Below are 248,656 nucleotides of genomic sequence, written 5' to 3'. Positions count from 1 at the left end.
AGTGCTACATGCTGATGGACACTAAACACTGCAAAACCTTCTGCTGCTGTTCTAGGTTGAATCCACTATGTCTGTATTATGTCAACATGTACCATAAGCATAATCCAGTTTCTGAGTCTGTGTTAACCTCTGCATTCTCCACGATGCCCTGTGGTTCATCCAGACAGCCAGCCAGGCACACACTCCTTCAATCAGACAAACCTGATATCCTGCTTTGGTTTTGAATCTATTTGCATCATCAAATGAGAAATATTAATGGTCCAGCATAGACAGTGGATATTAATCTAGCTGGATGCAAAGGCATTTGCAATTTCTGGACCAGGTTTGCTGAAGTGGATCAGTCATTGTTAGAACGACTTCAGTTACTTATTCTGTGCAATGCATACTGTCACTGGGAAGGTTGTGTTTCCTTGGCAACTATCAAATACTTGTTAATGTCCCTGAAGGATTTCTAGTCAATAATGATTTCAGTCCTTTCAAGCTCATATTTTAAACTAACTTTTTGGTTAGCTTAATCCTACCTCCAGTTTGTGTATTTAATTTATTATTGTCAAGTGGCTGAACATTTTTGGGAAGCAAAGTTTTTTACCTTCGTTCTCTGTCGACATTCAGAGCAGCACCTCTGAAGAAATCAGAGATATCAGTGAGAAATAAAAATGTGCAAGGGACCTAATCCATCTTCCACAGAAATCTGGAATCAAACTGAATTAAGGGAAATACTGAAACTACATAACAAACACCAACTCCCATTTATGTGTGGTTTTCTCAGGTAACTACTACATGGAGAACAGGAACAGCAAATCCAGTTTTATTACAGAGATAAGGATAGCAATTGCAAATACTGAAGTAAGATGATAAAAAACAGCTTTAAATTGAGCTGGCCCCAAGATGATGTTGGCTTGGTTTGGAGGGTTTTGTTGTTGTTTTGGTTTGTTTTTTTGGTTGGTGGTTATTTTTGTTATCACTGTCCACAAAAAAAAAAAAAAAAAAAATGTATGTGACTAGTACAATCTGCCTTGTGGTTCTTAAAATGAAAGTATCCTAGAAGTGCACATATAATTACTGAATATTAAGAAATATTGGGGGGTACATACTAAATTTGGAACAATGATTCCCTTCAAGTCATTTATGATACCTAAAACCACTAGAAGGCAGTCCAGTTATTATCTTCGGAGCTGGTATTTTTCCTCACAAGTAAAGCTTCGCTGTAGAAGAATCTCAGCCAGAAAATAGTTTATGGAAAAAGGAAGTCAATTGGTTTTGTAAGCTATAAAGGTCAAAATACTTCTGAGAAATATTCCCTTTGGAAAGCTTGGAAGCAACCTTTTCCTCCAAAATTTTATGACAGCTGGCAAAGCAGGAAGACATATGCTTTTTTGTATTGCCTAAATAAAAATGACTGATCTGACTTATTAACACTGATTCTCTCAAGATGCAAAAAAGAGTTTCCAGCATTTTATGCCATTCTTAATATTCATTAGCAATATCTGCTTTTAGATGAGCAATATTTATCCTAAACATCTGTTTGCAGGATCAGTTAGAGGATTTAGAAGATGTGCTTCCAAATTTATTAGCTTTCATGGAAAGTATTTTTCAGTCTATTGAGAATGATTAACTGAAGCTTTTAAGGCTACAGAAATAAAAACAAGCACTAAGGTCTGATAAAAGTCATACTTGTAATTATCTGATTCATAAACCAGAGAAGTTCAGCTACTTATATTTTGAAAAAACATTTCAGAGTTTTCTTTTCCATAACACTTTTAAAACCAGGGAAGAGGCTATACTGTCTTCTGAAAATAGAATAGTAATTTCCTTGTAGTAGATAAAATAAATAAAAAATAAAAAACTGCAAGCTAAATAATAAAATAAAAACCTTCAAACTAAATAAATAACAGACATGTGAAAACAAGAGCCTAGTAAAAACTCGTACTAAAAATCCATACAGCTTCCAGAAGGCAAGACAGCATAATTCTCCCTACAAAGCCAGGCTGAGAGAGCAGGGGCTGCTCAGCCTGGAGAAGAGAAGGCTCCAGGGGGAGACTGGAGCCTGTTCCAGTGCCTTAGGGGGAATTAAAAAGAGGGAGAGGGACTTCCTACACAGGCACATAGTGACAGGACAAGGGGCAATGACTTTAAAGAGAAAAAAGGAAGATTTAGATCAGACGTTAGAAGGAAATACTTCTAAATCTAAACACTGGGGGTGGTGAGGTCCTGGCACAGATTGCCCACAGAAATTACGGATGCCCCATCCCTGGAAGTGCCCAAGGCCAGGTTGGACAGGGCTTGGAGCAACCTGGGATAGTGGAAGGTGTCCCTGCTCTTGGCAGGGGAGTTGTACAAGATAATCTTTAACATCCCTTCCAACACAAACCATTCAGTGATTTTATGATAAAAGGAGCAAACAAGAAAATCTACAATTAACTGGAAATCTTTTAAGAGTGAGTCTATTAGATCACACTCAGATTCTCTAAAATAATCTAGAATCTCCAGACCTTTCCACATACACACTCACCCCTTTGTTCTAGGCAGCAGCTGAAGAGTAGAAGCAGAATGCCAGCACCATCAGTGAAGCTGGTTTGTGGGGTAAGTTTTGACTCGTGGACACAAGAACAGCCAGGCATCGTGGGCATGCTGGTGACACTGAACAGTGTGCCCAAAGACATGTACATATGCAAGGGCACTGGCATGGAAGGTAGAAAGGTGCTCAGGAACTCATCTTTTTGTTCTGCAATCAGCTTTACTCCTTGCTAAGCACAGGCCACACTTGCAAGAGTCCCAAGAAAACCCACTGGACAGACACATTTTAACCAATACTTGCAGGCTCCCTGTCAACATTCACGGAAAGCACTAAAGTTTTGTGCACATGGAGGCAGTTACTTAAAATATACAGTAAACAGGAACTGGAATGTTATTAATGGCTTCAAAAATAGGAGCTGTTAGACAGTCATGCTATTTGTGTTCCTCATACACACTGCCCCACTTTCTCACTGTTCTATGTAGTGACTCTAGCACAATATTCTCACTTATGTACTTAAGTACATGATTTTTTCTCCTCCAGGGAGCTTTTTCTACTTCTTTAACACCATCCAACTGTCTAACACTGGGATACTCTCCTCATAAAGAAGCACAACAACAACAAAGACTTCCAAACTTAGACAGTAAACTAACACTGCCATGCAACACAAATTTTGTCCAGTTCATCTTAACCAAGGTGTAATCTCGCTTTCCTTCTCAGCAGGCTCAGTCCTGAGTACACACACATGCTGCAATGCAAACCAGAAGATTTCTGCTTTGTTGCACTACAAGAATCCTTTGAAATACTACAGGTAACCACGAGCAAGTCCAGCAGCTTTACCACATAAGTTCCATAATAGGAACTAAAACAAAAACTTCTCTCCACAATGGAATTCCTGGTTCACCACCAGCCACTGATTGCCCTTCTACTTCAGAGGAACACAAGCAATTATTTTCCTCTCCTCTTTATTAAAAGAGGTTTTCATAAGTATTACAGTGCTCCTAGGTAAAGTCAAATTACAGGGGTTGGTTTGGTTTGGTTTTACTTTATCTAATACATCTAAGCAATAATCTGAATAGTAGATCTTGCTATGTTTTTTCCAAATGCAAAAGATACAGCCCACTGTTTTTCCATCACACCAGACATTACATCCTTCTTTGCTGAAGCCTCCCAGAGTTCCATGAAAGCCACCATGACTTGCAGATTTTGTACAATTAGCTTGGAGACTTTCAGAGCAGGGATGGTCAGCCCAGTGATAGATACCACCAACCCCAGGGACTTCACCATCTGAGTTTTGGGATCTCCTCTGCCCTTGCTATTCTGTACCAACCACCCAACCAACCAATTCTGGGCTTTGCTTCTCAAATTATTCCAATAACCACATATGGGAGAATTTAGAGCCAAGCCAAGAGATAGAAAAGGGATAATGATAGAACAAAAGGATAAAAGGAAAGTACTGAGGAAAATCAAGACAAAATACAGTGATTTAACCCACATTATAATGTGATATCTGAAGTATAAAATTCTTAAGAAAAATTCCTCAGGACAGGAAGGCAGTTGAGGCTGCTGGTCTTTGAATTGTAATGTGCCAAGACAGCTCTTTAATCTTGCAGCCTATCTATAGTAACATTCTGCAGTTCTACAGAGCTAAGCTATTTTTTACTTTCCTCTCCCTGTTCTTCCCATGCTATCTAATGCTAATGTGTAAAGTGAGTAATAGACTTTCAGCAAAAATCAGGTTTTTCAGTTATTCTGATTCCCTGCCTGCCCTTTCTGAGGATCTCAATAAGGCTTGTCAGTGCAGGGTCAAACACTTCACACCATCCTACCCCCTATCCCTGGAGTCCTCCAAAAAGCAGAGGAAAGCATAAGAATTATTTCAGCTCTATCTTCACACAGGCCAACTGCAGCCAATGTTTTGTGCCTGAACAGATGCTTCCTGAGCCTCAACAAAAACTGTATTAGAAAATGCAGCATTATGGATATGGATGTATTCACCCATTAACCAAATTCTGCATTAAGTGCTATTTAATGCAGGTAACGAGGCAAGAGTTACAGTAAACCAGAAAATCCTCAATACATTAACAGCAAAAGGAAATTACTGTACTAATAATTTGCCCAAACAGAAGAAATAAAGTCTTCAAATTACCTGCTACTACTAAATTTGTACAGCAACTCATTCACTTACTAGACCTGAACTGGCCAATACAATTCCTATTTTCTGGCCCTTCCCTGTGAACAGAATGTGAGCACAGTTCCAGCTCAAGTCCCCATGGTCTTTAGTTCTTTTATATTGTTTCACTGTTCTTTGGTATTAAATTCAGAACATTTCTGTGAAAACCCAGGAGACCCCCAATCCTGCAGAATTTCAGGAGACTGCATTTACACTGCAGATGGACTTGTTGGTACAAAACAGAAGAGTTACAGTCCCCAAAGCTGTGAAACTGGCATCTTCCTTACAGGCACATCTCATGCTTATTTGGAGCTACAAAGTCTTTCTCCAAACCATGCAATTATAAGTAATAATCACAAAACTTTTGTCTTCTTATGTTCCCCTCTCCTAAGAAGGCCTTTATTTAAAATGAAAGCAAAACCAGGACTTGCTATTTAGTACCAACTGCACTTTAATAAACTTTAGTAACCAAATCTGTCAGAGAGAAGATATATTATTATATACAAAATTACACAGCTCATCACCCAGCTGTAGACTCAAAATGGAAGGGGGGTGTAGGAATTTCCATCACCTAAGTCACTTCAAAGCAGTCCACAGCATCATTTTCAAACAAACCATGTCATACCTCCAATATGTTATATTATGACTTATTCTTTGCCTCAGCAGCAACACAAACATCAGTTAAAATACATTCCCAGCAGCCAATGTTTTTTCAGGTTGGAAGGCATTTAGAATTCACATGCCTACATTACCCTTTCCTTCTATTCATTATTGTCCTATTTCCAAGTTCTTATTTCCACAAATACCTTCATGCACCTTGCTGACTTCCCCCCATTTCCATCCTCCTTACTGATGGCACATCTAGGAATTCATGCACAGAGCTTGTCATCCAGATGATGACAGAATCACTTCTTCAAAAATAAACATAAGAACCCTGCCTTCTAAGGTTATTACTTTTATTGGTTCTTATTTCAAAGAAAATAGGGAGAAGAGAGGAAGGAAAAGAAAATTCACTATATGCTGATGAGAAATATAGCAGTAAAATGCACTGAGTACAAACTAAATAGAAACAGGAGGACATTCAAAAAGAGGTACCTGTACAACAAGTATTTACTAAAACATTAACCTTTTTTGGAAGGGTCAGTAAGGGAAGGAAATATGTTTCTTATATTCCTATATGTTGCCTTAACGATCAAGCTTAGGAAAAGGAATCTTAATTGCAGAAAACTGCACAGAGTTTAAAATATAGCCACATAAAAGAATTTATAATCAGGTAATTCCTCCTTATAAACAGTTCTGATAAAGCAAGTTATCTTCAGTTCATCAGCTGATAATCCTTGTGTCTCCTGGGCTGGCTTTCTTAAAATGAAAATTGGATAGAATTCCCTGTTGAGAAACTAATCCATATCCAATGAGCACCATCCTTTTGTATGAATTTAAATCATCAAGCATACAAATTTTTGAATTTCATGTCCTAACTACAAAAATTACTTGTTTCCTCAGAGATCATACTTCTATATATTCAGTGTGATGCATTAAATGTTTCTCACATAATGCTTGTTTACACCCCAGAAACTGTTTAAATGATTATGCTTTTCCTTCTTTTCGATCTCTGCATCAGCAATGAATACTGAACTGTAAAATCACCTTTTGGGACCTTAATCTGTTGCCAAGGATACTGGGGATATAATTATGATTTTATTGTAGACTAACTGAAAGACTTCTCTTTGTTGAAAGTGCAATTCAGCCTCATCCAGTGTTAATTGCAGCTACACACCTCCTTTCATCCTGCTATTGAGGAGAGCTAGGAAAATTATACACCAACATTCCTGGGACTCAGATTCTGGTTCTATTCCATGGAACCTGCAGCACAAAGGCTCGGAGTGACTTGCTGAAGGTCAAAACTTCCACTGGAAATCAAGTGCCACCCTAATGGAAGGGGATAAAGCCCATGCAGACCTGGCCAAAGGCTGCTTCCACTGTAAATTCTGGCTTTAGGTGGGTCCAGGAATGCAGCTGTGAGATCTCCCCGTGTTCCTCAGTGCTATCCATGGTTGTATCTGACCAGTACCACTCCAATCCAGGTGTTGTCATTGCTCATGTGCAGCTGGTACCTTCCTTGCCAAAGCTGCCAGCTCTCAGGAGGAAACATCAGTGAATCAGCTAAAGTTACACTCCAAAAAGCACAGAACTTGTAAGAAAACTGAGCCAATTAATTGCTGCAACTGTAGTGCTAAAAAACTGATATAGAGACTCAGTAATGCAGGGACAGGGGTGTGGGGTGTTCCTCCTTGTTTCTTTGGGGGGTTTTGTCCTTTTTTTTTTAACTAATTTCCCAATATTTTTATAGAGTAATAAACTATTCCCCTTCATACAGCTCTGAAGCTTGGTACAAGTCCTGTGGACTCATTCTTCTCCCCACTCTTATCTTTAAAGCAAAAGAACTAAAATGAGAAGGGGGAGACATCATTTAAAAAGAGGAAAAAAAACACCCAGACATTTACCAAAAGTGCAATTCAACCCAAAATGCATCCATCAAAAAGATGAAAACCATCACGCAAGGGGAGGGAAAAATACTAAAGGGCTAAAACATCTTGAAGAATTTCAAGCATGTATTTGCAATTCAGACCCTAAATCTACTGCTGCAGGAATGTTCTGTCACAGTTCAGGAGCACACCTTGTGTAGCTGGCCTCGCAGGCAGTTCCAGCTCGCAGGGCTTCAGCAGCTCCTTGGCACCGGGACAGTTCCTCTGCCACACTTCAATCTGAGTGCATCCTGCTCTCCGCACTGTGACAGGTCCTCGCAGCCTGAACTGATTTGTATCAAGCAGGGCTAAAAGGTGTATTATGAAATAGCTCTAACCTCTCATCAACTGCCTCCAAAAACGCTCCTCAGTCTACTCAGCCATGTCTTCCATGTTGAACAAGAGTAATGGGAAACTCAAAAAAACTCAGTACTTTCAGATAACATCCTCATATAACATCAACCAAGCCTTTACAAACATTTATCTTTTTTAAAAAACATTTCACTGCTGAAACTGAGCCATTTTCTCTTTCATGCCTTGAAAAGTTTGAGGCGAGATCAATGCAGCACCCTCACCTAAGAACAAAAAATTACCAACTAGCCTACTAATTTTGGAAAAAAAAAAAAAAACAAAGCAACCCCTCAATGCATGCTCATTTTGATTTCTGTTTCAAATACTTAATTGCTTGCTCTTTCTACTGAGAATATTTAGTGGCAGCATCACTGGTAGACATGAAGTGGCTTAAAATGCTTGTGTATTTCCTTTTTTCCCAAGACAGACAGATGCCAGTGACTTTAATGGAAAGCTGTTTTGGAGTGCAGGTAAGTGATTTAATTTGCCCTGTGTAAGACACTGCAATAACAATCCCCTTTCCTCCCCCCGAAGCACAGGCTGCTTTTTTCCAAGAAAAGAAAAATTCGTTGCTTGTTTGACGAGACAATAAAATTTCCTCTCTGTGTGGCCGGTAGAGGGAAGCATCACATTCCCAAATCTGACACAGGACGATGCTCCCGGAATGCACCAGCACGAGCCTGAACGTTTCATGGTTAAGTTCCAATAAAGTACTTTCCCCAGAAAGCAGAACAGGACAGCAGAGACGCCAGAAATACCAAAGCAGGCTGCGGTTCTCTCGCCAGATGATGTTTGAAGTACAGCACGTGAGGAAGGATCCTCATTAGGCAACATCTGTGAGGGGCAGTTTAATTTTGGCACAAACATTCTATTCGGATTCAGTTTGGTTGGTGGTTTTTCGTGTTTTCCCTTTAGATAAAACTCAGTTCTTCCCTGATCACAGTGGCAGGTTGAAGCATTTGGTGAAGCAAATCCATATCTATTCCCTATTCCTGTTTTCATCTTAATTGTATTCCAAGTTGAAGGTATATAAATTCCTTTACAATTAATTCAAGCAGGGAATTCTGCTTAGAAACCGCATCAAGGTAAGAACTGCTAGAACGTGCCCTAGTGACACACTTGTTTTCTAAAACAACGCCTGACATTTAACACTGAAAGAAGCACCACTGCAATGGTTCTCTCAGATTTGTGGAAATCCTTTCTTTTCCTAGCATATTGATTTTTGGCACCTTCACAAAGCCAAACTGGGAGGTCCTCACACAGGGAAAAAAATAAAAATCAAAACAGATTTTTGTACTAAAGACCCTCTTGTAATCCATTACGACTTCAGATTTTTGGTTTGCATTCATTCCTCTAATTAACACGAGTACTCTCTGCAGCATCTTGTTTGGGAACACTGGAAAAAGCCACACCAATTTTAGCAATAATCTTTCTTCTCTTCAACCTACTCCCCTGTTTCAGTTCTTTTCCTTTCAAATAAAGCAGTGCCTGCTCAATCTACCACGTGGAATACAATAAACATTGCAATACCCTCCTTTCTCAGGGCTCAAAAATAGCAAGGGCAGATCAAGTTACCTGCAATTTTCTCTAACCTTATTTCTCCCCATCTTCACCTATCAGACAGGTGACTCCTTTATAACTTCTTTATTACTCTGCTAATAGACAGTCTCCAAACAGTCCCTTTGGGGTGACAACTTGCTGCAAACCTTCAGTAACAAACAAGACCTGAGTCACGTTTCAGTGACATTACAGGTTCAAATGTAATTCTGTCTTGGACTGTGAGGCATTCTCTGCTGAGCATGGCCACTGAAAGCTCAAATTGCTTCTGGTCTGGTATATGTGGAAGCTTAACTGGTTATTAATTGCACCCCATATTTAAGACTTCAACTCCTACAGTTACTGCTGCCAGTCCACAGTCACTTGTTAACTTAGAAAGAAAATCTGGGTTTAAGTTAATAAAGCCCTAGCCTTCAATATGAATAATTCATTACTAGTTTTTAAAATTGTATCTCTGAGGTACTTTCTTAAGTATTCTTCAGAAAACTTTCATTAACAGAACTCACAAATGGCAGTAAGGCAGAGAAAGCCCTGATTAAGGGGTGATTTAGTCCTTCCAGTGCTTTCTCTGGCACTGCTCAAACACTATGCTGGACTCTTCCCTCCATAGAAGTCAGGTTTACATCAAGTCAGTGACTTTCAATATTGTCAACAATTACAATATCCAGCTGTGCACAATCATAAATATATTTTTATACAGAATACACAGCAGTATCTTGCATAAATTATTTTTGCAGCTTTTTCCTCTAGTTACATTCTTATGGATGTTCTCATACAATGCCTGGTTTCCTGTTCCATCATCACTTCCTATCTAACAAAGCTCCAGAGGGCATAAATCACAATGCAATCCATGAATCAGTGTTAACACCAATGTCCTCTCTGTAGACTCAGGAAACAGTGGGGTGGTTTGGTGTTCCTTATATCCATAAGAGAACACCAAGATGTGCAGAAATACAGGCTGGATTTACACATGTAGGAATAAACACAAACACCAAATCATCTCATTTGTTGTGTAATTTTATATTCCTGGGAAGTCTAGACATTTCCATCATCTGGATTTTAAAACTGGAAATCTTAGAGTCAGACCTGAAATGGTGATAAAATACATCATTTTATGCAAACTTCCCAACTCATGCTGTTCTCTTTCTTTGTGCAGATCTGTGCTACAGAGGGCTCAGCTGCCTTGCAGGAACACTGATTTCTCTTACACAAGTAAGTCTGGTTTTAAGGTAAAGTCCATTGAAGTTTAACTTCCACCATGGTCATGACACATCCCAGTGACAGGAGCACAGTATTTTCATGTGTGGGATTCACAATCACCCCAATAACCAGCATTTGTGCTATTGCACACAGTCACCTCTGCTTTCTAGGACTCTTATGCACTCAGGTTTCAGAAGAGACTATCTAAGCACACACCAAGACCTTTATTTTATCCCTAAGCACTACATAACAAAAAATGAAGGGGAATTATGGAATAGCACAACTAGGGGAGGACTACCAATGAGACTCAACAGATCCACTTCTAGTTTTAAGTTAGGCCTCAACAGCCTTGCTTCTACTCCCTGCCTAAATTATAAATTCAAATACAACAACAGCATTACATCACAGCAGAATTTCTCAAGGACTTAAAATACAAAGAGGAACAGTATGAAAGGAAATTCAGCTGGTGACTAGAAAACTGTCTGCCTCTGGCACTTGGAAAAGCTCTGTCTCCACATGGTCTGTGCTTCCAGCTGATTTCAGCACTGCAGAAACATTCTTCTTACTCATGGGCCTATTTCCAAAACGTACAACTTAGAAATGCGCAGAAACTGGGCTTCCATTTTGTACTGGTAAAGGTCAAAACCTGAATTTCTTCAACAGCAATCAATGTTCTCTGTGTAGAGGATAATTGCATGTGGATAAATCATGAACATATCCCTGCTCTTTAGAACAAAGATGCTCTGGTTACCCACAGGTACCTCCCCATTCAGAAGTACATAGCCTCTCCAAAATTCTATGTCCTATCTACAGGTTAATGACAGATTTTAACTGCAATGACTTGGTACTCTCCAACTGTCAGAGATGATTTCTAGAAAGCTTTTATTGCAGTCTCAGCTCCATCTTCAGTTACCTCGTTGACTTTTCAAATACCTAAAGATGTAATATTGTCCTGTACCACTAATTTGTGTCTTGTTTCTACTATGGTTTCAGGAAAAAAAAAGCTTCATCACTTACTTACATTATGCCACCGTAACTGAAAGCATTTGGTGCTTTTCAGCATCATTATTAAAAGGCAAGTTCATTTAAAATTGCATTTCACAGAATTACCAGTGTACAGTGGTGGTGACCCATTTCCCTTTAATGGTTATCTCCAGAGCAACAAGCAACAACATTAAATACTACTAAAAACTCTGGCATGCAACAAAGCTGAGTGGAAATAATTAGCAAAGACTCAGCTATTAATTGATTTCCTTCTGGATAAAATTATAATAGTGCTGTAGCCACTAACTCTTGTCAAATCTCCAGGTAACAGCAGGTAACTTTAGAGACAGCAGAGCAAGCTGAGGTGGTGGAAAGCTTTGGTTTGGTTTTCAGCAGCCTGTTTAAAAAACAGCCTCATTCTGTGCTAAAATCAGCTTTTTGCACCGTTTGTGCCTTCTCTTTCTAAAGAATTACCTTTAATGCAGTGGCCACAACTGTGGCACTTTTTCCAGCCTGGAATGGGCAGGTTAGTGTTTCTTTCCTAGTACCAGGCAAAGCCAGCTCAAAAGCCAAGCTGGTTTCTCTATAAGATAATCACTATAATGTCTAGCAGTGGCTCTGAATCCTGGCCACCTTTCACTGGGAGCAGCCACAGCTTCTCTCATATCATCCCTGCCCATGGGAAATTTAACAAAAGCCTGGACATATCAACAGGCTGCTCAGTAGTCCACAGGTTTTAACTGCAGAATTATTTTTACTTGCTACTTGAAGTTAGATAGAAAGCTGCTTGGTAGGAGATTTGAGCATGTTTAATTGTGATTGCTTAATGGAATTGGTTGCTCTGTACCAGGGGATTACTCTGTTGTGCACTGAATTTGCAATTTACATTTCCATATGGCTGACAGATCTGGTTTGGAATTCTACAGCACCTGAGATTTTTTTTCCAGTGCAGACTATAAATGCATGATACATAAGCATAAATCATCAACTGTATCTCCTTCAAGGAACTGAGCCAGTGAGTACAATCATAAATGTTAAGAGATTTTTTTTTTCCCCAATTTTTCCCTTTTTCCATGTCTTTAAAGTAATTTTATTCTATAAACATAGATGCAAATACAAGCTAGCATTAGAAACTCAGCAGGGGAGGAAGGGAAATTGCTCCAAACAAAATGAGTGAGCCCACAAGTGCAACAAATCTTGAAGCAGACATCACATTACCCAGTTACTTCACTGGGAAAGGCTCTCTCAGAGTAGCCCATTGAGAGGACAACTGCACTCAGTGTGGCTCTAAACACTGCCTGCAAGCCAGGTATTAATCACTGCCCCAGAAATCACATGAGGAACCCAGCAACAACTTGGTGAGTTTGGTTATTCTCTACTTAAAACCATAAATGAAAGATATATACACAGCATCTGTCCTGTAAAATATTTTCTTTGCCACAGAATTGACTGTCTAGGTATACATCATTTTCCAGCAGCAAGATCTATCCTTGTTTCTTTCCATCTTATTCTAACAGGCCATGGAGTGGCAGCCTTATTTTTGAGTGCAGTATAAAAGACATCACAAACACACCTTGTTCTTCAGAACACATATTCTGATCTGTAAAACTTGCTTTGAGTAAGCATATCTTAGATTTTATCATGTCACTATTTAATAATTACAAAGAACTAGAGATAGTCCAGAGGTGACTTATATTCAGACCCAGAGCAGATAACAAATATCTTTATTATTTTCAGGTATAATGATCAATATTTTTATTGCTATGCAAATGAGTTATTGCAAAGAAAAAAGACATGATCAATATGGTTCAGGGATTCATTTAGTGCAGCAATTCTCATTTTCCTGTGCAGCTCCCCCATCACTTCTCAAAAAGCAGTGCACAGCACCGGGTGGGGCAGTACCTCAGGGTTACACTGATGTACCTGAGGGCAAGCACAGAGTTGATCACCTTTTCTTTTGGGTTTTATGGAATATGGCTTGGGACCCTGGCGTACAAGGTGCCAATATTTTGGGATTGTATCCCTAAGCTGTCCCTTCCAAATCATAAGCAAAGGAGGTGGGAGTTGTGCAGGGGCAAAGAAGGGGACATGCTCCAAAGCTAAGAAAATAAGTTCAGAAGCATTCTTATTGATGACTTGGTACATTCAGTAATGTTTGTGAGAGGTAACCAGAGAAAACAGTTCTTGGATCACAGAGAAAAATAATTGTATGTAGAAAATCTGCTTCAGAGAGCAGCAGGGAGAATGATGATGATCAGATCACCTTCATCACTCAGTGTGACACATTCCCAGTGCTTATTTACTGTTCCACAAGTCACTTGGCAGGGAAAACAAAGTTGTCTTTAATTATTTAGAGAACACCAATATAAGCAGATGACAGAGGACAGTTAAAGCCTTCCCCAGTTCATGTTACAAATGTTTTGCTCATTCTGACAAAAAGTTCTGTAACCTGGAGGCTTTCTTCACAAAGCTTCTGAACTACCCGTGTTACACATAACTTATCTTTTTTCCATTCCCATTTTAACCCAATTTCCCCCAGAGATCTCAAAAGACAGCTTTTGCAATCTCTTTGAAGATGGGTGGCAGTGTAGAGGAGAGATCCATTGTACATTCTGGATTGAAAGGAAAAAGCAACAGCAAAAATTTATATCCCTTATACACCAGAGAACTTGTGTGGGAAAGAGGCAAGCACCTCATCTGCTGGAATGATTTCAGAGTTTACACCTTAGATATGAGAACCTGAGCAAAACATTTAAGGATGTCAGGCTCCATGAACTCCTCTGTTCATCATATTAATTATCCTTTTACAGCCTTAGTTTTGTTTTTTATTTTTATGACCTTTCATAGCTCCCAAAGCATGAACTATTTGAATCTCCACTTACTTATATTTGAATATCTGCAATCCCAGCTTGGAGAAATCAAAGCAAGTTTTGCAATATTATCTAAGCATCGTAACAACCACCTGAATGTTACAAATCCAAACAAGAACTTAAAGTGTGTGCAGATTGGATTGATAAAACACAACTTGATTTTCACAAACATGTTTGACCAGATGCTTTCTGCCTACTCCTATTCCATCCAGGCTTAAATACCTTAAAAGAGGGTCGTTACTTTTGGAAAAGGCTAAAATCTGCTGGATATATGGAATGGAAGATACGTAACTCAAAATAGAAAACAAAACCCCTTATCTAGTGACCCAGATCTACTCTATTAACAGGTAGGATATCCCATTGCTATCATGAACATCTGAGTTATTTACTTGATGCATTTGTTGGTAATATAAATAATCTGGTGCAGTTAAGTAGTCAGTTTTACAGTATCTCATAATCTTGTTGTACTTACATGGAGTAAGTATCCATTACCACATGGAACACTCATTTAGCTGCTCAACTGACTGTTTAATGAGGTCTGGAAAGTAAAAGCCTTATCTGCAAAAAGCCAATGTAGAAAGGAGTGTATGCATGCTTCTTTCTCCAAAGCAAAGAAAAGTATTTTTTCAGACTTAATGTGAGAAGGAATTAGATTAAGGAGAGTGTTCAGAAAAATAGAAATGAAATAAAAGATTAAATACATACATGCAGTATTTTCTAATAATGAAAGCAGTGGTTTTTACCATTCATTGAATACTCCATTGTTAGAATTTTGTCTCTCTAAATACCATCAGACTTTCAAAATCTCTCCTTGGAGCTAGGCCTGCTGCCTCACCCCGCCCCCCCCCCAAATAAGTCTTTTCAGAATTCCATGCTGCAACAGGTCTAGTACAGCTCCTTTCAACAGGTTTTTTTGGAGTGCTTAATAATGAGTCAGTCTGGTCTGTGTTTCAGCTCCAGAAATACAGAGTGGGACATCATTAGCTGCATTCACTCAGGTTTTAATTAACATACTAGTTATCATTAAATGTTTAAAGGATCCTGTCAGTAAGTGCTGAGTACTTCCCTTTCACTCACCACTCGTTTGGAGCTCCATGCAGGACTCCCAAAGTGACAATGAATCGTGGCCCTGCCACTGCTGCCAACACAGCTTAAAGCCAGAGCCGTCACTTCAGAGATGCCCAAATGGGATCAAAGGGAACTCAGAAATTACCATCGAGATTACACAGACTGTTTCTCACCATGGACCTGCAGCATGACTCAAAGGCCCTCAGCCACAAGTATTTGCTACCACAGAAACCTAAGTTTAAGAAGTGTTCCATGAATTTTTATTTGTCTGTCAATTGGAAAATATTGTTTTAAGCAGACTTTGAGTCATTTCAATGACTTAATATTAATAATATAATAATAAATATAATAATAAAATAAACTTAATTTAAACTCAAGTTTAAATTAAGTTTATGCTTATTTTGCTGCTTAAGGGCCCACATTTTTAAAAGATATTTTGTCTACATTTACTTTTTGTTAAAACAAAAACATCTTCACTGACGATGCAGCAAACAGAGCACTTAATCTTTCCCCATGAGGCAGCATTACTCAAAGACCTGGTATGCAGCAACCCTTACATCTGTAAAGAGATCATTGGCACTACAGAAAGCTTCCTTTCAGTCCTGCATATGCACAAGGACAAACGGAATAATTGGTCAAACCCCATTATTTGTCATTCCAGCAGCCAGAACTGAGCTGCTTCTCCCCCTTTTGCTCAGCGCGCAGCCCTGGGCGCGTCCCAGAGCCGGCACAGCAGCGCTCCTTTACCGCGCCGCGATGCAGCAGCCCCCAAAGGAAGTGGGACAAAAAGCTGTTTCCTGCTCTCTGCCAACTGTGTGGCCACATTATTCATCCGTAACTAACAACAGCTTCGGTTTGTCTACACAGAAACCGCTTGGCTACACACACTGATATAGCCCTCAAAAAAACAAAACAAAACAAAAACCCAACAAACAAAACCCAAACCCCAAAGACAAACAAAAAGAAACCCAGGAAAACTTAAGTAAAATCCATATGCTTTCGCTTCCTGTAAATACTTGATCGCCGTTGTTCACATAGGTCTATCCTGTGATTACAGCATTTCTCAGTCAACCAACATACTGCATTTCTCTGTCCCTATGGTGATGTTATCAGCGTGACACCAGCCACATGAATTGGTGTGACAGGTGCATGAAGTCTCCAAATCACTGCTGCCATTTGATGAGAGAGTTGGCCTCGTGAAAGACAGAACACCGTGAATTTCCTGATTAGCTGTAAGTGGGGAAAGCTAGGAGCAACTACAAACTGGAAAAGCTCTGAGGTAGTAAGAGTGAACTGCAGCCAGATTGTAAAAAGAAGGGCTGGGTGGGAAGCCCACATGTTCCCAGGATCCCTGACTCCTCAAAGATGAGCTTTTCCCACTCTTCTGTTATCCCTTCCCTCATCTTCCATCACTGTTCCCAAAGCTCGGCAGCTGCTGGGAACCAAGGGAGAACAGGTCTAAAGGGCAAACCAGCACTGCCCCACCGTGACTCAACACACACTTAGTGCTGAAGTGCAACAAGCTTCTCCTTCACTCTGGAGAAATATAAACAGCCCTTGAAAGGAACAGATCCGTCATGTCAGACACGTGCAAATTCCGAGATAAAACCACCTCTGAAACAAGATACCAATAGGAGGGTAAAAGATCTCTTGTTATCACTTATGACTCAGGTTAATTTCAGCTTATTCAAGGCTGCCGGCCATGGAATGCACAGGAAAAATAAGCACCACAACACTCTCGAGAGCCGGCAGCGCTGCAGCAGGAAGCCAACATCCAGAACCACAAAGACTTTCATTACAAGTGTCTCTGCCCTGTGAACTCCTCCTAGTTCCATATCTGAGCACATTGCAGCAATGCACCGCTTACGAGCCTCCTAAATGAGCCAGTCTTTTATCAGTAGAATTACTAATCCTAACCCTTTTTTTTAATGCTTCAGGTTGTTCTGATTTGTACAAGGCATGTATTTGCCTGCTGAATAGAAAGTTTAGTCAAATTTAAGGTACAGACAAGCAGGAGTAACAACCTTGTACATCTGAATATCACTTGTGGCCATCGGAGCAAGATTAATTAATAAAAGAACTACTTGGAATCATACTTTAACTTCCAGAGAGGACAACATACAAACAGGATATAGTTGTTGATGAAGACATTTCTGTAGGAAAAAAACCCCAATGATGCTAGGTATGCTAACTTCCTGGTCCACTTTTTTCTTCAAAATGATTCTACAATCAAAAATATTTTATATTTTTAATAATTAATGTGTATGTTTTAGAAGCAGGCATTTCATTTCAAGCAATATAGTTTTTGCAAAATTTAAGCCATTTTTTTATGCAAAAACGAAGCTGCCATCATATGAATGTGTTATAGGCAACTGCTAATGCTCTTAATATATTTCATATTGGAGAATCAAACTCCTCTATTTCTTTGTTCAGTTGTTAGAACAGGATTCCCAGTTTTTGAAAAAGAAGCTCTAAAATTCTCATGCTTGTGTCACTAAAGCCAGATTAGCATAATCTTGGCTGCTGTGCATCACTTTAGCACCTCATTAGCTTCAGTTCTAAATAAGTATATTAGCCCAGGACCTAACGCTAAATAACAGTTTAAGTTATTTAATAGTTCCAATAGTTATTTCATTGTGTCTCCTATACTTAATTAGTAACTAAATATGCAGAAACCAACAGTAAAAGGCACTGACTTGTGCATTTGAACTGCAGATGTGAAGCTGAACAGAGCAAATCAGACCTATCAATGAACAAGATGCTAGACGAGCTGCTTTATTGCCCTCGGGTGGAAAGAGGAGCGCGGGCACAGCAGGGGCAGCGCCCAGTGCCCCTCCCTGTGCCCGTGTCTGCCCAGGGGTGCTGACCCTGCAGCATCAGCACAGAGCTCCCACCTGCCGGGAGCCGCCTGGGATGGGGATGCGAGCAGGGCTGAGGCTCTGGAGAAGATGCAGCAGCGGCAGGAAAAGGTTCCCGTGCTCAGGGGGAGCGCTCGGTGCCGGGCAGCCCCGGGCTGGGAGCGCTCGGCTGCAGGGGCAGCCCTGGAGCTCCGCTCGGAACCGGCTGTTTCACTCTCCCGCACACCCTCGGCACCAGAAACTCTGTCATCTGCTTTCTAAACACGCCAATCGCCTCTGATTGTCTCGTTGTTTCTGTGAAAGATTCTTAGAAGAATATACCTCATCTGCCAGGCCGGGCACACTGGAAAAGCCCGAGGTTCAAGCAGCTGATCAGAACAAGCAAAAATTGTTTCCTCAATTGTTTCCACCTCAGTCAAGTGCCCAGCTGCTTACACAGAGTACTGCTGATCCACTAAGCTGAGATAATAACAAGCTTATCATTATGCTAGCTTAATATAAAAAATATTTATACAGAAATAAGTGCAAGCATTGGACATACTTGAGCAATCACATTTAAGAAATTCTAACAAACTGCTGCCAAGCAGCTCCCTTTGTATTTTAGAGATCATACTAAAAAAAAGAAAATATACAAGGCAGGCGATATACAAAGAACTGGAAGTTTTTCTTCCAAGTTACTGTTGTTGGGAAGAAATTATGAATATTAATTAATATTATATACCCCATTATTTACTAATATGAGTTTGCAATACACTTTTCCCACCTAAAAAACTGTATCAGCATCCAAAGACTTTCAAAACTGCTGTAAAAATTACATACTTCTAGTTTTGGATACAACTGTGTTTGTCCAGTAAGTTGTCCCTAACTGCTGTTGTGCATGGAAATTATATTTATGAATTCTTGAAAGCCTAATTACTAATCAACAATGACTATAACACTGTAAATCTCCAAGTTTGCCGTGTGCTATGCTCCAGAACAAATACATGATGTAGTTGTGGGTTTTTTCAAGCCCCTTACAAACATGAACTCACTACAGTGAACACTGAAAATTGCTTCTTGGAAAAGGAAGGACAAGTAAGATCCAAGTTGTTATTTGTTCACATAAAGAACATGACAGAGAGCCCGTAAAGTTTTCACTGACATGCAGCAGAATTATCTGCTAGAGTTCTGTCTCATAAGCAGCTTGCTGCTATATTTAGCAGCAGAGGAATGCTTACTTGATTACCTCTCCTATAACAATAAATAAGATTTTACTGAAATCTGTGGAATGTACTGTTAAGGATTTCAGTGAGTGCGACATAATGAATGCAAAGCCAAAGACTCTCCCAATTAACCAAAGAACCCATTATAAAACTTAAAATAATGTCTCAGTTGTTAGAAACTGGGAGTCGTTCACAATTATGTCATCTCCCTTATCTAAACACTCAGAGTCAAAACATTTTTAACCCGAGTCTACACACCCATGAACAAGTGCCCGTGTAATTGCATTAAGGAATTCGGTGACCTCGCCTAGGTAAGGTCTCCGAACACTCCTCAAACCCAGGACCTGAGCGCCGTGGCCTTGTTTTACTGAAACTTTTATCAGAAAGCAAATCTAGATGAGCTTTTTTAAAAAAAAATTCTGCCCCAGAAGAGGCCCTCCAAAGACAGCATTGCCAAAGCCCCAAACTCCACCGCCAAGTTTGTTTGTTTAGGCGTGCCCTGATAGCAAGGAGAGCCACAGAGCTCAGCCTAAGCAGTCCAGAGTCTGAGCACCGCGCTGTCACACGCTGAGGAACGCCTTCTTGAGCTCAGAGGGAACTTTGGGCACTGCTCTGCATCAACGCTTACTCTGCCTCAGCCTGCTGGAGCACATTACAGCCAGGGCTTCCTTAACCAGCTGCTAATTAGAAATAAATGGAATTTGGTATCGCTAGGAAAAGATTCAAGGAACACTGTGGTTTACACAGAAAAGCCATGATGTTCTAGAAGCCACCTACAGAATAAGCTTTAAGTAGATTAACTGTAGATAATGGCTTGGGACAGGCATTTGGTTATTAAGGATAGAATTAAAGGGTTTGTTAAAGCACAGATTGACTTTGGAAAAATAATTTCAAGAGTCAATTTAACAGGTTAACCATGGCTGGGCAGATTACACTAAGATTAAATTAGTAGAGCACAAAGGATCAAAAGGGAAACTTGAGTCATATTAACACCATGGGACTTTATGAATTACTTAAAAGCTTCCAAAAATTAAGTGGTTTACCACTATACTAGACTCATTAAACAAGGGGAAAGAAAATAACTAACAAAACCACAAAATGCCATTTTGAACTCATAGGATGACCTAAAACTATCAGTTTATTTAAAATATTACATTAAGATGCAAAAAGGACCAGAAATAAAAACATTCCTCTTTATTTCAACTGATTGGTCTGAAAGTAATTAAATCCAGAAAAGCTCTTCTGCTGCCATGAAACTAAAAGTAGTGTATGTTGATCTCCATCTAAGGGAGTCAAAAGACATCCCTTTGTATAACTACCATACAAGCCAACAGTGCTGCTAAAACACAGCCTCCACCACTGCCTGGGGCACTTTGTAGGCACCTTCAGCTATGAATAAAGACTGCATGAAATGCCAGCAGCTCGAAAACATAAAGCAGTAACTCAGAAGCATAACTTGGGTGTACCAAGTTACTTCATTAAGAGCAGCACACTCACCAGGCCGATAAAATACCTGAAAAATAAATCCTTGCTGGCCACACAAGCAAACGCCCAGGAGATAAAAACGCGCTTTCCCTGGCTGGAGCATTAAGGTGGCTGTGTGGATATCCTTCACCTAGGATGTCACGTTAACATTTTCCCTCTTTAATCCTTAAGCCACCAAAAGGCAGCCTCAGGCTGTAACTTCGCCTTTTCCCCTCCCGTGGTTGTGGTTTACAGCCTCCTCACAGCTGTTCCTCAAAACGGAGCAACTTCCTCCAGCCAAGATGAGCCAGCTGGGCCAGCTCAGAGCGCGGCTGCTGGGAGGTGAAGGGGCTTTTCACTCCTCTCTCTGAGCAATCTCCGCATTTCTGAGAGCACATAACAGGCAAGCTCAAGAAACTGAGCTAAAATCAGCCATTTTTTTCAAACAAGGTAAATTTTAACCTAGATCACTTCTGCAATCCACTTAACACCAATCACATGAACGTTTGGTGTGCACACAGAAAGCACCAGGAGACGGGAAAGGGTAACAGGCAGCAACAAAAGAACAAAATTCCTTTTGCAGCAGCCCTCACGTTTTAAGGCGACACCAAAGTCTAAATAAAATTTCAAGCAACTTCCAGCTAACAATATTCCATTAGCAGAACTATAAGAAGTATACATAGAAAAGGCAAAGAGGAACTTTACAGCAAAGGCTTCAGAACCAAGTGAGCTGTTACCTGCACAGAGACACTCCCCGGGCGCTGAATGCTCCCACTGCCCCCAGGTTGCTAAAATTGTGTCCTTAATGAGGGGGTGGGAGGTTCAAACGTCCTTTGCAGAATTTAAAGAGACAAATCCCCCCAACAAGCAGTAACCACGATTTACATCACAGAACCCCAAATTCCTGCAGAGACAGGGATCATGGAGCTCTATGCCGGCTCTGCTCCTTCCTTAGACTGCAGGGAAACCACTCAGTGAAGTCTGGAACGACCTTCTGGTCCAGCTGGGAAACCCTGACCTTTCTCGTGCCATCAGACACCTTTAGCAGCTGACACAGCTACCTCATGGGGCTGCCTGCGTGTCCTCTTTTTGCTCCTGGTTCTCTTTCAGACCCTCTTGTGGACCGTCTCACCTCTGTCCAGCTGTCTGTGAAAATTACAGACCTCTCTCCTCCGGACTTTAACTCTCTCCTCCTGCTATCTTCTCCTTGGACAATTTCATCCACAGATCTCCATACCATTTCTACTCTGAAATTGTACGATTGTCAGAATACTCAGGGGTTTTTTAAAAAAAAACTGGATAGTAACCATTCCTGCAAGTTGAACCTATATTCTCCTACACAAGAAACTTGCAGTTTTTGTTCTATCCTTATCACTGGACATTGTGTCAGCTTCCTGTAATGCATTAAGCAACAGAACAAGCATTTGCCACGTGCTTGTGCTCATATTCCTCCAGAAAGGCCTGTGCAGGAGAGGGTTTTGCATTGGCATCCTTGGATTCATACTCCCCATCACTGAAGGCTCAATAAAGAATGTGATGACAAAGAGTTCTGACCCAGAAACAGGCAATATCCACTGATCTGGCTGACGAGCTTAACTTGCCCTCAGCCCATAGACTTTGCTCTCTTTACACAATTTCAATTGATCCTAAAACACATGGCTGAGAATTGTGGCAGCCTGGGTGCACAGTGTGGGTCCCTAAGGCCACGTGGCAGCAGGAAAGGATAAAAACCTTGCCACAGTTCACAGTATAAACTGTCACATCTCATGAAGCAGAGCACTTTTAGTGCAGAGTTAAAGCTGAGAGAATATCACTGTTAGTCTGGTAATCTCTCACTGCCACATTTGTCCCCTTTCCTTATGCCAGAGCTAGGGATTGATTCTACAGGTGTGGATTAGCTCAGCACACTAACCTGGCAGAAAACTATTCTTTTTTCCCCCCTGTTAATTTTGTATCACATAAAGTGCTAAGGCTGCTGAACAAATCCACTTTGCATATGGATAAAGTGAGTGAAATATAAACCACTGCCACTCTGAGAGTCACCTCTTCTTACACTAAATGAAGCCTAATGTGTGTTGTCATCATGGGAAAAACCACATTCTCTTGGGCCGAGCCTCAAACTCATCTTCAGCCACTTGTCTGGCTAAAAATAGACAAGTCTGCGTGTGCAGGAGAGGATCAGCATTAATCTTGCTTCTCACTGTCTTTACTTTAGCACATGCCATCTTCATTCATTTATAAAAAGGCCTGAGTGGACAAGCAAAGAATTCTGAGTATAGCTTGCAGAATTTGGTTTTCACAAGTAAGTTCAGTGTGAGCAAAATTTAAGGAACTAAGAGACACAAAAGGAAGAATAATTCAGAACAAACCAAAAATGTAGAACAAGAGAAGAACCATGTTTTCTGCAGTATTTCACACAGTCCCATCCTGCTAGAACTGTGCTGGATGACAAGGATGCATATTAGACTTCAGAGCTAGGTTTTTCCTTCAGAAAAGAGAAACATACCGTTGATTTCAGTGGAAGTTACTAAAGACCCTTTTAAGTTAAACACAAATATTGAGTGAACCAAAACCAACATGGGGAGTATACAAATACATTCCTGCTCAGCATAATTCTTCTCATTCCTCAAAGCTGCAACACCTGCTTTTCAAGATATTTAACTAGGTTACTCTTTGAAATAACATGATGGAATTATATAATAAAATTAGTTTATATACTAAATAACTGCATCATATAAGTGGTTTATCCCCCTTGAAAGAAGCTGTTCAAATAATTCCACTGTTGGTTCATGTAAAAGGACACACTTGTAAAATGTGTCCCATTACCCTCCCCAAAAATGACCTTTCATGGAGTTAGCATAGCTATGGAAAAACCTTTGACGCAGATGTGGTGATGGAAGTCCCTCCATACACCACCAGTAAATGATATGTGCTACACATAAGGGCAGAACAGGAAAATACAAAACAAAAATCCATCTCTTTCTAGCAAGTGAAACTATTACTTATATGCTGAACAAGTGATTACCATGGCTGAACATTCCACAAGTTTTTATATTATTCTTCCATTGAACAACCTGAACAAAGATTTCTTAACATGATCTTTAGCTTTAATCAGGCCTATTTTTGTCCATCTGCCTGGAAGCTCTTCATTAGCATTACTAATGCCTTCACCATGTGCATTATTTCCATCGAAATGAACTTTATTTCCACCCAGAAATCTGCCTGTTGAAGTGCGGGCTATGGTGAGATACATTTAAAGCTACTCCACTGATAATTATTCATTCCCTGCACTGTAGAATTCTTATTTGTTAGGGTTTTGTATAATGTACAGAAATGATAAACACTGTTTGCCCACGACAGAGCTTTCTTTGTAGACAAAATAAACAAAGTAGGAAAGTTCCCATGTAGAGCAGCCTGACCATTAAATACCCAGTTTGGTTCTGTCCTGCTCTGAGCAGCCCTGGGTAGCTACAGAAATGTGGTTTGTTAAGAGAATGGCTGTCGTATTTAGTTTTTGTGAAGAGCTGTGAAGATGTACAAAGGCAGGCTAAACAGAAAGGTCTCTGGTGCTGAATGTGGTCATGGGAAGCCTTGTAGTAAATAAAAGGAGTTTATAGTGGGCTGTTCAGTTATGTTTGAGAAGCGAATTGTGTTGTGAGATATGAACATCAAAAGATATTTTCTAAACAATTTGGGGAAAATCCCACAGGAAGATAAGCTGTGAACTCAGCCATGGGGCTGTGGGGAGATGTGCAGAAGAGAGAGAAAGAACCTCCAGGAGTCTTCACGGGGAAAAAATGTCCCAGTGTGAAGAAACAGCTTCTCTGCTTCCTTCTGCAGGCAGTGATAGAATTGCACAGTCAGAGAGAGACAAAACTGAGGTGCTGCGTGTCTAAAACCCAGAGATGACAGAAAAAGAGGAAAAAATTAGTAGCTTTTACCGAGGCCTCAAATACTCTATTTAAACCCACAATTACTACTGGGATTTGACTCTAAATCAAAAAGATGTACGACATTGTTAAAAATTGTAAGGTAGGGTAGCACATGTGAGTAATCATAATTGTATGTTTAAAAACTGAAATACAGTGTTTAGTGGCAATGTTAGCATTTTTTTCTCTCTGTACAGATCATCTCCAGTTCTTTCGGGCTTCGAAGAAAACTCAGTATAGTGAGACATAACTGCATTTTATTCACATCAAGCAGTTATGTCCTAGAACATAAAATGTTGGGAAAAAAATAGAAGTACTGATGCAAAAAGTTCTGATTATTCTATGGAATAAGATACTTTAAAAGTACAGAGAAAAAAAAGAGACTCAAATATTAACTGATTACCATTACATCATATGTAAGATGTTTGCTTAGTTTTTCTTGTGGGGAAAGCCCAAAATCATGCAAAATAATGTCTTCATTTTTTTACATTGTTCTCTGAAGTAATCCTGTGCAATTTTTTATACATGCCTTGTTTCTAGAAATCATGAATGGAGCAAGAATTATGGTTTCCTACTGCTCTGTTGAAACCTGAAAGCAGAAAATCTGCTGGAGAAGATAAATCTGGTTGTGATCTAGAATTATAGACTAAGTCGTCAAAATGGAGAAAAGAGTGACAACAGCATTCACCTAAATCAGTTAATTGCTTCAAGGAGGGAAAACGTTTGTAACAAAGAAGTAACACACTGGAAAATATAAACCTAAAACCTGTATGGATGTTTTGTTTCCTAAGTATTAGAGGAGCCTGGCCTGGAGTAAATTAAAATCACTAATGATTTTTTTCAGATTAAAACAATTATTCAGTTTAATTAAAAAGTGCCTTGACACGAGGAAACTTCATGTTTTTACAGTATCATCATTTAATAATGGTACAGCTCGTCCAGCTTTAGGTTTTAGATCAGAGCTAGATTTAGTAAGTCAGGTTGAACTGCAGGTTTGCTGTAGGCACAATTACCTCCCCAACATATTCAGCGTGAAAACTTTCCTAAACAATAGGTGGGAAACTGTCAATTTCCTCTTCCTACAACTGAGGACAAGCAAAACATGTAAGTTACCTTGGAACTGAAAAGTTTATAGCCCAATAAATGAGCTCTGGTGCAGCCATCTCACAGCTGGTTAAAAACAAACAGTAGCTGTAGCCGTGGAGAATTAACCTTGCTGAAGCGTAATCCTCAGCCATTTAAAGGAATGTTCAGAAGCTGTGGTTTTAATTAACATTTGTGATACTGTGCATGATTGTAATGTGAAATGTCACTGTTTAAAGGTTAATATAAGATGTTTTAATGTACCTTCAAGTCAGTAATAAATTTTATACAAGTGTGATAGTAACTTCTTGTGACTTTATTTACAGAAACCCTATAGAATGTTCAATTATTGCCTCTAGAAAGTCAGGAAATTATGGCTTAGATTAAACAAAGCTTCAGCAAACAAGTAGTTCTTGGAATTATCAGTGAGTGGGTTCTCTGTGGATTTAAGTTTACAAATAAATAACATTTATTAAGTAGTCAAAGAGTATCTCTTAGAAAGTGAGGTAACCTTGTCAATAGAGACTATCTATTCATATGCAATTAACGCTCTTCATTTAATTGCTTAGCAGTTAATACTTCTAATCCTGCTTTCCCACCTGTTAAGATAAGCTATTCCACCCCATGCTTTTCTTTTTGTCATTTACTACATTCTCATGCATTGTAAACAAGCTTAGACTGATTTGCTTCTGAAGATAAATTCAGGAATTTTTGAAAATTCCTAAATGTAAATAGATTCCAATTAAAACTGCAAAAAGGAGGAAGAGACAGGAGAGTAAACACTGAGTGCAGTGATGACACTGGCCAGGAAGAGAGAGACGCTTACAGCCCAAGAGGAGCAGTGAAGATTGTGGTATGTTTTCTGTGGTACAGTGGTTGTGCTAATGACATGGAATTTCTGGATGAAGAGCTGGGGAATGTACTACGAGGTGACTTAGCAACATACTTCCTGTTTGTGGCTAAGTTAAATACTGTGTGTTTTCTCTTCTGGTAGTATACAGAGCAATTACGTTTTTCTTTTTTTTCCCCTCCAGTGCAGTTAGGACAAAGACTTCAACAGTGTTAAATTTCTTCCTCAGCTCTAGAAATGTGGAGAACAGAATATTTCCCAGGGACTGAAAACTGAATGGCAGTTTTGGTGATCTGTGAACCAGAAGCCTATGCCTTGTCTCGCAAATGGAGATTTTTATGAATTCAGTGAAATAAATTTCACTGAATTTATGAATTCTCACAAATCCAGAATCATTTTCCTTTTTGGATATACTTGGAGTGAGTGCCTTCTGCAACCTTGCATGACTGAACTTTTGGTCTGTTTAGAGGCAGGATGTTAGAGCTGTAAGGTCTCATACTGCTGGGCTAGCCAGTCATCCTCAAAGGCCTCTTTTGTCCCAGTTCAGATAGAAAGTAATGCACATTTTGGGGATGCTCAAAATACCTCACACTTACCAGTCTCTGATCATTTTGCTGTAAGATAATTGTGTGACCTCTGTGAGCTGCTGTGGTTGTGTGACTGAATGGGACTGATTACACACAAAACCATGAGGAGAAATGCCAGCACCTACAGAGCAGTGGCTTTTTGGGGTTCCATGTTTGCAGTGTTGTGAAATGATATTTTTAATAAATAGTTCTGAAATCCATTTGCTTCAGAGATGAAGCCAAGTTAAGAACAGTTTGTACAACTACTTGTTCACCCTCAGGCCACGCTGTTGCTCTCGGAGTTGAGCCAAAATACTGCATTGCAGTGTCTGCCAAAATGAGGTTTGTCTGCTTGCCTTAAGTAGAGTTGTGGTTTTCTGGGGAGTTCTTTGTTTGTTTTGTTTTGGTGTTGAGGGGCTTTTCCATCTAAATTTTTCCTAACTGGGATAGCTACATTATTTCTCTTCACTCCTTTTGCTTGGAATTACCTGCAGAGTCTATATGGTCATAAAGGTCCTTAGTTCATGCATGGAATATTTGCTTCTCAGTCCTGGAAACTGGAGTGGGGTGTGGGAAGAACACTAAAATGCAGCAGTATGACTAAAAGCATTTTCAAAAAGCAAACAACAGGCTTTAACTTCTGCTGAGGAGGCTGTGAAGTAGATCTAATGACATTGATCTATAGGAAGCTTTTCAAAAGCAGGTCTCCAGCAAATCAGCAATGTTTTGTACAACACAAACAACAATTTTAAGCCACAGCTGAAAATTCTGTATGGAGACTTGCAAAGTATTTGTAAATTAGAGTTGAAAAAATGACCTAACTCTGCTAAGCAAGCAGCCATGTGTCCCAGGAGAGCAGGCAAACCCAGGAAGGGGAACCAAGAGCAGCTGTGCGGTGACTTTTCATCACATGATGCAGCTGCAGCCTGATGGTTGCACATCTTTCCTCCATCAGGACAAGGGTAGAGTTAGACAAGGGTGCAGTTATTACAGGGTACCAGCACTAAAATGGCAAATCTCTTGTGTTTCCAGTGTGATGTGCATTGTCCCCACACTGATTTCAGTGCTTCTTTCATGTGTTTTGCTTAAACCAGGAACGTGAACTGAGTTTTACTCTATCAAAACTAAATTAACTCAAGGTCTGACTCTACATTTGCTCAATTTTCTCCATTTCTCACACGTGCACTTGCTTTCACTTGTACCATAAATTATTTTTGGCGTGTCGTGCCAGCTGGTCTTGAATCTTAGAGGTCAGTTCCTTGTAAAGGCTTTACCAAAGAACACTTGGCTAATGCAGTACAAGCAGCATTGCGGCAAATTTAGAAAATTTGAGGACAAAAAGTTCTTGAGCACTTAAGAGTTATGCTGAACAAATAGTGCTACTGAATTTGGATTAAAAATTCTTAAATTTGTGCATAGAGATGTCCAGCTGTTGGAAATTATTCTCTGTTTTCTCTGAATGTGGACTGACTGAACTTTGTGTTGTTGATATGGGGGCTGCTTAATACAAAAAATAGAGACAGCAGAGAAAAAACCAAAATGGTCATTAGACCTAACTGAAGGGAAGAAAAAACCAGATTGGAGCATTTCTTTTAACTAACCATTGTTAAACTGTTGCTGTAGAATGATACCCTGTAAACTATAAATGGATATAGTTGGAAATAACATCCCATTGCCTGACATTGCAAACAAGTGATTAAATTCATGATTACTTGATTGATTTCGTAATTCCAGCTTATGTATGGTTAAGTTGGTATCATAAACTGTGCCCAAATAAATATTGTTAAAATCAACAGAATGAAAAAAAGGAAGATTTGTACTAGAAGAAAGAGATGCATCTCATTTTATAACCTCCTAACTTCTGCTGCCAAGATTCTACTTTGGTTTTAAGACCGCTGCCAGTTTTAGAGCTGTCATTTTATTCGAAAGCTGGTATTGTCAGATTTTACCAACAGGTTTTCATTGCTGGATTTAAAGGAGTAATGTTTCCCCCAGCAGTCAGGTAAGCCTCAGAGAGTTACAAGAAATGCAGAGAGACACCTGAATCTCAGGCTTTGTATCACTGTGTATGTATTAGACAGGGATCAGAAAACTCACTCTGTGTCTTGCTTTCCTTTCCAAAAGAACAACCCCCCTGTGGAAGCAGTGCTGAGCTGGGACCTTCTCCTAGAGGGCAACAAACTGATACATTTATATCTGAATGTGAACTCCAAAGGATTGTCCCAGCAGAACAACAGACCATGGCGGTGTTCACGACTGTTTTCTCAACATAGTTTAGCAACCACCGATTCAGCTATACCAACATAAAATGTGTATTTTTCTTTTAAAAATAACAATGATATTGATACGAAGGCATCTGTGACCATGACACCTTTAATAAGCAGACATGTGAGCCATGATTTTTCCACTGTCCATGCTGGTACAGACCATGCTGAGAGACCTTCAGCTCACACAGCGAGGCTCAGCCAAAGGGATTCTGGAATCCACAGAAATGGTTTAAACAATTTTTCATTGTTGTAAGCTGTGAGCACCTGTAGATGACTCAGATATTGGGGACTGGAGTTCTGGAAGTTGAGAGAGAGAAAAAATAACTCTTTTGTTTGCGGCAGTAGCTCAATTTTAGTTAAAACGCCATGATTATCCAAGCAAGGCCAGGTTGGACAACCTGAGCAACCTGGTGTGGGGGAAGGTGGCCCTGCCCATGGGAGGGCAGTTTGGCTCGATGATCTTTAAGATCTCTCCCAACGCAAACACTTCTGTGATTGTGCGATCCCTGGTGTCTATGATCACATTGTCCCTCGTGGGTGTCCAAAACAAAACACAGGGAAACACACCTCAGTCAGAGCTCCCAAACCCTGCATGTGGAGGGTCTGGGCACTCTGCTCACAGCCCAGCGGCTGCAGAGTGAGGCAGATCCGATGGCAGCCAGGCTCTGCTGGGAATCATGGGCTGCCACGGCCATGGCCAGCCCCGGTGTCTGCCTCTCCCCTGCCAGCGAGCGGAGCGGGGAGCGCCGGGGCAGCGGGCTGGAGAGCAGCCCCGCAGAGAGGAGCCGGGCACGGCCCGGCCGAGGGCCCGGGCACCCTGAACCCCCCGTGCTGCGCTGAGCCCCAGCCTGGGCAGCTGGAAAGGGATGGGCACTGTGCCCCTGTGCCCCGGTGAGACCCTCCTGCAGAGCTGCCCCAGCCCTGGGCCCAGCGCACGGAGAACCTGGAGCTGCCGGACAGAGTCCGGAGGACGCACCAGGATGAGCAGGGCACGGAGCAGCTCTGCTGGGAGGAAAGGCTGGGATTGTTCAGCCTGGAGAACAGAGAACCAGCTTTGGGGTGACCAGTGGCCTTGCAGAACCTGCTGGGAACCTTCAGGAAAGATGGGGCAAGACTATTTATGAGAGCACGTAGCGACAGGACAGGTGGGAACGGGTTCAAACTGAAAGGGCGAAGCTTTAGATTAGATACTAGGAAGGAATTGTTCACTGTGAGGTTGCTCAGAGCACCTGTGGCTGCCCCATCACTGCAAACACCCAAAGCCAGGTGCGACGGAGATTGCAGGCACCTGGGATAGCGAGCGGTGACCCCGCCCACGGCAGGGGGTTGGAAGGAAACGCTCTCCAAGGCCCCTCCCAGCCCACCCCACTGTGCGATAAACCCCCGGCCCGAGCCGGCCCAGCCCTTTCCCTACCCCCCGCCCTGCCGGGGAGCTCCGGCGCGGCCCGCGGGGCTCCGCCATTTCCTGCCCCTCCCTCGGTCGGTCCCCGCAGGGCGCAGGCGCGCGGCGCTGCTCAGGCGCGGTGGCGCCGGGCGGGCCGTGCGCGTGCGCGCAGCGGGGCCGGGGGAGGCAGCGGAGCCGCCCCGGGCGGAGCGGGCGCGGGGGGCCCGTGGGGCCGATGGGGCCGTGAGCGCTCGGCCCGGCAGCGGCGGCGGCGGCGCGGGGCCCGCGGCGCCATGGACGGACAGGCGGCTCCGGGCGCGGGCGGCGGCGGCGGCGAGGAGCCGCTGAGCTCCGGCAGGATGAACCCGAAGCGCGGCGGGCGCGCCGCGGAAGAGGAGAGCCGGAACAAGCCCAAGCTGGTGAGCGCGCTGGGAGCCGGGCAGGGAACGGCACGAGGAGGAGGAGGAGGAGGGGGCGCGGATGCGCCGCGCTGCTTCCAGCGGGGAGTGCGGGGCGCGCGGAGGGGCGTGAGAGCCTTTTCGGGCATTAAAGGCTCCGCGCTTAAACCCCCCCGGGGTTTTTGGGGCTCTCGGGGGGCTCCTCGGAGAGGCAGCTGGCGGCCCCCAGAAGGGCCGGGCGGCGGGGGGATTCCCGGGCGGTGCCGCCGGCGGTGGGCGCTGCCCGCGGGCGCCGCGCGTTCCCACGCTCGGGCGGGGACGGGGACGGCGCTGCTCCCGCAGCCCGGGGAGCGGCCGGCTCCGTCTGAACCATCCAGAACGCTGCTGGTCGTGATGCGAGCCACGTGCTGCCCAATGCAACTTCTTCTCAATGAATGGGAACATAAGTGTAAAAGCTGGGTGGTGTCTAGGCTGTTTTTGAAAGATTTGACACAGGTTTGAATATAAATCCTCTTTAGGAATGCAGTTTGTTTGTTAGAGCTGTGCTCTTTGATTTTTGTAGTGACAGACGTGATAAGCTGAAATACAGGTAGCGTTCAAAGCGACATCACTGGGTTGTATCCCACTTCATAAATGCTGTAGTAGTAAAACTAGCTAATATGACAGTGTTTACCTTCGATTGTTTACATCTGTTACTTACACGTGGCCTAATATTGAATCCACCCTTTTTAGCTCAGCTTTTATCTGTATTTCCAAGTGCGACAGTGTAGCAGGCATTTAAAACTTCCGGAGTCTTCTCCTTGCAGAATACTAGTTACAAACTCTATTGAATCTGTTGCAGGGGTTTTCCCAGATACTGGTAAAACTAAGTCAGTATTGAAGTTCTCCTGTCTTGTGTTCCTTGCAGCGACTAGAGAGCTTTTGAATGATCAGACTGACAACTGCAGGTTGGGGTTTTGTTGGTTTTTTTGGGTTTTTTTTCTTGATATATATTTTTTTTAATCACTGGTAACAAAGTTAGAACTTATATGGGGAAGTTGGTAAATATATAACAGTGAGGCACAGAAAAGTTACTGAAAGTTATATTTGTTTCAGAGGATGACAGTCAGAACCCTGTATGACTGGAAGTGCACTTGTATTAAAAGTGACAATGTGTATCTTGGCAAAAGATAAGCAAATAAGGTGTCTTGTTTTGTTTCATGGTGTTATTGGAAACAAACTCGTGTTTCCTTGCATAGGATGAACTTCATATAAACAACAAGTTTGGGTGTGTTTATACTGCCTTTACTATTTCCTGCTAAAGTAGTTAAGAAGGCTGCCTGAAGATTCCTGCAGAGAACTGATTCAAAAATCACTCAGGGAAGTGCTTTTATTGGAAGCTGTGAACATGAATTTGAATCTTGCTCTAGCAGGAGAGAAATCTCTGTTCTGATAGAAACACATAACTTGAAAATCAAAGTGAAATGAGCTCAAAATTGGATTGAACAGGATGGCTATTTCCATTGCATGGTCTATTCAGTCATTCTAGAATCACTAGAATAAATTTTTATTGTCACATTTAGGGAAGAAAAAGAAAATAATGTTAATATTTGACTTCATTTGCAGCAATATGCTTTTGTTTCTTGAGGGGGTGGATGATTACAGTCCAGCAGCACCATGGATCAGAGCAGGGATATGGTGCTCAAATCAGAGCCTTCTGAAAGATTGTTTTGCCCTGTGATAAGTGACTGGCCTTTGGTGATAAAATTGAGTGAGTGGGTTGAATGGGAAAGCAGATTTTTCTCACTGTGGACATGATGTACATGAATGGTGTATAAACCTGACATGAACAGAGATTTACTGCTGGGTGAGAAAAAGAGATGGGATTCAGGTGTGCTTTAAATTGAGTTGGTGTGAATAGGCAGCCAGATATATCAATTATTACCATGGGTGTGTCAGGGAAGAACAAGCCTGTAATCAGGGAAAGGCTTTATCCATTGTATAGGAGAGTAATCCTACTAAACTTTGCTGGCTTTAATTTTGAATGAGGAGTTGGTTCTGCTGAGGCTGGCAATGTCTTCAGGCACTGGGAGAGCAGTCTTACTTGCACCTCATCCCTGTTCTCTTCATTGTGCAAGTGAGATGGAGGTGTATTTGGGACTGGTGGCAAAGAAGCCACACCGTGCCAGTGCTGAGTTGTTGCTGAGTTCATAAGACAAAGTTCCTCACAGTTGGGTGTGGAGATTTTCTTAGTTCATCTTCACAACTTATAATTCATCAAGTTTCAGTGGAGTTACAGAGATGAATCAACCTGTGCTCTGTCATGTGTTGGGTATAATTCAAGGAGCTCCAAGTGTGCTGACAGGAGTGTGTCTCTTCCCCAGAACTTATTTCACACATCCAGGGGAGTGCTGAGCAAGGGCTTGGTGGGAGAGGGTGTGCAGCTACGCAGAGAGGAGAAAGTATTTTTGGTTCCTGGCACAGGAGCTGAAATTAGGCAAATCCTTGGGAAGAAGTCCAGAGGAATGATTTTTATATGATAAAAATGGCTCTGGGTGACAGAGGGCTAGGAACTGAAGTCATTATCCTGAGGGAAGGGAAACTAGAATAGAAAGGTGGAAGGTTTTTATTTCCCTGTTCTCTTCATCTGAAACTAAAAGGTGTGCAGTGGTGCTTGGCCTGCAGAAGTGCAGTGGTTTGTTTGGCTGGGATTTTTTAAGGGCTGGAGCCTGATCAATGTCACTTCTCCCTGATTGACAGGAAGTAGGACTGGGCTATGGAGAGAGAATCCATGCTGGGAAAGAAAGCAATGCTTTAAAGTATTTCTCTGTAAGACAATTGATGAATATGTGCGCACATGAGTAATTAAAGGTGAGCTGTATCAGAGCTACTAATTCAGTTATTTTCTGCTTTAGGTAGTTGGGAGAGGTGTTCAGGTTTCATGCAATTTGTTGAATGTGACAGAAGCGCACAATGAGAATTCAGTTCCGGTTTTTATACTAGTAATGTGTAAACTGGAGTATTTTACTAAAGTTTAATGTCTGTGTTATGAGCACTTGGACTCATAACTGCTGCTGAGGGAGCTCTGGGTTGGTGTTTTTGGGGGGTTTTTCCTCATTTTTTGCTGGCTCAAGGACTAGAGGTTGGAATAAGTGCCTGGTATTTTTGTCGTCATTTTTGTTTACAGTCAAATGGGCAGGAAAAAATCCAAATTGTTTTGGCAAACAGTCATCTGATCTCACGTCAGCCCTGAGAATAGGCTGGCATGAGGTGGCAGAGAGCAGTTCCATGGGTTTGGCAACATGCTTGTTTTGCTTGTTTTAAAGCATGCCTGTTCTGCTAGGGCAAACAGACTAAATTAAGGTTGTCAGGGAGATTGCTGGGATTCCTCTGTTGGCTAATGCTTAGCTTAGATGTTGTTTGCTCTCCTCGATGCTTCAGTGTCACTTGGGAAACAGATAATTCTGTCGGGTACCTAGGAAATGGGAAGTGCTTGAGAGTGTCAGGTCTGGTTTGACAGAGCTGGTGAAGCTCACCAAGGGCCTGGCAAATTGAGCATCTTTTTGGCTGAGAAGTTGAAGTCGGACTTTTTACAGAAGTTCATGGCTGAAGAAGGGGAGACAGAGGTCATAAAAAGGAGCAGGAGAGGTTGCTGGAGAGGAGACCATAAAGGGAAAATAATTTGAAGGATGATTAAGTGTTTGTTGGTCAGAGACACTGAAATCACTGTTCTTGGAGGTTTTCAAGTTCTGAAACCTGGACAGAGTCTTTGGCATGCTGATGTGAATTTGGTGGGTGACCCTACTTTTTAGGCAAGAGTTTAGACTGCACTGAGAAAAGAATGAGATCCTTTCAAACACCTGTGAGTCAGCACTTGGAAAGACGTGCTGTAGCAGGATTTGGGGTGCTCTGGGAATGTCGGAGCACTGTCTAACTAGAAATCAACGTGGCCAGTGTTTTTTGGTGGCGTTTTTAATTCTAGTTACTAATATCCCTTGTCAGTGTAGGATTAGCAGAAGCACATGGGGTGGCCAGTGCCATGCTAACACATGCTGCTTTGCCCCCAGGTTCCCTCCAGGTGTGCGTGGAAGCTGTTCAGTTGGGAATATTCCACTTGCTGCAAACCACATTTCTGAAAGGGGCTGCATTCTGAGTGTGATGTGGCCTTTAAAGGCAGATTAGGAGGAAGATGTTGTGTAGCTTGAAAAACAAATCATTAGGGAAAAGAGAGCTCTCTTAATTGGAGAGCAAGTGGATTTGGTGACTCACCCAACAAGGAGCATCTCATATTTTGTTTTAAAAGCAGAAGTTGTTTGTGCTTAACACTGAAGTCTTTTAAACCTCGTGAGCTTTGGGATGAATCAAAAGTTAGCAACTCAACATTCTGACTAATGTGCCATAACCTAGCCTCAAACAGTGGGATAAAAGCTTTTATGAAGTAGCTTTAAACCAGGAGTAAGCCGAGTGTGCTGGGGAAGAGGTTTCCCAGCTGTGTTGCACCACCTGTATTAGTGCAGGAGTTGAGTGATTTAAATTGTGGTTCTCAATCCCTGTCAGACTGTGTGCTGCAGGACCCACCAAAAAAAAAGCTGTGTGCTTTTTGCGTAACTCCTTTAGATATCTGTGTACTGCATACATGAGCTATGAGTCAGGTTGAGCAGAGATTTTTGGCAATCAAATCAAATGTATTACATTTGAGATCATGGTGTGTCTGAGTGAAATCTGTGCATGCCTGCCGACAGTTTTTGTTTCAAGTGTATGCTTGAGGAAAAAGTGCCCCAAAATGTTTGTGTTGTAAAAGAGTCTTGGTCTTATTAGATCAGAGTCATGATATTCCAGCAAGTGAAGTTATCACGGTGCAACCATTACTGAAGAATAAAATTAATGTTTTACTAAGCTTCTGTTGCTTAGAGTTATTCTGGTTGGGCGCTGCTGCTGACATGGAGGGTAGGGTGTGCTTGGTGCTGATGTTTAGGTAGATGCTTTAGCTTTTAATGTGAATTGCTATTGACACTGTGTGAGTGAGGTGATAGAGACAGTGATAAGCCTATCTGTCTGTGGTAATTAAACTTCCTGAGCTACTCCTTGTAAGACAAAACTGTAGAGCACTTCTGTACACTACAGGAAGCTTTGCAAACAAAGCAGATTCCACCCAGGCCAAGTGCAAGGCAGCTGTGAGAGCTGACGGTGTGCACAGCAAGTGGAAGTGGTGCTTCCTGAGACTTGAGGCAGCGTGGTGCTGAATATCCAAGTGTTCAAGCATGAACTTCGGTTCTGGTGTCACAAGTAGTCTGTAGAGCTTGCCAGTGACACTTGGGATTGCTGGTGACCTGGGAGAAGGAAAAGATAGGCCTAGAAACTTGGAGTGGGTTACAAGATGAGTTCATATTTTCTGCATCACTTGCAGTTCTCTAGAGGTAAACTATAAAGCAATAATGGCCAATAACATGCCTCTGATTCTTTTCATCCTTGTCCAGATTCAGAGTAAGACAGGCAATGGCAGTTGCTGCTGAAGCAACTGGCAGTTTCGGTTTGTTCTTCATCAGTTTGCTTGTTCAACCTTAAAACCACAAGAAGTTAGGAAATTACTAAAATGAATGGTTTTATGCAGTTGCTTACAAGTTGTATATCATCATTCTTTACATTCAGTATTTTTAAAAAAAAATAGTTTAGTGACTCTGTTTAGGAGGAAATAAGGGGTTTTTTTCTTAAACTTGGCTATGGTGGAAGAGAAGTTTTGAGAAGTTAACAGTTGAAAAATGTTCTTTAGTATTCGTGTAGCAATTGATAAAGTTCCAGGTAGACAAAGCTACCTTGGCTTGCACTTGCATATTGTTTTTGTATCAAACTGATTCTCAAATCTTGTGAATGAAGTGGCTTTCTGCTACAGCACGGTGGGGTGAGTGCCTCTAGGATTCCCACTTTGAAGTGTAACTTCATAACAAGTAGATAAGTGGGATGTTGTGTGACAAAAGTAGCACTAGCACAGTCTGCAAAGCAAATATAGCTGGTAACAAATAATTGTATGGGAGAAAGGTGGGACAGTTAAAGAATTGGCTTTTTTAGGGAGCCGTAGAGGCTTCAGCACTCTCCATACTCCCCTTGGTGCTCTGCTGAGTTTTGTGTCACAGTGAGACAAACAAGACCATGAAAATGAACCTGTCAGAACCACTCCTTTAGTATTTGCTCTTTTCTGATTATTTGCTGAAACTAATAAGACACATTATAACTCCTCCTTTTGTATGAATTTGTCTAAAGTTCATCCACCAGTTCCATGAAGTTGTCTGCTGTTCAGCCCTCTTCTCCCGACAGCTCTTTAGTTGGATGTGGTGTGATAGCAGCACAGATCTGAGAAGCATCTGCTCTGGCAATGAAAGGTTATTGTAATGTACATCATGAGCTAAATCATGGACTCGTCTGATTTATAAAAATGGAGAAATACCTTGGAAGTTCAATTCTAGAACAAGCCACACATAGGGAATTTTATGGTTTGATACAGCTCCTGAAGATTTTTGGTTCACCTGGGTGTGGTAATATTTGGCCTGAAGGTGTAGTGCATAGTCTGTCACCACACCTTCTGTGTTACATCAGACAGAAATGTTCTGAAGAGTTTCTAATGGATACAGGCTCCTCCTATATAAACAGGAAACTGTCTCTCAGGAGAGTGAGAGAAGGGGAATGTCAGGGTGGTGCTTGTGGCAGGCAGCTTTCTTGTAAGGTTCCCTTCCTTTGAGTGATCCTCAGAGAAATCAATGGAGACGAAGTGGTATTGGAGAAAGTAATGAGTATGGTGAATGTCTGATGTGTCTGCTGCCTGCAAGTGTTCTTTGCATAGTGTTACTAAAAAATATTTTTGATTTATAACAGTTTAAACTTGTTTCAGAGGTGAATAATGTAGGTGTAAAAGTGATTGATTAAAAAAAGTCATCGGAAAAAGTCCTGCCATGTATTCTGTAGTGATTTCTGTGTGTGTGTAAATATATATATATTAACACACTTAATGCTGTCCTACTTACAGTGAAAATATGAACTTTTCTTTTTATAACAAGACCCCATTAACATATTTAGTTTGTCCCTTTGAGTGAGAATAAATACAGGAGAACTTGCTTGAGGATTGTGGAGCTTTGAGCATGCTACCTTGTAGTTTAGAACAAGTTTCTAAATAAAAATTTTGAGATATTTGGGGAATAATGCTATAGAATCCCAACCCCTGGCTCTGCAGCCAGGAGAGCAGCAGCTGTAATTTTAGGTTCCAAAGGCCAAGAGAATTGCAGGACTGCTGGGTGCAGGTTGGTTTGAGGGGCACAGGCCTGGTGGTTCTTTGCTCAGGGATTAGCTGGTCAAACATTAATAACTTTGTCCTGGCTGGAGTCACATAAACAAAACTGCACCATGCTGCGTGTGTAGGCATGAAGATGAGAGGAAAGAACCTGAGACCTTAAATGTCCCTGTGGACACCTTTTTGTCGGAATTAGTTGGTTCCATGTTCACAAGTGGCTCTGTATAAATTCAGTTTGGGCTCTCAGGGGTGGTGGAACAAGACAAAATAAGTACTTTGGTCAGGAAGAAAGTTAGTTCTGCAGTTCATTACTCCTTCTTAATATAGTAAGAGCTAATGATGGTTGTTATAATGACCTTTAAAGATGCCTGTGGTTTAGTGTTTTTTAATGAGTGTAGCTTTGTCAGGAACAGATACAAAGCCAACATGAGATTCATTAGATTCTAGCTTCTAATAACAGAAGACAAGTAGTTAATTCTTATGCCGTATAAAGTTTTCTGCTGTCTGCAGTTTGGTTCTTCATGTTCTTTCTCTTGCTGTGAGTTATTATGTCTATTAAAGTAACTTTTGAAATACTTCAGTTTCATAATGGAGCTGTGCTGGATGTTTGCATTTGTAATTGTGAGTACATGAGCAGATGAGAACTTGACAGTTATTAATAGTTGGAGTAGTTGTATGTTCCAGGTGTACTAGAAGAGGTAAGAATTTCCATCAAGAAGAAGGAAAACAACAGCACATCAGGCTAAGAACATACACTGATGCCATATATGCTTTAATTTTTGTGCCAGCCACATTTAGTGGGCAAATGCAAGACAGAAGGTTTGAGTACAAAACCTGGAACTCCAAGGGTAAGCCCATGTTAGATGGCCAAGTTACAAAGCTGACCCATGAGCTCAGCTAACTGAGGTCCTTCAGGCAGGGTCTGCCCCTCTTTGTGAGCTACTCAGTAGCTTCAGGGTCTGATTTTGTACACACTGAAGGAAAATTCACAGCAGTGAATTTTGTTTTCATCCTCTGGTGTATTGGTGGAGATGTTCCCAAACTAGAAAGGTAGAGTACAGCAGAAGGCTTTGGTAAAATTTCTGCCTGTAAACCAGAAAGGCAATTTTCATTTTTAATATGCATTTACTTTTGAGCTTCAGACAAAGCTTGGGTGGATAGGACAGGCTTCCTAGATCCATTACAGTTAGTTTATAGTATGCTATGATTCAAACTAATTCCTGTAATGAATTCTAAGATAAGCAGTAATCCTGCCAGTTAACATTTGATATTTCAGAACTATTGTTTTGTGGAAACAAAAAATTCATGTTCTGGGGTAGCCAAAGCATATTTAACACTTAAATATTAAGATAAACCATCTTTTTTTGCTTATCTCCTTTAGCAGAAAGTAACATTCTCCATAATCTATTACAAGGTTCTCTAATTGTCCTGAATTCCAGTTTCTTCTTAATAGGGACTCTCACCTGTACTGAAGTCAAATGATACTATGGGCTTCCTCGTTGTTAAGTACAGTGTAATTCCTCTCTGTTCACATGGTGCTTCATTTCCTACTTCCCCAAAGGACAAACAATCTTCTAAGGATGCTGTTATAAACAGGAAAGAATAGGGAAAAGAACAGAAAGACCTCGTATGTGACACAGCAGCTCCACATTGTTTAATCCAATATTCTTTGGCTATTGAGTTACATTATGGTCCATGCCTGTGGAAATTATTCAATCTTGAATTTCTGCTCTTTGAGGAAAAGCCAGAGTTCCCTGCTATGACAGCAGCACTACTCATTTTTTCAAGTTTTAGTATCACATCATTTATTATGAAGGAAGAAAAAAGTGACTTTATCATCAACCTGTTGTAATGTAGGGATCAAATACTGCTCTGATTAAATACTTGCTCTTTACTAGTAGGTCTGTCTTGGAAGACAGACAACATTATTCTAAGAAGTTGTTGACATGATCCCTCTGACCATGTTCCAAGTCAGCTGAGTACAGACAAAATGAATGGTCTTCACAAGTAATTCCAGCTCCTTTGGCTCACTGCATCCCTGCTGCTGCCAGCTTGTTTGTGGGCTGTGTTTTGGTTGGTTGGATTTTCTTACTACTTGCAAAACAACCCAAACAAAGCAAATACACATGTTCTCACTCTCTCAAAGTCTATCAAAGGCAGTACACTCCATTTTCAAGGAACTGCCCAGTATTCAGTGAAGCTCCTGCAGCTTGCTGTGGGTGTTCTGCTTTATTTTTAAGTGTGCCAGTTCTCTCCCAACAGATGTATTCTGCCAGTTTTAATTCTCAAATGGTTTCAGAGGAAAATCCAAGTGGAGTCTGACACTTATTTCAGTGTTTACTGTACCCACAAGAGCAAGAGATGTTCTACACAACCACCAGCATGCAGTTAAGGATCTTAGCAAAGCTATCTCTGCATAGCACAGCAAGAGAAGTTTACAGAAAGTGAGCCTCTCCCTGTGCAGGGGTGTTAGGCTGTACTTGCCTACACTGTCACAGAGGAAGCAAGTAAGCAGGAATGAAAAAAAAGTGTGTAACTATTAGAGTGAAGAAATTTCTCAAAGCAGTTTCTGCTTCGTTTTCTAGGATAATTTCAAACCAACTCTGTCAAGTTGCTCCTCTTGAGGGAAAATACTTCGGTTACAACAAAAGATTAATTACAGGTTCAAAGTGCGTGATAGTAGTTAAAAAGGTAAAAACTATTATTGCAGTTCAGTAAGCAAAGGTGAATCTTGTCATGATGAAAAAGGTGTCTCTCTTGATGAAGTGAGGCATAAAAGGAGGCCTGTTCTCACTCTTCTTCATTGACCCAACTCAGAGCTTTAGAACAGCTCTCACTCAGTCCTGGCAGCTCCACAGTGTGAAAAGCTCAGCACTTGCACTCAGGAGACCCAGGAGCAGGGGCAGGAGATGAGCAGCAATTCAGTGCACATCAAGTATTGCTATCCAGCAAAACTGCTTTGTGCTGCCAGTGTGGTGAAAGCAAAGAGCTCAAACACACTGCTTGTCTCTAAGCATAACATTGAGATAAAGTCTGCACTTACCATGTCAGGAATTGTTTTGACATAGTTTTTCCAGTTTAACTGTTCCAGAATATTTCAAAAGCACTTCACAATAATATTATTCTGAAAAAAACAAAAGCCAAGTTCCCTAAAAACTCAAAGCCCAGAAGTCAAACAACCACATTTTTGAAAAGCAAGTGGCAGAGGTCCAGTGCTGAGCGTGGTTCTGCCAGGCACGCTTTGCAGGAAAGCAGCAGACAGGCAGTCCAGTCAGCACCCAGAGCATCCCCTGGCCACACTGGGAACTGCTCTGAGCTCCTCTTTAACCAAGTCGATCCAGTGACTGTTTGAGTGACAAGTTTAGCAAGCGACCTCAGGCTATTTTCCTAGGAAAAAGCACTTTCTAATTTTCTTCCAAACCCACTGATATCCTTGCTGTAGGTGCAGGAAACAGATTATGCTGACACTGCCAAGCAGTCCTGCCCAGTACCAGTATAGTAGCAAGTACTTGGACAGATGGTTTTGTCTCTGATAAAGTGTATCTGACACTTTTTTAAAGGCACCAAATATATGCATGGAAAGCTGCAAAGAATTTTTTGAATTTATTCCAATGCCCTCCTAATCTACTAGCATTTTACTAAAGGAAGCTTAGGAAGTACAGCTTTTGAATGAGCTTTCTTATCAAGCAAAGCATAAAACGTAATTGGCACTCAACTATCTCAATCCTATTTTTTTTAAAGTACAGTGTTTTTGAAGAAAGACCACTGAAGTCTCCATTACCAGGATTATTAGATTTGAAAGTGAAATAATTTAAGCCCAAAATAAATGCAGTGCTGGTGTGCAGATGGCCAAAAGTTAAAATGTATATGGCAACAGTGTATATGCTTAGCCTGGCGACCCAAGGACATGGAGAAGTGTAAGTTCTGTCCTTATTTCCCCATTCACACTGGCAGCTGGTGCAGTCCCATATGCTGTCTGCATACTGTCAAATATGATTTCCTCCTTCTCGTGTCTTTATGCAAATCCTTACCTGTCCTAGTGCAGCTGAGGCACTGCCTGTAACACGAGAGGCCTCCCTGGGGGTACATGCAGCTCCTATGCAGAACCTCTCCATTTCTGTTGCTACACTTTATATATATTTATTAGAATATTTAAAGGGCAAGTTTCTTAATTAGACCTTTTTGGGCTGACATGGAGTTTTCTACCTGCCTGTTTTTGTGAGTTGTGGGTGGTGGTTTTTGGTTGGTGGCGTCTTGTTAAACCTTCTGTTGGGTAATGGCTATGCAATGCTGCACACATTTTGAAATTAAGTACTAAAATCCACAGGTAGAATTTCTCAGTACAAATGGAAGCATCAGACTAAAAAGGCTTTAAATGCCTGTTGTAAGACCAGGGTTTGCCCTGTCTCTTAACCTTTGTGAAGATCCCGGTAAGTTAAATGTCTCTTGGAACATTAAACCTGCACGTTGAGGCCAGCAAGCTGCACTTCATCAAAGCAGCATTGGAATGCTTGTTGTGAAACTCATGAATGGAGTTATGACTCTTTCCAAAGTCTGTTTTGTAAAAGTTTTAACAGCAAACTGCTGCTTGATAGTTTGAACTGAGGAATGTAAAAGCTGTAGAGCATTCTGAGGAGAGACTGTGTGTCTGTAATGGAAAGCATGCTGCGCTGTCACAAGGTGCTTTTTCAAGATGCTCAAAGCAAAACCTGCCTTGCAGGGTCACCAGATAGCAGAACAGGACCCAGCTCCTGGCTGGAGCAGGGGCTGCATGGAGAACTCTGCAGCTGTGTAGTGGGGTTATAAACCCTGCTGGTGCTGGGCTGCAGGAGCGGCAGCTTATCCGATATGGGTGGTGTGGAGACTGATGGAAAATGTTTGGATTTCAGCTGTGCTCTGGAAAATACCAGAACTTCCTTAATTTGCCTCTGCACTGGCTAATGTGAGAACTGTCTCTTCTAATCGACTTCCTGCAGACGTTTCTGCAGTTGTCTAACCTGATCTGACTGTCCTGCTGCCACCCATGCCATGTCTCACAACCAGCAATTTTGTTGGCTTAAACTGACCTGGAACTGCAGCTTTTGGAAAAAGCTTTTAATTTTGTTCTGTTTTTTAAAGCTCACTTATCAGTGAGCACCAAGAAATCATTGTCTGAAACAAATTTTTCAAAGCGGTAATGGCAATTTGAGCTTCAAATTATAATAAAAGTTCAGTTGTCTTCCTCAACTCCTTTTGTGTCTTCAGTTACAAATCTGATGAAGTTGACTAAGTTTGTGTACAGTGGGTTTTTTTCTTTCAATTTCTGAATTAATTTGCTGTTTTGTAAAAGCTTCTTTGAAGTCGCATGGGAAAGTGTAGTTTTTTGAACAGTCCATTTGCTTTTGGAGTGTGATGGTGATGTGCCAGTCAGATAAAACTGAAAAAGCTGTTTCACTTCCTCTCAACCTCTATTTTCAGTGTGACCTGAGCAGGCCACTGCTTAGGGTCTCTCCATGCCCCTTGCACAGACACGCGGTGTGGAGATGGCCCTTGGCATCAGCCCGTGGCATTTGCGAGGATTCCCGATAGGATTGCCGTGCCTCTGGCGTGCGTTCCCTCCCCTTCTGGTTGGGAGCAGGGGATTATAAAGAGTTGGTGCCCTCTGCTGTTAATGATTTACAGCCAGGGTGACCCTCGGGCTTTATTTAGCATGAGGAATTGTCAAACTTATTTCTGGAGCGTTGCTCACTTGTGGATGGTCACTCTCCTGGGGGGGAAAGTGGAGCAATTGGGGAAAGCTGGCAGCTTCCCTGTGGGAGGTGGTGCCATCCTGCACTGGCACAGCCCTGGCTCGTGCTGCTGACAGTTCTCCATCTGCATTTTGGCAGCCTGCTGCAAGGTGTTCACGTGCTCCTTGCTCTCGTTTTGTACAACCCCAGGGAATGCTTCCCTTCATGCTCAGGCTTAGGTTAAGCCTTAGTTTAAAAATCTAAATAATGCATATTCAAGGAGTTTGTGAAGCAAACAGCTGCAAGGCAAATGAGATTTTTTCCATATGGTGTCATATAGACCGAATGTAAATGTACAACAATTGTAACAAAACTATTGGTATTGCTCAATTCAAGTGTTTTTGAGACAGCCAGATGGATTACAACAGTCATTTCAAGGTTTTTCTGAAAGCGTGGTGAATGCTCCTTGAAGTGTGAAAAATACTATCCTAAAGCAGACATTAGTAATAAAATGAGTAAAAATATAATTCACAAAATGTCAGGTATACTTCATCATGGGTAAAGATCTTGAAAGGCCTAAATGAGTGTGTAGCCCTGGTTTCTGCATATCAGCTTTTATGACTGAGGTATCTTTTCACAATTTCCTAGGTGCCTTTTTAGATTTGATTGCAAAACTGAATATGTTAACAGATGGTTAAATTGTCTAATGGGAACATTATTCATTCTCTGAACTGAAGAACAGAGGTTTTAGGAGTGAATTCTCTTTTGTGACTAAGACCTAGATTCAAGTTGCAGACGACTTTTTGTACTTCAAATATTAACCAGTTTTGGGTTTGTCCCTTTAAACTCCCTTAGTTCAGATGCTCATATGGGAAGTTATTCCCTTCCTGCTTGTATACAAATTAAAAAGCACTTGTCTTTGAGTGAAGCTTTACCATGGCTTTTGCAGGTGTTGAAATTGAGGTAAATGGTAGAAAACAGCAATATCAGCTCAATTTAAAAAAAACCCATGAAAGTTAAGAGGTCAAGTTTCTGATTGTTCCCCCTAGAAAATGGGCTTTGCTCAGAGCAGTGGGAGCTTCTCCCTGAGTGTGCAGCCTGTGTGCAGGAATGGGTGTCCCAGCACACCACGATGTGCCTGGGCAGTGGAGTGAAAATTGCTGTTAAGTTTAGAAGTTACCCAGCTGATCGTTGTTCATTCTGCATGTGGTGAACTGGGAGTTACTGCTAATTTGATTTTTGTGGCAAGAGTGAGATTCCTGAGTGTAACAATTAAGAGCATGGCAAAATAATACTTAACTATCATCAATCCATGTAAATGTACTTCAGTTTACAACTCACGGCCAGCTTAAGTGATTTGGAAGGTTTTATTAAAACACAAGTTAGAAAAAGGTATAAAAAAAAAGTAGACTTGCTGTGGGTTTTGTATTAAAAGTTGATGCAATCACCATGAGTAGTTTAATTCTGTGAATGTGACATTGTTGCTGCTGCAGCCTGCATTGTTTGCATGAGGAAGTAGTGATTTCTCTATCAAGAAATGTAGTGAATGACGAATATCTTTCTACTATTTTCATGTGCAAGATTTCAGTTACTCTGAATATTAACGTGGCTTGAGACCTTTTGAGATAAAAGGATGGTCTGGTGCAGTTGCAATAGTATATGCTATTATTTTTGTGGGCCTCACTGTCATGATCTGTCTGTACTTATGAAAGTAGCCAGATACATAGGGGAAACTAAAACTGGGAAGAGTGAATCGAAAATGGTATTAACTACTGATAGACTGGGAAGGTGGTGTTTGAAAGGGAGAAGTTCTATCACTTTAATCTTCTAAGTAAAGAACTAAGTCAATCAGTGGGAAATAGCTGTTTGGTATAGATGCTGAAGAAATTCTGTGGTTTGTGTTGATATTAAAAACTAAGAGATGATATACAACTGTCTTAAATTGTATATGTATTTATACATATAAATGCTAATTTGATATCCCTTATCTGGAAATGTTTAGTCATAGAGATTTTTGCCAAACCTTTTCCCTTGGGCTGCTCCTGAAAACAGGGAGTCAGTGTCTTTAACAAGCTTGGAAGATGTCGATTTTACTGCCTTGTGTTGCTCTGGCTGTCTCATAGATGGCTGAAAGAATAATGCTGGAGGACTACAAAATCTGCAATATCTTACACTTCCTTCTAGGGAGGTAAACTGCTTTTGGGTTATGTTCTGAAATCAGCCTGGAAGTGCGATTTCTTTCTTAGTACAAGAGATTGTCAAAACTGTGTGAGGATCTGCAGGTACAGAACTGCCTTGAGTTTGCCTCCAGCTACTTGCAGTGTGTCTCCTACCTGTTAAATGTGCTGCTTATCTTGAGTGGCTGCTGGCAGCAGTGTAGCTTGTACACCAGAAGGATCTCTGGGAAGAGTGCTTGCAGGGTCTGAAAAAATGCAGTGTGCTATCTTGTTTTAGTATTCTGTATTTTGCCCAGAGGAGTTTGAGTGACAAATGCAATATTAAGTGTAGAGATGGGGTAGATAATCTTGTCCCAGGTTCTGGGAGAGATTGACAGTACTTAAATGAGAAGGGGGGGAAAAAAAATCTAGTACAAGTAGCTCCTAAAATGAATGTGGAGTTTTAGAACTTCTTGATTGCCCGGATGTCTCTGGGTTGAAAACAAGGTTAGGCTTTAGTTCATTTTTCTCTGTAATCCCAATTAAAAGGTTTATTTACCAGCGCAGTAAGTGGACATCTTAGTTTTGATTTCAATATTATAAATTCCATACCAAGTCCAGGTAATGAAAATGCAGGAGAGGTGCAAGGAAGGGCATTGAGATGCAGTGGTTTGGAAGCTCAAAGGTTGGTGTCAACATCTGGATGTGCAGATGTCTGTACTGGGTTAGGCTCAGGTGGAGTTGGTTCAGAGCAGCCCATCTGGTGCTGTGTCCTAGATTTGTGACCAAAACAGCATTGACAGAAAAAAAAAAAAAACCCCAGTGCTTCAGGTTTTGCTGAGCAGCCCTTCCCAGTCTCCAGGATTACTGCTTCCCCTGAGCTCCCACCCAGCAGCAGCACGGCTGGTCTGGAGGTTGTGTGGGCATCCGACCAGGACAGCTCATCCACAGTGACCAGAGAGATTCCAAACCATAGCACATCATGCAGGGCAATAAAGGCAGGGCTGCAGGGTGGGGAGGAGGAGATTTTACAATTCAGCAGATGCTCAGAAGCTGGGTAGGCATTGGCCTGCTGGTGCCAGCTGATGGCTTTTGCATCATTTGTTTATTTTTTTTCTGCTTCAGTTATTACATTGTCTTTATATCTCAACCATCAAGTTTTTCTTGCTTTTGTACTTCTGGTTGGCCACATGATCCCACTGGGAGGGAATGAGCAAGTGGCTGTGTGAGGACTGACCTGGGAGCCAGGATCAGTCCTCTCCACTGTACCATGGACTTCTGAATGCTTCTCGAATTCTTTTCCCTGTGAGTTCTAGACCTTAACTCCTATTCACGACTGCTTTGTGTCAACTGAGCAAAGTTCATGAGTCAAATGCTTCCTTGATAATGGTTATTGCTATTGGTGTGCAATATGAGTGGCTTTTTTGGCCATGAATAAAAATGTAATGTTGGTGACCTTTGTCAGCAGGATTTTCCTGCTTAGGAAGAAGTGTTGGGGCAAAAGGGAGGAGAGGTAACAGTGAGTGGCTTGTGTGGATACAATATTGCTGCTAGCAAGAATTTTCTTGCTTCTTTCTAAGCCCCTGGGATACTTTCTTTCTCACAAAGAGATTAGCAGAAGTTCTATAAACCATGAACACCTGTGAGCTTGTAGAACTATGCTTATGGTACAGTAGGAAAGTATTTTGACAGTGGATGTTTAGGATTTTAGCCAATCCACCCAGCGGGTGGCTGATCCTTTGTCCAATTAGACTATGAAGAAAAAAGTCTATAAAAGAGTTTGTAAAATAATTAAATAAATCAACCTTGCTGCACAATTCCTGCCTGCTGGATCTTCTCTCCTCCTCCCTACGGCTGCAGGATACAGTAATAGGTTTGTGCATCTTCAGTTCACTGACTGCAACCAGTTCATCTCCAGCCTGACATTACTCAGTGTCCAGGACGGAGAAATTGGCCGAAGGCTGCAGAGGTTTGGGCACAGGAAGGTGCCTGGGCAGTGCTCAGCTCTGAGTCAGGACTGAGAGTGTCCCGTGGCTCTGCTGACGCACTCGGGAGTCCAGGAGTCCGTGTTTGTTTTGGAAACCCTTCTGAGAGACCTGGCTGCTCTTTTGTGCAATAGTGGGGGTGCTGCAGCAGCTCAGCCTTCGGGTTCCTGAGTTAAATACTCAAAAGATAAGGTGCAATGGGATGCAAGCTTGCTTTTTCACGGAAAAGGCAGGAGATTCCATGTTCATTTGTCTGCAGTTTTGTTAGAACACTTGGTGAAATTTCAAATGCTTTTTAAATACATGAAATAAACTTCTTTATTCTGAAGCAGTAGGTAACACTGTCTTTTTTCTTTGATTTGTGTGTGTTTTTTTTTTTTTTAATAGAATATTCAAATAAAAACTTTGGCAGATGATGTGGTAAGGTCTTTGTAGCATCTTAATTTGCAATGGTAACTCCACGCTGCATGCTACTTTACTCCAAATGTTGTGGACAAAATAACATTCCTATAAGGATATTAAGCATTAGATTTCAGAAAATTGAGTGACTATTCCTAAAGATCTTAATTTGTGATTTCAGTTGAAGATTAATAATGATTTCTATTTGGAGAAACTTCATTAAGCACATTTTAAGTACTTTAGAAATACTGTGGCTATGTTGAAACTGTTACTCAACAGTTGAAGTGTTATTTCTCTTGGCCTTCTCTTTACCAGTAAATGATCTGCAGTGGTTCTTCAAAGTTGGTTGCCACATGATTCAAGTGGAACCATTTTGGATAATGAGCGTGTACTGAAAGCCAAACAAGTTTGGATTCAGTAGCACTAACTTGATAAACCTGAATGCTTTGAAACTGGCTCCAAAGTATTTTTTCAGAAAAATTGATTTCATTAAAATTACAGCTTTGTATTATATATATATAAATTAAAGCCACACTGGCTCTTTAGTTAATGATTGTCTGCACATCTGAAATTAGGAAACTGTGCCTGGTCTCGCCAGTGCAATCTCATTGAACAAATTTGTTGTTGATAAGTTGTACTTGAAACAGATGGCACTATGGTGAAATTGGATCTGAAACGACTTTTTGTGACTGGTGAGTGGTCAACATGAAACTGCATTTGATACGTACTGGCTAAATTTGGATACTGCATTTCAGGCATTATGTTGTATCCTTGGCCTTTTCACCAGGCTGTGCCCTAATTTTTGTTTCCAAAAACGTAGTTTAAACTATTCTAGTAAGGTAGAAAATGGATTAAAGTAATATTCTTGCTTTGTCAAAGACATTAACAGTATCCTTGTAGGTATTGTGTTTCTGTCCACAAATATAAAATTTCTAAGGAAGGAGAGAGCCCCCCTACCACCCCTCCCTCAAAGAAAAAAAGCTGAAAAGAAATTCAGAGGGAATGCAGCTTATCTAGGGACACTTCCCTTCAAAAATTTCAGGTAATCTTGTAGGATATCAAAAATAACAACAAAAACAATGAACAACAAAAATTAATAAAAAGAAACAAAACAACAGAAAAATAATCTTTCTTCTCCATATTCCACAGCTCTTGCTTCAGTTTCTCCACTCTGGACCTGCTAATCTAAAAGGAATCAAAGTTTTTGCAAATAAAATACTCCATCAAACTTTTCACACCTCACCGAGGCTGTTTAATTGTAGCCAATATAAGTTTTGGTTTACATGTTTTGGTGGAGATGACGAAGTGCTATGACTGATCCTGGTAACCCTACATAAGCTGCTGTTAGATGAAAGCACATCTTTATAAGGCTGTTCAGTGCCTGAAACAAATACAGGAGTATTTGTGGATGCAAACAGTTCCTTGAGCAAAATTGCTACATGCATAATGTTCTCAAAATGAATATATATATTAAAAATTTTAAGAACAGTTATTAAATAAAAAAATCAGGCTGTCTTCAGAATAGTTATATTTTATAAAGATAAAAATAATATAAATAGAATTATATTTATAATAAATAACAAATATAATAAGTGATAACAAATATATATTGATAATAATATTTACAAATGGCCTTATAAGGAGGGTGTTGGTGTTGGTTGTTTCCAGTATTAACAAAGTAACTGAGCATGCCTAGAGCCCAGGGAGTGGGGGTTTGGTGTAAGCCCTGAGCAGTCAGCCCTAACCAGAGAAACGCCCTGGCAGTGTCTGATGCTTTCACCAAAGTCTGTCCATGTATTTAACCATGGGTGGCTGCTTCTGTGTGAGTAACCCAGCACCTGGCTTTCTAAAGTTTGGCACTAATTTCAGGAGTTCCTACTCAAAAACTCTTCAGGGAGTTATGAACTATGCTTGGAGCATTAATTCCTCTACAAACTTTATTTTACTTTAGCAGGACTTTTTTGTAAGCCTGATGAACTTGTGAGTACCTCCTTCCCGATGTTGACTTTTTCAGTTGTCCTCCAAAGACTTACAGCTCTTCAGGTGAAGGAACATTGGACATTACCTTTGTGGTACCATATTTATTCACTATCAGGATAATTGGAGAGTAATGTGAGAAGATGAGCTGAAGATTTTGAAATGCTAAGAGTTTAACCTAGCTGGTGCAATTTTAAATCAATGGAAAATATTAAAATCCCTTTTGCATGTGACCTGTCATGAGTTTATCTTATATGTTGTCTTTCTGTGCAAAGTAATCTCTGAATATTAGAGTATTTTTACTTACAGCTCAGTTTAACTCTGCTGCTTGAATTAACTAAAAACATGTGCATTGCTGCCATGTAATTGGCTGCTTTTCTCTATTTCTGCTTATTTTTGAATGAATGTCTTTGCAGCGTGACAGAATTACAAGCTTCAGAAAATCGGCAGTGAAGAAGGAGAAGCCTCTCATTCAGCATCCTATTGACTCTCAGCCTTCCATTAGCGAGATCCCACATGCCCAGGCACTTGTTGATGAGCGTTGCATGAACTTATCAGAAAAGGAAGTGATGGATCTCTTCGAAAAAATGATGGTAAGGTGTGGGTATGGCCTGAGAACTGCCCTGTTCCACTGTGTGGTTCTGCTCTGTTCAGTGAAGCTGTGAGTGTCTTTTGAAGGATTGGATAAGTGTTAATTAACACTTGCTTGATTTGCTTGTTAGATTAAGGGATTAGTTTTAAACCTTTCCAAGTAATGTTTATTGAAGCAGACAGTATATATTGGTCTGTCTCACAGACTAACAGCTCTTTGACAAAGCTGTTCACCAGTAGTTATTACAGTAACACTGACTGCTCTTAGGTGCTAGGCTGAAGTTACTTTGACTTTTAATGGCAAGCCTAGTCATGGCTAGTAATGACTGCATTGTGTTTAATCAGTTAAACAGGTGTCTTACTAGATTTAATCTAGCAGAGCATTTTGACTTTTAGGCTTGTTTTAAATATAGGAGTTGCAGGAGTTTCACATCTACCCCTTCCACAAGCTAATAATCCATGTAATAAGAGCCTTCTGGTTAAGTAGTGCAGGAATGGTGCCCACTGTGATACGATTTCCCTAAAAACACAGGAACATCACAAGAGTTGACACTTAAGTATCGACTTGTGGTGTAGAATTGTTGTGTTTGCCCTCTAGTTTTACTTCTTGAGCCAAGTTTCACAAATGCTAACTCCCCTTGATGCAATTAGAATCTTGGCTAAATCTCAAAACCAGTGAGCACTTGAGGTGACAGAATTAAATGAGAAAATCAGGTAGGGCAAAATGAAATGGGCGCAGATAAACAGGAGAAAACACCTTCTGTTTGCTTGATAATTGTTTAACAAAAGTAGCTTAAAAAGAACAAAGACTAATAAAAATCCTGAGATATATTCCTGATGTGGTGTGGTCTGTTTCTTTACAGGAAGACATGAACCTGAATGAGGAACGCAAAGCTCCTTTGCGAGACAAAGACTTGGGCACAAAGCGTGAGATGGTTGTCCAGTACATTTCTGCAACTGCCAAATCCGTAAGTGCTCCCCTCTCTGAGGCACACCTGAGGAGGAAGCTTAGCTTTGAGTGTGATGCTTTTCAAGCTTGAAACTTGACAGTTTTTTGTCTGGATTTATCTAAGAGTGGTAGGAAAAAATAAATGTGTATTTACTTACGCACTTTTAAATGCTTGCAGCTGCATCTGGACGGTTAGTTCATGTGTCCCCTGCTGGGCAATGTGAAAACTTGAGCCTTTCTTGTAAGCTATAAGAAATTGCAGATTTCATGATGTAGGGTCATGGATGGAACCTGAGCATATTTCTGTGGAATTCATCTTAGGAATTTTTGGTACCAAAAGGTTTTGACTTTGTGGTTTCAGTAGCAATGTATGTACTAGACTCCTTTAGTGAAAAGATGGTCTTTAAACCAGTTTCAGATTACATTTTGAATAGAAAAAATGTTTTGATCTTTCATCCATGTTGATTATTCTCTGTAGTTTAATTGATTGATTAGCCCTTCATGCAGAATTTTTGAAGTCTGTCTTCCTCAGGGTGCAAGAAGTGTAAGGAAATTACTGGATGCTCCAGCATTTTTTGGGGTGGAGAAATACAATTTCGAGTAATGAAAAGCTGCAGTTTACTTTCTGCAGTTGAACTGTTAGTACTAATTAGTTATAAAATACAACAGTGTGCTTTGTGTGTGTTAAAAGTTGACTATAGCAAATACAGAAATAAATAAAGATTGTTGGTGTCTGCCTAAGGAATCTGTAAGCATGGACTGCAAGCAGTACACTTGACTTGTCTCTTTTTAACCTTGAAAATCAGCTCTGCAGAGTTAAATTTCAAAAAATTAAGATGACAATGACATGCAATTATTATGCAAATGCCTTGCATGAAACATTATAAAGTTCAGTGGGGAAAAGCTTGTGTTATAATGGTGATGAAATGGTAATGAAAATGGTGATCTAGTTTCTGAGGAGTGATGTTCCTGCATGAGTTCATCTTAAACAAAATCCACAGCCCTTTAGTGTGTGCTGGAAGGAATCCAGTGCTTTAAGCATGGTCTAACTAAATGTACAAATTACTGGAGAATTATTCAAGCTTATGGAGTGAATGTTATGAACTATGAACTAGACTGTCTTTGGGAACGACTAATTATGCTCTGTAAGATTTTTATCTGCACTTGATGATCAGTATTAAATCTGGAATTTTTCTTAGTATGCAAAAATACTTCATGAAGGAGTAGAAAGTGAAAGTAGAAATAGTATTTGCAATTTTTTTCAAAGAGTAGTTGAACAGTGGTGATGTCTCTCATGTACACTGCTGTTGAAATGTGGCTGCCTCAAGCCCCAGAATTGTGTAGCTGAGTAAGGAAAGCATGGCTACCATTGCATGGCTTCCTGCTGAAATTTTAATGCATTGCATTCCTCCCCATGTGTGCTGCAGCATGGAAAACTTAACGGAACAGGGGATATATTTGTCCAAATGTACTAACAATTTAAAACCAAGTCATCCTAAAAGATCCTTGTACATGAATGTGCCCTTTGGGCTTAAGTCAGCACCAGTGTGGATGTTTTACACGTATGCAAAGAGTTTTTCCTGTTGGAAAAATGGCTCATATTGAAGTTTGTGTGCTTCAGTATGTCCTTCTTGCAGTTGAATCACAGCATTTGAATGGAATCTTTCAGAAATATACATTACCTTTCTGTAGCATGTTATCCTAATTTAACTTCTAAATAGCTAGCATCTTGATTGTTAAAAAATTCTAAAATACTGAGCTTAATTTTGAAATGTTGATTGGGATCTTACAATGGTGCAAAATCTCATTTTCACTTGTAATTTCATCTTCTGTTTAGTGCAACTACTGTTCTGCTCAGATGAATTCAAGCCCTAATCAATCTTTACTGCATCATGAATTGTCAAACTTTCTTTTCTTCAGGATTGTCTTCCATGAAAATGCTGGTTGCATTCAAAATGATCTGTCTTTAAATTTTCTACCTTTTTCTTTTGTCATAGATAATTACCTGTCTTCCTTTTTACACTGAAAACACTTGGACCTTCTGCTTAGAGCTCTTACAAAACACACTTAACAGTTGATGTGACTTTTCTTGCAGTTCATTTCATGTTTGTTTAATTAGGCTTTTGAGCTCTCTCCCTTCAATGTGAAGATATCACTCTCATTTGCTGATGTTGTCTTAACCGAATTATTTTAAATTTGGTGCTTCACTTCCCCTGCATGTGTGCCATCTGCAGCATGTTGACCATGCTTTTCTGAAACACTTGTCTTCAGAGTTCTGAGAAGGGAATTTGGGTTTTGCTGTGTGAAGAAAGTTTTCCTTGGGGGTGGAGGATGTGTAGAAGCTCATGAGCTGGATGCTTTCATGGGAAGTGATTTTCTGTGCTCCTCATTCCTTCTCTCCCTTGAAGAGAAAGATTGTTGACCATGGAAATTAAACCTGAGAACTGGTGAAGGATTGGAATTCAGTTTCAGAACTGAATGTGGTGACATTTTGTGCTGTACTGAATAGTTGAACCATTGGTGAGAGAAGAAAATAGTAAATTATGTGAAGAGATTGTCTAGTGATGGCAGTCCCTTCCTGTGCTTCTAGAGGGAGCTTCATCAGGAAGAGAAGTGTTGACTGTGAAAGTCTTGCAGGGACTTCTGTTTTTGAAAGCCTCCCTAAAGGAGCAACAGAAGAGATAAGAGTAGAAAATGGAGCAGGTGGAGGCTGAACAGATACACATTCAGATCTCAGAACCAAAGCAACTCTTGAGCAGATGAAAGTGGTTATTCAATAAACTGGCTGCTGCTGTCAGATTGCAGCAGGTGAGCTGAGGAGGAGAGGCCTGTGGTGTTTGAGCAGAGCTCCATTGTCCTGGTGTTCCCAGGAATGTGGGCATTTGTGCAAGGTGACAGAACAGGGCACAGATGTGCTGCCTTCCTGCAGTTTCCTCTGGGGAAAGCCAACTTTTTGTTCATGAATATAGAGATGCTGTTCCATGGTAAAGAGAAGATGGCATTCTGAAAATCACTGTTTAATTATCCATGTAATTAAAAGCATCCATACCGAGCAGTTGAATAAAAATGTCATGGGAGATTTTCTGAAATGCAAGCTGGAGTTATAACTGTAGGCTATGATTTTGATTACGCAAACTTAATTAAATTCAGTGGTGACATCATCTAAACAGATCAAAAGCTCCATAATAAAAGCAGTTGTTATACATGCAAGGAAGTCAGTATGCCATTAGCATGTTCTGTAGGGTTCTCACTGTCATATATAAAGTATCTGACCTGATAATTTCAGCAAAATGGCACATTTAGTCTTTCAAGATGTAGCTTTCAAGCCAGGTATTTAGTTATGTGCTGGTAAATGTGTCAAATACTGATGATTTAGCAGCAGAACATAAGAATTTGAAACTGTTGCTCCTACAGTAGAGCTGCTGTTTTCCTGTTGAGAAGCTCTAACCCCTAAACAGTTTGATAAAGTGATAAAAGAATGTAACTACTACTAATGGTTAAACACTGAAAAATGTGTGTGCAACTACATCCTACTAAGTACTGTGCTGTGTTTATTTATGTATTATTGTTATCTTTTTTACACAATAACCTCTCTTGGCTGACCACTGCATGCAGATAGTCGGAAGTAAAGTTCCGGTGAGTACGAACACGAGAGTTTTGTTTTCTCTTATGAACTTCCCTTTTTAGAGATTAGGCTGGAATAATTTGGACCTTTAATCTGGGTTTTAAAAGTTCAGTGGGCACAGCTGATTCCTTGTTTTAACAAAATAATTGTCAACCACCTCAGTCATGTTTATCTTACCAGTATAAGATCATTGCTTACACTTTTGAGGGATGTCTTCAAGCTTTCAGGAGTCTATTTCCAAATACTTCAGACTCACTGAGCTCATCTCTTCATTGTGAGCAACAAATATAATTTGTGCTTGTCTTGCTTTTTATTGAAGGCAGGCACTTGAAATTTTAAATTGGCAGTATTTGGCTTACTTCACTCTGTTCAGATAAGGAATTTTTTTATGTCCTAATTGTTATTATTCATAGCTTGTCTTGGAAATGCCAACTGCAGCAGATCAGCGTGAGAATAAGATTAATTTAGAGTATTCAGAAGGTCAGTAAGTTTAAGATGAGATTGCTGAGAGCATAACTTTTGTCTTACTAAGGACTCATCTACATTTTATGTTGTCGTGATTAAATTCAAATATTATAAACAAATACTTGGGATTTAATTTGTGGGAACGAGTTCAGGAAGTTAGTTTCCTGGAAAAAAGGATTTTTTGGGAAATAATTACATGCATGTTTACAGTGGTTGAAAGCAAAGATGTTCTTTTTAATTATGGATGGACTTTATTTTTGGTTATGGCCAAAGGAGGCTTTTCAGGTACAGCCAGGCTTTCCACTTAGTTCATCCTCTATAATTATATTCTGTAGTAAAAATAATAGAGAACAATCTATGGCTTAAAATTGTCTAATCATTGCCTCAGACATAGTTAGGTTTTTTCCTACACACTATATTCTTGTATATTTTTCTCTTGGCTCTGTCTTGTTCAGAGTGGCCTTTAAAGAGACTTTTCTTTTTGTGTTCACCAGTACTTCTTAGTTCTGTACACAGTACTAGTTCTTCCCCTGATTGAGAAAAGTGCCTAAATTGTGCTTATGTGTTTAAAGGTATTTGATTTTTGAGGGGAAAAATGACTAATTTTCCAGTTCAGTGTGTTACAACCAGTTTCAAATAATCCCTGCTGCCATGTAATTTCCTTATGGTGTGAATTAGCCTGAACAGCTGCTTTGTGAAGAGATTATTTTATAAAGGAAGCTGATATTCCCACAATGGGTAGGGGAGAAACTTTAAGATGTTTCCTCCCCATGCATTTGAGTTCAGGGTCTGATAGAGAGCAAGAACAGCTCTGCATTAAAAGCATGGTTTTGTGCAAATAACTTGCTAAATACTAAAATAAGAAATGCTGTGCCTGGAGTATGGCTTCTGCATATTATTGCTTAACGAGCGCTTGCACCTCAGTGTGCTTCTCCCAGGATCCATCCTTTAGGAACTGATTGTTTCTGCCAGCATGTGGAGCTATTTCCTTGGAGGTTTATGGATTCACTGTGGTTAGGGAGGAGAGGAATTTTGCCATGTTCCCAGTAGTACTGCTGGGTTGTAGAGATTGCAGAGAAGAGGTTTCCCTGTTCATGGGGACTTGGGAGCTTGAACTTGTTGGAATTTTACATGGGATCGTCAGCACTGGTGCAATTGCTCTGTGGTCCAGGCTCTCACTTGAGTTGGCATCCATGAATCATCCTCTGCCTTGATTGTAACAGTATGAAGGTAACTGGTCATAAAGTAATTTCTAAGACTTTCATTCATAAGCATTGGTTTAATCTCTGAGCATTCTGATGTGGGACCCAACCATCTCAGTTTTTCTACTTCACTTTTGCCTTCACCTTTATTAGAGTTCTCCTGTAAAATGTATGTTTCACTGGGACCTTGTACCTCAAAGTAATGAGAAATGTTTATATTAAGATCTGATCCATATAAAGGCGTAGCATTACTCAAAAATAGTATTCCAATCAAACTCTCTTTGAATAGGGAAATAAAAGAAGTAGCACCTGGTTCAGCACTCGAGTTAGCATGGCTAGGGGTAAGAGTGGATTGAGACTGAGATGTTGATTGCAGGGAATAACAGAAAGTAACCCTGGTAAGCTGAGAATTCTCTGAAAGATTTTAAGAATGGCTTTTTATGACCTGTCTTGAGTGACCATCCATTTTGAAGAGGGAGGAGAATAAAGAAGAGGAGTTGGTCCCTTACTGCTGTGCAGTTAAAGGTGCTTTTTCAAAGAATCAGTGAAGAAATGTGCCTGTCCTGCGACACGTGGGAAGGAGCCTTAGCAGAGCACGCTGCCAGTTCTTTGAACTTCTGACCTATCGTAAATACTTTTGAGGAGGTCATAGGTCTTCTGAAAATAAAGGACTAGGCAGAGCAGAGGTGCTTCACTGATGGCCTGGATGGCATAGAAAGAGGAGGCAGCAAGATCACATCTTGGTTTGAACACGAAGCAAAGAGCAGCAAAGATTTCCGGTTGCCCCAGTGTGGATTGGAGTCTCTTTGGGAGCTTGCAGCAGACTGCAGTGGAAGGGCAAACTCATCTCTTGGGAAAAGCCACTATGTCTTGCATTCTAGAGTGCTTTTCAGGGTCTAGCTTAACAGACAGTGGCATTTGATTGAAGTCACCATTGTCTCATCTCTTTGTACATTTTGTGGCTCTCAACAGTATTTCTGTTCTCTTCTTTTACCAGTTGGGGAATGGCTGAAATGACAATTTGTGGCCAGTTAGATCCATACTGTGTCGATGTGCATTAGTTACACATAGAATCTTTTCTGATTCCCATCTGTTCAATGAGTGGCATAAAGCTGTTCCTTTTTCTAGTTCTTTGTCTTATGGTCCTTCAGAGTGATGATTTTTCAGAATTTTCATGATTTTTGATATATTAACCTGATTTACAATCAGTTCCTACTCTCATAAAGATAATCCCCACCCATTTATTCCTTTTTCTTTTGGTGGAAGAGCATCTCTTTGTTTAGGAGGTGGATGGTGACTGATTCCAGTCCCTTTATATCCTTCTTACTCATCTTTGTCTGCCTTGGTCCTTTGATATGTAACTGGCAGATGATGTCCAGCTAAAGGTCTTTTGCATGTCAGCAAGAAACATCTTCAAAGCTGACAGAGTGCAGAGGACACTGTTGTCTCAATGCAGTCACAGTCTGTCATGTTTTTGTTCTAATCTGAAAGGATAATGTGGACTTAGTTCTGTTTTATGCATTGAATCTTTAGGTCAAAGTCATTCACTTAAATTTAGCCAAGTCATTTTGTCATCAGCCATACTTAGTGCATTTTTGGAAAATGAATGGTAAGAATTTGAAGAGAGCAAACCAGAAACTTAATGAGAAGTGGACCTTTATGAAAGAGACACTAATATGAATATTAGCCGTGGAAGCTTCTGATACAATTAAAACCAAATGTATATAAATCTTCTTCAGGTCAGGCACTTGATACTGCCTTTGCACCCAGGGCATCTTTATCAGGGTGTCTTCAACAGATCCTTCAGAGCTAAGGAGCTTTAGGAACTGCAAATGAATCATAAGCATTCTTCTGAGATAAGCCTACTGCAACCTGTCAGAGCTGTACAAAAGATTAGTTGCACCTTTTGGAAAGTGCTTTGTGTCTTGTTCATGGGTTTGAATACTATAGCTCTAAAAACTGATGCTCAGGGATTTTAATAGTGAAATACCTTGTAAGTGGTTATTCTTCTGTAGTGGCACTTCAGCAGGAGAGAGCTCTTTGTCAAATCTCCTGTATCATTTTTTTTGCAGCAAACAACATCCTGTAGAGATCTCTGTTAGGGGCCAAACATGGACTATGGTACAGCAAAAAATTGGCTCATGAAATTGCATGAACTGGGGGTTTTTTGTGTCTCTGTTTGTGATTGTTTCTAATACAGTGTTGTGAAGTAGGTGTTTAATTTACTCTCATTAAATATGTTAATACAACTGAATGATGGAATTAAATTTTTATATTCAATTTGTAGTACATGCACTTTTACTCAAAGAAGTGAAAAAGATTCCAGCAGAAATAGTTATCCTTGTGATGCAAAACCAGAAGTATTAAACACTGGTGACAAATCCAAGTCAAGTCAGGTGTCTTGAATACTTGTACTATGACTTGAAAATTCACATGGAAATATTACTCTTCTATTTTATCATCTAAACACTACTTGATCAGTAGAACACTCAGCAGCATTCTGCCTTCTGTGATAGGGTGGACTAAAAAACAGCAAGCACGAATGCACACTGTCCTCACAAGAATATATCCATGAGCTGCGATCTGGAATTTCAGATGAAAAACTTCTTAATTGCCTGGAGTCTTTGAGAGTGTCTCTAACCAGCAACCCAGTCAGGTAAGCAGAGCAATTTCTGCAGTGGTTTTCATCATGGTGTTTTTCTAAGCAAGAGAGAGTTGTGGGCTCTGGGGTTTTTTTGAAACAGAGTAATTATGCTAATGCTTGTTGACAGGAGAGCAGTGTTCTCAGCACCATGGACAAGGATAAGTGAAATGTTTGCAGCTGTCTGCAATATCTCCTCACCTTTCACTGTGGCTTTCAGCAATTTGTACTTGTTGGAACGTTTCTCTTCGTGGCTGATCAGGTCTTTTGGGAAGTGAGACCGAAAGTGGAGCCTACGAAGGGATGCACAAGCAGTAATGGAGAAATAACTTTGCAAGTTTTGCATTTGGTTAAGAAATAATTAAAACCATTTTTCTTCGTTTTTTTCTTTCCAGCTGGGTTAACAATTTTGGACATGAAGGTCTTGGACTTCTGTTGGATGCATTGGAAAAGCTTCTGGACAAGAAACAGTAAGGACTTGGATCATTTGAAGGGAGGGGTGGGGAAGTCGTGAAGATTTTCCTGATGTTATTTTCCTCATTCCTTTCAAGGCAAGAAAGTATTGATAAGAAGAATCAACATAAACTTATCCAGTGCCTCAAAGCATTTATGAACAATAAAGTAAGTGTATTTTAAATTCACATACTTCTAGCATGATTGATTTTTCTTAGCTCAAGATATATGTAGCATGTTAAATGTTGGAGAGGGAAGGAAAGCTTTGGGATATCCAGCGTTTAACTCTTTGGAAGTGTAAGTCTTAGACTTCTGTTAAGAGTCTTCTTCATGAGCGTTTCAGAATATGCATTTTTTTCTTAGTTTTGTTCAATACTATTGATTTTTGGCAGTAAAATATTTGATAAAGGGAGGATGATAGTATAAATTTAAGGTAAGTGAATTTGGAAATGAATTACTTGGAAATTAGAAAAAATAAAGTTTATAAATTCAGATTTCAATACATGATTGTTAATATAATGTACTTTTCACCTGATTTAAATTGAATAGGATTTGATATCTTTTTAGCTGTGGTTTTTAAGTTGGTAGGTTGTGGGTAAAGGATTAGGTTAAGTTGGATCTAATTTTCTCTGACACCGGTTACTCAGGTTTACAGAGTACGAGTACTGTTTCTAGAAGCTGATGTATTAAACCTGTAATTTTGCTTAATGCATAGCAAAATCTGAAGTCTTGTACTTATGTATCCTCCCCAGCAAATAAAACTGCATAAAAATTACTTATAACTACTTCTACCCAGTTTACAAAAATCTCACAGATGAGCTTGTCTAATGAAGAGGGAGAAAGGCAGATTTTTCATACTTCTGGGGTGTTCCAGGCATAGAAAATAAAACCTGATTTGTCTTTTGGTGGGTGTACTGATTTTACAAGGTCCCAGTGTCCTCCTGAAGAGCTGAATCTCTCTCTGTCAGGAGAAAGCCTCAGATGCAAGACTGGGGACACTGACCTGTGGCCTGAGGCTTTTAGTAGAGTGTTGCCAAACCCCCTGTGGGAGGGAGGGGTTGGGAGAATCCCTCAGGATCTTATCCCAGAGCTAGTGATGAATGTCCAAGGCAAGAGCACCCTTTTCACCAGGAGCTTTTTGTTTCTCTCAGTACGGTTTGCAAAGGATTCTAGGAGATGAAAGGAGTCTCTTGCTGTTGTCAAGAGCAATTGATCCAAAGCAACCACACATGATGACTGAGACAGTGAAAATCCTTTCTGCCATCTGCATTGTTGGAGAGGAAAACATGTAAGTGAGAGATTGAAGCCTTCTCTTTTTTTGTGCTCATGAGTTGTTAACTTGGACACAGGTGAGAAACCTTGTCAGTGAAACAAATGTAGCCTATTAAGTCTTTATTAATGTGGTTTAAAATTAAAGAGATTTCACCTGTTCTATTGCCCTAATTCAGTATTAAATCAGAGAAAAGCAAGTGAGCAGAGACCTGTGGCTCACGTGCACTGTGGCTGAAGTGGAAGGTCTGAAAGGATAAATCACCTCTCTACCACAGGAACAAGAAGTTGGCATTTACAGCTGGGCTTTGCAACAGTTGAACTTAGAGTTATTTAGCACTTGCCCATGAGATTTTTAAAACAAAGATAATCCCTTGGCATATGTTTCCTGTAAATTCATCGGTGTATTTATTTACTGAAGGTTCAAATGGGCAAACTTCATCTACTGTGCAATAAATAGATTAAAACATTTTGATTTCTGAAAGGACAATTTATTAGAATTTCCAGATGTTAAACATGTCATCTGTTTTCAAGTGTGCAGCCTTGGAGAGGTAAGGATTTTTTCTCCCTCACTGATTGATTGTTTCTTAGCTGAAATAATAATCCAGACATTTATTCACCCTTTTTTTCCTTATTCCAACATTTATCTTGTAGATATTTTTAACACTTGATTCTTGATTTGTTTTCAACTTTTTGTAGATAAATGCATTTAAACTCTGTCAGTGCCCTAAAGCCTTGAGTTATGTGGATAGTGGGCTGAGTATGTTTAAAATGAGTGAGTTGGCTGTGCTGTGCCTTTTGACAGTTTGTCTTTCTCTTAGTCTGGACAAGCTTTTATGTGCTATAACAACTGCTGCTGAGAGGCACAGCAGGGAAGAGCGTTTCTCTCAGATTGTTGAAGGCCTGGAGAACCACGAGTTCATACAGCTGCAGGTGAGTTTGCTTTTCTGTGTGCTTCAGCCAGAAGGCTGGAACACAGCGGATTGCTTTGTGACCTTTAAATAATTTACACGCAAAATCTTTTGCTGCTGTTAGTCCAGGGCTTAGAAAAAGAGGAGAAATAAACACCAATGGTCCACTGGTATTAGATTTTCTACTTGTTAGTGGTTTGAGAGCAAGGAGCTCAGTTCTTGTCCCAAAAAAAGGATTAAGAAGTCTTGACTGTAGTAAAGAGAGTAATTAGGGATATTTCTTTCCTTGAATGCCAGATGTAATGTTCAGGTAATAAATCTGTTCCTGGTACTGGGGCTTTTGACTGTTGCCTCTTAAATATTCAGATATATGATAATTATGGCAGATGTAGAATGGGCTGTGCCCAGTTTTGGCACTGTTCCTTTTGGGATGAATGAAGTGCAGCAGGATATCATTGGTATTTTGCCAACAGGGACTCTGTGTTCCTTGGTGTGTTCAATGTGTGCCTCTCATCAGCCACTAGTGCTTCTCTAAGGGTGATCTAGTGAGCTTTTACAGTTTTAATAAAATAATAAAATAAACATTCTCTGCCAGTGGTTTTTACTAAGTCATGACTTAGATCATGTTCATTGCTGCTTATGGTCAATGGATAGAGGCTTTTAATTCTCTGTGGGCACCAGACTAGCTAAGAGTTTTGGTTGCTATTACAGTGCAAGGTTTTTTTAATTGGGGTTGGTTTTGGGTTTTTTTTTGGTACTGCCATGTTTGCATAGAGGCCAAGGGCTGAATATCCTATTAAAGGATGACTTTGACTTACTGTCTTCTCCCAGTACAGTATTGATGCACATTTTGTATTGGAATTTGTATTTCAGCTATTTTGGCTGAAAGATATGGAAAAGTACAGTGTGAACTGGGTAGGTATCCTTGGGATGCCTTTTTCCAGTCTTGGATCAAATACACATCAGCTGTAGTTGCCTTAATGCTGTGTTTGCTGTTAGCACCTCTTGTTTCAGGGCTGATGAGTTAATGCTGTTCAGTAAGTTTCTATAAATGACATTCTGACCTTAATAGTGCTATCACTGAAGAATTCATTCTGAGCTTGTCTCCTTCTTTATGACCTTGTTGATTTAAGGCAAACAAAAACAACCACCCACCATTCCTGCCAAGCTTCCCCTCCCAAAGCTCTCTGATACCTCAGTGAAGGCACAATTGCAAGACTCATTACCTTGTTTCTGACAAAATTGTTCTTTACTTGTAATGTATTAGCACAAGCCATTAAGCCAGAGTCTCTCTGGCAGCAGCAATCAGAGCAGATGGCACCTCTTCTCTCTATTAATTTCAGATTGGACATGTACTTTGCCTTGTTAAGTCATGTCATAGTAGTAAAATAACAAGAATCATTCAAGCAAGGACGATGATACTGCATTATCTGAAGATGCAGCTCTATCAAGAGAGTGCCTTTGAAAGGGTGTTTTAATAGAAATCTGAGACCCCATAAGGTGTTCTATTAAAGCTAAATAGTGAGTGTAATTAAAACAGGAAGAGTGCTTTTTATCTGATTTTTTCCTCTGCAGCTATTGATTTTTTTTTTTTTTTGTCCCACTCTAATGCTACTTCTTTTTGCAGTTAACATCTTTTACCAAACTTGGTATTTCCCTTGAGTCCCACTTTAGTCTTTTAATGTGGATCAGCACTTTTGGTGTTGTGCTATTGTCTACCTGTTGTCAAGTAAATCAATTAAAGTGCACAGCTGTTCAATTAAAGCATTAGCCACTATCCTGAGACTTCAGGCATTTTGCAGAAGTGATCTGCAGGAATAGAAAAAACACCTGGTGATGTGACTTACTTGGGTATGGGTGTTTTTTGGTGGTTGTGATGTGGGGTTTTTTAAAGTTTTTAATTATTGTAGAAACAGTTTTCAAACTGGTGAATAGTGAGGAGAAAGAGGAGGAGATGCAGTGGGCAACTTCAGATTGGGAATAACTGGTGTATGATTTTAGTGTAGGGAGCCCTGGCACAGGGTGCCCAGAGCAGCTGGGGCTGCCCCTGGATCCCTGGCAGTGCCCAAGGCCAGGCTGGACACTGGGGCTTGGAGCACCTGGGACAGTGGAAGGTGTCCCTGCCATGGCAGGGGTGGGACAAGATAAACTTTAAAGGTCCCTTCCAGCTCAAACCATTCCCTGATATTATTCTGTGATGGTCATTCATATGGTACTGTTTTGACACAGCAGAAGCATCCTGGTATGGAAACAGACACAGCGGTATTTGATGTTGCTAAAATAAACCCAAGTGTTGCGTGTGTGCTGCATAATAAATAACATCCATCTCTTGCTTTTATAATTAAACTGCAGCAGTGACTGAAGCAATATTGATTTTCGTTCTGTATTTCTGACAACAGGTAGCATGTATGCAGCTCATCAATGCCCTTGTTACATCTCCAGAAGATCTTGATTTCAGGATACACTTGAGAAATGAGTTTTTACGTTGTGGCCTGAAGAAAATACTGCCTGTAAGTTGTTTGTGTATAGGTTGATCACTGTCCACTGTGAATGTTGAAGATAACCAAACTGTTCTAGCAGAACAGCAGAAGGGAAGGATTGGGGGTGCAGAAGGTCAGATTATCAATCCAAACCTGATTTTAGTCCACAGAGTTACAAATTTGGGTTCTCAGGAGCTGTGTAAACCAGAATAGGAGTTGAAACAAGTCAGTGTATTAGAAATTAAATTAAGGTAGCTGGATTCTGCATAATGAGCTCAAAGCTCATGCAGTGAATGTGAATCTGGCTGTGGAACCAATCTTGGATTGACTTTCTTTGTATATGCTGTTCCTGTTGTTTTCTGTGAAATCTGGTTTTCTTTAATCTGCCTGCTGAGAATGCAGAGGGACATTTCAAAGAAAAATCAAATCGACACATTCATTCTCTCTGAGACTGCAGGTCTGTCTTCATGCAGCTGCACAGACAGGAATATTTCTGACTCAGGGAGAGATCTGTAGCTCTTAACCAAGAAACTGTTCTGATGCTTGTATCAAAAATATGTATATTTAAGGTGCTCATCACTTTCTCTCAAGAGATGAGAGAAGTTAGAGTACCTGCTTGTATTTGTCTGAAATAGAATTTATTCTGCTATGACTTTAAAGATACAAAGTTTCAGATCGTCAGTTTGTCAGGAACAAAAACTTCCATTTTTGGCTCATTCAGCCTCGAGACTCTTCCTGATGTGTGATGTTAATTTTTCTTGGGGTATATTTTTAGGGTTTGTATCATGTAGATACATTAGCATGATCTGCTGGCTTTATTTGCTGTGGAACATCTGAAAGCCTCAAGATTTTTAGTTTGTTTTTTTTTAATCTATTGAAAGATATTTTACAGAATCAATAAATGCTTAAAAATTTTAAGAATTAGGGATGGGTTAGGTAGCAAAGAAACTGAATTGTAACAAATCATGATATGATAGAAAACTTGTGAGAGTGTGCCAACATCTGCCATACAGATCTGAGTGTAAAAGCAATTAATATTTGGTGATCAGTCTTTTTTCAAAATGCTCAACTGCCAATGTGTTGAAAAAGTCAGGAGGGGGATCCATAGATCTGGCTCTTCATCTGCTCAGATTCAGAGCAGCCTCCTGTGCTTTTCAAGCATTAGAAGTGGCACAAGTTCCTGCTGTATTGGGGAAGGCACGTGGCTGCATCCAGGTCTGACAAATCCAGGCCACTTTCCCTGTGAATCATGGGATCATGCATTCACACGAGTGGATGGGAGGGAACTTTAATGTGCTTTCCTGCTAGGAAGCTAAACTTGGTTCTTACAGGAATTAGAACAACTGCTTGTGTCTCTTAAAAGAGCAGCCCATTTTCCCCTGCTCCAAATGCTACCTTGTGGGGGTTTTTTTGCTCCATTGCATTTCTTGTACTGTGGTTGATTTCATGCTATGGTCTAGATTAACTTAGTAATAGAAATTGTAAGCATGTCTTCTTTATGCTTTCTTAGGCTTCTTAAGATGACTTCAATTAATGTTTTGAAATACACTTATTTCAAAATAAGTACTTATTGTGCTTTTTTAAAGGAGCTCTGACATTAACAAGCAGGAGCTGCTGTGTCCCCTTAAGAACTTGATTCAACTGGAAATCATTTGTTCTGTAGCCCATACCTGCTCTGAGCTGATATTTTACCTTTAATTTTTCTCAGTTATATCATTATAATAAAAAAAATCCCAGGCACTGAGTTAAAACTTTCTCCTATTCTAAAGGTTAATGTCATACATTTCATCATGATACAATCCTTCAAGGGGGGGAATTCTTGCTTTAAAAAAGGAGATATTAAGATATATTCTACCTTGAAAAACAGGCCTTGAAAGATAAGGAAAATGATGAGCTTGATATTCAGCTGAGGGTGTTTGATGAGAACAAAGATGAAGACCACTTTGAACTGTCACATCGTCTCAATGATATCAAAGCTGAAATGGAATATCCTTTAAGGAAGTGCTGTTATAACTTGTGTTGTTTCAGAACTTTATTAAATGGAAATTACAGTGCTCTGTGTGCAGGTTATTTGTCTCAGTTGTATGTCTTACCAGGGGCTTTGTCAAGCAGATTTCTCTCCAGTTGCTTTTTTTGTTAGAAAATATTTAGATAATTAGTGCTTAAATTTGCATGTCAAATGTAAGTCATTGGGAACTGAATTAATTTTTCATAAATAACATTTATTAAGCTAAACTCTGTCTCATAATAAATGAAGAGATAAAATTATACCCATGGAAGATCATAAGTTTGAAGAAAAATGAGTTTTGGTAATAAGAGGAACAAAATTTTTCGTAGGTTCTGAAGCACTTCAGATGTGTGCCTTTTCTAGCTGTGAAGCAGCAGTAAATTGAAAATTACCTAGGTTCAGAATGGCTGCTTGCAGTTTTTAGGTGGAAGCAGGGGGAGGTGGAGGCAATCAGTGAGAGGACTATAAAATCCCCTGTAATGCTGTTGTTTTGCAGAACAGGTAATTCCAGGTAATGGTCATCTTTAGGAAGTGAAAGTGATTGAGCAGTGTGTGTTTGCCCTTAGCCTGGCTCAGCTCAGAGTGGAAACTAAGCTTTGTGTGAAGTACTTTTACAGGATTCTAGAACATGAAGTGTACAGTATGATTGTTCTGACTAATAATGAAACATGTCCTGACTGTTAAACAGGGCACAGAGATTCTGTGTGCAATCGTAGTGGAAAAATAACGTTTACTGCTAAGGATAGGAGTTCACAATTTTAGAAGTTTTAGGAGGGGTTTTACTTGAACAATATGGGAAATGTCTGGGGGAGGTGTGTTTGGGTGGGGTGGGTGTTCTATTGTGCAGTGGGCTTTTTTGGTCTTTTGCTTGTTCTTTAAGTTTTTAGTTTTTTAAGGACTCGTATTTTCTTAACAATGTTTGCACTGATGTCAGTGAAGTATTTCATCTCCTGTATAATATGGTGAAGGATACTTCTTCTGAAAATTACTTCTTGTCAATTCTCCAACATTTCCTTCTGATCAGGAATGATTACTATGTCCGGTAAGTGCCAGCTGCCAGGTTGGGTTTTTTGGGAGGAGTAGGGACAAGAAGAGAAATCCGGACCCTGGTAAACTGAGTAGCTCATAATCATGCCTAAAATGCCTCTCTGAGAATGTGTTATTTGTCTTTCTACTCAATGTTAGTAATAAAAAGATCTTGGTAAATATAATAATGCTTATTGCAAAGACTTGACCCTTAGTCCAATGCCCTCATCCCAGAAACCTCTTAACTTTTTGGGCACTTTTTCTTTAATTGAGTTTGGTACCTTCATTGCTTCAAAGAACATGGAAGTTGTACAGCTGATAATTGGAAATACTCCCACATGCCTTGTGTCTGGTCTTCAGTGTAAACTTCTCTTTTGTGCAGCTCGGTGTCTTAGCAGGGTCCAGGGTACCACATCCAAAATATTCACAAATAAGAGTACAAATCAGACTTTGAACTTGATACTTCTGCTGGCAGGTGTATAATTCAGATATTAGGAGTTAGTTGCCCCCCAACCCCAATTGCATAAAGGCTCATTAGTGTTCTTATTGTCTTATGAATGTTTTCTCTTTTAGACCTCAGTATTACAAGATCATAGAAGAATGTGTGTCACAGATAGTGCTGCACTGCAGTGGCATGGACCCAGATTTTAAATACAGAGGAAGGATGGACATTAATTTTACACATCTAGTTGGTTTGTACACTTTAAGCAGTTTTACCTTGTTTTCCTTTGTGTTCTTCTGTCTAGACTTTTATTGACTGTGAATTTTTTCAGTTTTCTGGAAATATGCATGGAAGCTCCAGGTGTGCTTGAGGAGCACCAGAGCAAATGCTGTAGCTTTTAATGAAATGAGACAGGGTCACAAGAAAAAGTATCTGTTGCTTTGGTGTCATGGGCTCACAGGGCAATGATGGCTGGGAGGCATCTCAGAGCTGTGATATGTTTGACTTGACTGGTGTTTGGTATTCTATTGAAATTCTAGATGCGTGTGTGGACAAAGCTAAAGTAGAAGAGAGTGAAAAGAAAGCAGCAGAATTTTCCAGAAAGGTCAGTCCTACTCATGGTTCTCTTTAAGGTATGGAACAGAATCCTAATGGGAATACAGTCAGCTTGTTTCCCAGGGAAAACTGGGAAATAGTGGATCTCCCAGGCAGGATGTGCTTTCATATTTAAAGCTCTGGGGGTTTTGGGTGGTCCTGTGTTGTGTGCAAGTTGAGTCTGAAATCAAAAGCCTCTGAATGGTATCAACTATACATATCCTCAGCTGTATTCCTCTGCTGTAGATAACTGATGGGGAAAATTCCATTTGTTGCTCTTCTGTCCTGAAATAGTCATAATTCAATGCCTAAAGTGCAGGTATAAGCTTGAAAAAATGAATGAACGTGCTGCATTAGCTGCAGTAGTACTGATGTTCATGTATTATGGAGCTGTGTGTTAAAATCATTCAAAATTTTGATTTTTTTGCTGGTCTGGTCTAAGAGGGCATTTTCAGGCCATAAGACAGTACATGTTCTTGAACATGATGATTGCAGATTTAATTTTAATGAATTTAAGTTTGCTGCAATAGATGTATACTTGAGTTTGGTGTGAGAAGTCTGCAGTGTTCTCTTGGGGGGAAAAACCTGTACTGAGTAGCTGGATCTGGGTGGTTCCCTGTCATTGACTTACTGATGGAAGGAATAATGTGGTACTAAAGGTGAGCATATTAGAAAAATGCTCTTGAAAAAGTCAGAAGTGCATCAATTGCTCCAGTTGTGATACTGTTCAAAGAGTTCCTGCCAACACAGCCTCTGGCGTGGCCATAACTGCACGGACTCTCCTGTTGTGGTTAAATCGTTACAGTTTGATGAAGAGTTCACAGCTCGACAAGAGGCACAAGCTGAGCTTCAGAAACGAGAAGAGAAAATCAAAGAACTTGAAACAGAAGTCAAACAGCTCAGGACCCAGGTAATAAAACTGTATCACATGAAGTTCCACAGCTGAGTTGATTTTTTTTTTTTTTTGAGGAGGAGGAGGAGTTGAAAAGAAATTGCCCTGGAGTATCTTGTCTCTCTGGGGTTTGAAATGTGTGTTACAGGTGTATTGATTTGGTTTGCAGCCAGCACAGGTTACTAAGGATAGTTAATGGAGGTAACATTTTTCAAATAGTAGTATGTTCAGCCTGTCACAGATACCTGCTTTATTGAGAAAAAATGTTCCTTAGGCTATAAAAATCTTGAATCCAGCCCAATTTTTTTTTTCCTGCAAGTATTTGTTTATGCTTTCACATTGCTGCTTCCATATGTTTTGCAGGAATTTTTTGTTTTGGAAGTCTTTATTTTTAAAATCTTTTGGGTTTATATATTTTTTTACTCTTATATTTTCATATAAGCCTAGCCTTTTTTATTTTTTATTTTTACACCAGCTTCAGGTTTTAGACAGGTCATTTATACCCATTAGGAACTAACAGATGATATGACTTGGTGCTTTTGCCTCAGCCTGGCTTATTTTGTATTCCTTCAATGCCAGGCAAGGTCTGCGTGTTGCCTTTTCATCTTTATTTTTGGTATCTTAATGCCTGTGGTCTCACTTCCTATTTGGGCACTGAGGTGGAGATTCAGACACTCCTGTTCCTACTTCCTTCTTGCCAATTTTCATGTTTATTACAAACATCTACAAGCCAGTGTTACACTGAAGTTTCACAGTCTGTTTGAATGGGTTCTCCACCAATTGTTGTGTTGTAACTTGTGGGCCAAAGAAACACATGCCTTGTGCAAAGTAAAAAATGTATTTTAGTCTAATTAATTATTAATCCTGTTTTAGTGATTCTAACACAATTCAGATTATCCAGAGGTGACAGGGCATTCCCAGTAATGGTGGCCACTGGTTAATTAACCATGTAATTCTATTATCTGTTTCCTTTTCTAGTGTTATGCTCCCCACAGAATATGATGGCACTTATTTTTAGATGCACTCACCCCTCTGATGGTTTGACATGCTGCTGTTTCTCTTCCTTGTTCCTTTTACAACTTATTAGAATGGATATTGCAATTGCTCTTTCTTCCTCTCACCAAAGAAGCACCCTCAGACAGATTTAGAAGGCAGCAGGACAGGTTGTTGCCCACTCTGCACCCCCAGATGTCAGGACAGTTATGAACAGCTGTGCTCCTGGGACCTCTTGCACTGCGGTAGCTGCTCCTCTGAGTGCTGGGGAGAATGTTCCACCAGCAGATGAGTGTTGTTAAAATTCAGCGTGGTTATTCTCATCTCTGATGCCCCAGCTTGCCGGGGTATCCTAAGTGGGATAAATGTTTTGTGCATTGGTAAGAAATAAAATGCTGTTCTGTTCACTTAAATGTTACTGCTACTATTAAATTTTCTTTAAAATTGAAACAATTTGTTTTTATAAAAATGTGAGGTTATTCAGTTTACTTGGCAGTTTTATGCTACGTGGTATAATCTATTGATATTGTTTCTCATTTAAATAGGAGAACAGTTGCATTTCTCACTTTCTTGAGGTGCAGTTGCCTACAAACCATCCTGGTTGGTTCAGCTTTGTATCAAACAGCCTCCTGTCACCAATGAAAAGAATTCCTCTTTTCTGTTTCAGGGTCCAGGCCTGACAGGCCAACTGACAGAAGTCCCAGCAATACCTCCAGCCCTCTCAAGTGAGAATGCCCCACCATCTCCAGCGCCTTCACTCCCTGGTGGAGCCATCCCTCCTCCTCCTCCGCTACCTGGAGGAGCAACAATTCCTCCTCCTCCTCCACTACCTGGTGGAGCAACAATTCCTCCTCCTCCTCCACTACCTGGAGGAACAACAATCCCTCCTCCTCCTCCCTTGCCTGGTGGAGCAGTAATTCCTCCCCCTCCTCCATTACCTGGTGCAGCATCACTTCCTCCGCCGCCGCCTCCTCTGCCCGGGGGAGCCATCCCACCTCCACCGCCTCTGCCCGGTGTGCCCCCACCTCCTCCTCTCCCTGGGGCAGCAGGGCCACCTCCTCCTCCTCCTCTCCCTGGGGCAGCAGGGCCTCCTCCCCCTCCCCCTCTGCCCGGGGGAGCAGGGCCTCCTCCGCCTCCCCCTCTGCCCGGGGGAGCAGTCCCTCCACCGCCGCCTTTTGGGGGGCCCCCGATGCCACCCCCTCTTGGAGGGGCTCCCTTTGCTCCCTTCATGGTGATGCCAGCATTGCCACACGGGATGAAGGAGAAGAAGAAGTATAAGCTGGAAGTCTCGATGAAGAGAATCAACTGGTCAAAGGTATGACAAGAGTTGTGGAGCTGATGTCCCTTCCCCTCCTTCCCTTCACACACATGCTCCCTTCACACACACACCAACCTTCACACATTGGTACCATGCAGTGGGATGGATTTTTAAATGAGATTCATCTTGACAGAACTTGTTGTACCAGGTATCCCAGGAAGCCACCTTACTTCCAATCCATTGTACCAGGTGCAGTGAATGTGAATTGCAGCTTTGCATCAAGTTGTACATAAATATTATTTATCTCCAAACTGTTTTAAAGCAGTTTTCACACATACCTAGCAAAACAAACCAACTTAAGCTTTTTAAAGTCATGATGTTAATGCAGTTGTAAGTTCAGAGAGTGCTGATATAAGGCCTTAATGTTACTTGTTGATTACTTATCTAAGGTATTTATTGGTTGTTCTCAATTAGTGATGTGCTGGAGCAGGGCTGTGGCCACTGGGAGGAGCCATGGGACTGCTCAAGGGAAAGGTTTGGGCACCATGAGCTTCCAGTGTCTTAACATGGTTGTATTTAATTGCTTTTCATTTTTAAAACCATCTTAAAATATAAACATTACTTGAGCAGTAAACTGCAAGCACAATCTGATTTGCAAGTGAACCCTTAAAGCAGTTACTGGTTATTATTTACCTCTCAGTATAGGCAGTCACTCTAACAAGAGAAGTTATGCAAACATCCAGGTCTGTGCTGGGGTGTGTTGCTTTAAAACCCCTTTTTGATCAGTGTAACCACTGCTCCTTCCATATCAAGGAAATAGATGTGGAGTATTGGATAATTGCATCTATTATCAAGACTAAATCATTGCATTCTAAAGTTGTGGTTGGTAGCTTTTTAGTGGTATAAAATATGACACATATATTGATGTTTGGTGTAGGAAAAAGTACCTAGATGACCAAATCACCCAGGCAAATGAAAGGAGGAGTTCTGTATATTCCATGCTGTGTGGGTTGAGCTCTAGCTGGGATTTCAGTGTAGCTTCACTGGATATCTGGTTCTCATTTGTCAGTGCACATCTTGGCACTCCCAGCTACTGCCTGACACTTGCCTTGAGAGCCATATATTCTCTCAGGAGTTTGTTGGTACCATGTACGTGGTAAAATCCAATTGTTGATGAAAAACAAGCTGTTAAGGAGCACCAGGTGATCATTGCTGACCATAAGCTGCAATTTAACACCGAACAGTTTTGGAATTTAAATCACACTCTGAAGCAGCAGTGCAGGTTTTTCAGGATGTTTCACAGCTGGTCATTTAAATGAATTTAGACACAACTTTATTCTGTAGAGTTGGGTGTTATACCATGTTCTCCCAGATGGAGCCGGGTGCTGTGGAATGCTGGATATAAGTTGCTTTGTATAATTTCTGAGTAAATACCATCACCATTTCAGGCAAAACCTTTCAAGAACTAATGATGACAAATTTACTGTTGGAAGAGGAGCTAGACTGCCCTCTGATATTTTTGAATAAGTGATGGTAATTGTCTTTCTAAAGAAACAGGTTTAGGTTTTGGCTTCCTCTAAATTCTGAAGTGTTGAGTAGTGAAATGGCTCTTTCTTTGAAGTAACAAAACAGCAGAATAATCCCACAAATTTTGCAAGAGGAATCCGGAAGGTTGAGAGAGAACCTGTGTGGAAATGCATGGCATGCCAATTTATAGCTTCTTTTGGCAGAAGAATTAATGCTTTAATGCTTTCAAATGATTTCAAAATATTTGGAGATGTGCTAAAATAATCTGGAAGTGTATCTAGCAGTGGTAGTTTAAAAGCAGACTTTCAGTATATTTAACTAGAAGGATAGTGAAAACAGCCAACCATGTTTTTAGTGTATTAATTTAAATTGTAAAAGCAGTTTGAAAATATTTTTGTCTGTAATTCTTACAAAATAATGTGCATAAAAGGATAACTTTCCTTCTTTATTGTGGGAGAAGGAATTAACTGTATCTTGGGGAGAAAAGACTGGGTCAGGATGCACTGTGGGAGTTTTGTAACTGTGAGACATAGACTGCTGTCCTGTAAACACAGAAAAGCAAGCTTTTATTTTACTATACATATTGGTAATTGCAGGCAATTCCATTGTGATCAGTTCCATTGGGGAGTTTATAGGAATGATTTATAAAGTGTCTCTGTGAACGCTGACTGTGACAATGGGAAGGAACTGCAGATGGACGCTTTGCTTAAGTGCGCTGGGAACGGTGCCAGAGATCTCCTGCCTACTGAGAAAGTGCAAAGTCTGTCTGATCATCACTTTTAAGGAGCCATCATTTGAGGAATAAAATTCTTACTGTTTAATTTAGTCCCTTTTGCTGTAACTGTCTTCCCCATTAGTGCTGGATTAAGGTGGTTTTTTAAAATGTCTTCCCTGGAGCTGGTGGTAAAGCAGTGCTGAAGGGTGGTGGACCAGGGTGTTGCAGGGAAATCGGAGTGAGGCTGACAAATGTAGTATTGCTGAGTTCCCTGCATGTCATCTTGGAGTTAAATAGCCCTTGGAAATTACTTGGCATTTAAACAAACTTATAAACAATCGTTAATAATGTTAGAGGAATATATTTGGAAAACAAATAGCAGTTCTGAGTCATACATGAAAAATCAAGCTGTCTTTCAACTTCTGTATTGCAGACCATTTTCTTCCTTTGGTATAGCCAGTACAGACTTAATTCTGAGTCTCTACAAGGTCAGCTCATTTCCTGATGAGTTGTTCCATAGAGTTCTCAGGTAGCAGAGTGCATATCAGTGCTGAAGAGTTTGGGGACTCTGGAAAGTAATTGAGAGAGGGCTAAAACACATTGAAACCCAGGTGCCGTTATCAGGCCTGTGTGGAAAACTTGCTGAATGGAGTACAATAAAGGCCATTAGTGGCCAGGGGTAGCTCAGCCCGTGGTGTTTGTGCAGGAAGCAGCAGCGAGAACATCCCAGAGCGGGACTAAACTTCATTCAGCCCGATTATCACAGAACTTCTCCAGCATTTGCTTCACCTTGGCTGTTGAAAACACTGCTTATTGACTTTGGAGATGCTGTTTTTCTTTCAGATTGAACCTCAAGAAATAGGAGAAAACAGCTTTTGGGTAAAAGCTGAAGAAGATAAATTTGAAGACCCGGAGCTGTTTGCAAAATTGGCACTTACCTTTGGAACCCAAATGAAAGGTACATTCTTACTTTACTCTTTATTGTGCTTTTATTAAGTTTAAAACTGTGCAATGGCAGTTTCTTTTATGCTTTGTGCAATACCATGGAATTCATATGATGGTTTTGTAGCAGGAAGATGATTTAAAACATATATTAAGCATAACAGTCTATTACAAGAATTGCTCCTCCTTCACTTTACAGCATGAGGGGAGGAACCTTTTTGCAATAATACCTTTTAAAAGTGCACTATATGTTGCAGATAGATGTGAGTTTTCTTCTAATGAAATTATCATTAAATTTAATTTCTGATCCTAAACTCATGTTTATTTGCATTATTGTTCCTGGCTGAGAATTTCAGGAATAAGAACAACAGTTTTTACTATGCAGTGTATGAAAGGTTAACTCAGGAAGGGCTCTCACATGACTGTAACTTTCTTGAACTGATTTTTGAGTAGTTTCTGTGAGTTATTTCTGAATGTCTTTTTTTCCATGTTCTTCTGAAACCTCTTCAAAGAGTTAGTCATGGCTGTGTTTTTCATAAAATACATACACACTCTGCTGTAGCTCACACTCCTTTGAGCAGTCACTGAATTTAAACCATTAGAATTCTCCTTTTACAACACACCTTAGAACCACTTTCTGGTCTAAATGTTCAGATATTCCATGCAGTAATATAAAAGCATCCTTTGCAGTAATTTAACATTCTTTTCCATGCCAAAGATGGATTGATTCTTGGTTCCTAGCACTGCAGTGAGGGTAAAATGGTGTGGAATTGGTCACTTCTTTCAGTGTGACAGGAAGACCTTTAAGGGAAAGACTGCCCAGCAGCAGATGACACAATGGCATGAGCCCCTTCTTAGTGAAAAGGACAAGCTCTTCTGCCTTGAGCTGAATTCTTTCATCAGAAATCTGAAGAAATGTTTCTGAATTCCTGAAAAGCTTCTTCATTAAAAATGCTGAATAAACCCTCTTGAAATTTTGATATAGCTGACAGTTTCCTATGAGAAGAAATTTTTGTTGACATAGTCACACAGTTCTAAAACTAGGAACAACAAACTCCTCAAGTAGTGAGGAGTGTAGTGATAGCCTTGCAGATATTTTTCCTGTTATTCCTTGTGTAGTTCTCAGGTAAGGATTGTAGAAAATAAGAGGCCATAGCAAAGGATGCACATTAAAAATGCTGCTGTGTCGTACTCAGGATGTGAAAATCTTACTTGGCTGACTCCTGCAGAAAGGCAGAGTTGTCTGTCTTTGAGTTCAAGGTTTTTTTTAAACTTGAAAACTCACTAGAAGTCAAAAAGACTCTTGGAGCATGTAGTTTTGCACCACAGACCCAAATAATTGCATTCCAAAGGCAACTTTTACTTTTCTGTCTCATAAAAGCAAGCATTTTTGCACTGGGTGTTTAGCAAAGGAAATTTTCCCATGCTACATGGTGGGAAAAGCTGCCTTCTGCAAGGAGAAACATGGAATGATGTTCACCATTCTTCCTCCCCTTTTGCCTTCAGAGTCACAAGCAGCTCAGTAATGCCCCAAGTCCGTACTTCAAGCATCATCTGGGATCAGATTTCCCTTCTGCTCTAGTCCCATTTCGTGAGGTGGTCTCCTAGTACATTATGGGAGAGTGATAAAAAGCCAAATAAAGATGTGTGTGGTGTTCTCTGAGGAGCACAGTCAGCGTGTAAAACAAACAAATGGATGAGTGGAAGCAAACTGACAATTGCCAGCAGCAGTTGTGATGACTTAGTGTTTACTGCCTTGTATTCCGTGAAATTTTGGAATGCCAGTGGGAATAGTAACTGAAGGAAAAGAAATGGTAGTGTAGACATTTATTAAAAATCTGTGATTCCATGTAAGCTGCAGCACTGAAATTTGATGAAATCTCTGAATTCTATTCCTGATTCTTTGGCCCAACGAGAAGATAACTTGGTGAATTTTTTTTCATTTAACATAGTTTTGTTTTAGGATACTCCAGAAATGACTTAATGTTGGTTGCCACTAAGCTGTGAGCTGCCTTGCTGTTTGAGTGCTGTCTGGTTTAGAGGAATGCAGCCAGAGCTGAAGGGAAGTGGTACCTTTTGGGGGAAATATTGCCATGAAGTTGAACAGTAATTTTTGCTAGAAAATTAATTAGTAATCCAGTGTGGTTATACATCTCAGGAAACCTGGGTTACTGCTTTTTTGGTGGAGTTTGGGTTGTGTATGATTTAATTCTGTAGAATGTTCTAAAACCCCCAACAACTGAAATTAGCGGTTTAAAGTGTTAGTGTTCTTGTCAAGAACCTACTGAAATCTTTGAAATCATTTAAGCAGGTCATACTATGCTGAGCATTCTTTTACTGAACTTTGCTTTTGTCCCTTAACTGATAGGAAATTTTCTCTCTGGCCACCAGTGGAAGGGAGAGCACCCACAGCACTGTCATGCCTTCAGTGTTTTGTGGAATAGGATGTCAAAAAGCTCCCTGTGTTGGTATTTCATTTATGGGATGTTAAATCCATGTAGAATTGTATGCTGAAGTGTCTCCGAAGAGGTGCAGGCCTGCAGTGTTGTGCCTCTGCAGCCAGGTTGTGACACAGCCCATGCTGGGGCCTCAGCCAACTTTGTGACAATGCTCAGGACTGGGCCTGCTGCTATCAGGATCACTCCTCATTGTTTGATTGATTGTCTAATTGCAAAACACTGCAAAGCAAGTTAGTGCCTTCTCCCTAAAGGATCATGTTAATTTCTGGCTCTTGTAATTTAGGTTGTGTATTTTGCCAGTCAAGAATGATAGTAGTGCTCTGAAGAAATTAATTATGTGTACAGTAGATCTGTAAAGGTAGTAATTAGTACATAATAGTCTGTAACTACTGGGATTGTTCCAATACTGAATTCATTATCCATCCAACTTGCCTCAAGGGAAAACTTCTCGATCAGGGTTCTGTTGCTTCACAATTAGACTTTTAAAACACAATTCAACAATCATTTTCATATGTTTTCAAAACTGAAGTAAGGTCTTAATAGCTGAGTTGTATTTTTCACATGGTGGGAATTTTGAGTGGGAAGGGACAAGAGAAAATACAAACTTTTGTGTAAGCTGCAATTGAACAAAATATGAACAGAATTTCAGGTTTTGATTTTTAGATGTATAATGTATATGTGTTAGTGCACCCTTAAACTTGAAGGAAAACTGTTGGCATTTATTTGCACTTGGTATTTGTAAATACAAGGGGCAGCAATTAGTACTTATAAAAAATGGCTTTGAATTTGGTGTGCTGAGAAGCCTAGATCTAATTCATCAGAGAATGTCACATTTGCAAGCTTTCAATGGATTCAGCTTTGGCCAAATTTCCTTTAACACACCTGTATTTGTAGGTGTGAGACAGCAAGACTCAGTTTAATACAGAAATCTCTGGTGTTAAGCATGGCTATGTTGCACTGGTTCAGCTCCCTGCACTGCTTTGTCAACAGAAAAAGGAAGAAAAACCTCTGAACTCATCATGGGTTTGCTTCTGGATTGCCAGCTGCAGGTGGCTCCCTTGGTCTGCTGTTCAGTCAGGCTGTGTCTGTTTGGTTCCTTTCCCTCCTCAGCCTCTCCTTGGCAGAAGGCTGGGAATCCAAACCAGAGGAAGATCAGCTCTGCAGTGTAGGGTCACCCAGGGCTGTGTGCTGGGGCATTTCATTTCCTTGCATTGCACATGCAGGTCATCAGTCTTCCCTTCTGCTTCATGCAGAAGTGCAGCAGATTGCTTTGTTTTCATCTTTGAATGTATTTGAAATTGTTGTTTTTCAGCGACAGAATAGATTCAAGTACCATAAAGGAGTGAGTTATTAGTTTGCCATTTTTCACTCTTTCCTTTTCTTCTCTGCTGGATTTATCCAGTAGATAAACTGTCGAAGTCAGGAGTGAACAAAGCTTTGCATGGTTTAAATAAACTGCTGCCTGAAATTATTACCATCTAGTATAGATTTATATATGTATGTCTCTGTATTTGTATATATTTTATATCATTTTTTAGAATTACTAAATGATCTTAGAGTTGTTTTTAGAGTCCAAGTCTTATTTCAAGAGCATCAGGACCCAGTTCATTCATCATGGGACAAAAGGACTGATGTGAGAGTAGTGTTCTGAAGGGTCCAAAAGAAAAAGTTCCAGTTAGGAGGTAAAGATTGTAAATATTAATTCTTAATATTTTATTTCAAATAGCATTTTAACACACTTTTCAATAACTTAATTTCTATGTCAAAGGTAGTTTGTAATGTGGAATCACTAAGAAAACAATTTATTTTGAAAAAAACACTGTAGAATACATGTCCTGTTGGTGTGACCTACTAGCTGTAGTTGTTTTCATCATGTGACAGTGAATGAAGAATATCCCAGATGAAAAAAACAAAACTATTTAGACTTTCTCAGAAGTTAGATTCAGTCTCAGTTGTGCTATTTTCATTTATTGTTTTCTTTTCTTGTAAAATCTTATATAAATAATGCTTTCAGAATGCTCATGCCCTAGGGTTGGACAGAGGCAGGAATTTCACTGGAGGTCCCAGGCTGTGGAACGTTTTGATTGTGTCTCTTGGGCCTCTGCTTTTAAAAGCTTTGTGGTAGACTTATAAGGGGGAAAAACAAAGAGGGATGGATCAGATAGATGCAATTATCCTGATCTCCAGTTTGCTATTCCTGGAGCTTGCTTTCTTTACTTGTGCAGCAGAGTTAGTGTTTTTTCAGAGCATTGTTGTTCCATAAGAGGGTTCTGATAGAGAAGTTTGGACATTCTTAGCCAGCAGTACATAAAGAACTGCAACAATTGCACCTTCAGAAAATCAAATACAACAGTCTGTATGCAAACGCAGTTATATCCAGATTGAGACAGGTCTGGGCTATTTGAAAGCTGCTGTCATTACTCATGGATTGCTTGGAGGTACAGCTTAATGTATTCCACCCAACTCCTATAGAAATGGAGTTCATTTTCAGAATCAGCATTCTGTCTGTTCTGGTTCCAGCTCAGATGCTCTAATGTGGAGGCCATTCCCTCAGTTTTAGTTTAATTGGCAGTGCTTAACCCTTTTGGAACATCACTAGGGACAGGTTGGTCTTCCCTACTGGAGACTGGAGGAGCAAGGACTTGAAATAAGGAATCCTGCTGGTTACTGGGCGACTGGAGCAGTTCTGCAGGTACAGGCTGATTATCCACCTGCCTTTTTAGTGCCACGTGGCAAACTGAGATTGGAGAGGCTGTCACTTGTGTGTGTGCCTGCTGCAAGGCCATCTTTTGGTTAAGACATCTCTGGCACTGAAAAACTGCTGAAAAATATTAGTAACAAAGCCCCTGCTGCTCAGATTTTCTGCAAGTTTCAATTAGTAATTTTGTCAGAAAGCTTCACCAGAAAAATTTAAATAGAATTGGAGTGAGGACAGACATGTATTGTCTTAAAAGGGCTCTTCTGTGTATTTATAACAATGTTGTGACTGAGCTGTCTTAGTTATAATGCCTTATATTTTAGGTGGTTACTTACAGAATTTATGTATTAATTTGTTGTACCTGAGCTCTCAGAACTTGAAAATAAAAATCTTGAGGAGGAAAGATGGAAGAGCACTTGTGACTGTAAAAAAAAGCCAAGGGAAGGTGAACTCTCAAAGGCATTGGGTTTTTCCTACATTGAAGGTCTTTGAGGTTCCCATTAGAGAAGTGTAAGAATCACTGCTGGTGACACGCAGACAAATGTTCATTACCCACGTATTCCTGAAGTCTGGAATTCCAGCCTGCTGTGTGATAACTGGTAGCAGTTAGTACCTTCTGTACCTCCTACATGCCTCGTTTTTCTAAGGAGCTGGAGCTTTTGTGTGTTATCAGCTTGATAAAATCCAGCAGGGGAAGAAAGGCAGCTCTGCATTCCGACCTGTCTGAGTCTGGGTGATGCAGTGCTCAAATAAAGCCCAGCACATTTAACGAGGAGCTGAGGACAGAGACACATGGACTCAGCACAGCAGCGAGAGGGATTGCATACAAAGACTAATTAGCATGAAATATGAATACATTCATGAAGTAGTCTTGATCTATAATGCTCTTACAGAGAGTATTTTTTCTGTGAATTCGATGAAAAAGAAATTCAGAAGTTGAATTGAAAAAAAGAGTATGTTGAACTGCAAAAAGAAATGGGTTTTGTTTGGTTTTAAACAAATAGAAATCTATATTCCTGGAATAAAACCCCTTCTGTATGAATAAATAAAGAGAATAGACTGGAAAGAATGCTTTCTCTAATGTCAAAACAGAAAGAATAACCTGCAAAAGATGATGTTCTTCAAGTATGCAGCTGCATTTTTTATGGGAATTTAGGTTAGGTATTCTAAAAATCTATTTAATAGGAAGCTAGTTCCTCTCAATGTGAAGTGTTCAAGGCCAGGTTGGATGGAGCTCTGAGCAACCTGGTCTGGTGGACCTTTAAGGTCTCTTCCAACCCAAACCATTCTGTGATTATGTGATTAAGTCATTCTCTGGATTTGACAGTAATCCTTTGGTCAATGAACTGTTAAGATTATCCACTGTGGCAGTTTTCCTAAAGTGTGGCTTCTCTTTCATGTATAACAATTTATATCTGTATATAAAATACACTGATGGTGAGTTGGAGGTCAGTTGCTTGTCAGTTCTAGGTCTGTGTTCAGTAGTTCTGAATGGTTTAAAACAATTCCTCTTGCCCTCTGATGTGTTTGTAGCTGTAGATACATTTTCTGGCAACTTCCTCAGCGTTGGTAAAGCAAACTCCAGCTGAGTGTTCCAGTGCAGGTTCTTCAGCTGAACACTGGCTGGGAATTTGTGACCCAAGTGAAGCAGGGGGAGAATAAAAAAGTGTAGAGGAAAGGGTGGAGAGCAGACCAGCTACTTACCAGGACAGCTGGTGCTGACTATTAAAGAGACTATGCACCAATATTTCACTTGCCTTAAAACTTCCAGCAGAGTTCTAGGAATAACAATGTATCTGCTTAAATAAATAAAACCCCTCTGTAAACAAAGCCGTGCTTATAAGCAGAATTTATGGTCTTACTTGTAAAATAGTTCTTTCAAGTCTGTATTAAAGAGATGTCCCCTGCATCTCTCAGCAGAACCACGGTTTGCGCATCCTACACTTCCTCCTAAATCTACTTTCTATTAAAAGAAACAGAATGTGGATTTTTTTTTTTCCTGCAAAAGTGTAAACTGACAAAATGTGTCTGATTCATGGCCTGGTTCCATTGCTCACTGTGCTGACCTGCCGTGATTCTGTATTTGTAAAAAAATGATGCCTTCTCCATGGATTTTATGTTTTATGGGCTGAAACACACACGCCTTTCTTACTGCTGACCAAAAATATTCCCCAAAAATGTGTCATCTGCTTTTGACACGGAGCCTGTCTCTGAGTGATAGTTGCTTCTACTGTAATGCTGTTCCAGGATGCTTTGGACAAAATATCTGCTACTGCAAGGATTTCTGCTATTTATAGTAGAGTAAGGATAGTTCTGTTACCTACATGAATAAAGGTTTTTGGGAGAAAGAGACATTCAAAAGCTATCTAAAGGATTAAAAGTTAACAATCATGCTGTTAAGTCTGAATTCATTGAGAAATTGAAAATACTATGTATATAGGCATTAGTACCGATAATAACAAAAGTATCAGGTTTTGAGTTACTTAGTAATCATCTCGAAAGGATGTAAAGCTGAAATTACAACTCTCTCTATTGTGTGACTGTTGTTTGTCTTGTGCAAAATGAGAAACTGAAATGTCTCTGAAACTTCTCCCTTTCACATGCTTTATTCTGTTCTGTAAGGTGGGAATGCGTAATTATTGTAGAATACTACTACAGAATAATTCCCCACTGTGAAGAGGCAGCAGCTTAAAGGCTTTCTAAAAGCAAAAAGAATCCACATGGTAAAAGTCAGGGTGGAAGTATCGTCAAGCTGCATATTCTGAATGGGAGTACCTGTGGAGTAAATGTCAAGGTTTTCTTTGGCTTTTTTTTTGTTGTTTCATTTAAGACTTGGATCATTAGCACAGATTCACTGCTTTCTTAACGAATCACTTTAGCCAAATTTTGCTTGTGTTGGTAATACAAAAGGTCAGCAGAGCATAGGTTCCAGCTGCTAAATTTAGAATGACAGTGGTTCCTGTGTGTGCATGCACCCAGAATGTGCTGAGGTGAACAGTGGAGCCCAGCGATGCTGCTGAAGGTGAGGGACTTGTAGCTGCGTGTTCCTGCACTATTTTTAGGCTGCTACAATGCAAGCAGCTTAATTTACTACTCTGTAGGTTCCCCTAAAACTAATCCTGTAATGTGTCCTTAATTTATCTTGTGTGTCTCTTGAAGGCAGATAATCATTGCCCGTGTGTTCTGTGAGCACCTGGGTGTGTTCAGAGCACTTTGGGATGCTTGGACCCCAAGAAAGCTTTTTCAAGGTAAATCTGTTCTAAGTTGGTAATAACATAAACAACCATCCAGGGCTGACTTCAGGCTGGTTGAGCCCTGTCTTTATCTTCAGCAGGTGACTGAGAGCAGATGCTCAGTCAAAAGAGTAAGTACATGTTAATATATATTAAATGTCTGCTGCTTGATGTACACAGATTCGATTAAACAGAGATACTTCTCAGCTGCCAGCAGTTGGTGTTTTTTCTAAGCCAGAGGTCATATCTTTACACATATAATAAAGTCTTCATTTTGTTTTGTCTTCAGTGAACTCAGGATCTGTGCTATTGCACTTCTCTGTATTTCAAAAAGATGTGTTGTTTTCCAGAGTTTTAGCCCTGCTGCTTTTAGTCTTCCTGGTTTGATGCCTCCTTTTTCTCTCATTGAAAGTCTCATTAATAGCTAATTTATATTTATTTCTGTGTTTTCAAAGACTGCCCAGAGGGGCAGACCAAAATTGTGCATGATCCACAGAAGTCACACAGTACCACATCCATGCTGGCCATCACCCAAAAAATACCACTGGATCTGCCCCGTTTACTGAGGGGCACTCACAGGTTTGGCTGTCACCAAATGTCCCCCCTGCTGTTTGTTTTTGAGTCTCATTAGAATGCCAGAAACGTTTCAGTGTCCCGGGATATTGAAACTCTTGGGATGATCTTAGTGATCATTAGTGAGAGTGATGGGAAGAATGGGCAATGCATCCCCTGTGAGATGTGGGGCCTGCTCCAAACTGGCCACTGCCCTCTGATGTGTCTGCTTAAAACCAAGGAATTCTGCTCCAAAGGCTGCAGGAGCCTTGGCACCAGCATGGGGCCAAAACATTTGTGTTGGCATATGATTAGGATGGGTTATGTGCAACTACTTAGATTTGTTTCATACCATCCACCACAAAGCCAGAGTTTGAAGCGTTTGTTTATGGAAGACTGACTAATATTATCTTTTTATCCTTATTTTTATTGATCAGCTATCAAAGCTGTGATTACCAGTCAACCTCACAGGGCTCTTACTATTGAAATTAATGGAATCTATTAAGACAGATCCTTTCCCAATTACTTTTAATATGATCCTTTTACCCTGTGAAGTTTTGCTTTGGACCTGGTATGAAAGCTTCTTTTTGATTTCTCCTGGTTTAATATAACCAGAAATACCAGCTAATCACCAGTATTTTTTTTCTTTTTTACTCTAAATAGGATAATAGAATTCTTTTAATTAAACATAAAATCAAATATCTTATGTACTAAGTCAATGGATGTGTAACATTGTGTAGGTCAGAGTGTATAACCAGGATGTGCCACATCACACTCAAAAATGGAGCGATTTGGGAATTAGTTATGTCTAAGTTGAAGAGTTTTGCATGCGTGTTTATTTAAAACCTCGATGATGGAGAAATACTTCAAAAAGGAAGAGAATACTAAAATGTCTGTTTGGAGATGTGTATTTTACTTAATGTTTCAATATTAAGTCAGGATTGTTAAATGTCAGGTATCACAGTGATAGAAGAAATCATTTTATCACTTCATTTTTATTAATATTTTAGTCTGTTCCATTAAATACTAATATGTAATTAACTTGACTATGTAGAACGATTTTTAGATCTTGGGATCTTAGCTTTATAATTTGGAGAGTTCCTTTAGAAAATGTGATTCCCATAGGTGTGTTTGTTTGTGAAGGTGAGCCTTTTATGGCCTTAATGAAGGGGAGTAGTAGGTGAACTATTAAGAGATCTATTTATTAGACTTCTCATAGTAATAAAGGAAAACGAGTTTGTTAGAATCTTGGTAAAATATAACAGCAGTTTAATGACATTTAGTTTGGGGTTTTTTCCTGATTCTTGGTACTTTTTTTTACTTTTGAAAATTGTATGGATAAGAATCATGCCAATTATAATCTGGGAAATAATTATAGTTGTCCTGTCTCGGTTTGGTGGTGATGGTGGCCTGATGTCAGAGGAAAAAATATAACTGGGCCATGTGACTGTTGAAATTAGAAATGCTATTATAGGCAGAATGTTATTTCCATAGGCAAACATCTTCCCTCCCCCACATCAACACTTCCTCTGTGAGTTCTAAAATGCAGGGACCAATCTCCTTGGTCAGGCGCTGCTCTTGGGGCTGTGCAGACCTCGGTGCCCACCACACCCCAAGGATCAGCAAACCCTGGGAGCTGCTCCCAGCACCTCCAGGGGAAAGCTTGGAGATGTTGGCAAAGGGACAAGTGGGGTGCACAGCCCTGAGGCTTTCCTCCACATCAGTATTCATGGAGAAAGCGGGAGAGAAGAGGTCATGGAAAAGGCTACTGGGTTTTGTTCCAGCTTCTTCCAGCACATCTACAACACAGTAAATTAGGCCCATGGAGGATATTTTCAGTTTAATCCTTGTTTGCCTGCTGTTGTTTCATTTCTAATGTTCATCCGTATTTCTCTGACTATTTGTGTGTCATGAATTGTTAATATTTGCTTACTGTCTTAGAGCAAAAGCAACATCTTTCGCAGTAAATAGAAGGGGCAAAATCAGTTGTGAAACCAGGTGTTGGGTGTATTTGGGATTTTCTGTGTGTGCCTGGGGAGGGGTTGCTTTGGTTGTTGGTTTGTTGTTTTGGTTTGTTTCTTGGTTTTTGTTTTTGTTTTGTTTGTTTTTTTAATATTTCTGGCCCAGGCATCTCCTTGAGGCTGTTGATAGAAGGCTGAAAGCCATCACAATACAGAGTGGCTAATTAAGTCCACTTTAACTGTACAACTTTGCTGCACAAGTTCTTGCTAGAGATTGACAATTAGACTATTTACAACTGTTTTAGGGCAATTTTAACAGAACAAGGAATATTTCATGTTAAATTAATAGTAGTCATTAAATGTGGTGGTCAAATAAAGTAGCAATCAATTATAAGAACAATTAATAGGAATATGGATCCCTTGTTACTTTTTATTTTTGGAAAACTAATTTGTAAAACTAAGTTACGATCTTTTTTATTCTTCCACAGAGCACAATTTGTTGGGTTGATGCCACTTCCTTCAGCTTGATTACATTAATTAGGCAAAAAATATACAAGATTGCAAGAGGTTCCATGTTTTTTTTCTCCCTGTTAGTTTTATTTTTTTTATCTTAAGAGCTCAGTGTAAGATTCACTTTTAGATCGATTGCTTGCTTTGTAATAATTCTTTTTTTATTGCTGTACCAGGTATTCAGCTCTTGTGATTGCAGAAAGGACAGAGTGACAGCAGGAGTACTTAATTAATTTTGCTTCAGGAATTGGTAACTGAGTGATTTTAGGTGAACTGAAAAATGCCAGGTGGCATTGGGAATAAACATGAGATCCCCCAGCTGCTGCCTGAATTGACAGGAGGCGTGGCTGGCATCTGCTGATGCTCTTGCATCTCTCTCTGGATATTTGGGAAAACTGTTTGCTGGATTTCCAAGTTAGAGCCCAAATGACAGAGTAAAGGCTAGAAATGAATTTGGATGCCAAACCACTGCAATGTCAGTTCACGAATTGCATGACACACACGTTCTGCAGGAGAGCTGCTGTGGGCCAGGGGAGTTTGTGGCTTCAGCTGTGGCAGCTGTGGCATCTCCCAGAGTCTCTCCTCTGGGATCCATTGCATCTTCTCTGGTGGCACTGGATACAGGACTGGATAGGGAGTTCCTCCTTGGTCACTGCTCTGTTTAGCCTGCATTGTTGCTTTCTCCTTGCTGCCAGAGTCAGGGCTCTGCTTCTCTCAGCTAACAAGTGACAGGAGCAGAGGAAACGGCTTTAGGTTGCACCAGGGGAGGTTTGGATTATATAGCAGGAGAAATTTCTTCACAGAAAGGGTTGTCAGGCATTGACACAAGCTGCCCAGGGAAACGGGCATCCTGCAAGTGTTCAAAAACATGTGGGTGTGGCACTTGAGCAGGTGGCTTAGTGCTGACCATGGTGGTGATGCTAGGCTGCTGGTTGGGCTTCATGATCTTAGACAGCTTTTCCAGCCTGAGCAATTCACTTGTTGGTGATCAGCAGGTTATTGGTGTGGTTTGGCTGGAGCACACAACCTTGGTCAGAGTTCATTCTGCTGCCTGCAGCCAGAGCTTGGCCGTGGTTCATGTGCTGTGCCTGGCAGGTGGCTGGAGAGAGGCCGGGCTGTGCCCTGCGGTGCTCCCTGGCCCTGCCTCGCCCAGCTCTGGGCACTGCAGCCTGGGAATGCTGGGGCACACAAGGGGCACACTCAGGGTGCACCTATTGCTGAGGGAAAAGAACTGCAAGTCTTAGACTACTTTGTTTGACTTTCCTCCTTCTCCCCCTTCATTTGACTTTTATTTGTGTTTTTGAGTGCCTCTAGGAATAACACAAATGGAAGACTCTCAGTAGCATTCCAAGATGATCAATTTAGCCAGACTTCAAGGAATTCTATTTTGCAACAGAATTTACTGAACTTTTGTGCTACAAATTACTTTCTGATCTTTCAGTGGCATTCCTAACTCCTTATTTCATTTTTCAACCAAGTCATATCACATCAGGGTCTTTTGTGGGGGGGGGGGGGAGGGTAAATTCAGTGTAATTATTACTTTCAGCTGCTCAAGTCTACTCTTTTGTGTGTAGTTTACATCCCTTGCAATGTATGTACACTTAATTTTTTTCTCCTATACTCCTGTACTAGCCATAGTTCTTCTCTCTGGTAGAGGGAATAACAAAGCAGTTAATTTCTTTTGTATGTTTACTTTTGCTGCCAAATACTGGTAAATGCAATTTGGAAGCCGCTTGCCAGATGGAAATAAGATGAAATTGCTCATTCATTTCCCATGACAATATGAGGATGTTTTTGTTCAGTGTATGTACACACTTGACAGAAATTGGAGATTAAGGCTCAGGCTAAGGTAGGCTAAAGTTCACCTAAATGTCTGCTTTCTCCACACTGTAATTCAATGTACTCCTTTTTATCTCCCTTTAATTTTCATCCTCATTGTAGTCATGACTGACAGTTTTTGCTGTTAATTCTTTATTAAAATTATTCATTGATAATTTAATGAAAGAAAGGAATTTCATATGAACTGGACATTTCAGCTCATAATAAAATGCTTTAACGGCTTCTATATCATTGAATAAAATAATATATATTTTAAAAAATTAGTCATGGCCACTTCTAATGCTATTCAGGAGCTAAATTAATGAACATGTGTAAAATGATAATTTTCAAGAATAATATACACTTATTTTTTTACTACAGAAGTGCAAAAGTACTGATGGTAGATTTTTTTCTTAATTAGGGCTCAAAAGCATTTCAACACATTTGTGTATGTTCTTTGCCATGATTATCATTAGTCTTGCTTAATGTGTTTTAAACTTACATAACACTTTGTTTAGTATACCCTGGATGGGTTTTAAGGGTTTCAAGCAGTGGGATTAGATGAGCTCCCAGCTGAAGGTCTCACTGAAGGTACAGCTGGAGCTGCACATGCTCTGGGTAATGGGAGATCAGCAGCAAACAATGCCTTGCAGCATCTTGCATCAGCTTTTTCCCTCTAACACTGATAAACAAATGTATTATTACTAACTTAATAGAGCACTAAATTAGGAAAAAGAAAGTTGTATGGTGTTGGTGTTTACATCTTTGTTTTCTGGTCTGTGTGTTCTCCTTTGGCTTTGTCATATTGGCTCCCTTTCCCTCTTTTGTCTACCTGAGATAAATTATAAACAAAAGCCCAGCCAAAACCTTCTACAGGTCTAACTAGTGTGAGATAAATATGCATTAGTGGCTATTTTGCCATTTCAGTGACTGTTAATTGTTGGTTTGTTGGGTTTTTTTAATGCTTTTTAGTTCTTACTTCCTCCCAAATGAATGGGGATATCGCTTTAAATAACCAAGAGTAGAATTTCCTTCGTTTCTTGAAAACAGAAACACCACGTGTATCTCTGCTTGTGTGTGTGTATACACACATTCCAGATAAGTCCAAATATTCATCTCAGTAAGTGTGTGTGAAATGGGATTAACCATCCTGAAGAAACACAGAGATGTAGGGTAGGGGATTTAAAATGCTTTGCATAAAACACAGCAGAGGTGCATGGGCTTGGTCTCTTAGCCCAGACATGAGGATCAGAAATACCAGAGGACAACCTGAGAGGCCCTTGGAAGAGTGAACTCTTCTGATACATGTGCTGCTGTCCTGGGGGAACCAAATACTTGGACTTGTGGGCTCTTACTGAGACTTGTGAAGGAGATACTTGTCTCTTCTGCAAAGAATGACTTGCTAGAGGGTCTGGACAGGTTCAGCCACTCGCTGGAGGGTTCTACCATCCTTCAGGGCTGCTCATGTGGTGCCGGAGTGATACAGATTTGAGCAGTCAGTGTGTTCTGGGGAGTGGAACTGCTGAGCCATGACTGTGGAAGGCTGAGTTTGCATCAAGCCATACTTAAGGTGTGGAAAAAGCTTGTCATGCTCTGAAACAAGTTGGGAGTTGGGTAGGAGCTGGACCCTGTGGAACAAGACTGCAGAGCTGGGCAGCTGACCTGTTCCTTTCAGTGTTCTATTGCTTTACCAGGTGTGGTCAGAGTAAGGAAGTTTCCCCTCTGCTGCTCGTTTTGTTTTAAACTCTGACTGTTTCTGTCATGGAAACCTGGGGATGGCAGTCACCAGCTCTCAGTGCTGTCTGCAAGGCTCGTTGGTTTGAGAAAAAAGCTGATTTTGAATGAAGATGTAAGCCAGTACTGTTATCAAAGTGCTGTAATGAATAATCACAGCACTAAACTCCAAGGTCTGTATGAAGTAATACAGCTGCTTTAGCTTCCAGATTGATTTTTCATCTTGCTTTTCTGAACTACCCTGTGCTGTCTGCTATAAAATCCTTCTTTCATCTCTCCCTTTGGTTCTGTGGCATCAAACCAGAAAGTGTCTTATCTTTAACCAGGCACTTGTGAAAGGAGAACCTGACAAGGGGCCGGAGGTTGGTCAGCGGTAGTGTATTGGATTCTGAAAAGTATCAAGTATCTTTTTAATTGAGTTAATTATTTTTCAAAATTCCATAATCTGTGGCTGTGTTACAGCTGAATCACTGCTGAAATGGACTGTGTGATCAGAGCCTCTGGCAGGAGAGGGATGAGCATGGCTTTGGAGAGCTCTCTGATGCTCCATGTCAAGCGTGGCTCAAGCGGTGGAGAGACTGTAGGAGCTGTCTAATCTAGAAATTTTAGTAGTGTCTCTTTCTCCCTATGAATTTGGGCTTGGTAAGGTTGGTGTTGAATCCTGTATTGTGACTTTAAGAGTCACATAAGCATCTGGTTCTAGTGTTTCTCTGGTTTTTGTGAATAGTCATGAAGTTAGCTTTGAAGTTTTGTGTGTGGAAGGATAAGAACTTTTTGGAAAGAACATCTTCTCTGGTCTTTTTCAAGTAGAAAAAATTTAATCTGACCCAGACAGCTAATATTTATTAAATGGATGGTCCATATATACATATATATATAGTAGTGGTGTTATAGCCTTCAGGCTTGAGTAGGTCAGAGTGGCTGTGGTTTGTTATGAAATGTTTGAATGTGTGATCTGCTGTGGTCTAAATATAGCTCCTAATTTTACAACCAGTAGAGGACTGCACCTGCATACAGGTTAGGAGGGGTAATAAGGGAAACTGGTTCTTTGGCCTGTACAGGCAGAGTTCCCCTTGTGAATTCTGCCTCAGCTCACCCTCTGTGTGTCTGTTTAAAAAATGTGTTTAAACCCCAAACCACTCTTCCTTTTCTGGTACTGTAGCAGCTGAATAACTTAGCACCTGTTTTGCATTGGGCTGGTGTGGCACCTTTGCCCTTGAACTCTTGCTCACAGAGGTGTTGCTCTCACCTGGTAGATTCTCACAAATCCTTCTGATCTATGTGAGTTATCACGGTAGGAAGTTCCCTTTCTGTGAGGTGATATTTGGTAACAAAACCATTTGTTGCTCCTGCTTTCTGTTTAACTCTGTTACCTCTGCACTTTGCAGGCTGGGGGACTGGGACCTGTGTGTTTTATTGTAGGTGGTGACAGAGCAGGTTTGGCTTTGGTGCTCCCAGCTACTGAGAGCGTCTGGTACCCTGCAGCGGGTTGGGAGGGGGTGTGGTGTTCAGTGCTTTAAAGACTTGATCCGTGGAGATCTGGAGGGTTTAACTCTTAAACAGATCAAGTTTGCAATAGGTCACTCATCTTCTTGAATGATCTTTCTCAGCTGTCTCAGCAGACACAAATCCAGGCTTTGCAGTGTCTCCTGTGATAAAACAGAACTCGTAATGTTTGTTGCTTTCCCATGGGACAGCTAATTTTTAACTCTTGGGTGGTTTTTTGTTTGTGTTGTTGAGCACCTGGTCTTATTTCCTCATTTAATTGAGAACAATTAGTGATAAGGGTCTGATTACTTGATGAAGTGTCACTTTAGGATTTTAAATGGAGCTCATTACAGTTAAGGGGTCAGTGCTGGTGGGAATTCTGAGGTTACCTGGTGATGTGTAGCTCAGGGCTTGTACAGGCACCAAGCCAGCCGCTCATGGGAAGTGTGCAGGGAAGCGTAAGGCGAGGGGAGAGCAAGGCTTGGTTTGTTGCTGAATCATCCTTTGTGTTCAGCTTTCCCTGCTTGGGCTCTCTAGAGGCAGCTGGGGCCGAGGGCACTGCCTGGGACTGGCTCAGTTAGCACTGGCATGACTGTGCCCAAGGTAAACTGATTATTCAGGGCTATAAACCAGCAGAATTACTTTATGCCAGATGCTTTCCTAGTGGTAATGGGTGTAAGGAGGCAAATACCTGTTTTCTATGTTGTTTTCTCTTTTATTATTGCTAAAGAGGTTGAAACAGAGATTTTGTTATTCTTCATGCTAAAAGTTAACATTTTTTCTTAGGTGATGCCTGTAATGAAACCTGTGGTGGCTCATTGCAGTGCAACAAAAAATAGTGCTCAGAGAGCAGAACCATATTCAGTCTGCTTGAAACTTCATCTTAATTTGACTTTCCAGTTTTTCAGTTACTTTTGAATGATTTAAAATATTCATTAAGTTCAATTAATGTTAAGCACATCAAGATTCTATTCCTTCAGTGCCAACTATGTTATGTGATATTTAAAAGGAAATAAATCCTTGTTAATGGGTTTACTTAATGCTTAAGAAAATTCTGTGGAAATTGACTGTTTTAAGTTATGCAAAAAATCAGCTTATATTTTAGGTACTCCAATACCACAATTCTTTCCATATAATTTAAAGTGCTGAATATAAGGCTAGCAAATCTTGCTAATTGAAATGAAATCACTTTAAAATATACACTATTTTCTTAGTTAGTATTGCTCTTTACAACTGGCAGTGTAAGTAATTAATAAAAACATACTTTTGTTCAGTGTGATAAATATCAAGTGATTTATGATGTTGGTTTTGGATGGAGAACTTATTAATATTATTAATGTTTCAGTAGAGGGCACTCATGTGCTTTGAGGTAACACCAAATCTCCATGTTCTTAAAAATGCTTGCAATAAATTGGAGCTCAAGTGACATTTCCTGGGTAAAAATACATAAATATTATTTGATAGTGCTTGGGAAAATTCCTTATTGTCATATTTTTATTTCTTGTTCCTTTCAATTCTGGATGTTTGCTTTGTTTGTTTGGATATTTTACAGTAGGTTGAGGCAGTGCAGTCATTTTGCCTTGAACTGATTGTTAAAAATTTATTATTATGGCTTCCTAATGGACTTGCTGTTAGCTAAGATTGAACAGTTGTAATAATGAATAGAATTTAACAAATACCTACTTTCCAGCCAAAAAGCCTGTAGAAGAATCAGAAGAAAAGAAAGCAGCTCAGTCAAAGAAGAAGATCAAAGAATTAAGAGTTTTGGATGGAAAATCTGCACAAAATTTATGTAAGTGATGTGAAGGGCATTAGGTCAATATCTAAGTAGCATCTACATCTCGCTGGTCATAGGTTTTCTTTTTTTGTTTACATGTGCAATTGCTTTTTCTAAGAACTGCTAATTTGAGCATGAGCCTGAAATTCAGAAGCGTTTAAATACACATGTTTTGAATTCACTCTAACTTGGGGAAAATGAGAAAAAGTAACATGAAAAATGATTTAGATTTAATGAGCTACTGAGGGTTTTTGTCAGTTGATTCTCTCAGTTATTGCTCAGGGCTGAAAGTACAATTAAATGATGATCATTAATATGGGCAAGGCACAGTGTTGGTGGAGTTTGTCAATGGGGTTTAGAGGCCATTCCTAATTGTTCTTTCTGGTCAGAGTAAGGAAGGAATAGAGGTTCAAGAGAAGATATTATCAGATGGGCTAAATAGGTGTGAGTACTACTGCTACAAATTGTGACAAAACCAGCCCACTTGTATTATTTAACTCGCTTCTTCCCTCTTTGATTATGGGGGGAAATCAATCATTAAGAGTAGTAGAGTCTTTTATTTGAGTCAGAAACACCGTAAATGCCACGAGTCCAACTGTGCCCATGGCAAGTAAGTGTGTAACCCCAAGTGTGTGCCTGCTCATTACCACATTGGTGAGCACGTTTTCATGGGCAGAACATGAACTAGGACACAATTGATAGGAGACTTCACATTTTGAAAACATGGATGCAGGATAATCAGCCATAGTAGTTAGGCTGAGTATAAAGCACTTTGTTACAACATTATGCTGATCCATCTGTTAAGAATTTTTTGTAGTTTACTGAATGGGGCTTTCTTGAGGTTTTATGACATTCTGACATCAAATTGCTTTGAGAACTCCATCTTTGAAGGGTTTGTGTTATATGTGTCTCTTGTATAAGTTCAGTTACCCTAAAAGGTGGTAAAGTTAGGACATTTTTTTCTTACTTTGCCCAGCTCTTCATTGCCCCTTTGATGTGAATTTTTTTCTAGAATATCATGTGAATATCATTTATCCACTTGCAAATGCAGTACAGCTATTCACACGTGGTTATGGAAGCCATAATAATAATAGATCAAGTCTTCTATTGGCTGAGTATGTCTGTTTAAGTAGGAATGCAGATGTCATTCATAAAGATAAGGCTTTATTGCTAAGTAACATTGCTAAGGAGCAACTGAGACTGATAAAAAGTTAAAAATGTTGTCATAGTTTCATTTTGTAGAACGGAAATTTATTTTAAGTCACACTGCAATATTGTGCCTATCTGGCATTTGTTTTATGTGGAAGACTTCCTAACTGTGAAACACAATTTAGATGAAGATATGATTTTTGAGTTGCTCGAAATGGTTTGCCTTTGTATATCATTCTTTTTGCCCTTTTTGATTCTAATGATGTATTACTGAATTTCAGCAATATTTTTGGGTTCCTTCCGTTTGCCTTATGAAGAAATAAAAAATATCATTTTAGAGGTTGATGAAGAGAAGCTGAGTGAATCCTTGATTCAGGTATGTGAAAATACCTCTGCTTTTGGTTATAGCTCATTTTCCACGTAAAAATGGCATGAAAGGTGTAAGAATCCAAGAGTCAGACTGATGTGGAGTTGCTGCCGGTCCCAGCTGTGAGTGTATGAGTTGTGTTTACTGTTTCATTGATTTCACTTCTGCTTTTGAATATGGTCACATGCAGCAGTAAAACTGCCTTTCAAAGCCTCTGTTAACAAAAGAACCTTGGAGTTTCCTGTTCCAATAGGAAGTCTTTGAGAATTCTAATTTTTCAGCTTCAAAGACAAGCTGAAGATGATTTAGACTGGTGCATAATGAAGTTTCATGAGGCTTCTAGTGGAAGAAGCAGCTCTGTAACAACTCTGCCTGTCTCTAGTGGGAGATGAAACTCCCTGAACGTTTCAGGATCCTGCTGCAACTCCAAACCTATCTGTAAATCAAACCTGCTCTCAAACTGGTTTAGTCTCATTTTGAGCCCCAAATCTCTCTCAGCTGGAGAGAAGAAAGGATGGGAGTGCAGTTTCTTTACATCCCTCTCTGATTTCCTCTGTCTAGGGGAGGGTGTTCATGGCCCCTCGTGGTCTCTGAGGAGTGACAGTCCAACAGGGAAGCATGGAAAGCCTAAAAGTTACAAAGACTTGGCTCCCCAGCAATACTGTTGTTGTTTTATTTAATATCATACAGATTGGATTCTGGCTACCACACTGTCCTTCATTTTATCCCTTCATCCTTCCCTGTCTTCTGTTTGCACCTTCATCCCATTCCCCCAAGGTTTTCTAAATTAATTTCTTCTTCCTTTTTTGGACCTGTAAAATGGTTGTTCTGGGGACTCTGGTCTAAACTGAGTTGCCTCAGTATTTGAAAATAAGTGCAAAATCCTAATTTTACTGAGGACTTTATTGATCAGAAATGTCAGATGATATGATTAAGAAGCCTACAGGTTTAGTAAAATCAGAAATCAAGAGGGAGGAAACAACACCACCTTGGTCAGCTGAAGTGCAGAGTAGTTTCAGACTGATCTCCTCTACTGCAAATGTAGCTCAGCAGAGCAGCTACACCAGTGATAGTTCAGCACTGTTTTGGTCACAAGTTAAAGTGACACCCTCTGGGCTCCTATGAAGTAAATGATCTTCATCCCAGCCAGACCTGGGTGACCACAAAATGTCACTGCAAGGTCTGTTGGGTCAAGGGTTTCCAGTCAGGAGGATAATTTTATTGCTTTTGAATAGTCTACTTCTACAACCTTATCTAAAATACTCAGTACATTTCTCAAAAATGAATTTAAAATAGAGAAGCTGAACTTAAAAACTACTTAAGATGATTGAGGGATAGAGAAACAGTCTCCAGAAGGAAGCAGAAGAGATTGGCTTGATTAGCTCAGCAATATAAATAGCTGGCAGGATATGAGCACCTCACATCTGTTGGGGAGGAGAGGGATGTGTGTGAGCATCAGGGAGAAAAGCTGAGGTGTGTAAGCAGAAGGTGATGTTAGCTCCACAATAAATGACTCTGAATTGATCATGGATGCAGCTATGCAGAACTCAGCAGCCTGGAATCTTCAGAAAATGGGTGCTTTGGAGGTTGGTCCCTTTCTGAAGCTGCTTCCAGCAGCAGGGACATGTGGCTGATAACGTGGAAGAGATTCCTCTGTATTTCACAGGATAATTCTAGAAATCAGTGGGGTAAATGGGCTGTATCATCTATTTTGTATTCACTCTATTCTGGTTTATTCTTATCTTAATCTGCCAACTGAGCTATTAACTAATTTACCAGTTCAACAGTTTGTAATACTACTGATTGGAAAAATTGTACAGAGCAAAGCTTGCTTTTTTCTGTGCTTAGCAAAACTCACGCTTTATAAAAATGCACATGTAGAAACTGCTTTGTTCTAAGTCAAGGTGTGGAAGTGGAATGGGTATGGCATAATGAGCAGATAGCGAAGTGCTTTTTCCATTTGCTTCTCAGGCACTTGCTTCTTGCTGCTTTTTAGACTTATGGTGTAATACTTAAATAAATTGGATTAATGAGTTTAAGTACATGGTAGACTATGTGCTGTTGTAACTCTTCCTCAGGGAAAGCACTCTAGGAAAAAATGTTTTCCATTCCTAGAGTGTCTTAGAGGAAGTAAGTTCTTGTAACCAGTTGTCAAGCACCATGTCTGACAGAATTCAGGACCTTGTGACAGGGAATAGTGAGTGACAGTTACAGCCTCTTAATGTCAACCTTGGATTCCTTTTAATGTTCATGTAAACCATTTTTATTTACCTTATTTTTATTTAAACCTGCATCACAGTGAACACAGCAGGAAACTGCTTCTTGAAGTACTGACAGGGATTTGAACATGTGATCACTGAATGCTTTATCTTCCTTTTCAGTTATTCAGTACATGCAGTGAATGTAAACATACAGATGTGTTAAAAAAGGCACTGCAGTGAGTAGAGCCAAATTCTCCTTGTTACAAGGGTAAGATGAGTTGGTCTGTTGGCTCTGGCACAAGAAAGAATGTGGGTGAGGAAAAATAAACAATCAAGCACATTAACAGATATTGGTTACACAGCTGAAAATCCAGCTGGGTTAGTAGTAGGTACTTGTATTTCTGCATTGATGGAAAAAGTGTTGTACAGTAAGTTTATTAATTTGCAATGAAGTCTACATTTCTGACAAATACTGTGAAATTCTGGAGGACAACATTTGGTAAACAGTCCAACTAATCAAAATAGATTAAGAAAATTGCATTAGTTAATGTCTTTGATCTTTACCAGCATTAAACAATTAATCAAATGAGCAAGAATGTTTTACAGATCATTCCTTTTTTTTTTTTTTTTTTTGCAAGTAGAAATCTGTGGGACATGGGTTTGGCTTAATAGGAAAGGAAACATGCTTAGTTTAAGCACAGAGCTACAGCTCAGTTGTGTGACATGGAGGGGAATCTGATGTTTCTCTGTGCCACATGTGTTGAACTCTGCTTGCTGGGACAATCAGTAGCTCCTCAGTGCGAGTATAAAATTCTTTCTGTAACAGCGATGTTTTGTATGAGGCTGCCTGTCATCTTTATTTTGTTTTTATTAGGATGGGTGAATGTTTGATTCTTTCAGCTCGGAGAATTAAGTTTGTTATCACTTGCAAATTTGACAAATTAGACTGATGCCTTTTTCCAACTTGGGCCTTAATGTCTCCTTCAAGCCTGGCAGAGTGATCAGTAATCAAATTCTCAAAACAAATAAGAAATATTGCAAGAGTGATGGCATGATTGGGCTGGTCTAAAAAGACAGCTCTGCCTCTAATAGTACAGATTTTTTCCAGTTAAGGTTTTTATAGCTGAAAAAAAAGTGCTTTTGCAGTGCTAGTTGCTTTTTTAACAGGCACATAACTTTTCCTATTGATGCTTGCTTGAATATAAATTTGGGGTTTTTTCCCTTGAAATCAAAACAATAATGTAATTCTTTAACTGGTATATATATATGAAAATTTAAACACAGTCTACACTTTTACTGAGTATTTAATAAAAAAACTATTCTTCAGTCTTAATATAAATATTTTATATGTTTAGCATATCTGTATTTTGAGCATTTAATAACTCACAATTTTCTTTGGGGACATGAATAAGATTTCAAGCAAGTTCAGCTTTTTCCTGAGCTCCTGTATATTTGCCACCCAAAAGATCTGTACAATTTTGGGATGTTGACCTTTTTTGTGTAAGGTATTTTTAAGTGTACTTTGTGCACAAATACTTTGAATGTCTAATGATTGTAATGTTTTTTTTGCTAGTTTTGTCATGTTTTACACAGACCAGTTATTTCTTGATTAATATTTAATGAGTGAGATGCAGCCATTGGGGCAAAGAGATTGTCAACAGAAAAAAACTCCTTGATGCTGTCAGACCCTGAAAAATTATACTCCAACCTTTTAATACATTCTTCAAATCAGAGACTGTAGCAGAGGAGTTGATGTCTGTATTAAATAATTGCTGCTTTGATTTGATGTTTATATAATGTTAAAGCTGCATAAATAAAATAAGCGTCCCCTAATTTCCTCGTGCATTTCCATGTTGTGGTATTTTAGCTGTGTTATTTTTAATCTCTGAGGTAGTTTAATGTAACAAATTTGATATAATGCCTTGTTTGTTTTAGAACCTGGTGAAGAATCTTCCTGAGCAGAAAGAACTCAATGCCTTAGCTGAATTAAAGGATGAATATAATGATCTTGCTGAGCCAGAGCAATTTGGAGTTGTGGTATGTATTAGTGCAATGATTGACTTCAGAGTTCCATTTTGTCACATAAAAAGAAACAAATTTAGGGATAAAATCTTTTTGTTAGCGTTTTGCAAGACCTGCAGTAGGAAAAAGTTACTGTAATAATCAAAAAATCTCTTTAATATGTATTAGGCCAACCTGGGCAGGGCCCTGACCAACCAGGGTTGGAACCAGATGGTCCTTAGGGTCCTTTCCAATGTGAACCCCTCTGATTCCATGATTCTGGGTGGTTTTCTGGAAGGAATTACAGTGAGCCATTAAAAGCAACAGGCACTCCTGTGCCAGACCAAGTCTTTTGTCTGCATGTCTTGCCTTGAATGTTTATTAAACGGCTCTGAAGAACCCTCTGGCTTCAAGCAGATAAATTTCCAAGAGTCCATAAAAGACCCAGTTATTCCATGCCATTGACAACTCCAATAAATTTGAAAGAGCTACTGTGTCCATATCCATATTTGATATGTATGTATGCATACACATATAAAATATCTGTATTTATACAAACACAAACCTGCAAAACAGCTCGAGGAGAGGTGTGAATTTACATGAGAACTGAGCTGGAGCTGGTGTTCTGCTCTTTGCAGCAGCATTCAGTCCCTGGATCTGTTCAAGAGCAGGGCTGCTGAGTGTTAGAATGGCTGGGCCCTCTCTTGGAAGGAAATGCCAGCATTTGCAGAAGTTACTTAATCCACGCTGCTGGCTGATGGTGAGATACTGACTGACTGCCAGGCCTTGGGAAGCACTTTCTGCCTGGCCCTCCAAAGACCTCCTAAGTCTTTAGGCAAATGAGTTCCTGTTTTCACTTCCCTTCGTCAGCCTAAGAGATTAGAATGATGATGAGAGCCTCTGTAACGTGCTCAGGACTTATCCCCAACTCCACAGGAGCTACGTTTGCTCTTGCTGGATTTTTAAGGCATTATGTACATTAAAATGCATTAAAGCAGAAATAGAGGCCTCTTAAAAGACTTTTTTTTTCTAAAAAGCTCTGATTTGAGCGTAATTTGGCTTCAGAAGTGCCTTTTGAGTGATTTTTTTTTTTTTTTAATTATTTTTCAGTTGGGGAAGTAACAGAATATGATTTGTCCTAATGAGATTTTGGTGGAGGATTTAGAAAATGAAAGATATCAACGGCTTCTTCTGAAAAACTTTAGCCTATTGATTTCCTTTTTTTTTAATACTTAATGGCATGAAGTTCCAAAAATCTTTTCTTTCCAAACAGAGATGAGGAATTTTGATAGAAGCAATACACTAGTTAGTCTCATTGCAAGAACTGCAGTAGTAAAACATTACCATTTATTGATCAGTAACAATCTAAAAATCTCTATAAATACATATTTGCTACTTTCTTTGAAGCAATAATAGCATGCAATATATATATTTAAAATATAAACATATCAATCTATTATGTCTTTAGACAGACCAAAATTTATCCATGGATATATTGTGTGTGAGAATATATTGTGATATATGCATATATATATATATATATATATACACCCACCTCTGTATGTATATCTTCCCCCCTACCTAGATATTGTCAGACAGTGAGAAATTACTCAGGTTTTGTGCAGGGAGAGTATCTGGAGTGTGTTTAAGGGAAATGCACAATGGAAGCAGGTATTGGTGGAGGGATCAGGACAAAGGAAGCCTCTGATGTCTGGGAATTCTATTCAGTTACCTGCTTAAAATCAGCAAAGAAATTGGCCAAATTGTGCATAATGACCTTGATTTAAAGACGTTCCTCTGTTCTATTGCTGTAAATTCCTTAGTGTTTCACCCTGGTCTTGATAACTTGGATCATTTCCCACATTGATCCCTCCTCCTGACACACATTCTCTTTTTTGGCATCATCCCTGGCTTGTCTTGTCTGGTATTTCTGGGTTAACATGCTGCTTTCCATCTCTGGGGCTCAAGGATTCCTCTGAGTTAGGATTCCTGCTGGACTGAAACTGGATGGGCCTTGCTTTTCCCTTAGCTTCTTGAAAAAGCCACAGAAGTGCCCTCATTGCCCAGCAGTCCCAGTATGGCCACGATCACTGTGGCACTGATTTGTGTTCCTGAGGAAACACTGACTGCAGGAAGTTGAGAGAGTTTCCAAGTTTTAATGTGACATTAATTAGCAGAAACTGCTTAATCAAACATCTCCAAATGGTGCTGTTTGCCTTATGAAGGAACCAAGTTTCCTGAAGCTTGTTTGCTTATTCAGCTTTACCATCTGGGGTAATAAAAAGCAGTGCTTGTCCTTATGGGTCCTGCTTCTGTCTCATTTCTAGAGGCCTCTAACTGCACTACTGGTGCTCAAGTGCTGGGTTTGTTTCTCATTTTGATATCATTGAACTATGCATTAAAGTGGAAGAATTGCAGCTGAACCTAAATTCTTCACTTGACTGAAGTTCTTTTTTCCTATGTGTCAAATAAATTTTGGAGTTTTGCATTAATAATAATCTTAACCTTGATATTAGGAATAGAAGATAGACTGTCTTAAATTATATTTATAGTGTGTACCCTTATTTTTATGTAAATTTAGGTGTGTTAATTATTAAGGTATGTTAATTGGATAATCACTTTGCCCATCAAATTTAATAAAGGTTGGAATAAGTTGCTTAAAATTTGTGAAGAAAAACCATACTTAGTAAATGATTAACTTATTCGAAGAGACCGATTAACTTAATATTCAGCTGATTTGTAAATGAAAATTAGAACTGCATTTTAATTTAGATGACATGTTAAAATCAATTATATATTCTGATTAGTTACTTGGACTTTGTGGAGTTACATCCTGGGATCAAAAAAGGCATCACAACTTCCTGTAAAGGAAAGTTTGCATTGCTGTTGAAGTAGAGCAAGGAAAACAGATTAACTCACTAGGCAGAATGTTACCTGAACTCTAAATGTAAGCCTTGTGGTCAAGAGTTAATTTTTTTGTAGTATGGGAACAGCTGCAACTTCAGTAAGGAACTGCATTTCCATTTCTGTGCCAGATGAACATTTTCAGTATTATAAAAGCCTAAATTTGACCAACTTAGTTGTATAAACTTGCATATTCTGTGACCCTTTTTTTTCCTGTCTAACCAGCTCAGCTGTCATGAGCAGTCCTGGCTGGGAGGCAGACAAAGTGGGGAGAATGGTGCAAGTTTATTGCACCTCCATTGGTTTAGACTCATTCAGTCTTTTAAATTGAATTTATTGGCTGCTTGTTTGGCCTCATTGTAATTTCGTGAGCTGCTGCAGAATGAATCTTCCTAGAACATTGCTAGGGAAAAAAAGGCAACTTCAGTATAACATAGGTAAGAGGCTAAGTTGTCTTAGTAAGTTGACAAATTTTTATTAGAGGAATGTCATCTTTTTCTTAGCAAGTGAGGCAAATTTAATTGTGCTTTTTGCCTTTCTCCAGTAGCCTTTGATCCTTGTTTTAATACAGGGCTTGAGAATTGAATGATGATAATAAAGCATAAAGAACTGAATAAAGAACTTGATTGGGTAGGGAGTTCAGACAAGACCTTTATGAAAGCCCAGAAGGGGAAATAATGACATGCAGCCCAGCACTGACAGTCAGCTGGAAAAAAAATATCCATTTCTTTGCTTCTTTAACTGTTTGCAGCAGAAGCCAATGCTTGCTGTCCATGCACCTGTTTGAATGTCTTATTTCTTATATGCCTTTGACACTAATTTTATTTAGAGCCATAAAGAATTTGAGCTGTCCAAGTACATCTAGGCTTTGCACCATACCTAATTCTAGGAGATTCCTCGAAGTTCAATATGTGTTCACTCTTTCTGAGCCACTGAACACGTGGATTTAGAAGCAGGCACTCAAAAGGGAAAACCAGAACAGGGTGGGGCTGGAGGAACTAAAATAACATTTGTGGCCTTCATCTACTGATACCTAAAGGGCATTATGTGTATTAAAATGTTCTGGATTTTAAGGAAACAACCCACATGAAACAGCTCTTAGGAAATTATCAAGATAGTTTTAAAATATTATGTAGGTCAGGGAGTGAAATTAAAACTCACTGCTGGTTTGGTGGCCAAAAGCTAATAAATGATCAGTGTTCCATGACACTGCACACTATTAAAAGAAGAAAGGACACTTCTCTGAAGTATTGTAAAGGATTATTCTTCACAAATGTTTGTCACGCTCTCCTGTGAGCTTATCCATGTTTTGTTGCACTCTGGTTTTGGGATCTAAAGCTTTCAACAACTTTTTCTGTGCCATTTTGAGTAAAAACAGCAATTGGAGATTGTTCTACAAAAGTTAAAGCAAATTATGTGATTAATTTTAATTTCCATCTACTGCAGATTAGTGTAAGTAGATCCTTTCAAGGCGGATGTTTTCAGTACGATATTTCTGAAATACAGAATGATTAGAAGAATAATGTTTCAAGACTTTCAGTGATTTTGACTTACGGAGGCTCAGAGAGAAATTTGTGACAATGGAGATTTATAAAAAAAGATCACTAGCTATGCTGAAATGCTTCTTTTCTGATCCTTTCCTTTCCCTTGTTCCAGCCTGATCATAGGAATTGTTTGAGACCATCTGGAGCGCCTTCCATGTTTGTGTTCATTTTAGAATGAATTCATTATTATTCAGACCACTCAAGTCCTTCCTGTGAAAGCTGCTGCTGCTGGTAGCTGTTGGGAGATAACACCAGTAGAAAAATCGTGGTTCCTCAAAGGACCATGGTAAAATTTTGGCCAACAGAGACAGGAGCACATGGAAATCTTTGTTTTGATAGTCAAGATCTGTGCTTTGTCACATAACAAAGCTTCTCTTGCTAAGTGCTTCAGGAACACCACTGATGGTGAATCCATTGGGGAGGAAATCTTTCTGTGTTCTGCTAAGTAAAATGAGATAGATTTGGAGCATAATCATTCTTGCAATTAAATTAAAAATTTTAAGTGGTTTAAAAATTCTCAGTACATATTTTTCTCCTAATTTAAATTTCTCTTGTGAATTACAGTGTGCTAAGTGGCAGGAAATAACTCTGATCACTTGTGCAAAGTATGAAAGACATGGCCATATTTTGTTATCTAGCCTGGTGAATTTGGTCTTGGGGATTTAAATTAATGAATTAGGATTGTAGATTATTTTTAGTATCTCTGTCATTTACCGTGTTACAACTTCATGATTTATAACCTCCCATCTCTTTATCAGAGCAGGAAGGAATTAGTGCTGTGCTCTCTTTTGCCAAATGTCTGAAACAGAAAGGTGGTAGGACCCTGGGATGCTTGGAAATACAAGATACGCAATGAAAACATACAGAAACTGTAGGCTTGCTGACTGCACAGCATTGGGGGTTTTAATATAGGCTTTTTGCATAAATAAGCATTTGGTTTTTTATGTTTGGATGCAATGTTTGGCACTTTGCAGATGAGCTCAGTGAAAATGCTGCGGGCGCGGCTCAATGGGATCCTGTTCCGGCTCATGTTCGAGGAGCACGTGAACAACATCAAACCTGACATCATGGCAGTGACTCTGGCCTGTGAGGAGCTCAAGAAGAGTGAAAGCTTCAGCAAGCTCCTCGAGTTGGTGCTGTTCCTTGGGAACTACATGAACTCTGGCTCCAGAAATGCACAATCCCTCGGCTTCAACATCAGCTTTCTCTGCAAGGTAAGCTGCAGCCATAAAACACTGAAGTGCAGCTCTGTGAAACTCAGGACACAGGAAAAAGTACCCAAAGCAGGGAAAAGCACTCAATCAGTGTAATCTACTGACTGCACCTCTGTGTTTAATAATGGACAGGGAACTACAGAGTGAGTGCTCCCAGGCTGGTCCCTGCTCCAGCTGTCTTGGTGCAGTGGGGATTTAAGGCAGTTTCATTGTGAGTCTCTTCTGGACTGCGAAGTAGAACAAATGTTTTCAATCTGACTTTGTTTACTTACCTTGTCAATAGAATATACAGAGCCTGTGTGTGTCAAATACCTTGTTACTCCTCTGTCTTTGCATCTCCCACCCAGCTGTCCTTCAAGCACTTTCACAGAAATAAGGAGCTGTGTTAAGGATGAACACGGTTTAACCTTTAACCAAAGTTGGACTTCAATTGTGGCAGCAAAATGTGCGATGCACCAAGAACTCCAGAATCCAGAGCAGTGAGATATTAGTGTGCAGTGCTTGTTTGTGTATGGGGTAAAATAAATGTGTGTAAGGTAGTGATCCAAACTTCACTGTCTCAGTTCAAAAAGCACACTTGAAAGTATCTTTATTTTAAGGACATGCAATGATTGTAAATGGATCAAAAAAAAAAAAATAGCATAAATCTTGCAGAGGCTTTTCTTCTGGTCTCATCAGAGGATCCAGATTTCAGGTCCTGGTTTTAGGCACCATGAGATGTGGTGCAAACCTCAAGATTTCAACTTGGGGGAAAATCATATTTCCAACACAGCAAGTGTGATCTGGCACATTTCAGCAGAGAAAGGCTCTGCTTGCTGTGGTTAAATGCAAAGATGTTGCCAACTTCTGATAAAGTAAAAATCATCACCTGAGAAAAATTTTCATTCTTTAATAACTCTATTAAAAGAGAAGCCAAGTTGAAGGATTTTTGTCATCGATCTCCTGCTGCATTTTCTTTGTGGTAGTAGCAGAATCTAAAGGGAAATGAATGTTTGAAGTAGAACACTCGTTACCAAGTGGGAGAGGAGGTGATGAGTGTGCAGGAGTGGTGCTGCAGCAGAGCAGGGCTGGGAGCAGGAGCTCCTGCACTCCAGGTGATGGATTTCTGAATTGCTGTCAGCACATCTCGCCTGTTGGCACAGCTGATGCAGACTGACTCGTCCTGCAAACTGTTCTCTGTTGAACTGAGGAATTGCTGAGGCCAAGTTACCTGTGCTTACCGCTAAATTCCTCTGGAAATAATGCAGACAGAAATCTATGGCTATTTAATTAATTTAATTCAGCATTACCCTCAGAAACAAAATCTGCTTGTTAACTTCTAAAAATTTGTTTTCAAGGTAGATATTTCTGAGGGAAATGTCCTTTTCTGTTTTGCTTTTTTTCTTTCACCCCCTCCCTGTGAGATTTGGAGAAAATACTCGAAAACTTTTTGCGTAATGAAATCAAATGCTGGCAGTGCTGCTGCATTTAGGTAACCAGGTATGTTTTGTGATAAGGTCATGGCTAAAAATAATCACAGACACTGATGGTGATTGAAACAAAAAAGATCTTGCCAAGATCCAGACATGAAATTGTATCGTTAATATCTCCATGTATTGATTGAACCTTATGAATTACCAGTGCTGAGTTCCAAACTCAGAGCATGTCAGGAAGTTATGGAAATGTGGATCAGTTTCCCTGGACAGTGTGACACATGCATTGTTTACAACTGAACTTTATTGTTTATTTTCCATGTTAAAAGATACTTTCTTTTATTTAAAATAATTGGTTTTTGTATTTGCCATTCTAATTTGAATTAGATTAGTATAATAGTTTGCTTTTGCAGGACTTACTTTTTCTCAAATGTTTTTGCACCTGTACATATCCTTTAGTATCATATTGAGAGAGGCTGCCCTCCACTCCATTGGTGTTTAATTTTAGAAATGAGGTGTTTACATAGTATTTTCAACACTTTTTAAAATTACTGTTAATCATCCAAATTTATATTTGGGTAATGGATTTCTTTGTGTATTGATTATTTTCAAGTGATAATTGAATTTGGTTCCTCTGTTTAGAAGCATTTAAACTCTGTCCTCCCCTTTCCACTCAGAAGAGTAAGATGACTTTATTGGCTTTGTTTCTGAACTAAGACTATGGTTTTCAACTGTTGTGAGGAGTGTAAAATACTAAACTATCAGATGGGGATATCTTTTACAAGCACCAGCTTTAATATCTATTTACAGCCACCTACCAGCTTTTTTCATTATTCAAACAGTCTCAGAATTCATGATTGTTGGTCACTAACTGGCCCTCACTGAGAAGATGAAAACTTGGGCATGTGGAAGCATGGCAGGGGGTCCTGTTCACTGACACTTTGCTGGGAATTAAAATTTCTAGTTTATATTCCTTGGCTGAAGAAGGCTCTGATAGAAATAAGTGACATCTAACAGCAAGAGCAAGGTCTCCTTGGCAGTGTCATGTGCTTTACATGTGTGTGCTTTGTGGGACGTCTGGATGCTACTAAATTTTTAAAGTTGTGTGAATATTGAAAGTTTTTTTGATTTTTAAAATTTTAATTGTGTGTGACATCAATTTGAGAAGGCACTGCAACCATGCTAGAGGTTTTCCTTGGATAATTTTAAGGTGTATTTATTTTTTTGCTCCTAAGGAATGTATTTCAGTCTTCAAGCTTGTCTAGCAGCATTTGGGAGCCTTTATTTTGTTTCTTGATATAACAACTCCTTTTGTAGACCAGTGACTATCATTTAGTGGTCTTTCTGCTCATGATAAGAGAATTTTATATTTTTTTTTGTCAGCTGTCAGCAAGGTAGAAGATGTCTGTGTGCACATTTCTATGAATACACGCACTTCATGATGAGGAATCCTAATGTGATGAATTCACTTTTCAATAAAACCAGAGTTTTGTATTGATTTTTTTTTTGCTTGTTTCTTGAACAATCTTAAAATTAATTGTCTGTTTACTAGATGTAGTACTTACATTATACAGTCCGAAAAAAAAGAAGTAAAAAGGCAAGTATTGATCTGGGTAAATGTTTGGTTTTGGAAAATAAATCTTTTTACAACAGAGCTGGTCATTTCATGCACAGAAATCTGGTTTTGTTACAACTTTTATTAAAACATGGTAAAGAAAGTAAAGCACAACTCTAGCCTGTCTGGTCTGAGCTGGAGGGCTAATGACTGAATAGTAATTGCAAATCCTTAAAAACAGATTATCTCTCTGGGTGTTATATTGCAGCATATGATTTTATTGAAGGTAGAAATGATTTGTAAACGACCTGTGGCAGAAGGCAGAGAACTTAATTTTGTTCAAATAAGAGACATCACACTCAGAATTTATGGGATGTATCAAGCCTGGCAAGGGAGACCAGCTATTCCCATGTATGCACTGGAGCATCTTCACTGCCTGAGCATGAAATGCTCTGTAAAAATAGAAATATTGCAGGAGAAGTGCTCAGGCTGAGGGAGGCTGCTGCAGTAATTCACTCCAGGTAAATCTTTTGCTGTGTTTGTTGAACATGTACAAAGGATCCAGCTGCTTTTGGAACCCCCAGTGCGGCAGGAGCCTCCTCAGGAGTTCCAAATTCTGCTCCAGGGGAGTGGAACTGAAAGGAAAGAGGTTTGCTGTAGGATTGTGCAGGTACAGCTCCTGGTCCTGTGGTGCTGAATTAAAGTGAAGACCAACAGCTCAGTTTTAATCAAGCTTTTGCAGCGTTCTGGCTGGATCAATGTGTGTTTTATCTGTGAAGTGCTATTATGTTCCTTTTGTTCATAGTGCAAATAGTGCGAGACAAGCTGTTTATCCAGTCTGAGGATTACTGATGAGGGTACATGTACTGTCCAGCAGCCCTTGTTCTGGCAAGGGGGGAAAGATTTCTAGGGTAGGAGGAGGTCTATAGTCTCATAAAAATCAATAGAGAGCTTTTTATAGCTATAATAAGGCGTCACTCTAGTGATGGTTCATGCAGAAATTTTTCCTTGCATTGGCTGTTGTGTTTAACCCCCACACCTGCAGGCTGCATCCAGAAGCACCTGGGGTGAACCCAAACCCATCCTGGCAGGGGGTTAAGGTGTGACTGGCGTGGCTGAAGTGCTTTACTCTGCATAAGGGGAGAGTTTTGTTATGCGGATGTTTTTTGGCTTACAGAATTAAACACCTTGCTCTGTGTCTCCCTTGATTTGAATGGCTGTGCTGTGTTATGCTCTGTGTATCTTGGCCTTTAATCCTTTCCCAAACAGTGGATCTCATGGTATTGACCCTCCAATTGATGCTTCAGCATTCAGCTGGAGCTGCTTTCTGTAACCCACACTGATCTACTAATTTATTTAATTTATTTTTAAACTAAATGTGTTATTTCCAAATTCTGTCTCCCGGGTGAAGAAAGGCCATAGACTCAAAAACCTGTATTTTAAAATTTTAACACCACAGTGTTAAAAATTTATCCAGAATGATAGAATATCCTGAGTTGGAGGGGACCCATGAGGTTCATCAAAGTCCAGCTCCTGATCTTGTAAGCACAACTTAATGGGCTCTTTTTTATTTTCATCCACTTGGCTGTAGTGTGTAGAACAGCAGAAATCAGGCTAAGCCATTAGGTTCTTCACAAGCCAAGGAATATTATATCTGTTGGGCAAAATTCCTGCAAGTAAAAAACTGAATATAGAAAGTACTGCATTAAAATGGTGAGCAGGTTATTGAATATGAGTATATATGGAATCCAAGTACAGTATGGGAATACAGAGACTGTAAAGACACAGCCATGGTGTCACCTGTCCAGTTCCTACCTTTCATTTCTGGTTTTTTATTTAAATGGAGTGTGCTAATCTACACTCAAACAACACCTGTCTTATTTTTCATTATATGAGTTGGCTTAGGACTTGATTTTTAAATTACAGATATTGATTCTAAATATCAAGCAGACCTGTGTGTATCCATTGTGTTAAACGTAAGGATGCACATAGCAGAGACTTGTTTATGACTGGGCCAAAGAAGTGAACTTGATACATTTGTTCAAGGTCTGAGTAAATGTCTGCTACAAGGTGCTAATACTGACTCTTGTTATGATGTTGCTGTTGGTGGCAAAACATGTTTCTGTTGTAATTTGAAAGCAAAATAATTTTGTCCATTTAGAAAAAACCTGCTTTATCCACTTGATGATGTCAGAGAGATCAAAGACTGCAAATCCCACTACTGTTGTTCACAGACAAATTGAAATGCAATTTCTTTTTTCCATGCAGATGTTTAGCCACTAAATCTATGATTTTTTTTTTAAGTCAGAAGAACTTCTGTGTATGTAACACATGAAAGCCCTTTAACTGCATACCATTACTGAGCATTGTTTAGTCTTTAATCGCTGAATTGGTATGAATTAAATTGCTTTCTTAATTGCCTAAATACCTTATATTTTTAAAAGCCTGTTTTTCCACTGCACTCATTTATTCTTAACAGGGTAATCCTTAAAGCTGAAAGGCCTCTATTAAATTGAACATCGATGGCAAGCCTGTCATGAGGATTATAGAATTAGAACTTCAAGTGATTTAGAGAATGAGAAAACAAATAGGAGATTTTACACACGCATTTATGTATTCTTCTTAAATAAATCCTTTATTTCATTTGTTGTGTATGTTGCAGCTTACTTCTGTGTAAGAACTGTGCTGGATGAGTAAGGGAAATGCTGTTAAAACAATTCTTTCCAGATGTATTACTAATCCTCTCTGTCACGTGAAGTGTACTTGTCTCAATCTCTTACCTACACCTACTCTTGTCTGTTGCTGTTGTGAATAAGAGGAAATCTCTGCTTCTGCTGGATCTTCCATCAACTCACACATTCTTTCTTTACATCTGCACAAAAATGGGCAAACTAAGAAATTTGGTCTTAAATTCGTTCTCTCATTCTCTTAAGTTCCTGATGTTCCTTTGTCTGGACACGTGCGCTCTGCCATGGAATTTAGCCACGAGCTTATTGGAAACATGCCACTGGTCCTGTATTCTAACAATTATTTCAGGTTTTGGGGGTTTTTTTGTTTTTTTAACTAAAAAAACTCATTTCAGCAGTTCATGCACTCAGGCTAACAGAGAACAGAGTCTTATCACTTCCAAGAATACTGATGTATTTCAGGCCACTAAAAAGTGCCTCTGCAGTTGAAAGAACAGCAAAAATACACAGTTACCTGTTACTTCACCTTGTGCACAGTTTTCCTGCAGTTTTTCATAAATACAGCTGGATGTATTAAATTTCCTTTACCTACAGTCAGGATTACCTTTGCTTTTTTTGTGGTCATTCTGTATTCCAGTAAGGCAGGGTGCATTTATTTTGTGTCTGTATAGAATTGGTCTCAAAATCTTCAGCCTAAAGCAGCGTGGTTTAGATTTTGCTTCAAGAAAAAATTGTGGATTTACAACAAGGAGTTAGTTTAACCTGACTGGTCAAAATACAAATTCTGACTGTTAGGACAATGTCCAGCTATGGAGCATTTCAGGGATTTGCATTGAAGGAATATTCTAAATTCTGGTCTGTTTAATCTCTGTTCACAGCTGGTTTTTATTTGGGGGGATTCTGAACTGGCAATGCTAAAATCTCAGAACTTTATGGACTGTCTTCAGGTTTTGTTCTCATCAAAACTAATCATTCTTTTTTAAAATATTTCATAAGGTAGATTCCTTTTGTAGTCCTAAATTATGGAGAATTCAAGAAATTTCATTTTTTAAATGTGTTTATTTGCAGGCAACCCGTGTAGGCAACGTTTTGCTTATGAGTCGACATCTACAATATTCACTTTATTGAAGCATTTTTTTCTCATTGTTTTCACCTGTGTTCACTTTTTAGATTCGAGATACAAAATCATCAGATCAGAAAACGACCCTGTTGCATTTTCTGGCAGAAATCTGTGAGGAGAATTACCGGGACATCTTAAAATTTCCAGATGAATTGCAGCATGTGGAGAGTGCAAGTAAAGGTAAGCAAATGGACAAAGCACCTAAAGGTAACAGTTGTTTGCTTTGACATTAAATGCTTCCAGCATCTCATTTGAGGTTGTAGGATTATGTAAACTGTAAGCATTGATAATCCACGTGGATTGTGCCTTTCTGGTATTTATTGAGCTGAGAAGTCAGGAGGGAAAAGCAGTAATAGAGCAACTCCTCTTCTTCTGTAGCGGGCTGTGAAAATAAAACAGTGTATTTCAGTGAGGTGCTTGAAAAACCACGGCTCAGGAGTTGCCAGCAGTGCAGTGATGGTGTTCAGTGTCCTATTAAACCTCTGAAGAGTGAGCACTGTGTGTGCACGTGAGCCTTCACACACAGAGAGTTCCTCGTTTCCACACCTGATAGAGAATAGCAAACATGCTTTGGAAAAATCCCAGGCTGCACAGGAAATAGATAGAGTTTAATTGTGCTGCCCTGCACAAATTAATACTTTATTTGTGGTCAGTCAGCAGCCCAGGCTGGTGGCTGTGGTACCTTAGTTCATCTGTTGGGCACGTTCTCATGGGACACAGGCTGTGCTGCTTGGCACATTGCTGCTGAGTTATTGATGGCAAAGGTAGGTGGTAGCTGAAGATAACAAACTTTTAATTTGCCTGGGCATTAATGGTCCATCAGAAGATAAATACCTGGGTAGCACCAGAATGTCAAGGAAAATAGAGGGGAGAAATAGTTGGATAAACATTTCCATTAGCTGTGTCCAGGTTTGCTCTCGGAAATTTTTGTCTCCTTTTTTCCAGGGTTATCAGTCAGTGTCTCTCTTCAGAGCAATGATTAGCTGTTAGACAGATACTTTATTAATTAGGCCATCATTTGCTTTCAGTTTGTGTTCTTCTGTCTTAACCTGTCTGGTGAGAGCAGAGCTCTTGTTTCCCCGAGGACCTGGGGAACAGTTCATCCATCAACCCAACTTTGCCATTATTTCATCTCAGACTTCTTCACGCTTTTATGTGTCTGTCTTTGTCATACAATTTTTTTGCTGTTTCTTGAACTTTGCATGCACCTTTCCATATTTTTTTCTGTATATAAATTGTATTTTATTTGTACTGATGAAATGTGTCCCTGCCACCCTTTGCTGCAGGGTGGTTCATAGGCCTGAGTGCCTATGGACAAAATGGGACTGATCTGGGATTAGTGGGGTGTCTGTGCAAGGCCAGGAGCTGCACTGGATGATCCTTGTCGTTCTCTTCCAGCTCAGGATATTCTGTGTTTCTATGGTGGACTAATGCAGTGATTAATTTATTTATGCAAGTAGCAGTTGGGTATCTTATCTAAATTCCAAAAATGTTTTCTACCACTTGATAATTCTTTTCTTGAGGTGACTTTTAATTTTTTTCTTCCTTTCTTTGTAAAGTCTTCTGGTTTACCAGGCACTTTTGATGATCTTTTATGAATTTTCTTCTGTGGCTGACACTTGACCTTGCAGCTTTGAGATTTTTATAGTTTGATTCAAAGGCTCTGATGTTCTGCAAGTTGACTTCAGGAATTAAACTGAAAGAGTCAGTAAAGTTTAGTTAAGCTGTAGCATCCTAAACAGAGAAAGCCTGTTAATGGGAGCAAAGCCTCTAATAATTCTGATGCTTAGAACACATATGAAAAAGATTTTATTGCAGTTAAATTTGTTTCATTCTGTAACATAAAAGCTGCATTTCTTATAAACAGCAATGACTTCTAGCAGAGCATAAATTACTGTTCATTTTTAATGACCAAACCTTCCCTTTTGGCCCTTCTTTGCTTTCTGGTGCAAAGCAGAGTTTTGGCGGAATAACCGGGATTTGTGCATGTTGCTTCAGCTGTTCCCCATGGTCCTTCTTGGGGTTCATTAATTGTAATGTTCATCTGCTCTCTCACATGTGGTGCTTTTTTTGTGTAGGAAGTTGAAGTGCTTTGCATGCAAGAGATATTGCACTTCCTATTTATTGTTTGGTGTTTTATAAACCAGTGGTTTCGGGGATGGGCAGTTGGGTTTATTTTTCCTGTGGGAAGCCTCTTTTGAAAAAATTGATATGAGGATGCTGGCATCAGTTAGTTATTCATAAAATAGGAAGAAACCTACCAGCAAATATTATCTCTGCATGAGTTTTAAATAAGGAAATATGAGCTAGACAGGTGAGTGTCATTACTTGAGATGGATGCTGGTACTTTTCAGTCAGGAGGCAGCCTCGTAGTTAGGACTGTACATAACCTTCCAACTGCTACACTTGGCATCTGCAACTTCTTTTAAATCTTGGCCGCATATTCTCAGTTCCATGTAAAGAAAAAAAATCCTATTCAGCTTTAATTTTCATCTAAGAATAAAGAATCAGCATCTGAACAATGGCTGATTTTTTTTTTTAATGAAGAGCAGATAAAGCATAAAACTGGATTTTAATATGAAAAGGTCAATGGGATTAGATGAACTGCCCATGCATGTACTAAAATCTTCAATAATCTGATATAAGGTATAATAAAACAGTTAATCTTTTTAAAGATGGAAGATCAACCTGGAGGTTTATGAAAACTAAAAATAAATTAGGAAACAGTTTTATTCTGGAAAATATGAGCAAAGGTCAAAGTGATTAACGATCAAGAGATCATTGGAAAAGCACTTCTTCTTCCTGGAAGCAGACTGTGAAAGGAAAACCAATCAAAACTCACAGGGTTGTGACGAAGTGCATTGTTTGATGTCAGTGAAATTCCCTTTCATTCCCATCCCATATTGGCGTTCGGTCAAATATCCAAATAAAAGCAAGAGGTCAGAATTTCTAGACACAATCACGTGGTTAAAAGTATAGTTTGGAATTACTTAGAAAAGAAATGTATTTTTTAAGTCAAGTCTCTCCTGAGTGTCAAGCCTCTTGGAAATCATAAAAATGAAATAGGTAGCACACAAAATTCAGATGATTAAAATAAGTTAGCCATGTATTTCATAACAATAACTTAATTTTAGATATTAAGAGCGATAGTTTTAAATTCCAGTTCATGATTCAAACATTGTGCCTGTAAATAATAAAACATAAAAACAAACCATAGCTGTGTCTTCATCTGTTGAATATCCAGTTCCTGATGTACCTGTTACCTGCTTGCTTTGTCTGCCAGCAGTGAGAGTCACTGGGCTGCAGAGATTCACAGCAAGTTGAGATTAACTGTGAAAGTGGTGTAGATATATTATATATATATCTATATATCTTAGTCTTTTTCAGTAATAATGAGGGCTTTTTTGAGCACTTAACATTCTGAATTCTTTGCCTGACATAGAGGTGTGCTGCTTGATAATTCTCTTTTAAAGTGTTGTTAAAAGTAAAATCAAGTGAAAGGGGCCTTGTTGGGGGTGAATTAGGTCTGTGCAGTGGACTAAAAAGTACCAATAGCACCAGCACAGATTTGTCACTTATGTGGTCATTGCAATTTATTTCATTAATTTGCAAGCATATGATTCTGATGGTTGAGGCATCTCTCTAGAAAGGCCATTAGCAATCAGATACACTGTGGAATACAAATGCGTGTATACTTTTTTTATTACAAATAGTGTAATAAAATATTAATTTTAAGATTTTATACAGGTACTTCACTGTGATTTAATGGCATAATTTTAGAATGGGGGAAATATTTTAAAACATCCTGTGCAACTGTCACTTTGAAGTATAGCAATTTAAAACATGCTCATAAGCAGCAGCCATTTTTCTGTCAAACAAAAGTTTTATAGTTTGTTGCAGCAGAAAAAAAACTGTTTTAGCGTAGAGATCTGCAGCATTCCACCTTGCACAGTTTAAATTGCTGAAACAGATTCTGCCCAACCTGGCACATGAGTGGTATAAAGCAGACAGTGTTTTGTGGCAGGAAACAGTTAATTCTGGTACCTGGGACTTTTCTCTAATGGCATCTGAAGCTGCTGGCATTTTGCATTGTAACCACAAGTTGTACAGAGACTTCTGTCATTGTTTTCCCTCACATAAACTGCAGTACTGGTGTGGAAGGAGCTCTCTGGGTGTTTTCCTGGCTGTAGGACACACACAGGTGGATAAAACACGGGGGACTCCTTCCTGTTGTGGCGCTCTGGGTGTGCGCCCAGCACTGCCCCGGGGATGGGGAGATGCATCAGCTCATTAAAAGTTTCCTCCAGTCACTTCTCCTTCGCTGGCAGGCGTCAGTGAGGAAGGCAGGGAGGCAGAAACCTCACAGGCACTTCTTGTGTTGTAGTTCCAAGGAGCAATTTCTGTAGGAGATCCTTTTGGAGGCTTGCTAAGATTCTGGATTGCCTTACACTCAGTAAAATTGCTCAGTGAATTTTCCCAGTCTGTGAAGACTTTGAGGATTTTTGTTAGTTGCTGTCTGTGTGTAACAAATGGTGTACAGAGCTGTGGTTGTTCTGCATTCTGAAGCTACATTTTGAAGTTATAATTTGGAATCCCCATTAAACAGCTTTTTGTATGGCTTGCATTTTAAGGCTCTGCTTCTCTCCCTGAAGTGTAAGTATCAAGGGCAAAATGAAAGAGCAGCCCAAATGACTCTCATGGGCTCTTGCTTATTAAAGAAATTAAAGCATTTAAGAATATCTGGCTGTAGTTAAACCAATTCAGAAGTGAAGATTGCTTTAAATGTCTTAAGTTGTGTAATCCATTTAGAATTCCTTAACACAAGCCACTAGAGAGAGGTGGAAGCTACAAAATGGCACTTTGTTCTTTCTTTTCCTGCTTATCTGTGGTTGAATTTGCACTTTGATGGCTGTGAGGAAGGTTGTGGCACCTCTGCAAGTGGGTCAGGCAGTCAGAAAGGCCAGGTCCAATTAGAGGTTGGGAGTATGAAGGGAGATCAGTTGGATGAAGTTGCCCAACAGCTCTGTGAGGTTTTTATATCAACAGCAGGTTGTGTGACAACAGCTTTGCTCCTTCTCTGTGCATTCCTTACTTTGTTTACTTGTCTCCTGTGCCTCATTTGCAATTTGTCTTACACCCTTGCCAGCAGTTTTGCTTCAGTATGCTCATTTAATACATTCTGATTTTGTAATTATAAGCTCTCTTTTAAAAATAAACTCAACTTTGGAGATCTTGAAAGACATTTGTAATTAAATCAACATCAAAGTACAGCGAGTTTCTGGAGTGCTCTGGAGGTGATATCCCATATTGCCGGGAGAATGCTGCTGATTGCAGAGCTGTTCTCACCCATCAGCTCCAGTGCTCCTGGTTATTTTTCTAAAATTGGGACATCTGTTTTCTAGAAGATTTGCAGTTGTAATATGAAAAGTCAGTTCAAGTAAAAAACTTTCTATGACAGGCTGTTTGCTGTTTAGTGAGGTAAATGAGAAGGGTAGAGGGGGAAGGCTGTTCCTGACAAGGGAAAGTTGGGAGTGTGGCACACACGGAGTGCCTGAGACTGAATCTCTCACTAAACTCTAAACCAAGAGTTACTGAGGCTTGGACTTGTCACAAAGTGTTTGATGTTCAAATTGTGCTCACCTCCACCTGCAGGTGGAGGGACAGTGACAGCAGTGCACAAGTGCTGTGTCTGTGTTTGGCCAAGGCTGTGGAGTTGCTGTAACAGCCTGAAAGGTGGAGCACAGCTGTGTCCCTGCCTTCCTTCACCTTCCCCAGCAGTGCTGTGAGCAGGCAGATGAGATGCTGAGGCTCTCCTGGGGAAGGAAATCTTAGCATGCAAATCAAAAGTGCAAATGCACATCTATGTGTGAAATCTGTTCAAAAATTCTGTTTTGAAGGCTCCTCCAAACAAATTCCAGTACGTAGTAATAGGATATGAACAAATCATTGCTCTTTGGGTAGACCTGCTCTTACTCCTGAACTTGAAAAGGTGCAGAGAAGATTCTGCGAGGGAAAAAGTCTGTTATGCATGAGGTACTGGTTGTTAAGCACAAGGGCTTTGTGTCAGAAAGCTTTCCCAGTTTTTGGAAGAGAAGGATGGCGACTCCTCTAGCTGGGTAAGATAGCATCTTTTCTTCTCCTTTGACCTTGAGGTGTTTAAACATTTATTGTCTTAACAAATAGAAACTTACTTGGTATGAATTGAGTAATCAATGCTTGTAATTCCTGCAGATTATGTACTTGCTCACCCATTTCCCTCCAAACTGCCTTTCATTCTTTTGTGGAAGACTACTTCCATCTGCCCTCAGGCAGTAAGAAATAAATAGTCATTAGTATGCTTACAATGTAGTTATGGTACAAATACTGTCTAGACTTAAAAATCCATGAGTTCATTTGCTTCATACAGACTTGCTTTTGCTCACTGAAGTAATTTATGTTGTTGTCTTTCACTTCAGAGTTGTTTCGAACTGTGCACGTGGCCATGCCAGTTCTGTATCATTTTACCTCTCGTTATGGGGAGGACTCTCAGTCTGAGGCAATCTTATTTTAGAAAGGATTAGTCTGACCTTTGGTCCTATTGCTGTATTAATGTAAATACAAAATGCTTAGCTTGACTACAGGGACCAGCTAGTGCTCGACATCAACATGAGATTAACTGCTTGTAGCATTTTTCTGGGACTAAACTGCTCTACCAGACACTCACTAAGCCTTCCTTAGCGTGCAGACTGTGCAACTGCTTTCTCCAAAATAAGTAGATAGGATTGGGTTGAGGGTTTTTTTTCTGAGGAGCAATTAATACAGGGAAAATAATAAGGTGAAGGAAATTATTACCTTCCATGTCAACATAATATTGTGCCCTCTCTTCAGTGACTGTGAATTTCTACTATAATTAAATAATAAAATGCAAAATAATCTTTTAATCAGTTCAAGATTTAATGATGCATGATTGAGTTGCATTCTGTATTTGTGCAGAGACAATACTGATAGATCCAAGTGCTCGTATTAGTCTGCCCCTGAGAGGAATAATCTGGACAATACATTATTACATGACTTCACCTGGTTCATGTTAGTTCTCTGTTACAGTGATCCTGCAGTGAGTTGAAACATGCATGTTTAACTCCTGCTATTGGCTCTTTTCTTTGTCTCATAAATCCTTTTATCACCGTGGTTTGAGGTACGCACATTAAAGGTGCTCTATTTCTTTCCCTGTTCAAGCTTCAGGTGCCCTCTGCAAGCTAACCTTTCCTTAGGGCTAAACTAAGGGCCAGATTGACACAATTTGGACCAGACTGAGAAATTGTGCTGCCTTTTTTCCTCTCGTTGGCCTTCAAGATGGGCCCGTAGCATAGGCTTTGGGGTTTATGCAGTTTTTTCGGACAGGGCATTTGGGGGGACCCCTGCAGTTCCTCCGGGCTGTCTTCCCCACCATCTGCACATGTTCTCAGAGACTTTAAAAGCTACATCCCCACCCCTTACTCTTGATATGTTTCTGAACCTGTTGTCTAAGAATGCACATCATTCCTGTCTAAACTCATTTATACTCTGTCTCTACTGTTCCCCGTGTCAGCGCATTTGACTTTTGAATTCTCACACTTTGCCATTTCTTTGAATGCTGATCTTTCCACTGGGGATGGGAGTCTTAATTGTCCTGTAAAGCTGTGAGGGTGGCTGAGGTGGGTTGTTTACTGCTGTTGATTTGTTTTAATTTGGAAATGTGGCAAACATTTTATCTTTGCTAATCCAAGGAAATAAATGGCCAGGCATCCTTTAGGTTGCTTCCTTTTTTTGGGGGTCTGCTCATCCTCAAGTGTTTGGGGTTACACACAGGGCTTTTTTTTTTGTGGTGGCTTTTGGTGCTGGGGTTTTTTTCTTCATATTTTCTGTATTTGCCTCATGTTCCTGCCTTCAAATCTGTTATTTATGTATTGGATTTAGTTGGTTTTTCTCTCTTGTTGCAGCATTAAATGGAATAATGTTGGAATGGCTGCTCCAGAGAGGCTTTCTCAGTAAGAGCCCTTGCACAGTGCTTGCGTGCCACTGAAGGCCAAATGCTGCCTTTCATGTCCATTTTTGAGACTAGTTCTATTAAGATACCTAATTTTCACATGGAATGATGGGCAAATGGAAGGTGAACAAGCCTCTGTCTTTGAGGAGTGCAGGGGACAGGCTGTTCAGTGTGTGCATTTTGAAATGGTTTCAAGGAAATGGCTTTGTGCTGCAAGTAGAATTTATGCTTTCATAAATTAAAACCTTGCAAGAGTTTGAAGAAATTTATATGAATTTCCCTGAAAGTAAAAGGTATTCATGCTGATTCCTCTGCACGTTACTGAAGTAGTAAATCTCGAATAAAAGGGTTTATGGGAGGAAATGCAGATATTTTATTATAGTCTATATATATATGTTCCCTGTTCTGTCGTCTTTTTAAATTTGTCTTGCAGAACAACAACTTCATAAATTATTTGAACAGAAACTTGTACATTTGCCTGGGCTAGGGGAAAAAAAAAGTTAACAGAATTGCATATTCTACAATGTCTTTTTGTTAATTGAGTGTGAATATAGCAGTTAATTCTGGGAAGCACAGCTTTAGGATGCAGCCTTCTTGCTTGGATAGAGGATCTCCATCCTTTCAAAGCCAGTACTGCACCTCATCTAGGGCTTTCTGAACTTAATTTTATAGAACAGTGTTACTGAAAACACTTTACATCCATCTTAATCACAAAGGCTAACAGTTATTTGTCATTGCTTGCTGAATTTCTTTGCACTTTGGAATTTCAGACAAAAATAAACTTTTACTCTTGCTACATGGTCATGCATTTAAATATTTTCAAATGGCTGCAAACAGTTAAACTTTGTGTTACGTTGCCTATTTACGTACCAGCTGCTATTTTTTTTATGAACAAAGCCACCGTTTGCATCCTCCTCATTTATTTTTCAGTTCCAGCATTTTCCTTCAGTGCTGTTTCTCCCCATCCAACTGCACAATGGCCTATAAAAACATTACAGTAATTCAGGTTCTTCAGTTCAAGCAGAAATGTGTGCTTTGATCATGATATCAAATGATTAAACTAAGGCAACCAGAACCTAAAAGCTTTGATAATTAATGTTATTCTGAGTGTTTTAGTGGTTGATTTCAAGGTTAACTCTCAAATGTGATTTTAAAAGCTACAAGGATTCTGTGGTCAGTATAGATTCCTACCCCAGCTGAATTAAGCTTTAAAAACTTTCACTGCAATTCTAGGGCTACATGATTAGTAGTTCCTTTGGTACCCAGTATAAAATGGATAAAATTGAAAATAAAATCAAGACAATGGCTGCTATAAAGACAGCTCTATTGGTGCCTTATGTATTTGAACACGCTCGTGAAATCAGTGTTATGGCTGATGTGAGTCGTTACGTAGAAAGAATAGAAAATTTATTTTCTTCTGGGAGCAGCTTCCTTATTTACCAGATTTTTATTTCCTATATGCTGTTTTTCAAGCCACCGTGACTCAATTTCCTTCTACTCTTGAATCTCACGTAGTCACGGCACCATTTTTTTTTAAATAGCAAGAAAACAGAAATATAAATGGTTCTTTAGAAAGTACTTGGTGGAACTTCTGGGCAAACTGCTTGCCATCAAAAGATAATAAAAACCCCTTAAAAAATGGAGTCATTTGCTTTTCTTGGCTGCACTAGGGAGAAAGGGGTCTTGGGATTCTCTGCTTTTCCTTGGAAGCACTGCTTTGTGAGCTGTGCAAGAGGAGACACAGAATGGAAGAGAGGCTTGGGTGCCAAAAGGCAGCTTTCAATGAAGAGGAGGTGCTTGTCCAATTGTTCTTATGATAAAAGTGAGAATGACAAATGGACCCTCATGGGTTATGGCATAAAAGTCAATATTACCAGTTCAGATTTAATTCTCCAGCTAGACCAGGAATTTCTCTGCAGAGACTCTCTCACTTTCCAGGTCTGGAATTTCTTTGTGATGTGGGATTGCCTCGCTGTCACAATGGTGCTGTCATTTTTTGCTCACATGATGTATCAATTAGGGGTTGTTTAATCCAAATTAGCATCACAGTGGTTTTCACTAGAATAGCTTGTCACACAGCAAGCAGGAGTTCTTTACAGTACCCTCTTTTTTTAATGAGTGTGCTGTACTGTGACTCCTTTACATCCTTTTGATTATCAGCAGCTTTTATTATTCAGACCTACCTTTGTCATTTACACAGCTCTGGGTCCCAGAAATCAGTGTAATTTCAGTAGAAGAAAAATATTTAATTTTTTTTCCCCCATGTCTGTTACTTAAATCATTCCTGTAACAGAAATGTTAATAATATGATCATTCATTTAACCAACTACATGCATGAAAAAGATGAAATATCTTTGAACTCTAGTTAGTTTTTAATCTTTGAATTAGATTTAAAAGAATATTAGAAATAATAATATTAGAAATATTGGAATTTTTGCCATAAATTTAAATAGAAATGGAGTAATTTGAACTAATGGTGGAATTAAGTGGTGACATTTCGATGTTAAATATGATGATCTGGTATATTACAGGAGATATTTTCACTTTATTTTTATGAAGGGAGGGATTTTTATGAGCAGTAATTCAGAAGAATGTGAGTCTACTTAATGGAATCATTCTCTTTAAGACTGTTTATACTGACATTGTTTTTTCCCCTTTCTGGAATCTGGAAGCTTTATACTTTTTTTTTTTTTCCCCCCCCCCCTCAGTTTCAGCCCAGACTTTGAAGAGCAACCTTGATTCAATGAACCAGCAGATCCAGCGCCTGGAGAAGGACATTGAGAATTTCCCTAAAACCCAGGATGAGCACGATAAGTTTGTAGAAAAGATGAGCATATCCTTTTTGCACGTCCTCCCTGATCATCTGAACAGTCTCATCCTCTGCTTAAGTATTTACAGCACTTGAAAATCGGTTTTAAGTCTCTTCTTTCACACATTTCTTCTAGAGCAGAGAAAAGAGCATCGGTGAACATGGTGAATGTGAGCAAACAGAACGGAGGAGAGCTGAAAGCATCAATAATCAGATTTTCAAGGGGGCAACCAGAAAGTTCTTTTGAAGAAAGTAGTTACAGTGAGCAGCCTGTACTGAGTGAACTCAGTATGGGGATTTTTTTTCTGTCTGAAAGAATTACTGAATCAAATTTAGAAACATACCAGTGGCAAAGTTGATATATTTATTATTTAGTTCTAGATGTGGTGTTTTTTGAAGGGCAGAGTATTAATTTTGTTAATGGTTTTTGGTTATTTTTTACCATCATTTTAGAGAAATATTTACATTTCTTTTCACACGAAAGTGTTCTGTCCTTTAATTTCTGTAGAGAATAGAGACTGTGGATCCTTTAAGCACTACCAAGTAAAATCTGTGGGAGACTATAATATGGTATCTGTCTAGCTTGTTTCTGTATATCCAGCTTTCATTTTGTTCACAAGTTTGAGTAAAAAGCACACTGTAGATACAAGAAGTTCACAAAATTGCAGCAAAGACTAAGAAAAAGGCATTTTTTTTAAAAAAAGAAACCCCCAGTTTTTTATTGTGCACAAATCCCACGCCTGTGTGGATATGGGAGCATTTGGAGTGCAGTGCATGGCAAGTCCAAGGCATTTTGTGCATTATAGAAGCTCAAATAGTTCCTGTGATATCTTTCCTTTGTTGCTGCAACAGAAGTCATGACAGAAATTGTGGGGTTTGGGGTTTTTCAGAGGAAAGAAAAAGGAGGGGATTGATGTTCAGAGCTGTTCACAGCTGCTCATCACGTTCGGTGGGTGGATGTAATGAAGAGCTTCTCCCCACTGCTGTGTCTGTGGAAAGTCAGTTTTTTGCAGGATTTACCATCTGAATGGAGTCAGTGACAGAATTTCGCAGAAGATATTTAATATCTTCTCTGTATGGATTTATTTTAAGTTCCTGCCAAGACTGCAGGAAAGGAGCTTAAGGGAGACAACTCCTAACTAAGTGGAAAATTGTTTCTTATTCCTTACATCTTCCCTTTCACCTTGTCTTACATGCAAGGGTAAGAGACTTGCTGCTGGTAATCACGTTTATCAGTTGTGCTGTTAAACAAAGCTTCTTATTTCCCTCAGGTGCATTCATGTCAGAAAAACTTCCAGAATTGCCTTGTAACTGTCCTGTGCCTTGTCACCCCGTGCAGGCTCTGCATTGTCACAGCAGCCCCGCTCTGCTCATAACTTAAACCAGTTTCTGAAATGCACCTTTACCACTGCTGCTTCTTGTTAAGTTGGACAGCTCTGCTTCCAGCTTATAGGAGTTATTTTCCAGTTGCATTGTCCTTTTGCTACCTATGTATTTCCTTACTGAAATGATTGGCATCACCCAAATGATTTGGCAAGAACAAAGAGCCAAGTAGGTAATATTTAACATTTTTCTCTGTAGCTTGTCACCTGAATTTCTTAGAGAAGAAAGTTTGTCTGACAATGCAAAAGAGTAAAAGAAAGTATGTACTAATGCTTCTTAGTATTGGCAAAACCGGGAGGATCCTATGTCATGTTTGAAAATGAATTGTTCCAAGTGTTCTGGGCAGCCTGGCTCCAGTGCGTGAACGTTGATTCCCAGGTAGATTACCAACCCCTGTAATTGAAACAGCCCCCAGAACTGTGCATGCCTGGCAGCTTTTATCATCCCTGGGACTCTGAGGGCTTGACAAAAGAGATAAGCCTGTAAGAAATGAACTGATTCTACCTCAGGATTTATGTTTGTGTAATTAATAGATGACCTGATAAGGGGTGTGTTTCTTCTTTAGAAAGTCATCTCCTGTTATATCAAGTGATCAAGTTTGTTTCTGCTTATCACTGAACATTTTAAAATTTTCTACACTCCCATATTTTTATTAGATTGAAGAATAATTTTTGAGGGTGTAAAAGTGACACCCTAGTCTGCAGTATGTATTTCTTTGATTTTGTCAGCTGCCTGAAGATTTGTTGGTGATGGCACATACAGAGATTAGAAAGTTACAGAATCTCAGGCTGAACATCTCTGGGTGTGTCAGAAAATTTGAGATGTGTCTCAGTAGAGTTTTAGCATGCAGGAATTATAATATTCAAGGCATAGTTTCTCCTTCCTGTTCCTGCCATAAACAAAGCTGTTTACCAGTAGTTGTGGATGAGACTTTCTTGAGAGGGTGTGAGAGTAATACTGCTTGGAGTATCAAATTAAGTAAATTAAGTCAATAAGTTAATAATTAAGTATCAAATAATCAAGTTAACTGACAGGAAAAATACCATCCATAATACTAATTCATAATAGTGAAATTAATATTCATGATATAGAAGCAAATTCTGTGAAAGAATTTAAGTAATTCTAGTTTTTTCCCAACTTTTTTTTTAACAAACAAGCTTTTGGTACTGTGACAAAAAGATGAATAGAAATTCTACCTATGTTTTCATTTTGGATCTTTTCTTGGTCAGTTTCTAAGCAAGATAATTTTTTACTTCACTTAATCAGTTTTTTATTTAGCACATACAGTTATTCATCTCAGTGTAGTGTGGCTGAAGAAAATAATGGGAATAAAATATTCCTTCTGTGAGTTTCTTGCTATATTAATTATATATATAAATTTAGCTATTTCTTGCTATATTATAAACAACTTGTGTGATTTCTGAAACAACTTTATGATCTGATCTGTGGCTGGCATTGTATTTTACTTGAAGATGAATTTGTAAATAATTCAGCTTTAAATGGGAGAGGTTTCTTTTATAACTAGCCCTGCTGCATGAAGCACTGGGGAGTCTGATTCAACAGTTTAGAAAAGCAATTACAGACTATGCCAAGTCTGGCTTTTGCTCGGGGTTTTACTTCAGTTTGTGCCTCTAATTGAAGATCTTTTCTAAGGTGCAGAGCTCTGAATTTTATATTTACTTGCTGTAGGTGTATACACTGATTTCAGTGATGTTGAAACATGAGTGTCTAGTTGGGACTTGAGAAAGATACTGAGATTAATGGAGTTCAAATGTAAATGTTATTAACAAAGATTAAAAACAACAGAATGAAAAGCAATTTCAGAGGGAACGAATGAAAAGTTGGGCAGAGTTAACATCAATATTGATTTAGAACTATAAATACATGAATAATAAATACCACTTCTTTCCCCCTTCCAACATCTCACACGCATTCTATGACAAAAGTTTATTCCTCTAGAAAGTATTTATTCCTCTAGAAAATAAACAGGAGCTTTGAACGTTGTTCCAAGGAGGAGGCGGTGAGTGAGGGAGCATATTTGGTCCCTGGTTTAATCCTTTTCCTTATCCTACTGCCTGGAGAAGAATGACTTTGGCTGTGTATATTTTATGAAAAATCTGACATGAATTTATTTCTACAAAGGGTCCTTCATGTCCTGGTGTATCCTTAAACAGAGACCTTGTGTGGCTTTTCTCTTTTCAGCTGTGTCGTTCACCCTAATAAGAGACATTAATGTGCCTAAACTTGTTAAAATCTTTTGCCTACCAGAGCACTAAATGCTGCCACGTGGGTTTTCTAACTGATTGCATACATGTGAAGAATTAAAAGCTTATTTTTAAAGAATTGCAAAATTAAGAGAACGATGAATGAAAGAGCAAAAATTACTGCAGATAAAAAAATTCAAAGCACTGTGCATTCATCTTATCATTAAATGGAACAGCAGCAATTTGTGAACTAATTTTAATTTCCAGTAAGGAACACCATTCATTAGAACAGAATCCTTTTTATGGAATAAAAAGCTGCCTTCCTGAAAGGCATGTATCCTCACTTGATGTGCATTTATGCTCCTAGTTCTATCTAATAACCATTACAGCTTCACAACTGAATACGAGGGGTTTATTTCCTCCCTTGATGGACGTCACTTGTACAGAAATGGTCTGGGAACAAGGCTGCTTTATGGGGGGGGGGACTTTTATGCAGTGGGAATGTTCAGTATTTAATGTGCATTAAATATCAACTGATAATTCTCTTGCAGGAGCTGCACTGCAGAGTCTCTTAGAGCAGCTCCTTGGGAAGGTGCAAATGTTCCCAGAGCAGGATCTGGGCATCTGGAAAGGGCTGGGATCTGTGCCCCTGGCTGTGACTGAGCAGCAGGACAGCAATTCCACCTGCCCCAGAGTGCTGAGACAATGGCAATGGCAGGAATGCTCCTGGCATCTCTCAGCACTTGGGATTTCCTCCTGGCTTCTCAGGGAGGAATAATTCCCTTCAAGTGTTTGGAGATGTCGTTTTTAGGAAAGCCTGGGGTTTTTTTGGAACTTGAAATGTACTAGTGCCTTAATTTCTGTAGGAAAATGTACATTAATATCTGAAGTTGCTCATGAACAGGAGATTCTCATAAATAACCCCATGGGGAAACATTTCTGGGGCCTTTGTGTATGTCCCTGCCTTTGAAGTAACTATCTTCTGCCTGAATGTATTTAAATGTGGTTTAAAGGTAGAGGCATTTCTCAGTGCTTTGGGAACTGGAAGAGAGAACCATTCAATGATTTTTCCAATTCCAGGTCACGTATAAACCTTCGAAGAGGTTGATATACCTGCCTTTTCTTGCAAAATATATATATATATAAAATTTTCTTTCTTGCTAGCTACAAAAATGACATTTGGAAACAGCTTAATTTGCAAGTGCAACTCTTGACTAAAGGAGAATTATGGTTATTTATCCATATAAAATACTTCTCCTAAGTAAGCCCTGTAATGCTGTACGGCTTCTGCCTTACAGTTAATTTTAGTATATAAATTGTTCATGTCTCAAGGAACTTTTTGAAGCAGAGCATGCATTTAAGTGCCAGGAATACCTTTTTTTTTTTGCCCTGCTACAGACTTATGTCAATTTGAAGTGATTGGTAATGAGTTATTAAAATGTTCTTAAGAATAGCCACCTTGTACTACTGTTCTGTAGGGTCTTATGCAAATTGATTAATGTGAGCAAAGAAAAAAGTATCACATGGGTGGTGTACTTCACATTTTGTGTCTAGGACGCTCTGTTCTAAGTTTTTGTAGCTCTAAGACAGCTAAATTTGTGATTTGGGTATTAGATTTGAGATTCCAGTGATTTGCTTGGCTGTTTGACAGCCCCCGAGTCTGCATGCCCCAGATTTGCATTATTTTGTATTGCCCCAAATGCAAGAAAAAAATCCCTAAAATGCACTTTTGAAAAGGAAATTGACAGTGTATCATTTTCTGAGAGGTTACATTTAAAAACCTTTTATCTCTGAACACTTGCCTGATATTTAAATGGGGCTGCCACAGCAACCAAGACACACTTGATTAAACTGCTCGTGCTTGTAATTCTGAGAAGTACATCTGAGGGGCTGCAGGATTTCATCAGCACTGGCAGAAAATCCCCCTGCTGAAAGCACGGCGATAGAAGATAGGAAGAATTAGTTTGTACAAATAATCTGCTTTTCTTTTCCAAACTAGAGGCTTTTTTAGAAAATTCAGGGCATTGGTGAATGAACAGAGTTTTCCTTCTCCATTTTTGCATTGCTAATTGTTTAAGCTCGTGGCATCTCAGCAGTTTGAATCCTATTGAAGAACTGACCCAGACAAGTTAAAAATGAGATTACAAGCAATTTGGGCTATATTTAGTTACGTATATTCAATTGACATTATTAAGCTATAGGGGAAAAAAACACCAGTATTTGATGCTGTTGAGCTCAAATGTACTTAAGTTGTTTACTTAGTCTTTAGAGAGTGTGTCTCCCCAGCACATAAATGATCCTGTGTGCAGAGCTGCCTTTTTAGAAGTACCAGTTTAAAAATAAAATATTCAGCAGGTCAGAAATATGGCCAGGACCTTTTGCAGTTAGAGGGCACAACATCAGCAACACATTCTGAAATCTCAGTCCTCAACAACACTCATGCAAACAACCCCAGAAGCTGAAATTTTATTTATTTATTTATTTGGCAAGCCTGTTGTTTACTGACAGTCATGATAGAACTGTTGCCATTCAATTTGATTTCCACTGAGAAATGTCCTCTGTGGCCCTGTGGCATTGACTAGCCCCTTCACTTACCTAATTCTTCACCCTGGAATAAAAAAAAATACAATAATCCCCCCCACTAAAATGGCTTTGAAGTATTTGCATGGCCGGTGTCACGTTTGGTGTGAGTGGATGTTTGTCATGAAGGTCAACACCCATAATTGAATTAAGGTGAGGTTAAATGTGCTGATTCTGCTGCAGATAAATATTCCAGAGCTGCAGCTCATTACCCCCTTGTGTTTGCTGGGATGTGCAGCAGGTGAATGCTGTGAATCTTTGGACAAAGTTAACTTATAAAAATATATCACTGAAAAAAGGCAAATCATTTTGCTGTCCTAATAGAATGACTCTCCTTTTCTGGTCCTGACTGAAACCAGTTGTGTTTGGTTTGTGATGTAATACAGTAAATGGCACTGTTGCTAATTATTGTCCCAAATAATCATCTTTCTAAACTGGGGAGGGGGGAAAGATCAATCAATTTGTCATGATCCCATTACAAACCTAATTGCAGAATTGCAGTGCAGATTTTTACACTGGGCCATTTAAAGGGAAATGCTTTCCCTTCATCTACTCTGGTGCTTTGAGCATGCATGGTTACTAAGCTGTAACCCTTGTAGAATTAGATACTTCCCAATTAAAGATGAGTTTAACCTTGTGGAAAAACAACTTTAATCTCCTTCTGCTTGGCCAGGTCCAGTTTCCCTGCTGAGAGACAGGATAGCATGAACACTTCTTTGTAGGAGATGGCTGAGGAATGAAGGTTTGAGCAGTCATAGCCTTCGTTTTTCTGCCCCCTGCTTTGTTTATTCTGAGGAAATACTGAGAGATACATGAGAGGTAGTGGTGGAAGGGACTGTCATTCTGTCTGCTGTTCAGTCTGTAAGGTTTCAAAGTCAGCGTGGGATTACAAGGGTTTCTTGCAGGGTGTGTGGAGTGGCAGGTTTATCTTGGACCAGAGCACCACACAATCATTTCCAAACCTAAAGCACCTCCTTTGTTTTACTGCCTCTCTCTCTCTCAGCTTTAATGAGCCATGGTGAAGCTTTCTGGGATGAATGTGGGTGATTCTTTGTGTGTGTGGTTTTTTAATCACACCAAGTAAGAAATTTTCCTTAAGGTATACTGAAATTCTGTATTTTCCTCTGTGGTGCACTAAGCATCAAAAGAATTGTTAGTCTGTTTTTATTGCAGATCATCAAGTACCAGACGTGCTGTTTAGATATTTCATGTGAACTATTTCGTTTGATGGAGCCTGCGTGTTGCTTAGTGAAATGGAATTTGAAAAACTTTAAATTGGTCAGGTCTCATCTGGCAAGATTTCAGATGTTTATTTTTATCCTAATGTGAGTTTTTTTACAGTACTTTGCTGGGCTTTTGCTTTGTACCTGGCTTTATTCCCATTATTTTATCTATGTGCTTTAATATCTTTATATCCATTGTTGGGAAAGGAATTCTACCCAGGCCTGCATAATTGATCATGAGATACTCCATTCTTTTATGAACAAAACATGATATAAGCCAACAGAGAGACATTAGTAAATCAGTGTTTCAGTGCTTGACCAGTAATGTGAAAATTGCTGATTTGCTTTGAGACAAGATGAGCCTCAGACTACAGGCTGCCTTAAGGGTACGAACACAGCATGATGAGAGGTAACAATATGTTCAGTAGGATAAGGGATCATTCAGGTCCTTCAGGGGCTGGTGGGAAATCCATTTTTAATCTACCTGCTTCAGAGAGAGTCTGTGACAAAACTTAGTCTATCAGCTAAATTACCAGACAAAAGAATCAGTAAATAATGCACATACAAAGAGAAATACTGAAGGGTTGTGGATCAGGAATCAAGACCTGACAGTGTGAGAAAAACTTTGGAGAGGTGTGGGATACTATAATGGAGAAAACCAGTAATGGACTGTGCATCTGGGAGGATGTGGTTTATGGCAAGATAAATCGTGCACTGCCTGCTCTTTATGAGGTAAAAATCCAGAAGGCAAGCACAGTAGGAAATGCAGTATAAACAGTACGTTCTCATAAAGTAAAATTAATTAATTTGAATATTTGCTAAGGGTGTGTTCTTTATTTTGGTGTGTAGAGGTGGCATTGTGTGTTGATTTCATGGCTTTTATGTTTGTATAGATGCCATTCACCAAAGAAGTCAGGCCAGTCTGCCAATTGTTGGACAGAGTTGAAAGTAAGGCTGGCAGGGTGATGGGATCTCACAGAAATGAGCAGGCCTGGGGGGAGGAAAAGTAAAAGAAGAAGTATATAGAGACAAAAAAAAAAAAAGGAAAGAAAAATGCTAGTAATTCATCTTCATGAAAAATCCTGTTTTTTAATAGAAATACTGAATCCATGGACTAACTTAAAATTTTGTGCTTATATGCCCTCAGTCATGTCTAATAAAAGCTTTTTTTAAACTTTCCCAGATGGTGAATTTCCCCAGTTCATCTGGGTTTTCAGGGTCAGCTGGGACTCTTTTTTTGTTACCTTAATGTTGCCCTTTAAGGGGGTTTTCTCTTCTTGTTTCCCCCTCATTCAGATGTGTGCAGAAAGAATTAAATCTCTCTCCTTGCCATACTCAACAGTGCTTTTTAAAGAGCTTTCCACTCCCTATCACATAATATTTCTTTATTTTTTTTTCCTCTTTGATCCATCTTAAAGCAAAGTGAAAATGCTTGCTGTGTTCCAGGTGATAACTATAGGATTATATAGGTATAATCTTTACTTGGATTGAATTTGAAAAGCACCTAATAATGTGTCATGTTTTATTGCATAATGTTCATTTCTTTCACAGCTATTTGATGTCAGTAAAAAAAAAAGTGACAAATCCCTTTGGAAAATGATCCTTTGTATTTTCACTGGCCTGGACTAAGGCAGAGTTTTCATAAAGTTAATAGTTTAAAATACAAGAACTTTGGAACATTATAAAGGAAAATTGTGTTATGCAAAGCACAGTATCAATTTTCTTTGACAGTTCATTTCTACCTTCAGATTTTCATTCCTTTTTACGAAGGAAAGGCCTGATATGAGGAGACATAAGATGATATTGATTCTTTCATACTGGGTTATAGTAAGAATTCTGTGAACAGAAGTGTACAAATAATCTGTACATTCCATTGTAGTGTGAATAGAGGAAGAAATTGGTAAATGTCAGATGGGGAGGCACAATGATGGCAACAGGTGACAATCAAGAACCTCCAGTTGCTTATTTTTCTAACTCTTATTTGTAAAAACATATATTCTGTAGATTTTATAGCATGAACTATGTATGTTTAATTGCAGACGTTTGATTGGAGATCTGTGTTGGATTTTTGGTTTAATCCCTAAGATGATGTGGCTGTGCCACAGGAGGGAGCTCTGTTGTGTTCTGCACCTTGAGGACAGCACCTAAAATTGTGCTGCAGAGCCTGAGGAAGATGGAGAGAGGACTGGGGACAGGGAAGGAGGAGAGAATAAAAAGAGCTTGTGTTGGCTGGCTGGGGAGAGAGAACTTTCTGACAGCAGTCTGCACAGCACATGAAAATTATATAAGAGAAAAAATCATGTGCAAGATTCCAAAGAATAAAATTCTATGAACAGAACTCTACTTCTGTACATCTGACAGAAATTTAATGGCTCCTTGATTGTGAATCACTGCCTGAGGGACACTGGGCTTTCATCTTTAAGTTTGTATTAAATCAGGTTGTCCAGATTACTGAAAGATATTTTTGTAAAGGATTGTGCTTTATTAGAGTGATAATCTATTTGAAATCCATCCTTTAATTATTGTATGCTTATTTTAAAATCAGAAATTGAAGGGAGAGTGCTCTCTATAAATCCCTGGAGCTGCAGCTTTAGATACCAAAATCAAACTGTCCTGAGGAACTCCTTTAGCAAAATGTTGTTGTTGATGGAGCTGCTTTTTGCCCTCCACACTTCTCCACACTTCAAATAGAAAATTTGTTTTTAAAGCTCAAGTGTTTTGGAGGGGAAGGATGTCACTGAGCAACAAGAGGTGCCTGTGAGTAAAGGAAACCTCAATTTCAGATGCTGATTGCCCTGTGGTTCTGCTCTCGGCTTTTCCCTCTGGCCAGAACAGTTGTTTAAGGAATATTCTCAAGTGTCTGTTGTCTGAGATGGAATTTTGAGGGGTGACTTCACTTTCCTGACTTTTCCTTGGTTTAATCCCAGTCACTGGGGACAAGGCTGTTTGTGTGCAGGCAGTGGTGAACTTCTAGCAAATAACTGCCCAATAAGTTATTAATCCCAAAAACATGGAACCATTTCTGGAGAGAAAAGAGGAGTGGAAGGACCTACACCACTTCACTCAAACCATATATGATGTGTGGTTTTATGTAGGCACCTGGTATTCAAAATGTTACTTAGGTGCAAAATAAACTCATTTTAGTGCAGTTTTTCACTTTCATTTTCTCCTCTGCTTGGGTTTGTGAACACTTCATTAGAGCAGTTGTTTGCACTAAGCAAATCTCTCAAATTTGAATAAAGTTATTCTATGTTGGGTTTTTTCCTCAGGTGACATAAAATTCCTTTTCCTCCTTGATTTGGAACATCTGAGCTCTTGAAACATTATCCAATCAGCAGTTTGTCACATTTCCCAAAGCAAATTGAGGACTTGAGACATTGCAGCACTAAAGGAAACCTAGAAATACAGGGAGCCATGTCTCTTTTCCATCCCCAGCCTTTACCAGAAACTTTCTCTCGATGAAGGAGCCATCAGATCTCCTGATTGAAGCTTGTGCAAACCGGGTGCAACTGACAGCTCACACATCCCCTCCCTTCATTAAACCCGGCAGAGGTGAGCAAAAGCTGCCTGATCAAAGAGAGAGGGAACGTGGCTGCAGTTCCTGTGAAAGATTTAGGGCACACAGAGCTGTAATTATTGTTTAAGGCATCTGATTGTGTGATCCAAAGCTCATATAATATTTCTAGGAGTGGCCACCTTGCCAGGCTTCTGCTGAAGTACCTATTAACACTTTTTTATTGTTGCTAGAACGTGTCAACACGTTGTGGTATTTGAAACAGTCACCACTAATTTGAATATAATATGCAAAACAAATTTTACAGCAGCATTTTGTTTGTACAAGCTGCATTTTTGTTGTTTTCTTTCTTGTTTTTATTCATCTGAAGAGATTTTTATCTAATTGTTCTCCAGGGAAGGGATGCTACAAATCCATTACTCAGGCAACATTTTCTGTTTGATATGTGCTTGACTATCATATTTTCTGTGTTGCCTTCTAATTAATGCAGGAATAGTGATTAATTGTTTGCCACTACAAAAAAATAAGAGATTTGAGTTTGGACCAAAAGCTACAAATACTGCTCTTCATACTGTTTCAAATTATTTAAAAATCAAAATACCACAAATGGGAATTAAGAACTAGATGGTTTCTATCATCAGGCAATATGAAGGCAGTTTCAAAGTTCAGGTGCCTTCATCAGTGGAAATAAAGTGTTGCTTTCTCCAGGATGAAAAGTTGGGGTTGCTTTCAGGGTTTTAGTGCTTTTAAAAACTCTTTTGATCTTTCTGTCCTCTCCTAAAAATGGGAGTATGGAATTTGGGAGATATTTCCCTGTCATAATTATGGAAAAAAACCTTCTGAAGTCATCAACTTTCTTTTTCTTTGAATAATAAAACCTAGAAGTGGTTCAGGTTAATTTAGGTTAATACCTAGCTCTAATTTTGGAGTGGGGTTTTTTGGCTTTTATTTTTTGAGATCTTTCCTTCTCTAGCCTGCAGCTTTAGAAATTTTGCCTTTTGTGTTCTCTTTGGAGAGCCAAGTGCTCTTATTTACTTTTCAAGTTTTCTTCTTTTGGCTACCACAGGAAATTCCTAAATTGCCACCCCCAATCTTTGAGCCAACTTTCCCAGTATAAAACAGTTTGAGAATCAGCCTGTGGAGTTTGTTCCTTGGACTGAATATTTTATAAAGTAGCCCTTATTTATCAGGTTTTACCCAGAGACTTCCTCTGGAACTTTCAGAGAAATGAGCAGTGATCTTTGTGTGCTCATTAACAGAAGCATAAATAAAAAAGTAATATTGAAATGATGTTGACAAAAGCTTCCTCCTGTGCACAGCAATGTGGTGGAATCAATGGAAATTGTCTTTTCATTATTGAGAAGTTTGAATGCTGCAAAGTTAGGAATTGATGTGCTTGCTTAGAGCTGGGAGTAAGTAAACACTGACAGATTTTTTAGTGTTTACAAGATGAAAGTTTTACAGCCATTAAGGGACAGGTCAGAAAGCTTCATCTTAAATAACATGAACTTAAGTGGGATTCTGAGATTTTGGGACAGGGAGCAGGTCACAGCCAGGGTGGTTCTTGGATGGTGGGTGATCTTTCTGTGCTTCATTTCCATGAACACAAAACCCACTGGAATCCTGTCTTTTTACAATGAGTGCAGTTGTGTTACATCGTTCTGATGGTTAATGATGATTTCAGGTACTAATGGAACAAAGGGAGAGGAAGAGCCCTCCTTGCTCCAAGACAGCTCAGAATCCACTGTTCTTCTTTGTTTTGGTTTGTTTGGGCTTTTTCCTGAGCTGTTCTGTCAAATGCTGAATGATGAGGTAATTTGCTCTGTAATGAGAAAGAAATTCTCACACTGAGCTTTTTATGGGTATTTTATTAGGGAATCTTTAAGCTTTTCAGAAGTACATGATTTTGTGTACACAGATGGAGCGGGGCTCCTGCTATGGATCTTGGTTTCTTTGGGTTCTCATTTGGGTAGAGTGAAGTGCATTGCAATGAAGATTTCTGCAATTTATTTTTTTTGTTGTTGTTGGGTTTTTTTTGTTTTGTTTTTGCAAAGGTGTCCAACAGGAAGAAAAGATTAGGGATATAATTGTGATTCATAATTATCTGTGTATGCTCCAGAAGTTTTGGCTGCTGTGCAGTCACAGAGATGCATTATGGATGTAGTGTGAGTGATAAAATTGTTAGCATGTGTTTACATCCTGATAGCAGGTGAAAATAGAGCCATCAGTGTAAATGACTTACTGCTATTAAAGCTGAATTTCTGTCTTCAGTTAGTAAGTTCTGTTTGTATTTCCACAGTTCAATTTGAAGAATGCTGTATTATGAATGAGCTGGGAGATGAGAAACTAAGAGCTCTTGTGCATCCTTCATTAAAGATGACACTATTGAATCAAACTTTCTCTTCTAACTGGTTAAAAGGGATGGTTCCTCAGGCCAGAATCCTGCTCTGCAACGATTTGCAAGAGTTTTAAAGTGCAGGAATGCAGTTGGTGTGGTTGAAATACTTGTAGTAAATTTATACACTTGGTGGCAATTGTCATTAAAAATCATTCAAAAAGTATTTGAGTCCTTGTTGAAGTATATTTCTTTTATATTAGTGTAGATAAGTGTGCCTTCTCTACTATATCTATATTTTTACTCTGTATTTTTGAAAAATGCATTAAGAGAAGAACTTATTTATATTGGGAATAGTAAATTAATTACCAGTTTTCCTATTGTAAGTTATAAGTAATTGTTGGGTTTTGGTTGGGTTTTTTTAAACTAGTGAGTCATAAAACCGGTAGAATCAGTTAGAAGTGTACCTAAAAAGCAAATGTAAAGGAAATCATGTGGAGAGTGATGATAAGCTGTGTTTCTGTTTTCCTAGTGATGCTGTGCTATCTTTGAGAAGGGTTTGTAATCAATATTAGCTTCAGTGTACACAGCAGAATAAGAAACCTCGAGACATTCAGTAAAACTGAAGTTAACTGGAAAATAAGTAGATCAGATATTTAAATAAATAAAGTTTAGGTGCCTTTGCTTTCCAGACTTGTAAAAAATTCCAGGCTGATTATCTTTTACCTCCTTGTTACAGTGCTAATGCACAGATTATGCTAAATCCACTGATTCCTTCCCTTTAGGTTGAGTAGGTTTATAAATGAGAACAACTTCCCCCTGCAGTCCCAGAGGGCCTTGGTTTCCTTTTGTTCTCGTGCTTTTGCTCTCCACCAGGAGTGAACCCACCTAGAGCATGATCCCGGGTGCCTATTTTGGAAATGAGTTCTTTTGTGTCAACACAAACTTTGGGGAACTGAGCATTCCATGAAAATGGAGTTCCCCTGGAATGCTGCTCCCCGTTCTCCTGTGAGCAGCAGCTGCAGGGCCGTGGCACACAGAACCTGCAGTCCCTCCCTGCAGAGTGCTCAGAACTTTCTGGCAGCTCTCCCCTCTGGGTTTCTTCCATCTGCTGGAGCTACCAAAGGCATCAGCTGGGTGGCCTGGTTTTGTTGTGCTGTTTCAGATCTGTGGTGAACATCCCTTCAATTCCATTTCTGTGTAGTGCCTGTGGCCCTGGAGAGGGGCTCCTGAGCTGCTGGAGGTGCTGCAGTGGGTTCCTGGAACCGTGGCGAAGTGACCAGCGTGGCTCCTGCTGTGGCTCGTGCACTGCTGATGGGTGCCCAGCTGCCGGTGCTGCCTCTCATTTGCCCTGCACATGCTGACAGCTGTGGCTTTATTAACTTTTATTCAAGTTACTGAGACACTCACGTGAAATCCACAGCAGATATTACAGTAGAAGTGATGACTTAACCCCCAGCTGAACTGAGGTCTTCAACCTTGATTTCTCTGATCCCGTTTTTCATCTATGAAAATGGAGAAAAACAGTAGAAAACATGGAAGGGTAAAGGTAGGGGTCCTCATACGGACTTAAAGAAATAATTTCTCCTATAATTAGTGATTTTTTTATCTCTGACATAAAGTGGTAGCACAGCAGCATATTAAGGTTTACATCCATTGATTGCTTACATTATTTTAGGCTTTGCACGGGGTGTCTGATAGCTTTTGCAGTGAAGTATTGGCATAGAATTCTCTTAAGGTTATGAAAGAAACTAAGAAATATGGTTATGTGGAAAAAACCAGCTTCTGAATAAAGTACTTTCTACTAATTGAACAAGCACCTTTAGACTTGTTAGTGAAAAAAATCTGTCATTTTTGGTTTGGTGTAGAAAGGTGAGAAAGAAACCATGTTTAGAGTTTTTAAATGAGCACGCAGTAAAGCTTCAATCTCTGTTCAGGAAAACTGCTGGAATTAAATATTGCTATTACACAGAGTCGAGATACCTTTGATTCCTCACTGGTTTTTTCCTGAAACAGTTTAGACATATCTGGCTCTGCTCCCCTGGAATTGCTCTGTTAACTGAATTAGTGCATTTCAAGAGGATGTTTTAAGCTACTAATACTTTATAAGAAGGAAGGTTGGGTGAAGCAGTTGGAGTGTGACAGTAACTTTGTTCATATTGCATGGTCTGTGCCTGGGAACTATTGTCTTTACAGCTCTGACTTGTCTTCTTCAAAATGAAGCATAGTTGAAATACTCAATTCTCTCCTTGCTCTCATCCCATTCATCCGTCCTGCTGGCATCCCCTTGTCTTGCAGGCCATGTGTTAAAGATATTTCTGATTTGTGGTTTGGTACTTAATAGATAAAAAATAATAATGTTGAAATCAGTGTGTATTTCTAGAGTGGTGCTTTAAAATATCTTCTACTTTCAGTAGCAGTATTGGGGTTTTTTAGTGCTTACTGTTGTTATTGCTTATGTGAATGTGCAACGTGAGTGGAGAACTGGGAGCTTTGTCTCCAAGAATTGGCTGCAAATCTGGAATTGTCAAGGTATTTTTCTTTTTTTCAGACTTTTTGGTCATTTTTGGTTTTGTATTATATTATGTAAGATTGTTTTCAAAGGATCCACAAAATCAATTTGTGCATTTATATATATTTGTATTTCTTTTTAGTGTTTTTGGTGAGTTGCTCACGACAGCAGTCTGCTGACTCTAAGGCAATTCATGTTTTTCTGAAATTTTTAGACTGTGCTCAATAATTCAGTAATGTGCCATTATTACCTATTTAATGTATTCTTGCCATTAAACTTTCATTTCCTTTGGTGCAGTTAAATGTCACTGAAGACTGAACTGTACCAGGTTTATCTTGTTGAGATGAGCGACTCAACAGTCCAAGCTTGAAATTCTGATCAAGCAGCTTAAACTTGTTTTCAGTAAACTGAGAATGAGATATTTCCACTGCTGTGGCACTACACAGGCAGGTATTACTCTTTCAAAATCTTGATTTTAGGTATTAATATCCATCACTGTGTTGGTTTCTGTCCCTAAATGAACATTATGAGCTGCCAGCTTTGCTCTTACGCCACTGAGGCTTTAGGCAGGAAGAGAGGATTGCTTGGAAAAATTTGTATTAATAAAGTTTTCAATCATGCTTTTAGGAACCAAGTTTTAAATGATTATTTATGTAGTCTCCCATTAGTTAAAATGGGAAAATCCAGGTGGAATATTAGGTCTCTTTCCAGTGGAAGGTATTTTTTTCAGCTTTGTGTGCTTGCTTGTAGCTTGTGCAGTGGCAGCTTTTTAGGTACTCAGCAGCATCCGGATGCTACAGAAACATTATCAATAGAACATCCACCTGCATTTCCATGCTTTATTCTGCAATTTGCTGACTGTTTCCTGGAGCATCACTTTTGGGTTTAGTCTAATGTCAAAAAGAAATGGATTTTTTTCCCTGATTTCTCTGTGCGTCTCTGTCCCCTGTTCAGTTTGCAGGCTGCTTGTTGCTTTGCAGAGAGCCTGGGATCTCAGAAGTGCTGTGTAATTAGAAATGTGATAGCAGGCAGCTCTCCAGCGAGGGGGGAAGGTCTGGGGAAGGCTGGAGCTCTGCTGTGTTGACAATCAGAGCCCGCGTGGATGGGAGCTGTTACAGGGAAGAGCCGCGGGGAGCCGGGCTGCAGCGCTGCTGCGGTGCAGGGAGTAACTCGTGTCTTTTATTCTTGGGGTTTGATATGTGCAGCAAGCACTTTCATCAGCTTCAATTCACTATCAGCAGAACTGGTTTAATCCTGTAGCAGCTGTGTTTTTCCCAGTGATTTGTGACTTTGTGGTGCTAAGCAACCCCACAGAAGAAAAAAGCAGAGTGAAATGTACTTGCTTTGAGGCAAACTAATATTTCCCTTACTAGCTTGCACCCTTCCCCTATTTGCAAAATAATTGTTCAAAAATTCCTTTTTTTTTTTTTTGTAGGGAAAAAAAGCACCACATTTTTCTATTTAAAAGCATTATGTGAAACTTTTAATGATGGCTGCTGGGATGAAAGTCAATCTCAGTCTCATTTTTAGGCTTCCACACTTCCTAAGGAAAGAAAAAAAAAAAGACTTTTGTTGTGCCGTGGTGTTTTTCTCACTAATAATTTTTCAAAGCTGTTTGTCGGTTTGCTGGGACAGGTGGGTGGATATTTCATTTTTGTAAGTTCTGTGAAATTACAGAGTTGAGAGTGTGCCTCAAAAAAGTGAACCTAATACAGGCAGCCTGAGGCACGAGCGGTGTGGCTGGGCAGGGAGGAACCCACGGAGAAGAATTTCCTAATAAAAGGCAAAGAAAATTAGCTGTCATACTGTATGATTTTGTCACTGATAGTATGCACGTTCTGCATATAAAATACATAGATGTGAGGTGGGGGACAGGACATCACCTGAGCAGTGAGAGATCACAGATTCTCACAGCAAACTAAATTTCACTGTGTGTTTTTGTAGAATGCATTTTATAAAATTATTCATCTCAGAAATGTCCTTGATACTTATAAACTTTATAGAGCAAGTTGTATTCTCTGTCAGGGGCAAATCGTCACCATTGGAAAGGGACCATTCAATGGAAATGTTGGTATGCACTTGCAGACATGCTAATATTAATGCATAAACGTGTCCTGTTTGGAAGCAGAGCAGCACCTGCACATTTTCCAGCTGTGACCTTTGTGCTGAGCTCTCTTTACTTGTGTGCTTTGTTTCCTTCATGTTCTGTGAGATTGTGCATTTGAGTCATTTCCCTTAACAAAACCTCACAGCTTTGCTGAGAGTGCCCGAGAGCAATATGAAAAACTGTCCAACATGCACAACAACATGATGAAATTGTATGAAAATCTGGGAGAATACTTCACCTTTGATCCCAAAGCAATAAGCATCGAAGAATTCTTTGGTGATCTGAGCAACTTCAGAACTCTGTTTTTGGTGAGTAATGCCTGCAAAATGTTACATATTTTCTTATATCTTTTTTCTCCCAATTTTAATTCTTTCCTTGTCTCTCTGTTTTTTTCTGTTATCCTTAATTTTGTGGTTTGTTCCATGGCAGGAAATGGGGTGAACATTTCCAGAATTAATTAGATTGTGGTCATGACACATTGTCCTCCAGTTTGTAACTTGGCAACTCAGCTGTGGATGAGGTTGAGACATGTGGGTAGTTAGAAAGTATTTTTAAAATTTTCAAATTTAATTCAACTTCTATGTTTCAGCTATAGAATGAATCAGTTTTAATGGACTTTCTTGGGGTTTAAAATTTGGTTACGTGGGCTGTCAGTGGACAAACCAAGTGTAAGGTTTCTTTCTGGTAGACAAAAGATTTTCTCAATAGAAAATGCGTACCAAAAATAGTCTTTCTGAGCTCCCAGAGAAGTAGGGCTGGTTTCTGGCATTCCTTTATTATTTTAGAAAGTGGACAAAATACTTTCCCAGGATACTCTTGTAATGCTACCTGTTGAGTCTAAATAGTTAATTATATCCCTCTGATGCTATGGTCTTTATCATTTTATCTGTCCTTTTATCTTCTAAGCCTATTTTTTAAAAAGTTACTCTGTAATGAAATGGACTTGGACCATAAGTGTGATGGATATTAATTTAACCTGTAGTGCTCCAGTATAAAATGGTGAAATCCAAGGCCTGTGCAGCTTGAGGAGACACCTCCTTTTGCACAGCATCACTTGTGCTTCGGTCACTGCACTTGCTCAGGAGTCACAGTAATTGTAATTAGGTCTTTGGAGAATTTCTTGACTTATTTTATTCACTGGAGCAGAACCTTGTAGACTTTAGTGACACAAAGGTTCTTGTTCAGGGATCTAATTTTTTCCAGACACTTGAGGAAGGCCTAAGGCGAACATCAAAAGTTCACAGTAAAGCTTTTTTTTTTTTTCTATAAGGGGGGAAAAAAAAAATTACAAAAAAGAATCAAGACTTTTAGCAACATTTTGATGCTTGCAAGAAGTTTCCCTGGAGGAAAAATATGCAGAAACTCCTTTAATCTGTGGGATTTACTTTAAAAAAGTAATAACTGCTGATAAGAATTCAGGAGCAATCAGATAAGACTGAGGCTAGAGAACATCTCCAAACATTCCCTAGAGCATGCATGTGTATTAAATTTGCCCAGTTCAGATTGCTGTAATACCTTCCTGCTTTCTCTAAGTGGTCCCATTAACTTCTTTTAGTATTTTGGTAATTGGCTGAAGTATAATTCCAAATATTTCATAAATATTGATAACTCATTTCTTCATGTTCATCATTCTTTTATGTTCTTGCCATTGCCTGTCTATTGGTAGAGCTCCTTTCTTGTGCCATGAGCCAGTTTAGTTTAGAGGCTCAAAGGTTCTTCAGATTGCTGGAGCATCACAGGAATTAAGTAAAGTATTTCAGCAGGACTTTCCTTTGCCAGTGGAACACGAGTCATATTCAAGCCTGGAGAAGAATAAAGAAAAAGGTGTATTATTCTCCAGGAGCTGACAACTGCAGAGAAATTGAATAAAAACTAGCAAAAAGGGTTTTGTTATGTTTATTTTTTTCTTTTCCTCTTTGCAGTTAAAGATCCACTGGATAATAATATCTCTTGGATATTTAGGACTCTTCTGAAGAAGAAATATTTTTTTTTTTTTTTTATTGATTTTAGTTCTTTATTCCATTGAAAGTAAACACAGATTTCGATTGTCCTTGAGGACAATTGCAATCCAATACAACATCAAACCCAAATGGATCAGGCTCTTATCAAATAGTGATTAATCAGTTGCCTGGAGCAAGATGCCAGTTTGTTCTTTTCCATTTGTGTTCTTTAACTTGCTGTCTCATACTTTATATCAAGTGACCTGTAATATTTTCAAGCTGTCACTTTCTGAATGTCTGTTTTTGGTGGTGGTAGAGGACTTGAAAACATCCACCAAATCTGTCATGCCTACATTTGCAAGCAGACATAAACTTGCTTTCAGTGTGGTTGTGTTGTGGAAGTTGTATGGAATGTGTACCTCAGCACTAGATAGGAACAGTTCTCTTCCCTTGCAGAGTTTTTAAATGTTTTTATATTTGTTTGCTCTGTGGGCTTCCTTTTAATGCAGATAGTCTTAAAGGTGAATTTAGGGTCTAAAAAAACCAAAGTTGTTTCTGAAGCAGGAAGAGGCATTTGTGGGTGTAGTTGTATGAAATGCAGAGAGGCTGTTTTGTTCAGTGCAGTGATATTTTTTTATCTGGCAGGCAGTTTTATCAGTGTTGACTGCTTCCCTCACATTTGTGTAAATGCAGCTCTTTGAATAAGGAATTAAATCTTCAAGTACATGGGAAATGTACCTAGAGAAGAAGGGTTGGATTCTAGCTCAGTCAGTATTTAGGCAGATGTGAGTAACTCATCAGCTGGCAGAGTGAGGGATGGGTTTGGTAAAACACCAGTGAAATAAATTGTCCTTTTGCATCAACACTGGTATTGATTGATGGCTGCTGTGTGCCCTGCAGTACCACATCCACAAACTGAAAATCTCCCCAGAAAGAGAGGACACATTAAATAATCAGCAAACTGAACACTCCTTATTGGTGACCGCTACTCGGGGCTTTTAAGATTTTGTAAGATTGATGCCCTGTACCAGACAGGACACAGAACATCTGTTATGTTGCCTTCATAAAAACCAGATTTTACCAGAGTGGATTCAGTGTCCTGAGTATAAATGTACCTGTGAGACTTTTTCTTCTTCCTCATATTTGTTTGTTTATAACTTGCTTCAAAGTCAGTTTCAAGCTCTGTGACTCAGGAATGGGGTTTTTTGTGGCTTTTTTGAAATGTCCCTAGAATACAGCAGGTCATTTGCTACAGTAATAGAAATCAATGAATATACAATACATAAATAAATACATAATAAACATCTGATTTACTGTGAAATACAATGCATAGTCAGGCTAAATTCCCAGCTTTCAAACTCATAAATTGAGTTTGTAATTCAGGAGTGGTTTAAAAGAAAAGCTCTATTTATTCATTGTTCTCCCTGGTTATTTGTCTGGGAATACACTTCGTCCCTTCTGCCTAAAAAGTAACAGTTTTTTAATGCAGGCTGAAAGAGAACAGTTTCCAGCTAGCAGGAAGCTATGGAAGAATAAAGAATAATGAGCAAGAAGTATTTTCTTCACTGAAATTTCCCAAGAGGTGATATCAAAAGCGAAACCCTGTCCTTATTAACAGGCAGTATATGGTGAGCCCTTCCTCCCCGCGCCCCAAACCCGAAATACAAACCTTTTATAAGCTCTCTAAATTCTCATCTGAGTGCATATATCCACCTAGTGCTGAGCAGAATAGGTTTTAATCATTATACTGAGCAAATCAGGAATTAGGTCCACGCTAGGGAAGGATATAGGTGGTAGAATCAGAAGCAAAAGTATTCATGTAGGAGCAGTAATTCAGCTTTATTTACAAGTGCTGCTAGATAAGTGCTTTATTCATGATGTAAAACACAAGGATGACATTTCTCTTGGAAGCTCCCCAAAAGATGTAAAAATAAATAGTAATAAAGGAAATCAAACTGAGTTCAAGTACACTGTGTTGGCAAGTGTAGAAATGACTGCACAGATGGAGTTGGGATTTTGTTCTGACCTGTCTAACCCGTTTCTCTGTTGAGGTGCTTGCCTTTGTGGATGGGGTAAAAGCACTGGATGTCATATTTCAGGGTGGAGATGCCATTGATTAAGGAATATTTTCAAAAGCAATAGGGGAAAACATGGTCTAAAGGAAACCATGAAGTTAAATTTCCTAATCCTGAAAGGAACAAGGTTAAAAAGTTTTCTTTAGATTTCTTTTGTTTTATATTCAGTGCTGGTAGCAATGAGTCCAACTGAGAAATGTCATTATTTCCAGACATTATCTTGGAAGTTTACAATATTTAAATGAGGATTTTGAATCCTCATTGCACTCTGAAAGCAAAGCACTGTTTGGGATTTTGACTGTGGCAGAGCTGAAGCTGTTGAAAAGCTCCTGTAAAGCAGTGACTTCATTACCTGCCCTGAGTCCCTTTGGCCTGATCCCAAGTCCATCAGAGACCCTTCCAAGATGATGTGTGCAGGCTACAGATGCCAACACCTGCACTTAACTGTTTCTGAAAAGCTCTCGTGTGTTGGAATGAACCTGACTTCTCTCTAAAATCTCCACAGTTTTGTTTCACATATATAGCCTTCGTCTCATCATTCTGTTTGTTCCTATATCTTATTAAGATAATTTGATAATTGGAATCCGTATTTGTCTTAATTGTGATTTCAGATTGATCACTGCATTATTGCAGCTTCATTTAGCTTGCTGATGTTGGAGTAAATTACAGCTCATTCACTTCCTTAAGTTCATATTTGCTTGCTTAGCACGTTTAGAGAAATCCAGGCAAGTTAATGGAATTGGATAATCCTGGCAGAACTCAGAGTGAAGTGGAAGGTGTAAGAAACCTCAAGAAAAGAATTGCAGCTGTGGGAGTGTGTGCCTTCAGTGTTGTTTGTTCAGATTTGTTATTTCTTTGGAGTAACAACACACACCCTCTGGAATGCTTCCTTCCATAGTCCACCGACCAGGTCTCTAAGGAAGCCTGCAAAATCTTTCCAGCCCAGGCAGTTTTATTTTGTTATTTAATTACATTGTGTCTTTACATACTACACTGTGTGTAATTCTCACAGTCTCTTTTAAAACCTGTCAAGAATTTTTACTCAGAAACTTTGAAACCTTTCAACACATCACATTCAAGGTCCTGCTGTTAAAAAGAGTAATTTACTTTTTCTTCTGGGTTCAGGCTCTTGTATGAACAGTTCTTACAGATTTACCTTGGAGTGAGTTTTTGTTAAGTCTAAAGGATTGTGCTCACGTGGTGGTGTGCCAGAATATTGATTTGTCTCTTCCTTGATCCAGAAAGATTGCTTTTGGAACAAAACAATAACTGGTCTGCCCTGGGCCTTGGTTTCTTGTTTAGGATTGTACCCAAACAGCCAGCATTTGTTTTCCTGGGGTTTTCAAGTTGTTGTGTGATTATTTTTTTTTTGTAAAGACAATGATACAGTTTAGTTTGTGTGTGGGTGTACTTCAGCTCTGTGTCTCTTTCAGGAATAACCTGAATGAGGGGGGTGTGTGTGTGGTTTTTTTCTGTTACCCACATATTGATTGAAGGGAGGTGGAAAAACAGTCCCAAACCTGTCCACTTGGGGACTATTTAGTGATGATTCCAACTTACACAGCTGAGTAATTAAGTGACACCATGCACCTTTTCACTGGTAGTCTTAACTTTGGCTCAGCAAGCCCTGCAAACCTCTTCTGCCTTCCATCACTGGACAGTTGGAGGTGTTTTTGCATCCCAGCTGAAAAGGCAGCAGCAAACCCCTCTCCCTGCCTGCCCAGGCAGCAGCAGCTCCACTGGCCAAGCCCTTCATCTGTCCTGGCAAGCCCAGGACATTTGTGCCACTGGCCCATGCTGCACGAGCCACGGGGCACTGTCCCAAACCTCATCTTCTCTACTTAACTTTTCATGGCCACCCATCAGGAAATTCAGTTTGTCTGCTCTTGCTTAATACCAGCTCATTACATCTCTTTTCCCTTCTTTTCATAGGGGTAACAGTGTATTTAAATGTGTTACCCTCCAAGCAATACCCATGAAAGATCTTTCTTTTACACCCACTGCTCAGTCTGCTGTATTTCAATTCTATCTCTGTAGATTAACTTCCAGCTAATCTGAGTCTGTTGTTCCAAATGACTTATGACTGAAGAAGATTATTTTGCTGGAACTTCAGTTGACATATTCTGCAGTTGCAAGGCAAATTTTGGGAAGGCCTGAGGGATCAAAGGCAGCCCTCACCATTGGTGCATGACCGCTTTGTAGCCAACTGCATCTTTAATATCCAGGGAGATTTGTGCATTAGTTTGTTTTCTTTCTTCTTGTTTTTAATAATTTACCTTTGAGAGTCTATTTACAACTGTGTCGATGTGTGAATATGTTTGTCTGTCAAAACTTAAGATATGTACAGAATGCAAGAGATGCATTAATTTTTTATTTGCTTCTTAAGGAAGCCAAGCTGTAAACTGGCAGTCCTGAGTACAAGAGCTGCACTTCAGTGAATCCTAATAAACACAAGGGGGAACATCAAACTATGTGCCTCTTCAACTAACTCACTTAAAAAGAGATAATATTCCTTGCTGAATCTATTTCTCTGCTAGGAGAGACAATAATTTGGTTTTGGTTTTATTATAACAAAGCAAACCCACACCCAAACTTCCTCTAACTTTTAATTTGCTGTTGAATTAGCAAAACTGCTTGCCCTTACACAGCAACCAAAATAACAGAGGGTCATGAACAGCACATCAATAAAAGGGTTTTATGCAGTCAAATATTTCTGTCAGCTGAGATTCACTTGGAGATGATTTCCCTTTTTGCATGCACTTAAATATTTTCAGAAGACAGTGTCTAGATGAGTACTTTTCAAAATGTGTTCTCAAGCTGTTGAGAAGGCTTTTATTCTTACCAATGGATTGCTTCTTTGTCTGATTTATAACTGGTGGATTAGTTTAATTAGAGAATAAATTTAGTTGTGTAGTAAATACCTATGAACAGTAGCAAGTACTGAGTCACCGTGGAACTATATTGCAGTAACCAAACTGCTGATTTTTATTCCCTCTTTTAAAAGCAGGGCTGATTACAGAGCTGGTTTTTTCAGTCTTCAAACTGATCTTTACCTTTTGAGCCAATTTAACCTGCAAAACTACACAGAAAGGGGATCACTGGCATTTGATACTTAAGAAAAACCCAATTAATCTTGAACAGCACTGTTCTGTATTAAAAGAAGTTCACTGCAACTCAAATGTTTAGAAGAGAAAAGGTCTAGGGGAATATAAAAGCATGCCAGAGGAAGAAGAGGTGAAAGCATGGGATTTTTTAAAATTTTATTTCATGCTTAAGTTCATATTGGGGGGGCCCAAATGACACTGTGGCAAGGCACGGGCAGAATCACATCCCGTTTGTATTGGATATTGTTGGGCTTTTCCACAGTGTGGAGAATGAGGAATACTGAATAATGAAGTATCCAAAGCCACATGAGAAAGAAAAAGAACCCTTTGCAGTGGAACTGTAGAAAATGAAACTGAAAGGATTGGTGGTGTAATTCAGGCAGCACAAATGCTGTAGAAGCCAGTGTACACCTGAGTCAGAATTCTCTTGATTTACATTCATCATCAGTCAGTTTTGAGAAGCTGTGATCAATTTTGTTAGTGACATTAATTCAAGTATGTTTATAAATATAGATGAATATAGATTTATTTTGCTTTCTGATTTATTTTGCTTTCTGCACTGAATTTGCTACCAGGTGGGAGTATGTTCTTGCCATTGATTTTTTTTCCAGCTTTCAGCTAACTCTGACTAAATGTAGAGCAGTAAATGACACAACAAATATGAAATGGTTAAGAGTCCAAGTGCCTGATGGAGGGTAATAAAAAGCAAGTACATTCCAGGTGGTGGATGGGTGTAGATAGATAAAAGGGGTACTCTCACACAGTTATCAGTATTTTGTTATCTTACTGTCCTTCAGGAAGATTAAGCCTTTCTTTTGAATGGCTTTTTGTTTTCTTAATCATCATTGGTTCAATATCCATTGTATTTTATGAAGTGCAGTCTGAATTTCCACAGAATCTTCCTTCAGATAAAACTCATACAGTTGTGCTCAAAGAGAATTTCCAGATAAAATAACTTCAGAGCTTGTTTAGTTCAGTCTGCTGTAGTCTTCCTGGTAGAAAATGTGACAGAATCTATGATCTAATCACAGCGTGTCAATGGCAGTGAGCTACCAGGGCAACCATGACATTTCATATTTGCTTTCTCTCCCACGATTGGGGGCATTTACTTCCATTACAGCCTGGGAAGTTGCAGGAAAATGAAATCTCTGTCAAGTATGATTGAATGTGCAGCGACAGAACTGTCCAAAACCAAAAAGTATTAAACATTGATTTTGCCCTTTAGTTCCATTTTTTTCTGAAAGAAAAGGTGCTTCTGGTGCAGCTGGCTCTGTGATGGGGCACTGAGTGCAGTTCTTGGTGCAGTTTGCAGTGAGGCCATGGGCACCATCACCAGTACCTGCCTGTACTAGTTTGAAAACAAACCAGTGGGAGGCACCAAGTCAGAATAACAATTTAATGGGGAAGTTAAAGAAAAGGAAAGAAAAGAAACTAAAAGAGAACACTGGTTCAAACTGACAGAGTCAGGATACAACCGGAGTCCCTGTTAGGCAGGGTGGTGGTAGCAGTCTGGTAGAATGGTGGCTGCAGTCCTCTGCAGCGGTGATCCTGTAGGAAAAAGGGGCTGCTCTTCCTCAGAAGGCCCAGTGGTGGCTGTGTAGCTCCTGTCCTCTGGAAATCCAGTGGGAAGGGTGTCTCTGGTGTTCAGAGTCCCAGCTTATATCCACGATGGGATGCTTGGTTCCTCCCTCTGGGTGGAGCATCTCACAATGGGGTAATGAGGCATGAGGCCAAGTGTTGATTAGGCTCATTAACAGAAGATAGTCCGGAGGGAGTTATCTGGGAGTCATGGGGCAGGACAATGATGGGCCATTAACAGCAAGATAGTCTGGGGGGAGGAGGCAAGGAAACACTGCCCCACCTGATTTCAACAGCTCATGAGGATGGTGATAGAATACCCTGCAACCCAGGACACTGCCAAATGGCGTCAGCTGTGAGGGAAGGGCTGAAATGTGGTGTTCGACCTCAGGAAGCTCCTGGAATGGCATTTGCACACTGAAAGATGCTTGCTTGGATGAATATTCTGCATTTGGAAGTGTTTGGGAGTCTTGGATTTGTAATTTGCTAGTTTGTATAACCTGCTGTCTCAGTTTTATCGTCATAATCTAAAAACTAAATTATTTTTCATTTCTTCTCCTGTGTTTTCTGTATTTTAGTGATCCAGACTGGCTAGTCAACAAAAAATTTTGATAAATTGTAACTTAAATTCTAGTACCTGAGTTTCAGCCACTTGTAATTGAATTTCCATCATAGTGGAGATTTGGCTTCATCCCCACTCCTCCCTCCCAAGAGCAAGGCACAGGTTTAAGGCAGATTTGCAATCTTAATAGGGAAAAATACAGACATGTTGCTGCTGAAACAAATTACTATTTTTCCTTCACCATAAATGCAAAGCTATTTTAGTTTCCATTGTTCTGATCAGTAATGCTCATGTGTACAAATAATGTGGTGTGTTATGTTCCCTCCGAGATTTCTGAGGATGCTCCAAGTATTGGGTCAGCTCCCTGGTTTTTTTTCCTCTCAGTGCATGTAAACACAGGATCTGTGTAAACCCGGTTATTTCGGGTTTCCTTGGTGGATAGACACTCACATTCATTTCATCTGATGCAGGAGGCATTAAAAGAAAACAACAAAAGAAGAGAATTGGAGGAGAAAACGAAGAGAGCCAAGCTGGCCAAGGAGAAGGCAGAGCGAGAGAGGCTGGAGCGACAGAAGAAGAAGCAGCAGCTGATTGACATGAACAAAGGTAAGGCAGCGTTTTTAGCAGAGAGATTTGTTAAAGGCAAAACCAGGTCAGCAGTAACAAACAGAAGGCTATTTCTGATCAATATGAGAAGTACTTGCTGACTGTTCTGAAAGCAGAAAAAATTCACTTTTCAGAATGGAAAATTCTGGTTTGTTTCAGCCACCTGATCACGTCATTCCATCTCTGCCACTTCCTATGTGTAAAGTTCCTTTCAAAGTGTTTTGGTGTGAATTATTGGCTTTTTTGCATTTGGAGTACTTAATTGATTTTTTTTTTTTTTTCCTTATGGATTGACTTCCAAGAAGAAGTGTCTTACTTGTTTTGTTGTTAATTTCGTTCTGTAAACATCTCTATAATCAAGGTGTTGTGGCAATTAATGTCTTTCTTTTTGGGCTTGGGGGTCTGTGTTAGAATGGATGTTCTCCCAGTAGTCCTATTAGGAGCTGGAAAACCTAGCTGAGCTTGGAGCCTGAGTACAGAGTGGCATTTCAGCACGATAAAAAGCAATGTGTTGAGCTTGTCAGCTGTGAGAATATTGTATTTCACATGAGGCCACCCTGAGAAAGAGGAAGGTAAGAAAGCGGAAGGAATGGCATAGGCTTGATATTGTTGCTGTGCAGATTTCCAGAAGGTTGTAAAATACAGGCTTTATTCTCTACCTGTCTGGCTCCAGAAGGCAAGTAGAGGTGGTCAAATTGGATTTAGACAAGAGATTACCTGCGGTTTTTGTTCAGTTTCTATGAGTTTGTGTTAATCTGCTAATCTGACCCAGCTATAAAAACACCTGTCCTTGTTATCCATTCACCAGGCCCTGCTCAGGGAAAAATGCTGTTGGCTTTTTGGAGAGTTCTGCAATGGTACCACAAATCCTGTTATCTTTGGCCTTGCTTGAGCTGGCAGTGTCACTGCACGGAGTATTCTGTAGCAGAAGTTGTAATGAACAAATCTGTTGTTTTGTGAAGATGACAAACTTAATATCAGATCATCTAAAGATTAATCTAGTTTCAGTATAAGTATAAACAAAACACAAAATTCAAACAGGGGATGCATAAATACATTTTCCTTTGTGAGGTTAAATGAAGGCTTCTAATGAGACTTTTCTAATCCATTCTTTCAGCATTTGATTAATATTTTTTTAATATTTGCCACCTCCCAAAAAAAAAAAGTCCATAGTAATCTGGACAGGCTTTTTTGTGTGAGTGGGAAAGAACCAGCCAAATATCCCTTGATCACCTTCCCTCTGCCAGAGTGCTTGAAGACACACTGAGAGAGAGTTTATTTGAACTACCACTCGAGCCAATGCAAGCCAAAATGTTTTGTGAGCTGTTGAAAAGTGTGGAAAGCCCACTTAGACACTGCTGTCAGTGACTTGGGCTGGGTTAAGGGCTGCAGCTCTCAGTTTGAAGTCACAACTTCTAAAATTGCCTCAGCTCAGTCCTGAGAGCTCACCTTCATGTTTCTGCAGCCCTTCAGTTTTCGAGCAGCTGAGGGGAGACCACTCTGAGCAGTGGCACAGATGCCTCGCTACACTGACAGCATTTTTTTTTTCCATCATGAAAATCTTTTCCTGATACAATTAAAGTTTAATCTTGCATTTTAGTCCTCTCTTAATGAAAATGCAAATATATGGATGTCTTTACATGGCCCAATGCACCAAAACTGCCATTTAAATACCTAATGTTTGTGAACCTGAGACACAAAGTTAGTTTAATACTTCTAAAATACTTTTTTCCTATTTCTAAATATATTGAAATATCAATTTCACATATTATAACTCTGCTGCTGTGGTAGGAGGAGGGCTAAACCTCCTTCCCCCTGGATTCCATGACATTGATATTCAATTGACTTTTTTTTTGCCAAATAACTAATTTTTTTCTTGATGCAGCTACTTCTGTGTGCTCATTGCTGCTTATGTAAATAGTTTGTAAATTTGTCTAAGTGAATGTGACACAGAAGACTCAGAGGAAGGAGGCAGATGTCCTCTCAAGCTGTCATTTTGACAAGGTGATTTTCACCCAAAGGCTTGTTTTAACCTCACCCTCTCTCAGCTCTTTCTCTGGATCTCCCAGAGTCAAATTTGAACTCAGTGCTGCAGCCTTTGAGATCAGAGCAATTGGGTTCCTGCATTTTCCAGCTTTTTGTGTAGTTCTATAGTATTTTTCCTGTTATCTGACTGTTCAGTGGCAACTTTTTAGTGGTCACTGGAGAATTGGGATTAAATTAGTTCTAATTAATTAACTGTTAAAATTAATATCTGTTTCTTGTGCAACTGTAGAAAACCACAGTGTGGCCAGAATCAAGACTTGTTGTGAATAATTCCTAGTGATGAAGTAACTCACACTTGCCAGTATTTTGGAGACCACTTTACTCAGTTTGGTGGGTTTGTGCTTTGTGTAACTGAGCTGCCACATAAGCACCACATGTAAACTGATAAAAACCTGCTGAACATCCCAAAACATTAAAAGATGAACACAAAAATAAAGAAAGGCGCTATAAAAATCAAAATTCAAAAAAATTATCAAAGTTGTTGGCATTAGGTGAAAAGTCTGGGGTTCCTGGTGAAGTTCAGAGGCACAGAAAGGTTTAAGTGCCTTAGGCACATTCCTGCAGGTCTGAGGTTTCACAGTTCAAATCATGAACCATTCTTTCTCCTTATGAGAGATGAGTCTGGAGGAGAAGCCTTTCATGACTTCCATCTGATTTAACATCTGCGGCATTCTTGCAGCATTGCTTCTGTGGGCATGTCTGAAGCAGAGAGAGAGAGAAAAGGAATTGGAGAATTCAGCTTTCTGGGAGCTGCAAAGTGTCTTAACAGCAATTCTGATGCAAATGTTATTTAATCAGAAACAGTTTTGCTCTTCATTATATCTGATTACTATGGCAATTAAAATCACCTTTTAACTACCAGTATTAGGATAAAAGATAGAATGAGCTTCCTCAGTCCCAATTAGTATTGAATTAATTGTTTTGAAGATGTATTAACCATCTCCCCTAATGCAGATGGAGATAATGCAAGTGAAGTTCTGTGCTGGTGGTTGATGGATATTCCTCCTTTCCCTTTTCAGGAACCCCTATATGAGAGTTCATGTGCTTTTTGTTCAGACTGGTGTGTTCTAGTGTGTGAGCAATAATTCTGCTGTGTTTCCTTGAACTGGTGTTTCACTTGCACTGGTGCAGGATATAATTCCAGAGGTTGCTTTTGCTGCAGTTTTCCAATGATTCTGTGCTTTTCTGGTTGGTTTGTCTTCTTTCCACGTCCTTCAGCATAAACAGAAATCCATACTAAGCTTATTACGAGTTACGTGTTATTTTGTAAATGTTCTATTGAATTTATCTATTGGCTGGTGATTGCATGGGGTACCTGGAGTGGTAAAACTTGGGTCTTATTTACATTTTAAAGATTATTAGTTTGTGGTGCTGGATGTCAATGAGGCAAATGTTCAAATTCCTTTGGGAAGTCATTATTTTTCATATTGATGTGGATGGTCTGTTTGAGTATGCTGCACACTACCTGAAATCTAATATTCACAGAACAAAAAATAGATTGAACTTTGCATTATGCTTAAAGATGAGCATCTATAGAACCAGGATGAGCTTTGAGTTTTTTCCTTCAAAGCAATTCTGCAGGAGTTGCTAAAAAACTTTGTAAGACCTGTTTATACGGGAGTTTGAAGCTGTCTTGAGAATGGGATGAGTGTCAGAATTACTGAACTGCTGCTGAATGGGTCAGAAGCAGCTCAAGAGAAATGCACATAGAAATGAGTATGGGCAGGAAATTAGAAATACAGCTTGAAATTTAATCTCACCTTTAAATGTTTTGCTCCGGAAAAATTTGGTTTTGATAATGAATATGGCCCATGTGGTACCTTCCAATTGAGATAGTTTATCAGGGGGGAAAAATTGTTATGATGATGCCAAATCTGAGGTTGGGATAATTGCAGGGAAGAAAGACAGAACAGTTGGATTCTTTTATTTTGAAAGTAGGTTTCTTGGGGACTATTTACTGAACAGTAACAAGTAGTAAGTTTGGGGAGTTGTCTATGCAAATTCAACTTTGCTTTTCCTTAGAGAAATTATTTGTGTTTCAAAAAGTAGGTACTGTTATTAATTTTGAAAGTAGCTGTAATTTTGTTTAGCTCAATGTAACTGCTGTATAACAGTTGATATTTTGCAGAACTTAGTGTTAAAAAGCATTTCAGAAATAATTAGTTAATCCACTTTAGTATAATGCTCATTCAGGAATCAGGGTAGGATGGGGTAAGGAGCAGAAAAACCCTCGGCTCTGTTTAAGGGCAGTTATCAACAGTGAATTATCAACATTGTTTCCAGTTCTGAAACACAGCCCCACACCAGCTACTATGAAGAAAATTGACTCTATCCCAGTCAAAACCATCACCAATATTTAAAAAAAAAAAAAAAAAAAACAAAAACAAACAAACAAAAAAATCCCCCCCAAAAAAGTCATCAAGAATATGTAAGAACTCCCCTTTCCTGAAAATGAGTTCCCAAAACTGGTATTTTCCCTAAAATGTGGGAACAGTTGCTCAATTATAAGGAACCTTTAACAGGAAATTATTAACAGTGCTAAAAGCATTGATGATTTTGCTCTGCCTTGTGTGTCTGCTCATCACAGCAATTAAAAGTAGCTCAGTACCATAGCCTAAATGTAGCCTTGAAGCTGCAGCACAACTTTATTTACAGGTGTAATTAGTCAGGTATCATAAGGGTTTTTTTGGGTTGGTTTTTTTTGGTGAGCTGCACAATCTTTTCCTTCCCACACAGAGGCAATCTCTTCCCATTTGTTCCAGGTAATTCCCATTACAGCCTATTTTAGGTGTGCTGCAAGTGGTCCTTGCAGGATGAGGCTCCAGGGGCTGTGTGGCTGCATCTCAGTGAAGCCACAGCAAACCTTGACCATTGTGACATTTTCTGCCAATAAGAAAAAAATGTGCATTTCAAACATTGTTTTCAGTAGCCTGCCAGTACAACAAAGCACATTTTTTTCTCCTTCTATTATTTTCATGTAAGGCTGGGATCAGGTTAATGTAAACAATGTTCCTAATTGGCGTGTAAGCAAGGATTTGCCTTGTGTTGTAAACTGCCATGAGATAGGGGCTCACTTCTCAGTCACACTGTCCTAACTTGTTCTCCTTTAATTAAAAAGTAAATAAGAGTCATGAGACACCACTCTGCTGCAAACTGCCGAGGAAGGCTGCTTCCTGGAGATACTTATTATGCATGCAAAATGAATTTAGCAAATGAATAAAATGCAAATATATGAGGAGAACACAAAAACACGTCTTCCCAAAGACATTGAAAGCTGACCTTTTTAAGTGACTATATTGCAATTAAAAATGCTGGTACTGGTTATGAATAAAAAGTCTTGCTTAAAAGTTTCTACAGGACACACATTAGACTTTGAAAAGTGCATAAAAGTTCAAAGCAAAACAGGGTAGTGCAAGATGTGAATAGAAGCATAATTTAACAACCCTTTGGAGCAGCAGGAGGCAGCATGTGTTACCTGATGTGGTATTTGACTGGACTCTTCCAGTAAGGTCCCAAATTTATGAAAAATTTCCTGTAGAATTCCTGTAAACCTTTGCCCAAATGGCTGTGCAATATCTGCACTTAGTATTAACTTATATCAGTTTGCAATCAGTATATTCGTAATAATGAGTACGAGATGTTCTGCAACAGCACGTGGAAAATAATAGAAAATGAAAGTGTGCCAGCAAAATTTATGGGTGTTCCTGTAGTAATCAGTGCAGACAACAGCAAGGGAGGGCAGCAAAACGCTCCAGAAACAAGAGCATGTTCCCAGGGCCTCGAAGAGCTGTGAATCTGAACTGAGGAGAGCAGATATGCTTTGGGCCATGCTTTGGATGCTTGGCTGAGCTCTGTGGCTTCAACTGAAGTGCAGTTTCTGCAGTCCCAAGTTACTCCAGCAGCTGGCACCTTATGAAATATGATCCTCAAGTTAGATTCAGATCCTTTTTGTCAATATTGCTTTCTGACAAATCTCATCTAAACCTCAGAAAGAGACCCCAGCATCCCCAGGTTTGATTGCAAAGATGCTTGCAGTGACTGAGCCTCGATGTTGTGCTGCTGTTCCTCAGCAGTCCCGGCCCCTGGGAAGGTTTCTGCTGGATGAGTTTGCTCTGCTGGGACTGCACAGGCTCTAAAGCACAGAAGGAGGTTGTCTTACATCCTTTCAATGGCTGCTTTATGTAGTCTAAAGAAATTGTGCTGCCTCAGGCTTTTCATGTTGGAATCCACTCCCCTGGTTATATGAAAGGCTTTTCCAGTTGTGATTTCTCTTCTGTGAATGCTGTAATCAAGCTTGTGTACCACTGCTCCTGGAAACAGAGTGTCCTGATTGTTTATTGTGCTGGGTCATTGTAGTTTCTTTGGTCAGCTCTTTAGATTGCAGCTCTTGGTCATTCCCTGTGGAAGAGCTCCTGGCTGGCCTTGTTCCATTATTTCAATGGATTTTATTATTCCAACTCTTAGGCATGTTGGGTCTCTTCAGCAGTGCAAGGAACAATAATATTGTTCTGTGGAAGAAGAAAGTGATTTTTTTTCTTTATTCTTATCATTAAAAGCTGCTGAAATCTGTTGAGTAGCACTGGCCTAAACCATGGGACCTGCAAGAGGATGAGTATTTCTGTGACCTAAAAACACCCACACCCACAGTTTGGATGTCTAAACCAAAGCTGCAATAGAACCTTAGTGTGAAACCCAAGTTAAAACAAATGGGGCTTGTAGTTAACACATCAATTACTGATGGAGCATCCTTTTGCCTTTGTGCTCCTCTGTAATACCTGTCATGGATCTGACTCTTTGCTAAGGCCAATCAAAGCAAATTGTCAATTTTTTTTTGCATGTCTCCACACATTTGCTCTCTCTTAAATATGTGGGGCCTACTTGGAGAAGAAACAATGAGGAAGAAAATTGTTCCAGATGAAACTCCTGTCCCTATGTACAAAGGAAGATATCTAAAAGAGAAATAATGGTTATGCATTTTATTTCTGCTGACAGAAATGTTGGAAATAAGTTTCTTAGTTTGGAAACTTCTGGCAATTTTTGTTTTTGTTTCTTCTTTGTGTCTACAAATTGCTGTGGGTGGTATAAAAAAGACAAATGCAGGAGATAGCTGGTATTGTGTGAAGAACTGCAGCAAGAACTGTAGGGAAATACTCAAATTTCGGATGAATTTTATTTATCAGTTTTAATTAAGGCTCCCTGAAAATGCAGTTTTTGGTCCAGTTCCCACTTAACCGCCTGAAGACTTTGTTTAAGATGCAGTGCTGAGATCAGACCTTCCAGGAGCTTTACTGAGGAGTTAAAAATCTCATCCCTGTGTCCTACAGCTTTCTGAATATGTGTTTTATGTTGTATATTCTGGCATCCCAAAAGCAGGGTGGGTTTTGGCAGTTGCAGTAATTAGCAGGTAGAGCAGCTCACTCAGCAAAAAAGAAGTGGAAGGTTGCATAAACATTCATGAAGTATTGAAGGAATTTTGTCTTTTTTAATACACTCTGCCAACTCTTATTTTTAATGAAGATTGAAGAATATTGTAATTTTCCTACACATTAAATATTCTAAGATATATTAACTAGTCCTGGGTCTGCAGTCACTTCCATTGAATGTTTCAGACCAACTTGATGTGTATTAATTTGGACAAAGTGTATTCACAGACCTTTGATTTTGAAGGTAAATTTAATACAGAGCCAACAACAAATCAATGAGTAAGCATGGGGTAGGGTAAGAAGCACAAAGAAAAACAATTATGTTGTACAGTTTAGAGAAAATTCTGGCCTTTATGTGAGTGGGAATTGAGAGAAGCTAATTTGCTTATTTATTTTGCAGGAGCTGAGTTGTTTAAGGCTTTTAGAGGGAATGTAATTAAAACTGGTGTTTCAGAGCTGGTTTCTGCACACTGCTCCTTTTCCTCTTCCGCTGGAGAGACCTTTATGGATGTGTTGTGCAGTGGGTATATAATGGTTTAGGTTAGGCTGATGTATAATTTGAAGTTTAGGCTGATGTATAATTTGAAGTTACCAAGTAGTTACTCCAATGATCACCTTGTAGAAATCTGAACCAGGTACTGTTTTAGCTGTGCTCTTACATCAGGTCTGGATTGAGTCTAATAAATGTGGATGTAATAGAGAGCCAGGACAGAACAGCTTATTCATTAATAGGCTGCTTTTAAACGTGAACATTTGAGAGCTTGAATGTGCATTTAACCTCCTACACTTTGTGTGAGTCAGAAGTTTTTTACCATAATGTAATTTTTTTGCATAAAGTAATGATCTTCCCATTCCCAGATGGGGAAATTTATATTAGTTTGACGTCTGAGCGATGTGAATAAAATGTCCACCTACCTGCTGAGTCTAACCTATATTTTAGTTTTGGGTTATAACATAGATATGGGAACAGAAAAAGGCATCCATCAGTAGTTTTGTAACCTTGGAGTTCTTTGACCTCTACTTCTTGTGCTGCTGAATGCTGCTATCAACTGTTATTAACAGACTGAAATGCAAAGGAATGTAAAGACTCAAATATATAAAAAGTAATTTTTCTACCCAGATTTCCATAATGCACCATAAAGTCCAGCAATTTAAAGGCTGCAAGTTAGCTTGGATATGAAAAAAGCAAAATAAAAAATTTAGCAGAAGTAAAATTCAGCTGTTACGAAATGTTACACCATTTACTTCCACTGCATCATTATCCCCTCTTCATTCTTCCCTTATGTTACCTGAAGAGCATCCATGCTACTGATGGTATAGATAATTTTTCCAGAGATTTAGTGAATCATGAAGTCGGGAGGCAGCATATTTTATATTCTCTGTACTGCAATATTGAACTTTGTGCCATTCAGTGTCATCAGCTTTTCCTTGTGCACTGATTAAATTGACCTGTTTCCACTTCAGAAAAGCCTTCAAATATTTTAGCAGTGAAGCAGCCGCCATTCAGCAGCAGCTGCCTGTCTGCATGCTGAAGATGTCATCAATAATGCACAGGATAACATCTCCAAGCGAAAGAACAGTAGGATTGGCATCAATTTTGCCTAATGGAGCATCATCCCCAAATCAGGCAGTGATACCTGCAGCGCTGGCAGCAGCCATGGCATTGAGATGTGGCAGTCTCTGACTCGGAGGCGTTGTGGAAACGTGACAGCACTTTTGCTTCTTTTTCTTTCTGAAGTCTGCTTTCAGTTGCACTGATTGGAATGTTCTTTCCCTGCTGCTCGCAGAGGGTGACGAGACAGGAGTGATGGACAGTCTGCTGGAGGCCCTGCAGTCGGGAGCAGCTTTCAGAGACCGCAGGAAACGAACGCCACGAGCGCAAGGTAAGAGAATTTCTGTCAACTTGGGGTTCTAAACCGAGCGGGCTGAAGTTGTTTGGCAAAGATTTACCCACAGTTTTCACTGGAAACCATTGGGCTGCTCTTGGGCATTGAGCTCCTGTGAAAACCCAGCATGGTCTTTGTGATCATGCATTTTTAACCTGTAGCTCTGTCTCCAGGTAACTGCGTGCTCTAAGGGCTCCTGTTGTGTTCAAAATGGCATTTAAACATCCCTGCACTAAGAATGCTAAATTTTTACAAGTGTAAGTATAATTAATTTATTGTAGGTGGTGCCATGAAGAATACTAGCTTCTTAACAAATAAGAATTTGAGTGTTCAGCTGATCATCGTTTCCAAGCACTGCTCTTGGGTGTGTTCTACTTTCGTAGGAGCTTACAGTGTTTGTACTTCCAAAAGTAAAAATACATGAAGGTGGCTTCGTTCTGCTGAGGAAGACAATAGTATCAGACTGAACTTAGTCTGGTTTATTGAGCAGTTGCTTCTTCCTGCAAAGCTGATTTGGAGAAAATTTCAGAAGTTAATCAGTGGCAGCATTTGCTTTGTTCACTTCTCTGCTTATGATATGCCTATAGTACACAGGTTGTGAAATGCACTTACTCTGCTTTTACTTTTCATCAAAGTTCATGGTAACTGTCTCTTGCAATTTTTCATTTGAAACATGTCTTACAGGAAAAAATACAGCTTTAAAAAAATCTACAGTTGAAGGTATTTGACATAAAATCAAAAGCTTGGTTTGGATATGTTTGGCAAAATAGTCATAAATAAGCCATGTTTATCCACCTAATCCTCAGTGAGCTGTGGTTAGGTTCATGTTGGTTGATGATTTTTTTAGAGTAAAGGCAAATTCTATTACCCTCTTTAGATAGCAAAGATAACTATTTTTAATTTGCTGAACACATGATCTTATGAAAAAAAATAAAAGTAAGTGACTTAATTTGTTCACACTATGAAGTGAATTCTGCTACAGTTCCAGTACCATTCTTAATTCAGGGCTTGTTTCTGCTCTCAGATTAGATGTGAAAGAGCTCCTCGATCAAAATTTGGTTTTTCCCCTATCTTGAGAAGTATCATTTTGAGAGATGGTTTATCTGTGCTGTGACTTGAGGAGACATTTGTCCCCAAGTAGTGACAAAGCAAAGCTTCCCAGGGACCAGAGGAGATGGCACAAAATCTGCTGCAGCTGAGGAAACCGAGAAGATGATTGAACCTGAGTCAAAACCAGGGAGTCCTCAGCAAAAACAGGGAACAGAGCTAATTAAAAATCCCTTTTACTGATGTTGTTTTATGTAGTTACTTTGACTTCTGTGTTTGAAATGTCATTGGCTCAGTTGATGTTCCAGTGGGGTCTGGCTTTTAAGTTTAAGGAGCTGATTGACCTTGGGGAACTCACTGTGAGAAAAGGGCTGGGTCTTCCATTTCCAAACTCTGGCCAGCTGTAAGTGGTCTATAAGAGAAGACCATGATGTAAAATTTTCAGGGGTAGCTAAAAATTGAGAATAGGAGGCAATAAACATTAGTCCCAGTCAAATATCTAATTTAAACTTTCATGTGAATTTTCTCATGTGGTTTAGCAACATACATGATAGTGAGTAACTTGTCTACACACCAAAAGGTGCCTAAAAACGTGGCTGTGACATTTCTAAGCAGTGAACTACAGCATTAAAAACCTGGTACCCTATTTACAAACTTCCACATCTCTCCTTCAAAAACAGAAGGAGCAGTGACAGTTCCCTCAATTGGTGCCACTCTGTCCTGCAGAGTTCCATCCAGAGACATTGTAATAAACAATGAACTCCATGACTCCTCTGGTTCAGTGGAAGGGGGAAAAAAAATGGAAATAAAAGCCATGGAAAGAAGAGGTTGGGGTATTTCTGGGCTTGCTGGGTCATGTAGTTGTCATTGGCAAGCATGCAGCAAATGGAGTAATGCAGTCTGCGAGCAGTGCCCAGTGCAGGAGTTGTCTGTACGTGCTTAGAGCTGAACTCCTCTCACTCAGCCTGGATTTGGGACACTCATGGAAAGAAAAAAAAAAAAGAGGAAGGTGCTGCTATTTCCAAAGTTAGACTTGTCCAGCAAAGTTTTGGGTTTGAACTTGTTTTGGTTACACATCATGGTCTGAGAGGAAAGTCTCTTGTTTTCTGCCTGTTTGGACGCAGATGTCATTTTTCTGTGTCAGTTGTGGTTGTAGTTTAGCAAGGAGAAAGAACTACTTCTGCTTGCTTGCTTTTTGTAGTTTTGCTAATTACTTGGTCACAGGTGGCCACTACAGAAAGGCAAAAACCCTCTCCAAACCCCTTAAAAACCCACAAAGAAAATGCCCCCCCAAATGTACTCACCAATACAGTAAGTTCACTTTTGTACATTTTTCATGTACGTGCTCTAGATCTGTCTTTTTCCAAACTTGCTTACTTTGTTTGCATCTTCTCATGGTGAAAATTAAAACTAGAGAGGTGCCACACCCCCACAATGGCTGCAACCAGAAGATCATGGAAATTTGGCTTTTGTTGTATTTTCTTCCAGTGGTTTCACAAAGTAAATTTAACTCAAAAGGAACAAACTGTAGTATCACTACTAGTGGCATTTTTGATCAGTTTGCCTAAAACCCCACGTTCCAAAAGAAAACAAGCCAAAAAATCCCCATGTGTGTTCCCTGCTAGCTTTAGGTGAGTGGGTTGGACCTAGGAGGGATTAATTAATTTGGATAACAGAGCTCCAATTACTACAGGCTTACAACCAGTCATTCCACCTCTTTAGTTTGCCTTTTTTACAGAGTTTGCTGCTGTGCCTTGTAGAATATGTTTGTGCTTACATGGTCATGTCTTTAAAATATTTCCAGAGTCAGATTCAGCCTGGGTGAGAGGTGGAGAAGGGAAGGGAGTGGTGCTCTGTTCCTGCAGAACAAAGAGTGTTCCAGCACAGGGGGACTGCTCAGCATTGCAGTTCTCCTGCTGGGGAAGAATCAAATGGTGAAATGTACAGACAGGTTCAGAAAAATAAAGCTCATTTCAAATATGTTGAGCTGCGTTCTGTTTGTTTGCTGGGCCTGTAAATGAAAAGCTACACTTTAATGGGTTGCATTACAACCCAAGACTTTTCCAGTAAAAATGGTTTTGTTACCAGGTCATGGAAGTAATAATAATAAATTCCTGCCTCTTCCTCTAGTTTTTCATTTCATTCTGCTCTTATGTGTTCTTTCTTCTGCAGACCTCTCAGTGTGCAAAAACATTGTGTGGTTTCTCTCTCCAGAGCTTATTAGCTGTTGTTATTGTTTGTAGCCACTGGATTTTAGGTGGAGAGATTGTCCATTCAGTAGACTGCTTTGCTTAGAGAGGCTATAAAATAATAATTAGAAATCAGTTTCTAGAAATGTTGGTTCCTCTTCCAGAAATCCACTTGCATTTCGCAAGTTTGCCAATACTGGTGTAACAAAGAGCACTGTTAGGTGGCATTTATCACGGGGTACCACTGAAAATCTGCATCCAGCATTACTGCTGCACAATAATCACTGCCCTTTTTCCTGGCCCTGGGGTATGAAATTATTAAAAGACCAATTCAGGAATAATTTTTCTCTAAATTAGATTAAGCAAATTCTGCACAGAGCTAACTGTTCTGCTAGGGGTCTTTCTAGTCAGCTTCAAAGTTTTTTTGCCATGGAATTTAATTTCTTTGAGAAGTGTTCATAACCAGTGCCCTCTCCCTTATATACAAACTCTGGCAACCTCCCTGATGCTCTGGGCTGTTATTTCTGTGGCTTTCTCTCCTGGGAATGCAGTGCTATAAGGGACATGGAAGCAGGATCTTCTGCACTAGATCTCACTGGATTTATCGAGTATTTCCTGTACTCTCTTAGTACACATTTTGGATTAGGTTTTAATTTATGCATCAAAATCAAATCTGTTGCTACCCTGTCATTATTTCCAAACTAAGAGTACGCCTTGAGAGTGAAAGGGACACAAAGAACCTCCCTGATTCAGCTTCAGCATCTCACTGGAATCTTTGATGGAGCCATCTGAAGGGCTTCCACTCCTTGTTTTAACTTTTTGAAGAGAAAAAGGAGTTGTGGTAATAGAGCGTTACTACTTTTTAATGATTTTTGATAATTTTCATATGGCATTCAGACGTTTTAATTTAAAATATGGCTTTAAGTAGGTCCATATTTTAAATTGCATCAGAATTCTAATTAAAGGTTATAGTTTTAGGAATATTGTGTCTTCTGCTTGGACATACAGCTATGCTTAAAGACTCAGTCTTGCTTGTCTACCTGGCTAAACTAATTTTACCTTTGCAATGATTATATTAAATAAAATCTTGAGGGGTAGTTAAGTTTGAGTGCACAACCCTCATTTACCTGAACCACATTCAAATAAAAACCTTCAGTCAAAGCAAATTTGCTTTCCTGAAAGCATTGTCAGTCATTCTGTATGTGACAGTTGTCTAAATCAGCTGGGTTTTGATGTGTTTCCATCTGTGAATTGATGAGACTATGATAAATGTTAGAATGCAAGGATGTGGGAGGTGCACTGAATTTGTGCTCAATAAAATATCTATCAGAGTGCCATGATCCTTAACATCAAATATCTGTTATGAAGCTGGAAGTATCCATAATGGACTATAAAAATTTAGTCTCAAGTTTAAAAATCAGTTTGTATTTTACACTTATTTCTTCATCTTTTCAAACATTTTTACTTTTAGGAGCTGAGTATTTCAAAATGTGCTTGCTATTCAGTTGTATAATGGAGGTTTTATGCTTACAGTCAGGTAATGTGGACTAATGAGACTCACGCATGATCCGAGTGCTTCAAAATTACCACATCTATAACAGCAACAGCTAAACAAGATCACCAATAATAAATTTACTCATTTTGCTTTCACGGCATTATTGTGGATTTAAGTTTGCTTTTATTTCTAAATATAAATATGGGCACCATTCAAATCGAATCTCAGCAAATTACCTGGGTCCTGAGAGCCCCATAAACAGTCCCAAAGCTGTTTAAAAATAGGGTATTTGTGGTATAATCTATTTTTACTGTCTCTGCGTTTTGTCTTACGGCTTTTGTAATTAAAGGAGTAATGTTAGATAATACATTTTTCTGGTGGCCCAGCATGACAGAAACAGCTTTACTATGTGGAGATTTCACTTGACGGTGGGAGGTGTCCCTCCCCGTGACAGGGGGGTTGGAAATAGATGATTTTTAAGGTCCCTTGCAGCCCAAACCCTTCTATGAGATTTCAGAGGAATTCTCCTTACAAGCAGGATGGAGCAGAAGTGAAAAAGGGACTAAGGAAGGCTTCAGCCTCCAGCCTGCTCAGGCTGCATTCTCCAGGTTTTTAGATGGACAGCACCTCTGAGCATGCAAGGAATGAAGAGGCTCTAGAAACACCTCAGGACCACTGATTGGGTGGACAGAAAGACAGAAATTCGAGAATTCTGTGCATTTGCATAATTGCTTTCACCTCTGTTGCTGTGTTACCCTTCTCCAAAGCAAGTGCTGAGGATTGATTTGTTGTCTTTAAAATTGATTTTCTGATCTTGGTATGCACAAGATTGTGTGTTGACCTAGAGCATGTAAAGTGTTTATAAATGTTTGGTGAACTAGACAGACACAGAGAAATGGGACTGTGAGCTCTGGACTTCATATCTATTGCTGCTGCTCTGTCTAAGTTGTTGTTTGCCATTTAATGTATTCTTATTTTCCAAGACAAGAATTTTACCCAAATATATGAAAATGGGCCATCCAATGGGAAAGCCCTGTGCACATGCTGCAAAATGTCCTTCAGAAAGTTACTGTGCTATGTAATTGGAGCTGATCACCTCTGAGTTTGTTGTTTGACTAAAGCATTTAATCACTTACCCAGGCAGAGGAGAGTTCTGTACCCCTTGCTTTTATTAGTGTGCTTCAGAGTGCATTTCAGTGTAATGGGAAAGTTTTCCCTATAAAGTATCAGAATATTTTTTTCAAATCTCAGCATTTTCAAAAATCAGCGCTGCTGTTACTTTACTCATCAAATTGTCCTGAGATCCAAAAATAGAAAATTCTAAATTTTTGTGCTTTTTGAAGTAAAAACCCATTGTCCATGAGTGATGATGGGAGTTCGTGGAAGCACTGAGGATTCTCCTGCAGCCTCGTGGCATTTGCAGGCTGTACCACAGAACAGCTCAGCTTGTGCCAGATCAGTGTGGGACTGTGCCAGTTGCTCCAGACCTTGAAATTGAGTGTTATATTTCATTTTAAGTTTTGATACATGTTTGTATTTATTTATATTTTTTCTTTAGAGTTGTTTGTGTCTGTTTCATCACAGGGCACGTGTCTGTTCATGCCCAGAACAGCACTAGAGTCACAGAGAGGGTTTATTATGGAGCTTCTTTTTCTTGGAGTTGACTTGGCACTGTTGCTTCTGAACCTTCTAAAATCCCTTAGAATTCCAAAAGCCTTTTTGAATATCCTGTGTTGTAAAATAGATTTTTAGAAATAAAGCAAAGCTTTTCTGAGAACTGGGGAATGCTGCACAGTAAGCAGCCTCTCAAAGAGTAATCTAGGCTGCCAAGGTGACATGGGAGGATTTTGTATGAGCTGGAAGTCACCCACCGTTGTGAATTTATTTATTTTTTAATTCACACTGAATCTGAAAACTGTTCTATTTTAATGAGCTATGTCCTGCTAGATGGGAAGGCCTCCATTTCCAAAGATTGATAGCTGAGTTTTTGCTACATCTTTATGCAGTAGCTGAAGTTAGAGGAACTTCTTTTACATGCAGAGAAAGGATATTCATGCATTAATTTACCAACTACATGAGTAGTAATGAACGATATGCAAGGCTAACTTAATTTGCATTTGGCCATTTGAATTTTCTTTGTCAGTGCTGACACTGTTATCATGCAATTATTGTGAAACACTTCTGTTTGAAAAATTTCCTCCCACAGTACTGTTTACTGAGGTAAAGCACATTGGCTTTAATATTTTAATATATACATAATGAATGGAAAGGGAAGAGATGAAAATCACTGTTGCAGTGTGTGACTTAGAAGGGGATTAATTTGAGTGACCTTAGGTCCAAATGGTTATTTTGTAGATAGGAAGGCTTCCTGTTCCATCCTGCTCTGGGCACACGGTGTAGAATTGACAGTCCCCCAACCTCAGCACAGAGAGACTGGCCCAGAGTTCTTAATTGTGGCTGTCATCTGAACTGTAAGAACTTAATTAGTTTCCTTCCTGCAAAGACAATATTTACCCTGTGGGTTGTGATGTAACAGAGAAAATCATGAAACTTCTAATTTTCTTATTGCATTAGCAGGAGAAAATAAGGTTCTCTGTTCAACACCCCCAAAATAACAATGCTCAGCTGGAGAGCACTGACACCATCTTAGCAGTAGATACACAGCGATAGTCAGGCTCTCGTGTCATTCTGTGAGAAGCCAGGATCTCAGTCGGTTGCCTCAAGTAATTTTATTTTCCTGCTGTTTTTAGTTTAATCATCTGTGAGAGGGTAAGTTAAAGATCTGAGACAGGTGTCCAGTGGCAGGGGGACAGGTTGGGACCAGCAGACCCTTTGGAGAAGCTCTGCAGAGGAGGACACCACACGTGCCCTGGACAATGCAGCCTGTGTTCTGTGCTTAGAGCTCTGCTGTTATCGTGGTGCCCATGAGAGGTGTGCTGCCCAAAACCAGAGCTTCATCTTTGCAGCTTATTACCAGTGGAAAACATTACCAGCTTTGTGGTATAGATTTTGTAGCATCACCTCGACCTCAGTTTGATTGCTTTTGTGCTTCTATGAATTTTGGAGAAGGTAACTTTAGGGAGGTATTTTGTGTCTTGGCAGGTTGGTGGCTGGTTTTGTAATACGATTTTTTGCATCTTTTTACAAAGCATGTCTGGCCATTTATTCACAATATCTTTGGCTTAAAAGCCTGCAGGCCTGACTTTGCATGACGATGCACTTTGTCAGGGTGCATCCAGTGTTGTGCTGCAGGCAGGTTGGCCATGTTGAGACCTGGTCAATCATCATTTCAAACCCAATTTCCTGTCAGTATCTCTGTTGCATTTCTGAAACTGCAGCACAGGTGGTTCATCTAATTATTGCACATTATTGCCTCACCATAATGTAGCTGAGCTGTTACATTAGTAATGTGTGTAGTTCCAAAATTGCTCTCACATCCATGCTGGTTAATTGTAGGACATTTGCATTGCTTGGTTGTTTCAGTTGGAATGTTGTTATATTTTAAAGGGTCCTGCAATTAGGGTGAAGTTATTTTTAATGATGACTAAAAGCAGATGTGAGATATTGATGATGTACATGAATAATAATTCTAATAGTTCTTTATTTCGAGTAAGTAGTTTCAAATCCTAGAATTGCCTCTATTCTGTGAAAACCAGAGACCAACCTTGAACAAGTTGGTTTTATTTAGCCATCTTTAAAACACACTGCAGAAGGGAACCTTTGATACGATTTGTTGTGCTTGTCTCAGGAGAAGTTCTCTGCATGTTGCACACCTGATTGCTCTTTTGGAGGAAAAAGTGATATAAAAGGCTTTGATAGAAGATTTTGTAAGAACATTATCACTAATCTATCTATTAATGTGCGCATTAGCTCATCTCCTTTACCCTCTCATGGAAGTATATAATGTCATAATATTGGTATTTAAAATCCATGTACATACTGTACGGTGTCTTCCAGATGGATGTTTAAAAATAACAAAGTTACTGGAGTTCTTTAGATCTGTATTATATTCAGTTCTCATTTTCTCTGTGATTTCTGTGTTTTTTCCTTCCGTTTTTTTATTGCATTGGGTATTTCTTCTGTTGTTGAAGAAGATTCTATTTAAATAATTATAAGGCAAGTATATAAAATTTTACAACACTGTCTACGTGCCTGTAATTCCATGAATATATTACTGGAGTGGAATGTCAGCCTTCTGCATTTTTCCCTACAAATTTAAATTACAAATGAAAATAGACATACCACACTGAAATAGGGAAAATGTTCAGTCATTGTGAGGGCGATTTTATTTTCATTTTGAAGGAACACATTTCTAAAATGATAGCCAAAAAAAGCCATTATTGCCAGTATTCCCTCAGGAGAGGGAGAAATAATTCAACTTTGAGGGACACAGGGTTTTCTGTTTTGTGATCAGGTTACACTGTCAGCTCATCTGGCTTTAAGCTCTGTAAGAATTATGTACAAAACAATGGGATGGAGGACCCAAAAGGTCCTTATGACTTCACAGAGCAGAATTTGAGTCTGAGAACAAAAGCAAATTCCATTGTTAGTAGGGGCTGATTAAAACCAGCAAGATGTTGAATCAACAATTTGGAAATTAATTACTTCCTTACAAAAAAACTCAAACCAAAACAAGAAAAACCACCCTAGTTCTGATGATTCACTCCTGAAAAAATCCTTTATCACTCCTGTCAGATGTTCCAAAGATGACTCGCAATTTCTTTACATGTGAAATCTGTTTGTTCCAGGATGGATTTGACAAAAGCTTATTTTATTTTTAAATCTACTTTACTAGAGTGAAAACCTTAAAGGGAGATTTATTAGAAGTTTCACTCTTTTCTCCTAATGGATAACCACTCAGAGGGAAGCTGGAATTATGTTTATGGAGTCTTTTGAATATTTACTTTCTGTTAAAATTATAAGGACACTATTACTTAAGGAATATATATTTCAAAAAAAATTCTCTCTTCACTGAAGGCAGTCATGATTTTGTTTTAAAGGAGTAGCAACTTATCATCTAAGTGAGCAGATCTGAATCTAATTCTGAGTTGTAACTAAACTTCTTAGGAAAATCTCTTAAAATGTGTTGGTAAAGAATCAGAAAGTTCTGTAGCACTGAGTGGGGAGGGTTTAGGGAGATGTGTGAACCTTTAAAAAGCTGTTTGAGCAGTTTGCTGGAATTGCATTTATGCTAAAGCCCTTAGTGGTAGGAAAGTCAAGGATGAAGCATTGAGAGGCCAGGCAGTGCGGTGGAACACAGCCCGGAGAGGAGCTGCTCTGCCTTGGAGGGAGGTGCTGTGGGTTTTCGCTTTGCTGGCGTTTCCCAGGAACATTTAATGTTCAGAGAGCTCTCTGAAATGGTGTCTGTGACTCTTTGGCACTGAAGCTTCACATGCTATCAAGATTGTTTTTGAATTATCACTGATGGTTTTCTAGATACAGCTCATTGCCTGCCATCCTTGGGAGGTTTTTTTCTCCTGCAGAGCTCCAGCTCTGCAATTTCCTGGGATGGTTTCAGCCTTGCTTTGTCTACACACCTGCCCTGTTATTTCCTTTCAGGATGAATACAATAAGCTGTCATAAATAAAAGTAAGACTTAACATTAAACAAATTATTATAGGGCAGGGGAGATGAGTAATAAAAAAAAAAAAGGCACCTTGTGTTTCTTACTAAGCAATTGTTCTTTTTGAAACCCCTTGGAGCACCACAGTTACTGTGCTGGCACAGTTCTTCTCTTGCTTGCTGTCCAGTGCCTGATTTTGGAGCACATTTTGCCCTCCAGATGTCAGCAGAAACATCTTCCAGACAACTTTCAATTCTTCTGTGTGGCTGGAATCCCTGACTTCAAAAAAATCTGTTGACATTTTCAGGAAAGCAAAGGTTTAATCTGTTTAAAGCCTCTATAACTGGAGGTAAAATTTTAGTTTAAAAAAATTATTTAAAAAACCTCACAACCCAAACAAAAAAAACAACAACAAACCCACCCATAATCTTTGTTTAGGGCTTTCAGCTCCTGGAAGTGTTCTCTGACCCACGTAGTCATGAATTGAGTTGGTAGCAAACCCAAGAGGATCGTTACAACAGGACAGAAATAGTTCAAACCTTGATGTGTTTGGTGGTTTTTCCAAGCACATCTCCCATGCCCTGCAGATTCTTTGCAGTTCTTGTGTATTGAAGAACAAAGAGACCAAATTCATGCTTGCATATTCATGTCTTTTGTTTCAAAGAGGCTCATGGATGATGGGAAAAAGGGAGAAATTATCCTAAAGCTGCCACAAGATCAAAATATCTCAGACATGATGCAAGAGGATTCTTAAAGGATCACTGAAATACTAATCTGAGAGAAAAGTGTCTGCAAAATATTGATGATAAGGCAGTGTTACTCTGAGAATGACGTGTATAGAAGTGCATCCCTGCAAGAGAATCTGTGGATTTCAAATGTGTGTTGTCACCTTTAAACACGATGGCTGCAACTTTAGATTGCTGAGGACTTTAAAAAAATTAACTCATAAAGGAACCTATTAAAAGGATAGAGGGTAGAGTACATTTGAAAAGTATTGTTTGAACAGGTTGTTTTCTAGCATAAAATAACTTCTGTAGGGTTTAGGACTGTAGAATTGGAATATGGCACAGCTTGTTGTAAATGAAAATAGGAGCTCTTAAAAGAGTGTTTTTGGTGTTTTTTTTTCCTATTATTTCCAAGGATTAAGGAGGCATACAGTAGAATGAATGTCAAAAAGCAGAATTATGAACTTCTTATTAGACTTCCTCAGACAATAACTATACAATACTTTTAAATTTTAGTGACAACACATTACCAGGTTCTTGTGTTTAACTTCATTGATGTTCTAAGGAGTGCCATGAACCCAGATGGAAGCTGGGATCTGCTTCTGCTCCAGCAAAGTATTTAATGGTCCATTATTCCATTTATAACATATGAAGATATATTCCTTCCTAAAATCTTTTTTTTTACTTGTAAGTGAACAAAAGGCACTTTAATCTCAATAGAAACCTCTGAATGCAAGAAAGAAATGAAAATTGCAGCCCCAGTTATTAACAGGTTGCATTTAATATGGAAACCAGAAACACTTGTAGGAATGTTTAGACGTGAACTCAATTATTTGATTACAAAAGCAGTGGCAAATAGAGAGTGAATCTGAACAGAAGTTCTGTTAAAAAAAAAAAAAAAAATCTTTTATCTACAAATCAAATTAACAGCTGGTGTTCTGTGCAGATTGTGTCAGGAATTGAAATGCATAGAGGGCTCTGGTTTATTTTACTGAAAACGGGCTCAGCAATGTGTTTTATGGATGTGGGTGGTGAAGTGATGTGAGCTGGAGCGATAGTGAACAGGAACAGCAGCTCTGGGTGTTTGAGAGCCCAGTAAGTGTCGTCAGGTGAGAGCATCATCACCTGGAGAGGATGAGTACGAGTCAATCTGATACTGTGAGCTGGGTGACCCTCACGGGGCCAGCCACGACCCACACCTGGAGCTGGTGGTGGTGTAGGAGAAGCTTTTCCATAGCTTGGAAAGCTTTTGGGGTTTTCTGCAATGCAGCAGAGCAGGAGGCTGCAATTCACCCTCCTCCTTTCTGTACAAATATTGATCAGTGAGGAGCAGGAACAGAACTTGTCAATTGGACAAAGACTCCCATCACATTCTTTGTTTCAAGTGCAGTTTGGAAACTCTCCCTGTGTGGCCAAGAGCAGCTCCACCTCTCCTGTATTACATTTCCTGCTCTTTTTTGAGAACCTGATTTGCAAATCAGTGCAGACAAAGGAGAACAGTGCGAGGAGTCAAAGGCGGAGTCAAAGGCAGAGTCACAGCCCTGACTCTCCAGGCACTGGAGATTCCTCTTCGCCCTTAACGATGCTTGCCCTTGTTATGTATCACCTATTCCAACAAGAGCACTTTCACACTGCTGCAAACTGGATGATAAACATGGGTTTTTTAATTTAAAATTATCTCTTTTTTTTTTGTTTTCTAAAAGTCTTTCTGCGATTATGATTTTAGATTAATTTTTTTACCAGATTTTTCTTACAGGTATGAATATCTTTACAATAGACTTCAAGTGTAGCTCCTGTTCCCTAGTATTTTTTTCCTTTCTTTAAAACATGATATAAAATAGAGAAGCACTGGAAAATACGATGTTTATGGGACTGTGTAGCCTTTTGATTCCACTTTAAACTCCTTTTTTCTGTGCATAGATATCTCACCGAAGTCACAGAATATTCTGAGTTGGAAGGGACCCACAAGGATCATCAAGTCCAAGTCTTAAGTGAATGGGACTTACAGGGATTGACCCCACAACTTTGGTGTTTTAGCACCAGCTGAGCTCATCTCTATTTGGATATATGATATATGTATATTTTTAGTTATTTATTTTAATGTCTGTTTTCGAAGGGGCTTCACCTTGAGCAATTGGCATAAAAAGGTTGCATTTGGTATTTTTTTAAGAAGAAATCTCTCACAATAGCTTGCTGTTACTATTAGTACCTCAGGTTAAGTGTAAATACTGTGGGCTCTGGCTTTAGCCTTTTGAAAATTATTCAATATGAATTTACTGTAATGATGGGCTAATTAGTTAAAGTTCACTGAGTTTAGCTAAACATACTGTGTTTGATTTAGAGAGATAAATCTGTGGTCTGTCAACCTTTTCAGACATAATCCTACTTTCAACATTATCTGACAGGTAGTCAGCCCGTCAGGCCCGGGGATGTGCTGCAGAGCAGCTCAGCTCTTCACTCTTGACTAGTCATTTATCTTATGGAGCATAATTCATAACTGGCAGATGGGAAGTGGGGAGCACCCAAGGAAATGTTTCAAGCCTTCTTTTCCTTCTTTCATGCAGTAGGAAATGGTTTGTAGATGTGGCTGTAACTCCCCTTCGTGTGTTTTGGGGTTTTGGTTACTGTAAACTCTCATTGCCCTGCATATTCTGAGATATGTGTGTTTAGAAATGCTCTGTTACAAATGAGACTCTGCAAGCATTTTTAACATTTTGCATTTTTGGGATACTATGTAATTCCAAAAGGTAATTTCAGAAGTGTCCTCACAAGTGAGGTGTTCACACTTTACCAGACGAATGAAAACCCCCAGACCTTATTCAGCTAATTTACGGTATCTCTGGATGTTATTTTATTGGAAGGAAAATGAGTTGTTTCGGAGGATCTGTTGTAGTCCCAGGCGTACAGAAGGATGAGTTTAAATCAGTCATTTACTAAAGACTGTCCCTGTCAGCGGGGAGATAAAAGTCAGTGAGAGCAGGGTGTTGGTCCTCAGGTTCCTGTGCTGCGGGGCAAGCTTGGGCACTGGATGAAAGCAGCTTTCTTGAAAGAGCATCAAAGCCCCCAGCAGCAAAACCCTGTTTTCTCTCAGCTGCTCGAGTAGTCTGACCCAGGAAGAACTTGCTCCTTGGCCATAGACGAAAGCAGTCGTTTAAAAAAACCCAAAGACAACAAAAGGACCCACAAATGTCGTCTTGTACGTGGAATTTTCTGAGAATCCATTGCAGAAATTCTTTCATTCTAGCAAACAAATATATTGGAGGGCACTCCTGGGAAGAGCCCTTATGATTTGAGGAGAAAATGGCACTGCCTGGATTCTGGTTTGCAATGAAAATTAACATTCAACAAATGAATAACTGAACTGACTGACTTGTACGAACTGAAAGCTTATCCCTTAAATATTTGATGGACCTGTAAGCACATGAAAAATGTAATGGATTGAAGTGCTGTCACCAGAAGTGCTGGGGCTGGGCAGAAGGGCCTGGGAAGCTTTTCCCAGTGGTGTCCATGTGCTGCCCACTGGGCCCGTGTGTCTATGGACACCACTAGATGGAACCATTAACCCTCCCTTCCTGACAGCATCAAAGCTCTCTCTCAACTCAAGAATCTTTTAAAAGGACGTAAGTAAAGATTTTTTGCATTATTTTGTGTGTCTGTGAGGGTGATGCCATGAAGATTTTTGCCTTTTCTTTTATACCCCTGTTATACCTTTTTACAACTCCTGTATTCTCAGTGCTTTTTGCCTACATTCTTGCACTTGTTTGTCAAGCTGAGAGATTAAACATTTTAGAAGCTTCGTAGCCAGGGATCAGTGTGCCCCAGAGCCCAAGGTCCTCTCCAGAACACATTCTGTAAACCAAGATAGAACCATCCAGGAGAAGGCTCCTTGGGGAGGGGGGCTCACTGGAGCCTCTCATTGGGGAATCTTTGCTAGATCTGCTAATTAGTAACACCTATAATGTTATACCCAATGTTGAGGGGAGGGACAGACACAGACATAGACTCGGCGGGGTGCATCTCGATGCACATGACCTGGACGTGTGCACCTAAGGACCCTTAAAATAAATACCAAGGTAAAATCCCTTTTCCCCTTCTAACCGTGTATGACTCTTGATTTTAAGACCAGGAAAAGGCATCAAGGGAAGAAATAAACTGCTCCCTCTGTGGCTGAAACAGTTTTTACTGAAATAGGCATTGTAATCTTTTCCGTATGACCACTGTGATTATATACACTGGCAGTGATGCAAACTGTGCAGTGTTCTCACCCCAGAGTTTTTGGGTATGTGTCCCAGTTCCTGTCTAAAATCCCCTTTCATAGTGTACAATCAGTTCTCCAAAAATTAAGCTGAGCTTTAATATAAATTGAATCCTTTGTAGGTTTTTGAATGAGTAGTGTCAGTGACAGAGAGCATGAGAAAGACTTTTTTAGAATCACATTTTGTATTTATATGCCTTAATTCTCTTAGCAAAAGAATAAATGGTTTTTCATTAGGGAAAACATGAATTTGAAATATGACTGTTGAGTAAGGGATAAAACTTCTTTTTTTTTTTTTTTTTCTAATTTCCTGTGTTTGCTTGCATGGTCCTATATTGTAGCTCTTATACATGAGTCCTTCCATAGAGTAATTAATCTTTTAGTGCTGTCACAAGGCTGTGCTCACTCCAACTGCAGAGCCCTGACACGTTGCTGGAAGTGGGGATCTGTTGTGAAATGATGCAACAGCAGTCAGAATAATGGCACCTTGAAAATGGGAACATCTAGGAATGGGAACGGTAGTTTGTCATTGTGCTTTATTTTTCACTGGCAGCAGTGACTGTAGAAAAGATAAGCAGGAAAGAGAACTTTTATGGTGAGAATAGTTCCCTATGTCTTATTTTCTCTCGTGTCTTTGGCTTAGCAAAGGGGAAGCTTTTCATGTGGGGACCCACAGAATGCAGCTGCAGACAGCAGGGGGAAGAGTTTGGTCAAATTGCCACTCCAACAAACATCTATAAAACGAACCAAAAAAATTTACATTACCAATGACAAATCAAAGCTGAAAGTTCGCCTTGCCTGTTGTCATTCATTGCCATTCATATTTAGGAAGCAGACTGCTGTGATAATTGATTTGATGGTCCAGCTTGAGTGGAAGCACTTCTGGGCATAGCAGGCCTCAGAGATGCCAAAAAAGAAGAAAAGGTGGGAATGAAATAATGCACTACTTTCTCCTCAGAGGCATGTGGCCCAGTTTTTGAGAACAGAAAAACATGCTTTAGAAGAAGGAAGAACAAAACTTAGTAACTCAGTAGTAAGTACAAAAATGACCATATAGCCTCAGTCAGATAAAAATAGGCATTCAGAGAGAGACAATGAGTGTACATATTTTACTGGCAGGTGAATAATAGGAGAATGCTGTGGAAATAATCTGATTTTTAACGGACTCTGTCCAAGGGAGTACCTTTCTTGCTTCTTTTTTTGTGTAACAACAAAAGAGGCTCCCTTTCCTAAAAACACAGACGCAAAAAAAAGGCACCCAAAAAACAATGTTCAATTTTCTTAAGCTTTTCAAAGAGGAATTGATAGTTCGGAAGAAGGAAACAAATGCAATTATTGAATTTGAAAGGCAATCTGTGTGCTTGGATTATGTGAACTCCCATTGGGTTTATTTACTTCAGGCATGGGTGATAATGAGGCTTGTCCCTGTATTTCTGGCCATGGGGCACTGTTCACCCACAGCCTCCTGCTGATATGAGTAACTCAGGGCACTGAAGTGATAGTTGAGGAAAAAAGTAGATTAAAAAACTTTTGTATTCAGTGCTTAACCTCTTAATCACAACTGCCAGCACCCTTTCATCGATTTAAAGACCCAAACAAAACCAGATAAGACTTGTGCTATTGAAACACAAAACTGTAATCAGAACTGGTTTCTCTTTTGAGTGATGTTTATCTACTTGCAAAACCAGTGTGGTCCTTCAACTTGCTGAACTCTTTATTCATAGTCCTGAATCTTTTATCCAGGGCAAAGCAGAAGTAACTGAAATATACCAATAAAGATTGAAAAGAGCTCGATGAAGTAGCGGGAGGCTGTAAGTGTGCTGTTCCAGGTCATACATGAATATTGCTCTCTCCAATTTTCAGGGCTTGGAAGGACCTTTCCTGCTTTCATGAGATGATAGTTGGTGTAAGCACACAATACATCCTACACTTAGACAAGATTCTGTAAAAGCATACTAATTTATTAGAGAATATATCAAATTTTCTTGTTTATATGTTAGGATTTTTAAAATGCCTTTTTTATATATTGGAAGCAGAAGTTCAGAGTTTCATAAGCCATTAAGCATCTGAAAGTGATATAACCCCGTACTCCATTATTCCTTTGAATTCTTCTTGCTTTCTATCTACTTATCTGTAAAATTTCTTTTTAAGTACCAAAACACTCCATTAAATTGATGGATAGGGAACATCACACGTGGCAGATGCTTATGCTTAAAGGAAATGCTGTTTGTGCTGTTTGTGCAGAAGAAAACTTCTCTGAGAAGCCTTGGTTTGAAGTGATGCTGAAATTCAGGTGGGACGCGTGTCTTGGTCACAGGGAGCTCAAGTGGGGCTGCAAGGAAGGAGGGACAGGTGGGAGTTGCAGAGTTCTGATTCAGTGGGAATTCACACAGAGCACTGGAAGGTGGCAGCAGGAAGAGTGATCAGCTGAGAGGAGAATGCCTGGATTAACCTGTTTCTGGATCACTTGTACATCGCTGCTGAGTCAGTCTGGATCTGCACCACAGGTCAATTTTCTGTTACTCTGAAACGTGCAAATGCTCCCCCATGTTTGTGGGGAAGTGTGTGATTCTTTTCAGGGTGCTTTGAAGACATTTGTGACAAATTACTGTATTTCCTAAGCACATGGATCCTGGTCAGTTTGTCTGAGCTGGAACCAGGAAAGTGCTTCCTGCTGAGCACATTGTAGTAAATATTGTCAGACCTTGATTAAAAGATAATTTGAGTCATTTAGATTTTTACTGCAAATTCTGTGTGAGCCATTGTGGTGTGTTAGTAATGATTAGTAATTAATTTTATTCTATTATCAAATTGGTCAGCACCTCCATGCCTCACTAACTGCATGCTCCTGCCTCTCAGGCAGATCTGGTCCTCACCTGCACAAGGCTGGAGGCCAGAGGACATCAGGGAATGGCCCAGGCTGGGTGTTCAGGCTGGAGAGCTCTGCCTGCACATGGAATATTGCAGGAGCTCACTGACCCTATGTGCACCTTGGTGTGCCTGCTGGCCCTGCCGTGGAGCCTGGAATGGGGAGCCTGGCACAGGAAACCAGGAGACCTTCTCACAACTAAGTGGGTTTTCCACTCTGTTATGTAATTTCCTCATAGAGTGAGGGTAGCACAGGTAAAACCCTTTCCATCCTTTGAAATAGTCTTCCTGTGGCCATCTTCCTCCCCACAGTGGTCGCTTATGTTGTGCCTGTGTTCACAGGATCATGGAAAGCTCTGTTCTGGAAGGGGCTTCGAGGTCATCTCATCCACCCTCCTGCTGAAAAAAGGGCCAGGGATCAGGGGCTGCTTTCCTGCCAAGCTGTCCTGAGTATTGCTAGTAAAAAAACTTCCAGCACTGGTCTGGGAAGCCTGTGATGTTTAATGGTTGCCACGGTGGAGCTGGAATTCTCCCTGAGGGAGCTCTGCCCTTTTGTCCCTTACCCTGCCACCACACACCCTTGTGATGGCAGTGCCTGGTCTTCCCTGCAAGCACCACTTAGGGATTCAGGGAACTCTTCCTCAGTGTTAGGCAAAGCCCAACGTGATTGCCACATGTCCTGTAACTGATTAAATGTGCTTTCTGTGCTGTCACATCATTTTTAATAGTCATAGGGAAGTGCTGCATCATAAAAACAACCCGTCCAAAGCTCTGCTCAAAGCAGAGGAGAGATCAGCACAAAAGCACCTTATTTAAAAAGGAAGAAGCTGTTGGAAGGTGACAGCTGGAATTCCAGTGCTTAATCTGTGTAATTAAAACTTTTCTAAGGAGCAGGAAAAGCAGGTTGGACTTGAGGTAGTTTTAGGAGTTTAATTAGCAAGGTCTTTTTGAATATTAAGAATGCCTTTGAAGGATAAAGTTTTAAAAAACTAGTTCAGGGCTTTCAAACAGCATAAATTAAGGCAGAAACTTTCTTTTTACACATCCTCAAGATGCAGACAGAGTCATCCTCCCTAACCGTGCCATTTCCTTCCATCAGAAAGATAATCATCCATCCTCCTCAACGTCTGATCTTCACAAGGATTTATTAGCTTGCTAACAGTGCAGTGGTGATTTAACTGGAAATAATATTTTACAGGAGTTTTTTACACATTCACTATTGCAAACGCTAAAGTCAGTAGCTCTTAAGTCATAAACTGAGTTTCTTCCTGGGCTGGGTACTGCGATATATTACCACTATTGAAAACAGCAACCTGCGTATTTCAAGGTACAGCCATAGAATTATAGGGTGCTTTGGGTTGTAAGGGAGCTTAAAGATCCCCTAAACCATTGCAACACCCCTGCCCCCCCTTCCACCAGCCCAGTTTGCTCAAAGCCTTTTTTTAACCTGGCCTTGAGCACTCCCAGGGGGAGGGAAGGGGGCATCTACCGTCTCCTAGGACAACTAGAGCCAGTGTCTCACCACCCTCACAGCAAAGAATTTCTTCCTAAAATCCAGTCTATCCCTGCCCTCTGTCAGCTTGAGCCACTCCCTGTGTCCTGTCACTCCATGTCCTTGTCACAAGTCCCACTCCAGCTCCACTGGAGCCCCTTTAGGCTCTGGAAAGGGCTCTGAGGTCTCCCTGGAGCCTTCTCTTCTAAAAGTTCTGCCTTTTTACAAGGGAATGCAGCTGAAAATACAGCCTTGCTTGTTCTCACACAGGTCTGGTGGATTTTTCTAAGCATTTGCCAAGAAATAAAACTTGAGTACACTGAAAATTTGGGGCCGTATCTCTTAAAACAAATGGAGAGTATGGGCTTGTTCTGTTCATATTTTATATGGGTTTATGCTTTGTTTTGTGAATGCACTCACTTTCACGGGGAAAAAAGAGCTCTGTGTTTCTTTTACAAAGCTATGTGGGCAAAATTTAGAAGATGTACTTTACTTTTACTTACTTTTTATTAGTTTTGACGTACTTAGCTCTTACAGAATTTCTCACCTGTGAGCTGTTTTAAACATCTGTTACAACAGCAGAGTGCATCTTGACATAAAACTAAATTAATTCATGTGGTAGATTACCTGTGGGTTTAGAAAGCAAATCAACCTAAGAATTATCTATCAACAATAAATATATCAAAGCAAGACACACTCAGTGAATGGCAGTAAAGTTCTTGTGGTATCTTTAGACGTTGTTTAAAGAGGAGTGCACTGCTCTTTAGATGTGAACTCCGGAGGAACTGCACAATTTTATAGGACTCAGTCATTCACAGGGCATTATTTAGGTGTATTTTAGTAGAACATTCCAATCCATTGAGCATTTAGCTTCTCAAATGTCAAGTTTCAAAAAAAAAAAAAAAAAAAAAAAGAACAGGCTTCAAAAACACTTGATGAAGAGTCAAAAAATCCAGCTCTGAAAAGGAAGATGAAGTTAGGAGTTAGTATTTGACTTTTTACCTCTGCCCAGTGGTGAATTATTTAGAAGTGTTACCCCAATTGCTTCATGAATCAGTACTTCTCTTACTCTTTAAAAATGCATTGTTCTAGAAGCTGTAGAAATTTATAAACAGAGCTGTCCAGAAATAAAATGCTCTGCTTCTACGATGATGGGGCTATTAGGGTACCAAATAAGAGGAAACAAATGACAAAAACCAAATAACAAGAAAACCCAAGCCTGAAATTCATTATAAAACAATGTAAAAATACCATCATTTAATGGCAATATTAAACTTTGGCCTTCCAGCAGAGTAATTCTCACAGACCTGTGTTGAATGGTGCTGGTGGAAGGGCACATTGCAGCTGTGGTCTCAAACAAGGTCCAAGGATGAGAGTTTGTTAGCCCTGAGAGCCACAGCTCCAGCCCAGTGTGGCCCTAGAGCTGTGCAGATTATTTATCAATTAAAAGGATGTTTGGCTTTCAGTGAAAGCCTTCATGGTTTGTAATTGAAGTACATGGAAGAAATAGTGTCAAGCATGAAATAATTTATTCATTTGTTCAGAGTGTTGTGAGGTTTGTGGTAGTGCAAAAAGAAACACAACCTTGTCGTGGAGCATATGTCACGTCTCCTCTCTATTATGCTTCAGTTTCATTATTTAGGATTTTTGGATGCCTTTTCTTTTGTAATGTCTACCTCAGAATCACAGAGAGTGACTCTGATCCTTGTGATGTTTGTCAGTGTGCCCTTGTCCTGATTCCAGCAATTTTCAGCAGGAATTATGAAGAAATGCTTCATGGCATGTTACACGCAGGACTACCTCAGACAGTATTTGAATGTAGCAGATGAATCTCTGAGTAAAATGCTCCACGAGCAGGACTGATGTATTTAAGAACATATTTTAGACAACCTGTCTGTGGTGCAAATTACAGATGTGAGAGGTAAAACACTTTTAACGTAAACGTCAAAACATTTTATCATTCAAAAACCACCGTGTCTTTTTTATCAGTCACTTCTTCTTGGTGCTGTATAAGGGGGAACGTGCAGAGCTTAGAAGTTATTTTTGCTGTGCAGAAAATGAGACCAAAAGCTCTGTGTATGTGTAGATACTGTGCATGGGTGAATCCATGCAGACACATATGTATGTGTGTAAAAAGTTCTGGGCTGGCACAAATATTTCATGAACCTATAAAATTTTACACTGACTCAAAACTGACTCTGCATGCAGAAATAACCCAAAATGCCCAATAATTTCTGTGAGAAAGCTAATATGTAGTTTCAGTGTATAAACTTATTTTAGCTGACTTGTAGATTTTCCTTTTGAGATAATCCATACTGCCTGTAGTTTGTGTCCTTCACCATTTATCTCTGCTTCTCATCGTGCTTTGAAGAAAATGTTTGAGTTACAGAATAATTATGTCTTTAAATATTAGTTCAGTTTGTCTTTATTCCTCACGCAAAAAGGATCTTGCTGCTATTTCTCTCTTTTGCTATAAAATTTATTAAGCAGCAATGTTCAATTTGTATACTTTTCCCTTTTTAAGGTTCTGTACCATTTTCATTCCCATTTTTTTATCTGAAGCAGTAGCCAATATTGACGTAAAAAATATAACTTGTTTTTATGTAATTTATAGAACCTGTTGCTGCAGTAGTCTGTGATTATTGGAGAGCTGTCTTCTCACATTGCACCAGGATTATTATTACTTTTTAAGGAATCTTTAAACATAAGGTGACTGGTTTAGCCAGATTGCCTCCCAATTTTTCATTTTTTTTCCTGAGTAGTTGCATTAGTGAGATCAAATTATTCCTGCTAAGGACAGGAGATGCCAGTGGGACAAGGGAAGGGAAAACTCTGTCTATTAAATAGTTTCACAGAATAGTGCATAGAATGTCTGTGAGTGCCTTAAGACTGAAGTTCCATCTGGATCTAAACCTTTGTCTCTGGAGCAGGACCTGGAAGGGAACAGGGATCTCCTCGTGTTCCCCACGTTTGGTCACTTAGGCAGGCATCAAGAATTTGCCATGCTGTCAGTGACTGATCAAGGGAAGTGTTCGGCCCACATCAGCTCTCTGGGATCAGTCCCTCAGTTGTCTGCACTCCTCTCCAGCAGCAGCTAATTCAAGATATTTTACCTTGCTGAATTTCTGATTTGAGGTTTTTTAACTGAGCATTTTCTCAGCTGTTAGTGAAAGACCAAGTGATCAAGTGACATTTTCCATTCAAGTGATTTCCCATGCTTGGTAATCTGATTCCATCTTCATCTCCAGGTTATTTGTGCACTTCAGGCAGACTTAAGTGAGTCCAGAAGTGATTTGGCTGTGTCCTAAAAAAAAAAAAAAAAAAGAAACCAAACCCCAAGAAAATATCTTCACAAATACTGTTCTTCTTTTGAGTTTATTTCTAATTTGGCTACACAGTGGACAAGATAATTGTAATATCTTCTAGTTGTAATATTTATCTTTTTAACTATGTTTTAATTTCTTTTATGAAAGCAGGGCTTTTTGTCCTGGGACAAGTACAAGATAAAGTGCTGTTAGGTGTATTAAATATGTGTGCTAAGCTTGCCAGTCTTATTTCTAGTGCAAAGATGGTAATTGTTTCTGTGTCAGGCATGTCACTGTTAAATAGTCAGTGCTTATTAAGAGGAAATATTTATATGAGCAATGGAAATATGATTGCTTGGTCAAATAGTTGTGAATGAATATTAATTTTAAATATCTGCTTGTTAGATCCTTGTTGGGGCTCCTGAATCACACCCTGTGCTCCAAGCTCTGAAGTCAGTTTTTAACAAAAGGCTTTTGCACGTGGTAGCAACCCTTTCAGTGCTCAGGTTTATTTTCCTGTGATGAGCTTCCAGGTGACAAGTTGTTATAAAATGGGTGAGATTGTGCTGAGGAGCGTTATCAGGTAAACAGCTTTTTATTTATAGTTAATCCAGGTTGTTTTTCTTCACCTTTTTCTGCCTTTAAAAGTGGTAAGAATCATCATTATCCTATAACTAACCCCTTCAAAAGTTGAATATAAAAGTAATGAGATATTTATTTTTACAGCACAAGGAAAAAACAGATACTCCTGAAGTAAGAAAATGCTTTTATCATCGTGTAAACTGTAATGTTTTATTTCACACAGCTTTAATTAGTGACCTTTCTTGAGTAATGTGTTACTTATAGTTTTTAAGGGTGGCAGAGCAATCTAAATTTCAATCTATCTTCAGCTCTTCCATTGACAAGGTAAAGGGTATGAGAGTTCACAAAATGCAGCCTGTGGAATGGAGTTCCCACAGCAGTAACCCCTCCTTTCCCCTTCATCAGAAGATGCAAAGATCTAAAATGTTTTCACTTTTTAAATATCCTCTTTGCTGTCAACTTTTTTTGCTGAATAGTGTGCATATTAAATACCAAGAAACAGTAAATTAATTAAAAACAATCAAATTATATAACTCAAAACTAAAGATAATTTCTAGGGCAGATGAATAGAAAATTACTTTTGTGTTGTGTGTTTGTTTCTGGTGCTAATATGGCTCCAAGAAACTTCTTGTCATAACCCAGTTTCTCCCAAGGATAAGTTTTTCTCAGGTGCAAATAAGGATTTTTGCAACTCCAGACACTTTTCACATCCAGCATAGCTCTGCTACTTCTAATTCTGCTGCTTAAATTCCTGTACGAGTACCAAGGCTGGCAGGGGAGGACTGTTGGCCATTTGAGTTGTTAGCCTTCACAGATCTTTTTATTTACTGTTAATTATCTGCTCTTTACAGTCACATATTTGTATCTGAAAAACATATTTTTATCCACTAAAGCCTGAAGCTTCTTTGTTAGAATAATTAGTAATAGTTGCTCACATCTCTGACCATAAGTTACCAGTATCGCCCACAAACATAGTTGAAACAGAGATTTTATGAATAAAGAAGGATAATTTTAAGTGATTTCCCTCTTCTGATAGCCTTCATTTGTCACTCTGCATCTTTCTCCAAAGTTTAGAAATAGCCAAAACAACATGACAATGCTTTCCTGTGTTTTGCTCTGCACTAGTGTGTGCAGTGCTGTTGGATGATGTGGTTAGAACACTGTAGTTCCACTGGATTGTAAATCTGTAAAGAAAAACTACCTCACATAATACTTTCCAGTAGTAAAGCAGAGTTCATGATAGCAACCAAAGAAAACTACTTGTGTCTTAGAGACTTTGTTGTTTTCAGAGTATCTGAAGCTGCATTTTGGGCTCTGCAGGGTGTGATGATAAGGTGGTGTCCAGTTTCCCAGCTGGTTGCATAATTCATAGTCCAAATATAGAGCAAATTAGTGCAGATTTTAGATACTGTTGGAGGAAGTTCAGTTTGGAAGTGATTGCCATGCAGATAAAGCTATAGAGGCCTTGTGATATGTGTCCTTTTATTCTAACAGAATCCACATTTTCTAAAGGGCAGCAAGTTGTCTTTAAGGCAGTGTTGATTTTTTCAGACATAACCTCAAAATCAGTTAACGGAAATACCTTGGTTGGGTTTTTTTCATGCAACTTCAAATATAGTCTGATTCTTGAAAGAGCTATTTAGAAGGAAAGTATGAATGTGACCATAATGAAATGAATATTGCAGTTCTGACGTGAAGTGTTTCAGGCTTTTTGGGGGGAGAGAGAGGTGAAAAGGAGCAGTTGGGCTGTGCTGAGAGGCACTGATGGGGCTGTTCCATGGCACTGCCTGCTCCTGCTTCCAGCAGGAATGTGCTGCTCCAGTCAAGGTGACTCGGAGAGAAAACCCAGGGGCAGCCTGACTTTGCCATCCCCTCGCTGGGTTATGCACAAATGAAAATAGACAGGGACGTGGTATTTATGTTTTGTAAAGCTGGGTACTTACAGGCGTCCTAATAAACTTCTCCTGAAACCTCTGCTGGTGCTGCTGTGGTGGCAGTGGCTCTGCAAATGTTTCTGATACTCTGCTTTAGTGTTGTGATACCTCTGGCATGATCCTGACATTTGCAGCCTTTGCTCTGCACGTTATTGGCCAATATTTGGGATACGTGACGTTCACACAGTGCTCTGTCAGGTACGACCTGTCAGGAAACAACCCTTTAGAGTCCACAGAGACCACACTCCTTCCACAGGGACAGGCAGCCTTGGGAGGCTGATATTGGGAGTTGAAAATGATCTGTGCCTTAGAGATTAAAAATTCTTAGGAAAATCCGTGTTTCAGGCCAGAGTAAGACATCCTGCATGACCAAAATAGACAATTTGACTCCAGGTGCAATGGTAGCAGTTTAAAATCAGCCCTGTGCCTCAGCATGGGAAATTTCTTAAGTGGTTCATGCATGACAGTTCTTTTTCACTCAGTTATACTCAAGCCACTTAAATTATTCTAAGATCTCCAGACAAAAATGTTCAGAAAGCTGTAATTTTATCAGGCGTGTACCCACCGCTGACCTTCCAATCTGCTGGAGCTACACAGGGAAAAGATACCGACTTCAGGGACTGCTGCAAGAATTCTGAGGTCAAATCAAGACTTTTGTTTTTCAGGAACACGGGCAGGGAGTTCATTTAGCTTAAGTGCCCTTTATGAAAATGGAATAAGGTCACAGATTCTTCTGCTGCTACATAGCTGCAGGTGGATTGCAGACAGTCACTGCAAAGGAACTTTCATTCTCTCCCTAAATGAGGTATTTTGGTTAAACACGTGCCCTCTATTTTCCCTTTGAAGAAAGAAGTGCAGAATCCATGTGGAATGGAGACAAAGCCTTGGCTTTGCTGTGTCCTGTAGGTGTTGAGGTTGGGAAATCCATTCTGGGCTTCAGAGGAGCTGGGGACTGATTGCACAGTCATCACTGAACAAAACCATTTTGTCCTTAGGGTGAATTAAGATGAAGAACTGCCTGTTAGAAGTTTTGGAGACTTGTCTACATTGTTCAATTCTCTAAATTCCGAGGAGATGATTGCAGGTGTAATGCCTCAGCATCAGGAGTGGGTTACACATTGGTATGCATTTAATGTTTCCAACATAATTCAAATAGTCACATTAATTTGCATTTTATTATTTTATTTACTCTGATATCGTGTTTCAGAAAAAATTATTACTTTATTGGATCATCATCATCATTTGAAACTCTTCTGCTGTAATTAACCACGCAAAGTAATGAATTCTAAATTACGTTTTCAATTACTCGTGACTAAAATTATCTTGAATTTTTTAAAAAAATGGGTTTCTCCTCTGGAAAGCTTCATTGCTTTATCAGTGGTGTTGTGGTAGAGCTCTAGATTAGGGTAACTTGATTTTTAAATGTCAAATATAATTTACTGTTAGAAACAAAGGGTATGCCTGTATTTTGAAGGAGAAAAAAGTCACTTCAGCATCTTTTAATAGTGATGTGTGTTTAAAACCAGCGTGTTACCAGTTGGATAAAGTCAGGCAGAACAAAGGAAGTTTTTATGTGCACACAGCCCCACTTTTGCATGTGTGGATCTAGAACGTGTCTGTGCATACAGTGCTGGAAAAACAGGAATCTGCAGTTCGGTCACAGATCTTCTGGAAACAGAAGATTCCATAATTTAGTACTTTCCATAAAATATTAATGGCTTCTGAAATGGGACATTGGCCTGTTGGCCACAGACAGCTCGGGCTGATGTTGTGTGTGAGTGGATGGATTTAAACAAGGATGGGAGGTTCCAGTGAAACAGCACCACAGCACAGCTGAGGGGAAGGGGGGAGGAACAGAGGGGAAGGTGCGGACAGGAGTTTAAGTGTAATGAAGAAATGGTAGGGAACATGTTTGAAGACTGTATTGTAGGTATTACTTGGTATGAGTTAGTGTTATTCAAAGTTTTCATTAACAATCTTCAAAACAAAGGATTTTATCTACTGAGATGGGAAAAGGCTTCTAGCGAAAAGAAGTTCCGTTTTTTTCTCATCATGTGCAGATATGTTTTGTGAACATTGGTCTCAGCCTTTGCTCTTGCAGTAGGTGTATTTCCTAGAAAGTTAAAATAGGAGAGTAATCATTTTAATTAAAATATTCACGATGTTAGGAGATTTGGACCAGTCTCATATAAAAGTTGTAGGGAACATTAATCCAAAGGGAAATTTGGGGTGTGCGGTTCATTTAAAACCACAACAGCATAATTGTTGGCATCATTTATCATTCTCACTTCTGTTTACTGCATGGGAGACAGCAGTGACATCAATTCCACAAATGCCAGCATCTGTAATTCCTGTTACAACTTTGGCATTTCAAACTGCAGACAGCAGCTCTTGGGGAGGCCGTGCAGAGGCCGAGGGAGCTCTTGAGGGAGCTGTGTCCCTTCAGAGGTGACCGTGAGGGAGCTGCGTCCCTTCAGAGGTGACCGTGAGGGAGCTGTGTCCCTTCAGAGGTGACCGTGAGGGAGCTGTGTCCCTCAGAGGTGACCATGAGGGAGCTGTGTCCCTCAGAGGTGACCGTGAGGGAGCTGTGTCCCCTCCGAGGTGACCATGAAGGAGCTGTGTCCCCTCCGAGGTGACCATGAAGGAGCTGTGTCCCCTCAGAGGTGACCATGAAGGAGCTGTGTCCCTTCAGAGGTGACCGTGAAGGAGCTGTGTCCCTTCAGAGGTGACCATGAAGGAGCTGTGTCCCCTCAGAGGTGACCGTGAGGGAGCTGTGTCCCCTCAGAGGTGACCGTGAAGGAGCTGTGTCCCCTCAGAGGTGACCGTGAGGGAGCTGTGTCCCTTCAGAGGTGACCATGAGGGAGCTGTGTCCCTCAGAGGTGACCGTGAGGGAGCTGTGTCCCCTCAGAGGTGACCGTGAGGGAGCTGTGTCCCTCAGAGGTGACCGTGAGGGAGCTGTGTCCCTTCAGAGGTGACCGTGAGGGAGCTGTGTCCCCTCAGAGGTGACCATGAAGGAGCTGTGTCCCTCAGAGGTGACCATGAGGGAGCTGTGTCCCCTCAGAGGTGACCGTGAGGGAGCTGTGTCCCTTCAGAGGTGACCGTGAGGGAGCTGTGTCCCCTCAGAGGTGACCGTGAAGGAGCTGTGTCCCCTCCGAGGTGACCGTGAGGGAGCTGTGTCCCTTCAGAGGTGACCATGAGGGAGCTGTGTCCCCTCAGAGGTGACCGTGAAGGAGCTGTGTCCCTTCAGAGGTGACCATGAGGGAGCTGTGTCCCTTCAGAGGTGACCGTGAGGGAGCTGTGTCCCTTCAGAGGTGACCATGAGGGAGCTGTGTCCCCTCAGAGGTGACCGTGAAGGAGCTGTGTCCCCTCAGAGGTGACCGTGAGGGAGCTGTGTCCCTCAGAGGTGACCGTGAGGGAGCTGTGTCCCTTCAGAGGTGACCATGAGGGAGCTGTGTCCCCTCAGAGGTGACCGTGAAGGAGCTGTGTCCCCTCAGAGGTGACCGTGAAGGAGCTGTGTCCCCTCCGAGGTGACCGTGAGGGAGCTGTGTCCCTCAGAGGTGACAGTGCCACCAGTGCTTTCTCCAGAAAAGGTCCTGCCCGTGGGTGCACATGGATGCGTTGAGCTCTCCTGAGCAGCTGCCAAAGTGCACAATAAACATCAAAACTTATTTCCTGCTCATTTTCCAGTACTCTTGACGTGAGCTGGTAGCAATTTTAAGTTAAAGCACATAAAGATTTATGGTGGAACAAGAAAGGTTCTGGCAAAGAATGTCAAAGGATCTCTCAGCTATGTTTCTAGTCCAAACTGTTGCAGAGTCAGAGGCTTCATGAACAATTTCTGCACGAAAGCTTAGATTTAATAAATGAAGTTTTCACTATATGAACTCTCTATGCTTTACATGAAAAATAAGAAAATTAAATACTTGAAAGCAGCTTGCAGGCAAAACAACATCATCCAATGATTAAAACTGGTGTAAACTTGCTCCCTATTCAAAGATAAATTTAATGAAGAAATTGTTTCTATATTCAAGGATATAGAAGATGAAAATATACTGCCAGCCAAAAATATTTTTCATAATTGGGATAGATTGTTATTTCTATATAGAAAGTGTCTAGGGGAAAACTGGCATTTTGTGAAAACACTTTAAGAAAATGTCTGCTTTTGAATAAATATTAAGTTGTTTTTAAGTTTCTGTATTTGGTTAAGCTTATCCAATTCCTTCTGTAACTGTTTGATATTTACCCTTTTTGAAGGGAAAATGTTATCCAAGCGAGTTATTTGGAGCATATTGATGATAAAATGATGCTTGTGTGTTGCTGCTGAGTAGCAGAGATTACTTTATTCTCTTCAAGAAATCTTGGCATTTATTTCATGTTTTTTACTCTGACCTATATATTTTCAGATTCTTTCTTTTTTTGCCTGTGTTGCCACTTCCCATCTTTATATTTTTACCTGCCTTTCCTCACTCACATGGATGGTATAAGAAGCTGTATGAAAAATGTGAAAACGGTCTTAAATCTAACCAAGTGATGTTGTTTTCCTGGGAACTCAGGTCCCCATTCAGTAGTGCTGCTGAAATCAAGTTCTGTGTCTGTAGAGGGTCATAAAATTGGTTGCTTTTATAGGCCTGATTCAGTGTGTGTTTGAGCTTCCTGGGTTTTTATATTCCTCACTAAACTCCCCACACACTTCCTGGTTATTTCTGCTTCACATATTCTCCATCTCAGGTCTGTGGTTAACAGAATATGGGTTTCAATTCAGGTGTCCTGGACAAAAGTTTTCCAGGTATAATAATTACCTCGCATTTTATAGATCTGTGAACAAATAAAATACTTTGGAGATGGAGGAATTCATAGAGAAAAGTATCAAGAACTTTGCTGCCGAAATGACAGAGGAAATTCATGGCTCAATACAGATATGGAAAGTGGTTATTTTTGCTAGAATATCTCATATGACAAAGCACTGAAACTTATTTTTGTATTATTTTGGAACACATTTGCTTTCCTTTCAAAAGTTCACCTTCCCAACTAAAACATGTCTAATGGAATTTGTGTCCTTAATCAGAACTAGCATAGTAGAACAGTAATAGTGATCTTTATATAAACCCACATGAATCTCTGCTTTTTGTAGTAATTACTGAAGAGGTACTTGATTAGTATGCAAATACATTCAGATTATCATTCTAAAAGATTTTCTGTTGGGAGTTTTTTGATTGACATTTTGTTATGTGAGTTTTCATAAGAATTTATTACCCAAATCTTGTCTTGTTTCAGTCTACTGCTTAATGCTCAGTGAAAGAACATAATCCAGGTCTGACTGTTTTGGGGTTGGGAGGAGGAAGTTTCAGGGGAAACTTCAAAGATGAGATCAAGTACATGGAACTCTGGGAATTCATACTAACTGAAAAACCTACCAAAACCACCTAAATGAAAGAAAAATACCAGCTGGACTTTTGAAACAGCTTTTATGTCGCTTTTATTGTCAGCCCTAAGTGAAGAAAAAAGGCACTGGCACATTGAACAAGGAATTATTTTGGCCATTCTGGTTTGGGGCAGGTCCTGGGTGACTGTGTAAGGTTTATCGTTGCTGTGCTGCTTTTAAAGTTCCTCCTTCCACTCTCTTTAATAGTGAGATGGTTTCTCCCAATACTTTTTTAAACTGACAAAGCAGAATGGGAAGATTGAGATGGGCAGGGATTTAAAGGCAAAAGAGGGTTAATTACTTCCTGCAAATCCCAAGTTCCTCGTATGCCACTGAAGATATTCAGCACTTTTCACGGCACCTTTTAAGTTTTATGTTGAAAATAGCAAAGAAATGGATTTTAGAGATAAGAATGGCATCTTTGGGGAGCCCAGAAGTCGTATAGAGTTAGCATGAAGGACAAGTCATTCACCTTTAACTCAGTGTGCATTCTGCAATCCACTTAATACGAGTGCTGTATGCAAATTAAGAACTGCTTTGATACAGATCAAAAAATTACATGGATTAAATGCATCATGTAAATGTGTGCAGAATGTCACAGAAGTATATGGAACCCCTTTGCCAGTGGTGGATGTGTACTGCTAAAAACAAAACTGCTCTTAGGTGGAATACGTGATGACAGGGCAGAAATGCTGAAGGAGTCAAAATTGCAGTGGGAAGAAAGGAAACGCTGTTCTTATCTTTCATCTTCACCCACCATTTCTGCAGATGGAAAGATGATCTCCAAAATCTTTTGTCAATGGCTGTACAGGCAAGTTAAGGCAAACAACATAAAATCAAACTGTGCTTTGTAAAAGTTTCTTTGTATTCCCCAGGGATAGGTTTTAAGATTTTATGGAAGGCAAAAATTTGAGATTCTGCTGGGGCTTTTGTTCAAGCATTTAACATCTCTTAGCCCCTTACATGCTGGCACCTGAGCTGAGGGAAGGTTTCTCAGCTGTTTTGGTCTTCTCCCCTGAGACATAACCTGGTGTTGCAGGGCAGGGCATGTTCCCACTCCTCCTGCTTCCACTGGATGTGTGTTGCTGGGATGGTCAGGCTAAAACAAACAGCTTTGGCATCAGCAAGAGTTTTCTTCAGAGGTCAGATTAGCAGCAACCTCTAAATCCTATTTCAGGTTTCTACAACTAAAGGATTTCAGGGAAGCACCTGCCAGGGTTTTTTATTACAGTCAGAATGCACTGGAACTGCCTTTGGAGCTCACTTTGGCTCTCAGATGTTCTGCTGTAATCTTTTACTCAGTGCTGGACTGAGCTGCTGCCCTGGTTGGGTTCTTTGTGCCAACAGGAACTTTGCATGGAGGAGAGGCATTGTTACATTAATTGGACAGGTGCAATTTTAATTGCCTTGAAGTATAAATGTCAACAAACAATAGACAAAATAAAAGCTGAGCAGTCAGGCTGGAACTCAGGGCGAGGTCCTTCCCCCAGAGGGTGCTCAGGCACAGGAAGAGGCTCCCAGGGAATGGGCACAGCTCCAAATGTGAGAGTTCACAGAGCATCTGGACCATGCTCTCAGTGCAGGGGTTTAGTGTTCAGTAATCCTGCAAGGAGCAGGGAGTCACATTTTGATGATCCTTGTTGGTCCCTTCCAACTTGAAATATTGTAGGATTCTGTATATAAATAGGTTGTCATTGGCTTGTACTTGGTTTTACAGTGTTCCTGCTGCCAGAGAGAGCTCTGGAACAAAAAAAAAGAAAAAAAAAAAATCAATGCACAGGCTGTACAGCTTCTGCATCCCCATTTTTCACACCACTGTTAGTTCTAATGTTACTTCCCTGCAGACATGACCTGAAAGCTAAAAATTTACCTAAAAATCATTTACAGCATATCATTTTTGCTAAGCTGAAATCAGTTGCTCTATCTAACTGCACAAAGCACATTATTTTAATGTATTATTTTGGCCTGATGGGCCTGGGTGAATAGATAGCTTGATCTTGAGAGCAATGTTGTCTTAAAGTGAGCTGCACTGTTTCCACAAGGTCACTGGGTTAAAATTCTTCCATACATTTTCCTATTCTGAGCTTTTTTGAAGGAGTGCTTGAGGGGCTCAGTTTGTCTGTTTGATCAGAGTAGAGGGTTAAAGGTCTGCAGATTTTAATGAAGGTCCCCTTTTTGCTTCTAAATTTTTTACTGTACATACCAAGACACAGTTTTTTGCTCTGTGTTTTCTTAAAAATTAGTTACTGCCCCATAGGAAATGCCTAAATGGATATTCTGCATGATGTTTTCCTTATATATATGTAAAATCATTTTATTTTGTCTGAATTATCATCTAAGTTTACTTTGTAATTCCTAAGGGTTATCAGATGATCATTAAATCTTGATTTTCTGTCAGGAAGAATTAATAATCTTGACTTCTGAATGAATTTAGAAGCAATAGGGGATTGGAGTCAAATATTTGAATATCATTTCAGTGTTAAATCAGTTATTCATATTTCAACTTAGGCTTACTGGTAGATAAAAAACAAATTCAATTCATAAATCCTTCTTTGCATTTTAATATTTTGGTTTTTACCCCCACAGCTGGGTGAGGATTGCTGCTCAAGTGTCCTGTGTTTAGATGATAGTTTCATGCACATTCTAGCATAGAATTTATGTAGCCATGTGCATGCATCATATATAATGCTATCTTAAAAATCAGCTGTGTAGAATGAAGTAAGAGTTGGTTTCTGGGTGAACTGGTCAACTTTCAAAATAAGGAAAATTTAAGTAAAGGCAAGACTTCCATATTGTGGCACTGCTTTACTGGAACTGCCACTTGAGAGCCTGTGCTTCTGGTTATTCTCTCTTTTGTGTTTACTGTAAATGGCTGTGGTTTTATTAATTAGTTATTGTTTCACTCCTCAATCACAAGGACCTCTGAAAGGAAAATCAGTGAAGCTACAAACATTTCAGAGGTGCTTGTGGTCTGTTCCTTGGTTTGTGTATTTTTGGGTTGAGGCATCAGTGCCTATAGAGCCATATTGTCCCACACCTTTTATTCTGGTGACAGCTTTTATTCTACTGGCTGCTCTTGTGGACACAGAATATTCATCCTCTCGTGGCCTGGCTTTGTATTCACCAGATACAGGAGGTCATTTCATTCTCTGCTTTCTTGATTCTGGTTTTTTATTTCACTTACACGTGCCGCTGCTCAGCATTTAGTGTCTTCTCTGAATATGTGAAAATGTTTTTCTCATCTCTGGTATTCCAATTAATTAATTTCTCTGCCTAGTTTTTCCTGCTGTGACAGATTTCTGATCAGCTCTTCTAAATGCCACGGATTTATCCCATGGATATTTGTGTACAGATATGCACACAGTGCTCACATCAGAAGTGTACGTATATTCCACATATTATGGACGTGTTTATAGCTTTAGGCTTGGAGTCTTTACGGTGTTTTGAACCCATATGTCATCCCGTCTGTCCTTCGAAAAGAAATAAAATTGCTTGCCTGCATTTTGTTGTTCCTTCTGTGTTTAGCCCGAGCTTGAGGACACAATATTCAGCCCTCAGGGATTTTCTGAATCTAAGTCATGTTTGAGTTTCTCTAGTCCAGCTTCAAAAAGCCATGAACTAAAAGCAAAGTTGTGTTGCGAATTCAATCTGAATAAGTGTTTTAAATTCTAGATCTAATGACATTAATTAATTAATTAGGTGGCAATGAATCCTTTTGTAAATAACAAGCAGGTTTCCTTAGAAGCTACAGGAAATTATTTAGTCAGAAGGTTAAAATCAGCCCTGTTTGCTATCATGAAAGTTAGTTTATCTTATTCTGCTTTCCTGCTGGTTATATATAGTCTTTCCATAAAAATTAATTTTATACTTTCTAGAATAAGAGCTATTTTTAATAATGTTTTACTGATTTATAGGCTTTTTTCCCATTATATCTCTCAGACAAAGGTTCTACCCTGAACAAGGGCTTCCTTGGCAGATGCAGTTTTCAGTTACTCCACAACTCAAGCAAAAAGGTGATTAGGACAATGTACACCAACTAGTTTATTCTTTCCTTGAAGCTGCCCTGTAATTTATTTTGTTTTCAATTTTAGCAAGTGTCATGAAAAGCAGAGCCAAAGTTGCTCGTGCGTCGTGTTTTCAGAGCACGCACACTTGAACGACACCTGTCAATCACTTCAGTCCTTGCAAACACCATCTTTGCTATAAAAGGGCCACAAAAAGTAACGAAACAACACAAAAAAAGCCACCACATCACAAAGCAGTCTGATGGGCTTTTTTTTCTTTTGGTTTCTTCTAACTTCTGAATTTCCTTCTGCTTTCCGTGCTGACTTTTCTCAGTTACATGTCGTTTTCCTCCGGTACCCGCATTCACAAATCACTGACATCTCAAGGGTTTGTCAAAACTTGCTGCTTTTCTTGGAATGTCCTTACTTGCTGTTACAGAGCAGATTCTGTCAGCCTCGTGTTTCTTTGGTGAAGTCCATCAGCAATCTAATTACTCAAATTAAGGAAGCATAACTACGTTTTCCCAGTCTTCCACTTTCCTTCCCCCCCTCCTTCCCTACCCTTGCCCAGCTTCCTCTCTGGGTGTTCTGCTGAAGATGACTGGAGATGATCTCGAGAGCTGATTTAGGGGTTCTATAAACCTGATTATGGCTGTTGTAGTTGTGGATACAGTAGTAATAATATTTCACATCAATTAAATTCTGGGTCATTACTGGTAGTTTTGGGAATCCTACTTGTACCATATCTTCTGAGTCCTCAGAAAGGGGTGAAGATCCCCTATCTGAGTTTTTGCTTTATTTTTTCAATATATGCTGTAGCCTGTGGGCATATGTTAACTATTTTGAGAATGAAGCTAAATAATAGATGTTAATTTATTTTAATTTTGTACAGTTATTTATGAAGAAGTCTCACTGAAGAGTTCTGGCTTAAGCTTTGAACAGATTAGAAATGATAAATTGGCAAAAAAAAAAAGGCCCTTTTCTCTCTGAAACTGGAGTCTTGGCATTTGGAACTGCTAAGAGTGTGGATGTAAATACTAATGACAGGCCAAAAATAACGAATGTTAATACTTATTATTTCTGAATCCCTGACATGTGCTTGCCAAGAATCAGTGAGTTGATAGGGTGTGAGAAATGTTTGAAGGGGCTTTTGGAATTCATCTTGTGCAGCTCCTGCTTGGAGCAGGATTAGCCCCACACTGATGGAGTCAGCTGGGACTTGTCAAAGCAGCTCCTGCAGACCTGCCCAGCTCCTGGCCGCCCCATCCCAGCTCTGCATTCCTTGGGTAGAACACTTTTTTCCTACCATTGAAGCTGCAGCTTTGGGCTGCTGGCTCTTGTTTTACCTTCTGGCTGTGACCAAGATCACTGACTCGGATTTTGTGATTGACCTTCAGGCAGCTGAAGGTTGTTGTTAGATCCCTTCTCTGCCCTTCTCTTCACAAGAGCCAACAAGACCAAGTCCTTCAACCTCTTTGTAGTTCACAGGAACAGTCACCTCACAGGCCACCTGAAAGAAGAAAGTGGGACAAAACATCTTAATAGACTGAATTTTCTTCCTTTCTTACAGATAGAGCCTATATGACATGAATTACTTTGGGGGTTTTGTATGAAAAGTAGATTTTTGCAAAGGCAGGGGATTTGAGATGTAGGAATCAATGATTTTAGTGAATTATCTGCATATGGGCAATATATTAGTATTATAGATTAAATATAAATTCTGTCGGGTGAGAATTAATGTCTGGTTACATCAGTTGTCAATTACAGGCAGGGAGCTTTTTAATTGCCTAGAGCCAGGGTGGATGATTAAGCCGTTTTCAGAGAGAAAGAGGGAAAGACAGCTTAACTTGTGGCTAAACTACGAGGATTAGACCCAGCATATCCAGGGCTAAGTGATTTGCTTAAATGCTGACTCTGTATTTGACCGTGGCTTTTTTAAAGATCCTTACTGAGATTTTCAGCACCACTGAGATGTCCAGGAAATAATTCTGCCAGACATCTATCACTGGGAGGGAGGGAGGGAGGTGAAAAACCCTTATGCTCTTATCCATTCTCATATGCTGCACTGGAAATAGCATTGCTCCTTCTTGTCAGGGGTTGGCTTTGGGAATTTTTGGGTGTTGGAGTCATGATGCAAAGGTCATGCTGCTTTGCTGGGTTAGCTTAGACAAGATTTGGGCTTTTGGAAGGATGCCTGCTTGTTCAGAACAGCCTTCTCTGCCCCGCTCCCAGCAGTGGTACCACCCTTCCATCCACTGCAACACTCACTTTGGTTCTCCCATTTTTCACTTTTCCATATATTCACCTTTCTTTTTCTGGAGTGGCTGGGTTGTTGTAAAACAGCTTGGGGAAAATCAGATTGTACCTGTGGATTTTACTGCTCTGTAAGTGAGCTGTGAAGTTAGCTAATGTTTTCTTTACAAAAATAAGAGTGCAATGCATTTCTTACAGGCTTCCAAATGTATTATTGGGACTTGGTGGGCTGTAAATTACTTTTCTCGGTGCCAAATTGGTGTGAAGATCCTCCCTTTTTTATTTTGTTTTTTTAGAAACCTGAGGGGTTGTTGGTGACACAATTTAATATGCAAAACAGTCTTCTCTCTGTCATGAATCTCACCAGACAGCTCTTGGCAAACTGCAGTTAGGATAAACCTGTTAAATATCCTCATTCACACAAAAATCGTGAACCCCTCATGGTTACTGTTGCTTTGCTTTGTTTTTTGCAAGGATTCTGAAACTTTATATCACATTTCCTTATTACTCCCTAAAGAGTTGGGCACTTAGCAGCAGATTGAACCTTTTGTACTTCACCTTGTGAAGCAGAAATAAATCACTGGAGGTAAAATTATTTGAAAAAATAATTTGATTATGAGCAAACTCAGAAGAAACTGAGACGAACCCAGAGTAACTCAGAAGTGTGCAAAGTCAAAATAATCCGCAAATGTACATAGATATTTCATAATAAAATATTGCAGTGTGCTGGTAATGCCTTACTAAAGTTGAGAGATCTAGTGGAGGCAAATGAGGATGAAATTACTGTTGTCAGCAGCACAAAATGCTCCCCTGATCGCCCCTGCCTCGTCTGCAGGGGATGGCCCTGGACAGGGAGCATCCAGGAAAAATGAAAATTATGTCAGTACTTAAAAATAACTTGTGTGATAATGTATTTTCAGAAAATTTAGAGAGTGCTGGAGCCATATTGCTCTATGTAATTGCCCTAAACCTGACTTCTCTGTTTCAAAAATGCTTTGGGGAAAGTGCTGAAAGCAGTTCAGTATTACATTCCATTGTTTTTTAAAGGAAAAAAGTTTTGGTTCTTCATTTACTCAGTTTATCATAACTTCAATTCTGATACTTTAATTCATTTAAATCAATTTAATTCTTTATTATTTATTTAATTCTTTATTTATTAATTTAATTTTATTGGGTTTTGAGAAATTTTTTGACCTTTATCTTTCTATTCAGATTTCAGATGGCAAAGACGTTTGAAATGCTCTGAGAGTGAGTTTAAAATACTAAAATTTGCTGGATTTAGTAACGTCTTAAGTGGTGTCTTTAGTGGTGTCTTTAGTGGTGTCTTTAAACTGCAAAACCAGAATTGTTTTCAGCTGCTAATCAATGTTCAAAGCCCCACATGTGGCCAGGAATAGAGTGACAACCGTTTTGACTGAGTTATGGCAAAGCTTTTGACTTTCCAGACACCATGCCAGCAGTTATTACCTACGTTAAAGAAAAAGTAGAAATCAGCTATTCGTCATTTTTCCAGTGAAACTTTGCCTGTTAAAAGGCCTAAGTTGGTGTTCCTCTAAAATATACATTTATGTACACATATATAAACTTATTTTAAATTATACAAAGCATTTTTATTTAACTTTTGTGAGGTCCCTTCTGTGACCAGGTTTGTTCATGTGGATGAGAAAGCAGAAGGAAAGGGATGATCTTTTTATAGAGGTGAGGTTTACAGACCTTCCAGCCTGATGCAGGTTTTTTAAAGGCACCCTGCTGTACTTTTCCCGTTCAGACTCTTGACTCATCACCTATTTTAAGGATCTGCTGTGCCCTGAAGGTGTTGTGACATTTACTAATCCTTCCCACTGGACTTTGCAGATATTGTGGCTCTCTCATGCTGTGCTGGACTGGAAGTGCATAAGGCTTGGCTTTGAATTATAACTCAAACCCAATAAATCAAATTGCAGTTAGCACTTTGACTCTTTTATACTGGCATTCCAAGAGTATTTAACTGTATTCTTGTAAAAAAAAAAATTAAAAGGCATCTGAAAATACTTTGCGTACTTAAGAGTATTTCTCTTCCTTGCATTTTTTTCCCTTCTGTACTGAGATATCATTTTCAGCCCTCTGCAAGCATGCTGTTCTGTGAAATAGTTATTTGCCTTAAACTGAGTCAGTAGAGCTCTTGGAATGTAAGTAGCCAGATTTGCATAGTTTATGAAAAAAAAAAAAAGTCTATGTAACAAACTTTGTAGTAAACCTTTTGAAAATGTTTCATCTACAGTTTGCTTTTCTGCTAGTGCTGAGTAGGAAATTCCAAAATCACAGATGTGAATTTCATAGAATTAAAACAACCCCATATTTTAAAAAGTTCCCATCCTCACCAAAAAAGTCTCTAGAGACGGCTTTCTGCATCCAAGGCCTAGAAAACATGCAAGTCAAGTTGTTAAGCTGAAATACAGCCTCTCTTTTATTTACTATTGCAGCTTCTTGCTATTTTCTATTGAAATATTAGGTTGGAAGATTGGAGAAGTTTGCTGACCTCTTTCTGGGTTTTTTGATAAACAGCTGATGAAGCACTTTAAGAGCATCAAAAATGTCTTATTTTTCCCTGTAAGTTTACATAGTTGTTTCCTTGAGTATCCAGTGCAGAAGTATTTGGACAGCAGTAGGAATTATCAAAGTGCAGCAAAGTCTCAGCCCTCTTTTATAGAAAATTCTGTCTAGAACATCTATTTAAAGAGGATACAAACAGAAAAGGTACCATGTCCTTCGATCAAACGTTTAATTCAACAAAATGGGCTTTTCATTGTGAGCTCTGCACTCTGAGTCACTCAGCTCTGTGCACAATGGCCAAGCTGCTCATGGTTTCATTGATTTGCCTTTAAAAGCAAACAGGATCCTTGGCTTTGGGAGTTCTGAGAAAGCACAAGGAAGGGATGGCTGATGGTTAAAAGGCCACCGTGCCCAGTGAATCCCAAATAGGTGTAAACTATTAACACACTGACTTTGTTATTTCTGGAGATGAAACGAGTTCAAGCATGAAAAAATATTCCCTCAGATGAGATAGAAGGAGCTTGTAGTTACAAGTGTTTATATACAGCAAAACGTAATTCTAAAGGACATTACCAGCTTTAGGCAAAAAATATCTGATGGATTAATGTGATTTTAGTGGCACTAAGGATGTATTTTCCTAATCATGTCATCCAGCAGCAAAATTTGTGTAAGTTCCTACTCTCTCCCACCCCAGAGAGAAACTCCTGTTTGTTTTCTTTCACTCAAATTCGTAATTTCCCTGTTTGTATGGTAAAACTAGCTTTGGAGTGGGGCTGTAAACTAGATCTCTAAATGGGAACAAAATTTGAAAGAAAAATAATGTTTATTTTGTGGCACAAAGCATTATTTTTGAGTCTAAAGGTACCTAAGAGGTGATGGGGGATTCTGAAGTCTCTTCCATGTGACAGTGACAAAGATTACCCAGCAAGCCTCATCCTGATTAGCCAGTCAGGTCCTGTGTGTTCAGGAGATGCTTGAGGCCAGGATTTGTCCCCAGATGACTTGCTCGTTTTTGCACTCTCAGCAGTGACCTGTTCTGAGCCTGTTCTGCTCTCTCAGACACAGCCAAGCTCCCCTTGCCTTATCCTTTGATCTTGCTTCAGTCTGGAGGAGAGTGGAGAGCAGAGTTTAAATTCCAAACTCTTCCTGAGCATCTCTATGAGAGGTGGTGTTGCTGCTTCCCCTGCAGCCCAGGTGAATGGGAATATCCTTCTTCAAGCTTTCCATTCCCATGGGTTGTGTGAGCTGAAGGAGTGGCCTGGCTTCATCCCACTGTGCCAGGAGAGAAGGACTCAGCGAATGTCTGACTCGTCTTGGTCAGGATTTGGAGCAGCACGTTAAATAACACTCCTCAGATGCAAGCATTGATAAATAAAACTATTTTGAGCTATTTAGGGACACCTTGTTGCCCTCTCCCAGCAGTAACTGCCTCTGGACTTTCATTCTTTATATGAACATAAAGGGTCAAATTCTGCTTTATGTGAGCACGGGGTTCGCACGTTGAATCATAATGGAGTTGTCCGTGCTCAGCCAAGAAAGAAATTAGACTCCTAAGTTCTTCAAAGTTATTATATTTTACCTCAGAGCCTGCCATGTGTAGTCCAAATTACTTTCTTGTATGAATTATTTTAATAAGTAACAGCTTCACATTCACATAACCTGCACATGCAAATAATATAGATTAAAAGTCACTTTCAGGATCAAGTTATTCTCAGCTGGGGTGTGCAGAGAGGTAACAGGGGGTGGTGAGATCATCTTGCCAGGCTGGAACAGGGGCTTTTCTTTCATGTTCTCTGGTAAAATGCAGATGGGCACAGAAGACCGTGGCCTGTGCCAGCCAGTCATACAGGAGTGATGTAGTTTTAAGTTTTCTCATAGCATATTCAATTCCATTTAAATATTGCAAAGTGCTGAATTGTAAATGTTAACCTAGCCATGAATAAAAAATGCTGGTATTTTATTTAATCAAAAAATAATTATGGATATTCTGCCTTTATTGTATTATTTAAAATATTTCATTTTACATGTAGGCTACAAGTTATTGCAGAGTGGGTTTTATATATATATACATTTATAGATAAAGAGAACTTTTTTCTGATGCATCAAAAATACAGGAGACTGACTTTTGCAGGCTACAAGGAATATTGTCATTGTCTGGGCATGGAGAAAAACTAGTTTACATGAACCAGGAGGAAATACTTGCTTTTCAGGAGTGTTAGCCAACTCCTGTTTTGGAAGAATTTCTTTTTGAGCAAGGAGAGCTTTCCCTTTCCTCACTGTCTTTGAGCCCATTACTTTCATGCTCTATGCAGACACCAAAGCAGTTGTGCATGGGAGATGTGGCTGCAGTGTTGGAGCTGCTGACAGAGGAACGAGCAGTGCAGGTGGGCTGATCCTGGCGAGGCGAGCGCGTCCCTATGCCGCTCTTTAATAAAATCTTGGAAGGAATAGTGGGAAGCTTCCCCTTTGACTTTCATCTGTCAGCTTTTGAGTGTAACTTTGGGAAGGAATTGGTATTGACTTCTATCAGGCAGTTTCGGAGAGGAGGTGAGGAGCCTTCTCTCCTGACTTTGTGTGTTTTGTCAAATCGAATCCTTCCGTTTGAAGTGCGAAGTGAAGGCTGATGTCAAGAAGTGCCTTCAGCACAAGCTGGTGCTGGTCTCTGGCGACTTCCTTCCTCCTTGAAAGTATCAGACTGGATGGGGAAGTGATGGCAATGTGGCTGGACAGAAACATGTTTAGTGCAGGCTCAGCAGCCATTCCAGCTCATTAGTGGGGGGAGGCGAGGGGCAGGGGACCACTTGGGTGTCAGCCTGATTCTTTTAAGGACAAGTGCAGTGGGATGAGAGGATGCGAACTTCGGGGCTCCCTGTGTGCTTCAAGGTCAGAACCTATTACTGTCTTTATCTCCTTGTCCTGGTTTGTAACCTTACAGTCAACTCACTTTCAAAGCAAGTACAAATTGTAGGAGTGGAAGTGTTAATAGGGGAGCTGGGAATAGGACATTTTGGAAGCCATTTTAAATTACATTATTGATGAAGAATACAGGGTATTAGCATCTGACAAATCTGTTTAAAATGTGAATACGTGTTTCTTGCAGTGTCACACGCTTGTCCTTAGCAGTGAAATAGTAGGGACAATTAAAACAGGGAAACACATCTTTCACATCAGCAAATCTGTCCTCTCTGACGTGAAGTCTTTTATAGTAGAGGCTCTACTTTTACTTTTGGACAATTACTAAAAGTGGGTGTGCAGTCATGAAAGAAGAATCACAACCTCTGTGTTGCAAGATTTGGATTCTCTCAGTGCTGAAGCAGATAATTCATATACTCTCTGAAATTTGCTTCACCCTTCTGATTCATAAGCTAAATCTTTTCACTATACAGGGGAGGTTACAGATGAGAGGTTCAAGGGAAAACATACCTGAATAAATGTAGTTTTATTGCCATGGATCTTTCTTTCTTTGTTACTGTTACTTAGTCCTGACCTTGCTGGATTCGACATCATATCACGTGTCTTATTCTATTCTTGAGTTGTTTTATGAAGTACTTTCTTTTGTCTCATTTGGCTTAAAACAAATCGTACGTTCATGTCCTAAATGTTTCACTAGTCAGAATAATTAAGTTGATCAGGTCTGGGAGCATTGGAAGGAAAATAATAGGGTCATTGAAGCATTCAGGCTCTAATGGGAACCTGAGTTCATTCAGATATCAAGTCTAATAATTGCTTTACACCTGTACACACACTCCCAGTGAGCGAGTTCACATGAAAGCTTTAGTGGTTTCCATACTCTGTTTCGAGGGAATATTAGTTCTGTTTTTAAAACACTAAGTTGTTTTGACTTTTTTCAACTTCGTTCTTGTTTTTATATATCAGTTGTAGCTTAGCTGATTACTCCTCTTTATGCACTGGGAAATATTTTCACATGACAATCTCTTATTAAAAGCATGATATGATTAATGTATTGCAAATCAGATTTAATAGCAATCAGAAAACTGAGAAGACTGTCATCGGGGTTTCACTGCTATGAAACAATTTATTAGCCAATTTAAATGCACTGTATACAATTTAACAGTATTCAAAGGCTGGAACTGAGTTTCTACGTGATTATGTGTACAGCACAGCAGAAGGATTGTCGGGATATTCATAGCCATGATTGCTCCTTGAAAAAGCCAATTTCATAAGAATGAGGTAAAAATCAGTATTACTTTGTAAGATTTTGTGGGAAATGAACCAATAATTATAACTCCTCAGTTTAGCTAAATTCTGTGATAAATCTCCGTGAACGCCGGTGGTACAGACTGTCACAAAAATTTGAGGAAATTTTGTCACAATCAAGAATAAAAAATTACTGCCTAGGAAAACGGCAGCAATTCTTAGCAGGTTTCAGTCAATTCCAGCCTCAAATGCTGGTCACAGTGGTGCTTGTTATTGGAGGGGATTTGAACTGATGCAATCGTTCCTCTTCATCTTCTTTTTATTTTCCCACCTTTATAAGTTTACTTCTCAGCTGAGAATTCAAACTGAAAAAGAAATGGGAAATGGCTGTATATGTGCCTGCATTGTACTGACATGAAGGCCTATTTTTCTCTGTAATTTTAAAGGCCAATTACCCTTGGAGGAAAGGAGAAAAATAGATTGATTTGTCTTGTAACCCCTGAGGCAGGCATGTGTTGTCTCCTGCTAAGGCTTTTCCATTGCAACTCTTGTGGAAGAGCTTTCACTGCACATCCCGAGTGGTGCTATTAACAAAGAAAGCAAAGTTAAATTAAAATATTTAATAGATCATTTTAAGGTTTAGGGATTCTTATCTTACTGGGCCAATTCTTTCTTTGTTTTTTGGGTTGTTTTGAAATCTTAAGGCCCAGAGTAAGCAATTGTAAAATTTACTTTAAACTGATTACTTGAAAATAGGGTTTACAAATCCATTTTCATCCTACAAATACTAAACTTCATCTCTAAATAGGGTAAGTATTTATTTCTTTATTGGAATTATGATACAGATGGCCAATATCCTCAATTCTGGTTGCAGAAGTGTGACTTTTATTGTGCTGCCATGCTGTAATGACTGTGGTCACAGCTGGATTGCGCTGAGCTGGTAAATGTCATCACACATGCCACTTAGCATTAAAATGTCCCACAATATTCCATTTTAAAGCATTTTTGTGTCTAGCACACAGGACATAAACAAATGGGTTTTCTACTGGTGTTCTGCATTTTCATACGACTCAAAGGCTACAATTAACAGTGCCCAGCAAGCTGGGTCTGAGTGGCAGCACAAAGATTAGACGTGTCTTTGTTCCCTTTTAATCTGAGTAAAACTCTTTTGTGTCAGGGCTTAAATTCTTTAACTCTCTGTATTTTAGACCTGCTTCTGTAGTACAGCGCTTGTGGGTATTAACAAATCTATTTAGCAAGCTGAAGAGAATCCAAACAGCCACATATCTTCTCCACGAGAAATGGTTCATGCAGAATAGTCTGGAAACCTTAAAATGAAGGTGCTGTGTGTTACCTAAATGACTTCACAGCTTTGAAGCCACTATTTATGAACAGAACACGACACTCCTGACTCCTGCAGATAACTCAGGAGATGTGTGTTGCTGCTTTTTACCTGAGGAGGAACCATTCAGTCTTCAGAGACGTCCTTTTAAGTGCTGCAATTCTCCTTTGTGCTTTTTCCTCCTCCTTATTTCTTCTAAAACCTTTTCCTACTCCTTAACGCCTTACAGGTCAATATATCTGTAAATATCCCGGTAACCAGGCCAGGAACGTATTTTTTAAATTATTGTAAGGTCAACAAATGATGCCTTTATAATTAATGTGTTCAGCTGCGCTATCTTGATTTTGGGGGCTTTTAAAAAAAAAAAAAAAAAAAGCAAACACCAAAAACCTGCTCTTTCTTTGGCCTAAGGGTAAGTTCCTGTTTCTCAGTCATAACATTTATAAACCCAGGTTACCACTCAGCTTTCACGTGAAAGTCTTGACCTAAACCAAAATAAACCAGGATTTATAGAATTTGACCTTACAGCTCCAGGGTTTGCTTGAAATCTCAATGTTTTCTTTGAAACTGATGCTAAAATAACCTTTTTAGCTGCCATTTAAGTTTGATTGTCAAGAATTTGAGACTCTGTTTAGCAAAAAAAAAAAAGCTGAGAACGGGAATGTTGGACCTCTCGATCTGCTCTCATTTTTGGTTACACAAATATCAAATCCAAGTGAATGCCAGATGCCCCAGTGTGATGGTCATAAAGGGTCTGTGTAGATCAGATTTTGCCAGGCATGTGTAGGGTGCCTGTTTAGGTTGAAATAAGAGTGGATTGAATACTTAACAATTAATAAAAAACATATTAACTGTACAATTTCCCTTAGCCCAGTTAGAAAAGTGTTTTATTTGCTTGTTTCATCTCTTGGCAAGAACAATCTCTTGAAAAGAGCTATTTCTGAACTATTTTGGCTCTATTTCTCCCATAACTGATTCTTACCTTATTGCTATTTTTTTTCTATATAGGCCATACATTCTGAAAGATCAATTTGAAATCAGATGTTACAGAGATGGACTGAATCATAACAGAATTGAGGTTAGGAGAGCCATTTTCTCTCAAAAAGGGTTTTGCTCCAGACAGCAACAGCAGTTTTGAAGCTCTTAATTTCCTTTCCTGGCTTTTTCTCAGCTGGGATCCCCAGTAATGTCAGAGGGACAGGCCAGGCAGTACCACAGGCAGTGCTGAGCTGCTGAAGAGTGCTAGGTATGGATGGACTTCCCTGCTGGTTTACTCTGGACCAGTTCTGCTTCTGCCTTAGGTTCTATCAATTCCATTTTCCAAAAAGATTTACCTTTCATTTTTGGGAAGCTAAAGCTGATGAAGGTGCCTGCAGTCCATAAAGGAAAATAATAATAAAAATAGTAATAATAATAATAATAATAATAGTGGGTTTTGTCCAGGGTTGTTCCTTCAAGGAGTTAGTAATGTGCTGTTACAGCACATGAGAAGTTGGCTTTGGTTTCCCCTGTGCTTGGGTAGCTCAGGGAGAAAACTGGAGGCTACCCAGGCTCAAGTGAGTTGAATTTAACCTAACTTGTCACAGTTTTAATCAATGATACTAGAGAGAAAATATTTAGTTGTCCTGATCAGAAAAAAGTGGCACTTGTAAAGCTCAGGTTTTCACTTTTTCCTGTAGAGTAAATGCCAACATCATCATTATTACAGATGAACTGTTTGATCCTTGGAATCCATCTGTTGTGACAGTTCATCCATTTAAAACTTACTTAAATTGGTAATTTACTCATTTCTTCTGTAATCATTCCATACCTGTAGGAAATTGTCTTGCTCTTCTGACTGTTTTCCCTGTTTTCTATGGCACTTGCTGCAGTGCTTGGGACTGCATGAGTATTTTTCCTCTGGTTGCTCATGAAAACAAGATGTGTTTCAGTAGGATTTCCTAGTGAACAAGATTTTACATGAATGAAGAAATAAATGTTTGATGTAAAGGCTTTCATTGATTCCCAAAGGCACGGGCCATACAAATTCCCTTACAGTGTGCATTTCTGTCTCTTTTGCATAGTCAAAACTGTTTCAAAAAGATGAGATTTTAAATATATTATTAATTGCTGAGAATTTTCAAGGCAAGTCAAACCAGTACCTCCTTTCTCTGAGCACTAAACAGCTTTTATTATTATTGTCAGCTGTGGAAAGGTCAATTCTTTCACCTTGGGGAGGTTATTCAGGAGGGGAAAAAGGAGCCAAGTAAGGTACCAAGCCCAAGGCAACAGTTTGTAATACATTTATAATTTTAATATCAGGACTGAGAGATAATGATGTAAGAGAACTTTATTTCTTGTTACAGGATAATGTGAATTCCAATTAGGTACCTTTGAGGTATGGTTTTATAGACTCTGTCTTTTCCATTATCAGGTATCTCAGTGTCATGACCAGTCCATTTGACTGCACAACATCTATATTATTATTAGCATTGATTGCTCATAAAAAATAGGGTTTATAATTAGGAGAGCATAAAGTTACTACCTGGAAGAGTGGATAAGAAGAAAATGAAATGAAAAAGTGACTTAATCTTAGTACTGCAGTTTGCAAAGTACCATTTATTTTTCTCCTCCTGTAACTGAGTTCTATGTTGGTAACAACCACTGAGTTAATAAATCTGTGGCAGCTATTGAGACTTCTCGTTTAATAACAGAGCTAATGGAGGAGCATTAAGGAAAGGAGAAATACATTTTGCAGGGTTTATTCCCATCTTGGTACTATGCTGAGTGCAAGACTTGAGCAAGGAATTGTTTTTATAACAAAGTCCATCTATTGCTTCCAGTGGGGGTGCAAAGTTTGCATGGTCACCATTGCATTCCAGGGTTATGTGTACTAAAAAGGAACTGCTGATTTGATTTCTCAGCATTTAATTTTATATTTACTTCATTTTCATCTGATCCAGCTAGCTAAAAGACAAAGGTGAATTTGTGATACAAAAATCTGCTTTGTTTTCCATTTTAATCCTTCACTGTTCTACCTTTCGCTGCTCTAAGAAAAGATCCATTCAGCAGATTGAGAGGCCACTTTTAAGGTCGTGTGTTCACTTCAGAGATAGATTATAATGTCTGTAACAGGAGCAGCGTGGGTGTGCCTGCTTGTAAAAGAAATGGACTTCTAAGATTAAAGTGAGAAATAACATTTTCTCCCCTGTGGGTGGGGTTAACCAGTAGGCCTGGCTGGTACACACAGAACCGATTACCGTGTTTTCTAGTCGTGTTTGCATGTTTCCAGTGTACACCTGAGCCTTTGGACAATGATTTTTTACTTCATTTTAACTACTTTTAACTTACTCTTATTTTCCCTCTCCATCCCCCCATAATACAAGGAAATAGTTTTACCGTTTATTGATGTTATAGTTAATTTTATGCCAGAATAGTCAGTCATGTTTAGAAGCCAGACTTGCTTTGTGTTGTATTCAATGTGGTCTGTTACATAAAAAAGGTAAATACAGATGTTGGAGATAACTGAATGTGCATGTGGAAAGTGATATAAATTTAATGATTTTTCAAAATTCTTGCTCAAGTAACTTGAAATGCCAGCCCAATCTAGTTTCATATCTAATATGAAACCCTTTGTTCTAACTTAACACATAGGTATTAAGGAAATACTTTGTTATTACCTGAAGAAGGAAATGATATTGTTTTATGATTTTGTTTTGTGGTTTTGTGTTTTCCCAAGGTCCCAGCCCAGTTGTGCAATTACAGGAGAAGTTGAACTGTCACTTGCAGAAAATGTTTGTCTCTACTACGATGGAAAAAAACTGAAAGGAGAAAATAAATTAAAAAAAAAAAAAAAACAGAAACAAAACAAAAAACCAAACAACGACAACAAAAAACCCCACCAAAAAGCAACAGTTCTTAGACTTTCTTAATCTGTTTTTAACCTGTAGAGTTGATGGGCTTGAAATTTTATCAAGAAATAGTCTGGTGTTGAAGGCACTTGTCCCCACTGAGAGCAGGTATCACTGGACTCTTTAGTCTTGGAGGAGCGGCAGCACATTTGAGTTGATGACTTCCCTTCTTTTGTGCTGTAATTGCCAGTGCTTAGTGACACTGCAACCAGTGGAGAGATTTATTCCCATGCAAAACAGATTGACTTAGGGTAATTTGAATACTTTATGCATGGCTAGATTCATTAGGAAAAGGAGGCAAGGCAGAACTATAAAAAGAACTAATAATCTTGCTAAAGGAGCCGTTAATTCCCCGTAGCATTGGAGACACTTCCATTGAGCAGGGGAAAGAGAGCCGTGCAGTCTCCATGGGCAGCCTCTGTTCTTTGTCCAGAATCAGATCACAGAGATGACTTTCTTTGTCTTATTTAATTGCTTGGCCCGTTTCTGGCTTTGCTGGGTTAGAGCGGAGTGTGCAGTGACTGAGGTTGGAAGGGACCTCTGGAGGTCACCTTGGCCACCCCCTCTGCTCGGGCTGGTTGGCTTGTCCAGGACAGGGGTGGATATCTCTGAGGATGGAGACTCCACAACCTCCTGGGGCAGCCCATTGCAGTGCCCAGTCCCCTTCCCAGTCAGGAAGAGTTTCCAGGTTGTGTTTGTACCCCCAGACGTGTTGTGGTCCCAAGCTCTGTGCCCAAACCTCAGCGTGGCACAGGCTGGGGTGGGCTGGGCAAGCAGAGGGAGCTGAATCTTTGGGAGAAGCTGAGGAAACCTGAGTGCCTGCAGTGTGCCTGGCAGATGTTTTGCTTCTGAAGTGACTTCTTTATGATATTCCAGTCCTATGGAAAAGTTCCAGGAGGATTTTGGGACATCCTGGTGCTGCAGCAATGTAGGGACTGAAGTGATGCAGAGCAGCACCTGAACGGGACGTGAGGGAAGAGGATAAGGCAAGGTCAAAAGGAAGCAGCCACCAAAAAAACCCCAAAAAAACCCAAAAAGTTTGCATGGCAGGAACTCATTGTGAAAAAGAAAGATGCAAACCTGCAGAACTCTAAGTGGGGGTTAATCTTCTGTCCCTGTGTGTGTGTGTGTGTGTGTGTATTCACTGCTTTAAAATTTTATTGTGAAGGCATTTAGGAGCGTGGCTGGTACTTGGTGATTGTTTTCCTGTGATAGAGACATATTTATTATTCATTGCAGTAATTATTAAGTAATATTTTATACTAAAAGTTGTTCACATTGCACAATCAGGAAATGCTTAGGAAGTGGCTGATTTAATTGTTCTATTTTTAACTCTCTACCAAATTACAGTGAGCGGTGTTTGGGCTTTTAGACTTGGAGCATCTCCCAGGTTTTCACCACTGCACTGGTCAGTGCATTCCCATGAAACTTGAAATGTATTTTTCCAGAGATTCTGTGCATAAATTATTTATAAAATTTGAAAGATTTTTACCCAGAATATTATTTATTGTGTGCTGTTTCCAAGGGGACTGTGTTTCAGGATTCTCCTAATGCTTTTATCACCCAGCTTCTCTGATCAAGAAAGTAATTTATTGCTGATTGCAGAATCTTGAACTCAGTCTGGCAGCTGCAGTGTGAAACTTCTCTGATCCAGTCTCCTACTTACTTATTTACATATCATTCGGAATGATTTTCAGGGCTGTTTGAAAACCTCTTGACATTGCATTATCCGTGTTTCAAATCTCGTGGTGATTTGTTTTTTCCTCTCTTTTTGTTACAGATAACAAACGAGTAACTTTGGAAAGGTCTCGTTCTCGACACAATGGAGCAATTGCAGCTGTATGATTCTTCTGATGCCAAAGAATTAATGAATTGTTTTATTTACAATGAAATGGATATGCTTTGGAAAGAGTTTATCATCCAAATTGGCAATGATCATAGAGGAATGCTGGTATTGATTAAATGAGACGGTGTAAAAATATGTAATTTTAAAGCTGTTGCTAAAAAAATCCACATACTGTATCTTATTACCCCAACTACCAAGATCTGTAAACAGTGTTAAACAGTAGGGTATATATCTTATTTTCTTACGTTCTTTCTCTTTTTTTGCCCCCCTTTTTGTTGAAGCTGGCAACTCACATGAAAGGAGTTGGGGATTTCTAGGTTCTGTTTTATATGGGTAAGAAAATACAGTTCTGTTGGAAGAGTACAGCCGTGGATTCCATTTGCAGTTCTGATTTGAACATGAAAGGAAAAAATAATAAAATTGTATGTTAATAAATTCAGAGATGAGCTGGTCTACATTATCAGAATCTTTTTTGTAACCATAAAAAAGCAACACATAGCCCCAGTGAGGTTGCTGAAAACCTTATCTCAGTGTAAAGCCTGGTGGATTCAGCTGTTTTAGCTGCCAGTAGGATATACCACATATCTACACTTTTGGTGATACGATGATGTGTAGTTACTTATCACTGCTAAAAAGAAAAAAAAAAAAATCAAATAAAACAGAGCATAGGATTTTTCCAAAATGATATCAAGGGCAGAATATGTTTTTAACTGTATCTAAGGTGGGATTTTTCTAATTGTGCACTTATATATTCTTTATAAAGATATTTGGGGGAAAATATGATTGTCCTGTTTTGATGATGCTAAAATTCCTGTGTGTAGATTTTTAGAGACAAGCTACATCATGAAGTTTTTCAGAACTGCCTCTGAGTTTTTCCTCCGTTTCTCAGGTAAAATATGTAGCGGGATCGCCACTGGTGGATTTTAGTGCTGAGAGTTTAGCAGCTAACAACAAATTTTCTACCTGGAGCACTGGCTAGCAGTGACCAATGACTGCAGCAGGCTGATTTTTGGGAAGCTCCTCCCATTCCCCTTTGTGTCCAGGCCCTTGCACTGCAGTTCCTCAGGTGAGCAGCCAGCTGAGCAGCTGGCACTTTGTTCTGCCACTCCCTGGGGAGCCCCGTTGTCCCCAGGGGAATGTCCAGCCTGGCTGGGGTCAGGCCAGGCTGCACCACCCCGTTCACTGAAGGTCCACCTTGATGGGGTGGAGGCTTTGAAGTGGAATTCCAGTGGATCTACTGCATAAGTTGCTGAGCTATGATGTTTTTTAAAGAATCAGGATGCTCTGTAGTAGCTGGCACTTGTTCTCAAATTATTAATGCGTATCACTGATTGGTGAAATTATTATGAATACTTTTGTTGCCTGGTGTTATGGGGAACTTGGGGTTTTTTTTAGTGTTCTGTAAAGACTGTTTGGAAGGTGAGGTGTCACGTGGTTTCTGTGCACACACTGCTTGCTCTGGAGGTTTGCTCCTGGGGCAGTGGATCTTTGCACTACTGCTTGAGCCAAGCATCTTTGTACAGTAGATTTTTTGCTTCTCTGGTGAGATACTCTTAAAACTATCAGACTAGTTTGGGATAAATTCTCACAATTTCAAACTACATATCCAGTTATTGTAAGAAAAGATACAGCTCCTTTTCAATCTAGTATTGAAATTTTTTTTTTTTTTCTTCAGAACTTGTCTTCAAAGAATACAGGGGGTTTGCCCATAGCTCTAAACATAGGAATACCACTGAAGCCTAGTGAAATGCTTGCTGTCAACTAAATACTCTCCCTAAACTGTTTGGGGGTTTTAGTAACAAACTGAAGAGTTGTATGGTACTTCAGGAAAAAAAATAAAACCAAAAAAAACCAAAACAAAACAAAAAGGAAAAAAAAGCATGCAACAGGATTCTGTCTCCTTGTTTATTAGTAAGAGCTAAAAAGAATTATATCCTGTTTTGTGCAAGGTCAACATCAGCCTTATATTGAAGCATTGCTTCTTTAAATGGAACTATTAAATTTACAGTTATAAAAACGTGCTTAATGTACAAAGCCAGTTTAAAGGATTAGGTTCATAATGTCTCTATAAATCAATAGTGTCTTAGAATTCCGATTTTGAAATTAGCATTTTGCTGGGATTTACAAGTATTGGTATAATCTTTGTAAGTGAAAACTCAAAAGCTCTCCACAGAATCTTTATACGATAGCAGTAATTATTAGTGCACAAGTTTTTTCATTTCCATGGGTTATATTTGTTTGGAAAGCTCTGTGAAAGCTGGCTGCAGATTTTCAACAACCAAATCTTAGGAAAAAAAGGCAAATCCGAAATAACAACATCATCTGATGCTTCTATTTTACTACTATTTTTTTCATATTTGAAACATTTATATAATTTAATGGACATATCTGTTAGAACAAAAGTGTCTTTCAAAGGAAAACTAGTTTAGAAGATAATTTATGTAAATATAGGGTGCTCGTATTTATGAAGTCTAAAATATTTTCTGAAATTGATGCTGGTCACTTTGTCTTTTGATAGTTTTTCAGTCTATATTAAATTGCAGATATTTTTAATGTTTTTATTATTGATCTAATTTTCAGAGGTGTCACATGTTTATCTAGAAGTGTAGAAGAGTAGCACCTTTTTCAGAAATGCACTTGCCTTATTTTCTAATTTTAAAAAATGAAATATATCAGTTAAATTATATTTGTATTCAAAGTAATCCCAGAAAGAAAATCACTGGAGGGTTCATACATAAATTTCTTGCTAATTATGTTTCACTCTCTGTCCTCTGAGACATTACGTTAACAATATACCAGCACATCTGTTTGCATTCACATTTTACCAGTTACAAGTACTGAGAGAGTTTTTTTAATGATGTTACACTGTTTACATTTCTTAGCTTATTTAAGAGGAAGATAATTTTACCTTTGCGATGAATTGAACTAAATCTCCAAATGTCATGGGAACGAAATGTTTCAATCGTACACAAATATACCTATCTGTTGCTGAAATCCTGGCTGTACAGATCAGAAATGTAAAGGCACTGGTCTCCTTTTGCTCCAGTTTTATGCAGTTTACTGAGAAATCAAGTGCAACACGGTCTGTCATGTATGTTTGTCTGTGATTCAGCAGGGAGCCTTTCCCAGCACACCGGTGATGTTTGTGTTAATCCCATCAGAGACCAGAGCTAGAGCCAAAACAGGGTCAGTGCCCCACAGTGCACTGGCAGACAGCTCCAGGGAGCATTCCCAGGAACACTGTTGTCGTTTGTTCTGGTTTTAGCTGACTCTGGTCAGTATGAGAAACGTGATCTAAAATTATCTGTTCTTCTTGAGAATTCAGATACAAGAGCGTTCCCATAGTTCCCTTCTGTAATATGCAAATAATCATGAATATCTGTATATTTTTGCATTTTTGTGTGTGGTATATGTACTACCTCAGACAAATGCTGTAAAAAACATAGTATTTTCATGGTTTCTATCCAAGCCACAATTCATTAGTAACCTACTTTAAATTCATCCCACAACACCCAAAACTCTGAGAATCCGGCTGAGTTTTAGGTTTGGCTCTGGAAATCCTCCTATAGCTTTTGTTAAGGAAACTTTGCAACGTTCAGCTTTTGCATCCCTCAGGCAAATCCTGCTTTGATGGGTGACTTTAGTCCTTCCTACCCTGATGAATGATCTAGCTAGTAAATATTTAAAGCTGGTAATAGTTCTGTGGGAGCAAACTTACCTATGTATGTAAATTGCTTCTTTTCCATTAAACCAAGGCTTGGCTGAGTTCTACTTTGCTGTTTGCCTTCCAAGTGCTGCAAGGTCGGGCAGGACAAGTGCTCAGCAATGTCCAGCCCACCTCTGATGTGCCATACTGTACTTGCAAGTTACTCATTTTTAAATAAGTATTGTAAGAAACCTCTTCTTCCGCGGTATCTCCACACATGCCCACGCATGCACATAAAATGTAAATAAAAAATTTTTAGAAAAAAATCAAAGCAGATGCAGCCAAATGCCTCAGCTTCAGGTGTCTCCAGGTCACATAGTGCTGTTTTTGTGCTCCAGGGGGGGAGTTGTGTGAGCCTGTGCATTCTGCAGTCCTGCAAGCACCCACTGATGTCACTGGGAGAGTGGGAAAGGAGAAGGATTTGTTCTTGGAGTGCTTTTAGCACTGTTTGAGGTGATACATATGCCACAGAATGTGAACAATAACCTATTACTGGTCATTCAGTCTGCTGTCATGCACCATTTGATTTCCCTTTTGGAAGTCATAGGACTCCTGATGCCAAAAAAAAAAAAAAAAAAAGATAAAAAAAGGTGACAAAACTCATGCATTTCTATTTTTTAAACAGCTCTGTGTTTGTATGTAATGTTTAAAATAGGAATTTGATGAAATCACAGCCTGGCCATTGTTAATCCATGTATTCTGAAAACTGTAATAAAGATATACATAACATGATTCTGGTAGATGCACCAATGTTTTACTTGATTATCATGATTATTTCCTGTTGAGTACCATCACCTCAAAGCCTGGGTTTGCTGTATAAAATTGTCATGCTGAAATTACATTCCATTTTAGCTTACTGTCACTTCATGGGTTTCTGTCTTTTTTTTCCTCTGAGGTGTCAATTATACTTGACTTGTGAATTTGGGGAAAAAGGTGCCTTTTCCAATGAAGGGGGACTTTAAAAACCAAATAATCAAAAAAAAATACATAATTTAAAAAAAAAACAACATTAAATCATGGTGATACCATTTAATTCTTACAAAAATGCCAATAAAGGGGAATCATTGAACAAATCCGATGGGTCCATATTTATTTTAAGAGGCTGGATTTCAGTATAGAATTTTTAAGACAGACACACAGTCAGACAGCTATTGTTGATGTTTTCCAAATTATTTAATTCATTCCCAAAATGGTCTTATCAGAACAGAAACTCGACAGACTCTTGCCCTCAAAATTGTGTATTGCACATTAAACAAGTTAATGATGTCACCAGAACAGACTGAACTGCACAACAGTATAGAGAGAGAGCACTGAATCTTACTTAAAATTCTAATTGGATTTAACCCTGATGAATATGAGCAGCCATGTTGATACAACCCTCCTTAAGTAACTTTTGATATGTGGAAAAGATGTACCCAGGGATGGTCAAAGGCACCATTTTATTTTTAATTAACTGAATTACAGTCGGAATGCACTATTTGATACACGAGGAAGCAGTGGAGGTTTATTTTCTTATGGGATCAACACAAAAAAAAATGAAAACTTCTAAATGCCAGCTTGAAATGTAAATTCTCTGTCCTGATTAAGGAAAATGTAGTAATGCTGTCCTACATACACCATATTCTTGTTCCTTCTTTTTAGGTAAATGTTTTTGACTTTCTAGTGTGGGAGTCAGGGGTTCCCATCATCCTCCTAAAGCTTTTTGCCTTTGGGTGATTGCAGGCGGACTTTGTCCTGAAACAAACAGCAGGTGCCTCCCTGGATGGAAATTGTTTCTGTTCCTCCCACACATGCCTGAGAAATCCTTCGTGAACTTAAGGTTCATGGCAGGGTGTGGTGCTCTGCCTCAGGGACACACTTCCTGCTCACCTTTGGGTGCTTTCTGTAAATTTGAGCTGCACTCCTCCCTCTGTTAGTTCCTCCAGTCATCATCTCAACACTGGCCTTCCCACACTTTTGCAGAGAAGTCAATAGTGCTGGGCTCTAGCAAAATTATTGAAACATTCAATTGATTCTCTCTGAGTTATTTGATGAGCACTTAATGGCCTTAATTAATCCCATTCATTAGATATGAAGCTAAGATTAAGAAGTAAAATCCAAATAAAGTGTTGGGGTTTTTTTTGCCTGTAGCCTGTGAGCAAACACTAATTTAGTCCAGTAAATTCAGCAGGTGCTGAAAGGTGTTTATTTGTGTCAGTGAAGTAACGAGGCCAACCAGGAAACCCTTCTGAGGCAGAGGATATTATCTCAGGCCCCATGCTAACAAAATCAGCACTTCTGGGCTCTGTCCCTGCCTGCTGGGGGGGAGCTCACTGTGGGGCCAGGTCTGATGAGGACAGAGTGCCCAACTTTGCTCCATTGAAATAATTGATCTCTGTGTCTTAGGGGGCAAATCAGCACAGATGACTGAAGAGCCCTGTGAGCGCTGATCTGCTTGAGAAGGGCCCAAGTCCTAAAGAAGAAACAGATAAGGCTTGGTGCAACCTAATTCTAATTCTCCACTGCCTTCACACCAGACCCCGTGGCCAGGCCACTGACCTGGAGAAGTGAGTCCTGCCACGCTCAGAAATGGGTGTGTGTTTTAACAGTCCTTGAGAGAACAAGGATATTATCATTGAGAAATAATAATTATATTGTTATTATGTATTATTATTATTGATCAATAATTACCAGACCAGCAGTTCAGTCGTGGTGGAGATCCATTTCAGGCTGCTGCTGTTTTACACTTTGGTGATGCAAGTACCCTCATGTGGCTCAGAGGACTGTTCCATTTGTGGAAAAAGCTGTTTGTGATCACACTTTCTCTAACATTATTTATCTTCTAGAGCAGTAAAAAGAAAGTTACTACTTTGAAGAGATAAAACCAAGAGCCATCAAAAGGTATATATAATATAAGCTACTAATAATGTTGTACATAAAAGAAATAGCATTTTAACTGCACCACAGCTTGATTCCACACCCATTCCGTGAAGTTCTTTTACCTAAGTGGTGTGGGACAGGTCAGCTTAAAGAACAGCGGTAACTGCAGATTAAAACCCAACAGAATAAATAAAAACACCTAATGGGAATTCAGTGACTGAATTCCCTGCCAGGAAGAAAAATGAGATAGCAAAGGCAAAAAAGTAGTGACAAATCTGCAAAAAGTCCTTTGCACTTCATGTAATGAGTACTAAAACAAGCAGAAAAGAAGAGAGGCAAATTTGCCCACGCACATTTGGCACTGTGTGTAACAGATTCTGGAACTGGTCTGTCACACTGCAGTGAAGTTGTGGGTTTCTGAAAGCTGTGCTAACATGGAATGGCCGAGCGAAAATGGTGCCTCCAGAAATATTTCAAAATTCTGTTAAGCCAAGAAAGATCTAATTTAATCATAGGCAATGTATGTGTAAGTGCAATATGTATTTTACCTGGAACTAATTGGAATCTCTTCAAAAAGCTGAACTTTTAATCTCTACCTGTGGAAGTGCTGATGATATTTCAGGAAAGAGAGGAGCTCGCCCTGCTCTGAGCTCTCTGCCCATTGAACAGCCTTTGGTGCAGAGCTTTTTGAACATAAGAATAAGCTGATAATGATTGCGATGGCGACTTTTTAAATTTTAGAGTTTTAGCCCATCACAGGATCTTGTTGCCAGCTGAGAATAAAGCTTAAGGCATAAAAGCAGCACTGCAATACAAGCCAGTAGTCACAGCATCATCAGGTCTAAATAAATGTTTTACTCCCTGCTTATGAAAGGATGAAATTCAAAAGTGTCAGCTGGTGGGGTTAGACAGTTTCTACAGTTCTGATAAAGCTGTTGAGATTTTTTCCCCCACAAAGTAGTCAGAGAGGACTTGAGATGTTTTTAGCTGTATCCTTTTAGTTTTCCTTTTGTTCTGAGAAAAATTGCTGATGTAGGACATCTCACCATCAAATGAAAAGCAGAAAAAAAATGGCAATGAATTATTGTAGCTGAGAAATAGGGGAAAACTCTCCAAGTGGCAAATGTGAAGGATGTGGAAGGAGATGACACTGACAGGTCTGTAGCTTCTGGGGTCCTCCTCGTTGCCCTTCTTGAAAACCTGGACAACATTCACCACCTTCCAGTCAGCTGGGACCTCCCTGGATTCCCAAGACTGCTCAAAAATCACTGAGTTTTGCAATGACATCAGCAGCTCTTTGAGGATTCTTGGATAAATCCCATCAGGCTCCATGGATTTGTAGGGATCCAGCTGGAGCAGCACATCCTGCACAATTTCAGGGTCGGCTGGAAGTTGATCATTCTCAGCTCAGGGCACTGAGACCCCAGATGAAATACAGCAAGCACACATTTTGCTACGATCCTCATGTGTGATTTAAGGTAAAAATCCTCGTTGATTCCCTTTAGATGCACAAGTTTGTCACTGGGGCAGGGCTGCTGTGATGATGGGCCAGTGTCTGTCACACACACAACAGGTTGGACCACGTTAATGCTTCCTGTGTTCATTGGCTCTGGCCACCATTCCTCAAAAGCAGGAGGAAGTTCTGAAGCCTGAATGCTGAAATGTGATTATGTTATGATGGAATGCAGCTTATTCAGCAATGCTGTAATTGATAAGGTAATGAGGGTAATTTGTAGCCTCCTATGACCTACTGGAACCAGCAGCTTAAACAATGAGTTAGGAAACAAAACCCGACCTCACGAGCTGGTAAACACAAAAGCACATCAATTTTTGTTAAATAGTGATAAGATAAAAAATGTAGCTTGTATAATTTATACAGAGCCTTAATTAGTTCATATTTGGGTCTTTTGGTCTTGTTAATATGCTAAGCCAGACATCCAAAATGCTCCTCAGTTTATGATTAGAGCAGTTACCTGGCTTTTTACAGTCGTGTTTATGTGTGCTGGAGTCAGTCATCTGCAGGTTATGCACATTAAGCCTGGCTCTGCTGATTGCAGCCTGACACTTCCAAAGTCAATGAAATAATGGCAGCTTTTCTGTGGACTTCAGGATCAACACCCATCTCTCTGCTGAATTACAGTTACCCATATCTACATCTTTAATGAGGTAAGTTGTCCATCAAAAGCTAAGGTTTTTCATACAACCATTTCCCCCAAACCTTCTGCAAGTGCCCACATAAATATTTAAATTTATGTTAGCTTTGATCCTTGAAGCATTATTGTGTTTTTTTTAAAGAATGGGTAGTATCAATTGTATGTGTATATTAAAATTTTCCTTGCTTCTTTAGCACCCTTTGCATGCTGGTAGAGTATTTGTTGGTTTATGACATTAATGTTCTCATCTCACTATTTCCTAGAAGTAGCTGGCTGATTCCCTGCCTTTAAATACTCATAATCTGAAACTTAAAAGGACACTTAATTGTGGTATCAGGTGGTTAAAAATTATTTTAGAAATTGTTTTTCACAAAACTGGGCATGGATTCTGTTTGGGAGAAAGCATTTCCAAGTATCTCGTTCCTGTGAGTTTAACCAGACATGATGGAAGTGCCTTGTGAATCATCCACATTCTGTTTGCACAGTACAGGCACATAACAACAGTGAGTAATCTGCAGTCATTCACAACAGCATAACTTAATAATCACTTTATTACAGCATTCCTACTCAACTGGATATTTAAAGCATACACTGGTAGAAAAGAGCTCTCTCCAGTTGAGGAGAGTGGGAGACAAGCATCTGACTTTTGAATAGTGAAGGATCAACAAAAGGAGGAAGCGGGATGGTGATAATCAGCTGTCAGTCTGAGCTCTCAATCACGCTGGCAAAAATATCTCAAGGAACTTCATGATTTACACATTTGGAAATGTTGTTGGAAAGCAGCATTTGGTATAACACATAATGCCAGGAAGGACAGAAAGAAGTAATGAGGAAGAACAAAATGCATCCAAAACAGTGTAACAAAGTGATTTCTGAAAGCTGGTGTTTCGCAAAGCAATGAAAATACAGAAATGCCTCAAAGAGAAAACATGGGAGTGGTGGCACAAGAGAGGCAAAGTCTGCTGTGTTAAGGAGGAAGGGAGCAGGCTCAGAGCATATGGTGCGTTTTATCATCCAACACAAGGTGCTGCTCAGCTCTCATCCTTCAGCCTGCAGTGGGAAGTGCCAGAATGTTTGTCCTTGAGGTTAACGCTGCTGCACAGCCTGTGAGAGGTGCCAGTGGGGAGGGCAAAAGGGCAGGGGTTAATTCACTCACTCAGCCAGAACTGCCTTCCAAATGTCTCAATTGCATTTTTCAAACAGTAACCATTCTTTTCCTGCCTGCTGAGATTTGGTGGCCATCCTCAGCACTGCACTGACAAAATTCAGTCCCCACCTCTAAGGTGGAGTATTTTCTTCAGAGATCACTTAGGAACCGCCGTAAGCTTAGAAAACGAGTTTCTCTAACACAGTACTTTCCTTTACCATATATAAAGATGGAGTTAATTTAGAGGATGTTTCTTAACTATAAGGTGGAATTAGATACCTAGCTTTTAAAAATCTGGAATCAGAAGAAACTGTTTTGCCAGTGCAATATTTCTGTATTTATTGCAAGACTCCCATACCTGCTGAAGTGAGGGGGCTTAGTGCTTTTTTCACTTGGAGTTTTTCCAGACTATGATAGTCATAAACCAGAGTAGACACGAGTTACAGGATGGGACAAGAACAGAGCTGTGCTAAATAATTCAGCAGAAACTCATTCAGGTGCTTCTGGGGCCTTTTTGCATCTGCCTTCCTATTTTCTTCCTAAATCATTTCATTTTGGTAATCTTACTTTTACAGCAGCAGCCATTTAAAGAAGCACTAAATCACAGGCGGTATAATCCCTTTTACACAAAGGAACAATTTAAAAAGGATAAACTTCATTTTTCTGGGTTTCAGTGAACTCTGTCAGGGAAGTGTTGTCTTTTGCCATTCATTCAGTCCTGTGTTTGCCTTGAGCTCACCATGTGTTTTGCTCTGTGAAATCTGAATGTTTCTCATTCCTGCATTTGGCAAAGGACTGACACAGGAGATAAAAGGTCTCTTGATCTGTTCCCCTGTGTGGCCCAACAAGTGATTCAGACTTGCAGCTACTTATCTGTGAGCCACACAGGCTCCAGTCTGAGGGTCAGGCATGGCTTCCTGGGAAGCAAAATCTAAAACACCAAATGCAAAGTAAAGAGAACCTGGAGGGTGACAACAATGCATCTGTTGAACGCCAGCTCTGATGTCTTGGTCTGGTTGGAATGTTAGAAAATTTTGGCTTTTGAATAGGACTTATTTATGCATATCATTAAGATATCTGATAGAAAAGTTATGCCAGTTTAATTTTAGGCATTGCAAACTGCTAGGATTATTCACTACCCAGGGTTTTGCTGTTGCTCACTAATTGCCCCATTACTGGCTTTCAGTTTGAGCCAGACTGATGAAGGCTGTTGCAGTGAGGAGAGGTGCATTGATCAGGGTAGATGGGGACTGAAGGAGATGAGCAGGGGAAGCCTTTAATGTAAATTCCTCTCTATAGCAAAACTATATTTTTACATGTAGTTCCTTGTATAATCAAGGAAGCAAATTATATAAAACATAGATCTTTGATCATGAAGATATTTTCCATGCAAAGTATGTTACTTTTCCTACATTAATATACTGTTTGCTCCTAATGAAGGCAGAGCCTGCAATTTTTGTTACAATCCAGTACCAACACAGTCATAATTTTCTTTCATTTTGATTTTAATCAGATTTCTTTCACGGGGGATCAGTTGCAGGTGCCTGAGTTTAGAAAGGAGCAGATGTGAAAGATCAGATACCATCTGACGGCTGGTTTAAACCAAAAGGTTTCTGTTGAACCTTAGATATTTTTCACCTGTGAAGCCAATTTTCCTTTCACTGTGTGTTTTGTGCAGTGTTCTTTCAGCTGGTTTGTGCCTCTCCACACCATTTCAGTTGCCGTTGTGGGGGCTGCCCTTTGCAGAGCAGAAAATTGAAGTTCTCAGTGGCCATCTGCATTTTCCACCTGGAAAAGCAAGGAATGTCCGAGAGAATGGGTGGGAGAGTTTTCTAAATACACAAAATTCAGCAAACTGAAACAGGAAGGGGAGGTTCTCCCAGTTTTCACGGCAGCAGCCTCTTCACTCCTACAGGAGTCACCCAAGGAAGCCCTGTGTGCCAGGATGAGCATTTCTCTGCTCCTTGGAAAATGGCTCTTACCTGAGCTACCCACTTGAACAAGGTTCCCTCTCTGCTGGACTTCTCATCCGTGGGCCTTCCTGTGTTTCTTTCTCTACGAGCTGACATTCTTTTGCAGTGCAAGTGGTTTTTTTTCTTCCTCACTCTCCAGAATCATTTTGTGAGTTCGTTCCAGTGGACAGAAGCAGTTTTATGGACATCTCTTGAGGAGGCAGCATTGACCGGGAAAGACTGACAGAAGTGCCATTAGGTTATTGATGCAGCATGCTAGGAAATGGAATATTGAGTCCTGAAGGTGGAGGGCTTTTTCCTTAGTGCAGGGTAAATATGTGTGGAGGGATGAGGGGATGTGTGCTGCTCTGTCAGGGAGCAATGACAAGGATTGCATCCATCACTGGTGCAAGGGTGAAAGAAGCAGAGGTTTGTATTCCTCAGAAGACATTTCTTGTCCTGGCAAAATGTAAATACATCAGTCTATAACCCCCAGCAGTGTGTGATGTGAATAATTATTTTGGCCCCAGTTCCTTTTTGGTGCATTTTAACAGTGGTGGAATTAAAATCCAATCTGTTGACTATTGGTTTTCTCTCCCCCAGAGGAGACAGGCCCCTGCCTGGCTGAATGTCCTTCCCAGAGAACCTTCTGAGCAGAAACGAATCTCGTTCTGTGGGTGTCAGAGTTAAAGGGATCTAAACCCACCATCTCTGAGATGCTGGGTTCACACCTAAAGCTGGGCCCAGCCTTCCTGCAAGATGACAACACAGATATCCGGGACAGAGGCTGATTAAAAAGTTTTCCATGTAGCTGGTAGCTGGTTGCAATTTAGAATATGAGTTGCTATACTGAGATGCTGAAAGCTGTAAACAGTATTTGCATTTTGTTATGAATGTTTTGCATAACTTTAAGGATGTTTTCTTTATCCCCAAGTGGGTCTGTTTTGAGCCCATAATGTACTGTGAAGTTCCAGGAACAGAAAAATTTGTTGAGCGCCAACAAGCCAGTATCAGAGCAGACGTAACCGTGTTCAAGCAAAGAGTGTTTTGCATCAAATATGTGTATATATTTGCATTTTTGATGCAAAAATCTACTTAATCGGCACTGCAAATGGAGCCCATAACTGAGGCAGTGCAGAATTCTATGAAATTGAAAAGTTCTGTGTAATTTCTGGAAAACAAAGTCTATTTTGCACAGCTCTAACTATAGCTAATATTTAAACCAATTTAATCATCAGTGAACCAACATGGCAGAAGTACTCCGAGCTTCTTTGTCACTCTAAGTTTTTCATGTCCCTAGCTCTGTGGAGTGTGCTTTTTTTAACATTTCTTAATTAAACGTTTATCCTATTTAATTGCTAGGAAAAGAAAAAAGTGCAGAAAGATTGAGATCTGAATTTTAAACATCCTCATTTTAGGTGTGTTGATTTTTGTTCTCAGTTTTGGGTGCTTCAGGGAATCTCAGCCCACAAGATCCCTCTGGAAAGCCAGAGGTGTTGCAGTTATTCATCCCCGTCAGTCGTGTCACAATCAAGGTGCCTGTTCCAGGGTTTGCTTTGGAAGTGCGCTCTGTGGTTACTGCCCAGAGATGATTAAGAAGTCCAGAGTTTTATTCCCAAAATCCTGACTTTTGAAAACACTCTTTTATCCAGAATGAGTTCTGTTTTCTAGTGCTTGGGAGTCACCATAAATTGACCTTCTGAGTTGGGTGTTACCTGGAAAAGGGAGCGACCTCCATCCCAAAGCAGCTTTTAATCCAGTTAATTGTTATTACCAGCTGTTAATTCTTTCTTATGCAATAATAAGATATGTATCACATAATTTATTTCCTATGCAATTCTCCTTGCTCATGTTGACTGGTATTTTTTTTAGTGAACAAGTGTCTCCACTCTCCAAATCCCACCACACGTTCAGTCTTACCAGAAGGCTGATTGTACCATGCAAGCTAAACTGGGATTTTATACCCAGTGCCAAGCTCACCTCCCTGAGCTGAGGAGGTTAAATAGGTGTGTGGAAACTGTCCAGGACTCCTCCTGCAGATGGGTGATTACCAGTTTTCTCTTCTGGCTGACACAAAGAATTTCATGCTTGGGCTCAGAAAAAGGAAAAAAAAATAGGAAAAAAAATCCCCATTTTTTGAAACTGTGTTTGTAAAGAACCCTGAATTTCAACCCAGGATCAGAGGAAACCTGTAATTTTGAGTCAGTAGCGCGGTTGGTTTTTTTCTTTTTGCATTTACATTATTAAATTAAAAGGAGATCCTTCTTTCACAGACTAAGAGACAACTACTTTGTCCTTCTATAAGCAGAATTTCTTCTGTCAAGGCTTAAGACATATTGTAAATCCTGTAACTGTGTTAATACATTTTGAGTTCTGTGCTGTGATTGCAGGGGCTGCATTTCTAAACAATGTCATTAGCCTGAACAGGGAATCTCAGTCAAATGTCAGGATCTTGTCTGTAAGGTATTTCCACTCTTAAGTGTAGTGCAGAATGTCACTGTCATTCCAATTAGTGCAGCTGATTGGTATTAAATGTGTTGTATTTGACATACTGCAATATTTTGCTTCAAGCCAGACATTTCGTACAACACACAGAAACACCACATAATAACAGCAGACATTAAGGCTCATGGCAGGCAGAACCTCTAAGAATTGTCAAATAGAGGAAACCAACTTTCTAATTTTTGCAGTGTTTCAGCTCTGTTGCAATGATAGTGACACATATTTCAGGACAATACAGAGATGTAAACCACACCTTTTACATTCGTGTGTTCCTGGTGTGCTGGGCAGTAATATTAATTTACTTTTCCACATAAGGACTTTCATTTTTAACACATAACTCATTTGGCATTGTACATTCCTTGCCTAGGAAATTGAGAGGATAAAATTTCAAGTAAGATTCTCAATGTTAGTCCCCCTCTTCTTAAGTGGCTTCTGAATTGGTCTGGTAAGGCTCTGGAATCCCAAGGTCTGTCACTGTGGGGGAGCAGTTCTCCTTCCCTGCGTGGATTATCAGTTTCTGTGCTGCATTTGTCCTGTCAGCTGGAGAACAGTTGCAGAATCACAGAATCCATCAAGTCCATCAATCAGAGACCATCAAGTCCAATTCCTGACCCTCCACAGTCATCCCAGGAATCCCACCCTGTGCCTGAGAGCGCTGTCCAAATGTTGAGAGGGAAACATGGGCACAGCAGTGCCAATCCTTAGGCTGAGGGGCATTGCAAGGGATTTTCTTTGCTCAAGGCTGAGAGTGCAGGGAGAGAATCCTGAGCTCTGGACAGGTGATGTTTGGCCTGATCATTGCCTTGTCCTGACTGGCACCAGGGTCTCCATCCTTCTGTCTGACAGTGGTCAAATCCTCAGCACTCAAACACACCTTGGGTGCCTTAGGGGAAAATACTCAGTGAAGAATTTGAGAAGCCAATGGTTTGCAGAGACATCTGCAAGCTTGTTTGCAGTTTTGTAAGAGATGTTAAAATCTGAATGGACTGGAGGCTGAGCTGCTCTGTTGTCTGCAATTATAGGCCATGCAAATTAAACGTAAATGCTGGCAAGGCACTGGGGAAGAAATGGCAGCAGAGCAGGAACCCTCCATCAGCCTGTTTTTATGTAAATAGACCTTACTCTGTCTGCCTGTCAGTCAAACATCCTCCACTAGATTCACATCAGAAACATTTATGTATGCCTAACTTAACATTTTACCTTGCTGCAGTGCACTTGTATTGAAAACCAAGGCTCAGCTCATGCGTTTGATATTGGGAGATGCAGTAATAGCAGGAGAGGACAGCTGCTGAACCAAAGGAACTCCTCACACAAGTAAACACAGCTTTTCTTCCCACATTAACACAGCAGTGTAATTACACTGATAACAGGACAACTGTCAGATTTTCATCTGCATGACAGATTTGTTGGGATCCCTTTCAGGCACAAACCTGGGAGCCATCTCCATTACAGGGAGCCAGCAAGCATCAGGAATTCCTTGGTAACAGAAAGTATTCTGAAGCAGAATGATAGCACTTTGAGGGATGGGAGGAAAGGAAGGTATTACATATTGAGGATATTTATGTAGAGGTATTTGTAAAAATAGTCCCAGAAAAAGCACCTTTCTATGTCTTGAATGTCACAAGAGGAAATTTTCAGAGGATACATTGCAATCTCTTTCAATGACTCCTGTAATGTTATTTATTACACTGGCATTTGGGGAATTATTATTTTTGTTTTCACTTGCTGTGACTTTCAAAACATGATGGGACTATCCACATATTCAATCAATAACATGACAGTCTCAGGCATCATTTCTCTGGGATCCAGTAATGGCCAGAATTTCAACCATCATCTTGAAATACCAACACAGGACTGTTATGTCAGGGGAAGCATCAGTTCCCTCTTCTCAAATGTGCAAACCAAACTAGTACGTGACACACACCAGTCCTTTAGGAGACTTGGCTCAAATTAGAACCCAGAAAAGGTTCTCATAGTTCAAAATTAGTTTTAATAATTTCCTGAATAGAACAGAAAAAGATCTTATAAGCTGCAGAGCTTTTTCTCCCCACGAAAAGGTGCAACTATTGCTACCGTATTTGTCTGGGTCTAACAGCTGCTAACAACTAAAATTAACTAGAAAATTGAAAAGGGGAATGGAATACTCTCAGTCTGGAAGGACAGTACACGCCTGAAAAGATTTTAATGCACTTTTAAGTGCACAGAAAAGGCTTTCCCAGTGCAGACATTGAACCTGTGATGTCTGAGCCTTGCTTTCAGGCACAGCTGTTATCTGTGCAGCAGTGGCACCAACAATACTCGCTGTAAGAGCAGCCAGGGGCTGGGCTCCCTTGCTGGAGCTGTGTTTCTGGTGCTTGCAGAGTTTTTTGTTTGCAATCCATTTCACCAGGGTGAGGTTGGTCAGAGGCCAGGGGAGAGAAGGAGCTGGGGAGCACTGGGGGGTATTTTCACAGTTCAGTGTTACTGCTACCACTACAAAGGAAATATAAAATTGTTTAATGGTGCCAGGAGACTCCAGTGAAAGTGAGAAATCTAAGGCAGACAAGTAATCATCCTTCTGGGAGAAGGAAGAGTTCCCTGCTCAGTGGAATCCAGGAATATGAGGGTTATGGCTTCTGTTGGACCCTCCAACTATGAGGGGTATGGATTGGAAGAACCAGCAGGAGCACAGGGAGATTAAAGCAAACAAAACCCTTCATGCAGCTGTTCCAGAGCTTTTAATGGAAGTGATATGTGGATGGAACAGAGCTGCACCAGGAGCTGCTGTAATAGGGGTAATATATCCTGTGGATAAGCATAACAAAACATCTTACAGAAAGCATGCATGGTCCTTGGTGATTTTATGCTATAGCTTTATGGACTTTTCATATGAATATGTATTAAATCTAGCATATTAAATATATGTCTAATTACTTGTATTTTTACTGGCTGTTGACAGAATTTATTCCAGCAGCTCTCTTTACTCACGTATGAGAGAAGAGACTCTATTATCTACTGCTTGCAAAGTCTACATCTGTTTTTGTTCCATTCTGCTGCCATGCAGCTTTAGTACTGCGAGTAGGAGTTACTTCATTCTGTCAGAACACATCATCATCCCAGGTTAATTCAGAACTTCCCTTCTTTCTCTCAGCGTTACCCTTTTACATCCATTGCTTCCTTTGTTTTGGGTCACTGGGCCAGGCTTTCTGTCTTGTTATCAGAGTTTTACAGTTCACAGTCTGAAACCCCTCCAGTTCTTAACAGATGTTGCAGGCAGGAGATATTTAACCAGTGGTGCTGCACAGGTAAACAGAGCTGTCGTGGCAGAAGGTGAAGAATTGCATTCCCAAACAGAAATGACGCAGTGAGATGTTTTACTAAGGCTCATCTTACAATTATCTGAGGTTTAGAAAAACTACAGTGTCCCTTTCCTTTGTTTGCCTTCAGTTGTCTCTGGGATTTCAGTCCCACTGCCTTTAGAGGCTCTAAGCAGATGCAGCAGGTAACTGATACTGCTCTAAATACTGCTCTGGGCAGAACTGTGTATCAGGCCCTCCTGTTCATCAGTCTGAACAGAATTATGGTGACTGTAAAGTCCTGACCTTTTGGTCTAATACAGACTTTATCCAACTAAATCTCTTCTGTAGAAGACCACTCCAAATCTTGACATCAGATCTGAAGCCTGCTAAATCTGTGGGGATCTTGACAAATCTAAGATCCAGGGAGAATTTATAGCTGAAGCTGTTCCTAATTCTAGGACAAGGGATCCATTGTTTTTGTATAAATAAATGTGTCAACACAGTTTGGTGTAGCTTCATCAGAAACAGGGGTAGGAGCTCCTTCACAAAGGATGCAAAATGTCCAAAGCAGTTCCCCTCTTGACATCACTTTTTCACCAAACTTCCCCTCTGTCATCCTGGTCCCTGTATTTTTCCTTTGGTTTTTTAACTTCATTTTACCCTAAATGTCAGCGGAAGTAAAACCTAAAATGTGGGTTTGTGGACAAATCTCTAGAAGTAGGGATAATTCCAGAGAAACTGGAACTCAGATGTCAACCAGTTTTCATTATTATTCCATATATAACATTTCTGTCATCAGTTTCTCTCCTAGCATGTTCAGCAGGAGATGTTCACCACGTGTTTCTATAAAGTTTAGCCAAGCTACATCCTGAGTAGAGCCTGTGGACCATTAATAAACCATGAGTAAATAGTGGTAATAAGTAACAAGGATCTTTCAGGGCTGCCCTTCCCTGGTGGCAGAGCTCAGCTGTGGTTCAGAACCTCCTGGTAAACGGGACTGGTGGAACACAGGAAGTGATTCATGGCAAACATCTGGGGAGCACTGGGCTGCTGAGCTCTTTGACATGGTCCTTGCATCTGCATTTCATAGAAGAGTAGAAATTGTTACTTATCTTGGCAAGTTGGATGCGAGAGGTAATTAGAACTGTATCCCCCTGGAATTTCATAAGCTTGAGAAGTGAGTGACAGAACTTTGCATTTCCACTTCATGTATTCAAATATAGCTGAGAATTGCCATCACCTCTTTAGTGGTCTAATCTGTACAAACTAGAAAATATAAAAACCTTGAGGATCCAATCAGATCCTGACTCATCACTCTCTGCCAGGGCTGATTTCTGATGGATAAATAAGCCAGCAAGCAGACACAGCCTGAGATTCAAGAGACCTGGATGCAATTTGTGGTGCTGTAGCCTCATCTGTGACCTCAGAGCTGGGTACAGAGGCTGTCTGGGTGTGCTGCAACCTGGTGCTGTGAGATCAACAGCTCTGAGGTGAGAAAATTCCCTCCTGTGCCATGAGAGGAATTAGGAAATGGAATTTGCAGTAGTGCAAGGAAGGGACTTCCACATTAGTCAATAGAACATTATGAAGAGGAGGGTGTATATTAAAACTTAAATTCCATGTGACTTTAGGAGCCTAATCCTCGTTTGAGGTTATGTATTTTAGACCAGGACCTTGGAGTTGAATTGCTGTGTCATATGTCTCATTAATCATCACTGCTTTCTCTTAATACCCATCTAAACAAAGATGTATTTCTGCTTCCTGCTATCTCCTTTCATATAACCTCGTGGCCCAATCGTTTTCTCAGGCTGGGGAAATAATCTTCCCAGAAGCAGGAGGTAGCATTATCCTGGCTCTGTGTTAGCATTCCTCAGAGTACTCCAGGCTCATGCTCGTGTTTCCCACTCCATGGAATATATTTATTCAACACCTTTTTTTTCCTTGCTGCAAAATGTACAGGCAATCCTTTCAACTGTTGAACTGCTGTATTACAAGAGGCCCCAACTAACCGCTTTTACTCTGGCAAGCTGCTGTGCTTGCTGAGTTTCCTGCAGAGCATGATAATGCATGTAAAGCATGGCCAGGAAAAGCCCACTGGGAAGTGCTGCATCCAAGGGACACACAGCAGAATGGGTTTGGATATGATGCCTGTGCTGAGCCTCTCAGCCCAGAAAGAGGCAGCCTTGAGTGCGAGTTCCTTGCAAGGATGAGGAAATGTAGAATTTTACACACTGCAGCCATCCCAGTGAGCACCAGTGTTTTGAAGATAAATAAAATAAAAGTTTGAATTTTAAGTATATGGACTATGACAGATTTGTTTCTGATTTATTTGCTGGTGATGTTACAGTCAGAGAAAACAAAGCTTATGCCATTGTGGCAGTGCTGTATCTCTTCTATAAATAATCTGGAAGTGTTCAAGGCCAGGCTGGATGGGATTTAAGCAGCCTGGTATAGTGGAAGGAGGCTGTGTCCACAAAAGGGGGTTTGCACTAGGGGACCTTTAAGGTTCCTGCCAATCCCACCCATTCTGTGATTCCAGGAATTTCAAACTCTTGTGCATCCACTCTGGCACCTTTCAGATTTGTCATCTATGGGAAAAATGTGAAATTTAGCCACATTTCTTGAAGTTGAGCTTGGTCTCCTATTTCCCTGATTTTTGTTATAGCATCTCTAGAAAAAGGATGGAGGAAAAAGAAGAAAGGGTTTACTGTTTGTCCTGAGCGCTCTGAGTAAAGGAGAGCAGCCACTGCAGGGCCATGCTTAGCTCACTGTCCATTTTCCAGTTCTCTGTCTATTGTTCCATTAAATCTTTAATGCAAAAGCTTCATATGCTTATCTGCTTGATTAAGTATACACTATCTTCTTTCCTCTTCATCATTAAACTGACAGTAATTACACCAAATTGAATGCATGACCTCTGAGCGTTTGCCCCAGCAAGTTACCAGAGAAGGACTGGTTATCTTCTAATCCACTTTCATCAAAGTTACAAAGATTTAGTTCCCCAATACAGAGACAGTGATTCACATCAGAAAAAAAGGTGCAGATAATTGCCATTTATTACCTGCAAGACAAATCAGGTCTGAATCCTCTATCTGTGCTGGCATGAAAAATAACCACTACTCAGTGGAGCAAAAGGTGGTGACCCACCAGCTAATGAAGTGTCAAAATGAAGCCAGAAAAAAGGATTGACTTTCAAAGTCAATGAAATGGACAAGGAAAAATAAAATGGTAAATATTTTATTGGTTTTCTGGGATTCCTTATTTTTTTATTTACTCTTGTTAATTCAGGCCTGCAGAACAGGCTCATCTAAACCCAAACATTTTTGTTGGAAACGGTATCACGTTGAGAAAGCTTAAAAATATAGGCAACCCCCAATATTATTCAAATAGAGAGCTCTTCTACTTTTCTGCTTCTGTCAGATTACACATTTCAGATAGACCTGACTGTCTCCTGGATGAAGTCAGACAGCCCTGCTCCTGTGGAATCAGCCCCCAGACTTTGACAGGCTGTGGTGTTACTGCAGGAAAACCCAGTTCTGCTTTGTTTCTCTGGAAGGGAATGAAGTCAGACCCTGTTTGTTTTTAGCACAACAAACAAGAATAAACATCACTCCGATCACTTCTCAGGTAAATGGCTACATCTGTATTTAACATTTTGACCTAGATGCAATTGGCTCTAATCAAGTCACTAATTGCTTTCAATTTAAACATACATCAGAACCAGTAAAGTGCTGTTTTTCCAAATATTTCTCTGATAGAGCAGCTTTTATTGGAATTACTCCATGAGAAGCTATAGTGTCACAGGTCAACGTCTAGGCTACTTTTCAAGAATACAAAAGAATGAAAGTTTATTGGCTTTATCTGGAAACGATTTCTGTGAGCTACTACAAAAGTTTTGTTTGCTACATGACAATTTACCACTTTAGTTCCTAACTTGCATCAGTTGGCACATAATGAGATCAAGTGAGAGCTCAGCCTTAAGCTGTCTGTCTGTCAGCATATTATCTGCTCTGCCATGGAATAGGAGCAGCAGAGCAGCTTGGATAAATCAGCTTTTGCAGTTGTCATTCCCTGCTATATGGGGACTTTATGTTAGAAATACATTGTCTAGATTAGGCATGGATTGATAGCTGTGCTCTTCAGGAATGATGAAGAAATATCAGGGATGATCATTATCCACAGAGGCAGCTCCTTCCAGCCAGTCGCTGCTTCACGTTCCATGGGAATAACTTTTCTCCATCTCCTTCCACAGAGCTGAGCTCACGTGAGAAGCGGTGAAAAATTACATCTGTGAGTGCTTTTGTACCGAGCTGGGAGCTGCTGGAACAGAATCCCTGAAAGCTCTGCAGTGGCTGGACACAGTTCCTTACCAGGCTTAAGGGAACAAGAAGGCAGCATCAGATTTCGTTCAGCAGGAAGTAGAAGGGAAGGGTTTAAGAAAAAAAGAAGAGAATGAAATTCAGTCTCTGCAAAGCAGAGTGAAATGCTGAACGTGTCGCAGGACTGGAGCAAAGGTTAGAATTGGAATGGTAAATACTGTACAAATCTCAGCCCCAGTTTCAATCCCAGTGCATATCAGAGCAAATCGAGCCTGCTGTGGTTTAAATGGTGGCAGTCACACACAGTGCAGTGTGGAGACCTCTCATTTCCGTGGTTGGCTGTGGCAGTGCTGCACAGAGTGCAGGGGCACTGCCTGGCCTGGGAACCCAGCAGCCGCCAGGTAACACTGGCCAGGAATCGTGTGAGCCATGGTGTGTGGGCTCTCCTTTGAATTTTCATAACTTTTCTATTACAGCACTTCATTCTTTGCAGAAAAGACAGAGAAAAAAATTCTATTAAAGTATATTTCTCTTAACCTTAAAGGTGTTTCATATTGGCACTTTCTAGTTCATCTTGGTCCATCAGACCAGATCTTGTAACATCTCCCTTTCCAGCTGTCCTGCCTTGAACCCTTCTGTCTGAAGAGCTGGAATTAAAGAACTTCTGTTCTTTTGGCCTCCTAACATAGAAAACAAAGGCCACTGACGAGTTTGTCTTCAGTGAAGGGTGCTGATGGTGAGGATGTATTAGATAACTAATGCTGTGTCTATTTTATTATGCCAATAATTACATGGAAGTCTGCACCCACTTCTCCATGTTCTGTTTTCATACCTCTGGGACCCAGAAATGCTGGATGGACACAGTCCCCGTTCTTTAGAGCACTGGCTCAGGTAAAAACGATTCTTACACACAGAGCAGTGGCTCCAAGAAAAATCTGATTTCACAGTTGTCCATAAGAATCCTTTGATTTGAAAATGCTGTTTTTCCATATGAGATAACCGAAGCATGAATATTTCCACCAGTGATAAAAGATGAATAAGCTTTTCCTAGGAGCATCTCCCAGACCCATTGCAGTCTGTCAATCCAGGGCTTTCCTAAGCTGAGCCTGCCATTCATGCCAAAGTGTGATCTGGTTCTGAGATGTGGCATGTGGGCACTGAGATTAAACCTTCCAATTTATCACTTACAAATTAAGCTGGGATTGAACATCAGAGGAATCAAAGTTTTTTTTGCCTGTATCATAAACTGAAGAGAATTTTACAGTATTCTGACAAGGCACAAATATAAGAATCAAATCAAGCAAAAATTGTAAATAAGTAATGCAAGAAACCAAGTCAATACTGTAGAAGCTGAAACTTGAACTGCAGGGATTTGATAGGAGCCTCTTTTTTACTTGTGTAAGAATGAAATAAATACTATCTGGCAGCATGTGTGTGGCAATGTGCTGAGAAAAATAGAGAAGGTGATCTCTAACTCAGGGTGATTAGATTCCTGACCCCATTGCTTCAAATGCTTGTTGTTCACAGTCTGGGAGCTGTTGTTATTTTTGTAATGCAGATGTGAATGAGGTAAAAGTCTTATTTCAATTCATTACTACATTTTCACTGCTCATGTGGGAACACATTGGAAAGCTGAACTCCCACCTGAAGGCCCCAAAATTGCAGGTTCTTCTCCAGGTGCCAGGGTTTAAACACAGCCAAACACTGTTGGCTTTAACCAAGGGTCAGCAGTAGATGGAAAGACTTCTGACCCCAGTTACCACCTTCATGCCACTCGTGGACTTGATGTGGTCTTTACAGAATTCTTTCTGGCAACTCTACAGAAGCAGAGCCTGCCCTATACATTGCAGTTTGAAGTAGGATTTTTTGTTTGTTTACCTGAGTTCCACTAAGCCATTGAAAGGAAGGAAACATAGGGATGCTATATATATATAGGAATTATTTGTCTCACAATAAAGTGCAGCTACCTGTGGACTCAACAAAGCAGCTATTTAAAGACCACACTAATTTTTGAACAAGGAAAACAAAATGTGATTTCAGGATCTTTGTGCAAGTCAGCAACGTCTGTGTTTGATACAGCAATCAGGCATCGCTTTGTTTTTGCAAAAGTACGGGATTCAGTTTAAACCTTTGGGATTTCAAACTAATCAAATCAAAGATCAAGCTGGGGACTGATGCTTTAAAGATGGATGCTGATGTAATTTTTTTTAATAGAATGTCATTACAGCTGGGAGGAAGGAGTGAGACACTCCCTTGTCATGGTCCTTTTTTTGCAAAGGCTGCCCAAGTGACATTGAAATAATGCTCAGGCATTGCTGAGAGGACTCTTGACACAGTTTGGGGGGATTTGTCAAACTATTGCATTTACCACTCTGGCAATCAGTAAAATCCGAGCTAGACATAAAGATCTGGTTAGTGTGATGCCTGTGTTGTATTCCAAGTGAAAACAGTGCCAGTCAGAGTGTGTATTTTGGTGGGCTGGGTCCTGCTGTTGGATTTCCGGTGCAGCCCAGGCTCATTTCTGCCTCCTGGTACTGATCAGTGAGGGCAGGGAAGGAGGGCATGGCTCTGTGCAGCGCTCTCAGGAGAGCTGGAAAGAGATGGAGAGGGAAAGTTTGCAGAGCCATTGGGAAGAGCTGCAGCTCTGCCTGAGAACCACTCTGGCTGTGGTGAGGCTGACACCAGAGAGCCTCTTGCAGCCTCTGGCTGTGCTGGAGAGCAGCGGCCGCTGCGGGGCTGTTTGTGCCCTGCCCTGAGCTCACCCAGCCGGGCAGGGGCTGCTGCCTGTCCCCAGCAGAGGAGGCTTTGATCAAGGAGCAGCTTCCCCACTGTCCTGCTCTCACTTCCTGGGATATAAGGCTGGATGCTGTCCTTGTCTCATTCTTTCCAATGCCTTTCTTGTGCACTCGGCTTCAGCGAGTTCGGATGCTCCAAAGGTTGAACTTTAGCAGTGGCCACTTTTGCAATTGCATATTCAGCACTAAATAAATGCCAGCACGCAGCATAAATGGATATGGTTTCTATAGGAATGGCAGAGATAGCATGTGCCTGCTAATTACTTTAATTTCCGTGCACTTCTGCTGCATTTTCCCACTCCCACGCTACTGAAGATGGTCACAATGCCATTGTGGTGCAGATGAGAAAAGGGGCAAATAAAAAGAACAGTTAAAATACTCTTCAATTACAGAATCATGGTTATCAGTTCAGTAGCTGTTTTCATATTTGTCATAGGTCACCCCAAGACAATATTAAATGTTCCTTTTATTTGTTTGCTGTTAAACAACACTGAAATACTGTGGAAGATTATGAGTGGGGAAAAGCAGAGCATTATTTACATGCCTTCTGTACTGCCAGAACATTATTACCAATAAATCAAAGAATTCACTTTGCTGGTATTTGGTTTAAGGCTTTTTCTATCAAGTAGAAGAAACATCTTAAGTGAGCTGCTTGCCACCTACAGAAGGGTTTGTAATAGGTAAAGGTTACACTGAAAAGAAATAAAACCTCAAATGCAAACTCATTCAGGCAGTGATTTTTCTCCTCAGAGCATCCCAGCCCAAACATGCAGCACAAAATGTGTTTATTTCCCAGCCTAGTGCTGGGTGTCATTTCAAGCCCATTAGGTCAGACCTGGAGAGGGATTGTTCCGAACTCTTGAAACTCCTAAGAAAAATTGCTATTTTGGTCACACTATGACTTTTGCCTCTCCCCCTTCCCATCTGTTTTTAAATGTCTGGATGCTCAAATATCCCTGTAGGAAGGTGTTGAAGGAACTGCTCATCATCGTGCCGTGACGCAGAGGAGCAAATGTCTTGGGAATGCTCACTCTGGTACCTCCAGACACCAGGGCAGGGACATTTCTGAGAGGTTTGTACTCCTCAGTCATTGCTACTTCCCAACCACAGCTCCACCTTTTGAAGGCTTCACTTCCAGAATGCAATTTTAATGAATGGACTTTAGCACAAGCTTTATATTTAGCTTCCCTTGTAATAAACTATTCTGCTTCTTCTGAAATCTGTGGAAATAGGATGTTATTTTTAATGGGCATGAAGATATGACCCATGTTTTCTGGTAAGGTTCTCAAAGTCTGAAATGGGTTTGTGTTGCTGGAATGCACCATTTGAATTCTACCTTTTGTCTTAGAGGTTGCAAAGAGCAAACTTTCTTCTGAGCATTCATCCACTGATATGGTTTAGGGTTTTTTTTCATTCATAACAGTGAAGCAGAATGTTTGGAGGCCATTCTTAAAACTGAAATAATATTAAGTAGTAACTATAGAAATGCTATCCAAAGAGGGGAACCCCAGGGTGGAATTATTTTTTAATTTTATAGGTTAAGTAAGATTCCATATTTGACTCCAATATGACAGAACTCACAATTTTATATCCATGTATCACAGTTGTAATCACAAATAATATAGACACAACTGTCAATCTTATGCATAGAACTGTTGAAAACTTTGTCTAAAAAGCCAAGTTCTTTACAAAAAAAGCAACTCCCTGAAAACAGGAATGCTCATTTTGTTAACTAACTAAATCAAGCTAAAGCAAATGTTGTAGATATTTATATTTTTATTTGAATGTTGATAATGTTTAAATATTTGGTTTTTGGTTCATCCAGCTTTCTGTGTACTTTTTTGATCTTTTTTTTTCTGTTTTGTGATCTATTTGAATATTATTGAATTTTCTCTTGAATATTAATATGGAAACCTTTTAATAGCTCAACATTATTAAGATTTTGGGATTTCTCTCAGATTTCCATTCCTTTTTTTTCAAAATGCAAAGCTGACATTGAATTCCATTCTAACCTGAAGTAAATATTAACTGGAATTTTTCCATTTTGCCATTAAACTCAATCAATATGTGATACAACCTCATTAACACATTCACAATTTAATTTTGTATGCACAACAAACACTACTTTGAGCGATGGTATTGACTACTTTTTGTGCAAGTACTTTAAGACTTTGGTTTCCTGGAGGTTGCTTACATATAAATCCAAGTTGCAAAATTCTAGTAATCACTGAACAAAACTGTAAAATCATTTAGATATGATCTCAGCTGATTGCCATAATTTGATTTAGTAAATGTCAAATACAAACCTAAAATTTCTTTAGGTTCTGACATCTTGTCAATACAAACTCGTCCCAGCTTGTGATGGCAGAGCTCAGTTTTCTCACAGAACACATTTTTCTGTTCTGATAATAAAATACTGCTCAGTGGAAGGTATTCATGCTTCTGCCTGAGAAGCATGAATTTGAACAGAAGGCAATTTTTATGCTGCTAAATGTGAAATCATAATGTTTTTGCTACATAAACCAAGCTTATTTCACAGCAGAGAAAAAAAATGAAGAGAAAACCCTGATATACTGAGTCACTGAAGTGAATCAATCTTTAAGAAAGCCCAAGGTGTTAATATAAAAATTCTGCTCAATATTTTCCATGTAGAACTTGTTTTTATGTGTCGTGTATAAAATGGTGGCTGTTCTTTCTCAAAATGAAATTTTCTTTTCTTTGAATTCTCGGGTTGTGGGGAGCTTTTAAAGCCAGTTCTGCAGCACACAGAGAGGGGAAGAAAGGCAAGGAAAGGAGGGCTGTGCTCAGAACGCTCTGGAGGCGTCCAAGATGTATCACCCAGTTTGTCATTCCAAGCCAACAAAACCCCCAGCCCTCCAGAGGGACGAGGAATTGGCACCTGGAAAAGCTGCCTGGTGGTCAACAACAGGAAGGAATAATTTGTGCCATTTCATCCCACTGGTGGTACCTGTGCAGGAAGATCCTGACACGAGGAAAGTTCCTTCCCCTGGCACAGTCTCTCCTCTCGAGCGGACGGAGTTTAAAGGTGTGATCAGCAAAGCTCTTCAGGAGGGAAGCATCGCATCTCTTCGGAGGAATCTGTTTTGAGAATAGTCATCAGAGAGCTTACAAAGCCAGCTTTGTTGGAGAAAGAGAGAAAAAACAGCATTGAGAATGAGAGAAAAAACAGCATTTAAAAAGTTCCTCCCGCTGAAAGCGTCGAGTTTGAGTACCTGGGGTTTTCAGCTCGCTTAAATTACACCCTGTGAAAAACACACAAGAGGAGCTGGTTTAAAGCAGATTTTCTCCCTCAGATGGAAGATTTAACTCCTTAGCTGGGCAGTACAGAGCATGAATGTCCCATTCCACATCAATTAGGATCAGGGATACCAGCAATGGATGGAACTCCTGACCCAGGCTTATGCCAGAACAAAGCTTCTTTCCTGAAAAGGAAAAGGTTTCACTCCTGTGAATTGGGAACTCTTTTCGGGTAAATGTGATGAGACAAGCAGTGAGATTCTTTTTCATTTGCAGAGAAATAGCAGTGAGATTCCCATACATTTTCAGAGAAATAGTGACTTGTAGAAATACTTGGCCCTCCCTGTGCCCTGTTTCTTGTCTGCCTTTAAAACTGTGGATCCCAAGAACACAGACTGGGGTCAGCAGAGCAGAGAAAGTGGCTGCCTGTGGCAGAATTTTGCCCAGAACACGAGATTTCCATTCTCATCTCTCCTGTGGTGGAGAGGAAGGTACCCATTTGCCCAAGTCTATAACTTTATATGTGGGGTTTTTTAGGCCTTGTTAATAATTTTGGTGTTTTACAAATATTTTGAATTAAGTGAGGTTACAGAAAAAAAAAATCCATTCTAATTCAATAAAATTAAATGTAATTAGATTTTGTATTAATTTTTTCAGTGTCAAATTTATTACCTTTAGGAGGATTTGTAATATAGTATAAATTGTAGCTCATAATAAGGAGTTGGAGTAATAGTGAAATGAGTTTTTATTTTATTAGACTTTACAATTATGAGAGTGATTAATTTCTTCTTTAAAAAGATTTGTTCCTTTACTTGACATGTCAGTGTTTATGAACAAAACTTTTAAATTTAGTTACCATCACATCACTCTCAAAATCAATAAACGTAGATTTTTATTATGAGCAGTATTTGTGCTATTTTTAGCCTTATGACGCAGAAAAGAAAGAGAAAATTGAGATTGGTTTGCTTCTTTCTGCTTCGCTGGATGAAGTAGAAATTCTGTCTGTTCCCAAGTGCATTAACCAGCACATGAATTCCATTTGTTAGGAAAATCCTCCTTTTGGAGCCAAGTTTTTAGAATGCAGGCACAAACCCAGCAGCAGATGCATCAGCATTTCCTGTGCTGCTGATGGGACAAGGTGCAGGTTTCTGTGCTGGAGATGCTGCTCAGCTGAAAGGAAGGAATTGTCCAAGCTGTGATTCCAGGAGATCAATTCAGTTCAAATTGAGGCCCTTGCAGATGGTAACAGCAGCTCGTGTGTTGTTGTTCTCAGTGTGCCCCAATACACATGGCCTTGCTGTGCTCCAGGTGACCTGGTGCTTGTGTCAGACCTTACCTGTGCTGTCCCCTCCCATTTTTTGGGACTGAGGAAGAGCTTTCAGGACGCTCCACATCCCGCAGTGAATCGGAGCCTCTGCCTTTCATTTCTTCTGCTGCTTCTCCTGCACAGTCTGACCCTTGCCATGACTTCAGCATTCCCATTTCCAGCGTTTGGGGTGGTGCTGACCACTGCCTGTTGAGCTCAGGTTATCAGGGAAGGTGGATTTCCAGTGGGGACTTTGGCTTATTTCTAGAACAGGAATGAATATTTTTACTGGCTTTCCTTTGTAGATTCCTTAACTCTCTGTAAAATACTCTCAAGATTGGATTCATCAGCTCTTGCCAGGCCAGAAATTACTGGAGATGAATAATAGATGTTCCCCACTGCCAGGTTTGCCTCTCTTGCCTCAGCCTGGTCCTGCTTCCAAGTGGCTGCTGAGCTCATCCTCTTCAGTGGCTGATGGAAACAAACAGCCACCAAGGTGCTGTGAGTAGCACAAATTCATCATCCATTTCTCCATTCCAGGGATGCCTTGCATTTTTGAAACTATTTTCATTCCTTTTGGAGCCTGGAGACTGCTGAAGTAATAATGGCTTACCCTAGGAGCAGATTTCTTAGTAAACACCATACCTTTGTGAAAAATAGCTATTATTGTGTTTGAAAGGAAGCCAAGGAAACAGATTTATTGGATTTGCCTTTTTTGGTTGTGTGGGGGTTTTTTTTTAAGTTGGTTGTTTGGTTGGTTTGGTTTTTGGTTTTTTTATTTTATTTTATTTTTTTATTTTATTTTTATTTTAATTTTTTAATTCCAAATACTTGTTTCTTTATTAAAATAAATAGAATTTGGGGGAATTCTAATCCACCCATTCTGGCATTAATGAGGGTGATTTGCCTTTTCTGGGCAACTGTTGTGGTCTTTAGAGATGGTTTCTTTGTTAATTAGATGCATCATAACACAGCTTGCATCTCTGTATCTCACAAGCCAAAATTACAATGTACTGAGCAGAACTCTCACCTGTGCTTTAAAAATCACAGGTCTTGGTAAGGAGGAAACTCAAAGCTTATTTTGGAGCTCCTGTCTGTATCCTTGCCTGCAGTTGAAAGGACTCACTGTCAGTAGCAACTGGAGATCTAAGAAAAGACTTTCTATTTTGATACCCACACAGCTGAACACAGATCTGGGAATTTCATGCTTTGGGGGTACTTATGCTACATGTAAAAATAGGTGAAACTGAATCAGTATTATGAAAAAATATGACATTTTGTCTATAAATATTAGTGGAAGAGTTTAAATATTTGGTTTCACGCTGCTCAAGCTAGTCCATGGAGTCTCAGAAATTAGTGTAGAAGTGACTGCTGGCACATAAAGTAATCAATGCATTTTCCTCTTTTCACCTAATTGGCCAACCCCAAATTTCTTCCCCAAACTTAAATTTTGGTCTGTAAAGGGAGAGGCACCAGTCCTGCAGTGACATTCATGGCTACACTAAATAACAGTTGGTGTCACTACCAAGTGACAGCTCACTGCTGCACAGCTCATGGTGCTCTCTCTGCATGTTCAACCCTTCACGATAAAAAGCTGCTCAATCAAACAGCAGCTCATCAATAGCCACAATTGATAAGGCTTCATACAGATTCCAGTTAAAAATCAGCAAGGATTTGTCAGCAATTAAGTGCCAGCTGTCCTCTGGATTTACTGATGAAGAGACTCTTTGGTGGCAATACCAAAAGTGTTATCTCTGGATCAATTCTCTTTGTCTGCTAAATTGGGTGATGGGGTCACCATAACCGAAAAATGCTTGGAATTATATTTTTCTTGATAAGAAATACAAGTTATTTCTGTCTCTTCTCGCAATAAGGTGTTCACAACACAGGCTGCTAAGGAGCCAAAGTGATCTCCTGGATGTCTGTGGATATCTGAGACTGCAGCTAAAAAGTACTGGCAGTGTGGTGTTACATAGGTCTTAATTAAAAGATGCTGCTCACACCTCTGATCAGCTGGGAGAATTCTTATATTAAGTCTAATTACTACAAGTATTCCACACCAAAGAGCCATAATCTCGTTAATTCAATAAAATGTCTTTCTGTATGAGCACACTCCAAGTGATCTTTTGCATGGATCTATTCATAGTTACAATAAAGAAGCAGAGAAGGTATTATAAAACTTCAGATAAAAATGGCTAAAAGGCACAGAGAAAGTCACTTCCTTTGCTTGCAGTTTGATGATTCTGAAAACCTAGGAAAAGATTTCAGGTGGCCTGAATGTTGAGAAGTCTGGGGAATCTTGGATTCTTTTGAGGAATCTTCAATCCTTTTGATTTTGAAGGCAATGTGTAAACTTATTTGCTTCCTAGTGCTCATATTGTTTTAGGAGAATGAAGGAGACCTGTTACAGCTGGACTTGTGACTTATTGCCAGCTTAGAGAAACATCACTATTTTGGATGCTTAATGGACAACCAAAAAGATGAATTAAATTACAGGGCTTCTTGTGAGTTCCTGTCTGTCAACCCAGAAAATAATTTCAACCTGTCAGGGAAAAATGAAAACTGGAGTCCTACTCAACAAGGAGCAAAATTGTTGCTTAATGTAATAGTAAATAAGCTTATTTTGCTCTGTTATTCAGGATGACTGATTTGCACTGCTATTTAGGATGATTGGTTTCAGTGCAAATGAAATATTTTTCAATTTCAGAAAAAAAACAATCCAGATGTATTTTAGGTCCTTTATGCAGATAAAATGTCTGGGTGAATATGTGTGTGCAGTGCTCCTCAGCCACATCTTCCCCCTGTGTCCCAGCTTGGGAAATGGAGCTGGAACAAAGAGACTTCCACTGAACTTGCTCCTGGGGAAGCAATTTTCTAATAGAAAAAGCAGTTTTCACAGAATCGGATTTGGATTTCTGGAGTTGTTTTCAGGGGAGGAATTTTTTAACTGAAAATGCAGATTTCACAGGAACAGCGAGGTGTTTTGGTTTTGTTGAGAATACATGATTGCTGATATTTGCAGGAGAGATCAAGGAGCTCATTGCCCTGATATGCTTTGGTTTTCTTTGCACCAAGACAGAAAACTCTGGGAGACTGGGAAGGCAGGACAGTCCTCCCCTGCCAGGTGGCCCAGGGGATTGTCCAGCCAGCTGACCAACCAAATTCAAACAGGCTATTCCACTCCACTAGAAATTCCAGTGCAGCAACCCCAAAGCTTTACTCGAATGGAAATGCAGCCACCCAGCAGCCTGGTTCTCTCCCTGTTTATACTCCTGGTGTTTGCTCTGCCACGACTTTTGCACCTGATTGCTTCTGCAGCAAAGCTGGCCTCGATGCAGCGTGAGAGGCAGAACATGGACTGGCAACTTTCAATAACAGTCCAAGCCCCGACATTTCTCCTTTGCCTGCCCACACAATCCCTGGCACCTGCTGCCTGAATCCCTGATTGCCTCCCCAGCACAGGAACAGTTTGGGTGTTAGCAGGCAGCAGAGTGAACTATCATAGCTGTCGGGATCCCCAAACTCATATCAACAGTTTGTGCACTACTAATCAAACTCATGTGTTTCAAATCCTGCTGTCTAAACAGAGCTGCCCATCTTGTCCCTCACATCATTGTCCAGAGAGCTGGATTATGTCTTGCTGTGTGTTCATTTAATTTGAGAATACTTGGGTATGTCTTCTAGAAAGGGGAGAGCTTAAATGTTTTGATTTCTTATAGAGGTTTGGATTTGATCTCTCATCTCCAGCTTTACAGTGTCTTCTCATTATCAGAACAAAACTTCAAATAACAAAAGGTGTGGAAGCACCTGGACTGGAATTCCCCAAGAATATCGAATGTGCTGCGTGATTTAGATCACTGACTCCAGCAGTCTCTGGGGAATGTCTGTTGAGCAATTACACCAGCCTAATCCCTGCAGCTAAGAAGCATCTTTGTTCCTTTCGTGTTTTCTTCTAATACCACTGCAAAATACAAGCAAGCAGTCTGGAGGCACACTGCTTTAGCCTCTGCCTCCTCCTGAAGGTAATTTTCCCCCTGCAGCCTGATCAAATGAGAAGTTCTGGTAGTTGTGGTGTCTCGCGCTCTCCCTCTACCCCGTGTGACCTGCAGTACAGCCCTCCTCACCCCGGGCCTTTGGGGCTGTGGAAAGGATAAAAGGTTGTGCCAAACGCAGGCATGGACAGCTGTGCCAGGGAAAACACAGGAAGGAATTCCTTTCTGCAGAGGTTCTTAAAATCCTGCCAAAGACTTAAAACATCTCTGTATAAAACAGGGTTCCCAAGCTGGCACCCTCTGCTGAGGAGTCCCGAGCTTGTTTCCTTGCTGTGCATCTCTAGGGACACCTAACAGAGTTTTACCTTTGGGTGTGGTGTGAAGGGGCAGGCTATTTTTAGGAACAAAGAACTACCTGAGACCACATTTTTGCTAATGAAGAGTTTACTTGCACATGCTACGGAAAGCTTTGCTAATTGGTCTTCTGTCAAAAAGTTTTCATTTGAGCCTATTCTCTTTTCCTATGTAATTTTAACACCCACATTTCTTGTAAGTAGAACTGAAGGATTTTATATTCTCTTCCAGGAGGAAAGGCATGTGCTGCCACTTCAGCGGACAGCGTGGGACACCGCTGAGACTGACAGAACTCCTCTGACCTTTCCTCCTTCCCTCAGCCTTTGTTTTTGCCTGCTAACTCAATTAAGCACCTTTCTAATTCCCACAATGGAGGAGAGTTTTTGCAGTGCTTGGTGTGGGTGTGTAACAGCACAACTGTTTCCAACCTTTATGCCAAAACTGAAGGTCCTCATTTGTTGCTTGCCAGACCATCCAGTCAAGTGTGAGGAGTTCAAACACACAGCCCAGGAACAGACGTGTAAGAGAGGCATGAAGAACTAGAGCTGAATTACTTTCTATCTTCTCTCGATGGCTGTTGAAATCTACCCTGACAGAAACAGAATCAATTTCCATCCTGGGACTCAGAAGTGATTGGGTCTTTGTTGTAAGTGGCCAATTTCTGAGAAAAAAAAAAAAAGTAAAAGAGAAAATCCTGCAAGATTTTTCTCAAACTTATATCCTTTTTTTAAATTTTTTCACCTGAAAACCAAACACCATTCAGGCGTTTTCAACCTGTATTTAACAGATATTTAACAGATTAATCTTGTACAGAACTTGAGCAGGTAACAGTCACCTTTGACTACTTTTGATGGAATTTCTCCAGGAATTAAGCTGTGCAATCCTGGCTCCCCATGCTCATCTTAAGCCCAGCTGGGAGCTGAACTCATTGTCATGACTAACTGAAGGTAAGCAAGGGAGCTGCTGTTCTTGAGAGCCACAAGACTTTATTTTCCTAATTTATTTTACTCAATTTATTCATTGGGGAGATGAAGTACAGCACAGCTGCAGTGGCATCATTTCTGTCAGTCTCTAATTAATTTGTTGATTCCTCAGACAATGTTGCCACATTTAATTTTCAGTAGCTCTTTAATTCTTTGTGACCCTAAGAATTTTCTCTCTGCTAACAATACACTGTAGTTTATTTCTGTTTATTTCTGAGTTGTTGTTCAGTTTCTTGTTTTGTAATAAAACTCTATTAATTTATCACTTATTTATACAGAACTCATTATTCATCTTCATTCTTCATCTTTGTTTAGCTCCTGCAAATATATTTTTACTGCATATTCCTCTCATTTTACATTTAATTCAACACTTTTATGTAAATGACATGACATTTTTCCTTTTCCTGCCTCTGAATTACTGAAGATTTTCTCAAGTGTTTTTTCCTAAATGTATGCTATGCTCTCTCCTTAATTTTGTACTTATTGCTGTGTACCCTTCAATCACAGTTTTATAGTTCACTTTATGCTTTACCTTTTGTATTATTTTCCCAGCCGTGGTGCTTTTTGCTTCCACTCCTGGTTTTTGACATTATAATTACTGTACAGACCTGACATTATGTATTAGGTTCCTTTCCTATATTATTTTACCTACTTTTAATTCTCATTTCTAATTTTGTCTCCTATTAGTAGTGTTCTCCTCCTGTTCTGACAACTGTGCAGGATATTATGATTCTACCACATCTTTCCTCATCCAGCCCTGTCTGTTTCTGCTTCCCTTCCCCACTGTCATAGCCTAGCTGATACCATCTTGATGAATAAATTACCAAGATTGTTCTACAAGAAATCTGTCATGTGGTATGTGACCTCTTTTAAATCTGAGATTTAGCTCTGAATTCCAGATCAGTGCTACATGAGCTGCTCTGATGGAAATGTGTAGGAACTGGTGTCTGGCAGTTTCTTCTGAAGCCTTCCTGTCTTTGTTCTGCTTTCCCATCCTTCTATAATTTATCACTTGTAGGACACAGTAAGTGACTTGGAAAAGGATGTTTTGCCCCAATTATAGCTTGATTGAAGTCAAGTTCAAACAGCTGTGCTCAATACACAACCTTGCAAGGAGGTTGATTATTACATATTGAGAAATAAACACACATGGACACATGAAAAATGTGTGGGCTTTCCCCCCATCTTTATTCTTCTGTAATTAAAAAATGATGGGAGTGTCAAATTATGATTATGATAATCACATCAAGATTTTAGTTCAGCCAGGGGAAGGCAGAAGTGGAAACCTCTGTTAAAACATTCTCTAAATATTTTTTCAAGTGTTCTAAATTAAGAAAACATTTGTATTGTTTGGCTTTTATTACTACCTTAAAGTACTTCCTTTAGTAGTGAAACAGAAGTCCCAGTGGTGACACAGTGAACTTTCAAGGTAAAACATTCATTTTAACATTTTCTGTTATGAAAATGGTGCAGTGACCCCAGACTTGCCATAATGGTAAGAAACATTAAAAAGCAACAAAGTAAAAACAGATTGGAAAAAGATGAGTGAAAAATGAAGTTTTTCAGTTATCTGGCTTCTCCAGGCTGTTTCTGAGAGCACAATGATCAATCTGATATTTAATCCCATGTGCTGCTCTTTCTAGTGTAAAGTTTTTAAGAACATTTCTGCCTCTCCCTATGCACCACAGCTCTTCAAAGAGTGGGTGCCACCGAGGGGCGAGGATGGTGATTAGCTCTGCCTTCTGGTGAGGTGTGGCCTCAGGTCTGCACCCAGAGAGCTCTGAATCCTGTCAGCAGAGTGAAACTCTTGCAGGATGGATTCAAATTCAAGCCAGTCTTTGTTTAATAACTGAGAGCAGGGGGTTGTATTTGGAGACCCTCTATAGGGTCTGTGTTGATATCATTATGGGATATAAGACTGAGATTAATTAAACAGGTAAAGACTCATTAGGTCCAGATTAGCGCACAAAATGCATCTCCTCTCTCATAATGCATTCAACTTCATATTTAGTCTTGCACATAAAGGGTTGAAATCAGCATTCTCTGCTTTATATTTATGACATCCTAAATGCAAGTGGGGCAAGCACACTGATATCCCCAAATGTAAAACATCTGGTGTCCTGTCCCAGGCTTAGGCATTCTCAAACTCAAAAGTGGAACATGGAGGGCAAATCTTCGACTTTATTCTACAGAGGAAGATTATTTTAACATGTTTGTGTACAGGAATAAGTGAAAAACTAGTGACTAAGTAAATTCATAGACTGAGAAAGGACTGAACAGCAATGATTCTTACAGATTTTCATTTGCTTTAAAAACCGTTCTTTAGACTCTCAGCTGTAGTTGATGAATTTATTTTACATGGGAATTCAGTAGGCTCTGCAAGTGTCCCAGAAGATGTTTGAAGGCACTCAGTGCTGCAGGGACAGACACAATATCTGGATGCAGGAACAGACTGAGGCAGAACCATGGCAGCATTAGTTTATGATCATCCCAATTCCCACACCCCAGTAGCTCTCCTTTATTCCCATTATTAGATGACTGTCTTATCCTTTATGGGGTCTCTTTCTGCTTTTTCTGAGGCTTTCATAGATGTGCTTTTATTACAGGAGCACTTAGAATTTAATTTCTTGTAATTGTGGCTCCATATTAACTGCATATACTTTATGTACATGAATAAGTCTCATTATCCCTGTGTCTTTTCCCAGGAGAATTATCCAAGAGACAATGTTCACCATGCTCAACTAGGCAAAGCAAACCGATCATTTCTGTGCCAGTAACTTTGGAAAAAATATAAATCCACCGACTGAAAATCCAGCCTTGAGAAAGCAAATCTTTTAAAAGCAGTTTCACCCAGCTTTCTTGGATGCATTATTCTCCTGGTATATCTCACACCAGAATAGAGAAAAATCAGTTTCATTTTAAAAAGTGTGGTTTGTGTGCACAGGTCTGAGATCCAGGGAGAGAACAGCAGACAGCTAATTTTAGTTTCAACAAGTGTTTTTCTGTATGTTGAATAAGTATGTGTGATCACAAAGGGAATAATTTACAGGAAATCTTAGGAGGTTTTTTGGGGAAAATTATGTATTTTGGGGACTTGGGAAGAGAAATCCCTGTATTTTATCAGAATGTATTCAAGCCTGAAGAATGACATTTTATACAGTATA

General features: G+C 39.7%; 1 protein-coding gene and 1 long non-coding RNA gene across 6 annotated transcripts; both read left to right on the top strand.

The window, feature by feature from the left end:
* The first annotated feature begins 26,409 nt into the window (after positions 1–26,409).
* Positions 26,410–29,550, top strand: LOC125333486. 2 transcript variants are annotated; one of them, XR_007206877.1, is made up of 2 exons: positions 26,410–26,632; positions 26,814–29,550. It is a non-coding gene; the product is annotated as an uncharacterized LOC125333486 (long non-coding RNA). The 2 variants fall into 2 exon arrangements; XR_007206878.1 differs by having other exon boundaries at positions 26,410–26,708.
* A 1,561-nt stretch (positions 29,551–31,111) lies between these two features.
* DIAPH2 (diaphanous related formin 2) lies at positions 31,112–215,456 on the top strand. 4 transcript variants are annotated; one of them, XM_048318373.1, is made up of 28 exons: positions 31,113–31,265; positions 48,739–48,771; positions 51,144–51,320; positions 52,182–52,286; positions 55,883–55,903; positions 60,076–60,215; positions 60,596–60,670; positions 60,752–60,821; positions 61,805–61,941; positions 62,744–62,855; positions 65,233–65,343; positions 67,181–67,299; positions 68,247–68,363; positions 68,921–69,039; positions 69,329–69,393; positions 70,189–70,293; positions 71,936–72,583; positions 75,612–75,726; positions 93,854–93,955; positions 95,371–95,465; positions 99,593–99,694; positions 105,081–105,320; positions 112,145–112,274; positions 122,808–122,932; positions 140,910–141,074; positions 150,496–150,631; positions 159,888–159,983; positions 210,823–215,456. In XM_048318373.1, exons 1-28 carry the CDS (start codon positions 31,140–31,142, stop codon positions 210,885–210,887), a joined length of 3,651 nt encoding a protein of 1,216 aa, XP_048174330.1. In that variant the 5' UTR covers positions 31,113–31,139; the 3' UTR covers positions 210,888–215,456. The 4 variants fall into 4 exon arrangements, with proteins under 4 accessions (XP_048174332.1, XP_048174330.1, XP_048174333.1 ...); XM_048318375.1 differs by lacking the exon at positions 55,883–55,903 and having other exon boundaries at positions 31,112–31,265; XM_048318376.1 differs by lacking the exon at positions 48,739–48,771.
* Positions 215,457–248,656: the final 33,200 nt, after the last annotated feature.

Source organism: Corvus hawaiiensis, chromosome 14 (assembly GCF_020740725.1).
Source record: "Corvus hawaiiensis isolate bCorHaw1 chromosome 14, bCorHaw1.pri.cur, whole genome shotgun sequence".
Classification (NCBI taxonomy): Eukaryota; Metazoa; Chordata; class Aves; order Passeriformes; family Corvidae; genus Corvus; species Corvus hawaiiensis.
Note: the sequence above shows the minus strand (reverse complement) of the source record. Positions and strands in the feature narration are given on the sequence as shown.

Excerpts from the sequence above, each read along its gene's own strand:
- DIAPH2 (XM_048318373.1), top strand. The coding sequence starts at position 31,140 with ATGGACGGACAGGCGGCTCCGGGCGCGGGCGGCGGCGGCGGCGAGGAG. Across the intron at positions 95,466-99,592 it reads TGAGTGAATCCTTGATTCAG|AACCTGGTGAAGAATCTTCC; the intron begins GTATGTGAAAAT and ends TGTTTGTTTTAG. Across the intron at positions 141,075-150,495 it reads ACTTCAGAACTCTGTTTTTG|GAGGCATTAAAAGAAAACAA; the intron begins GTGAGTAATGCC and ends CATCTGATGCAG.